This window comes from Podarcis tiliguerta (assembly GCF_965153285.1).
Source record: "Podarcis tiliguerta genome assembly, chromosome: 4".
Lineage (NCBI taxonomy): Eukaryota > Metazoa > Chordata > Lepidosauria > Squamata > Lacertidae > Podarcis > Podarcis tiliguerta.
The window spans coordinates 21,504,389-21,792,746 of record NC_139537.1 but is presented as its reverse complement, the minus strand read 5'-3'; the positions used below and the strand labels follow the sequence as shown (position 1 = coordinate 21,792,746).

Here is a 288,358-nt window from a genome sequence, read left to right as displayed (position 1 = left end):
AGATGCCAAATTGGATCTCAGTGGCTGGCTCAGATGCAGGAGAACAAAGAGCCGAAAGCAATTGGGAAACATCCATTCACTATCAAGAGTCCCCCTAATCTGCTATCAATCATGGAAGATCATCGCTGCTATTCTCACTGCCAGTTTATGCCTGGAACGGAATCAAAAGAACGCCAGCCATTTTGATAGGCTGCTGAAGAAAAAGAGTGAGTCTGTTAAAATTTAACAAACTCCATTATTAAGACTCAGAAGGCAAGTGTCTATTCAGGGCAGCAGCAGTGGGAGGAATCCCATGGCACTTTGAAGATGACTAAATACCCAACAGCATTAATTTTTGCAATGTGAAGCCTACATTAGCAAGCTGCATGGGTACAATTCCCGCTGCCGCCGCCCCTCCCCCCGGTTCCCAGATGGCTTTGCACTACTGTGGGATATTTAAAATGCAGTCAAACCAACAATTCATGTTTTGCTAGATAGGCACATGATAGGAGCTGAAGTTCACAAAGTTTTCCTGTAAATTTGCTAGAGAGAACTCTGTGAGAGACACTCCCACTGGGCCCTGACATGGGGAGGGCGTTGCAATATATATTCTCCTGCCTGCCTGTACAGACTCTCTTTCTGCTCTGCCAGCAATGGGAGAACATCTACAAAGTCTGAGCTCTAAGTTTAGACTGCATTCAGTTGGTAGAGCATAAGACTCAATCTGAGGGTCATGGGTTCAAGCTCCATGTTGGGCAAAAGATTCCTGCACTGCAGGTAGTTGGACTAGATGATCCCAACTCTACAATTCTATGATTTTAAGCTAGACTTAAGTATGTCTTTGTAGCTGAATTTAAGCCTGCCTGAACAAAGCTGCTTGTGTCTGTTACTCTTCAACAGGCATTCTGTGTGAGTTAATGTTATTGTTGCCTTTTGCAAGACTGTTTGTGTGGTTATTGTTTTTAAGGGGCAGAAAAGGCAGATATAAACAGTCAGTGTTAAACATCCTGAATTACTTCAACTAAAAAGCTAAAACTTCATTGGTGCATCATATTCAATATTGTCAATTGTGCCGCCAAATACAGCAGTTCTTTCCAAGGATATCAGGACAAAAGGAATGAGGAGGTGAAGGGGAAACAAAACCGTTCTATTAACAAATAAACAGCAGGCATGCAAAGCACAACATAAAACACACCCGATAGGGGCTACCCAATCTCCCCTTCAGCTGCCCAGAGCCCCAGCAGGAGAAAGACCCCAACTGTCAGTCTCCCAGCATCAGGTCCTTTGACCTGGGTAGAAGCTCCCCGGGCCCCTCCACCTGTGGCTTTTATAGCCTGCCTTGATGTAATCAAGTGCACCTGCCATTACTCATGATTAGCCCAGGACCCTGAGATGGGATTAATACAGAGTGGCTGAGAGTCTCCCACTACCTGCAGCCCAGCATCCAGCCAGCACTTGCAACACAGAAGAACCCAAGAAGCTCCCGACAGGTGTGTGAAACACAAGAATCCAGCCAACCTCAAACTGGGGATGTTAAAGGGAAAGAGACATGCCACTTAACTCCTTGAAATACAATTGCCCACTACATCTATGCTACACTGACTTACAGCAGGTTTTGCACAGAGGCCTTTCCCAGTTCTAAATGGAAATGTTGAGGAACGAACTTGGGACTTCCATGTGCAAAGAAGATGATCAATTGCTGCAAGCATAACAGCACAACAAGTTTAATGTGGCAGATGTTTTCTTGTACTAGAATATGCATGCAATTAAAAATGGACCACGCCTCTTGTAAGATGGTCTCTGACATCTAACAGTGTGTTCTTTTTTAAGGGGATGCTGCCTAATTAATTAGGGGTGCCTTTGTAGTAATTGAAAAGGTTTAAACACATTAATCGGGTTAATGGATCACACTTTGCAGCCCCAGCAGCAATGATTCCAAATGTGGCTGCCAAGGTGACTAAGTAAGAGCTAATCACGTGTGGCATCGCCTTCCTGAGAACGAGCCATTTTAGGACACAGGTGGGAGATTGCATATTTATATTGTTAAAGGTTGGGGAGTCAGTTTGAATGATGTCTGCGGTTCCCTTCGAAGCCTGCGGTCCTGTATCTGTTTCAGGCACCCATGAAGTCTCTCACCTCTCAGAGATTGGGGAGCACACCACAATATGTTTCCTCATGCAAACAGTTAAGTGCACATAGAAGGCTAGCACATCACTAGTTTTAGGAAAGAATTTTTTAAAAAATGTAAAGGACCCCTGACAGTTAAGTCCAGCCACAGACGACTCTGGGGTTGCAGCGTTCATCTCGCTTTACAGGCCAAGGAAGCCAGCGTTTGTCCACAGACAGTTTTTCCGGGTCATGTGGCCAGAATGACTAAGCCACTTCTGGCACAACGGAACACCGAAACTAGAGCAGTGCATGGAAACGCCGTTTACCTTCCCTCTGGAGCAGTACCTATTTATCTACTTGCACTGGTGTGCTTTCAAACTGCTAGAATGGCAGGAACTGGGACAGAGCAACAGGAGTTCATGCCCTTGCGGGGATTCGAACCGCTGACCTTCTGATTGGCAAGCCCAAGAGGCTCAGTGGTTTAGACCACAGCGCCACCCGCATCCTTTAGGAAAGGATACTCTTTCCCAATTCTCCTGCTTTTCACAAGTGGGGGTGCTTTGAGCATCAATTAAACCCACCACCTGAATACCTAAGTGGTATATCATTGCACAGCTGTACTAGTTGATTCCCCGCCCCCCGAACATGTAGATCACCTCTACGACTCTGATGCAATCTGAAACGGAATAATGGAAAGCAGCACAACACGAACACACACCTCCCCTGCGGAGTTGTGCCACGTTCTCGTTTGTTTGTTTTGTTTTGTTTTCAACTTGAAACTACTGTTTCCTCCCGAGGATCAGCCTACTGGCAAAGAAACACTCATAATAAATGCATTTGGGCCACTGTCAGCTTTTGTTCTGTAAAGGAATTTAGTAGTGCTTGGAGGTCTTCATTGAAACAAATAGTTTTTCAGATTGTACGCAGGAGCCATCTCGGGCAAAAAATAAAAATCATAGCAGGTGGGAAATATGAAAATAGGATTTTAATATTCTTCCCCCTTTGCCTTCAAAGACCTAGAATTTCCCAGGCTTGTATTTTGCTGCATTTCTGCGGCAAAAAGTGATTAAGAAGTGGTGTGTTGCTCTAAAAAGCATTAGCCTTCTCCAAGATGTTGAAGTCTGCAACTCCCATCAGCCCCAGCCAGCATGGCCAATACCCAGGGATGATGGGAGCTATAGTTTGAAACCAGGTTGCAGAAGACTGTCAGATATTGTTAATCCAAGGGTTGTGGGTTCGAGCCCCAGGGTAGGTGAAAGATCCCTGCATTGCAGGGGGTTGGATGAGATGATCCTCATGGTCTCTTCCAACTCTACTGTTCTATGACCCCACTCTATTGTTGTGACTGTGATTCATTTTAAACTGTTTTAAATATTGTCTTTCAAACTGGTGTATGCCTCTCTGGGACCTTATCATGAAGGATAGGTAATAAATTGAGCAACAACAAAGTTTACTTTTAGTAAAACTGACTCAGACCCTACTGGAATTAATGGACCTGGCTTAGTAATATTCACCAATTTCAGTGGGTCTACTCTGAGTAAAGCTTAGGTTGAATCCCACCCAATAACAATCACAACAACTGGAACGCCACAGGTTCCCCACCCCTGATTTAACAGGACTGCTGTTACATCAGGGTTAGAAAACCCGTGGTGCAGAAATATAACAACAACAACAACAACAACAACAACTTTTATTTATATCCTGCCCTCCCTGGCCAGAGCCAGGCTCAGGGCTGCTAACACCAGTAAAATTACAGCAAAAACGTAATAGGGGGAAAACCCAATTTAAAATACGGGTTAAAATGCAATTTAAAATGCAGCCTCATTTTAAAAGTAGCCCATAGATCAAAACCATAAGGGGAGGGAAACATAAGGGTCAGACTGAGTCCAAACCAAAGGCCAGGCATAACAGCTCTGTCTTGCAGGCCCTGTGGAAAGATGTCAAGTCCTGCAGGGACTGTTCTTGTGACAGTGCATTCCACCAAGTCGGGGCCAGGGCTGAAAAGGCCCTGGCCCTAGATGAGACCAATCTAACCACCTTGCGACCTCCGAAGTGTTGTTATTTGTGGACCTTAAGGTCCTCCACGGGGCATACCAGGAGAGGCAGTCCCGTAGGTACGTGGGTCCTAGGACTGCTGTTACATCAGGGTTGGAAAACCCGTGGTGCAGAAATAACCAGGTGGAGCCTTTTCCAGGTGGTTGCTGAACAGGGAACACCCATCATTTCAGCAGATGAAGCAGCTCTTAAAGGGACAGGCATCTTACAAAAGGCAGTTCAAAGACTGACAAACTTTCCTCCCTCTCCTTTGCCCCACCACCCATCATGATTTCTCGTGGCATCCCCACTTGTCTCAAATAGAACATCGTTTTTTTGCAGAGCAGAGGGGGCTGCTTCAATAAGAACCCCCACCATTAGTCATGCTTGGACTTGCTTTGGCCTTTGTTTCTCCATTGCATAGCGGGGCTCAGATACGATGCGAATATTAATATTTTATGTCCATTCACAGGCAGGTCTTTTTTCATCCCCTCCCTCTGTTAGCAGATGTTCCTTATCTCCTGTATTATAATGGATTGCTGGGACCGTTCTAAGCCACCGTTCAGTTGTCCTTGCATCTTTCCGATTATGAATTCACTAACAGTTATCTGGATAAAATGCGTTTTCTTCCAAATCCCTTTGCAGTTGACTCTCCCTCCCATCTCACAATGCTGGAGTGTTTAACACATTTCCATGTGCTTTTAGAATGCAAATCCTGGCATCGTTTCCCCCAAAGGACTGCTGTTTCTAAAATTATAAGGCTGCAACCTCTTGTGGGTTTTTCCTTTTTCTTTTCCCCTGGCTGAAGATCTGTGCCTTTAACAGCTCCATGGCAGAGAGAAATTAAAGATGGCGTGATAAGAAACGTTATATCTTCTGAAATTCTACTCGCTGTGCAACTGCAAAAGGCACAGAGGCTCCGCCAGGAGAAGAAAAGACAGATGCTTTGTTAAATAATGTGGTTTAAGAAAGGTATTGCGAGGGGGGGGGAGGAAGAATATTGGCACAAAAATAACTAACAGAGTGTGAATACATAGAAGCACAGGATTCAACCTTCTACCATAGGAGTGGAGAACCTTAGGCCTTCCAGATTCGGACTGGCTCTTGGGACCCACACACACACACACCCACCCAACAACACCCTCTCTCCCCAAGCCACCACCGCCCCACACTGTCCTTGCCTCACATAAGAGCATGTCAAGAGAGCACTGGAAACACCATTTGATCACCATGATTTGGTCCCCGGGTGGAGGGATATAAAAAGCAAGAAGATGGGATGAAGGAGCTGTCCAAGAATTCAGCGGAAAGGAGTCTGAGAGTTGGAGCCGATGCTGAAATCAGTCAGTAGGAAGGAAGGATTTTGAGTGGGCATTTAATGACTTGAAGTGGCATCTGGAATGTCAGCAGCATCAGATTCTTTCTATGAGCTAGCAGAATAGATAGATCTATCTATATCTATATGCCCATCCTGGTTGCATGTAGCATATTTAAACTAAGCTAATATCTGCAGTTAATAATAATAAAAAACCACCCAACACCACCTTCCTTTCTGTCCCTATAGCCTAGTGAGGTTCCTTGTCAATCAAATGGGCTGCAGGCTCTAAAGGAGCAGCTTAAATGTGTAATTAATGAGTGGACAAACTGATGAGCTGAAGGGGCAAGTGATTGACAGCTCTTGCTATGCTCCAGAGCAGCAGGGGTGTTTGGATTTGCAATGTAAATAAGGGAAATCCACTGGGGGCTTTGCCTGGTGGAAGCAGTTACAAAAGGAGGGGGAAGACACTATAGCCTTAGCATAAGGCAGGATCCATTGGTGGTGATCTACCAACCTTGGCTGTAATTCTCCAAGTGAGAAGCAAACCTCATTGCAGCTAAAGATCTGCAAAGTAAGAACTGCCCCCATTGTATATTTGTGAATTTAAAGAGGAATGAATTCCTAAGCACTTGGCATCTGTTGTCTGTTGTGTAAAAATTTTCTTCCTTGCCTTTTGGACACAGCTCCCAAAATAGATCATGATCCTCTTTGCTGTATGGCCACACTTAATATTATGTCTGATGCATCCTCCGTCAGTTCGAAAAAGCCTTTTGCACCACTGTTGGGAAATTCCGTTGCTGAATTGCCCTTTGCCATGAAGTTATTAAAGGTAGGAGGGTCCTGCCAGAATAACGTATTTGCAATCCTAATGTGAGGTGGCTGATTACTATAGGGTGGCTCACATCATTGTCTCTATATTCACTGGAAATTAGGCTTGAATAGAGAGATCTAGATACAAGGACAGCACATGGATCATTAGTGTGCTATTCAAGAAGAACTGCGAGGACAAATCACTTGAAATGCGTCATGTTGAATGAAGGGCATGCCTTTTCTGTCTTTCTGGCTACCACATTTACAGAGCAATCCTATACACCAGCGATGGACAACCTGCAGCCCTCCAGGTGTTGCTGGACTCCCACACCCATTATCCATGACCATTGGCCATGTTGACTGGGACTGATGGAAGGCATAGCCCAATGCCATCTAGGGGGTTCTCTCCCCTTGCTGTATGTCAGATATGCTGCAGTAAGAAGAGATAATTGTAAATGACTTGGAGGGCGTTTTCTGTGTCTGTGGTTTTGTTTTTGTTTTCAATCAAGCAGTGTATAAATTTTATGAAATAAAAATAAAAAAATGCTGCCACCTTTTATTCTGATTTTATATCTTTGTTCGCGCCAGTGCTATTACGAGCATGTTGACCCAAGCTCTGCTGCATTGCTAAACCTGGGATCAAGATGATCAGATGATATCAAGATGGCATATCCCCTATAGCAGGCATGTCAATCGCAATCTACCGGTTGATCATGGGTCGTCCCTGGTGAATCCTGGTTGATCGTGTGATCCCGATTGTTCACCCCCCCCCAAAACACACACACAAAAGCTCAACAACTTTGGTCAATCCAAAGGGTAGATCACTGCTGGTTTTTTTTTACAGTGTGAGTAGATCGCAGTCTCTTGGGAGTTGGACATCCCTGCCCTATAGGATACCTGTGATGCCTGTGCAATTTCCCAATATGCTACCAGTGCAAAGCAATGCAACATTCTGCACTGCAGAGGCTGAATTCTCTTTTCTGCCTGGGGGATAGTGGATAAAGCCAGCACAAATGTGAAGCCTCTCTGACCATAACCAAGCGTAGCAAAGAGAGAGATCCATGTCTGTGCCTCTGACAGTGATTGGAAGGTAGGCTCAATTAATTTAAATGGGGCTTGCTTCAAAAGAAGGGTGCTGAAGATTTCACAGCCCAACACATTTTCTGAGAGCCAGTGTGTTATCATGGTATAAACCTGGAAGCCTGGGGTTCAAGCCCCCTCAGCCATGAAGATTACTGGGTGACCTTGGGCCTAGTCTCTTAACCTAACCTACCTGTTGTGAGAATGAAACAGGGAGGGTGTGGACCATTTACACCACCTTGAATTCCATAGAAGAAAAGTGAGATATGAATGTGATAAATAGATATAATTGCTTGTCCTGAGTGATCTTTACAGGAGTTCCACACTGAGTAAGAAGTCCAAAGAAGTCTCCATTGATAATGGAGAGATGCAGAAGAGGAAACCTAGAGTTTTGGGGTACATATCTGCACTACAGACTTAAACGGACCTAAAACCCATTCCCTAGCTAATCAAATTCTCAGTGCCCTCCTCAAACTCCAAGGATGCTTTGGAGGAAACCATGAAAAGTAAACAGGCGTAGAGCCAATCCGTTTCAGTACAGGCAGTGATCTTTTGGGGAGCATCTGATATGTGTGAGACCGTGCAGTGTGAATATACCCATACAGCAAACAGTATAAAGAGAAAGAACTGGTCTGGCCGTAGCTGGCTGACAGCCGCTGGTGGTGGCAATGATAGGAAGCATTTGTCCATTGACCTTTGCAACCATTGCAGATACTTTCCGAAACATGACATCCTAAACAAGCTCCATGCAGTGATTTTACTACTCCACATGACCTTGATCTCGGAGCATAAAGATTAAAAATTGGCATCTGAGAGTGCAGGTCTCATCAGGATGGGGGCATGTGGAACGGATCAGTGCAGCTTGTTTTCTCAGAAGCACCAACGGATTGCAGAAAACCATAACATTACCACAAATCATTTCCTATGGATAGGGAAGGGAACCATAAAAATGTATCTCAGAACTGGCCCAGAAAAATAGTGATGAGGTAGTTTTCAAACTTTGTATATAACATAAATGTTCAAGGTCCGGTCAGCAGCTGAAAAATGATGCTTATATACAGGCCGCAGGCAGAACACTTTGTTCTGCAAACGATTTGCTTGGAACTTTTCATCAGCAATAATATTTTTAGAAGAAGACTTACATTTGTCAAAAGCGAATTCCTAAACAATATTTGGAAGGACACACTGTTTATTTATTTTTAATCTTGTAGCTCCTTCTTATGCATTGGACTATGTCGAAGAGGGAAAACTATAATAATGCTAAAAACATTTTATGATAGACTGAAATGTTCAAATATCATGGTACCCTGCTTATTGCATGCTTGTACACTGACAATGTGGTTATGTGACCAACACATTCTAGAGTCGGAGAATGTACAGTGCAATTTCGGGCAAATTTGAGAATTATTGGAGAACAGGTGAGGTCCCTGCGGATTGGAGGTGGACAAATGCTGTCCCCATCTTCAAAACGGGGGAAACAGAAGACCCAGGTAGCTACCAAACAGTGAGCTTGGCAGCTACACCAGGAAAGGTCCTAGAACAGTTGGTCTATGAGCATTTAGAAAAGGATGCTGTGGTTAGTTACTAAAACCCAGTATGGGTTTCTCAAAAATAAGTCATGTCAAACAAATCTCATTTCTTTTTTTGATAGAGTTACAAGGTGGATCAGGGCAATGCTGTGGACATAGTGTATCTTGATTTCAGTAAGGCTCTTGAAAAAGTCTCCCATGATATTGACAAGCTGGGACATGTGCAGAGGAGGGTGACCAAGATGATCAAGGGTCTGGAAACCAAGCCTTATGAAGAACAGCTGAGGGAATTGGGTATGTTTAGCTTGGGAAAGAGGAAAGTGAGAGGAGATGTGATAGCCACCTTCAAATATCTGAAGGGCTGCCACATGGAGGAAGGAGCAAGATGGTTTTCGCCTGCTCTGGGAGGTAGGACTCAAACCGATGGCTTCAAGTTACGAGAAAGGATATTCCAGCTAAACATCAGGAAGAACTTTCTGACAGTAAGTGCCACTCAACAGTGGGAAAGACTCCTATGAGAGGTGGTGGACCCTCCTTCCTTGCAGGTTTTTAAGCAGAGCTTGAGTGGCTATCTGTCTCGTATGATTTAGCTGGGATTCCTGGGGGTCCCTTTCAACTCTAAAATTCTATGATACAATACATAGAAGTCTCACTGCCCCTGAAATCAATGGGGCTTACTTCCTGGTAAGTATGGTTAATGAGGTAAGAAGAAAAAGGATCTATGGAGAAAAAGGTGGTTATAAAATAAAGGAGGCAAAAACTTTTGGCAAGCAGCATAAACAGAAAATAGGTTGTCATCAGGACATTTTATCAGATGGTTAAATGGACTGAACAATTCTTGTTTTGGCCCCCTAATCAATTGCCAATGCTTTCTTGGGTGAAAAGGGATGCTCGTAATTCAAAAATTGTTGTCCTTTTGGGATAGAATTATCAGAACCATAGCTGTCGTTTCCCTTTTTTTAAGGGAAATTCCCTTATTCCAAATAGGATTCCTTGCAAGAAAAGGGAAAAGTTGACAGCTATGATCAGAACGTAGGAAGCTGGCTGATATACATCCAGGCCATTGTTCTATCTAGCCCAGCATTGTCTACCTTGAGTGGCAATGGCTCTCCATGACTTCAGTCAGGGGACATTCCCAGCACTACCTGCAGATGCCAGAAATTCAACCTGGGACTTTCTGCCTACAAAGCAGATGCTCTGCAGCTGAGCTACAGCTCTTCTCCCTTTCCAAATACTCCTTTAAAGAAATGTTTAAAATGCCCTTTTAGATTGTGCCCACCCCCCGCCTAAAAAAAGACCCACAACTTTTTCTTTAGCATGTCCTTTCACTCGACGAAACATTTCTACGCTGTTTTATAGAGTGTCAAGAAAAAGAGCAGATGTACCAGGATGCAGAACCAGACACTAATTCCATAAATTCACTGAATGAGCATATAATGACAGGCTGCCAATTAACTGGATGTTTCTCATTGTTTGGATTTGTAAATGAGGAGAGGGGGAGAGGAGGAATGGGCGCAGGCATCTGCTGAAGTATATTAAATTCTCCTAAGGCTCACAGGTTGGCTTTCCCTCTAAGGACTGCAAACAATAGGAAGCTTGGAATTCATTAGCATTAGTTAGGGTGCTAAAGGTGTTGCATAAGCCACTCTTTCGTATTCCCAAAAAGTAAAGGGTGGCAAGAAAACAACCACTGCACAATCAGGAGCATTGTGAGAAGGCAGCCTGCAGAACCCGATTCCTGGGTCTTTTGCACTAGGACCCTGTTCTGATGAATGACCCCAGAGCAGCCTAGTGAGGACTAGCCATGCAACTCTGACTGGTTGTTGCCAGGGGCAGCAGGAGAAGAACAGGGGAGAGGGCGAATGGGATGGAGTGTCCTGGGAGAGGGTGCGGCCGGCTGAAACGCTGAATAGGAAGCACTCCACTCTGCAACAGTTTGGTCTCGCTTGTCATTTCTATCAACTGTACTTTTTGTTCTTCTGTGTTGACGTGATGGATTGAAGGGATGGCATGTGGAGGAGGGCTGTTCCCCTGATTCCAGCTGGAGCCATTCACAGGTGGGAAGTGTTGTGAGCCGGCGGCGGCAAGCTGCTAAGCAAGCACAGACTCAGCGCAATACGATTGCACAGCCATCTGGGCAAACTAGGGGGGATGGATTGGCAGCAGCAAAACCCACCAGGGAAGATTGACCACATGCAAACCGGAGAATTGATGCACAACTAGTTCTGCACAGCTAGTGAGACCTTCGGCTATTTAAAAAAGAATCACAGAGAGAGAGACAGATGTGAAGAATATGGAGGTCTCCCCTCAGTCACCTGGGTAAGTTTCAACCAACTTCCCGAATGTCTGCAAATGTGATATACAGTGATCCACACCAGTCTCAGGGTCCCTCCAGACCATGAGAGCTTGACCACCATAGCTCAGGCACTGGTGACGTCAAGGCAAAAAGGTAAAAAGTAAAGGACCCCTGGATGGTTAAGTCCAGTCAAAGGAGACTATGGGGTTGCGGCACTCATCTCGCTTTCAGGCCTTGGGAGTTGGCATTATGGCCAGCATGTCTAAACTGCTTCTGGCGCAGCAGATCACCATGATGGAAGTCAGAGCACACAGAAACACCGTTTACCTTCCCGCCACAGCGGTACCTATGTATCTACTTGCACTGGCGTGCTTTCGAACTGCTAGGTTGGCAGGAGCTGGGACAGAGCAACAGGAGCTCACTCTGTCGTGGGGATTTGAACCGCCGACCTTCTGATTGGCAAGCTCAATAGGCTCAGTGGTTTAGACCACAGTGCCACCCATGTCCCAATGCACTCTCTGTGGGGCTTCCCTTGTGCTTGCTGAAAAGAGTGAGACTCCTCACCATCAGCGTAAATCACCTCCGCTCAGAAATCTGCCCTGATTGCCAGTTTGTTACAGGCCAAGGGGTTCCTGCTGGAATAGAAAGCTCTTAACACATTGGGACAAGTGGTGATGATGATGATAAATAATAATATCATTATTTATATGCTACGTATCTGACTGGGTTGCCCCAGCGACTCTAGGCAGCTTCCGGCAAAATATAAAAAACACAATAAAACCTCAGGCATTAAAAACTCCCCTATACAGGACTATATTGGAAGGATCCAACACAGATCTCTGGATTGCATGTACTTTGGCCCTCATCTGATGGTTTTAATTGGTGGAACCAGGGCTTCTTCTCAGCTGGAATTTAGTTCCAGCACCTCTCAGGTGGGCGCTATTCAGTAGCAGAGGTAGGGGTGACATGGGCTGCAGAAGGCCCTCCAGTGCGCTGGCCCAGCGCTGCCTGCCCACTCAAATTCCCCACCCCCATAGTGGGGGGGTACATACGCACATACCCCAACCCCAGGCATCAGCGAGGGTTGCTACTCCGGTGGTGCCATTGCCATTTTAAGAGAACAAGGGAGGTGTTCAAATAGCACTGGCTGGAACTGATTTTAGAAGTCATTCAGAATAGTCTCTTCTCCTATTCAAGCTTTAGTAATAAACCACAATGAACTGATCTAGCATACAGCACCTGCCGACTTCAGTGGGTCTTGGGCAGAAGGAGAGCTTGCTGGGTCGCATCCAAAGTTCTTAAGCGTTACAGCGAAGTTCACTCGGGTCAAAACATTAGAGAATACCAATTTAAATTATGATAATTATGACCTATAAAAGAATTAACGATAAAACTCCTAAATAGCCAGGTCAAAAGTTTTTGTTCTCTCTCTGCTAAGGGAAGAAAGTTGTAGCTCTTTCCAAAAAGTTAGAATACCCAGGCAGAAAAAGAGATATTTAATTCTGTCTATTTAAGGGAGCTGCCTGCCTATATGATCTGCTTTTCCAATTCAGGGGCATTAAATAAGATTTTTCATGGTTTACTGGGTATCTCTGCGAGAGGCTTTCTATTACAGCTCGTACGAGGGAGCACTTACCTGGTGGAGGGAGGAAGTGACAGGAAAGGAGAATATTCTAAATGTTAAACACATTTTGTGACATTCTCTAATGACATTAATTCCTGCAGGAGATAGGATTACAAACCGTAGCCATGATGAGCCCTGGGAAATGAATGAAAGGCAGGCAGGACTTTGCCAAATACTTAAACCCTGACACACAATTTGTTCACTAGTGTGGTACTTCTTTACAGAATGCATGGCTGGGTCTCCTTGCAATGGGCAAGATCCACTCCCTTCCTCACACACAGTTCAGAGCTGCTTATGAGGACTGCCTCTCCCCACAGGAATCTACATGTACATCTGAGGCCCTTTTCCGAGTGCCAACTCCATGGCCATGGCAACATGAGAAGGTGGTGTTGTGTAAATCTCCCGTAGGCCAAATCTCAATTTGCAACACCTGAGTGCAAACAGCGAGGGAGATGGAGAGCAAAGCCGTTCCATTTGTTTCCTTGAGGTTGAAGGAATGGGAGATAATAGAGTAGTTAGGAGGAATTGACACATTTTGCCCTCCTGCAAATTAAAAGCTGCCTCCTCAAACTGACGCTCCCACTGACTCATTGGTATGCAACAGGCAGCGACAGGTACTGTCGGAAGAGGATAAAAGCAAGCTATAACCGAGATCACAGAATAACGCCAAGACGCAGAGCCAGTTTACATGGCGGCTGGCTGCAGACTTCTGCAGCCACTTCAGACCCAAATGATAGAGAGAGAAGAGGAGAGGAAGAAGACAACTTTGCACACCACTGCTGACCAGATCCACCCCTAATTTCCAGGGACAGTCCCAGCTTTACAGAAGCCAGCCCAATTTCTGATTTGATCCTGGAATGCCCCACTTTTCCTTTGGACATCCTATTTACATCAGAGAAATGTTGGAGGGTGTGGAGTTATGCAACCCCCGAGCCAAGGAGATAAGTAGCTATACAACATTTAGAAGACATCTGAAGGCAGCCATATATATGGATTTTTTTTAAAAAAAAAGTTTAACGATTTATTATGTTTTTATATACAGTGGTACCTCTGGTTGAGAACAGGATCCATTCTGAAGGCCCGTTCACAACATGAAAAGAGCACAACCCGCAGCAGCACCTCTGCACACATGCAGGTTGTGATTTGCCGCTTCTGTGCTTGCTCGTGACATCATTTTGTGCTTCTGCGCATGCGTGAGTGGCGAAACCTGGAAGTAACCCTTTCCGGTACTTCCAGGTCGCCGCAGGACATAACCTGAAAGAACGTAACATGAACCGGACGTAACATGAGGTATGACTGTATGTTGGAAGCTGCCCAGAATGGCTGGGGCAACCCAGTCAGATGGGAAGAAGAAGAAGAAGAAGAAGAAGAAGAAGAAGAAGAAGAAGAAGAAGAAGAAGAAGAAGAAGGGGGGGGGAATAGAGCGTCCCTATTTTAATCAGAAAAATATTGAAGGGCATGACATAATTACACACACACACAATTTACCATAGCATATACTTATGAGTATTGGATCCAGATTTAGCCATACATGAACTTTTAGACCCTCTGAAATCAATAGGACTCTAACTGCTCATCATGGCTAACGTAAATCCCATTGATTTCAAATGATCTCCGCTAAGTATGACTAAGTCCGATCCCATATATAAACATGTATATACCATTTCACTGCCCTGGCTTCATGGCCAGAAGAGTCCTGTGGTTAATGATTGGCAAGACAGCCAGCAGGGTGTAGTAGTTAGAGTGTCAGACCAGGACCAGGGAGACCAGGGTTGTAATCCCCACTCAGCCATGAACCTCCCTGGGTTACCTTGGGCCAGCCACAGCCTCTCAGCCTAAAACAGGGCTGTTTTGAGAATAAAATGAGGAGGAGGAGAATGCCACCTTTAGCTTCTTGGAGGAACAAAGGTGAGAGATGGCAATGCAATGAATAAATAAACAAGGATGCAGGCAAGCAAATAAATAAATAAGATTCAGTGGGACATTTCATTTGGCCAAGGGGCACAAGCATAATTCTGAATCTCCAAACAGAAGATGTTTTCCCGCAAGGACAAGGTCCTCTAGAAGTTCCTGGACTATGTTTCCCATCATCTCTAATCTATGGCCATGACGGAAGTTGATCATTGGCTGATGGAAGTTGAAGCCCAGCAAAAGCTGGGGCATACCAGGTTCTGTTGGCTTTTTGCAGTATAGTAACGCTGCAGAGAGCTTGCTGGGGAGACCATGCATTAAAAAGGGACTCTAAAATAACTTAAACAAGGTTTTAATAAGAAAAACAAAAACTCCCTTTACACTAAATACATTAACAAACAAACACGACCCAACCACCAACCCATCCCCCAGGGTAATGGCAGAGCTAGGTGCTGCTCCTTATATACTACACCCAATTCCTGACACAGCTTAATCAATGCAACTCAGCAGCACCTGCTATGTTTCACAGCTGTAAAGCTGGATCTCGTTATTTTGCTCTGGCCCCTTAAAGATATACACATCGGGTGAAACAATGATGAACCTTTACATTTAAAGAAACAATTCAACAGGTCCCCCCCCCCCCCGTTTTAAAGGGGAAATGTAATTATTCAAAGCCCACCAGAAGGAAGAAACATCAACCATTGTGCAGTACCAGATCTGTATTCTGAATTTCCATAGATAGGGAGAAAGTGATTCAGGGCACTCTAAACGTGCAAGGGCCCTTTGGGGTTTGGGCACGAAGTGTCACAACCCTCTGTTTCACCAGCAAACAAGTGCCAGTGGACCATGTCAAACAGCAAAAAGAAGAAACCCACATCTCTTTGAAATTCAAAGCATACACTTTTCCTCCCTCCACCCTCCTTTGAAGTCCTGGTTTTAACAAATGCTTATTTCCAGGCCTCGTTTTAATTAGCATGAAGATAAAATACCAATTTCCACAAAAACATAATACAAAAAAGGGAGGAGGGAATTAGCATGCCCTAAAGATAAGTCATTCTGTATTTGATTAGATCTTAGGTTTCAGAGTCTAAATCCTGGGGGATTTTCAACATGCTGTTCCAGTGAAGTCTCAGAGAATCATAGAGTTGGAAGGCACCCAAGGGTCATCTAGTCCAACCCCCTGCAATGCAGGAATCTCAGATAAAGCATCCATGACAGATGGCCGATTAATGCAGGCTTTGCAGTGTGGAATATGTCACCAGGTTAAAGGTCTCATTACAGAATGGAGGTTTGGTTGACATTTATTATTTGACTTTATGGACTGGTTCTGTGGGGTAGCTGCTAGTGAAAAAGTACCTCTCCGTGGACAGACGCCACGTCACACACAACCGCATGAGATATACGTCTGATCTCAAAGACATGCATCTCGCATCTTCATTACACACTTTTCTGTTGAGATTAACTGGGCCAGTTACCTACTGAAGTCCAACCCCTAATTATATTCATTCATTCATACATACATACATACCCCGCCCATCTGGTGTAGTGTGGTGTAGTGGTTAAGAGCGGTAGTCTCGTAATCTGGGGAACCAGGTTCGCGTCTCCGCTCCTCCACATGCAGCTGCTGGGTGACCTTGGGCCAGTCACGCTTCTTTGAAGTCTCTCAGCCCCACTCACCTCACAGAGTGTTTGTTGTGGGGGAGAAAGGGAAAGAACAATGGTAGCCTCTTTGAGACTCCTTAAAGGAAGTGAAAGGTGGGATATCAAATCCAAACTCTTCTTCTTCTTCTTCTTCTTCTGGGTTTCCCCAGCCACTTGGGGCGGCTTCCAACCGAATATTAAAAACAGTACAGCGCCAGACATTAAAAACTTCCCTAAACAGGGCCGCCTTCAGTTGTCTTTTAAAAGTAAAATAGTTGTTTATTGCCTTGACATCTGGTGGGAGGGCGTTCCACAGGGCAGGCACTACTACCGAGAAGGCCCTCTGCCTGGTTCCCTGTAACCTCACTTCTTGCAGTGAGGGAACTGCCAGAAGGCCCTTGGAGCTGGACCTCAGTGTCCGGGCTGGATGTATACCTCCTTCAGGTATACTGGGCCGAGGCCGTTTAGGGCTTTAAAGGTCAGCACCAACACTTTGACTTGTGCTCGGAAATGTACTGGGAGCCAATGAAGATCTTTCAAGACCGGTATTATATGGTCTCGGCTGCCACTCCCAGTCACCAGTCTAGCTGCCGCATTCTGGATTACAATGCAGGAATCTCAGCTAAAGCACCCATGACACATGGCCATCCAACCCCTGCTTCAAAACCTCCAAGGATACCCTCCACACCCTCCCAAAGGAGACCGTTCCACTGTCAAACAGCTCTTACTAGCAGAAAGTTTCCCCCGATGCTTAGTCGGAATCTCATTTCTTGCAACTTGAAGCCATTGGTTCAAGTCCTACCCTCCAGAGCAGGAGAAAAGAAGCTTGTCCCCTCCTCCATGTAGCAACCCTTGAGATATTTGAAGACGTCTATCATATCACCTCTCAGTCTCCTCTTTTCCATGCTAAATATACACAGCTCCTTCAACCGTTGGTTTATATATAAGGCTTATATAAGGCTTGGTTTATATAAATTGGATATAAAAGTTTCTAGTTCTAACCTAAGAAGCAGATCTAGAGAAGAACGAGGCAGCCATGTCTGCTCCTCTCTGAAGATAGCTCCAAGGTGACCTCTCATCTCTCCAACAGTGGAGTTCTAAAAGCCGCCATGGCTTTGAAGGAAGTAAACCTATGGCTTCGAACGCGATAGCATCGCTGTGTCTTTGAAGGAAGCAGGAGAGCTTTGGATGGAGGCTAATGGAACTGAAGAAGTGAAGTGCAACAACCAGAACATACAGGGATATAAGCATGGTTTGATTAGCGAGGGATACTGAGAGATGGATTTATTCCACTTTCATCCTGTTTCTTTTGCATAAAGCTTACCTGGAGTTTCAACAATGTGCAATTTTTCTTGAGCATTCATCTTGATTTGCTTAGAGGGTGTTTGCACGTCTCCCCCTTATTCATTTGTTTCATCTCATTTTACAGCCCTACTTTCCCTGTCACTTTCCTAACTGCAAAACGTATGGCTTGGCTTGGCTTTTTAAAATGGGTTTGCTATGGCAAGGCAACAGAGCATTTTCATCCACTCTAGGTGTGCAAACCTAAATTCCTAGCGTGCTCTTGAATCCCTGTAAAACACTGACAGTCTGGAAGCAACAACTGCAAGATTATGAGAAGGATTTGGCAGTGTGTGACATTTTACACTGTATTATGTTTTATTAGCTCATTTCAATTTATAGCCTCCTCTGCCTATAAGTGCTGGTTCAAAAGTAGTTCCTTCAAGCATCCTGGCTCCAAAGATTTATAGCAGCTTTATAATCTCTCAATAAGCTGTTCACCTACAAGAGATAATTCTGCATATCCTATTCCCGTTTTTTTTTAATTATTAAAAAGTGAATGCATAAGCAGTGCCAGAAAAGTAAAGTTTATAAGTTAATATAGCCTGAATGATTCATATTAGCATTTTATATGTAACTGATAAGCTCTTGATTTTTAATCAACATTATGGGGGGGGGGAACCTTTTGTAAGCAAAGAAATAATAATTGAAAGCAGTTTGCTTTCAGACAACCACACACAGAACTTGCAATACCTTAAACATCAATCATTATTTTCCCCATCATATTAGCATCCCACTCTTCAACCTAGGAGATTACGAGCCACAATGGCTATGTTCTGCTTCCAATACTGTCTCTAAAAATATCAATTGCTGGAAACTTCTGGAGGGACAGAGTACTGTTTCACTCAGTGTTAGAATTCCTGCTCCATGATTGCAGTCATGGGATTTTTGTCTATCACATAACAGTGTATGTTGTGACTCCACAGAGTGGGAAGTGACGGAGACAGGATGTTTGTATTACTGTGTTCTGTGAAGTGGGACTATTGTCCTTTGTTCTTTTTCTCTTTGCTGTCTGATGCTAGAGAGAGAGGGAGCCACGTTGCAGTGCTCCGTGTGTGTTTATATGTAAATAAAGTAGATTAGCCAAAATGCTGAGTTGCTGAAGTCTGTTACACAAGCTGCGAAGACTCTGTGGGTCCCTCAGTGTGCCGATGTCTGTTGGCATCGGTCGCTGTGATGTTCGGGCTGAAGAAAGCTAATGAAGCTCCCGAACGATTGACCAGGAGGGAGAGAACATGCCAGTCAGGTGTGTGTCTCTGCCAAGGTCCTACTCGAGTGTAGGACAAGCTCCTGACACTCAGGTCCTGCCTGCAGGCTTCTCTTAGGCATCTGGTTGGCTGCTCTGAAAACAAGATGCTTGACTAGATAGGCCATTGGCCTGATTCTTCCTCTTAAACTCTTTAAGGAACTATGGCTGCAATCCTAACTCTAGTTATCTGGGAATAGGCCCCACTGAATTCAGTTGGACTTACTTCTCAGTAGACATGATTGAGACCTCAGCGTATATGACGATTTTGTTTTTAAAAATCAGATTGATGCTCATTCTTATAATGGTTTTTGGCAACTGCTTTGTGAGATCTGCTTGAAAAGCGGTATATAAATGCCTTAACTAAATGAAGTTATATATATATATATATATATATATATATATATATATATATATTATTTCATCCCCATAGCAGTCCTGTGAGGTTTGGTTAGGCTTCATGGCTGAGCAGGAATAGGACCACAGATCTCCTCAGATCAATCCAACCTTCTGTCCATTCTAAACCACACTGGGACCACAGTCGAAGGCAGCATTGTGAAAGCTCTTCAGTCACCTCTTTTACAGGTGATACTGAACACCTAGTAAACTAGCAGAGTTGTACAAAGCAAACTCAAATAAATGTTGGAGGCGTAAGCGGGTAGAAGGAACAATGTTACATATGTGGTGAGGATGTAAGAAAATTAGAAACTTTTGGGATAGTATTTATGAAGAACTGAAAAAAACGTTTAAACAAACTTTTGTCAAAAAGCCCGAAGCATCTCTCTTGGGTTTACTATCATCAGATATTCCAAGCGATAAAAGAAGGATATTTTTATATGCCACCTTAGCAGCAAGAATGCTTATTGCTAGAAAATGGAAGGGGGAAGAGATTTCAACAAAGGAAGAGTGGCAGGCAAAGTTATTTGAATACAATGAGCTGGCTAGAATGACAGAAATAATTAGGAACCGAACAAGCCAAAAGTTCAGTAAGGAATGGGAGTGTTATAAAAATTAACTAGAAAAACATTGTTCTCAAATAAAACCTTTATTATGCTTTGATTAATTTTTTCAAAAGACAAAACAGTTACTATAATTAAATAAGTTAATACCAAGAAAAGAAAAAAATGTTTAAAGAAGGCAGTTAAGGAAAGAAAAGTACAACTTAAATTGACGTGGTGGACGGAAGTAAACTCAAAGATATTTAGTTATTATGTATCTTTATGTATTCTTTTTATTTTTAGCTTGAACTTTGGATGGAATCTTTTTGTGGGTGTATGTAAAGCAAAACTCAATAAAATATTAAATAATAATAATAATAATAATAATAATAATAATAATAATAATGAAATCTCTTCAGTCTGGGCTGATTGTGGTTCATCTCTAAGACGTGCAATGAGTCATTTCTTCAGTGTGGTGGCACTATACTGCTTTAGGTAAAGGTACCCCTGCCCGTACGGGCCAGTCTTGACAGACTCTAGGGTTGTGTGCTCATCTTACTCTATAGGCCGGGAGCCAGCGCTGTCCGCAGACACTTCCGGGTCACGTGGCCAGCGTGACAAGCTGCATCTGGCGAGCCAGCGCAGCACACGGAAACGCCGTTTACCTTCCCGCTATAAAGCGGTACCTATTTATCTACTTGCACTTAAGGGTGCTTTCGAACTGCTAGGTGGGCAGGAGCTGGGACCGAACGACGGGAGCGCACCCCGCCACGGGGATTCGAACCGCCTACCATGCAATTGGCAAGTCCTAGGCGCTGAGGTTTTACCCACAGCGCCACCCGCATCCCACATACTGCTTTAGCTGCCTGCTGAAACCCTTTCTGCTTCAGAAAGCCTATCCAGGCACGTCATTTACTTTCATTTCTTTAAATGTTTGGTTGGTTTTTTCATTGTTTTTCATGATGGTTTTATGCATATGTGTTTTTAATGAGTCTGTGAATTTTAGTCATGTTTTATATATAACTGAAACTGCACACCACTTAGAGGTTGTAATTTTTTATTTATTTTTTTGAGCAAGCGGTCTATGAATTTTGTCACTAAAATAATTCCGAAATAAGGTGCCATTATTCTTATTTATTTAGATTGCTAAGTCTCTGAGAGATGCCTGTTCCTTGGTTTTGCCCATAGTCCTGCAACAGTCCTGAAGAAAGTGGCATGTTATTCCCATTTTACAGATGGGATACTGTGACTAGCTCTTACTCATGATGCCCGATCCAAACATGGATTTGAATTCTTGCCTTTTCAGTGTACTATCCCAGTACCACATCGGCTTTTGGTTTGTATTGGTACTAGGCGCCATAGGACTTGTCCAATGGGCCCATGGCAAATAAACAAATAAGTACTTAATTAGGGGTGACAACCTTCTCAGAGCCCCTTCAGTACAGTGAGAGGACATTCCTGAATAAATGGTACATCTGCTTCAGGTGAGAGACGTTCATTTTAAACAAACCAATTTGCCCGTCTCTACCGAGTACGTCTTTCATGTTACTTGTATAGCCGGGGAGGGTTAATAATGTTTTAATGATAGGGGTTGCAACTTAATTGGAAACCTCTAATTGAATGTCTTTAAATGGAGTAAACTAATTGCATCTATGAAAATTTGATAGGGCTCTGTCAGGAGTCCATCTGGATTGGAGTATTTCCCTGAAGCTGGAGAGCTAATAAGCTTCCTAATTTTGTTTCATTACCCTTCCTCGCCCTCTTCCGCAAGAGTCATTTAAGGACCTGATTACTCTCCTCTTTCCAACGTACTTGAGTTCACTGTCCCATACCTGACGTAGCTGAACCCAGACCAGATACCCCAAGGTAAACGTCGCTGTGGAAGGGCACCTTGAAGAAACAAAGGACTTCTTCACCCACCACATAGTTAAAGCAATGGAATTCAGTTCCACAAGGCATGGTGAGGACCACCAACTTAGCTTGAAAAGAGGAATAGACAAAAGGAGGAAAGAGAGATCAATGGCTACCAGTTGCAATGTCTATATTCTCCCATCAGGGTCACAGGCAGCATGCCAATGAATACCAGTCAATGGGGAACAACACTGAGAGGACAACATCCTGCTTGTGGGCCATCCAAAGTCATCTGATTGGCCACTGTGGAAAACAGGGCGCTGGACTAGAAAGGCCTTTGTTCTTACATTTTTAAGTAGTGTTGGAAATTACTATGTTCTTTACTCTTTCCAGTATTAAAGTCTTTTCACAAATGTAATTTCCTGTCTCCCTACATTGAGTACTTCAGTCACATGTTAAGTTGGTTCAGACATGGAACTTTTGTGTGTCGTATGTCTGTTTACATTCCAGTATTGTTTGCTGGCGCAAGCAGAACTTCCATTGTGTTGCTATTGCTTTTCACTCTCTCTTGGAAGACTCGGCAAGGAGAAACGGCGTGTTTCTTTGTCCTGATTTATGTTTAATAAATCCGTAGTTTGTTTAGTTCGTTCAAAATTGGGAAAGGAGTACGGCAAGGCTGTATATTGTCTCCCTGCTTATTTAACTTATATGCAGAATTCATCATGCGAAAGGCTGGGCTGGATGAATCCCAAGCCGGAATTAAGATTGCCGGAAGAAATACCAACAACCTCAGATATGCAGATGACAGAACCTTGATGGCAGAAAGTGAGGAGGAATTAAAGAACCTTTTAATGAGGGTGAGAAAGGAGAGTGCAAAATATGGTCTGAAGCTCAACATCAAAAAAATGAAGATCATGGCCACTGGTCCCATCACCTCCTGGCAAATAGAAGGGGAAGAAATGGAGGCAGTGAGAGATTTTACTTTTTTGGGCTCCATGATCACTGCAGATGGTGACAGCAGCCACGAAATTAAAAGACGCCTGCTCCTTGGGAGAAAGGCGACGGCAAACCTAGACAGCATCTTAAAAAGCAGAGACATCACCTTGCCAACAAAGGTCCGTATAGTAAAAGCTATGGTTTTCCCAGTAGTGATGTATGGAAGTGAGAGCTGGACCATAAAGAAGGCTGATCGCCGAAGAATTGATGCTTTTGAATTATGGTGCTGGAGGAGACTCTTGAGAGTCCCATGGACTGCAAGAAGATCAAACCTCTCCATTCTGAAGGAAATCAGCCCTGAGTGCTCACTGGAAGGACAGATCGTGAAGCTGAGGCTCCAATACTTTGGCCACCTCATGAGAAGAGAAGACTCCCTGGAAAAGACCCTGATGTTGGGAAAGATGGAGGGCACGAGGAGAAGGGGACGGCAGAGGATGAGATGGTTGGACAGTGTTCTCAAAGCTACCAGCATGAGTCTGACCAAACTGCAGGAGGCAGTGGAAGACAGAAGTGCCTGGCGTGCTCTGGTCCATGGGGTCACGAAGAGTCGGACACGACTAAACGACTAAACAACAACAAAGTTTGTTTAGTATGACTTCACATGCCTCAAGTCTCTTTCATTGCGCAGTTTTGCTCTGCTAAGTAAAGTGTGCCCATGTCAGCAGACTTGGGTCACTGATTTATGTTGCACCAGAGGTTGGAGGGTCTTCGCAGTGTGACGGCTGGAAGGAGACAATCCAGCTGGGGGCTAGCTAGCTGGCTGTTCGACCCCCGGATGCCGACAAAATGCAGCTCAGAGTGGGATGATGGAGGAGGTGAATTTCGGGGCCTCTCAACAGGGTGAGCTGAGGTAAAACAATTTGATGACAGGTTCTGTGGTAGTGGGAGTTCATGGTTTGCAGCAGCAATTCTTTGGAGTTGTCCATTGTGCCAAAAGCAATTCAACACCAAGTATATAACTGACCACCCAATATCCGTTTTCTTTAGTGTGTATCAAGGAAACTCTTCGTCCTAAGCAATATATCTCATTGATTTTGTGTGCTTGGACAAACCCTCTGCAGTAGAGCTCTCCCTAATTAATTTAATTTGGGTGAGGAATATTCTCAATTCTGAGCATTTCAGCTGTTATTATACTAAAATTATTGACTATTGTATCTATTGCAGAGAGGGCAAATTAATACTGATTGAGTCGCTTGGGTTGTAGCCAAGGCTCACTGCAGAAGCCAGGATTTTTGCCATTGACTAAACAAAGTAATAATTAGCACCATTATTACTGCAAAATAAGGGAATGAGCATTTGAATGGACTTCTAAAATTATGGCTCTAAGGACGAATTTCAGGAAAACACGCAACCCCATAGCTGAAGTCCTGTCTTTAGAACAGTAGAACATATTAATCAAGAATGATTGTATGATTATCACATTCCCGTGTGATATTATAAAGGCTCTCTTATCTCTCACTCCCCCCCAATGCCCAGCTATCGCCTGATCCCACTCGCTGGATCATCACCTTGTTATGGTGAGTGGGCTTGCATGTTCGGCTTACATGTTCCTATGACCCTTGTGAGTGAAGCCGTTGGGAATCTCGTATTCCCAGCAGGGTCACCCAAGGTGGTAAGGTCAAAGGGAAATGACAAAGAATCATCCAAGAAGTCCTCAATGGCAGAACAGGCAGATGATAACAAGCGGTATGTTACAACGGCTGTGAAGGCAGATGAAGGCTGCAGCAGATAGGAATCTACCGGTTTGTCGTGACTACTTCATGCCATCAGAACAGAGCCCTACTGCGAAGAGTGTGTGATGGTCAGCGTGCACTGATCTACACACATCAAACAAATTCACGCACAGGCATCTTCCAAAAACCCAACCCAAACCCCCAAAGTCCCATGGCGATTGGCAAATGGTAACAAGGGCAGGATCGTGAAATCTGTAAGCCCCTAGTCATGAACCGGCACATGGGCGGTGGATACTGATTCAGTCGTTATGACTCAAGGAACGAGGTAGTTGAGCAGCTCGGCAGCTGTATCCATGACTGAGCAACACTTTGAAGACACTCAAACTCAGGATGCAAAGGAAAAATGTGCTAAGAGGAAGGCACGCTTGGCAAATCCACACTGTGATCAACTCCCACCCGGAAACCAATGTCCCCACTGTGGAAGGATGTGTGGATCCAGAATTGGCCTCCACAGTCACTTACAGACTCATTGTTAAAACTGTGTTTATGGAAGACAATCTTACTCGGCTACGACTGATCGCCAAAGAAGAAGCTCTGATACTGGGTGCCGCTGAAATTTGAGACCCCACAATCCATCACTGGCCCAGTGCATCCCCCAGTGGTGTACAAAGAAACAGGGACTCAGCAACATTGGCAAAGAAAAAGCACCTTATGTGCGTTGTTTATGCATTCTAACACTGTGACACCAGGTGGTGCTGTGGAGTTCCGTTTTTGCCAACCCGATTTCTCATGCAAAGTTTGCAACGTGCTTAACTGAAACACTTCTTTGAAGTGTCTAGAACCAGCTCAAGGCTGCTGCAGACGAAGTCCTTGGGGAAAATAGTACAGTGGTACCTTGGTTTAAGAATAGCTTGGTTTATGAACCACATGGATCAAGATCACTGCAAACCCAGAAGTAGATGTTTTGGTTTGTGAACTTTGCCTTGGAAGCAGATTTGTTGAGTGTGTTCCTTTTGTAAATTGAGTCCCCCGCTGCTATGGAAAGGAACACCTTGGTTTAAGAATGCTTTGGTTTAAGAACGGACTTCCGGAACGGATTAAGTTCGTAAATCAAGGTACAACTGTACAGGCAATCCCTGTCGCTGTTACATTGATTTGGTGTAAATGTTAAATACCCCTATAATTTATGGGCTTCTTAGATTTTTATAAAGATTAACCATTTTAAAATATCAGCAACCAATGCCAGGGATAAAATAAATATTGCTTTATAAATCACTGCAATTAAATGGAGTTTTTTAAAAAAATAAAAAATAAAGGACGGTGTCAGATTATCACATTGTGCCAAACCAATAACACTGAATAAACTATGAGTTATTTACAAAACTGTTTTTCCTGAAAGTCAATTTCTGAAGTAGCTGAGGAAAAAACTTTTTAGAAAAAAAAGGAAAGAAAAAGAATTGCAGGATAATTAATTTCCCTGGCATGGAAATGTAATATAATGGGAGATGTTCAATATATCCCTGACTTCTATTAAAACACATTAGATGCTGTCAAATTATTTTAAGATCTAAATTACAACCATGGTCCCTGAAAATAGTTAGAAAATTATGAGGCTTTTAAATCAAATCCCTGCATTGATCTTTGGGTTTGCAAAAGAACAGAGTTGAAATGGAAGGCAAGTTTCCACCAACATTTTTGCTCCCCTAGAAATAGCCCCCATGGGGTGATTTGTGTGTGGGGGGGGGAGGTTCAGTGCTCCTTACTTGCACTGCTCTGATTCACCATACAAGGCAGCAGAAAGGGAGGTCTCAGACCAGTTGTCTCAGCAGCGGGGCTCCATTTACCCATAATGCCACTGTCACAAGCCCATACCTGATTGGCTACAATACACTGTGGCATCTTCATATTCACCAAGTGACCCCTGATTGGCTGGGATCACACAATGAGGGAGGCAAGCTCTGAAATGGCAGTAAAGCAGCATTGTGTCAAGGCTATGAAAGGCAGAAAGGCTTCCAAAAGCCTGTTTTTTCCCACTATGAAAATACTCAGGTGCAAAACATTTGACACAGCCCTAAATTTGACACTAGTGTTGTTTAGTCGTGTCCAACTCTTTGTGACCCCATGGACCAGAGCATGCCAGGCACTTCTGTCTTCCACTGCCTCCTGCAGTTTGGTCAGACTCATGCTGGTAGCTTTGAGAACACTGTCCAACCATCTCGTCCTCTGCCGTCCCCTTCTCCTTGTGCCCTCCATCTTTCCCAACATCAGGGTCTTTTCTAGGGAGTCTTCTCTTCTCATCAAGTGGCCAAAGTACTGGAGCCTCAGCTTCAGGATCTGTCCTTCCAGTGAGCACTCAGGGCTGATTTCCTTCAGAATGGAGAGGTTTGATCTTCTTGCAGTCCATGGGACTCTCAAGAGTCTCCTCCAGCACCATAATTCAAAAGCATTCTTCAGCGATCAGCCTTCTTTATGGTCCAGCTCTCACTTCCATACATCACTACTGGGAAAACCATAGCTTTAACTATACGGACCTTTGTTGACAAGGTGATGTCTCTGCTTAAGATGCTGTCTAGGTTTGGCATTGCTTTTCTCCCAAGAAGCAGGCATCTTTTAATTTCGTGACTGCTGTCACCATCTGCAGTGATCATGGAACCCAAGAAAGTAAAATCTCTCACTTCCTCTATTTCCTCCCCTTCTATTTGCCAGGAGGTGATGGGACCAGTGGCCATGATCTTCGTTTTTTTGAAGTTGAGCTTCAGACCATATTTTGCACTCTCCTCTTTCACCTTCATTAAAAGGTTCTTTAATTCCTCCTCACTTTCTGCCATCAAGGTTGTGTCATCTGCATATCTGAGGTTGTTGAAATTCTTCCGGCAATCTTAATTCCGGCTTGGGATTCATCCAGCCCAGCCTTTCGCATGATGATTTCTGCATATAAGTTAAATAAGCAGGGAGACAATATACAGCCTTGTCGTACTCCTTTCCCAATTTTGAACCAATCAGTTATTCCATATCCAGTTCTAACTGTAGCTTCTTGTCCCACATAGAGATTTCTCAGGAGACAGATGAGGTGATCAGGCACTCCCATTTCTTTAAGAACTTGCCATGGTTTGCTGTGGTCGACACAGTCAAATGCTTTTGTGTAGTCGATGAAACAGAAGTAGATGTTTTTCTGGAACTCTCTAGCTTTCTCCATAATCCAGCGCATGTTTGCAATTTGGTCTCTGGTTCCTCTGCCCCTTCGAAATCCAGCTTGCACTTCTGGGAGTTCTCGGTCCACATACTGCTAGAGTCTACCTTGTAGAATTTTAAGCATAACCTTGCTAGCGTGTGAAATGAGCACAATTGTGCGGTAGTTGGAGCATCCTTTGGCACTGCACTTCTTTGGGACTGGGATGTAGACATTAGTAGAAGAACGTATATACATGGTTTCATGCATGCACAGCACACTCACATTATGCTGTTCAAGGGAGTGGTTTTCTCACAGCAGAAAACATGTTTTCTGAATAGCAGCCACTTTCTACTTCCTTTGCTATCTTTAAGTTACCGGCCCCTTCCCCCGATAAGGTGGAGGAATGTATTGGCTCCATCTCATTCCTGTCAGACCTAATGACAGCAATTCACGAAAAGCAATGGAAGACTTCTAGAGGCATTTCCACAGTAAATAGGGTTCCTGAATGACAGGGGTGTCCTTTATTTTTTCGAAGGAAAGGGGAGCATGACCAAAATGGGGGGAGGTGCATTTAAAATTAGAGCTGTCACAAAACAAAGGGGGTCACTTATTGTGAAATGTATCACCCCTGAGAAAAAAATGTATAGAGGCATTGAAACATACACACCCCACCTTGAGCTTGGAAAGGAAACCCACCTCTGTGTTCCCATGGCAACCAGGCAACACACCCCGTTTTCCTACACTGTGCTGCAAAGCTGTTGCATTGGCCATTGCAGCATAACACGGCAAGGCAGTGACTGTGTCCCCGTTTTGTGAAATTGTTTGTTGGGCTGGCACTGTTCCAAAATAAGCTCTTTTTTTCTCCCTGAAGCTGTGATCCGCAGCAGTTTCTCTGCCACATTTTGTATCGAAGATGCCTTTCCCACCTAGGAACAGTGTCTCTGCCTCACAGATAGTCAAACGTGGTGACGTATGTTGCCGAGGGCAAACAGGTTTGATTTAGAGAGGGCAATGTTCTGGCAGCTCCCAAAAAAGGGGCTACAGTGGTACCTCGGGTTAAGAACTTAATTTGTTCCGGAGGTCCGTTCTTAACCTGAAACTGTTCTTAACCTGAAGCACCACTTTAGCTAATTAGGCCTCCCGCTGCCGCCACCACGCAATTTCTGTTATTATCCTGAAGCAAAGGTCTTAACCCGAGGTTCTGCTTCCAGGTTAGCGGAGTCTGTAACCTGAAGCATCTGTAACCCGAGGTACCACTGTATATGAAACTACAGTGATATGAAAACAAAAGTTTAGTCTTCCTGGAGATTATTGCAGAGTTTGCCCCTTTGACATTTGGGGGAGCTGTTGACAAGGAAACTTAGCCACAAACCCTGGTTTGGATGGCACATTAGCGCAGCACAGGAGTGTAAAAAAAAACAACAACCTGCAATGGAGCAATGTTCAGTCCTCTCTGGGAATCCTCACAATTGACATGGTAAGCTTATTGTGTTGTGTGAACCACACAATTGTCTTGAAAGGTCACACCCTCATTCATACTGATCAGCCATTTTAAATGTCCCCAGCAATGGAAGACGTCACTGCCCATAAACACCAATGAAGAAATTAAATAATTCAGTGTAGATGGGATAGGGAAAAACAGCCGACATCCCCACTCCAGGAAGGGGAAACCCCAAAAGTAATATTGGTGGTGATGCATAGCCATATCCTCCGTTTACATTGGCCTAATGGAATTACCTATTGGGTGTGTTATCATATCTGTTGCTTTCAGAGAAGCAATTATCTGTAATATTTTATTGAATTTTTAAATTTCTAAATTAAAATGTATGTTGGCAGTTGGTTACGCAATATGTAATGCCTATTTTTTAAATTAAAAAAAAAGCAAAAAGGGTCTCCTCAAAAACAGTTGAATGAGGGCTCAGTCAAGGAATAGCGACTTACTGAACAGAAGCCCTTCGCGCTGCAACGTTTTGTTGAAAAGCCTCGCTTGTGTGCTTGCTTCTGTTGCCATTTGGGAACGGCAATAATCCTTTTTATTCATAACTTTCTTCACACCCTGCTTGAAGGTTGTTCTTGTTTAAAATAATTTCTCCCCTCTTCAATGCGCCTTTCATTTGAGCCTACGGAAGTAGCTAAGGAATGTACTGAAACATACTGTGCAAATTTGGCAGAGGTACAATTTTTAATTGGTATCTGACAAAATGTTCTTTTTGACGACATCCAAGTGCTCAGCAAAAAGACAATATTCACCAGGGTGCTGGCTCAGTGATGCCTCAGCGGGGAGCGTGCCACAGACTTGACTTCCTCCAGCGACCAGGTGCTCCTTGGAAGCGTCTCCATTCCAGCTGCACTTACCTTGATAAGGACAGAAAGGTTTGGCAGACCAAAGATGCTATAGCTGCAGGCCACTGAAATGCTCTCTGGTCCTCTAAGCCGCTGACAAGCGCATTAATAACTCCATTACGTAATGCAATGTAGTGTAAACATTTCTGAAGCGCTTTGTTGGTTATTGTTTTCAAAGTGCGTGAAGCTGTGCTATGGGGTTCAGGCGAGGGCTGGGCTGGGCAGGATAAAGAATAAACAAGAAACATCTTCTCTACCTCCAAGTCAGTAAAAGAAGAGGACTTAGCACAGGTCCAAACTAGGGGTGTTCGAGGGATTCGATTTTGGTGAACACTAAAGCAAACAGACCTGATCTATGCCTCCCAAACTAACATACTGATCAGAATGTACTGATCCTATCAATTTCACGCTCCTTCAGATTTTTGGGAGACAGTTTTCGGCTCAGAAAAAAAGGAGCAAAACGCATAATTCAGAATACAGTGAGTTTAGCAAATGCAGGATGAAATGGACGGACACCTGTGAGACAGATGAGACGTAGGTGGATTCAGTTATCCCTAACCTGAACAGGAGGGCTCGGCACTGTGACCTTGTTTGCTGCAGGTCTCACTTCTATCCTCCACACACAGATGTCTCAAAATCTACTACATATGCATCCAGATGTTAAAAAAAGAAACAAGGAGCCCAAAACCTAGATTTTCTAATTGGCTATATCATTCAAGTGCTCACTAAATTACTGAGGGTAATCTCCAATTTACTTTAATCAAGAGACAGCGGCTGGTAAGCCTCTGGATAATTTTCTTGAGCATACTCTTGCTATAAAGGGCGCATCTCAATCTCTTTAAATTATTCCACTGCCACTTAATTTAGTCTGCAGGTTGTGAAATGTAACATGAACATTTCAGTTCTGTAAGATATTCAACGGATCCAAGGTTCAAAAACAAGCCTTATCAAGGACTCGAGCTGTACAGTGGTATCTTGGGTTACAGACGCTTCAGGTTACAGACTCCACTAACCCAAAAATAGTACCTCGGGTTAAGAACTTTGCTTCAGGATGAGAACAGAAATCACGCAGCGGTGGCGCGGCAGGCCCCATTAGCTAAAGTGGTACCTCAGGTTAAGAACAGTTTCGGGTTAAGAACGGACTTCTGGAGCGAATTATGTTCTTAACCCGAGGTACCACTGTATTCGATATTTTACCAGTTGCAACAAAGCAGGAAACGTAAATCATGAATCTGTGAGAGATTAATAATAGCCATTTCAGTGTCTGGTAATGCCGTTAACCAGAGAATTGAGTAACTTCGTTTTGGATATTTATTTACTATTTATCGAATTTGTAGGCCACCCTTCATCCTAAGATCACAGGGCCGTTCACAACATAAAAATATGGAACGAAAACACAAAATACATAACAAAACAAAAACAAATCAATAATTCCCCTCACACAAACACATCAGTTATTTATCTATTTAATAAATATGAAACAGAGTTTTCCCACCAACTGTCATGATGTTTTAGTTGAGATTCCTGCATTGAAGAGGGTTGGCCTAGATGAACTTTGGGATCCCTTCCAACTCTCCGATTCTGTGAATTCTGTGAATATGTAAGCTAGAAACCTTGTGGCTTCAAAAAAGCTTCATTGCTCAACTACTTCAGGCAAACATTTTGGAGGCACATTAGCTTTACACCAAAGTCTATATTTATGTCTCTCATTTTGTAATCATGTTTCTCTGAACTACTAAACTCAGAATTGATTCTGGCTGGGAGGAAGGTGAAGACGTGAAACTGCCTCGAAGGGAAAGATGTAAATGAATAAATCCCAAATCAAGGAGATGCCAGGGCAGAAATGTCCTCAGCCCACAACAGCCTCCTTTTTCTTTGAAACACAAAGATGGGTGTCTGTTCCGATCTGCGCTTTTGCCGAAGTTTGTGAGGTGAGGTCACTCGCCTCAAGCACACATGGCTAATCCGCAATCAGAGGCATTGGCTCAATACTAGCACAGATCAAAGTGTTATAAAATGTTAACATATACATCTAATTGAAGAGACATGCTGCATTTCCAATATTTCTTGAGGTGATTCCCAACCCCAAAACAAAAGAGTGGAATAGAGCTTTTGGTGTGGAAGAAATCCATCAACGTTCTGACAGGAAATGAGATTCTTGTGCTGTTCAGACTTTCAGAGCCAATGCTGGAAATCTGGATTTCTATAGTTCTAAAGCAGAGACAGCTCACTATTTTTGCCTCCAGGGCCACATTCACCCTTGGTCAACACTCTGGAGGGCCGCATGTCAGCAGTGATAAGGCAGCCACCTTACACTCTCGCATTCACACACGGGCTGGCAGCTCTCCCCCCTGCAAACATTGGTGCAGAAAGATCTGCTGGAGGGTGTGGTGGATGACCCTTGCTCTCCGAAAAGCGAGGTCAAAATTAAAGGGTTCAGGAACTGAGACCAAACCAAATTTCATAAAATCATAAACTATAGGAGAGAAAAGCTCCAAATAATGACACAGATTGAAATAGTCCAGGAGGCAAGAAAACAACAAAACACTAACGTCTCCAGCTAATTAACATAAACACTCACACTTAAATCTCAGTAGGCTGAGCAATGGGACAAGAGGCTGTCAAAAGCCCAAATAGTTGCTGACCTCGGCTTAGCTGGCTGCCGAGAGCTCCCACCAGTCCAGGTTTTATGGGAACTTAAACCATGGGTGTTTGTCTCTTGCACCCAAATACCTTGGGACACCGGCCTTGACGCCTTAACGGGAGACAGCTGTATGTAAGTTCATTATTTCTGAGGTTGTAACCCATTCCCATAAACTAGTCTTAAAGGGATGATATCACCACAGAGGGGGCCAGACCAGGCCCCTGGACTATTGTTTTCCCCCACAACATTCATATACTGCTTGACTGTAGTGAAATCTAAGCAGGTTTTTTATTTTTTTTAAAAAAAGATGTTTTAACACATACAGTGGTACCTCAGGTTACATACACTTCAGGTTACATACGCTTCAGGTTACAGACTCCGCTAACCCAGAAATAGTGCTTCAGGTTAAGAACTTTGCTTCAGGATGAGAACAGAAATCGTGCTTTGGCGGCGCGGCAGCAGCAGGAGGCCCCATTAGCTAAAGTGGTGCTTCAGGTTAAGAACAGTTTCAGGTTTAGAACAGACCTCCGGAACGAATTAAGTACTTAACCCGAGGTACCACTGTACATTGAAACATTCAAAAATCATTAAAACCCACAGTGAGCAAAAAATTAAAACACATATGAGTATTCTACATGTCTGGGCAGGCTTACCTAAACAAAAATGTCTTCGGCAGGCACCCAAAAGAGTGCCATGAAAGTCCCTGCCACCTGGTGTCCCTCGCGGAAGACTTTTGTCTCTTCTCCTTCCATTGGTATATCTCATTTAGCTTTGCACAGCCATTCCCCTCTTCTCTGTCTGGGCTCTTCACATCCCCACATGGTTGAGGGTTGCACTCTTTAACTGGCCTTGCTTTGGGGGCTGGGCCGTAGCTCAGCGACAGAAGGTCTCGGGTTCAGTCCCAAAATTTCTCCAGGAAGGGCCAGGAGATACTCTCTTCACGAAGCCCCAGCAAGCTGCTGTCAGTCAGTGTAGACAATACTGAGCTAAATGGACCAACAGCCTGGCTCAGGAGAATGCAACACCTTATGTTTCTGTGTGGTGCTCTGTTTGGCATCCTGTCTGCGAGTTTGTGCTGTGATAAATCCACTGAACCTTGGGATGTCGGAATGAAATGTGGTACACAAGTCGCTGAGCTTTTGGGGCACCTAGAGCCAGCTGTTCAGCATGACTAATGGTAGGGCCAGGCCCTGCTAATGGAATGTATCAATAGCAGATGCTTGGGCAAGTCAAGATTCCTATAGGAGGGATTTTGCATCTTTGGTTCCCCTGTGCAAAAGACAATTTCGTATGTTTGAGGAGCGGGGGGCTTTTTACATTACTAATAAGTGGCTTAAGCCCGATTAGAGACTTAATATAAACATGAAAAAAAAGATCCCATTTCAGCCTCCTGCTGGATTATTTGCAAATGGGCTCCAACGGGGAAACTGGAGTCCCTTGTGTGTTTCCTGATAAAGATCTCAGGATAATAAGGCATGGAAAAGAAGCTTGTCTGTCTGAGACCCTGAAGGTTTTCTTGTCATACCCTTGACATCATATGTCATCACACCTGGGGTACTGCGCCCAGTTCTGGGCACCGCAGTTTAAGAAGGATGTTGACACCCTCCAGCCCTAGGAGTCCTCATAAGGGAGCTGTTTCTGGAGAAAGAACTGTGAGGGGAGAGACTCCATCAGGCAAGGCCTCCTTCCACCTGCCTTGCTCTACCCTCTGCTTCTCAATGTGTATTGTATTGTTTTATGTACTATGGCTTGTCGTTGTTTTATTGATTATAGTTTAGATACTATTGTAACTGTTGAGTGGATTTCCGTTTAACTTTTACATGTTGATATTATTATTTTATACTATTCTAATGATTGTTGAATGTTACTTTTTTGATGGAGGTTGCCGATTTTAAAGTTATGTTTTATTATCACATTTTTGTATTGCATTAGATTGTTATAAGATGTACATTTTTTGTTTCTTCAGCTTGTAAACCGCCTTGAGTATTGTAAGATAGAAAGGCGGTATATAAATTAAAAATGATGGTGATGATGATGACAAGCTGGAACGTGTGCAGAGGACGGTGACCAAAAATGACCAAGGGTCTGGAAACCAAGCCTTATGAGTAACAGTTGGGGGAATTGAGTCTACTTAGCCTGGAAAAGAGAAGACTGAGAGGAGATATGACAGCCATATTCAAATATCTCAAGGGCTGTCGCGTGGAAGATGGAGCAAGCTTGTTTTCTCCTGCTCTGGACGGTAGGACGTGAACCAGTGGCTTCAAGTTACAATAAAAGAGATTCTGATTAAATATCAGGAAGACCTTTATGACAGTAAGAGCTGTTCGACAGTGGAACAGACACCCTTGGGAGGTTGTGGACTCTCATATTTTGGAGGTTTTTAAGCAGAGGCTGGGTGGCCATCTGTCATGGATGCTTTAGCTGAGATTCTTGCTTTGCAGGGGGTTGATCCCAGAATGTTCTGCTTTTCCGCAGGACAGCCCTATTTTCACCGGAGAAATGTTGATGGGTATGATAGGACGTACCATCTTCCGCAGAAACTGCTGCTTGCCTTCTATCACTGTGCCATTGAGAGCATGCTCACTTATGGCTTATGTGTGTGGTACGGAAGCTGTACTACCCAGGACAGGATGAGGTTGTGCAGGGTTGTTAAGGCAGCAGAGAGCATTGTTGGCTGCCCACTCTCCACCTTAGAGCAGATTTATGCCACAAGGTGCCATAGGAAGGCACTGGACATAGTAAAAGATTCATCGCATCCTGGTCACTGTCTCTTCGAGCTCTTGCCGTCGGGATGGAGATACAGGACGATGAAGACAAGAACGAGCCGTCTTAAGAACAGCTTCTTCTCCAGAGCGATCTCGGCCCTGAATGGGAAGCCCAGACTTTGAAAGTCATCTAATCTCCCTTGCTGCATTATACTGTATTGTTTATTTAGTGTTTTTATGGAGCAGTCAAGTAATTTCGTTGTCCCCGAAGGGGGCAATGACAATAAAGATATTATTATTATTATTATTATTTCTGTTGGAGAAAAGTTGGAGGGTATGGAGTTATGCGACCCTCGAGCCAAGGAGATAAAGTAACTATACAACCCTTAGAAGACATCTGAAGATAGCCCTGTATAGGGAAGTTTTTTTGAAATGCTTAATGTTTTATTTTGTATATATGTATGTTGGAAGCCACCCAGAGTGACTGGGGCAACCCTGTCAGATGGGTGGAGTAGTAGTAGTAGTAGTAATATGATAGTGGTGGTGATGGAATAGAACGTCTCTATTTTCATTGAGGAAATGTTGCAGGTTATGTTAGTGACATCATCAGGGCCCAACCCCATGACATCACCAAGGGACAGCCCAATAGAAATATATCCTTGAAGAACACAAGTAAACAACTGGGAAAGTCCTGCCAGCCAGAAAAGCAGCTATGGGCAAATTCCTTGGAGTGCAGGAATGGGCAAGCTGCAACAGCTAATTTAAAGGCAAAGATCAGAGCAGAAATCAATTATAGCAAACTAGATAGGGCTGGTACCTGCCGCCGATGAAAGAAAATGGAAAAGAAAGGTCAGGACCGTCAACGGTCATAAAGAACAGCGTTGTCAGACAGTAGCATATACAGCGCCAGGGCAGAAAAAGAAAATCCTCTTGTGGAAGGCTCAGAAAAGTCTTGGTGGTGAGGGAGAATTGCTTCTGTTAAAAGGAGAACAGGAGTTGGAATGCAGAGAGATGAAGACGCAGGGTTGTGTTTTATTTTTTTGCCAGGAACCACAGAAAGCTCTGGAGGGACCTTATACGTACATCAGCTCTTGATTTGTATGTCATCCATCAGAGCCTCTCCAGGGGCGGACATGTAAAAGATTAAGAGAGTAACTGCGTTTAAGAGAGACAAAGAGACACGTAACTGTGTTTGAGAGAGACAAAGTAGAGGGCTCTCTGCACAGAGATCTAGCCAGACTTTTGTCCAACAATCCTCTATGGACAGAATTCAAAAGCAGCAATGCAGAAGAGAGAAGAACACACTTTACTTGATGGGAGGTCAAGAAAAGACTTTTGCAATATTGAGGGGGGGAGTGGGGAGGGTTGGACCCATATAGGTTCGGAATCTGAATCTTACCCAGAGGCTGTTTGTGAGATGAGTGCTTCTTTTTTCTAGATGCATGCATGCAAGGGTGGACTTTGGCAATCTTTGGTAACATGGCGCCTGGAGCAAAGCCAAAAATTTGGCAACCCCAAACGGATCCACTCAATTATGGTTTTTCTCGATTTTGTGGCCCCTCTGCTCAGCAACGTGTGCAGAGGAACTGCCTGCAACACCCTAAACCTGAGGCTGATGTGCATGTGTGTGATATATAAGAAAACACAAAATGAGAGTACTGGAACCCCTACTTCATAACTTCGTAAAGAAGTCACTTTGACTGATTTTGTACAAGGTGGGGGGCTGGGAGAGAGCCTGACCAGGGAACAACAACAACTACTACTACTACTACTACTACTACTACTAAAGGTAGAGGTAAAGGGACCCCTGACCATTAGGTCCAGTCGTGGCCGACTCTGGGGTTGCAGCGCTCATCTCGCTTTATTGGCCGAGGGAGCTGGCGTACAGCTTCCCAGTCATGTGGCCACCATGACTAAGTTGCTTCTGGTGAACCAGAGCAGCGCACAGAAACGCCATTTACCTTCCCGCCAGAGTGGTACCTATTTATCTACTTGGACTTTGACGTGCTTTTGAACTGCTAGGTTGGCAGGAGCAGGGACCGAGCAAGGGGAGCTCACCCCGTTGCGGGGATTCGAACAACCGACCTTCTGATCGGCAAGCCCTAGGCTCTGTGGTTTAACCCACAGTGCCACCCGCATCCACTACTACTACTACTTTGTTATTTACACTGGTACCTTGGTTTTCGAACTTAATCCGTTCCAGGAGTCTGTTCGACTCCTGAAATGGTTCAAAAACCAAGGCACAGCTTCTGATTGGCTGTAGGAGCTTCCTGAACTCAATCGGAAGCTGCGGCATTTGGGAGGTGATTTGTTAGGGAGCCAAGCCATTCAACTACCAAGGTACCACTGTATATGCCACCCACTCTGGGTGGCTCCCAACAAAAAAAACCTAGCCTAGTCTACCACTGTGTCTATAGCAGTAACATTGTGCTTCTATTCATTCCCTCTCCTTCCTCTAAATTTTATGGCTGCTGACCATGCTCAGTCCTCACTGGGCGGTTTCGGCTGGCTTTGTCCTTTGTTTATTTAGTACTTCTGCAGATCTTAAGGTTCCCTTGAGCACGCTCATGCTGCTTTCTTGTTCCCCAGTGGCCCCAATTTGCTTGCAATCCTCCTGGCACTCACCCTCTGTGTTTGCTATCCTAAGAAGTGACACATCTATCAATACTTTTCCAAAGCATTCACAGCTGCAGAGGCCGTACTTGAGTGCATGCTGGTTAAACAGCTATATGATAAACTTTCTGGAGATTGGAAAGAGTTTCACAAAAAGTTTCCTGGAGACGGCAGCGGTGACCTTACAATTTTGTATTTTGTTGCTGGGTAGATTTAATGAAGGAAATCGCAAAGGTCTGACAGATCGCTGAAGTAGCGGGCTCTTTCTTCCTCCCCCCCCCCAACTTTGAAACATTCACAACTATATGTCTTTGTATTCTGGAGCGCTCATCAACAACAAAAAGAAATATTGCCCCCTCAAGCAACCCAACAGCTCTATAATTAAATTACAGATTATATCAATTAAAGTATAAACACACTATCTTGTGATGAAAGCATCCATCTCATCAACGTCCGTGGAATCAATAGGCTTGTATCATGCAGGCCTCTGACCAATTTATTTTCCTGACAGAGGGATCGATACAGCAATTTTAATGGCATTAATGATTAGATAGCTTTTATCAGCTCTGAAAAAAAAAATCTTCTGCAAATGTTCATCATGCTCCAAAACCCTTTTTGCTGAGATTTTTTATTGCTGTACAAACACTGGATGTTAGAATGATAAACTGGTGGCACCGACCACTGTAGGGAGTTATCACCAAGAAATGTTAGTAGGGATGCTACATCAAGATGTCATAAAGGACAAGGCAGGGGTGGTGTGTCCTATTTCATCATCTGAGGTGAAACAGGAATGTGCTGCACCAGATGTGTGGTGGCACCCGCAAAGCAGTGGCAGGAACAGTGGGTTCCACTGAGATCTCATGAGATTTCGTGAGGAAGAAAGCTCAGAGGAGGCTGGGGGAGAGAGAGTTCAAGTACAGTGGTACCTCGGTTTAAGAACAGCCCTGTTTACAAACTATTCGGTATACGAAGTCCGCAAAACTGGAAGTAGGGTTCCAGTTAGCGAACTTTACCTCAGTCTACGAACGGAAGCCAAACAGTGGAAGGGCACCGGTGACTGGAGGCCTCATTACGGAAAGTGCGCCTCAGTTTAAGAATGGCTTTGGTTTAAGAATGGACTTCCAGAACAGATTAAGTTCGTAAACCGAGGTACCACTGTAGAAGAAGAAGAGGAGTTTGGATTTGATATCCCGCTTTATCGCTACCCGAAGGAGTCTCAAAGTGGCTAACATTCTCCTTTCCCTTCCTCCCCCACAACAAACACTCTGTGAGGTGAGTGAGGCTGAGAGACTTCAGAGAAGTGTGACTGGCCCAAGGTCACCCAGCAGCTGCATGTGGAGGAGCGGAGACGCGAACCCGGTTCACCAGATTACGAGTCTACCGCTCTTAAATACTACACCACACTGGCTCACTAATGCTGATATGAAACAACTCTCTTATAAGAAAAGTTTGCAGCATTTGGGACTTTTTAGTTATGAGAGAAGGCAAGGAAGAGATGACATGAAGGAAGTTTATAACATTATGCAAAACTTTTCTCCATCTCTCACAACACCAGAACTCACAGACAGCCAATGAAGTTGAATGTTGGAAGACCCAAGACTGAGGAAAAATAAACTTAACGCAGCGCATAGTTAAAGTATGGCACTCACTCTGACAGGATGCAGCGATGGCCACAAACTCTGATGGCTTTAAAAGAGCATTAAACAAATTCATGGATGAGGGGGCTATCAAAGGCTACTAGCCATAATGGCTATGTTCTGCCTCCACAGTTGGAGGTAGCAATGCCTCTGAATTCAAACCATGGGATGGGAGAGGCCCCTTGTGCTCAGGCCATGCTTGTGGATTTCCCAGAAGAGGCATCATCTGATTGGCCTCTGCAGTGCCACAAATCCAACTCAATGGTGAAACATTGGAAAATGTTAATCACTTTTCCTACCTGGGCAGTTATCTTTCCACAAGGGCTGACATTGATGCCAAAATCCAGCATCGCCTGAGCTCTGCGAGTGCAGCTTTCTCCCGATTGAAGTGCACAGTGTTTGAGGACCGGGACATTCGTGTTGGTTTCTATTTCCCTCACTGAGCAGCAACTGCATGTCACAAGACGTTGTTTACATTCCACAGTCAGAGTTACTGTTGGGTTCCACCGGGAATGGGAGACCGGATGTGACGTACACTGGTTTCCTGTTTTTCACTGTTTTCTCGGTTCTTTGTTTTCGATAGGAGTTGCTTCTCTGCTCTCACAGAGGCAAGATGTATGTCTGTATGCTCTCAGCATAGCTTGTAAATAAACTTCAGCATGTAGCACATTACCTGCTTATCCTTTTGTCTGCGGGACTACACTCTGCTTGGGCTCAAGATAAGGCGAGCCTGTACCAGCTCCAGATGGGCCGGAGCTGGTCAAATCTCACAATTCGCAGGGAAGCCAGAATGCTTGTTTACAAAGCTATTGTACAAACAACCTTACTGTAAGCTAGTGAAACACAGACCACTTATAAACACAATCTCCAACTTCTCGAAAGATTCCATCAGCGGTGTCCCTGAAAATTTTTACACATCACTTGGGAAGACAGGCAAACTAATGCCACTGGTAGGTCCCACCCAGCAACCCATAGGCCCCAACCCATATTGCAAATAGTGGCTCCACTCTCTGGTGAAGCCAGAGCAGCCACGGCTGGTCTTTTGCTCTGGGCCAGCTGGCTGGCACACCCAGGAGTAGCAGTGCTGGTATGTCATGACCTACCAGGACAACGGGGAGGGGGAAGAGGATTCTGGCAAAGGGTGTAGCCACGACTGGTACATAGCTGGGGATGGAGAAAGGGAGGTTGGGGGCTTAGGAGGTACTCACAGGACAGCAGGGGACAGCGGCGGCCAGTTCACAGGAACCTCCATCTCCACAAACATGGTGGGCTCTGAGACATCAGGAACAGCAGGAGGTGCACTCTAGGAGCACTCTAAGGCAGGAAAGCTCACTAGTGGACCAGCTTGAGATAATGGGACTCATTCGGTCTGGCAGGAGGTTTGAGGTCCCTCAGGTGGATTAAGCTCAAGGCAGGTGAGGGTCACATGTCTCGTCAAGTGGAGCAACATGGCTGCTCAGCTGGAGCAAACCCAGATGCGTCAATTCAAGGTGTAGAAGGGAAGTTTGCTCAACTTTCCACATTGATGGACCATGACTTGGGTGTTCCAGGAGCTCCACGTTCTGTTTTTTTTTTGGGGGGGGAGGACTGACCTCCAGGTTCTGACCCTGGATGGGCTACAGTGGCAGGCGCCCAGCCTATTGAACTTTGGGCTTGGCTTACTTCCCTGTTCAGGGAAGCTTTTAATGTTTGATGTACAGTGGTGCCTCGCAAGACGAAAAGAATCCGTTCCGCGAGTCTCTTCGTCTAGCGGTTTTTTCGTCTTGCGAAGCAACCCTATTAGCGGATTAGCGCTATTAGCGGTTTAGCGGCTATTAGCAGCTATTAAGGGATTAGCGGATTAGCTGCTAAAAGGCTATTAGCAGCTTAGTGCCTTAGAAAAATGGAGTGGGGAGAGAAAAAAAATCGCAAGAATCGCAAGACATTTTCATCTTGCGAAGCAAGCCCATAGGGAAATTCGTCCTGCGAAGCGCATTGAAAAACGGAAAACCCTTTCGTCTAGCAGGTTTTCCGTCTTGCGAGGCATTCGTCTTGTGGGGCACCACTGTATTACTGTATTTTAATATTTGGTTGGAAGCCGCCCAGAGTGGCTGGGGAGGCCCAGCCAGATGGGTGGGGTATAAATAAATTATTATTATTATTATTATTATTATTATTATTATTATTATTATTATACCTGGATTGTTTCTCTTGACCTGTTGAACTGCCAAACTACTTGCTAACGCATTTGCCCTTGGGACTGTGTACACCAGTGGGACTTGCTGCCAGGTATGCTGGGGTTCAAGACATGGCATCAGAAAATGGAGCCAGACAGCTGTTGGGTTCTACTCAACTGTGATTTTTTCTTTTCTTTTGTGCGCCGCAATGCAATGCCTAGCAAGAGGGAAATAGGCAGAGAGGAGGTTAACGTGACTAGGAAGCTTCGGGGGGGGGGGGGAGAATGACATTCACTAGCCATTTTTATGCCTGGCAAATTGAATTTGTATAGCCAATTGTGAACCATTGCTGTGTGTGCATAAAATGCCAGATGGAGCCAAGGGTTGTGTTCAGAACGAACTGTTCAAAATAGTAACTGCTTGTACCTGATGGTGAATCATTTTTTCTGTCCTGCGTATAAACCAAGTTCTGTCATTTTAAAGGTAAGCCTCATTATACCAGCAAAAGAGTGTTTTCTGCCAATATATCCAGAAGCTGCTTTATTTATCACTAGATCATAGTATTTGGGCTCGGCTGGGCGAGCAGTCAATGATCACGCTGTTAATTTATAGATTAGTTTATTTCTGCCTTTGGCTGGTTCTTGCTGATGTTGTCAAGAATTGCAGCGTGCTTTCATCATCCTGGCAACCCTACCCAGTTTGAAGGGACTTAAATCCCAGAAGATCGATTGAGGAAGGGCATCAGTTACCCCCCCCCCCACCCATCCCACCCTGTCCAGCTCTCGTCCACATTGTTGTCATCTGTCAAATCCCCCTTGCAGGGAAACCTATTAAATGGAGAAAAATTATAAGAGTGTTCAGCTCTCCACTATGTTTGTATGTATGTAGATCGTTTTGCAAGCCAGAGGGGATTTTTGTTTTTTTAAAGAACACTCAGTATCTAACAAAAGAAGAATTTCTACTGCAGTCACTCATGCAGTGTCCCTTGATATCAGACGCTAGCAGGATAAAGGCATAGTTGAGCTGTAATCCAAAAATGGCAAACAGCGGGTTGAAATGAAGTAAACAGTCCATATGGAGTAGCAAAGCATAGTATTCCTGGAAGACAGGCTTAGTGGTAGAGCGCATGCTTTGAATGCAGAAGGGTCTGGGTTCAATCCTGGGGAAAGACCCAGGTGTGTGTGTGTGTGTGTGTGTGTGTGTGTGTGTGTGTGAGAGAGAGAGAGAGAGAGAGAGATTTATATACTGCCCTTCACTTTACACAAGGTAGTGTGCAGAAATAAAACAAATACAAACTATATTTTCCAGTTAGCTCAGTTGGTTAAACCATGGTGCTGATAATGCCCCTATGGTGCTGATAATCCCCCTATGGGCCACCTACATATTTCCACATTGCAGGGGGTTGGACTAGCTGAACTTTGGGGTCCCTTCCAACTCTACAATTCCATGATTGACAATTATTTTAAAAAATCTATACCAAATTACAATCACAACAACATATGCTGTAGTGGTTAAAGTGTTGGAGCAGGACCTGGGAAACCAAGATTCAAATCCTGCCCCTCAGCCATGAAGCTCACTGGGTGACCCTGGGTCTGTCACTGTTTCTGTCTGACCTACCTCACTGGGTTGTTGTAAGCAGGGAGTGGGTGGTGCTGTGGTCTACTCTAAACCCCTGAGCCTCTTGGGCTTGCTGATCAGAAGGTCAGCAGTTTGAATCCGCGTGATGATGTGAGCTCCCGTTGCTCAGTCCCAGCTCCTGCCAACCTAGCAGTTCGAAAGCACACCAGTGCAAGTAGATAAATAGGTACCGCTGTGGTGGGAAGGTAAACAGCATTTCCGTGCGCTCTGGCACTCGTCATGGTGTTCCGTTGCACAAGAAGTGGTTTAGTCATGCTGGCCACATGAGCCGAAAAGCTGTCTGTGGACAAATGCCGGCTTCCTTGGTCTCAAAGTGAGGTGAGTGCCACACCCCATGGTTGCCTTTGATTGGACTTAACCATCCAGGGGTCCTTTATCTTTCTTTCTTTTTTACCAAGCAGGGCATATTTTCCAGCCGGAACTGAGTTCCAGCACCTCTCAGGTGGGCACCATTGCCATTACAGGACTACAAGGGAGGTGTTCGTGTTGAATCTGGCACCTCTTTTTCTAGAAAAACAGCAAATTGGGGGTCATTAAAAAAAAAAATATTTACAGCAAAGGGAAACTTGCATCCTTACTTCAGACACTTTTTTCAATAGCACAACTCCAAAACAATTGCAGGAATTGAGATTAGGGAAGTAGTAGTAGTAATAATAATAATATTTATAACCCGCCCACTTTTCTCAATAGCACAACTCCAAAATGATTGCAGGAAATGAGATCAGGGAAGTAATAATAATAATAAATTATTATTATTAATAATAATAATAATAATAATAATAATAATAATAATAATAATGGGTTTTTTCAGCCACTCTGGGCGGCTTCCAACAAAAGATTAAAAATACATTAAAACATCAGTCATTAAAAACTTCCCTAAACAGGGCTGCCTTCATATGTCTTCTAAACATCAGATAGTTGTTTATTTCTTTGACATCTGATGGGAGGGCATTCCACAGGGCGGGCACCACTACCAAGAAGGCCCTCTGCCTGTCTCCTCATAAGGGGAGACAGGGTTGGGTTCAGCTCACTTTGCTCAAGTGCTTCATTGGTTTGAAGTCTATCCCCAACACCTCCTGTTTTAGAAGTGAATGAGCAGATACGTAAAGAAACAAAGTTGGGAGAGTGCCCCTGGCCAATCCATGTTTGCAAGCATGTGCCTTATACAGTTATGCAGGGCCACCTTGGGTTTCAGGATACCCTGAAGGGGTATAATTTCTTCCTTAGCCTGGTTAGGTCACATGTCAAAACAATAAGAAAGAAAAGCAAAATTGACAAAGTACCCTACCACATCGTCCATGACAATATTGAGCAGAGAAGCACTAAAGGGGACTTCATAAATCATGTCTCAGAATGTAGTCTGTTGATATAACCCTTCCACATCATGATTTGACTTGCTGGAGGCTGCAACAGCATCCCATCTTTGTTGACACAGGATATGAAAGGCTCAAATTCATCCCTTGTAGCAATCCCTCTTACAACACGGAATTGATAAGCTTTGGGATGCTTTTGTTAAGCAGCCCCCTGTTATTTGAGGGGGTGGAATAGCTGGCGCATATTGGATGCTGTGCTATGGTGGCGTGGGTGTTGAATTAGAGCAGGTTTGAAACCCGAATCCTCCATGAAACTCACTGCGTGACCTTGAGGCAGACACACTCTCTCAGCCAAACCTCCCTTAACAGCTTTGTCGTGAGGAGCTCCTTGCCGGAAAGGCAGGATATATATGTAAATGTATATATGTAAATACATTCTAAGCTCCATCTTCCTCCAAATTTGCAAATTTGCTCCCTTATCATCAGCAGCCTATTTTCTGAGGAAAGGCTCCAGAAGACTCTTATTTTTAACCAGTAAGAAAAATGATGTACTGTAGAGGTGAGAAATGGAACAGGATGGTAATTTTCATTCCCTCCACCAGCAAGTCCTTGCACCTACGACCTCCTTACTGTTTGCATTCCCTTCCTTCCTTTTTCTGGTCGCATCTTCTGTGCTCACAGAAGTGTAGCGGGCAGCAGCTTGATTCAGAGAGACAGCAGCTGTTCGTGTTCATGGTGTGGATCATCAAACCTAATAGGGCTTGTTAAAAGTGCGACAGACCAGGGATAAGCTCACCAGCTCACTCCAATCAACAGGGTGTCAAGCCAGGCCTCCGAAATGCCACCTTAGGATGCTGTTAACACTAGCATCCCTGCTTCCAGGTCCCTAACTTTTAAGGACTTCAGGAGGCTTACAGGTAGAAAATCACCAAGGCTGTCACCACTATCCTAATACACCTACTTGTCCTCTACCTGGATTTCAAATTTCAAATGCTCTAATTAAGAAGCTTAAGTCCTCTAGGCAGGATGAGAACAGGACAAACTACAGTGATTCTGGAAGTTTCTGATCTTTGTTAACACAACCCCAACCTTTCAGCCAGTGGCTGAAAGGGATTAGTCAGGGCTATCAAATTCAATCTCTACTCTCTGCTGTTTTTAAAATTTTGCTCCTGAATATCTCTCTCTCTCTCTCTCTCTCTCTCACACACACACACACACACACACACAGAGAGAGAGAGAGATATACTGCCCTTCACTTTACACAAGGCAGCGTGCAGAAATAAAACGAATACAAACTAGATTTTCCAGTTACCCTAGCTCAGTTGGTTAAACCATGGCGCTGATGATTCCGAAGGTCGCAGGTTTGCTCCCCCTATGGGCCACCTACATATTTCCACATTGCAAGGGGTTAGACTAGCTGAACTTTGGGGTCCCTTCCAACTCTACAATTCTGTGATTAATAATAATTTTTAAAAATCTATACCAAATTACAATCACAACAACATATGCTGTGGTTAAAGTGTTGGAGCAGGACCTGGGAGACCAAGGTTCAAATCCTGCCCCTCAGCCATGGAGCTCACTGGGTGACCTTGGGTCTGTCATTGTTTCTGTCTAAGCTACCTCACTCGGTTGTTATAAGCAGGGAGTGGGTGGTGCTGTGGTCTAAATGTATATTTGACAAGAAGCAAAGTGGCAAGACTGCACTGTAAAAAGATGCACACAAGCAGGATTTTGGCATGCAAATACCCTTGTAGTCTCCCAACCCACCATCTATGTTTACCTCTGAGAATGTAGAGATATTTGCACACCAGTGAATGAACAGAGCCTGTTGCCACATACAAGCATCTATGGACTGGAGAACTATTCCCAACAGTGGCACTAGAAAAAGAATAATTGGGGGGGGGGGGAATCACACACAGGGAAGCAGTATTAGGAGAAACCAGCAGGACTTTTTGAGCTTCCTTTTTTCCAAAAAAAAAACACCTTTGGGATAAATGGGACGGTGCCATTCTGCCCACAACCACCAAATCCAAGGTGGATCAGTGAAGACCCTCTGGTGGTTACCCAGATATTGACATGGCCTTCCTTGGGTTTCCTTGGAACTTCTAACATGTACCTTTTCCAGGTGGCCCTTGCCACTGTGAAAGGGTCCACACCCCACAGTTTAAGATGCAATGTCTTAAAATGATGGAGAATACTAAATAGAGTGAAGAGAGTGAAAATAGGCATACATTATTCCCAAGTTTCAGAATTTCAAATCAAAGGCTTATAAGGCAAATCAGTGCATGGAACCCATACCTGGTTTTATTTTGCAAAAGAACGAAACGGTATTGCTCGTTACAATTAAAATTTTACAGAAATATTCGCTCATTCATGAAGCCCTTTTTGGTCTCTCTACCTTCTGAAAAAGCTGTCTGGCACAGAGCAGTCTTGTCATTCTGATGGGCACCAAAGCCTGTTGGGTTGGAAATAATGTGCAAACCAGTATTGCACTTCATCATCCCCCAAGCTGACATGCCCGGATGTTTTGGACTACAACTCCCATCAGCTGCAGCCAGCACAGCTGGGGATAATGGATACTGGCTGGACCCACGAAGAATTGTAGTCCGAAACATCTGGCGGCCACCAGCTTGGGGAAAGCTGCTTTGCAATGATGTCCCTCTCATATTTGAAGTGCCATGCATGGTTGTTTAGGAAATATCAGAAGATCATTATTATTATTATTATTATTATTATTATTAATAATAATAATAATAATAATATACCGCCCTATACCTGGAGGTCTCAGGGCAGTTCACAGAATAAAATCAAAATAGAAAACCACAAAATACATAAGCAAAATAAAAACAACAACCCAATAACCCCCACCCACCCCAAAAAAATCATTTTAAAAGGGGAAAGGATCCGCACAACATTTAAAGTAAGACAATTAACAAACCTGAACAAGAGCCACTCGCTGGAAAGACCATTATCTCAGAAATGTTTGCAGCAATATTTATTTATTGGCAACCAAATTGGCCAGGTGCCTTTCTGATACAAAGACAAAAATAGCTTTGAAATAAGTGTGGGGGTGGAATTAGTTTTGGTTGTTGAGCAGATGTAATACTAGCGCTTCATCTTCCGCAAGGGAAAGGCCTGTATCTAATGTTGCAAATGAGTCCTCTTTGCTGAGTTTGATCTTCTTTCTTCTTGGCGCTGTTTCTACCGCTGATGCACTTCCACCAGAATGTTGTTTGTCCATCCCAGGGCCACTGCAGAAACAAATAAATCACCCTTTTAATAAATGCATTTAAGCCAAATTAAGCACCATGCAAGCACACAATTCATTTTTAACAGAGGCAGGTTTATGCACAGATAAGGGACAAGCACGTTGATGGCTGTAAAAAGAGGAACTATAGATTGAAGAGCTCAAAAGTTGAGACCAATTCTGCTGACCAAGGAAAATGTGTCATTAGTTGCAAGAAACACAGATTTACCATTGCTTTAGATTAATTTACTGTTTGTTGATGGCAAGCAACAAATATGAGCACGTGTAAATTTAAACGCTTGCTAATATTGTGGAGTAAACATGTCTTGCTCCTCGTAATCAGATATGCGTTGTGACTTGTGTGGCTTCGACTAAGAGGAGCTCTGGTCAATCACAGCAAAGCAGCATCAAGTCCACAGTAGACAACCAGGTGCCCTCAAGAAATCCATAAGTAGGGCTAAAATGTAGTAGTCCTTGGCCACTCTTGCTCCTCTAAGCAACCAGTAGCTAGGTGATAACACCATTTTCAAACATACAGGTTCCACACAACCATCACAGCTATCACTCAGTGATAGAACTATCCTCTGAATTTGTCTATTCTATTCCCAACTTTCCAAATTTAAATTTCTCCAAATTAACAAAAACAAATTGGCAATAACCTTGTCAAACACTTTTTTTGGCATCAAGGGATATGTTTGCAGCCGAATCTCTCTCTCTCTCTCTCTCTCTCTCTCTCTCTCTCTCTCTCTCTCTCCCCTATTCCAAGCAAGCAAATTGGCAACCAATCTTAAATGATCCACTCCTTGTGAATAAAAACCCCTTGGTCCAGATGGACTATTGTTGCTGGCCCTGCCTGGATTCTATTGGCAAACACAGCTGTTAATATTTTAACATCTATATTAGGGAACATATTCTGCTGTAACAATTCAGTAAGCACAGTGGTGGGGGACAGCAATCAGTTAATAGGAAGCTGGCCGAATGTGCTCTGGATTTTTGGAGGGCAACTGTCTATCATGGGTTGGTAATTTTTTTAAAAAAATTGGTCTAGTTATATCAGCATTGGCAACTCACTCCCAGTCTGATCTGAAAATCATTCATTGGTGTATAGGTAGGTTTTTGTTTTTAAGAGGAGCATCCTCCTCCTGCCTTATAAAACCAAAATTTAAAATGTGTTTTGTTTAGGTCAGCACTGTTTATACTGACTTTATTGCAAGCACAAATAATTGCAGGGGCAACAGAGTGCCCACTATTATGAAACACCTAGCAGGGCTTTAAAAATAATAACACAGCATATTAAAATGTGAATTTGCGAAGCAATAGCAGCACAGTGAAACTTCCCATTCCCCAAATAAACAAAATTGGGGGGAAAAATATTTTCATTTTTGCTGTCTCTGTCAAAAAAGATAAAATTAGACCTATCTGTTTTGCAGTGGGATTGCAGGTGCGCATTCCATATGCTCTGCCTACCTGAGCTGTTTTTGTCGACAAGACCACATCGTAAGTATCATATTCTATTAAACTAAAGAAAGATCTCTGTGCAAGCCCAGAACCTCATCTTTGTGGAGGATGGGTGGCAAAATGATGAGAAGATTGTTATTAATATATCACTGATCTAGCGTTGACATTTTTTGAAGAGGAAAAACTGAGACATGAAGACTTTTTTACAGCCGGGTCTTGAGACTGTCTGCACATCAATCAAGGTATCTGCTATCCCCAAGTTACTGCTAGGACTCTGGGCTTGAGAGGTTCACATAATGAAGCATGCGTGAAGACAGGACATTAGTGGCAGCTCTTGTGGCAACTGCTACAGTTCCTACTGCTGGGTGCTGCTGATGAGTAGGTGAGGATGAAGCTGTACCCTTGTTGGAGAGTATCAGGAGAAGGTGGAAGGGCCAGCCGAAGACATTTTACTGCCTGAGACAAAGGACAAGGTGGCACCCCTCTCCATTCCAGCTACAAAAGCCACATGGAATTGCAGATGAACCTTCCTTGAACACAGGTGATGTGATTGCATCTAAGGCAGTGGAGGATTGCCAGGACAGGTTGTGTAGCCACAGAATAAAATGCCTAGGAGATTCAGGAGTAACAGCATAAGGTGGTTGCCTCTCTGTGCCTAATGGTAGGACCGGCCCTGAGTGGCAACAGAAGCAACCTGGCTGCTCCTCTAGCACCATGCATGCAGACAGAATACTTACTTATTGGTCCGGGCCAGGCATTCAAACGGCAATTTGCAGAGTATGACACGCCCCCCCCTTGCCAATAGAGTGGGAGGATCACAACAGGCTCCTCCTACGGCTGCTGTAGCCACTTTTTGAAAAGGAAACAATCCTCCACAAGATGCGAAGCCTGATTCCCTTCCCTACTTGTGCCAAGTTGCTGCTGCAGCAGCCACTTGCAAGAGAGAGTCAAACTGTAGTCATTTGCGGAGCCCAGGGAGCAGTGCATCCGACTAGTCCCAGGGCAAGGTCCAACCAGATGAACCAGACATTGTCGTTTATAAAAGAAGGTTATTGTCCTCGCCCATAGCTTGGCTTGTTTAGAAAATGACCAGGGCTTGTTATCTCTGCCATCAGCCAGGGGACCAAGGACCACTGGGAGTCAGCTCCTCCTGCCCCGCAGGGAGACCAGCCTGTCTCCCATCCAAAAGCCAGAGGAGGAGGAGCCACAGGGAACTTGCTTCTTGCATGCCCTGCCTACAAGAACACTCCTTTCCAATGGACAGTTGCAAGAGAGCATTTGGCTGGAGTAACAAGAGCCACCAACCGTTCTTCAAGCAGAAGCACCAGCAAAGGAAAGATGAAGCAGACCTGAACTGGGAATCAATGCCCTCTTACGGCTCACTGCTTTGTTCTGGCCTTGAAGAACTGCTCTCCCTCCTCTGCCTTTCCCCTCCCCTCTCCAATCACCGCCTGAAAAGCGGGATGAAAATATAGTGAATGAATAGCAAGTCCGTCTGCTTTTCTGGCACGTCTCAGAACAGGCGTGCTTTGAGAAGTCCTGGGCCCAGAGCACAGTGCTTAGTGTTTGAAGTGAAAAAGAGGCGGATGGAGGAATCTGGAAGAAAAGGTTTTAAGCGCCAGCAGGATGACAGAATCGTAGAGCGAGGGAAAAGAGCTTTCAAGGCTGTGTAGTGAACAGTGGAGCCGCAAAATCCACAAGAACAGACCATCCTCAACTGCATAGTTTGGAGCAGCTGTTCTCAGCCTGGTTCCTTCCAGAGTTTTTAGACTACAACTCCCATCAGGCCCATCCAGCAAAGCTCTGCCCTGGAGGCCCAGGTCCTGCTTCTCCTTTCACTTCCTTCCTGTCTACCTGCTGTTCTCCTCTAAGTGTGTGAAAAGTGACAAGCATGAGGAGAATGGGGAGACATCACTAAGGGTTTGTAAACCTGACGGCAGGGTCCATTTCTCTCCCTCTTCTCTCTTTCGTTTAACTGATGTGAGCTTTGGGAGACCATTGTTGTCTGCCAAGCAGGGTGAAAATATAGGCATCACCAGTGAAGCTTTGATCTCTTCCTGAGCTGTGTGGTGGAACTGAAATATCTTTCCAGCACATATATAGATAATGGATAATAGTCCCTCAAACTTTCCTCCTGGATTTGTGGGGCAGGTTTAAAAATCACACAAACCAAACAAATAAAAGAAAACAGTAAAAGGCAGCATTGCAAAAGGAGCCCCGTTTATGTGTAACGCTAGTCATGCACTTTCCGGCCTGATATCCCTAGTTTCATAATTAACATGTTTCATAAGTAACATGGAGTCTTGTGGCACCTTAAAGAATAATGGATCTATTATTTGTGAGCTTTCTTGGACAAGTCCGCTTACCATACTTTTCCGATAAGACAAGTCAAAAATAAGATTAAAAATTGGGGGCATCTTATACATGGATAGTGAATATGCAGGACAGGCGATTGGTAGCAGCCACGAGCAGGAGTTTTTCAGCGGTGATTGGGTGTGTGATTTGTGGCTGTGCCAAGGGCTGCTGTGGATTGGCTGCCACTGCGACAACTGGGTGTGTAACTGGCAGCTACTGGGCAGACGCTTGTTTTTTTCTGTGACGCGTGCATATGTGAATCAGGTGAGTAATTTTCGGGGCGTTCCCCTCCAAAAAAAGCTCAACAAATCTGGGCAATCCTCCCCGCATTTTCTTAAATTGGAGTCCCCAAAAGTAGGGGGTGTCTTATACATGGGAGCGTCTTATACACGGAAAAATATGCTAATAAAATGCATGAAATGATATCCTGAACTGCAGATATGCATATACATGGGAGAGGTGTGTGTGTGTGGATTGCAAAAGGTAAGATCACGGGAAAATGAAATGCATTCTCTGCTCCCTTTTGTGCATTTCATTTCCCTCTGACCTCACTCTTTACATCCCAACTATGTGTATGGGTACCTGCAACTCAGGATAACGCTTCATGCATCTGATGAGGTGGGCTGTAATCAACAAAAGATTATGCCATAATACTTTTGTTAGTTTCTAAGGTGCCACAAGAGTCTCCGTTGTTTCTCCCTGCAAAAGGCTAACATGGCTACTCCTCTGGAAATAAGTTTCTTAAGGAAGCTGATCTGCCAGCAGCATGCAGAGCAGGGAGTTTAGGGATAGCCGGTCCCTCAAGAACTGCCGTTTTGCTAATCAAGGACACTGGGCGGCAAGCCACACACATACATTTTAATTTGCAAGGCCACGGCGAGAATTCTAATGAAGATTAATTAATGCAGACCCTTCTGCAGAGCCCCTGCGCTGCTTCTTCCTCACTCAGTGTCAGAATGTTGACTGCACACCGCGGTAGTAATGAAAATACATTGTGTGTTGTGTTATTCTCCTTTTCCCCCAGCCATTCTTCCTAATGCACACTGAAAAAGTTCTAAAACGAGGTTTATGAAGGAAGCAAGGAATAAGGTTGATCTTGCCTGAGATTCATTATAGGTTCAAGTGACCCCGAATTCAGAAGACTCAATGAGGCTGTTTTGGGCAAACCAAGTAACAAGAACACAGGATGAGCCAAAGACAATTAAAATGGAAATTACATTAAATTAATCTGGGCAAAGTGAAGGTTGTTTCTCCTTTAATGGATTAAACGGCCAACAACAAATTCTACTCGTCTACCAGTATGATTAAGTTGCATGGGTGATGTCACATTATTACACCCTTATTATCGGTGACTGTTTAAAATAGTTTGCAGTGCTTATTGCATCGGAATGGCATGTTAAAATGGATTTAATGGGCACAATCTGACAAATTAAGCCCACTGAGAATCAATGGGCATTTGAGCACCTAGATTGTGCCAGGCTGTGGCTGTTTTATGTCTGCTTTCACTCTAGCTGCTCTCAAATGGGCTCCTCTGCAATACCAAACCTAGTTATTTCAGCATCAGCAATCTTGTTTTCAGTTGCACAGTGTCAACTGCCAGCTTGCATTGTTAGTCCCAGGCAAAAGTCAGAGTGAGGTTCCTAAGAACCTAAGAGTGCTTTACTGACTCCTTCCTTCATTCCTGCTTGGTGGCAAGTTCAGGGCAGCCTTTACGAGATTAGTTTCCTTTGGAGGAAAGCATCGGAGACATCAAGTGTATTTGCAATCATTTGTTCATTTGCACAGGTTCAGCAGATAATGCAGGGGTGCAGGAGCAATCACACAATCATCACGGATAATGTATAAAGTCTTTCAGCCTCAAAGCCAAGCAAGAATGGATCAGAAGCAAATTCAACTACTTGCTTCTCAGCCATCTCAAGTATACTCTCTTAGCACTCTATGAGGCCAGGGAAACCGGCTTCAACATCTACCGCTTAATGGAGGGCAACCTCACTTAATTCTAAACTAGAATTAGACAAAGAATAGCCATATACAGTGGTACCTCTGATTACATACTTAATTTGTTCCGGAGGTCCGTTCTTAACCTGAACTGTTCTTAACCTGAAGCACCACTGTAGTTAATGGGGCCTCCTGCTGCCACCGTGCCGCCAGAGCATGTTTTCTGTTCTCATCCTGAAGCAAAGTTCTTAACCTGAGGTAATATTTCTGGGTTAGCGGAGTCTGTAACCTGAAGCGTATGTAACCTGAAGCGTATGTAACCCGAGGTACCACTGTACAACATGGCAGGTATGTACAAGTCAAGTCCATAAAGCTCAGGTTGATTCTGACCTGCTTGGTTAGTTTGAACCTCTGGTTAGCTCAGAACCCCCCAAATTTAGATGTTACTAGAAATTCTGGAAGAAGGAAGTGCTTCTTATGCCTTCTTCACAGAAGCAAAAGTTCTCTTTCCCTTCACCCACCTGTATGCTCTCTGGGGGTCCTCCTAAATAATGTGGAATGAGGTGTGGGAGAGGAGAAGATGGGAAACTTACCTTTCATGAACTTCCAGGTGTTAACTTACTTACACCAAGACTTACTAAATAACTATGCTCCTCACCCTTCGATAATCTCTTCCAGCAACAGATCTCATTACAATATTTTAGAAATTAAAGGTATACCTGGTTTTAAACCTTTAAAACTAGCAAAGCTCACATATAGCCTATGTTCAAAATGAGGGCTGAATAAAAATAATGGCCCACAAAAAAGCAGCAAACATACTAAAACCTAAACCATAACGTGCCACTAGCTCATAATGAGGCCGGCAACCAATCATCTCCTGCTTTGGTCACCAAACCTTCATCTCCCAATTCCTTCAGGCTCTAAACTTCATCTTCAGTCCACTGAAACTGCAGCTGCCAAAACTGTCTTTGTTCTCCATCATTCACTGCTACACAGATTGTGCCCTCTCCACCGCGCTGCACACAAGATTAAAACGTCCTTCAGCAGCCTATGCTTTAAAGCCCTCAAACCACCTCTAGCCATTCCTAGGACCCACCCTCCTCCTCCTGTCTTCTCTGCTACGTCTCTTGTTTTTCTTCCCTCCTTCCTCCCTGCCTTCTTCTGAACCATCACAGAGCATTTTCTTTCTTTCTTTAAACAGATAGATCTGTGTCACTTCTCTGAAGCTCAAAGTGGCTTGCAACGGGACCCTATTAAAACAAAAGACCAATACTAGTAACATTTGCAAAATGGGAAGTAAGTAAGTAAGTAAGTAAGTAAGTAAATGAAAGAAGGCCTTTACATCCTCTCTGAAAGGCTATCAGAAAGGATCTCGGTATCTCAGGTAAGGCTCATTATCCGTTCCTTAGGGCATTCGTGTATTTGGCTATGCTCAATTTGGCAGCAAAACTGGCCTTTGCTTGTTTTGGAGCAGTGCATACTTCTGGGCTAAGCACACTTAAAAAACGTGGGCCACAACCACAAAAGGCACTAGAGGTAAGTGAAGTGCTATGTGAACCGCCCTGAGACCAAATTTAATAAATAAAAATAATAATAATATACTCCATTGCAAGGCTTCTGCATTCTGTGTAGAACATGGGGCTCAATCCGCAGTCCTCATATGCCTTTATTCACACATTTGCTGGAAAATGCTACTGGACATGGCTTGGAAGCAGGTTTGCCTTCACCTTCCTTCTTAATCACTGCAGCTAGAGGAAGGCAGATATACTGGGATGGCTCAGTTGGTAGAGCATAGAATCACAGAATTGTAGAGTTGGAAGGGACCCTGCTTCAAGGTGTTAGGATGGAGGCCATGTTTGAGACCAACTTGTAACGAGGCCAGGGCATTTCTAAGACTGGCCTCCTGAGCCTCTGCTCCCTTGCACCTTGCCTGCTTCACCATAAATAAACAAAGCAACAGACAAGAAATGGGATAAATGGAGAAAACAAAGAAGCTCAGTGTTCTGCCTCCCACTCAGACCACAATGAGAGTAAGGAAGAGGTCCTTATTGAGGCAGATTAAAAGTATTGGGTAGAGAGTCAGCAGCCCCAAAGCTCAGACTAAGCAACAGGAAAGGTCGGACTAGCTAGATTAGGAGCAGCTGTCCAATATTAGGGAAAAGAGTTCAGAACTGTTTGCTAGCAATGGAGCAGTCCCAACAGGTTGACACACCTACCTGCCTGCCAAGCTTTGAAAGGCAAGGTGAAGCAAGTTTCCTTTGTGCTTTACAGGAACGCTTAGCATTCAGAAATGCATTATGTTGAGGAAATTGAGTCTACTCCCAATGGCAGAAGAGCTGCAGAGTCTTGGGTGGTTTGGCTGCACTGTGTCCTTCTGACTTTGCTTCTTACACCCCCAGCAGTTGGGTCAATGCCCTCCCTGGACTCTACAGATGCTCCCTGAGGTGTCCTGTCAGAGAAGGCCACCCAGAGCTTCCAGATTCTAGGAGAAGGGAGCACCTACCTCCTCTAGCCTTCACTCCCTGCTTTCAGGCCCTACCTTCTGGAGCAAGTGGAAGAAGCAATTTAGGGGAGGAAATCCTCCACTGTAGGGAAACAGCCAGTCCATTCTGAGAATGAACAGGGATTATGGAGCAATCTGCATATGAGTGCCATAGAAGAACAGCTCTCAAACTGTAGCTTGTAAAAAAATAATAATCCAGGTTTATATTACATCTCCTCTAACTTCTCGCAATTAAAACCACATAGTTAGTGGTAGTCAGGGATGAGAATTCACCCTAAAAGAACTGACAAATCTGAGGCCTAGACCAGGGGTCGGCAAGGTTTACCTTGCCGGGGCCAGTTCACTCCAGCACAGATTCACTCCGTGGGCCGGATTGCACACACGCCTGCAATTTCTGGCATCTGCGTCTGTGCAGACGCGATTTCCGGCGCCATGAAAGTGAGTCCCCATGCCACGCTGCGCTGGTTTAGTGCAGTGCGCGGGGACTCACCAAGCAAGTGGCTTGGGGGCTGGTTAAACAGCCCCCGTAGGCCGCTTGTGGCCCTTGGGCCTTAGGTTGCCTACCCCTGGACTAGACCATGGCAGTCACATTTAAAAGTGAATGCTGAGATGAATAGTCCTATACGTAAGAGATTAACTGGAGGTGGTGCAAAGTCCAATCACAACTTTGTTCTAATTCAAAATTTCTTTTCAAAAATGGCTGAGGAACTGGATCTATTAAGAATTCAATCTGGCTGCCTAATGAATATTTAGGGCACTCACCTGCTGCTTCCATACCCTACCCGGCCCCCGACGAATGCTTTGTCTCATTAACTATTTAACATTATGATAGCCTTAAACAGAAATATGATAAATGTTCCTAGATATACCAAAAATTCATCTTGCATTACATGCTTGGATTCTTTAATTACTCATTTGGTGGAGGGGATAGCTCGAAGCCGTTTTCATTTAAAGGCAAATTTAAGAGAGTGGGTTGTGTATAGCTTCCCTCGCAGGAGGTGGTGGTGGGGAGATGAGTATGGCTGAAAAAATTAGCAATTTAAAGAAAAGAACAGAAAGCTTTCCACAACCAGAGACAGATCATTTACCTTTTGCTATTTCCTTCGATAGAAAGCTTCTAAGGGAGCAATCCAAGATCTCCAAGGGTGAGCAAGTTAGGATCCAGTTGATTTCTGGCTCAACCAGATGATTCCTGAGGCAGCTGGACTATGCTGACATAAGCCCCATGTCCCGGTTCAGCCAGGGATATGACAGCATAATTCCCTCATCCCACCACAGCTGGCTCAGTTAAGATCAGTGGATCTTATACTGGCGTAAGCCCTGCATATGGGTGTTTCAGGGGAGTGGCAGGGCAGGGAGGACTTCTGCTGGATCCAAACTCTGTTCAGCTTGGTCTCATGACCTGGCAGCATGACAAAACTTGGGTCAAGGAAAAGGGTGGCATAAGTCAAATTCTATTTTCAAGGGTTGTTTTCCTCCTCTCTTCTGGTAGCAGCCTTGCTCCTGAGCAGAGTACGGAATAGGGGAAATTTAAGTCATCCTAATTTAACATAAAGGTAAAGGGACCCCTGACAATTAAGTCCGGTCACGAACGACTCTGGGGTTGCGGTGCTCATCTCGCTTTACTGGCCAAGGGAGCCGGCGTTTGTCCACTTCTGCAGACAGTTTTTCCAGGTCATGTAGCCAGCATGACTAAGCCGCTTCTGGCAAAACCAGAGCAGCGCACGGAAACACTGTTTACCTTCCCATGTGCTTCCGAACTGCTAGGTTGGCAGGAGCTGGGACCGAACAACGGGAGCTCACTCCGTCGCGGGGATTCGAACCGCCAACCTTTCGATCGGCAAGCCCAAGCGGCACAGTGGTTTAACCCACAGCGCCACCCGCGTCCCTAATTTAACATAAGCCAGTGTAAATTCCACTGGCTTCCTATACTTAAGATTGCTCTGTAAGCCTGGTTGTATTTTTTTTTTTTTTTAATGAGGGTACATTCTTCCTTTACAAAGAAACAATCTCTAACACATTTAAGTCCTAGAATTGCAAAACCAACATGTATATCGCTGTTACTAAAGTATTGGAAAAACAAACAGTCTGGGTATGGGATACCGTAAAGACTGCATTCTCTCAGAGGATCCTTTCCTGTCCAAAGTATGATGGGCAGTGACCCAATGCAGGGACATCATGTCAGTGACACCAAGATTAACCTCCCTCTGTGGGGGAAGTCAGCTCCTCTGCCTCCTCCTGGTTTTTAGAGAGCTGGCTCTCTTTCAATAATGTTTGGCTCTAGAAAGCTTTACCCATTTAAGGCAGATTATTTATGAACATTTGGACGTATTTACAAGAAGCAGCAGTGGCACAGAGTCTGAAAACAGAAGTAGGGTTCAGATGTAGGAGGCCACCAGCTCCTAACCAATCAGGTCAGATCTAGACAGACTGAGAGTCACCACTAACCAACCAGCCTTCCACCATCCCAGTCTGGGGTGAATGGAAGTTGGAGTCCAACAACTATTGAAAGGTGTCACGTTGGCTACTGCTGGAATAGATATTGTTGTGACCATGTGCAGCAGCATCCATGAACACCAGGAGCCATTGGGATCCATGCGAAATGTTCATGGAGCCCTGGGATGCTAGCCCTTGGCTATGACCTTCCCACCTGTGCAGATATTGCTATGCATACTTCTTTTATATAGGAGATTACTTATTGCTTATTTACTGTCAAGCAGAAGCTATTTTTACGAATAATGGTCTGTAGAAACTGCCCAGCTGCTGCTTGGAAGGGCAGAGGGCCGCATGGAGGACTCTCAGAATAGGAGGAAGCTGGGCAAAAACAAATCCAATTAGGTTTGGCTTGGATTCAGGCATTTGTATGCAGGAAATTATATTACTTTTCTTTGACCAGGGCAGGAGGGAGGAAACCAAGGCGGCAGTAGTACCATGGGGGGAGGGGGAGGCTAGATGCATCAAGACTGCTGGTGTGCTTGTATCTTATATCTTAGTTCAATTGCGAAGATGGACAAGCAGTGAATACATTGTAATCTCCCCTTTTTTACTACATATGTGCATTCTCCTAACCAGGAGGCAAACCCTTTCCAAGAGTAGGTACTCAAGCTTTGCGAAAATGACAACAAACTGGATATCTCGAATACTTCCAATCAAGCTTCCACACAAATGATTCGGTGCAACGTGGTGTGTCCTGGCTCACAAAAGGAAATGTGTGACCCAATTATATTTCATACCGAAGCACAGAAGAGAAGAAGCACTTGAGGTGGACTTCCTTCCCCTTATTCTACAGTTAATCAATAGCCCAGCCAGCCACAAGGCTTTTATGCTGTGCCATGAAGCCTGCCAACAGACTCCATTGGGCTCCTAGTAGCAGCAAATTCCTGAACCGTGCAAGGTCCACTTGTACTCCCTTGTTCCCACAGCTACAGAAAGCAGACAGCCTCAGAAATGACAGCACGCCACTGGCCTGCAGGTCTTTCTCGATCTTCATGGTACGGTAATGAACAAAAAATAAGGGCAAAAATGACACTGTAAGCTTTTTCTGAAGGATTTGGCAGGGGTGGGGGAGAGCCCAAACCAGCAGTCTGTAATGTGGTACTCAATATGATGAGAGTTAACTAAACTAAGCTGAAAAGTGTATTGGCTTTTTCACCATCTAGAGGACTTCGTTGAATGGGCAGCACTGTATAGAAATGTCATAAATAAATATAAATAAATAAACAAACAAACAAATCCTTACCAAGACCATGAAAGCGCTGCTATGCTGCAGGGATTTCACATCTGACTTGCTTACTAAACAGCTAGGAACTTGGTAGGAAAGAACGTAGAGGCCAACTGATACATTGCATGGTTTAAGGATGGAAATGACAATGGACCTGGTTGAGCAAAATTTCTGTTCTTGAGGGACCCGCAAGAATGACAGGAAAACATGCTTTTGTGGAACAATGGACAGACAAGCTATGCTGCTCAGCTTATTTTTCAAGCTAGGCTACTCGGCACGAAACAATTTTTATAAGCTGCTCTAAGAAAAGAGTGGGACATAAGCAAATAAATAACAGTCAGCATAAGGTGCCAATTGGGATTTTCCAAACCTGAAAAATACATGGTAAATTGCCATAGCAGCGCATAAACCAAATGAACCAATATTGAGGCTGAAGACATCATCATGATTAGTCAAGCAAGGTGCACAATTTAGGTTCCACAACCTCTTCAAGGGTCCAACACCACAAAATTGCTCTCTGCCGTTTTCATATTCTCATGAAGATACATGAATGAAAGCAGCTGAACATCCAAACATCAGCAAACCTGAAGGAACTTCAGATCATTGGTTTATTTGACTGTGGCAGAATAGTTATTTGCCACGGGTAGTTTTTGATTGGTTAAAGGTTTTGATAATATGGAAGGTGAAGACAAAGGGAGGGAGAGAGAGAGGCCATATTATCAAGATGCAACACATACCCATGGCTTTCTGGGTCAGCCTCTTGGTCCGAGTCTGTATATCTGTCAGGGTCTGGAAGGATGCTTGGATCAAAGTCATCATCACTTTCACTGCGATCCAGAAAGGCGACACATTCCTCTTCCACCTGAGTGAAACAAACAAAATACAGAATTAGACACCTCCATATTTCATGTTCCTTCAAAAATGTGTGTCGGTGTGTTTCTTCTTTCCTGGTCATTTTAGTCCAGTCCAGCAATTAAGCCAAGATTTGCGTACAGCTGGTGATGCATCAGAGGAGAGTTTAACCACCAGTCCGGGTGTGGTTGACAGGCTCAGCCAAACCTTGACTTAGTTGCTGTGTTGAGCTAAAAGGACCGAAGAGGAGCAAAGTGGCTATAGGCTCCTCCCCAAGAGACCTCACATTTGCACCAAGCCATGGTTCGGTTTGGTGCTACAGCCTCCATCCTGCTCATTCGCATAGCACTAAACCATGTGCAAACCAGCCCATTATGTACTCATTGCTACTCCCCTCGGGAATCCTTGAAAAAGACAAGATGCTTGTCCAAATCTACCACTGATAGTTATGATGGGCACTTTGCTAGCATACTCTAATGTTAAAAAGAAGAGTGTTTCACTAACATCTCTTAATATTTAAAGAACTTTTTTTTTTTATAATAACTATCTCTTTCCAGTGGCCTTAATCTCTGATTACAAGACCCTTTTTAGAAAACTTCATTTCAATCAACTTGTTTTTATTTACTAGTTTTCCATCCCTCCAAAGCAGCCCAATAAAACAGCAAGACAGTACAATAAAAACACATTCTTCCCTCTGTTAACTGCTTTTATATTATTATGAACAAGCAGAGCCAACACAGTAATTTTGTGCTTTTCTTGCAAAGTTCTGGTTGACCTTTGGAGTCAGGGAGAGCGCAAGGGGACATGGAGGTGAATTATGGTTTTGACACCCCTGCAAGAGTCCTTTACTGCTTCCCAAAAAAACTCTCTTGTGCTATTTTAAAGGTCACAGAGAAAGAGGAGGAGGAAATCAGATTTATTATAAAAAGCCAATATATAAAGTTGGGTGGGGGGCAGTTAAGCCTGGAATATTCACTCTCAACAAACAACAGTAAACCATGGCTCATAATGATCAATAAAACCAAGAGATAGATTCACTTTACACAGCAAACTACCAAAAAGAGAGGGAGGGAGGAGTGGGGGGCAGGGGAACAAAACAGACAGATGCCTTGCTGAGGGCAGCTTGACAGATTGGTTGCTTGGTCTTTTTCCTTCTTCCCTACCAACCGTAGAGATGCATGTGTGAAGTACAACACCACAGCTAATTTTGTCACCCAGCATTCTGGTTACAGTGCAGGTGCAAAGCAAGCGAAGGCATCTGCTTTCTCACTGGTGTGATGAAGTGTCATGCTTCCTACGTCCACCTCACCACAAAACGCAGAGAGAGTTTAAAAAGAAAAGAGGAATGTGCAAAGAGGGAAATGCACCCAAGACAGAACTCTGCAGACAAAATGACAAAGATTTATAGAGATGAGATATTCGTTCACCTCAAAGTCACTTCTGTTGAATGAATCGTTTGCCAAAGAGAACACAACAAGAACACAACTGCTTGAAATATGGAAGGTTTAGTATGGCGGGTTCATTATGGCTATATAAGCTATAGTTCAGCCTTCGCCAACATATGCTCACCAGACATTTGGGAGTAAAACTCCCATCAGGCCCAGCCAGGACGGTCCTACTGTGTTGGCAGAGGCTACTATAGTAGAAAAAGACTTTTGCATTTATTCTGTTTTTCTCCATATTGCTGTTTCTTTACATCTGATGATGATCATCATCATCTGTATGGCATAAGCCCCCTTCCCCCATGGTTTTTCAAGATCGCTCTGAGTAGGTTTTAGTTGCCCTCTGTGATGCTATCACAACATCACTACATGACCCTTGACCTTTGTGACTAGACCAGGAAGCATTGACCTTGCTCTAAATCAGTGTTTCCCAATCATGGAGCTCCAGCTGTTTTTGAACTTCAATTCCCATCATCCCTGACCACTGGTCCTGCTAGCTGGGGATGATGGGAGTTGTAGTCCAAAAACAGCTAGCTGGGAAACACTGCTCTAAATAATCTTTGCTTGCCCTCAGCGACATTAGCAACAGCAAACTGTGATGGGCTCTGCAGCATGTCACCAAATAATTCCGGACTGGCTGGGATCACCGCTGGAAGACAAAAGAACCCCTAAAGCTGATAGGGCGAACGGGCAGGAATGATGTGTGTAAGCCTATTTTAAGGTTTTGCTTTTTAAAAAAAATTGGAGAAAATATTCTGGTATCTTTAGGAAGCATTGCTTTCAATCAAAAAATTAAGATAGCTGAAAAGCCATTGCAGGTCTCTTCAATAAAGAGTTGACAAAATACTTTTATCGTGCAATTTAGAACCTTTGCAACGTTGACATCCTGTTTTGAAAACTAATTTGCACTGACTTCAGTGGAATCTACGTTCAGATAAACATGATCAGAGTAATAAGTCTAAGCTTTATGAGGACCTTCCCAATCTATTGTATAACAAAAAACAGGATGCTGAAAAACAAAGCTCTTTCTTCTCTAATGCCTCATTCTGATGAGATTCAGTAAGATTAGGGAAACACAAAATATGACAAAACTGACAAGTAAAGACATGGAAACAAAATGCAGAGAGAAATTATCTTCCTTTTAAGGCAGAAAAGCATAACCACCCAGAGCCTAAATCTTTCTTATTTTTCTTCCACATTACACAAAATGTACTTGACGTGCCTACATTCTCTTATCTCACACACCCTTTTGTCACTTTCAAGGTTCACGGCAGTCACGGCTGTCAGCCCATGTACAGAACGTAATTCTCAAAAGTAGTCTCTTGTGTTCAAACATTTCAACACATCAGCCTCCTTCAGGGAGCTCAATATCTGCCCCTTGGGGAAATGTGTGCACAAGAGAAATGGGTTTATATAACTTTTATGGAACTTCTCAGTAACTTTGCTTACATTGCAGTTGGAAGGAAAATGATGCAGAAAATGCTACATTTTCCTCTCTTTTTCAGTGCTAGGAAAACCCATTAAGGAATACTGTATGGATAAACAATATCTGGGAAGAGTTACTTGTAAAAGGACTTATGTTAACTGGTGGATTGTTTTTTTTAAACTGCTTTGTTTCTTTATACAACAAATTCCCTATGCCATATGACAAACTTATAGCTCTCATCAATTGTAAAACGTGATGTGTATCTTTAAAACCCTAAACAGTTTGCATCCCAAACACCTGCAGTAGTGCCTATTCCCAAATCAACTTGCTTATATTCTAATATATTCTGCCAGGGCCCTTCTCCATGTACCTTTTTCATCAGATTGATTTGTGCCCTGATCATTCCCCAAAGAGGTTTATTTAGCACCAATGTTGCAATAGTTTAGATACAGGGCAAAACATTTTCCTTTACAGTGGTACCTCGCAAGACGAAAAGAATCCGTTCCGCGAGTCTCTTCGTCTAGCGGTTTTTTCGTCTTGCGAAGCAACCCCATTAGCGGATTAGCGCTATTAGCGGTTTAGCGGCTATTAAAGGCTTAAGGGATTAGCGGATTAGCTGCTAAAAGGCTATTAGCAGCTTAGTGCCTTAGAAAAAGGGGGTGGGGAGCGGGAAAAAATCGCAGGAACTCGCAATACATTTTCGTCTTGCGAAGCAAGCCCATAGGAAATTCGTTTTGCGAAGCACCTCCAAAACGGAAAACCCTTTTGTCTAGCGGGTTTTCCGTCTTGCGAGGCATTCGTCTTGCGGGGCACCACTGTATCTGGATATTTCAATAGATTTTAATTCACTGCATCTGACAAAATCTTAATCTGCTTTAAGATTTTATTCTCTTTCTTTTATCCTTGTTTTTTGTGTATTACTTTACTGAGTGTGAGGCACATTAATCAACTTCCTTGTGTTTATACAGCTGAGTTTTATTTTCAACAGATATGTAGTTTTCTGACCCCTTGTGACTTGGAAAATACACTTGACTTTTCAAAGTCCTTAAACCAAGGAAAATAAATTCAATTAAAAAAACCCCGCAACAACATAAAGTTTAACTATCTAATTTCACACTATGGTTTTGACCTTTAGGATTAAAAAAGGAGGGTTCTCCCCCTCTCCGTCCGCACTCCTCCTATGTTGGCTCTGAACATAAAATAAGGATGGCTCATCACAGATACTGAAAATGTCACACGCAACATGAAATTTAAAGTTTAGTGTGGCAAGCTATGTGTTATATACTGGAGGTCCCAAAACATTTTCCCCCAAGAGAGTTTGGAAGTAATAAACTAAGCTCCTGAATGTTCAAACAGCACACTTCCAGATACTGATTCATTATGGGCCAGTGTCATGGCGCCTAACCTCAGTAGGGGCTGCAATACCACAAGGATATAGGGTAGAGGCTACTCCGTACAGGGGAGAACCTTCAGTATGTTCTCCCATATCCTTACCCTTGTCCTCGGACTCAGAATACGAGTCCCCAACAGCACCTGAGCCTCTCCAACCTTGCAGGGGCTGATGGGTACAAAACCAGGTATGTGTGACTTAAAAACACACAACTGGTTCCCGCAACAAGGCAAGGTCAAAGACAACACATCCCTTGTCGGTTTAATAAGACTTCAAGCTCTTTGCTGAAGCAACATCTCTTTACAGCTGCACTGGGGAAAGGCCTTAGGCTTTGCCTCCAACGGTCCCAAAGGCTTTGCCTCCAACGGTCCCAGGTTTAGCCCCTGACATCTTCACGTAGGGCTGGGAACAAACTTTTCTCTGCAGAGCTGCTGCCAGTCAGTCTGGACAGTCCTGAGCTGTATGGGCCAAAGGCCTAACTCAATGTAAAGCAACTTCCTATGTTAGCAGGAGAAAGGGTTCCAGCCAGCAGGACCCACAAGGAACTTCCGCTGGTTTTGACTTAATAAGGCATATACTTAAAAACATGTGATCTGATAGGTAACCCTGCCTGCCCAGGAGACATTCAACAGGAGTGCGTCCACTTCCCCTGCAACCTTCAAACCTCAGCAGAACAAAATCTTCAAAAATTGAGCCAAAGGTTTCTGGAGGATATAGTAATTTATAATTCTGAATATACAGGCGTTCCCCCCATTTACACGCGCACACAACCGTGTATATGCACAGCACCAGGAAATAAATTGTTACACGCCTGTATAACAAGAATATCTGTTTTACCATGGAGAAAAACAAGCTGACAAGATCAACCCTCAGAACATATTTGGACAATAATTCCTTTATCTGAAATATATGTGAGATCAAAGTCTTTGGTTTGTGAGTGATGTTCCTGAATCCCCAACAAGAATGCACTTGCCTGGACCACTTTAGCTTGAAAACCAAGCCCTCCATGGTTGCTCACAGCCACCATTGAAACGTCCCATTTGTGATTCCTCTAACAACCATAGTAAACTCTCATTTAGAGGTCATGTTGCATTTTTTCAGCCAGTATACAAACTGCTGCCAGAAAGCTGTTTTTGTGCATAGCATAGTCCACATATTACAGTTCTCCATGTAAATATGACCCTCTTGTAATGTGTGACCCGTCCCCACATTTACAGAAGGTCACTTTCATCTCTCTCTTTTTAATGCAGGTATTAAAGTTGTCTCTACAGAATACGGTAGTCTATGAAACACCAATTTTTCATCTGCTAGCACATTACGTTTCCAAGCTGCTCATTCATTTGTCTCTTTATTACAGGAATACTTGACAAATCCTTATACTGTGTAAAGAGTGTAACTTATCTACAGCAAGCAAGATGAAATACATTCTGTGATTGATGACTTGTGTCTAGCTTTCATAAAAATAGGAAACAAGGCTTCTCAACTCCTAGAAGATTACATTTGGGGACAATGCGGATAAGAGTGATCAAACCAAAGGGCTGTTGAGGCTGCAGTTATTAATGCTATATATTATTCTTCAAGTGTTATGCAATTGAAACATCTTAAATTAATTTAGTGAAAAGTAATGATATCTGATACAAGACTTTGTTTGTTTTATTGTTCATATACCTTCCCTGTAGTTATCTGTCAAGTGTGCCAAGGAAATCTGTCACAGATGGAAAACAAGTAAATATTTGTCTCAATTTGGTAGGGGAAATGGAAAATGCAAACTATTATGTACCAGTCTGGCCTCTACCATTCTTTGGCCATCTGGGCTATTTTCTCAGGTAGGTCTTGGAGAATACATTACATTGGTGCTCCACCATCTCCTTTGTACCATCACAACATCTAGGATGACCTGAAAGGTGCCTTCTTCACTATATAGTAGACCAGTGTTTCCCAACCATGGATCTCCAGCTGTTTTAGACTACAACTCCCATCATCCCTAGCTACCAAGACCAGTGGTCAGGGATGATGGGTATTGTAGTCTGAAAGCAGCTGGAGACCCAAAATTAGGAAACACTGCCATACACATCCATTCTGAACAGCAAGGGCACTTAAGTATGTATTTTCAGTAACTGTCCCACAACCTACGAGGCCACCTTATTCTACACGTGCCCATTCAACCGCTTTGGTCGGCGGAATTGGCACTACTAAAGGTGGCCACATAATATCTGTTTCACATTTGTAAGATCGCGATCATTTAGGCTGACAGCACTTACACTAGGGAACTTAGACTGCCTATTGAGATCAAGCAGCTGCCTTCACTGTGCTCTTTTTTAGAATAGGATGAACATCCAACAAATCAAATAAATACACACATGTCCTTGCACATGCAAACAGAACAAATATGAGACACTAAGGCAGGACCCACTTGCGGAACGCAACTCAGACCAGAGATCCAGTGAGTGTGATCTGTGTTAAACCAGCAGAGGTGCCATTTATTTTCAGGTTGGAATTATGCTTACTCCAACAGAATCCCGCACCGGGAATGCGGAAGAGCCAGGACTGAAACTCACTTGTTTTTCTTTAGAGTCAGTTTATGAACACCATCCCAATGTAACTAGGCTTGCATTTGTTTGTGCTCAGCAGAGAATGGTATGACACATAAGTATGATAACATGTGTAAAGCTTGGTTTCTGGAGATAAGCTCCATCTCGCAAACGCGTCTAAATGAGATGTCTCCAACCTATTCAGCTGTTTGTTGTTTTTGTTTTTGTTGCTTTTAAAAATCTCAGTCATTTCTTGAAATATCTAAGTTGGTCTACTTGTATAAGTGTACTCATTACTAGCTAACAGGTAGCTTTGTTCTGAGTAATTGAGCTCAGAATTCTTTTCTTTTCTTATTTTACCAAAATGAAATAGTGTTCCCAAAAAGTTATTATCCATGCAGGAAAGAAAATACTGAGGTAAAAAACCTAACCATTTGTGGTTTACATGAGAACTCAACTGTAATCTCCAAAAGGCAGGAGGATAGCATGAAATTATGAGGTATTTCCACCTAATTAATTCTCAGTATTAATCTGGATTTTACCATTAACTCAGATCTTATTATGTAGTGACTCTTTACTGCAGTTGAAAAGTGGGAGGCAGCCGAAACTGGTAAAAGACCAAACAAAATCCATCCTGAACGTTATCTTATATCGCTTTTTACTGTTGTTGTTCAACCCAAAGAAACAGTGTAGAGATTCAGCGACAGCTGGGGGAAAAAGGACAATTTAATAAGTGTCTGGGAGATTTAGATTTCCCAACAGAAAGTCACTTGGGAATTGAACCACATTTCAACATTGACTTGTTAAAGTCATCTCAAACGTTTCTTACTTGAAAAGGGTATATGTGGGCTGGTACAGGACTGTCAAAAAAAGAAAAGGATGCCCAAGTGGAAGTAAACAACAGCTTGGTTCTCTTGAGTGTGGGATGAAATGATCATGGAATAGCTAACACCAGTGCTATTTTTCTAGAAAAAGAGGTGCTGGAGCTCACCATGAACTTCTCCCTTGTTCTCTTAGAGTGGCAATAGCGCCCACCTGAGAGGTGTTGGAGCTGAGCTCTGGTGAGCTAAGCTGGAAAAAAGCCTATTTAAGTTAACAACAACAAAAAAGTTAAGCAAGCGAAAAACTCTTCTCCTCCTCAAAATGGGAAATATTCAGTATGGATCTTCTGAATAATCCAATACAGTGGTACCTCAGGTTAAGTACTTAATTCGTTCCAGAGGTCCGTACTTAACCTGAAACTGTTCTTAACCTGAAGCACCACTTTAGCTAATGGAGCCTCCTGCTGCCGCCGCGCCGCCAGAGAATGATTTCTGTTCTCATCCTGAAGCAAAGTTCTTAACCTGAAGCACTATTCTGGGTTAGCGGAGTCTGTAACCTGAAGCGTATGTAACCTGAAGCATATGTAACCTGAAGCATATGTAACCTGAGGTACCACTGTACCTACCCAAAGCAATGTTTATATATTGTGACAAAGTAAAGAGGCGAGGCAGAGCTTTCTTTTGAGTTGTGTTTTCATCATCAGTTACTGAATGCTTATAATTTTGTTAATAACTATTTACCAAAAAAAATATCTTTTTTTCTCCTTTAAAAAATGAAATTAACTTTCTAAAACTGGGTGATGAACTGAAATTTATCTTGGAACTGCATGGACAAACAGACTTGGGTGCTTAAACTAGACAGGGGTCAGCAATATTTTCAGCAGGGGGCTGGTCCACTGTCCCTCAGACCTTGTGGGGGGCTGGACTATATTTTAGGGGGGGAAATGAACATATTCCTATGCCCCACAAATAACGCAGAGATGCATTTTAAATAAAAGCACACATTCTACTCATGTAAAAACACGCTGATTCCCGGACTGCCCGCAGGCCAGATTTAGAAGGCAATTGGGCCAGATCCGGCCCCTGGGCCTTAGTTTGCCTACCCATGAACTAGACTATCAACTTGTGCTCCAGGGTCCTGCCCTTGTGCTCCAGTCCTGCTTATGGGTTTCCTACAGGCATCTAATTGGCCACAGGGTGCTGGACTAGATGGGCCAATGGCCTGATCCAGCAGCCTCTTCTTATGTTCTTAACTAGTTACAAGAACAGATGCTGTTGTATGAACAACAGACTTGGCCTCGACAGATACGGTGCTTCTAGAGGGATGTTTCCGCAGGTTTAGCATGCCTGATACATTGGGCTCAATGGCTCTATTTGCATGCACTGCAAAGCCAAGGTGAATGGTTTAATTAAACTGTAATGTGGCACAAACCACAAGTACATGCAACAAAAGTGCTTCCATTTTGCTCCTCCCTTCATTCAACCAGCAACAACAAACCATGTGTCTTAGCCAGCACTCCTGGTTTGTTTCTTTCCAAACAAACCACAATGCAAAGCCCAGGTGTGTTCTTGGCTTCCTGCATACAGCTTGGGCGCGTTATGGTTGCAACAGACCACATTAAACTTACGTGCAAATGTGATTATCATCTTAAGGTCCCAGGGCTGGTTACAACAATATAAAATACAACATTTCAAAGAGTTTTAAGAAACGCAACATTACAAAATATGTGATTGTGAGAAACTGGGAGAGTCCTGAAAATATACAGCTCAGGTTTAATGACCAGGGTAAAGAGATATGTTTTCAGTATTTTCTGAAAACTGTACAGTGGTACCTCTGGTTACGTACTTAATTCGTTCCGGAGGTCCGTTCTTAACCTGAAACTGTTCTTAACCTGAGACACCACTTTAGCTAATGGGGCCTCCCGCTGCCGCCGCACAATTTCTGTTCTCATCCTGAGGTAAAGTTCTTAACCCGATGTACTATTTCTGGGTTAGCAAAGTCTGTAACCTGAAGCGTATGTAACCCGAGGTACCACTGTATAGTGAAGTTGCCAGTTGTACCTCTGTGGGGAGGAAGTTCTACAACTTAGGGGCAGCCACAGAGAATGTTTCTGTGGGGCTGCAACTACCAAGAGAACTCCCTCTGTCAATCTTAGCACCCAAGTGAAAAATAGGGCCAAAGTACAGTGCTGATTGCTACCAGCTGAGAAAGACTGGCGGAGTCAACAAGATGGCACGGCAGCAGAAGTCCCCTTCATGCATTAATCATACGCTGAAAGAGGCTGCAGGGTTACACTGAATATGCACCTTTCCAGCTAATAAGGATAACCTACAAACCTACAGGCATTTGGCAGACTCCTCCAGAGAGGCGGACACGGAGCAATGGATCCAAACTACAAGAAAGAAGATTCCACCTAAACATTGGGAAGAACTACCTGACAGTGAGAGCTGTTTGACAGTGGAATTTGCTGCCAAGGAGTGTGGTGGAGTCTCCTTCTTTGGAGGTCTTTAAGCAGAGGCTTGACAACCATATGTCAGGAGTGCTCTGATGGTGTTTCCTGCTTGGCAGGGGCCTGGACTCGATGGCCCTTGTGGTCTCTTCCAACTCTATGATTTTATATATATATATATATATATATATATATATATATATATATATATGAGAGAGATAGCGCGCACATATGTGAACAGCATGGATTTGTCAAGGGATGCTACAGCTCTTCATAAAATCATATAATTTTAGAGTTGAAAGGGACCACAAGAGTCATTTAGTCCAACCCTCTACAATTCAGGAATCTTTTGCCCTAAGTGGGGCCTGGGTCCATGGCCGTGAGATTAAGAGTCTCATGCTCTTCTGACTGAACTATCCCAGCAGCCTTCATATTATGCTGCACTGGGATAAATAGTAAATAGGAGCTTATAGCTCCTCTATCTATACTTTCCTAAGACGTCCTGCCATATTGCTACATACAAGAAGCTTGATAAAGACACAGCACTGTGGTCAGATCTCATTTTCCCTGCATTATTTTTCAAGCTAGATTTTTTTTATATATATAGCACTGTTAAGAATGTGGTATGTCTGTATTTGGAGAATATGCAACTTTCCCTCTCCAGGATAATCATTATGTCAATTTCTCATACTCCCTCTCTATCCCCCAACCTTTTTCAATCCCAAAGCTTGCATTAGTTTGCATAAGAAATACTGGGGAAGATTTTGATTTGCCAAAGGATGTTTTATTTGGCAGCTACATATACAAATTGCAGACTGTAAGGTTTGGAAATAATGAGAACTGAAATGAAATAACCTTCCTGCATTTTAAGCATGGCCACTGAACTTAAGCAAAAACTAAAGCTGGGGTAAACATTTGTCCCTGGCACTGCCTCCTTTTACGTAGCAGCAATTCCGATGTCTGGAATAAAGTTGGGAACGTTTTAAAGAGGAGAATGTTTTAAAGATAACTTGTAATTTTATAAGGATCTGCATTATGCAAAAATAAGCACCCTGAAATAAATCTGTTGGGCTTTTATCACCTAACCAGTCTTAAATCTCTTCTTCAGGCATTGAAGAAAACAAACAGCAAGCCTTCTCCCTTGAAAATCTCAGCTTCATTTAAAAAGGAAGGGGGGAGGAATGTCTCTCATATATGATTATTCAATGATCATTATAACTGCTGTGTGTACCAATAATTAATTCCTCCCCTCAAATCATGCTTGAAGCATACAGTGGTGCCTTGCAAGACGAAATTAATTCGTTCTGCGAGTTTTTTCGTCTTGCGAAGCACGGTTTCCCATAGGAAATGCATTGACGGTTTCCCATAGGAATGCATTGACGGATTTAAGAAAAAGGCGCAAGACGTTTTCGTCTTGCGAAGCAAGCCCATAGGGAAATTCATCTTGCGAAGCAACTCAAAAAACAAAAAACTATTTCGTCTTGCGAGTTTTTCGTCTTGCGAGGCATTCGTCTTGCGAGGTACCACTGTATAACATATTTAGGCCATACGCCCGGATTTTCCCGGACATTACTGGGATTTCAAAGGCAGAATTGATGTCCAGGTGGAATTTCAGAAAGGTGGTACCTTGTCCTGGATCTTAGGCAAGTCAATCAAAAAATTGTGGGGTTCTTTTGGGAGGGGGGGAGCTCAACAATTTTGGTGGTTTACTAAAACAAAACCCCAACATATGACTTGCATTTGGTATAATGTTCATGAAATGAAGTACTAACAAGAATTAATTCAAAGCAATAGCAAGCAATAGCAAGCTATTACTCGACTTTGGAACACATTTTTAAAAGAAAAGCCTGACTAGCTTTTCAGACCCCCTTTAATTTAACTTTCTAAAGAAATGCCTGAAGCAACTGATATTATAGTCAAAGTCTTGAACCCAATAAGGCAGATATGTATGTACAAAATAATTTTTTTAATGTGATCCCATTGAGATCCTATGATGATATTTTGCAGGTAGCTCTTAGAAATATTAAATAATCAATAAAATATTTGGATTTTTAAATCATATTAATTTTTGATCACTATTTAAAATTTTAAATTTTATAACTTAAATTTAAAATTTAGTGTAAGTTCATTATGTGACATATCATATGGCAATGAAGTCCTAAAGAGATTGGTGCTTTTAGTTTTGACGTATCCTAATCATGGGCTGAGCTTGTATGGTTTTTGTTTAGTCTGTCAAGACCAAAATTGTCATTTTAAAAACAAAACAAAAACAAACCCTCATAACTGAAAAATGGAATGAGATAGAAAATTTACAATTTTAGATTTGAACTTAGTTTTGATCATTCAACACGTGTACAGAATATTAAGAAAATTGGATGACATGAAGTAAAAAAAAGTTGGATCACTTGATATAGAAAATCTGAATAGAAAAAATGGCAAGGACTGTACTTGTGAGAAAAAACTCCCTTTCCCCCAATATGCTAGGCAACCCAGTCTTCATTGAAAGGTATTCCCTCCCCACTGTGAGGACATCATTGTGCTACTGTTACATAAAAAGACAGAGTACTCTATGAAGCAAAACAAAAAAAACATCTCGTTACCATTATGATCCATCAGTAATTTGTAATAAAACATTCTATGTCCAGTCTTTACCAATCTGCTGCCCTTCAGACGTTTTGGACTACAACTCTTTATTGGCACTAGTCAGTATAGCCTTGCTACAAAATCCTTAAAGTACATAATATGTTTAGAAGGAATCCCCCCCCCCCCCGGAAAACTACTGTAAATGCATCAAGTCGCTGGAGTCAATTTGACGGCAAAAGTAACTTGTGTACCTTACTCCTTGTTCAGAATATCTTCGTGGCAAAATGAACACTTTAAGTGATCAGTCGTAAAAAAAAAAAAAAAGAAGCAGTCAGTTTTCTCACACATGAAAAATGGTCTCTTGCTGTAATCTAATGAACATCTATCTCTGCTACCCCTGAACGCATGAAACTCATCCCAGCGCCACACAATTTTTATTTCAGCAACTCAGAGACTTGCAATTAAAACAGAGATGAGGTTTTAATAGCAATTTCTCTCAATGGTAATTTTATTCTAGTAGATATGCTCAGACAGACTGACCCAAGTACCCACCTTGTATAAAATTAACTAATATGGTGCGCTCAATCAGAAGAATTAACCATCATGGTGCAGTAAATTAGAAGTGGTTTTACAGCAGTATAACTAGATTTGATCTACGGCATTTACCTGTTGGAATCAAATAATTTTTGCCAGGAACTGTGTTTCTTTATTGTTTTTAATTAACTGTTGTTATTTTATTATTCAACTTGCTTGGGTGCTTTCTATTAGCGTCTGCATAACAAAAGTCACACATTTATTTTGTCAGGAGGACAGTTTGCTATTTTTTAGTTGCACTTTCCTTAATTATGTGCTAACAACATTGCATAGGAAGATGGAAAGATCTTAAAGTATATTCTCTTCATTGGAAATGCATGATTTTCAGAGAGAGGATAAGCACAACGTTGTTGAAAACACCTCCTATGTTGATACAGAAAAGTCTGGTTTTACAATTACTATTCATACCGAGCAATTATTTTTCTTAAGCTGATATTTAGACTTAAGGACAATCACAGAATGATAAGAGAAAAACCTTGGAAATCTCACTCCAACACGAGCACTTTCATATTTCATCTATTTTTTCTTTAGGAGGAGGCTCAACTGCTCTGTGCCATTTCAACACTCCACACACCCAAATCTCCACTCTTGTTCGTTTTCACTAAAATGGCATTTGAGGTCAATTAGATGTCAATGAAAGTGCATAGGGGGGAAATTAGAACAGAAAACAACCTAGGCAAGGTTTCACTGAAAGGGTCTAAATAATTTCAGCCTACAACACAGCAGCTCATAAAAACACAAGAAGCTGCCATAATTATACTGAGTAAGACCATTGGGTGAATAGGCAATCACTCCAAGTTCAGACAACATGAGCAGATATATAAAATTTTGGGTTTTGTTCCCAATATGCATCACATTACACTTGCTTAAACTGAATTGCATTTGCCGTTTTACTGAACATTTAACATTTTTTGGAAAGAGCCTTTTGATGCGGCTCATTATCTTTTCCTTTTTTTAAACCACCACAAACAACCATCTCACTGCTTACCCCTAACTCTAGATCATTTATGAAAAAGTTAGAATGGATAGATCCCAATGCTGATTCTTGGGATCTATCCATTCTACTTCCTGCTTCCCACTATTGTGAGAGATGCCCCAACACCTGTGGACGCAGATGGCTGTAAAACTGGCAAAGCCAGGTATAATAATAATAATAATAATAATAATAATAATAATAATAATAATTTATTATTTATACCCCGCCCATCTGGCTGGGCTTCCCCAGCCACTCTGGGCGGCTTCCAAAAAAATATTAAAATACTGTAATACATCAAAATACAGTGGTGCCCCGCAAGACGAATGCCTCGCAAGACGGAAAACCCGCAAGACGAAAGGGTTTTCCGTCTGCAGAGGCGCTTCGCAAGACGAATTTCCCTATGGGCTTGCTTCGCAAGATGAAAAATGACGAAAAAATTTGAATTTTTTTTCTGCTCCAAAACCCCTTATTTTGAATCGCTAAGCTGCTAAAAGCATTTTAGCAGCAAAACCGCTAATCCCCCACCCCTTAAAAAGCCGTTTTTAGCCCTTAAAGTGCCAATAGCACTAATAGGTCAATGGGCTTGCTTCGCAAGACGAAAAAACCGCAAGACGAAAAGACCCGCGGAACGGATTCTTTTCGTCTTGCGAGGCACCACTGTACTGTAATAATCCCAGGTATTATTTAGTTCTACAATTACATAGGAAATGGATGCCTGTGATCAAATATTCTCCCCCATACGCCAAAGAAATGGGCAGAAATCCCTATGATATATAAACCAGTCACTTCAGTGGGCAGAGAAAGAAAGTTTGCAAAGGTAATCAACGTCTGAGGTTTCAATATATATATTTTTTTACTTTTAGCAATTAGACTTTATAAAATTACAGTGGAGTGGAAAGGCCTATCTAGAATTATGTCAAATATAGTTTCTGGGAAAGAAGCCAAGGCTACCCCTGAGCAAAGGCAGTGTTGCTGCTACTTACCATTTTGGTTTAATTGCATTGTAATGCTAGATTCAACAATAAGATTGGGGGCCATTTTAATTTAATGCACAGGAAACTGTTAGTACCAATTTTATCTGTAACAATTGCCAGAATTACAAAAACATTATGATTCTAGCACGGAAACAAAACCCTCAAGTTGACACACGGCATCATTTATGCATTGCGAATCTACGGGAGCTACTTTACCAATATTTTTATGCTTTTGCCAAAGGTGACACAAAGCCACAGGCATACTATTTCAGGAAGGGGCCTGCTTTATCAAAGGGGAAAGCCCAGCAGAAGTTCAAAGTACACAAGTGGAGAGTGATATACCTTAGTCCAGGGGACCAAATCAAGGCCTAGCCTGCCTATACCATTAGACAACCATAATTTTATTTTATGTTGTATTTGTGTGTGCAGAGGACAGCCCTGTGCAGGAGACAGATGGTCGGCTGTTATTGTACAATGCCTTGAGTCTTCCACAGGCAGAAAGGCAATAAATAAGCTTTGTAAGTAAATAAATAATGAACAGAGTGAAACACGGAGAGTAATTCTGGTAGGTCAATTTGTATCATTGTTGTCTGACCATATTAAATTGATTGGTTTAACTGAAATGCCTGAACTAACTGAAGGCTCTGTGTAGATTTCCAATAATGAAACAAAATTGGCAGATGGAGAAAACAGCCCCGAACTTCTCTTCATGAGAGGAAATTTTTCAGTTAGAACTGAGTCACAGTGAACATACAAGTTTTTTGGTTTCCACATGCAACTCGGAGACATAAACCTCTTAAGGAGGGCCCAAATTACTGTGTTGAGCAGAGAAAGAGACCTATTAAAGACGTGCCTTTTCTCTGACATGTGCTGAGTGAAGCCATTGTAGAAAAAAACATTATTAAGGTACATACATCATAAGTTATGTACAGTCATACCTTGGATCCCGAATGCCTTGCAAGTCTAATATTTTGGCTCCTGGACGCTGCAAACACAGAAGTGAATGTTCAGGTTTGCGAACGTTCTTTGGAACCCAAATGTCCGATGCGACTTCCGATTGGCTGCAGGAGCTCCTTCAGCCAATCGGAAGCCGCGCCTTGGTTTCTGAACGTTTTGGCGAACAGACTTCCAGAATGGATTCCGTTCAACTTCCGAGGTACCACTGTGCTGCATTTTGCATCATTCAGTTGCAATTCCCTCAATAAACCCTGCAGTCTTTATAAGTTCTGTTTCCATCTGTATACTGATTTCCATGAAATCTGAACCCCCAAAGGCTTGGAAACATGAACACTCAAAGTAATATCCAATCCACAGCTCCAACAAACACTACAATGATTTTTTAATATGCTATTAGAGCTGCATCCAGGGCCATCTTAACCGTTGGTGATAGGGGTGCACAGCACCCGGGCGCCAGGCTCTCAGGGTGCCAGGCCGAGAGTCCGGGGCCAAGCATTGGAGTCTGGGAAAGAGCCGCCAACAGCCGAGCGGAACAGAGCCCATCGGTGCGCCGCAGACTCTTCTGCTGCAAGAGGCTCTTCCCCAGACTCCCAACACTCTCCCCCGAACTACGGCAGCAACAAATCCCGCCGAATATGAGCGACTGGATACTGTCTGGGCTCCCCAGGCTTGCTGATATCTGCCCGAAGCATGGGGTACTCTGCTTCAGCGCACCCCGCGCTCCGGGCAGCAGGCTGCTATCCACAGCCTAGGGAGCCCTGTGGGAACTCCCACGGGCTCCCCAGTCTTGCTGATAGCTTCCTGAAGCCTGGAGAGCAAGAGGGGTTGGTGCGCACCAACCCCTCTTGATCTCCAAGCTTCAGCAAAAGCCTGCATTCGCCCCATAGGACACACACAGATTTCCCCTTCATTTTTGGAGGGGGGAAACTGTGTCCTATAGGGCGAAAAATACGGTAATTATTTTTGTCCTACTTAGGCTTGCTCATAGATAGCTAAGAAGCATTTATTTCTTCTTAGTTTTTCTTTTTTTTCCTTTTTTCTTTTTGCAGCTGTGAGATGGGTCTTCATCCTTTCACTAAAATTTGAAAGATGTGATTGATCTCTCCATACCCATGCTTCAGCATCAAGCAGCTGTTTAGAAGTAACAGAAGATATAAGAATCAATGGGGGAAACTCAACCATACTTCTGTGGGTCAACTGTAAGTTGGAACGAATAAACTTGCCTGGTGCAGGTCAGTTTGACACACTAAATCAGAGCTTTCCAAACTTTTCATGCTGATGACATACTTTTTAGACATGCATCATTTCGTGACACAGTAATTCAGTTTTACTAGCAAACCAGAGGTAGAACTAAGCCCTTTCCAGCCCCAGGAGCAGTGCGGGGAGTGTTCACGCGGCACACCTACACACTGCAGCCAGTGTCGTGTCGTGATACACAGTTTGGAAAGCTCTGCACTAAATCATCAGTAATTCAAAGAGAAGAGAAGCATATTCAATAAGAACAGTGAGATGCATGACTGTTCTGGTACACGTGAATGCACTGAACACACGTACGTATAATGCACACAAATAAACAAAGATTTGCCGACCTAATAAGCAAAGCAGTCAGTCATGTTTACTGAACATCACCAGCACCAAACTTTATTAACCGTGCCACACTCTTCCTTGGAGGTTTAGCAAGCAGAAATGTATGTTGGTAAAAGCACTGTCAGGAATCACCGCTCCCATTCTGAAAACACCAAAGCCCAAAGTTCCCAAGGACCCAGTGACATTGAAAACTGTAATGTGTGGATTAATCACGTCAGAGATTCAGCCCTAGCTTCCAAGGGACGGGTTTCCACAATAACCACTGCTCATTTTTCAAGCTCCATTAACATGCTATATCAATTGATGTGAACACAACCAGCCCCCTCAAAAAAGTGTTGCCAGGTTGCATCTGTAGCACCATTTTGTGACTTGTGAAATAGAAGTCAGTAGCACATGTATATATGGGAAGACTCCATATTGTCCTGCCATTAAAAAAAATATCTCTCCGTGCACCCCCTCCCCCATTCAGTCACTTAGCAGATAAAATGCAAGCCTGGGGTGCAGGGAGAGAGACACCTTATAGTTCAACTAGGCTATTAGTTGATGGAGCAGACAGGAGTTGCATCAGTATAGAGGTGAGAATTGCCTTTCCGCTCCATTCCTTCCTTCCCATTTCATTGTCAATAGCGCACAACTCAAACATGGTAATTAAACCCACAGAAGTTGGTCTAGTAAAAAGTTGCTATCACATTAGCTATACTTTTCTACGTGAACAGCAAAACATTAAAGCCAAACACAGCACATTTTTAAAAGGTTTCTGAATAGATTTTATGAGCAGTAACATTTGTAATTGGACAGACTGTCTGAGTTTTTGCTGGATAGTTTAAAAAAAATAATCACAATGCAGTCATCAGCAGAGTAGCCAACACTGTCTGGCTAGCTACCAACATCCAGATTTTAATATGAATGGTTTATGACTCAGCTACACTGGCTAATTGTTTTATTTTTATATTTATTTTTAGACCTGCAGGATTATGCAAGATGGTGTATTTCACCCTTTATTAGTTACAGTAAAAAGTGACAAATATTAACAGCTTACACAATAGCAGTCTCCATTCATAACTTATCCTAATTTTCATACGGTGACATAGCCAGTATTGTGTAGCAATTACCTAGTCAGTCTAAGACTAGGAAAAGAGGTGGTCCAGACAAAGGACAAGATGGTGTGTGTGCGTGTGTGTGTGTGTACACACACACACACACACACACAAATATCTATGTACAGAAATTGACCAGACTTGCAGTTAATCCTTATTTCAGCACTGGAGATATGATAGATCTTTCATTGCACTCAAGGGAGATTACCTCCTTAGCTTGGGGCAGGGTCAGGGACCCTCAAGTCTGAGGGACAAATGTGACCCCTGTTAGTTTCTGTTCTCATCGCTGAGCAGCTGCTGGGAGTCACAGGACTCTGTTTACATTCCAGAGACCTTGCAGTCTCACGGGAAAGGGAGACGGGATGTGACGTTAGTGGTTTCCTGTTTCCTTTGTTTAGTTGCTCTCTGCTTTCATAGAGAGAGGATGTCTTTTCTGTTCTGCGTAGTTTAGAAATAAAACTCTTTACAATGTAGACAAACCTCTCGTCTCTTCCCTGTGCTGGGAACCCTGCTGGATAGAATGCGTTTGAGGCCTCATCAAAGGCTGAGGTCATTAAACACGTCGGAGGCGATTTCAAACGCTCGGCTCGGAGGAAGATGAGGCCTTATTGGCTTGGCTGAGCGGAGACTCCGACAGCCCCTCCAGGTCTATCTGGCTCTCACCACTTTTCCTGGATTACCATTCCTCTCCCCAGGCCACATCCCTAACTGGATCTGCTTCATACCCATTAGCTCTGTGGGGGTTGAAGGGAACTGGAGTCCAACAGTACCTAGAGGGCCTTAGGTTCCTCATGCCTGGCTTAGGTGATAAATCATGACCAAGTTGGATAGGAACATTGGGAGAGAATTATCTCTGGTTAAACATTGCATTAGTCTGTAACAGTGCTCATTTGTCTTTTTATCTCCTATACGCAGATAATAATCTTCTGTCAAATTTACTAGTTGGCTTATATGAAGAGATATCATGCCAAGAATTTTGAATTATTTTGATACCGTCTCAGACCATTCTAACATTTATACAGGTTTACATTTATCTTCTTAATTCCCTTTTGTATTCCTACCAAGATGGCTTTCAGAAACTTAATTCACCAGAAAGACTGACAGTCAAATGCAATTAGCAATGTGCAAGAATATGAAAAATATTAAGTGAAGGTTACTTGGAAAGGCAATGTTTAATTAATGGCGCTGGGAATTGTCTTTCAAATGCATATGAAAAAATACAATATAGCATTTTTTCCTGAGCAGACTTGGAACTATACGGCCTTTTCATGCATTTCTTATAAAGAAGTCATATCTCAGACCCTTTGAATGTTAGTTGATTAACTCTGCAGGGTGGACTTTCAGTTAGGACACAATAGTTCTAAGCAGCACATTGCAAATAAAACAAAACAGATCTTTAAATCATTTTCAACCACCAACAGTACATGTACATACAGAGAACCACCCAAACTCTGCCACCGCCATTAGGCCATATTTCTTTAACTTCAAAAATATCCTTGTTTTATGCCCCAAAACAACTTCAGTGGCAGCAGATCAACCTGGCGGGGAAGGGGGTTGTAGCTCAATCCCTGTCATCTCTAGGAAATGCTGGGGTAAGTCCCTGCTGAAAACCCCGGAGACCTGCTGCTCATCAGTGTAGATCTTACTAAATTAGATGTACCAATGGACTGACTTCATATAAGGCAGCTTCCTATACCCTTAAAGGCAATAAAGATGACACAGGACAGCATTCATTGCACCTCTGTGTATTAAGAGGGAACCGGGCAGGTAAGAACCAGAAAAGCCAAAGTATTTATCTGCCTCAAACCATGAAGGGGGGTGAGAATCTCTCTACAACCAATTTTATTCCATACATTTCACTTTTCCCTCCTTCATTCGAGATTTTTTTAAAAAAAGGTTGGATGGGCATCTGTCAGGGATGTTGGACTGGATGAGCCTTTGTGTTCCTTCCGATGCTATAATTCTATGATTCTATGATACTCCATATCATAGAAGACAGTGGAAGACGGAAGTGCCTGGCGTGCTCTGGTCCATGGGGTCACAAAGAGTCGGACACAACTAAACGACTAAACAACAACAACAACAACAACAACAACATGATACTCCATATGGTGTATCCATTCTATGAAAAGCAGCAGAAAAGGTTACAATAGTTTAAACCTGTAAAATATGTGTTAGTGAGTCATAGGCATCACCTGACAAAACTAAGTTCTATGCAAATACTTATTTTTAGTTTTGAGTAGCATTAGCAATTCCAAATCATGGAAACCGGGGAACTTTGCATTTTTATTTTTAGTCGTTTCCTATCATGATGGTATGTGACTCTATTTAAGGATATTGCTCACCTCAAGGGAAGGTGCCTCCACCAAGCTGCATGGGTGTTATGTTGCTTGTGCACACTGCCTTAGTGAACTTAGGAACACCAGAAAGGAGAGGTGTTCTCCTTGGCGGCTCTCATCTTTTGAGTGGGATAATATTGTGAAAAGGTCTACCTATGTTGAGTGCTGAAAGAAAGACTCTATAAGGAAATTATTTCAAAGGCATCTCCTCTATATGTACAAAAGAAAGCACTCAAAATATATATATTATGTGACAAAGAGGTGCAAGGGAGGCTGGTTTTAAGAATGAAACAACAGTGTAAGTGACATTCTATGCAGCTGGTTCAGTGGTCACATTTGCACCACTGCTTAGGAACAGTATTAAGAAGCATCAGTGGGAGACATTATTTTTGTCCTGGGCTGAGCATGTGCTCATCAGTACCTGTACTACAACAACAACAACAACAACAACAACAACAACAACAACAACAACAGGCAGTATTCAACTAAATAATTGTGTGAGTGGGACCTGATTAATTATTGTTGGGGTGATCAGTCTCAGAAAGAGCCAACTTAAGATCCATTTTCTCCAATCTTGAACTGATGCAGGTTTCAGCTACATATCATAAGCCAGAAGGCACCCCAGCTGCGTAAAATCTGCAGGCTTAGGAAGAGAGCAATCAAAAGCATATCTTCAGAGAGGAGAAATACAAAACATGCGAGTGACACATTATCTTTAGAAATTCTAATCGTAAGTCAAGAAAAACATGACAGGGCAGCAGAACTCTCCCATCTGTTCCCTCCTAAAAGGGCTGATGGGGGGATGTGAGGTAATTGAGTTTTGTAAGGTAGCGAGTCATCTACAAATTTAATATAACAACTGAGACTGTTCCATTCGGAAGCATATGGCTGTTTAATCAAAAACAAAAAAAGTTGTGACTCAAAGCAGTTTAGCTGCTTAGAAATGTATTTGAAGGAAACCAAACAGCCAGGGGTATTATGTTTCCAAATAAGCAGATGCCACTTTTCCATTGAAAAACAAATAGTACGTCAGTGAACTCTGCCATATATTCTGACTCCGAGGGAAAGCCAAGGGGGTGGGGGTTCTCTGTTAAGATTGCTTACGAACTACGTTCATTACCCTCCCCGGCAAAAAAAATGAAAAATGATGGTGGAGGTTTGGATTACAGGTTACTGGTTGTAGACTGGAAGGTAGTATGCTTTGGCCTACCCTCAAAATTTGTCTGCTATTACTACTACCCAAATGCCTAGTGGTCAGTGTGTGGAAGATGGGCCTGTACATTGGGTTGTAGGCGTTTGTGGCAATTCCTTGTAGAATCTGGACCAGGGGTGGTGGGGGACACACATGACCAAAACAACTAATGTCAAGGGTGAACAGCAAAAATCACCCTCACTGCAAATGCCTCCCGTTTAAAAGACTCAGAAAGGGGCATTTAAAAAACGAAAATTGTACATTCCTCCCCCCCCCATCGCACAATCAACATTCATTACTGAGATAATGATACTGTGTGAGAGCTTTTAAAAAGAAACTTAATGTTCTTTATGGATTTCCATCTCAAAGAGCAGCTAAATGGTAAATCAATTGTATAAGCATGAGTTGACTCAGGCTACAATTAGTGATCATTCTTTCTTGTCTATAGGTGATTTGCTTTGCTGACACAACTTCAAACGGTCCTGCACAAACAACCAGTCATTAATGTCAAAGAAGCTCACAAGAGTACCCGTATTTAATGATGCTGCAGTACAGATATACAAACAACTTCGCCAATCATAAGGAAAGGAGATGGGCAGGAAGACCACTGAAAACAGAATGCGTTATATTAACAATGGAACACCCAGCGAAAAGCTCAGAAACGGCAGAAAGAGGGGACAAGGACAGGTCTTACCTCAATACCACTTCATATTTCATGCTTACACCCATTACAGCTTTAGATGATTTACCTCTTTAAGGATCTCTGCACCAAGCAGTGAGCACCACAGGCTTAGAAGAACATGTAAAAAATTATTCAGCTGTTTATACCAACTAGAAGAAGGGAGGCGATGGCTGGTTTTACTGCGTACTAATTATAATTGTAACAGTTTCTTTTTTGTTACAAAAACACTGCTTTAAAAACCTGCCTTCATCACAATTTGTAGTTTATTAAGGAGTCATTTTATGCACCAGACACTTTTATGGGGGGGGGGAGCTCCCACCCCACTTTACAAGCTGAAGCAGGGCAGTCTAGAAAGAGCTCGTCATATAATTCTGCTGATTGTATAGCTCACCTCTGAAAGGAAATAATGTCTCAAGAAAAAGCATTAACCAGAGAGAGAGGGGGAGGGAGGGAGAGAGAAAACACTGATGGATAGGACAAAAGAAGTCCAAAAACCAAAAAGGTTTTGGTGAGTGTTACATACTGTAGGTGAATTTGAAGTTTTGAGTAACAGGTTACAGTGCAAATCTAACCGTAACTACTCAGAAGTAACTCCTACTGAATTCAGTGGGGCTTACTCCCAGGTAAGTGGTGTTAAGACTGCAACCTTAATAAATCTTCAACAAAATCTTCTCAGGGTTTCCCGAGTTCTGGTTCTCTTGTTCTATACTTAGGCACTAAACCGCTGTGATTAAACCACCAAGCAGTTGTGTACCAATTCTTCTTGAATGGGGCATAATGGTGAAGAAACGAGGGTGTTTTGTGCTTTCAAAATCTTTGAAACAACCCTAACATGTTTCAAAAGGAGAAGCTTGAAGGTTCAGCAGCAAACCCTTCCAGCAGCTGGAATCTTAATGATCCTCACAGCCTCAATTAAATTGAATAATCGTTCCTAAAATAATTAACCAACACAGAGACAATGTTTTTCTGATTGCTGATTGTAACTATTATTATTTTTTTCTGAGGCATCGATGATGGCATAGGGAGGCGTGCTGGCAGTAGGTCACGTAGAAATGTAAGCCACAAACAACTTTGGGGTAGGAGGGAAAAGAGCAGTAAGCAGAGTGTTCTGCTTTAAAACTTGAAGGCTCTTTGATCTACAAAACTGCTGAACACAGCCAAAGAAAAATAGCTAGAGAGGAGAGATAGGGAGGCTCATTCAAGGCGAGTTAATTCTCAAATCCTCTCTTGGACTTCACTGAAAGATTTAGAGCTCGGATTCTTAAAGGCTGCTAAAAAAGTTCCCCCAAACACTGCTTTGCTCAATAGCCACAGATCTGACCAGCAGCTGGAGAGAGTGGGGGAAGAAGGGTCTTGCTCTTTCAAGGACAAGACCACTTGCAGCCCTTTTCAGACAACCTTAATTGGGAGTACTGAACTATGGCAACCATCAAGTTGTGTACCACTTCTGTGTACATCATGGCAACCAGACTCACCAACAACCTACATGCATTCAGCTATCTGTGTAAACTAGGAATGGGAAATCTGTGCCTCTGTCACACCCCCCCCCCCCAATGTTGCTGGACTCCCTCAGTACTTGACGAATGGCTATGTACTTGCTGTGGTTGATGCAAGTTGGGGGTCACAGGTCTCCCATCCTCGTAAACAGAATCTACATATGCATACACACATAGGATCAGCTGGGACATTTCAATAGATGCTTGTTGGTCAGGGCTAACAGCCATGATCATCACACCCACCCACATTAGTCATCTGAAATGGGCTAATGACAACTAGGACCACTCTCCCTTCGTTCCAGCAGATTTGCCTCAATTTTCTGGGGGCTGGTGTCATTAAGATAATCCCCCACCCCAAGCAAAATGCAAGATAATGGGTTTAGAGTTGTGGCATGGCGAGGCTCCCCCTTTCTTCCAACTCTTTTTTCATAAAATAATAAAATAAAATAAAATCATTTTCAAAGCTGCTGGATTTGTATCCAAAGTACTACTTTGTCAATGCTCTGCCAAAGCAAGGATTTTTGCTTACACTATGGAACGTTCTTCCCCTTTCCTTCCTTCAAATTTTCCAACCCTCTGGAGCAGATTTGGAGCGGATGTAGGGCATGCACGAGAGTTTATGTGAACAGTCCTGTTGCACAAGTGGAAATCCTTGTACTGACAGGACATGCTGATACCACACATGACTGCCACTGTGGAGCTTTGGTCACTATCATTATTTCTGGATGCTAGAACGTTTCCATCCAAAACAATTTCAGAACATGAATTGTGAGCCCCTGGAGCAGAATCAAAATGGCTTCCTCCAGTTTTCCACCTGTAAACTGGTGGTGATCATTTTCACCCAATCTAACCTTCTTCCTATTCATTCCTTCGATCCTTGAGCAGAATTGGGTAGGGGCAGTGCAGACTATATCCAAACAGAATTTGTTATGATAATAGCTTACACCTTCCATGTGAGAGATGGACTACTACAAAGCAGTCCTGAAGGTTGGTAGCCAATGCTGGAAGCCTTTGACTTGGGAGTTTGATTAACTTTTAACACACACATACACACAGTAGTTTCTCAGGCCAACGAGTACTGAAATTTTTTTAAAAAACAGAAACCACTTGAGACAGTTGCGTCCTCCTAAATTAATGAGATAACCAAACAAGAACCAGGAATATTGATTTGCATGGATAAACCGTGAACACTAAGTGGCAGGTAATAAATTAAGAAATGCTTTTGAAATGTAACAAAGAGCATGGGGGGAATAGTAACAGCTTGATGAAAAGGAACATAATAATATTTGAAAGACCTGGAATATAAGATTAGGTCACTCCACTCATATTCTACCAAATGAAAAAGGGGCTGAAGAAAGTCATTGTTTTCAGTGGAGAGAGCTGGTGTAGGATAATGGCTTGAGCTATGATTCAGAAAGTCCTTAGTTTTGAAATCACCGCTTCCATTAACTAATTCAACATCAAGCCTAACTGAGGCTCACACTTTCAATGAGAACTCCAATTACACAACACTAAGGTTTGGGCAACTAGCCAAACTTTACAGGTTGTTCTAAGGAATGCAACATGATAATGAATGCAAAATGCTTTGAATAAATGGAAGTGTTATATAAATGCTGAAAGTTTTTGAGCATCAGGGAGAAGCCCTATTGCATATCCGAGCAATATCAAAGAACCAAGCTAAGTTTGATGTCAATTGTGTGAGTGCAATTAATGTGACTGGTTTTTAAACTTTAAATAGCAGCTGCAGGGGCAGCAGGGGCAGAAAGGTTAAGCTTTTCCCCACCCTTTCTCCACTCCCATTCATCTTTATTGTGTTGCCCTAATGCAATTTCCACAAATCTGTCCTCTTTCAAAAGGTATGATAACAGGACTGGGCCAACTTGATTTTCCCCCAATATATTTTTGCATTTCTCCCTTGTGGTATATCATCACACACACCAAATAGGTAATGTGGAACATTTCAGAGTCATGAGCCTGAAAGGAAAATTTAAAGTCATGATCATTTATGAAGTCAATGCGGATTAAGCACAATTTTTTATACACAGAGAGGCATAAAAATAGACTCTGAGATCTCTATTATTTCTCTTTGTTGGCTTGAACCTAATATAACTTTTCGCCTCCGGTTTCACACTGAGCTGGGATAATCTCTTTCCTCTTTATTATACCCACCAACTCTAATAAGACCGCCATGATTTGTATTCTGTGTGCAATGTTATCTTTCGTGATATGCAAAATTTCTGAAAGAAGTTCAAGATAAGGGCATGGATCCTAGCCCTAACTGTGCATGCTTTCACAAATCACAAAGTGGTGATAAGCAGCCCTACAGAGCCAGCTATTCACAGAAGCCATTTCAAAAACATCTTGTAATGGTGTGGCGCTTTATGCCTAAATATGTTTCCATCCAGATAAGGATTCCTGGAAGCAGAAGACACTCTGCAGTCCACTAGGGTTGCATAGAAAGGAAATGGTACCTAGGACACATTTTGGCTCTTAGGCAAGACTCCCTCATTGCTCCGAAATTGAAATTGCACTAAACTCGATTTAAGCCTGCCTGTGCCTAGTCTGCAGTTGGTGAAAATATAACAAAAGATGAACTCTGGTGTCACATTGCTAGTAATGTTGTACAGACACACACTGCCTTGCTGAATCGGACTGAAGTTGCATCTAGTCTTGAAGAATGGCCAGCCAGGAAGTCTGTTTGCTAGCACGAGAGAGCATTAATAACACAGCCTGCTGCTTCTCAAATCCCTCTTTAAAATTGCAAAATAAAACACCACATCCCCATATTCTAATAGCAATTTATTTTCCAAAATGGCACCACCTATGCACAAGAGAAGGCTGGAGAGAACTCAAGGTTTGCAGAAGTTGTTGTTGTTATTCTAATTTCCCTTAAGGGGCAACCTTCCATTCCAATAACCTCAAACAACCCAAATGAAACACTGAACATGATCAGCAGCTATAGAATATTGACTGACTGTTGAGGCGGGGGGAAGAGGAACAGGAAACCAGTGGGAGGAACAGAATGGAATGGATTCTGAACCAAGGGCACAGCTGGCATTTTGAACAGGAGCACTCCGCACTGCAAGATTTTGTTACAGGACCCACTTACACCCACTAATAAGGTTGCAAACCGCTTTATATTTTTTCCTTAAAAATATGAAATGGTGTAGAAATGAAATGAATATTAATAATTGTAATTGTAATAATCCAGATCCACAAAACCACACCCAACCTCAATCTTTATGGGCACTGTTTACAAGCAAAATACACTGCTGCTTTCATTGTTGTTGTTTTAAAAAGTTGATAAATAAAAATAGCAAAATCCTGAGATCCTTTTCAGATTCAATTGATTCTTTAGATAGTTCCTTCCTGATTTTGTCTTGTCAAGAATAACCAGTGAGCACTGAGGCATTCCCCTACGTGTGTAGCTTTTTAACCCACATACACCTATGTGAACCTTAAGATCCTCTTCAGAGGCCCTGCTCTGTGGGCCCCCACCCAAGTGAAGTGAGACAGGTGGTTACAAAGGAGTGGCGATTATCAGTGGTGGCTTAAGAAATGCTCTCCTCAAATAAATTTGTTTCCTCCCTTCTTGATGGTCTTTTTGGCACCAGCTGAAGGCCATTTTACACTTGTGTCTCCAAACAAACCCTAGGCTTATTTTCTGTTTTAATCTGTTTTCAGATTTAAAACTTTACGCTTTCACTCATTTAGCATAGTTTTAAGCAGAGCTGCAAATTCTTTATGTCTCAATTAGGGAATTTTGCTATGTTGTTACATTATTTTTTTGTTTCAATTATTGTAGTTTTAAACACTGCACAAATGTTTATTTTTATTGTGTGAGCTGCCTAGAGAATTTGATTGATGGACGGCCATGTAAACTTTAAAAATTATTCAAGCCTCCTTCCTTTGAAATTGTTCCAAATTAACAAATTACACAGAATGGGATATGTGCCGACAACCTTATACAGCAGTGATTGTTTAATCATTTGCACTAACCAATGTTTTGTTGTTTGTGGATATTATTATTATTATTAATTCTTATTCTTATTCTTATTATTTTTCTATACCACCCTTCATCCAAGGATCACAGGGTGTTTTACAACATAAAAACACAAAAATGTGTAACATAGTAACAAACAAAACAATACCGCCCTCTGCTCCCCAGTTTAAAAGTTTAATTAGCCAAAGGCTTGGGAGAAGAGGATTTATTTATTTTTGCCCGGTGCCTAAAGATATGTAACAAAGGTTCAGAGTTCTGAGGTGCAAAGAGAAAACCTGTATTTTTTTATTCAACAGCAGCAGTTTCTTTTGTAATAGTCAGTGCTGGTTTTATAGCTTCTTTCCGGAGCGTTAAATATGAAAGCCCACATGGGACTCCTTGATCCTGACCCTGGGTGAACTTGTGAAAGTCTTCAGGCGCTGGTGCTGAAACTAGACTGATTTCTGATGCAAGGATAAGCTCGAAAATAATCCCTCGGGCTCCTGTCAGTTTGGGACTGCCTTCTCTACACATCACTGTTGGCTCCCCAGGAATCTCACAAGAATTTGACTCCTGGTTCCAAGCTGTCAAAATCTCTTGACTAGGGGCTGACCATTCTTGAGCTCTCTCTTGCACGCCTAACCAAAGATGAAGGTGTTTTGGTGTTTTTTTAGGGCTCTGCAGGGAGTGGGAAACACCTCAAAAAACAACATACCATGAACCACTGCTAAACAGTCTTTGTTAAGCCAGAGGTAGGAATTGGGATCTGATCAAGGCAAGATAAGGAAGAAGTGCTCCTGAGGCAGTTCTGGAACTTGGCCACAGTGAGGTCAACTTCCCAGCAAGTGTCCTGACCCCATTCCATCAACATTCCAACAGGAGAGAAAAAAATATAAACTGACAAGATATAAATGATAAAAACTGACCTTGTAGGCTACACTCTTTGTCCATTGACGTCAGGCAGGCGCCTTCGCAGTTCAATACTCTGTTCAATGTGTGTTTATAACAAACATATTGAGACACGCAGAAGTTACACATGTTTTAACCTGCTTTAACTGTCTTTTATCGATAATTTTAATGGGTTGTTTTTTAATACTGCTTGAAGGTTTTAGTAAAGGTTTTACTAAAATCAGATGGCATTTAAGTTATAATGAGAAAAATCTTAATAATTATTCATAAAGGAAACAGTTTATAAGAAGTAAATAAGGAGGCCAGATACAGGATAAAGGAAGTCTTTTATTTGGTTGTTTGTATTGTTGTATGTTGGGACGCGGGTGGCGCTGTGGGTAAAAGCCTCAGCGCCTAGGGCTTGCCGATCGAAAGGTCGGCGGTTCGAATCCCCGCGGCGGGGTGCGCTCTCGTTGCTCGGGCCCAGCGCCTGCCAACCTAGCAGTTCGAAAGCACTCCCGGGTGCAAGTAGATAAATAGGGACCGCTTACTAGCGGGAAGGTAAACGGCGTTTCCGTGTGCAGCTCTGGCTCGCCAGAGCAGCGATGTCACGCTGGCCACGTGACCCCGAAGTGTCTCCGGACAGCGCTGGCCCCCGGCCTCTTGAGTGAGATGGGCGCACAACCCTAGAGTCTGTCAAGACTGGCCCGTACGGGCAGGGGTACCTTTACCTTTACTTATTGTTGTATGTTATACTCATTGTATGTTATGTTCACGTTTAATGAGGGTGGATTTCTGTATGGGTGGGTTATGTTGTAAATAAAATTTCCGATATATTTTTTTAAAAAAATAAAATCAGATAGTATATAAATACTACGAAAAAATGGTGCTGACAGAAGATGCCAACAGAGGAACAGTTCCCAAAGAGAAGGTCATGAGAGGGGACCTTGTTCTCCTTCAAAAGTTGGTGAACAGCAACTCCCCATAATCCCTGACTGTCCATCATCCTAGCTAGGGCTGATGGGAGTTGTAGTTCAGCAACCCCTGGAGGCCACAGATTCCCAAACCCTGTGTGAGGTATTCAGGATGATCTGGGAGGGGGTGGGGAATCGCCTTAGGTCAAACTTTTTCAGGATTTCATGTTTCTCTCTACCTAACGTTTTCTCAAATGCTATTTATTTGTTTATAAAATATATTAATTGCCTTTCTGCCTGAAATGCACTTAATATACAAATGTCTTATGAAATATATATATATCAGTATGGTATAGTGTAGTGGTTGGATCCAGATGAACCATTCTCCAGCTGATCTCAGAGAGGTCCATATAAGAGATGTTCCCAAGACATTCTAGGCTCTGCCATTGTAGGGGGTTGGACCAGATGACTCTTGGGTCCCTTCCAACTCTATGCTTCTATGATTGTGGTCATAACCAAAATCTTGAAGTGATAGACTAATAGACTAAAGGCAGCTAATGCAGGTGAGCCAGGAACATATGAAACTGTATTCTACAGTCAGATCAATGGTCCATCTAGCTCACTACTGTCTATAAGAGGGGTTGGCAAGGTTTACCTCGCCTGAGCCAGTTCACTCCAGCGGAGGTCCCTCCGTGGGCCGGATTGCGTGCCCGCCCATGATTTCCGGCGTCTGTGTCTGCGCAGAGGCGATTTCTGGTGCTGTGGAAGCAGGCAGCTCAGTTCAGGGGCAGCTCGTGGGCAGGTTAAACGACCCCCATGGGTTGCTTATGGTCCATGGGCCTTAGGTTGCCTACCCCTGGTCTATAAGAAGGGTAGGGAACTCGAGTCCTTCGGCCAATCTTTGCCCATCAGGGGCTTCCAAGTTGGCCCATGAGGACAGTTTCCCATACACATCCACTTGCAACATCAACTGATAGGCAAGAGGGTTAAATCAAAGCATCTTGCACTGATGTCACTTGGCCAACAAGGCCGATCCTGATAAGAATCTGGTCCATCGAGTCAAGGACATTCCCCATCCCTGGTGTACACTAAATGTCAATAGCTCTTTGGGATTTCAGTCAAGAGTCTTTCCCAGTCCTACCTAGAGATGCCAGAGATTAAATCTGGGACCTTTGCCCAGCAAACCATGTGATCTATAGCCCTTCCCTAGAATAGGTTTTGAAGGCCCTCTGTGGCTGGTCCCTCTTAATACATAGGTCACTATTGTGCACTACCTGAAGTGCTTGAATTGGCCAGGTGAAGTGCAAATTCTGTAAGTGTGGCCTTCTGCCCATTCCTGGTCAGCACAGAGAAACGTCTTGTTATAATCAGGCTTCAGTTCCTGACTGTGGGGACCCTGGGATGGACAATAGAAACATATTTGAGATCTAGCTTATAGGACCAGTACCCACAACCCCAGACATGATTTGTACATCATGCTGCAATATGATATTTCTGAAAGCTACGTTTTAATAAAGAGTTGCTCATCACAACCAGTCTTTGTTTCTTGAAGAAGAGCACTGGTGTCTCAACTTCCAGACTACAATGCGAGTCATTTTCCCAGTCCAGTTCTCCAAGTTCCACTGACAATATGAAGAGAATGCAGAAAGGAGATCAGCACAGCAGCACCTTGAGTTTGCTCTCAAAGGAAACCAATCTTTGCTAAGTGTCAAGTACAAATCATGGTTATTCAGGTAAACGAAATGACGCACACAATTGGACCTTCGTCCTGGAAAAAATCAGCATGTCTCTTGAACAGGATGAACATCTTGCCACAATAAATATGCCAATGCAAAATTACAGCTAAACATGCGATTTGCATTCACATCTTCTTTGGAAGGCTGGCTCCTGGGAATTATGTGTGGCATAAGGATTCCAAACTTCAGTTAGAAGAAAACTCTTCCTGAACATTAAATCAGTAAGGTTGCACTGCAGTTCCTTTAGTCATGGCTACATTACATACAAATGCATCATTCATAATCCAAGGGTAATGAAAATTTACATTTGGGGGGGGGGGACAAAACCCCTGTTGTGTAAAATATAGAAATAATGTACAAAGGAAGATAGAAATAATGAAGCAGTACTAATAGCAAAATAACAAACAAACAAACAAACAAACAAATGCCCTAACAGAGTTCTGTGTGTCTGTCTGTCTCCCTCCCCTTGACACAAGGGTGGTGGAACTACAAAGAGGGCCCCCTCTGTCCATCTTAACACCTGAAAGGGTCTGAGGAGGTCTTTTAGATATTTGGGGGCCTAAGCAATTTAGGACTCTCAACATTCATGTGAACAACTCAGTTTGGGCTTGCAAATGAACTGGTAACCAGTGCAGCTGGTTCCAGAGTTCTAAATGGAACACTGGCCACTGCATTTTAGACCAGGTGAAGTTACCGAGTTGTCCTAAAGGTTCTCAATCAGGGAACGCTGCCTAGCTTCAAAACTAGGTTAAGAGGAAACTTTCATTAGTGGTGGCTGCAGTTAATATAGAGGCCAATGTAACGCTTAAACACACTTATGACTGGTGGAATGGGAGATCTTCATATGCTGGTTCTAACAGTGTATTAGATTTTGTATTGTTTTGTATTGTCCTGTATAATTTTATTGCCGTGAGCCACCCTGGGCTTCCCTTTTGCCAATTCATATACAGATGTTATTATATCTGTTGTTTTGTTTCCAGCACCTTCTCCAGCAATTCTCAGCATTAAATTTGTCCCGCTTTCACCATGACAGACATCCTCAGAGAACTTTCTACCATGATCTCTTTTCCAAGATACATAAAGCCTATTTCAATTCCTAAAATAAGATAGTTTCCTCTTACACTTCATAGTATGCAGAGGTCATAAAATTTCTGTGAAAGAGTGAAAAATAGCCTTACTTTTGCATTTTTCTTTCTGGCTTCTCTTCTTGCTGCCTTTTCTTTCAGTCGTTTTTCCTGTGGGTGAAAAATTAAATATGATTATTACCAATAGTTATTATTTGCTTTCCTCACAAAAGTGACACAACGTTTGATGAACACATTATTAACACTAAAACCAATAACAACAAATAGAAACTTTAAAAACATTTTTTAAAAAAACAACATTGTTTAGCCCTGACACTGAGATTGAGCACTGAGGGCCTTCTGGTGGTTCCCTCATTGCGATAAGTGAGGTTACAGGGAACCAGGAAGAGGGCCTTCTCAGTAGCTGCACCCACCTTGTGGAACGCCCTCCCATCAGATGTCAAGGAAATAAACAACTATTTGACTTTTAGAAGACATCTGAAGGCAGCCTTGTTTAGAGAGGTTTTTAATGTTTGATGTTTTATCATGTTTTTAATATTCTGTTGGGAGCAGCCCAGAGAGGCTAGGGCAACCTAGTCAGATGGGCGGCATAGAGGAGGAGGAGTAGTAATAAAATAATAATAATAATAATGGAGATAAAAGGCAAGTCTTGCACATCCTGCCACTCTAAAAGGCCAGAAGTACTGGAAACCTTTCAAATTTAGGCCAAATAAAATGAAAATTTGTTGCCAGGCACATAAAAATAGATAGAGATAATGCCAGGCAAATCTTCCTGGGGGGAACATTCCATAATCAGGGAGCCACCACTGAAAAGGCCTGTTCTTGTGTTTCTACCCTCCAAACCATCTGTGGAGGGGAAACACAGAGAAGGGCCTCAGATGGGCCTTCAGGGTCCAGGTTGGTTTGTGTGGGGAAGTGTAAGTGTATAATGGAGCAGCTTAAGGGGTTTCAACATCAGCAAGTATGTCTTGTAGAGCGCATTACACATTCAACTTTTAAAATGGAAGAACAGTCACTATGGAACTGCAAAACCTCCTGTGTTTATATAAAAATTACACTCTACAATTGATTTAGCCAGACTGATGCTTTATGAGCAATTCAGTTCCTCCCATCAACTCAGCTTTGTTGTCTCTGGTATTTTCAGCTTCACAAAATCTCACTTTTCCCGAACACTGCAGTTGTCCTGCCTTCTCAACAAATAGTCACCCACCACCATATACAACCAACAGCAACTTAGTATGTCTGTGAGCCCGGATAGCTCAGTCAGTAGAGCATGAGACTCTTAAGCTCAGGGTCATGAGTTTGTTGGGTGGAGGAGTCCTGCATTGCAGAGGTTTGGACCAGATGACCATCGTGATCTCTTCTAACTCTACAATTCTATGATCTTGCGGCAGCAGCAATTCCAAAGCCTACATGAGGTCCAACTAAGGCATTTAAACAAGACTCTCCCATCCCAATGCCAACTTTTCTTTTTTATAAACAAGTTCTGCCTGTGCTGCTTCCATTGGTAATGGAATTTTCACTCGCGCACATGTTCAGCTGACAAACCCGCAGATGAAAAAGACCCCCTGCACCATTGCTCAGCAAGGGATGCCAAAATATGTGCATCAAGAGATTATAAAGTCAAGTTAGACACTGGAGGGACAAGAGGATAGGGATGAGATTTTCATGGATACTTCAATGCATATCACCAAGCAAGGTTGAATTGGGGGAAAATCTTCTTCAATGTTCTCCTATTAGTTTATTCAGCTACAGAGGTTTAAACTGATATGCTGCAGCTCTAGCAGGGCAGATCCCATATTTGACATCTTGGAAAGTCTACAGCTGAGTCATCTGAAAAGTCTACAGAAGTCTATTATTAACCTCTGCTTACTAAGTGTGACAGTGACGGGGACCCTGACATATTCCCACTTATGCATCCATTCTGGCTAGGAACAGGCCCTATTGCTGATGTTCCTTACTCCAATGCAACACAATTAAACTCATTAAAATGGAAATAAAAGTCGTATTTCTATTTCTGTAATGTCCTTCAGAGACAGGACAGACCTGCATACCAGACTAGTACATCACGACTCTCCGTTCCCTATCTTGCTTCTGTTGCCTTTTATAAAAAGAAAACCTTGAATTTGCCTGGTTTAATCAATCCACCTTTATAGGTTGGTTAAAAAAGTGGTGTTCAAGGCGTATGCTATTTTTAAACATTTATACTTGAAGTATGCGCAGATGGGAGCCAAACGCATCCTTGTATAACTCAGCTTTTGATAACATGTCTGTGTAACTTCTACCCAGGTAGGTTTTTAAAAAACAGAAATTGTCTGCAATTGATGTAGTTTTATAAAATGTTGCTGAAAATATTTTGCTTTGATGACAGTAAATTATGTTTAATCAAAATTATTGCAGAAGTTGCAGTGTATGTATTTTGGGAATCTCATTTACCACATCCTTTCATGAAGTTGGATATTTTGTGGAATGTAGTCTTGGTTTTCTTTGATAACTGAGAAAGGTTAGAAAAGTATCTCTCTCCCAAAGGAAAAACTGGGTATAAATATCCCTTACTCTCAGCGTATATCACCTTTCATATCACCTTTTGCTTGCAGCCCAATTTTAGTGTTGCTGATTCAAATAATTATGATTTAATTAGAGCTTCTCAGCTCTATATCAATAATCAGTATTTTAGATTTGCAATACTAGCATTAGCAATGACAAACCTAGACAGCATCTTAAAAAGCAGAGACATCACCTTGCCAACAAAGGTCTGTATAGTTAAAGCTGTGGTTTAACTATAGTTAAAGGGAAACTAAGGTGCAAAACTTAACTGCCGGACTTAGTTTCCGCTACATAGAAATCAGGCGTAGATTTGTCCTCTGAAAAGAGCAAAGTTGTCACAATTTGTAACCATGCAAATATTGCTGGACTCCAACTCCCATCAACTCCCAGCCAGAGTGCCCAATGATCAGAGTTGACAGGAGCCATGATCCAACAACATATGGAGGGCCATAGGTTCCCTATCCTTGATCTACAGCAAGTGTGGGGAACCTTTGGCCCTCTAGGTGTTGCCGAACTACAATTCCTATCAACCTCTGCCAGCAAGGCCACTGGACTGAGTTGAGAGCAGCTGAAGAACCATAGGTTCCCCATCCTTGGTCTGCAAAATGCTGCCTATTGTGAGCCAGAGATAACACTGTGGAACTCAATAAGGTAACTGCAAAACCCCCTCTTCTGTGGCTGTGCAATGAAGAAGAGACATTATACATGTCTAATGTATATGGACCGTATAGTTAAAGCTATGGTTTTCCCAGTAGTGAAGTATGGAAGTAAGAGCTGGACCATAAAGAAGGCTGATCGCCGAAGAACTGATGCTTTTGAATTGTGCTGGAGGAGACTCTTGAGAGTCCCATGGACTGCAAGAAGATCAAACCTATCCGTTCTGAAGCAAATCAGCCCTGAGTGCTCACTGGAAGGACAGATCGTGAAGCTGAGGCTCCAATACTTTGGCCACCTCATAAGAAGAGAAGACTCCCTGGAAAAGACCCTGATGTTGGGAAAGATGGAGGGCACATGGAGAAGGGGACAACAGAGGACGAGATGGTTGGACAGTGTTCTTGAAGCTACCAGCATGAGTTTGACCAAACTGTGGGAGGCAGTGGAAGACAGAAGTGCCTGGAGTGCTCTGGTCCATGGGGTCACGAAGAGTCGGACACGACTAAACGACTAAACGACAACAATGTATATGGACACATCCATGCACCCACAACCCAATTTGTGTAAGTTATTCTAAGAAGATCGTGATTGTTTTGATAACACAGCAGGAGGATGAAACAAACCGAGAATGAATGGCAAACCCACTCACTCTTCCCTGCCTCTCCACCAATGTGTTCCCATGATGTAGGTCATGTCTTACTGCCCCAGCAACCCAACTGTGACTTGTTCAATTCTGGTGCATTTCGTGCAAGATCCTGGCCCCTCTAAGGCAGGACTCAATTTTCTACCTCCTGCAATCCAATTTCCAAACTACTTTGTCGTGACCTGCTTTGCTGTAGCTTGTCAACCTGTGTCACTTGCCCATTTCTCTGAAAAACCACCTGCTCTCTTTTCAAGTGCTACCTTTGAAAAAGGAGTGGGGGGGGGGAGTCAAGCTACATTAACAGTGACCTGGGAGGAATGGAGTGGGGGGGGGGGAGGAGGAGGAAGAAGAAGAAAAGCTCAGACAGCTGACAAACCAGAACAAGCTGAAAACAGATTTGAAAGAGGACACCATGAAAAATTCAACAGAGGAAAGATTCCTCTAGGCACCAGGTTATTTTGTTACCCTTTGCTATTTTGGCGACACTCATTTGTCTCCCATTTCATGTCAACCAAATATAATTGAGTCATATGGAAATGGCAGGGTGCAAGTCACCAGGCATTGCTCCTCTGCAAGCTCACTTCGTTTTAATAGGGCTTCCAAGGGAAGCAGGTGCAAATCCCAATGAATTGCGTGGAAGTTACAAAGCAGGAGCCTCTTGTAGATTTTATCCATCAAGATGCAATACTAGCCAGAGAAGATGGTTGGTGGGGAAAGGGAGTGGGGGGGGGGCAGGCAGATGGAATCACATTTCATGGAAGAGTGGTAGCAACACATGCAGAACCAGGGCAATGTATTAGATAGGAGGACAGATGGCAACATAATATATGGAATAATTTATAGGGGGGAAAGATTGGGAGACACAAAAGGATGATGCAGGCTTAATAGAAATCTGGTTATGTGGCTGCTTGTAAGGGAGTAGAAGGCTTTTTGAATAAACCTATAGCAAGTGGAATTTCAGAGGAAAGGTTTATGCAAGGACAGGCACTGCCACCAGGTCCCTGTTCGTGTGAGACGGATGTAATTTGTGGGACAAAAGGTAAAGAATGAGTAACGCTCCGAAACAGAAAATAGCATGGCTTTCTTTTATTTAGCTTCCTTATTCAAGGGAGCACCCATGAAATCCGCCTCGGCAAGATTGGACTCCAAGCAACTGAAACTGCAATTTGTGTGATGGAAGTTATGCAGAAGCTTCTAAGTGGAAATCAGAGCTGTGCCGTGCCAGAAACAAAAATGGGGGAGAAACAATGAAGAAACACACAAATCATAATCATACTATTTTTGCTTCAATGGGTAGCTCTTATTTTATGACTGGGCTTTTATCTGCAGGCTTTCACAATGCTCGATATCACTCAGATTTTCAGATTTTGCTAAACCGTCATAACTTATTCAAGAGGCAGTGCTTTCTGGGAGGCTGCATGTCCATATTTCACATTAAGAATATGAGATTGTATCATTTGCTTTTGCTTCACCATAAGCCATTTACATGGAAAGAATTGGTGATTAAAATCAAATGACTTGTACGCTTGAAAAATAGAGCTATTGTGCCTTAAAGGGAAGCACTGTGTTTTATTCTGAAACACCGCCAGGCATGCTAATGTCCTCTAATATGCAGTTCTACTTTTCATATGTGTTGCACATCTCTAATGGAAAAAAGCAACAACAACAAAGTCCCTGTAAGGTAATTCATTTTGGGGGGCATTGCATGCACGTTGCAAATATGTAACAATGTCAAAATGCAAACAGTAAATTTTATAAACACCACGTTTTCGGTTGGTTATTAAAATCTTGTTATGTTTCACAATTTCCAAAAAGTAACCCAAATTATATTCCCCCACTCCATTATATTGCAGCTAATGAAATGTCCTCTCAGTAAAATGGATTGGTGTGATGGGTAATCTCTGCCACTTCTGCTCATTCTTGAAAGCTCTTTTTTACCTCATTCACAACTTACCCTTTACTCACCACAAGCTCTGCCTGTTTTCATTTCCACACCCGTCCCCATTGTAAGTCTACGGACTTACAATGCACTCAATAGACTGTGTGCATAATGGAGCCCCTCTCTCTGTCTCTCTCTCCTGTCTTTCTGGGGAACCAGGAACTACTGATCCCTGTTAGGATATTTCTGTTCCACCTTAAAAGGGAGCAGGATGTTTGTGTCACAGCCTGCGCATTTTCCTGTCTCACAGGATGTTTCTGTTGTGTCTTTGCTTTCGATTCTCTCTCACTGCCGAAGACATCTCTAGCAGGCAGTCATGGTTTTTCTCTGTTCTGATCAACACTGAATAAACTTCTATATAATGCTCTCCTGGGTGCAACTTTTGCTGTGCTTTATCTGCTGATAAGAGCGTGCATCGGCTCTAGAATATGGAAAGCTATTTCTGGAGCTCCTGTCGCTAATTGCTGATACTGCGTGTCTACGGGAGATCAATGGACGTCTGGAGACGACATGGAGGTCAAGATGGACTTTGTCTCCCTGGCAGTATCCCAACAATCCACCCCTAGCTTGGGCCATCAACTCTTTTCCGTGAGGGGCCTCCCCACGGATCACTTCTTCCATGTTCACATTTGCATTCATTCTGGGCTTTCAATGAGCACACAACACATGACCACATTGCACCAAAACCCAGCTGGCCAAACAGCAGAAGAAAGGAGGTGGCTTCTAAACCCACAATGCTCTTTTTTTTTTTTTTTTTTTTTGGCCAGGTATTATATTTTGCTTTTAAAGGCTGTAATCAGACTGAAGTCTTCACAACTGATGACAACTAATTAGCCACCAAGAAGTTGCTTCGTTCCTATGACTGTTAAGAAGAAACCACTCAGCTCAAAATCAGGGAAGCCTAGCCGAACAGCTGAACTAGATATTTCTCTACAGCTAAAATGTTAGCTAGGTACTTAACAGAACATGAATATGGCAGAAGACTGAAATTTCTGGCCGGGAGCCAAGTAAGACCGGCAAGACAAATGTGAAGCAGCATCAGTGCGACATAGGTGAAATTGTGGCAGTGCCAAATGAAGGTCGGTTTTGAGGAAAGATTCAAAGCAGCAGCTAACTGTAAGGTACTCCAATATCCTGGTGGGCATGAACAGGTCGGTAGCCTTAGCATGTTATCACAGGATAAAATCACAATATAAAAAACAGAATACAAAATAAAAATAAAAATACCCCCCCCCCAAAAGAACACATTTTAAAAGAGCATTGAATGACAATCAGCCAAAGGGTTTGTTAAAGAGGAACATTTTTGCCTGGGGCCTAAAGGTATACAGTGGTACCTCAGGTTAAGTACTTAATTCGTTCTCGAGGTCCGTTCTTAACCTGAAACTGTTCTTAACCTGAAGCACCACTTTAGCTTTAGCCTCCTGCTGCCGCCACGCCGCCAGAGCCCGATTTCTGTTCTTATCCTGAAGCAAAGTTCTTAACCTGAAGCACTATTTCTAGGTTAGAGGAGTGTGTAACTTGAAGCATATGTAACCCGAGGTACCACTGTATAATGAAGGCACCAGGCAAACCTCCCTGGGGAGAGCATTCTACAAATGGGGAGCCACTGCAGATAAGGCCTGTTCTCGTGTTGCCACCCTCCGGACCTCTCGAGGAGGAGGCACACGAAAAAGGACCTCAGAAGATGTTCTCAGGTAGGTTCATATGGAAAGAGGTGGTCCTTTAGGTATTGCAGTCCTGAGATGTTTTAAGGCTTTATAGGTCTAAACCAGCACTTTGAATTGGGTCCAGAAACTAGTTGGTAACCAGTGCAGTTGGATAGGCTAGAATCCAGCCTTGGATCTCAAAGTTTAAGCTTTATATATACAAACACATGTGCTGATTCCATGATCAGAATGGCATAGCATTTTGCCTAAGAATGAGTTCCACAAATCCAAACTAGCAGGCATTGGAATTGCAGGGCGTGGGGATTATAGAGGTACTACAGGGAACAAGCTACTGCTTCCAGGTCCACCTTTCGTTCTCAGAGTAACATTCTGCACTGAATTGGCTGAGCATTTCAGCTGCGGCATTCTCTAGAGTGACTTTCACACATTACATAACTAGCTCTGTATCAACTCACATGGGGAATGACTTGCAGAACCTTTTCCATTATATGTAGACGTTGTAGCCTAAGGGCAAATTGGTGGATGTTTGCGCTGCAAAATTAATTACCCGTCCACTGAATTTTTCAAAAAATAAATGTTCTCCTGTATGCACATAGTAAATTTTCACTATTTGAAGAGAGGGAAAATGTAATTTTCTAATCATAATTAATACATGACCTTACTGTTTGCCTGGGGATATTTGTCAGACCGTACCTGCAAATTAGGCAGCCTACAGATTTCTCAACCTTAGCTTTCCATTAAAAAGAGGGAGGGGAGAATCTTAAAAATCTCTGTGTGAAATAAGGTATGTTCATGTGGGGGAACAGTATTACTTTTAAAATGTGTTTAATTTTCTTGTCATAAGGGGACGGGGAGAAAAGGCCAAAGTCTCCTCCTAAATAAAGAGTATTAGATTTATTCACCGAAAGGCTGTTGTAGGTTGGACCATTTATCATAATGTCAAAACTCTACAGGCAAGTGGGATTCACATAAACCTCCAGACTCTTGACAGTCAATACTTTGAAGACATACTGTACTTCCTAAGTATTTTAATATGCCTGCCAAGGTGTCACATTTGGGGCACTGTCAAAAGCGGGGGGACGGACCTTAAGACGACAGAGGAAGAAATACCCAGAGTAAGTGGGTGAAAAGTATTACAGATTATGAATATGTGCATGAGGAGATGAACATCACAGCTGCTCCTGCATTGTTTGGCGGGGGGGGGGGGAGACATCTTGACAGTTTAGAAGGAAGTTATTTTATTTACTGCAGTAATGAACAACAGCGCGAAAGTTCTGCTCTGAGCATTTTGCACACATTAGGTATAGCCACATCAGTTAATATGCAAGAGCTGCACCTGTTTTTATGGCCAACAAGATCAGAAGAATTAAGTTCAGCTATGTCTAATGGGGCCTACTACTCCAAAGTAAGTGCATGTAGGATTGCTGCCTAGAACGGCAGCAATTTTCAGACAAACATATATCCTTGAATCACTGCATGCCAGCCTCATGTCCTCCAGATTTTTTGGACCAGAACTCACCTGTGACTATTGGCCATCCTGGCTAAGGGTGATAGGAATTGTAATCCAAAATGTCTGGAAGATTCCAGGTAGAATGCAGCTGTACATTATCACTCTATATGCGATATACAGTACTGTTTAAAGACAGATCTTCCAAAACACTGGTTTTTGCAAGTTCTTGTTGAGTAAAAGTGTTTGTTTTTAATTAATCCCAGTTTGAATTTATATCCAAATCAGTCAAATGCTTAAAGGAGACCAAGAGAAAAATCCACCGAACTACTGGACCATTTTAAGTTCTAAGGGAGTAATTTAGAAGCAAGTGGTTGGCAAAGCAATTCTAATGAGTAACTTCTATATGATTCAGAAGGAAAAATCTCACTTCCCCCAATTTAACTATACCTTTGCCTTTACCTACTTTAAATGAGGAACATTTCTGTCTTCAGGGGATCCGCCAACATTAGGGTGGGATCAGAATGGTACCATAAATACATACTACCTGCATTAGAAACCTGCGTTAGAACCGCAAAGCATCTCTGCCATCAAATGGCAGCCTCTGCCCTCACTCCCCATCTGCAATAATGGGGAATTAATACTGACCTACTTTGCAAGGTTGTTGTAAGGATTAATGAGATGTGTGCGAAGTACTCTGGGCACTTAGGAAGGTATCATATATACCGTTAATCTTTTAAAAACCATTCCTGTTGTTGGTAAGCCTGGTAAGAGTGTTGTAAAACTCACAATTGCATAATATTAAAGTCAAGCCCACCCCCCCTTGCAGACAGTGTCCTGCTGGGTAAAAAAGTTCCATCCTTCCCTTTTGATACAAGGCATTTGCCATTAACTTTCAGCTCCCTCTTGTTTGAATGCTGTGAAAGTACGGAAAGCAAGATCGATCTGCGTTTTATTATGCTCTTCATAATTTTAAGTACCTAAGTCAAATCTATTAACTCTTCTTTCAAGGTTAAGTAATTTGAGACATCAGATTTGCATACAAGTAGTTCCATTTTCCTTCTCTTCAGAGCTTGGTAAAAGAGCTGCTTGTTTTTTCCCAACTTTATATAAAGGTAAAGCGGACCCCTGACCATTAGGTCCAGTCATGACCGACTCTGGGGTTACGGCACTCATCTCGCTTTATTGGCCAAGGGAGCCGGCATACAGCTTCCGGGTCATATGGCCAGCATGACTAAGCCGCTTCTGGCAAACCAGAGCAGCGAACGGAAACACTGTTTACCTTCCCGCCAGAGCGGTACCTATTTATCTACTTGCACTTTGACGTGCTTCCAAACTGCCAGGTTGGCAGGAGCAGGGACCAAGCAACGGGAGCTCACCCTGTCACGGGGATTCGAACCGCCGACCTTCTGATCAGCAAGTCCTAGGCTCTGTGGTTTAACCCACAGCAGGTATAAAACCAGGAAATTCAGTATTTGACTCCTTCCTGTTTAAAATCTACTATTTAGGGACAATTTTGAAGGATTTCTATTGCACACACTTGAATGTCTCCTACACAGTGTAACTTTCTCTTAATTTCTATCACTTTGGTATGTCAAGTATTAGTTTGTTCTAATTATCATAGCTTTATGCATGCAGCTGTGGTATGGGAAATGGGCCAATTATGAAGTTTTCCAAGCACGGGGAATCTGAGAACAATATAATTCATTAAAATACAAACCCCAAATTCATTAAAAAATATATTTGAAAATGCAAGTAAAGCAATTAAATTCCACGGATAAGAGGTAATGAAGAAGTGTGAGGTGAATGATTGCAGTATTATAAATCAATGAACCAGTTCACTGACAAATTCATGAACTCTGAAAATTAGGTTTTTGTACTTTTATTGCCAAGTTACCAAATACTTTATCAGTCACTCCTTCAGACTTTTAAAAATGCATAAGTGAACAACCCACATTAATCCGACATTTATTTAAAAAAATAAAATCAGCTAATAGTTACATTGGAAGAATGGTTTTATAGTACATTCTTCACAATGAAAAGCATTTTTTAAAAAAAATATCAAATTTATTAGCACCCTTATTATTGGATTCAAAGGGTATTTATTTTTATACAATGGACTTTATTATCCTTCATGAAATGAAAGGAACTTGAAATGGTAATGAAATAGTATTAGCAGGAGTATTGACAAAAGAATCTAAGTGACTCTTGATTTAGAATACGACTGCAATTTTTATACTGCATTTGAGGATTCCTGTATAATTGCGGCTTTTACATACAGATCAGACAATTTACTTCTGTTTCAAAGAGATGCAGAAGTATTCCTTCTGGAGAACTTGTGGGCTGCATTTTCATGTTCCCATCTGACAATTCCGCTAAGCAATTTTGTGATTCATTATGAAATCTTACATATGTACTTGGGAGTCTCACAAAAGCCCAAGGAACTTGCTTCTGAGAAAGTGATCACTAAGTCCCAGGGAAATGTGTCATAAGCCCCCACCCAATTACAGAGCAGTCTACAGGGAAAGGGGGAAAGACATGAGGAGGTACTAAGACCCAACAGCAGAGGCAGCCAAAATGGTATGTTCTACAGATGTGCCTGGACTTCAACTCCCATCAACTCCAATGATACAGTCAACGGTCAGAGATGATGGGAGATATAGTTCAGCTAAAGGGCACATAATCTCTGCCAGCAGAGATTACCAGGATTCTAGACAGCAATACATGGGGTTGCTGCCAAGAATGGCAACTTCATGTCAAATTCTCCTCCTGTTCCCCTAATGTATAGTTATGGAGATAGGCCACCATCACATTCTCAGTTTTCCCACTACCACCCCGCATTACTAACTTTTTGTACTTTTATTCCCAAGTTACAAAATACTGTATCAGTCACTCCTTCAGACTTTTAAAAATGTATAAGTGAACAACCCACATTAATCCACAGGGGCAGAGGGGAGAAGGAACATAAAATGAGGGGATCTCATCATACATTTCTATAAAGGTACACTGTAAAGGTAAAGGTAAAGGGATCCCTGACCATTAGGTCCAGTCGTGGCCGACTCTGTGAGAGAGGGTAAATCCATTTTTGGGAGAGAGTGCAAGGAGGAGCCTGGCTCCTGATATGATAAAACTGTAGTCAACAAGGATCTCAACACAGAATATGCATTGGCCCATGGCTACTTAGGGAGCAGAAGCAAGCAGAAAGATGTGAGTAAAATAAATGAGGAAGCAAGGAAAAGAAAAACTAGGAATGTTCCATGAGTGGATGAGACCTTGAGGAGAAGGAAAAGGAAAGGATGGAAGATTATGGAAACAGAATTTTTCTACAGAGATGGCTCCACTTGCTGTTTGCAACATGGTGGTTTGAAGAAGTCCATATATACAGAAGGAGTCGTCTCACCAGAAGGAATGGGGTGAGCAGCAATTTCTGGGACTACAGCTCTAGAACAGGAGTGGCGAACCTTCCCCTCACCCGCTAAGGATGGACTGATGACCCACAGGAAAAGTCTATCTGCTGCTGTCGGTGGACAGAGCCAAACCCAACCAAGAGCTGGAAGTGGGAGGGGCTTACAGGATTGCTTAACACTCTCTCTGTTCCCCAGCCTTCACACACAGGCACACACCACAGGAAGCATTTTCCAGAACGGTCGTCTAGAGAGCCTCTGCAGACCCAGATGCTGCTGTGGGCCATGTAAAAGCAGACTGAGGGTCTCAAGTTCTCCATCCCAGTTCAAGAGCGTTCAGGAACCCCTTCCGTGCAGGTGAAAATCCGTATGTGGGGCTGCCCAGAGACTGCACATAGGAAGTAGGAATCAAAAAGGATGAGGGCCAGAACACTGTTAGTTCTGCAGTTCAAGAGCTTGGAGTCTGGGGCTAGCTTGAGCAAAAAAAAAGATTATATACTGTATTGGTATTAAGCCCCACATGCACAACACCAACATGCAATGTTAAATTACAGCTGATGTTCCTGGCTAATTACAGAAGACAAAAGTAGGCATGCTATTTCCACCCCCTGCCAAATAATAAAACATTCTGCTACCATCTCTTCAGCCTCTCCTTGTCAGAACCTTTCAGTAAACTTTTAATAGTTCCTTAGATTCTTTGAAACATGGATTATTTCTTCTTGTATCTATCTAGAACATGGCTCTGACCTGTTATAGATTTTTAGGCCCTATCAACAGAAATGCTATAAATAACAATAATGAGGAGAATGATCAATGAGCATTATAGAGATGGAGTAACCTTTGTAACTATTCTCTGCTGTCAAGTTCACAAACTTTCAGCTCTGGTTTATGACAAATAAATGGCCCAGAAACAATCTTTGCATTTTTATGGCCTACAATTTACTTTTTTTTTAATGCCAAAAAGGGAGTTTAAAGTACCGACATTAAAGCTTTACATTATAGCTGAAATCAATCACATTATAGCTATGACACTTCCTGAATAATTCATTAGAGTTTCAATCACATCTATGAAAAATGTAGGCATTTAAATAAAATGTATTATGCCGAAGGCCTCATTGATACAGGACTCTCTAGTGGTCTCTTCTTGGTGGTTTACAATAGCATGTCCTCTGCTATAATGACCCTTCAAACATTGCCCTGCTTTCTGCCTATGAGCATCAAGAAACCAAAATTTAACATTGTCACAATATGGAACGAGGAAACTTTGGCTCTCTAGAATTCGTTGGACTACAACTCTCCTCAGCCTCAGCCAGTATGGATATGGGAGTTGTAGCTCAATGACAACTGGAGGGGACATAGTTTCCTCATTTCTGAAATAGAGTAATGGTCTGTTAGGCAACTAACGAGCGTGGTTTGGTTACATATTGGCTTCCATCTCACTTGTAAATAATTGAAGCTAGAAGGTCACATGGGAGCAGCTGGCCATCACAGGCACTTGTCAGCCACGGTTGCCTGTCCCCAGGTGATGCGATGTGAGAGGCAGTCATGTTGTCCACTTCTACTGCCTCATCTCCCCAGTTCATACAGTGAAGAAGCGCAGGAAAACATCATCCAGACTCTATAAAATGCTTAAAAAATCCAAATGTTTTGGAATGGATAAATGTTATGCAAAATCCTTCATTCCCCAGGGTACACATGTCAGCATTTCACAGCGTTTTGTCTCCAATATTCTGACAAATGGAGGAAAATCAACTTACCCTGTGTTTTTCTTTAATCTTCTTCCTATATTCTTCTTTGTCAAATTTGTCCTCTTCCTGCAGCCTCTCTTTTGCTTTGTTGAGACTGATTCCACCACTGTCATCGTCATCTTCTGCTTCGTCGTGAACAGATTTTTGTGCGGGTGGCCACTGCTGAATTAGCTGGATTTAAAAAGAACAATGAAAAATATCATTGCATCACCCTACATTCTAATTCTGATTCAAGACTTGAATCAGCCTTGAAGTACATGACGTGAAGTGCTGTCACTTATGTAGCCAAAACAGGAACAGCCACAACACAGCAAGAGAGGTGTCAAGCTGGAGTAACCCCAAGGTCTGCAGAAGTACAAAAAATAAATAAATTAGGAAATCTAACCTGGGGGACCCTGAAAATAGCCCTGTGAGCACTGAGTGTCCTCAATGGTCACAAAATAATTACCAAATGCCTCCCCCCCAAAAAAAACAACCCCTAGATAGTTGGGGCAGTAGAATAGAGTATGTCTGCCTGATGATAACAATGGACAGGAGCACACAATACTGCAAGTTTGTTGTGGGTCCCACTGGTAAATTCAATTCAGTGTAATTGAACATTTAATTGCAAATAATTAGTTGTCACAATGTTTTATTTGAAGGCAACAACTGCGTAACTCAAAATCTTACACAGAACTAATAAGCGCTGCTTCAAGGAAAAGCAAGCACCCTAAGCTAACATTTGAAATTAAGTAAAAAGAAAGATAGAGGGAATGAGCAAGGCGTTTGGGATCCAAATAAAAGGATTTTGCAGTGTGGAAGGATGGCAAAGTGGCAAAGCAGGATGATGAGCTTCTTGGAATTATTGGGAAATGGGGAGTTAGTGTGTTTGGAGAATCAAAAGTCTCAAGGTCTGCTGCATGGAGAGAGAGCAGGGAAGGAAGAACCAATGGATGTGCAATGGTGAATGCAAGGTCTCAGGCACATTGGAACGATAGGATTATAGACCTGGAAGAGTCATTGAAAATCTGCTAGTCCAGCCCTCTCCTCAGTGCAGGATCTGCAATGCAGCATGCACTGAGCTGGGATACAGAAATGCACATATGGAGCTAAGATTTCTCATAATGTACTTCCTAAGCACCTACAACAACTAGGTGCTGCATATAGTATGTATTGTCTAAAGTATGTGCTGAGTTATACAAGTATTATACAAACTGATATTGTCAAATGCAGAGGCTTCTGCAAAGGCCACCCTTGTGTCTTTAAAGTCTTGTTTTCATGTTTCTCTCCCTCTGAGATCAGCTCAGAATATATCACCAAAGCCCATATTGCTACTTCACATTCTGAACGCAGCGCCGCATCCAACACGATCATTCCTCACACAAATTCATAAAAACCACTCTTAATACATCGACCTAATTATAGAAACTGACAGTTCAGCATCCATGGCTGCCACAGAAACACATTATAGGGCTTCCTAAAAAGAAGGAAAAAACCATGGCAACTTTTTATCAAGCTACTATGCTCACTTATCCATCGTCTGCAGTTTCAAATTAGCCTTTGAAACAGCAACGCGCTGTATTTATTTTAAGAAGCAAAGCATTACGACTTCAGCTTAATCAGAGCGTTTGTCGTAGCCTTCTGTGCAGCCAAACTAAATGCTTCGTTTGCAGGCAAGAAATCATGGGCCATTGTAATCTGCTTGCGATGCATTTCCATAGAAATTTAGTACCACAAACATGGCCACAGTGGTAATCCATCGGTCAGTGTAGTCTCAAAGACTGCATTTGGCCCATTGTGCCCTTGAGACTATAGAAGGTGGTCAAAAGCTGTTGCATGCAGGAAGGGAGAGGTGGCTCTCTGTTCCAAACCATACTGTGAATAACCACTATTTCACCGGTAAGGAGCATGTGCAAATTCAGCAACACCTACCTGCAACCTAGCAACACTTCCTCTTTCCTTCCACCCTGCATGTTACTGTACAGTCACATTAGATTGCAGAAGGAATTGAAACTGACAATTGTCACCATCTGCAATGGAAAAAGCCCACCAGTATTTCTTCCTCTCAGTTTTATTGTGGTTTTGCAGACCCCTGAAAAGCACATTCCTGGTAATTAGCATTTTGCAAATCACACATCTAAGTGCCTGATAATGAAGACTAGGAGATAATTTTTATATTTTCAGTGAAAACACAGTGGTGCTCAGGCTTATGAAGAACAATGGATATTTTTTGCTAAATTGATAGTTTTCAAAACCGTGATGAACTCTGGGGTTCCTCTTGGGAACTTCTTTGGGGTGTGTTCAACAAGAGTAAGATCACTAATGACAAATATATCTGAAAAAGAGCCTGATAACCATTATCCATCTTCCCTACAGTGTGCAGGGAGTACTGGTGGAATTCTAATCGGCCAGGACAATATCAACTGAATATGACAAAAATCCTTTGCAAGGTCTCAGTATTCCAAAGCCACTTCATAATTTATTGGCACACCCCAATGTGGGAAGTGTGTGCCAAAATTTGAAAATTTGAAAGCTTGTGTTCTAGGCCCAACACCAACACACACACACACACACTTCTCAGCATAAGCCAGCCAGTTTTTTTAGATCTTACCTCTCCATCTTCAGTAAACACAATTTTTGTGTTTACTTTAAATTTTCTTTTCAATACTTTTTTAGCTTCCTTTGTTTTAGTTATTTTCTTCTTCGGCTTTGAATTCGATGTACTCTATAAAAGAAGAGCAGAAGAAAGACAGCATGGTTAACTTTTAGCAAAGAGGGATTCCAGGAAAAGGATGAAAATATGCCACTGCCGCCAACCAAAAGGCACATCTGTGCTACAAAGAGCAAACGTGTTGTTGTTGTATTAATTAATTTATTTATTAATTTTTTATGCCACCCTTCATCCAAAGATCACACAGTGGTTCACAACATAAAAATACAAGTTGAGAATACAAAAAGAAACACAAACAAAAAGAAGACAAAAAGAAACACAAACCAATAACCCCCCTCCCACAAATACATTTAGAAACTGGAGCAAAAATAAGCCTAAATCACCTCACATTTATTCCCACTGGCTGACGCCCAACCCATAAAACAAGAAGCTACATTGCTTTCAGAAGACGCTCAGGCTCAGCCTTTAGTGAACCTTGTTGGGGAAAAGGAATTCTGAATATATCTTCAGATGCTGCATTTAACATAAAATAATTAATACGTAAACCAAGAATCAATTGCCACGTCTTATATGTTTGGGTTTGGGATTTCACAACTGGACACAGCTTCCAAAGGTGTTGAAAACTGCCTGATGTGCAGACATCCAAATTACCTTCAGAGTGAAGTTTTATAACTTTGTTAAGCAGCCCTCTGTTGCCAAAAGAACCCCTCCAAGACACTATAGAGACAGTGAAAAACTGCCTCCACATTCATGTAGCAGCTCCACTAGTGAAATGTGAAGAAAAGTTTGTGATATGGGACACCTGTATTGCCTGGAAATTGTCCGCTCTTTTAAAGTTTCTTACAAACATAATACATAATATTCAAAGTAAAACTGAGAAGAAGAAAGACGAAGAAGAATTTAGCACTACAAGGTACCAAACAAACTTAGCTCAGGTATCTTGCATGCCAAGCCCTTTTTTGCTGGAATCATTTGAAATAGATGCATAGCATGCCCCCAGGCCAAGAGCAATGAAATTAAACAAGGAGAGAAAATTGTTCCTTATTTCCTGTTCTATTGCTTCCATCTTAGTAAGCAAGAAATGGATATCGTTAAGTGTGCTCTCCACAATGATTTCCATCCAGAATAAGGGGCAAAGAGAAATGAAGGCATGAATATACATTTCCTTGTGGGCTTTAATGAAAATTACATAGTCAATCATATCTTGCCCTCTGGAATCCAATTTTTAACCTGCCACTTTCAATAACTACCTCTAACATTAGGAAAACAGGCAGCCAGAGGCAATTCGGCAGGGAGGGCTTAAAACTGATTCAGATTTCATCCAGGTCTCCAGCAATGGCAATATCGATTCCATTTTGAACATTTTGGAAGAGACTCTGCTGCCTTCCAGAAACAGGTGAGCAGGGAGCCAGGGGCTTATTTCAACTGTTCCAGGACCATTTCAGCATCTACTGCACTTTACAACCTTGAATTCTGGTGCTGCAGGAGACTCTTGAGAGTCCCGTGGACTGCAAGAAGATCAAACCTATCCATTCTGAAGGAAATCAGCCCTGGTGCTCACTGGAAGGACAGATCATGAAGCTCCAATACTTTGGCCACCTCATGAGAAGACTCCCTGGAAAAGACCCTGGTGTTGGGAAAGATGGAGGGCACAAGGAGAAGGGGACGACAGAGGACGATATGGTTGGACAGTGTTCTCGAAACTACCAGCATGAGTTTGACCAAACTGCGGGAGGCAGTGGAAGACAGGAGTGCCTTGCGTGCTCTGGTCCATGAAGAGACGGACACGACTAAACGGCTAAACAACAAGAACAGAGTCCTGCTGTGTTGGATGAGTTTCAGTTGGTAAGGCTTGAGGATGTGGACAAGGTGCTTCGATTGGTTAGGACAACCACTTGCGCTCTTGCCCCTCGTGGCTGAAAAAAACTTGCAGGGAGGGGACAGCTGGCTGGGCCAGGGAGGTGATCAACGCCTCCTTACAAGAGGCGGTGGTTCCTACCTGTTTGAAGAAGGCAGGGGTAAAAGAAATCCTCCATGGACTCAAAAAACTTAAGTAACTACTGGCCAGTTGCTCATCTCCCCTTCTTGGGCAAAGTTCTTGGGTGGGTGGTTATGGACCAGACCGGGGTGCTCTTGGAGGAAACTGATTCTCCAAGATCCATTTCAATTGGGGTTTAGGCTCGGTTTTGGCACAGAAACTGCTTTGGTCACCCTGTATGATGACCTTCATCAAGAGAGAGACAGGGGAAATATATCCCTGTTAATTCTCCTCAACCACTCAGCAGTTTTTGAGACCATCAACCATGGTATCCTTCTGGAGCAGCTTTCTGAGTTTGGGGTTGGTGGCACTACTTTGTTGTGGTTCCGGTCCTACCTGGATTGCCACTCCCAGAGGGTGATGCTTGGGGAGGAGTCTTTTTCAGCTCTGTGGAGCCTTCAATGTGGAGCCTTCAGGGTTCAATTTTATCCCTTATGCCAGAGATTTTCAACCTTTTTGGGTCCACTGTTCCCTTGACCAACTACCTTCCTTCTGCGATACCCCTGTGAAGCTCAGGAGCCCAGCTATGTCACCCCTTGCCTGCAGAGCCTCATCCCTCTTTGAACGACCTCCCTTGGGGAGTGTTTCTCCCCTCTCCCCTCTCCTTGGGAGTCCTTTCGGCTGCCGCCCCTGGCCTCTGAGCTGCCCTCCCCCTGCCCCTGAGAGGTGCCTTCCCACACTGCTCCACAGGGGCCTGGGAAGCACCCCCTGGCCAGCCCCAGATGCACCATTTGCCTGGGAAGCTTGTAGCCAGGGCTGCTGCAACAAACAGCTGTGCAAACCTTTGGTAGGCAGAGATGCAAGAGGGCATCAAAGGAAGGGAGGGAAGGAGACAGAGAGGGACAGAGGCCATTGTTGCCTGCAGCACCCCATCCATCATTCAAGGCACCCCAGGGTGCCATGGCACACTGGTTGAAAACCACTGCCTTATGCTATTTAACATCTACATGAAACTGTCGAGTGGTGTCATCTGGAGTTTTGGAGTACAATGTCAGCAATATGCTGACGACACACAGCTCTACTTTTCCTTTACATCTTCAGGTGAGGCAGTGGATGTGCTGGACCGATGTCTTACCTTGGTAATGGTTCCTTCATCCGCTCCACACCTACACAAAACAGCCTCTGTGAGGGATAATACTGCAGAAAAATCTGTATTAGGGTCTGTGTTTCCAGTACATGTGATGTAAAAGAGGCTGGGAGAAGAAATATGAAGTAGCTGTTTTGATGTTTCATCTTCTTTTTCTTTCTTTTTTTAAAGAGTTGTGCCTCCAGTTAAAAGAAGAAAAGCGTTTACCAAGGGCAGGTATGAGCTTTGATGCTGAACTAAGAACATTATTTTGCTGACATTAACAAAATGTTTCTTTCTGCCCCACAACACTCAGAAACCTTTGCTTTCCAAGTTGTGGAAAGTACTTTTGATGGAGGAAAGGGCAACATTCTATGATGAGATGAAAAGCTGCAAGCTATACGTAGTGCCAATTAATGCTGACAAGTTCATTTCCACTCACAAAATGAGCGGAACTGTGATATACACACACACACACACATACACACACACACACGGCATGCAGAAGAATTTGCCTGAAGATGTGAAGGTTCACAGTGGGGGAAGACAACAGGGGTAACTCCAGCAAGTGCTGCTCCCCTAGGCCCTCATAGATATCCCACACACCCTTGGTCCCCAATCTCCCCCACTGTGGTTCAGAAGGTACATAATCTTACATAGTAGGTAAGATGGTAGGTCTCAAGAGAAGATTTCATGGAGCAGATGCACCCCAATAATAAGGGGAGAACTTCAAAAAGCATGATGCAACCAGGAAAGCTAGATGAAAGTGAGTACGGATGGTGGCATGCGGATGAAATACATGGGAGGACATTGCCAAGAAGGGTTTAATTGAATAGTTAGAATTGCTGTACAACTGCTATTAGTTTGAAAAAGGCGGCCTGCTAGGTTTTTAGTTTATTACACTGTGGAGCTGACAAATGCAAATTGTGAATTATGAAAAACAACAGGCAGAGAGAATAATTATCTATACAGTCCCAAATGCAAATGTATGCCTTTTTGAATTAAGTTACATTGGAGTAAGCAGAGCTGCTAACATTTCGGCTTGCGTATGTGCCAGACTGGTATTAAAGCACACCTGAATGGTGTCACATCATTAATTCAGAAAAATCGCACTACTTCACACTTCCTCATTATCCTTCTTCCAGAGGCTGTACAATGGCATACCTGGAAATGGAGATTCTGAGAGAATTTGATTTCTCAAATAAATGCAAGAGCAAAACAGGGGTGTTGTTGCAGAAGACAAAGCTTCTCCAGCCCAAACAAGCAAGGAGTTGCTAATTTTAAAGAGTTCCAGTGCAAGATGGTGGCTGCAATCGCCAACCTGGTGCTCCCCAGGTGTTCTGGACTACAACTCTCATCAGCCCCTGTCAGCACGCTGCCCATGATTTTCAATTTTGAGCTTTGTCATGGAAGGAAGATGGGACAGGAACATGAGCAAAGCACTGCCCATGCATTGAGAGGATTTCCAGTCGGCCCACATATTTCGTATCCCAATCAACATGCCTTCGCTTCCTCCTCTACCAAACCAGCCTATGCCACAGACTCCAGGCTCTCTAAAAATCTGAACCTTGGAAGCAAGATAGAGTACGCTAAATAAAGAGACGAAGTAACGAGATGCAAATGTGCATAATTTATGACAGCACAATTTGAGTTTCCTTGGCACGGAGTACACACAGCCTTGGGTACAGCTGGCAATAAAAGGTCTTTTAGTCAAGGGCTTTATTGTGAGATTTCATAGCATGTAACTATGCAATTAACTTTGTCACTGTGGCATTTAATGGACTCTTTAAGCAAAGAATATATCAGCGTATTAGCTGATTTGGTAAAATAATTGACATAAAATTGCTTTGTAAGCAGTCTAAATCTTCCGCATAAGGTAAAAAGGGAATCCACAGTTAGCCTTCGATTTGATTGCCCTGGGAATTCTGCACAAAGGATCTTAAGAGTGTATTTACTTTGGTTAACATATACACGTTGAGCATATTTATGCAGAAAACAATCTTCTGTTTCACCGAGATGCTTTGTTAGTCCTGGAAAGGCTGAGCAGCGTTGTTTTTGTTTCACCCGCATTTAGAGATGCTTGTTTCTTAAAACTGACGGTGGGTGCCGCTTAAAAGAACTGCTTTCTGAAAGCCAAAGCAAGAAGTGCATTGGCAATGTTTGGACAATTCCCTCCGCCCATGAAAAAAACATGGTAGGATCAAACTTGATTGGTTACTTCCTGTCTTCTTAATCTGCAGGGAATCTATAGCTCTCCAGATTTGTCTGAAATCCAAGAGAGCTGCTACTGGCCTGTGTAGATGATAATATTTCTAAGAGAGGCTCAGTGGGGAACTGGGCATGCTCAGGCTGCACACAGCCTATAAGAAAGCACTATGCAATTATTTATATATATGCGGATGACGCATTGTCTCCAGCACTGATTACCATGCACACACTGGGAAGTATATTTGCACAGAGCAGAGCTTTCCAAACTTTTCGTGTTGGTGACACACTTTTCAGACTTGCATCATTTCGCGACACATTAATTCAGTTTTACTAGCAAACCAGAGATTAAACTAACCCCTTTCCAGCGTTCACGCAACACACCTACACACTGCAGCCGACACACTTAACATGTCGCAACACACAGTTTGGAAAGCTCTGGCATAGGGGGCTAGCAGAGGATGACATTGGGGGCTGTACTGCTCACCTGCCTTCCCTCTGGCTGAGTCGCTGCTGCATAGTAGGAAACAGAATGGGACGGACAAGGTGGTTGCAAAGTTGGCACTGTGCAAACACATCAGCAGATACAACTAACTGGGTGCTCCTACCAGCACGTTCATCTTACTCGACCCTCTCAATGTCCCAATATGTAGCAGCAATTCAGGTAGAGGAAGGTCAGGTGAGTAGCACAGCCCCAGCACACTGTCCACTACTGACAGGGACCTGCATTGATAGACCTCAACCATCATAAGCAGTTTGTGCCTGTTTGATACAGACAGTGAATAAGACAGGATCTAAAACACACACTTTAATCCTGGCTTGTTTGAACACTAGACTGTAAACCAACCAGAGCGCCCCAAGTTTAGATGCATCAAGGAAGTCTAAATATTAAAAATGGAGGTTTTTCATCTCCTCTTGTGAGGAGAGAAGAGAAGTGGTAGTGCCCAAACCTTGTGTGTATAACACTAAGCTGTGATTAAGTGGTATGTCCAAGCCAAGCAAATGGGATGAAGTTTAATAATAATATAAAAGTTCCCGTCAAACGTGAAAAAAAGTAATTTCTCTTGAATTTAATAAGCCATCGCAGTTAATTAACTGCATCCTCCTGCTGTCTACCTCTAAGAGCAGCCTTTAACACAGCCAATTCCAATTTGACCTTAAAATTACATTAATCATCTTCAAGTTTCTCAGCTAGGCTATGATATTGATTTGAACGGTAACTGGACAAGAAGCTTTCAAAAATGTTAAGTGAAAATTTCTTTTGAGGAGAGAGCATAATCTGGAAGGCAATCTTTCGTAATTAGCCATACACAATTCAAGAATATGATCCATGTCACCCAGCTGTCACATGGAGGATGGAGAAAGCTTGCTTTCTCCTGCTCTGGAGGGCAGCGCCCGTACCAATGGATTCAAGTTACAAGAAAGGAGATTCTGATTTAATATCAGGAAAAACATTCTGACAGTAAGAGCTGTTTGACAGAGGAACAGACTCCATCAGAAGGTGGTGGACTCTCCTTGGAGGTTTTTAAGCAACAGTTGGATGACCATCTGTCATGGATGCTTAGCTGAGATTCCTGCATGACCCCTGAGGTCCCTTCCAAATCTACAATTCTATACAAAGAAATCTCACTTCCCATCACTGACATGCAGCCCCTGACAAATTACCCCCTCGGCAGATAAAAGGTTGTCCATTTTTGAGTAGCCCTTGCAGTAATGCAAGCTTTCCAAACTATTTGTCATAAAGAGTTGCAAAGGGCAGATCTACTGAGGTAAGATTTTGGAATCTTACATCCCATGACAGTTTGCTTTACACTTTTGCTCTGTAAGCATTGGATTTGCTTGCTTGAGTCACCTGGAACTACTTGCTCTGCAATCACATCTGAAGTACTACCACCTTCTTTGGGACAGCTGTAAAAGGCCCCATACAACCCAGAAAAGCTCTGCCGGATGACATAATGAGGATGCATGGAGGCAGCAATGTATGCCTTCTTTGCTGCCTTCAATGCTACTAGGTAGACTCAATAATGAGCCTTTACCAGTGTTCTGTTGCATTCATTCAGATCTTTCCTCCACTAGCGTTCAAGCGGTCTCCCAGCTTGCTTCCTCACCCTAAACTCCAGAGTACACCTGGGGGCTAAACAGGCTCCACAAAGTGGGAGAGGGCACTCAGGGGTGATTTTGTCAATAGCCCGAGCCATTCAGGCCTTCCAGAGGTCTGTCAGGGCTTCGACAGGGGCACCATCCTATCAGCCGGAACCCCCACTCAGAGCTATTTGGCATTCCACTGGATCCAACAATCTCCAAGGGCAGACCTTCCTAATAGGTCCCCCACCTCTGTGGAGGGGAAAAGGTGCCAACAGCCTAAATCTCAACAGGAAGTGATCTGACCATGGCAGTGGACGAATGTCAGTGTCCCCCACCTTCAAATTACCCTCTTTCTGCCTAGTTGAGAAAACAAGGTCCAGAGCATGGCCTGCCATGTGCGTTGGGCCAGTGACATGTTGGGACAGCCCCATGGTTGGCATGGCGGCCATGAAGTCCTGAGCCGCCCCAGAGCCAGCTGCCTCAGCATAGATGTTGAAGTATCCCAGAACACCACCTCCAAGACCAGCTCTGCTACCTGGGCAGCGAGGTGGGTGGTAAACCAGCAGAATCCCTAGTCTGTCCCAATTGCCCAATGCCAGGAACATATATTCTAGATTCCCTCCCCCCTGCCGACTGGACAGAGAGCCTGAAGATAGAATCTCTATAGACCACAGCAACTCTCCCTCGAGTCTGGCCTGATGCTACACTGAGTACCCAGGTGGGCATAGCTGGGTAAGAACAACACCACCCTGTTCACCCACCTACGTTTCAGTGATACATGCCAGATCAGCCACCTCATCCATAATCAGATCATGGATGGGGGAGATTTTATTCTGGGCAGAGCTAGCATTTAACAGCAGCAGTACACAGACCCAAGGGCTGGCTGATATGGCAACCACAATTCCCCAGGTTGGAGGAGGGGCTAGCACACGACACAGTCACTAACTGCCTGTGTCTTGTGCCCCTTGCCTAATCTGTCCCACCTCCCACACCATACCTCCCCTTACCCAGAACCACTGTAATTGGGTCTCCCCCTGCTATCCCCCACTCCTCTCCTCCCAGGCACATCCCACAAAGTGCCCTTACAACCCAGTTAAAAACAGTCAAAACGCTAAAAAATAAACGGAATGTCTTTCATTCCAGAATGGTTATACTGTACAGAAATAACCATCCGTTCACACAGCTAGTCAGGCTGTCGAGCATGTCAGAAGTGAGAAAAATATGGAGTGGGGGCAGGGAGACTTGAAGGAAGCTAAGGAGGGAACACTGGAGCATTGCTGTCTGCAACCAAGATATGAAGAGAAGGAATGTTCATGCAGAAAATTCTGCATAGGAAGACGATAATGAGAAATGTGGATACTTTTGAGTCTGGTTTTTGAAATAAGCTGGTTTTACACATTTTTATCATTTTGGTTTTGTCAGCTGCTAAGAGAGGAACTAAAGGCATTAAATGAAAACAAATAAAAGCACAAGGAGTCGTGCCAGGAGGCGGGCGGGAGGGGGGGGGGGAGAGTTCAAAACGCATCCTCCAAAACCTTTTCACGATTTAATAGCAATCTGCCCATCATCCTGACAGGTGGGAAATGTGTTGAAGAAGAGCTACTGATCAAGAAACACCAGTCCAAAGAACAATCTTGTAGCATGAGTATTTGAATCCTGGCCTTTGGCATTACCCTATCATTTCGTCAATAACTTTCATTGCTAAAATGCTTAGCTAGTGGGAAAAAGAAAATGAGCAATAAAACTCATGCAGTAATACTAGCTCTGCTGTTGTAATGTTCTATAAAGCCTTAGGAACATCTACTCAGCTTTTCACTGTGGCCTCTTAAAGCAAGCAAACTGCTGCCCTATGTCAAGCATTTAAATCAAGCACTTAACCTTGAAAGCTCAATTTACTTTACCTACCTGAGCATTATTCAATTAGAGGGGAATATTTATTATTTAAGAATTCTCCTTTCTTGCCCAGCCACAGATACACTACACAAAATGAATTTCCTATTATTACGTATATGAAATCTTAATGCATTTCAGCTTCAGAGCAGAAGCTTGTAAAAAATAAATATTTCAAAACAAAAACTGAAGGCTATTTATTTCATATATTTTCTGTTCTCCTGAGATTACTACCAATTAAATATACAAGCTTACTACCCCAATTTAGAAGTTTCAACATGTGGAAGTAACTTGTATTTTGAAAATTCTTCATCAAGTACATACAGTTTAAATGAAAGGTTCACGGGGCAAAAACTGAAGTACAAGTTCAAGGAAATAAATCAGATATAAAACTTCTAAAGGCATCTGAATATACAGACACTGCAAGATTACTTTTTCATAATTACCTCTTTCACATTATCAATTTACTTAAAGTTCCCGGGTTATTGCTACTTTCTGCTATTTTATCCCCATTTCTTAAAAGCAAAAGATATCTCCATTGTCCCCCGGGCTCATTCCACCGAGCGCAAAGAAGTTATTTTGGAACAATCTATGCCCATATGTGAATAAAAGGCCAGTCAGATATGACAACACTGTCATGATAAAGAGCCCAGTGTCTCTAAAGAACGAAAACTATGTTCCCAATTGGTTATGGGTATTGTTACTCTCTACTGTTATCAAAAAAAAGGAATACAATTAAAAAGTTTGAAGCAAAGTGTGTGTGTGTAGGGGGAAAGAAACAGCCATCTGTACAGACCTCCTAGGACTGTACTGCTTCAGAATTCAGATGTGAGTGTGCATGCTTGAAAGCTGCCCAATGCATATAGGAACATAAGAAACTGCCTTATATTAAGTCAGAACATTGGTCCATCTAGCTCAGTTCTGCCTACACCTTGCATACCCAACAGAGTGCCCTCCATATGTTGTTGGACTACTACCATCCTCAGCTCTAGCCAGCAAGGTATGCTGGGACAGGCCATCCAAAAACATCTGGAGGGCTCCACTAGGGCTGGACGATATACTGCTATATCGTCCCAAACTGGTTTGAAGTCCATATTGTGATATTGGTTTCATAGTTTTTCACCTGGCAATATATTGTGAATCATGGTGTGTGTTAGGGCTAGGTGATATATCATCCAAAACTGGTTTCATTACATACCATGATATTGGTTTCATAATTTTTGACCTGGCAATATATTGTGAATCGTGATGTGTCTCTGTGTGTGCTACGCAAAAATCACAACGTGGGGAAAACCATGAAGCCAGCCAATACCTCAACATAGCTCCATCCTTATTTCAAACATTGTAATATATCAATATATTGCAATGTTTGGCTGGTGATATATCACAATGTTAAAAAGCAGGTATCGCCCAGCTCTGGGCACCACATTAACTATCCCTGATCTACAATGGCAGGCAGTAGCTCTCCAGTGTTTGAGAAGGGAGTCTCTATCAGCTATACCTGTAGATGCCAGGGATTCAACATGGAACCATCTGCCTGAATAAATATAATGCTGCATGCAAAATACAACTGAGCTATAGCCTTTCGCACCCCAATGACTTCACATAGGAAGCAGCACATCACAGAGAAGGTTACACTCAACCCTTTCTGCCTCACATGCTAGTACAGTCATACCTCGGAAGCCAAACGCCTTGTGAGTTGAACGTTTTGGCTCCCGAACGCCGCAAACCCAGAAATGAGTGTTCCGGTTTGTGAACGTTCTTTGGAAGCCAAACGTGCAGCCAATCGGAAGCCACGCCTTGCTTGTCGAAAGTACTTCCGGAACAGATTTTGCTCGGCTTCCAAGGTACGACTGTATTGTAAAAGAAGGGAGCTTTTCACACAGCAGAGAATCCCTACTGCAGGAATGGTGAACCTGTACCCCCTCCAGCCATTGTTGGACTACAAAGCCAACAATTCCTTGCCATTAGCTATACTGGCTGCGGCTTATGGGAGTTGGGAGTCCAACAAATTCCACCTGCAGGGTCAAAGGTTTCCTATTGCTGCTCTATAGGATTGAGGGTTGGGGCTAAATTTCACTTTTTGGTGTGAATTAATCAGGCAGATGCTGGACAGAAAATCCTGTCCATAACAGTATGGCTGTTTTCCACACAAAGAGATGTGTGTGCGCACACACACACTTCAATATTCATTCAACCGCAGTTTCACACTCTTTCATTAAAAACCAGATGAATAGGCAGCAAGTTCAAAACCCTGAGAAAATTAACACACTGATCTTTTTCTCATTTCAAGCGAGTTATCCTAGCATGTCAAAGCTGCCATAAGCAGATCCAGAGGAATGCGTTTTTACAGAAATTCCTGCTTGTTCAACACAATGCTAAACAATTGTGATAATTTGAAAACATCTGTAAGTGTCAACGCCACTGTTTCAGCAAATGCTTCAGAAGGAATCGGTTGTGTGCAGCAGATATAAGTGCTAGATTTATTTTTTAAAATCCATCTTCAAGGCAATTTGGCAAAGATCTGAAAAACCATACCCTTGGAAATCTGGATGAGGATTTTCACAATGTATTATTGAAGCAAAAATCAAGAAAATGATAAATTGCTATGTTATCCAAACAATGAAAGCAGTATTAAAGAGTAGAGGTAAAAGCAGGGTGGCACAAACATTTTGCATTAGGACTTAAGACAGATAAGGAATGAGCTTTTATAAAGTGTGGGATGAGGGTTTAAGACTCTACTATCAGCTCAATACAAGGATGGGCAGGATGAGTGTGTAGGCAGGAAGGTGAGTGTTTGTAGGAATGAAAAGGAGCTGAGGAATGAGTTGTGCAGAGATTGAACGAACCAGGCAGAATCTATTTTCTGTGTTAGGGGTTGGAGCTGCACCTCAACATATCTCCTTCTTCTTTCCCATAACCTGCAAAACCAGAAATATACAAAACAGCAAAATGTTTTGCAATGAATTCTGCAAAGCAACATGAATCATGCAGAAGAACATGATAGCAGCCCTGCTGGATCAGACCAAAGTCCCACCTAGTCCAACATCCTGTTCTCATGGTGGCCAACCAGATGCCAGCAGGAATCCTGCAAGCAGGACCCAAGTGCAACAGTGCTCTTCCTTCACTTGGCATTCCCAGCAATTGGGAATACATATCTGCATAATTTTTTGGTGTTGTTGTTTAGTCATGTCCGACTCTTCGTGACACCGTAGACCAGAGCTCGCCAGGCACTCCTGTCTTCCACTGCCTCCCGCAGTTTGGTCAAACTCATGCTGGTAGCTTCAAGAACACTGTCCAACCATCTCGTCCTCTGCCGTCCCCTTCTCCTTGTGCCCTCCATCTTTCCCAACATCAGGTCTTTTCCAGTGAGTCTTCTCTTCTCATGAGGTGGCCAAAGTATTGGAGTCTCAGCTTCAGGATCTGTCCTTCCAGTGAGCACTCAGGGCTGATTTGCTTCAGAATGGATAGGTTTGATCTTCTTGCAGTCCATGGGACTCTCAAGAGTCTCCTCCAGCACCATAATTCAAAAGCATCAATTCTTTGGCGATCAGCCTTCTTTATGGTCTCACTTCCATACACCACTACTGGGATAACCATGGCTTTTACTATATGGACCTTTGTTGACAGGGTGATGTCTCTTAGCCCCATTTTAAAATGTTGCAGAATTCGCACTGCCTGTGTACGCAAGCTTCACTGCAGATTACACATAACCCTGTGTAAATCCTTTATTTTTAAAATATATTTTTACTACTTTTAAGTATATGCCGTTCTTAGCTGTTGCTTTTCCTGAAAGGTTAGAGGTATTCATTCAAGCGATATGAAATAACTCTTCCTCCAGAACTATTCCCTTGCCTCTGCTCTAGTTTTCATTTGCAATTCTCACTTCTCTGAAACAATATTTTAAAGTGTTATGCAATCATTTGTATTCATTGCACAGCACCATTCCAACAATATTCTCAACCCGCCCACAAAAAAACCTAACCCCAGTTGTAAATGAGGTTTTATATTTTTAAACATCTAATAAATTTTTCATAGCCTATATGAAGATTTTTTTTGTTTGTATTTTGTTTGTTCTGATTTCTCTTATTGCTCCTAGGCTTTCGGTTTTCATATATCATTTACTAAGGGTGCATATATCATGTCCTAAGACCACAGTTCTATACACATTTAATGGGAGGAAGTCCCATTGATATCTGCGTCAACAAAGATTAATTCTGAGTAAACATGTATAGGATTGCACTGTAAAATGCACATTCTGTGGTTAAACCAGTTTACTTCTAAACAATCACTCTCACACAGACCCATTCAGTCCATCTTTGGGTTTGGGGAGTAAGACAGCCTTGGTCATCTTATTAGCTGGCCTAAGCCAGAAACTGGAGTTGTGGAACATGATCCCTTGGTCCTGCTGCACCTCTGATAAGTACATGATACCATCTGACAAAGGCATCCTTCTGAACCTCCTGCCAGGGATAGCTTTAGAATCTTAGAATAATAGAATCACAGAATCAGAATTGTAGAGTTGGAAGGGACCCAAGGATCATCTAGGTCCAGCATCAAGGGCCTTCTGGTGGTTCCCTCGCTGCGAGAAGCCAAGTTACAGGGAACCAGGCAGAGGGCCTTCTTGGTAGTGGCACCCGCCCTGTGGAATGCCCTCCCACCAGATGTCAAAGAGAAAAACAACTACCAGACTTTTAGAAGACATCTGAAGGCAGCCCTGTTTAGGGAAACTTTTAATGTTTAACAGACCACTGTATTTCAATATTTTGTTGGAAGTTGCCCAGAGTGCCCAGATGGGCAGGGTATAAATAATAAATTACTATTATTACTATTATTTTATAGTACAGGGGTAGCCAACTCCCAAGAGACTATCTACTCACATAGTTAAAAACTGGCAATGATCTACCATGTCAAAGTTGTTGAGCTTTTTCTGGGAAAGAAAACCCTGTTTTGGGGGGTTCATTTCAAAGTTGTTGAGCTTTTTTTTTTTAGGAGGGTTTGGGTCAAAAGCCCCATTTTTGAGTGGGGTGCACGGTGAAAATGTTGAGCAGGACCCAAAGTTGTACAGCTTCTTTGCGCGGCGCCAGTGATCAAGCACAGACATTCACTGATCTAACGGTAGATCGCGATACGGTAGATCGTGATACAGGAATCTCAACTAAAGCATTCTTGACATGTGGCCATCCAACCACTGCTTCATACGTGCCAAGGAATGAGAGTCCATCACTTTCCAAAGCAATTCACTTTGTTGTTGAACAGCTCTTACCATCAGAAACTTCTTCCTGATGTTTAGTCTCTTCCTCCTCTGGGGAGCGGCAAGAATCATTCTGTACACTGCACCTTCCACAACAACCTCAGTGTGTTCTGAGGTCTGCAACTGTCGTCCTTGCTTTTCTGGACAATAATCTGTGTCTAGGGTAAGGGCATGGAATCAATTTTGCAGCTCCAGCAACACAGCATGGCTCCTGCTTCTGTGCCTCACGTTCCTCCAGGGATTTGTCTCCTGCACTGAGCAAGCTTCTGGTCAGAACCTTGGCCACTGGCCTGCAGTGTTTTGCAGGATGAGTCCTGCCCCACTACATTGACCCTCTGGTACAAATCATCTGCATATTTGGAGTACATTGTCATCCATATTCTAATGATACTTAATTCTTCTTTTCATCACATACCTGTTGGTATTCGGAATCAAAGACGGGAAGTGGCAACAGGCTAACTGAGGGCTAACTATTCTGCTCTGGTCCTGAGAAAGAGTCCAGCAGACAGAGACCATGGACAGCTCCAAGTGAAGCCTGTCCGGAGTTCTTATGTACCCTAGAGATAGACCTCACATGGAAATGTCACTGCAATGATAACAACTTTGCACAATCTCATGCACAGTGTCAAAGTCTTCACAGCCAGCGTGGCTCTACATTAGGTTGCTTGTAACAAAAGCGGTTCTTCTCTCTTGCCTTGAGTGAGATGTAAGTTGCCCAGAGTGGCTGGGAAAACCCAGCCAGATAGGGAGGGTATAAATAATAAAATTGTTGTTGTTGTTGTTGTTCTGGCAAGGACTGGAAGATTTGGTTCAGCCACCTCCTACCCTGGTGGCTGCACACCCTGATCACCAGTATCAGGCATCATCACAGTTCAAGCGTACATTCTAGCTAGTCAGAATCAGAGGGTGCAGAGCAAGGTCAGCATTTGGGGGGGGGCAGCAGCGGGGGGAGATCTTTTTTGTGTGCATTGGGACCACCTTCCTTTTCTTTTGCAAAGTAAATAAGAATGGATAAAACACATCAAAACTCCTTGCAGAGGTGCATTCAAACAATTTTCACATTTCCTTTTTCCAAAATCTCATCACCACCTCTCTTGTTCAGAGCTGTCCGTTTTGGCAACTCCAAAAGTTTAAGAATTATTTGCATACTCAGAACATGCCATGCCCTCCACTACCTACTCCCGGCAATCTAATTTGTAAATGGATCAAGCTGTCAAAACACTGCATACAGCATTTGAAATTATTAGTACTTCCTCTCCTGGGGATACCACTTAACAGGCTTGTGTAAATTAAGCACCTTTTACTTACAGCCCTAACCAAAGCAAAACAGAACAAGCTCTCAATAGCAGCAATGTGTGGTGGTGGCTGTTGTTGTGTGTGTGTTTTTAATGCACTTAGTATGGCTATGAAGAGTACAGATATTTATATTCATCCAGTACATAACTGAAGTGTCTCTTGAGGCACACATATAAAATAATGATGCTCATGGCCCTTCTCCTAAACTGACAAATTATAAATCCAATTATTTGATAAAGATTTGTCTGTGCAAAGCTTCGTGAAATCTGGGAGTTTGCAAAATGCTCAGAATGCAGAAACTAACACAGCATCTATAAGTTTAAATGCGACAGACTGTCCACACATGCAACTATTTCTTAAGTTCTGAATCTACCCTGAAGACTCAGGTAGACAACAAAGTAAAGCAATCCAATAAGTATTTTAAACATATTGTCACAGCAAGCATGCCACCATGCCTCATCTGCATTCACGTTTGAATCAAATATTAAATTAAAATTAGTAAACTGCACAGACAGGAGCAAGCTGTGCGTATGAGCATCAGAGTGGCAACAGAAAGCTCCAGGCAGGGGTACCTGTTTACTTCAGCCGAATGCAAATGTAACACTGCTGCAAGCTATCTGGCTGCTGTTCACTGTGAACCTTCAAAACTTGGTTTCAAAGCCTATAAACTAATTGCAAATGCATTCTCAGAGCATGGACCATTATGAAGCCAAAAGAGCAGCATTAAGAGGGAGACATTAGCAGGCTTGGAAGAAATCTGAGGTTTGCAGAAGTACAACAAAATCTTTTGGGGTGGAGAGACCAAGGAGAAGGGGACCTGTCTGTGCACATTGATGGTACCCAATGGAGGCTGGTGTGGTCAAAACCACCTCTGCTTGTATCCAAGCGACTATGCTGGAAATTGTTTACCGGTGGTATTTCATGTCGGTAAAGCTACATTAAATCAATAACAACTTGCCATATACCTGTTGGAGGGGATACAATATGAAATGAAATTTACTATATGTGGTGGGCCTGCCCAGTGTTTAATGCATTCTGCTAAATTGATCTCATTGATAGTCCAGCAACTAATACTGGTTTATTGTCAATACAGTGGTACCTCGGGTTACATAAGCTTCAGGTTACAAACTCCGCTAACCCAGAAATAGTACCTCGGATCAAAAACTTTGCTTCAGGATGAGAACAGATATCGTGCTCCGGTGGTGTGGCAGCAGCAGGAGGCCCCATTAGCTAAAGTGGTGCTTCAGGTTAAGAACAGTTTCAGGTTAAGAACGGACCTCCGGAACGAATTAAGTACTTAATTAAGTATATCCTATGGAGAAAGTTGTATACACATACATAATAGCTTTCCTGCTAGCCGTTTCACATTTAGAAGTAACCAAGCACTGGCAATATAACATTCGATTTTCATTGCAAGGATGGTGGACAAAGGTGTGGGACATGGCACTGGCTGAAAAATTTAAAAGTTGAATACACATTTGCAACTGCATGGAAGACAGCCTTAGGCCTTCTGTCTGTTACTAGCCATTGGTCTATTCTGGACTAGTAGCAGGGATGACAAATGGAAAGCAAGCCTAAAGAAGCTTGAGAAAGTACAAATTTCCAGGTGCCTAAAGAATGCTAGTGTCTCATTTTCATCTCTTCCTCCTCCATCCCCCTCTTGTGTATTTAAAATGTGAGCCTCACAGGAAATCTTTGTATTACATTGTCCACTGAAAAACGTTCACATAAGATGTTGCATTTGCATGTTTCTCCCTAATAAATTTTCTTGTCGTCCAAGTCTGTTTTGTGCATCTATTACAAATTAACTTATATAAGGAAACTATCATCTCATTAATTTCCTCACGTGCATTAAATATTGCAGCTACAGTCTTGTTCACATAGTACATATTACCCTTAAGCTTTGCATTTATTTTCTTGGGAGAATATTTTCTCTCGATTTGGAAAAATGCTTTGTTGCTTCCACTGGCCTTTTGTTTGTTTGTTTTTAAGACAGGATGCAAAAACTGGGCCCCAAAACTTGAATGCAACGTACCAACCATTTTAGGGCTATTATTTTTAGTTCTGATTCTGATTAGGATTTCTAAAGCTGATGTTTATTTCAACAAAAATGCAGCACATTCTTGTTAACTGGTCATTAATCATAAAAGTGAAGCATGCTTTCTTTCTTTCTTTTTTTAAGAAATAAGAAAATCAACATTGTTTTCTGGGTGCAGGACAGCTCCCATGTGTACTGGGAAAACAAAAACCAGAAGGTAGATTGGTCAGTCACAAATCGTGAAGGTCTGTTATTGGCAGTGACAAGGGGTAGAAACTCTGAAATGGAAACTATTCCACTACTATATTTTTCCACAGATAGTTTCTCTTTCAGAACTACTTTTTTAAAAAAATTAGTAACGTAATGAACATCAACCTGGGAAAACGCATGGACACTAGTAAAATCAAAGTTGTACTTATTTTTTCTCGCTCGTTGACTATCCCTCAGAAGCACACTTATTTATGCACATACTGTGGTACCTCTGGTTATGTACTTAATTCATTCCGGAAGTCCGTTATTAACCTGAAACTATTCTTAACCTGAAGCACCACTTTAGCTAATGGGGCCTCCCACTGCTGCCGTGCAACCACCGTGTGATTTCTGTTCTCATCCTGAAGCAAAGTTCTTAACCCGAGGTACTATTTCTGGGTTAGCGGAGTCTGTAACCTGAAGTGTATGTAACCTAAAGTGTTTGTAACCCGAGGTACCACTGTACCTCTTCAGAAGTGCTAACATAGCATCTTAACAATTGTCAATGCCTCCATTTCTCTGCCCTGTACACTAAAGGTGGGATTCACCTTAAAAGTTTTGTCAGTGAGAGTCTATGATTCTATGAAGGTCCTGAGTTAGGGTTTCCTCCCTCCTCTTCCTCTTCCTCCAACCCCAAAACGGGGGCAGGGTAAAGAAGGGGGTGTCATTCCATCTGGGAAGTTGCAATGCTTGCACTAACAGGACCTTCACCGCAGCAGAACCCTGAATTTGACCCTATATATTATAAGGGAAGTGTACACTATTGGGCTGCCATGCAAGTATTCCAATAACAGCAATTTGTAAGTAAAACACTTAGAACACTGTGAGAAGATACAAGACAATACCGTTGTTACAGACATAAGACCCATCCAGGTGTTAAGCTACCGTGTTGGTTTGTTTTTCAAGTATATCTAGCTGAAAATGCACACACAAACCCTTTCCACTTTTAAATTGGTGCAGGATAAGCTACTACAGTGGTACCTCGGGTTACAGACGTTTCAGGTTACATACGCTTCAGGTTACAGACTCCGTTAACCCAGAAATAGTGCTTCAGGTTAAGAACTTTGCTTCAGGATGAGAACAGAAATCGTGCTCCAGCGGCGCGGCAGCAGCAGGAGGCCCCCTTAGCTAAAGTGGTGCTTCAGGTTAAGAACAGTTTCAGGTTAAGAACAGACCTCCAGAACGAATTAAGTACGTAACCAGAGGTACCACTGTACAGAGTAGATGACAACGGTATTTAGCAAGATGAGGAAAGCCTTCAGCAACATGTAACAGCATCCAAGGAGAGTGTGAGCCTAAGTGTGGTGTCACCAGTATAAGAACTGAAATGTTACGAACATAGGAGTGTTCTGTGCTGTGAAGTGTTGGAAGAGCTGTTAAAATGAGTAGAGCTGCACAATTCTACACATTTGTGAAATGTCAGAATGTAAAACTTTTCAAACAAAATCTCTTGTCCTTCCTTTCCTCCAACACATTTATTTGATTGCTGCCATGAGTTTCACCAATATTCCTGGAACATTTGCATCAGAATAAATGCAGAAAGCGACTTCTCATTCTATGCTTTTAGCTCTAATAAAGCTAAGGCTTTGCTTGACAAGTTACTGAATTAAAACAATTTCATTTTAAATAGCATCAAACTGCACAGCTTAGATTTTAAATTAAAAAGTGCACTTGAAACTATTGTTTCAAATTATTTCACTGAAAGGCTAATATATGAGTCTATCTCCACTTTCAACAATTTCATACTACAGATTTTTTAAGCAGCACTTTCTATCAAAAGGAAGATACACTGGGTAATTTTAGATCAAGCATAATAATAATTCTTCAAGAGCCTGATGGAAGCTTCTAAGTTGCATTTATCCTCTTACTTATGGTATGAGCATTTAATTTTGCTTGCCAAAAAAAAAAAAAAAATCCATATTGGCTTCCTGAGGCCTCTTACAGTAGCATCTGTTAATTTATATCTGGACCAGATGCACAAACATTGCTTTGCATGTTTTTAAATCAGTCTGAATAGGCGTACATAATATACTCCAATGCAGAAACAAATTTTAATGCTGCCATTATGATCAAGCAAATTTATTTCCATCTACGTATGAAATGGGATTTGCTATATTCCCTGCTGGATTTGGAACAGAGCTATTTGAAAAAAAGAACAGATTCACATTTTTGGGAAATAACGGTTTCAGAAAATTAACCTTAATTTATTTGCACAGCAGCCTTGTATTTAACAACTTGCCTGGTAGCCATAGCCAATTCCATGAAGCCCAGCAAGCAAGCTGGCAGAGGACTGACGGATTGCTCTCACCCTCCTATGCCAGCCTGATTCTTTTCTGTGTTCAGAAAAAAACAGGCTGCAAACCACTTATGGCGAGCCAATGATTTATTTATTTGTGCATGCTAGTCATTTTTGTGGGCATATTTACAAAGCTTTTGTGGCACAATCAGTGTCCACAACACTGCATGCTCAATGTCATTTTAGATATTATGGTCCAAATTTCGCCTCTTTATAGATTTTCAGCCTGTCCCTTTGTTGGGCTTATTTGTTGGGTTTTTATGTTGTACATTGTGTGAAAAATTTTGTTCACAAATCTGCCCTGGAGTCCTTTGATGAAGGTCATCTAGCCAAGGATTCCTGATGCCACCCACTGCATGGAATTCTAATCACCCAAATTTAATTAACTTTCCAAAGAAAATGATGGCTTCTGATAACCTCTTTTCCCTGGCGCCTTCAAAAACACGAAGGAAGTTCTTCAGAGAAAAAGGAGCTCAAGAGAATTTGTTACAGACACTTAAGAACATAAAAGTCATGTTGGATCAACATAGGAAGATGCCTTAGACAGAGTCAGACCATGGTCCATCTAGCTCAGGGCTGCCCACACTGACTAGCAGCAACTCTCCAAGGTTTCTGGCAGGAAACATTCCCAACTCAACCTTAAAATGCCAGAGATTGAACCAGGAGCCTTCTGCATGCAAAGCAGATGCTATACCTCTGAACTACAGCCTTTTCCTAGACCAAAGGTCACTAGAGTCCAGAATCTTGTTTCCAACACAGGCCACCCAGAGCCTTTAAGAGAAACCTGCCAAGTTAGGCCAGACAGGAACACATTTGCCAGTCCATTCAACATCTATACTAGTTACCTGTCTACAGTGGTACCTCTGGATGCGAATGGGATCCGTTCCAGAGCGTCTGCGCGTCGCGATTCACCGCTTCTGTGCATGACATCATTTTCAGCGTCTGCACATGCAGCGAAACCCAGAAATAACGTGTTCCGTTACTTCTGGGTCGCCATGGAGCGCAACCCGAAAATGCTCAACCTGAAACTACTTCAACCCGAAGTATGACTGTATTTCCTTATCCATTTGAAAGGGCATGCCTTTAAAAGTTCTAAACCATGGGTAGGCAAACTAAGGCCCGGCCCAATCACCATCTAAATCCGGCCCGCGGGCGGTCCGGGAATCAGCGTGTTTTTACATAAGTAGAATGTGTCCTTTTATTTAAAATGCATCTCTGGGTTATTTGTGGGGCATAGGAATTCGTTCATTTTATTTATTTTTTCCAAAATATAGTCCGGCCCCACAAGGTCTGAGGGACAGAGGACCAGCCCCCTGCTGGAAAAGTTTGCTAACCCCTGTTCTAAACTTTGTGTATTAGAATCCTAGAATTGTAGATTTGGAAGGGACCCTGATGATTATCTAGTATTACAGGAATAGGCAGCTGTCCCATGTGGGGATCAAACCTGCAACCTTGGCATTATCAGCACCACACTCTAACCACACTGTATTATGTTAGTAATGGTTGCTCGGTCTACTATGACTCATTTTTCAGGTACCCATGCTCACCATTTTACGGCATCTGCAACATCTCCCCAGCATTTCAAGAAGTACAAAGTCAGTTACATGCGGTGATTAAACTCAAAATATTAGAAATCAATGAACTCATTTAGAGTCCAGGCACTCGCTAAACACAGGAGACACTGAAGCTCGATGAAACAGATATGGCTGCTTGCAGCACTGTTATATCATCAGGCATACAGGTAGGCAAACAAGGGGCATTTGAAACTCTTAAGCATATTACGTACTTCCCAACAGACCTGAACATTTTTATCACTGAGTGTTTCAGCATTTATGCAGAATAATTTTTTACTAGTGGAAGAAAAGCAAATGCAGCAATAAATATGTGATTATCCGAGAAACACAACTGCATCCATCACAAAGTAGCACAGCTGTACCAGCTACACTAAACAAACAGCAATAGCCACTAGCCACTGCTTCGGCATACTTCTTCCTAAGCCTGCAGCCTCCTCTCTTCATTTATAACGATAACCTTCACGCTGTGATGTGGGGAATTTTTCACTTGGACACCCCTTGGCATTGCACATACGTGTTCAAGCACCTTTGGGGTTTCCAGCTCTACGAATTGCACCATAAAGCCTTCAATCAATAGGCTAATGCTTCCTTGACATTTTAATTAAAACGAAAAGGAGCGCAGAATACATAACATTCTAAGGCGACGCTGCTGCAACAAATACATTCGGATGTCATGATCAGAGTCGAGCATCATGAATTTCCTTGAATTCTTGTGAACTCCCTTTTCCTTTCAGTTTCATCATTAGACACCTAGGACTCGCAGGTGTGCCTGCAGTCCTGAACTTGCTTAACTCAAAGTAAGCCCCATGGAAACCCAAAAGGGACTTGCTTGCTTGCTTGCTTGCTTGCTTGTTTGTTTGTTTGTTTGTTTGTTTATTTATTGTCATTTATCTTGATATTTTATTAAGGATTTTCTTGTTTTACAGAAGTAAGTGTAATGCCTAGTTGTTGTTTTTCCATGTAACATTTTTACAAATCCATTTCATTTGTTGAGGCATTAGGGGGAGAAGAAAAGAAAAAAGAAGAAAAAAGAAAGGGGGGGTGGAGACGCCTTCACCCCGGTATGGCTCCCCTTTATCACATACATAGCCCAACAGGACAATGACAATAATCCACCAACAGCATACAAATCAATATGGCTAACCTGATCCAAAACACCCACCCACCTCACTCACACACGAAAACAAAGATCACCACAGCCAATCACAAGCAAACAATGACACCCTAGGCCAACCCCAACCTCTCTCACCACCAAAGGAACACAAGTGAACAACACAAACAACGCTGACCCCAAACTCTACATACATTAAACATAATAGAAACACCGCCACCCAACCCCACCCCCTTCCAAAAGGGACTTGTTGCTGAGTACATACATACAGGATTGCGCTTTTAGGCTCTCTTCTTATTTGACTACAATTTAATCTCATCTTACCATAGTACTTTCTCACTCTGTTTCCATCTGAGGTCATCTAGCATTATGCCATTTTGTTTCCTCCCTCCATTCCTGCCTTCAACCATTATTGATCTGCAATAACCCTGGTCTTTCTACATGTCAAGGTGATTTTCCCTCCATCCCGCCACTTCAAATGTCTCTTCTGTACCAATATGTATTCACTGGACCTCCACTGCCTCAGTTCTGCTGTGCTTTCTCCTACCAGTGAAGCCTCAAAACTGTGAGACACTTGATATATTAAATAAGAACCGAGAAGTGCAACTGACATTACAAGAGGAAGAAAAACCAGATCACCATCTATGCTGCTCTATGTTTATGGTGGTTGTCTAAGGGGTTTTAAAACATGTAGCAAGCACCATAAAAAGAGCTTTGTTTACTATTATTATTCCCACCGTCATCCCAATGCACATCATTTGCATCACTGGTGCAAGATGCAATCCTTGCTTTTCCTCCTATCAATCTGTTCTGAATGACCTCAGGGAGGGGAAAAAACAGTATAGAAAACTATTCCTTGTCTGCTTGCCTACCCTGCTGCCTCAGACAAGCCTGTAGCAAATCAGCTGTCAAACTCAATTTTAGGACAGCTGTTAAAGTTACACTTTAATACACAGCTGGGCCTTCTAGCGTTTTTTTTCAATCAGAAGCCCAAAGAGAAAACTTGCTTTGATTTTTTTTTCTCCGTCTGAAAAAGCATTTTCCAGAAGCGAGTAAAATATCTCCTCTTCAGCCCTGTGATAGAATTTGAAGCTTCTGATCATCAGTCTAGGGCTGCAACATTCTGAAAGTTAACTGACCTTATAAGCAGTTTTGCAGCTTTTGCCCAGCCCATCTCTCGCACGACAGTTGGAGCAAATTCAAAAAGCTTTTATCATCTCACAGAATGTGCTGCTTTCCCCCCCTTTATTTTCGCCAATTCAGAGTACAAAGAAGTTAAGGGTATAATGTTTTATTACCGACAAAAGGTGGAGGTTCTAAAGGCTAGGTTTCTAACTATGAAGGGGAAATGCCAGCACAGAAAGTAATGGCGAAAACGATTTCCTCCAATCTTACTATCTTGACAGTTCCAAAAATTTCAAAAAATGTTTTATTTCACTTCCTTCTTTTTTTAAAAAAAATAAAATTCACCTTGCCTTTATGTGAGAAAGATTCCCCATGGCCCAAGGCAGCTACAACCATTATAAACATAAGGAAGATGTGCTGGATCAGACCAAAGGCCATCTAGTCTAGCATTCTGGGATTCCTAGCAACTAGTATTCAGAGGCAGCGGGGCTGGTACACAGCCATGGTGGCTAGCATGAAGTTGTCTACAACCCCTTTTGAGGCCATCCAAGTTGGTGACCATTGATGCATCTTGTGACAGTCAGTTCCTTGGTTTAACTATGTGCTGTGTGAAGAAGTACCTCCTTTTGTCTAACCAAATATTGCCACATTCAGTATGACTCTGGGTTCTAGTATAATTGATGGTGAGTGTGAACTTCTCTCTAGCCATTTTGCCCATGGAGCCAAAAGGTTGCCCGCGCCTTTGCTGTATGGTATAGCATTAAATGCGACATGTACGGGGTTTCTTTAAAAACAACAACAACAACAACAACAATAACCCTACACTTTCCCTCCTAGTATCAGGAATGTGAGCCTTAAAGTGAATGGCGCCATCTTTGTTCAAAGTGAAATTGCCAGAGGAGGTCCACTGTTATGAGGGTTAAGCAAGTGAGTTTGTCAACCCTGCTGGTTAACAATTCCCCAGCTATTCTTTTTGCAGTCTAACTTCTTATGGAGAAACAGATGAAGAGCAGAGTGAGAGTTCTGCTGATGGAGACAGGAAGGAAGGAGCAAGATGCATCTCTCTGCTCTCAGTGACCCATTCTCCCACAAAGACATGCAGGAGGGGACGCACATTCTGATCCCGATGGGGAATAGACTTTACCTACTCAATCCTATCTACATCACTTCCCCCACCTCCCCTTATTCATAGTCGGACAGATGGGATAAAGCACTGAACAGCCTGCTGCAGAAATTTCTGCCTCTAGCATTAGGTTTTCATATGGAAATAGAATTGCTGAACGATGCTATGGAAAGCTGGCTACTGAGCATAGACTTACCTAGGACAATCTTGGCTTTCCCCCAAAAATGGATTTAATGGCAACTTGAAAAGTTCTAAATTTGTAAGTGAATGTGGTTCTTTGGAAAGGCTAAGTAGTCCGGCAGGTCAGCAAATTAATTCAAACAGATGAGGAAACAGGGTCAATTTCAATTCATCTCTGAGCAACCTGCTGACCTTATGACAACTATAAATCGCAACTTTATTATCCCCACGATCCTATTAAAGTGGAAGGACACAATTTCCTCATGTGCTGTGAGCTTGTGACTAAGAAGCTGTGTTAGAAACTCAGATATATAACCTAATAGTCAAACAGCACCTTAAAGCCACAATGTCTAAACACCTTGCCTTTTTACAATCGAAATAATAATGATGGTGATAAATAATAATAATAATAATAATAATAGGCACGGTTTGAACCCAACCCCCTTCTTTAACCATGGTTTACTTCAGGTACATCTCCCAAGACACCAGAATACAAAGGCATGTGTCAAGAGCAGCTGGACAACCACATGAACATTGGAGAAACATGCCATGGTTTTGTGTGATAGACTGTGGTCAATTCTGTGTTCAGAGCAGCTGTCTACCAAATCCAATTGGTATGCTGGCTGAGACCTGCCCACAGACTGTCTCACCAGAGTGGTACAAGCTCTGGTTATCTTCCACTTGGACTACAGCAATGAACTCTACATGGGGCTACCGTTGAAAGTGACCTGTAAACTACAAATAATCCAGAATACGGATGCTTGACTGGTGACTGGGAATGGTTGCTAAGGAAATAAACAACTATTTGACTTTTAGAAGACATCTGAAATGTTTTATTGTGTTTTTAATATTCTGTTGGGAGCCACCCAGAGTGGCTGAGGCAACCCAGTCAGATGGACAGCATACAAATAATAATAATAATAATAATAATAATAATAATAATAATAATAATAATTGTTGTTGTTGTTGTTGTTGTTTGTTAAACAAACAGTGGCTTAGTGGTATGTGTGAACCAAGCCACTGGCAACCTTAATGAAGCTGGAAGCAGAAACAAAAGGGTAGGCAAACAGATACACAAGAACAAGAACAGTTATTTCACATTACAATCTCACCATTTGGTAGATTATTTTGTTGGTAAAGAATATCTCTATAACCTCTAGATATTTATTTAACAATTGCAAGCCATTTTTTTTTAGTTTTATTAGGAACCTTTACATACAAAAAATGAGACTACTTGGGAAAGGCTTCTCTTATTAAGGATGCCTTCATTCAAGAGCGAGTTTCAGAACTGCTCATTTCCCAAGAGCGCAGCTCAATTTAGATTTTCTCCATGGCCAAGTGTCAAAGTGGCAATGTTCTGTAAAATTTAAATAGCTGCCCTACAAAAGCTCAAAGCGTCAGAATTTACCCGAGGCTGCCTAATAACGTAACCACAACTTGGGCTGCATTAGACAGCTGACCCTTAAATTATCCTGTGTGAACTCTCACTGCAAGTCAGGAATAGAGCTGTGGTTAAGTGAAGTCGAAGTAAAGGGGCGAGCAATGTTTTACAAACAAAAACTTACGTATTTAATATTTTTTAGGTATGACTAACCTGCAAAACAAACAAACTTGCTATGTGCTTGCTATGTGGAAGAGCCAGATTCTACTCCAAGTATCAAGACAAATTTCAACTTCTTGTTTTCAACATTAATTATATTAAACTAAGAACTGGTGCCCCTGTAACACATCCCAGTTCCACTAACTAGGGAGCTGGAACTGGATGTTTGTGGCAAATATTATGTTTCTAACCGCAAAAGTAGGAACACACCACTGACTGGCGGGGTGTGCAAGAGAAAACTCCAAGCCCTTGCAGTAAGATTTCTTCCAGGCCCAACGCAACTGCGAAAGGGCAATTGGAGGTATCCCCTATTTTTCCTGCCACTGTTATGCTGGAGACATTTGCCAAATTGTTTTGCTCCAATATTAGCTTGATGAATGCTACTCCAAGCAACAGAGTGGCTTAAAAGTGTAAAGCTAAACCCAATTTTCGACTTCACAGTTTTAAATAGCTGTGTCTTCTGATGAGGGCATTTCCACAAAGTTCCTAGTTATATGATGTGTGAAATCTTAAATGTAGCTGACATTCATGGCTCATGCTTTAAGAAAATGAAGCCCAAGGGTGAAAGACAAGGGTCAAGGGGAACTGTAAATATGGAAGTGTTTTTTAAAAAGCACTTTATAAAAATGGCATCAGGAAATTCTTATTAGCTGCCCCTCACTTGACTCTGCATATAGGTTACTTCAATTTGCAATGGGGGAAGCAAAATAGACTCTTTCATACACAAGCTTCTTCCTACACTGAGCTTATTTTGTCATCCTCTCAAGCAACCCAATCTATGTATTTACTGCAAAATAAACACTTATGATACAATAATGCATACACTTTTCCTGCATATATATTGTCTAATGACTTTTAAAAATAATTTTATAAGTTGTGTGTCCTTGTTTCTCAATTTGCTCCTTTTACACGGTTTTGTGTGTATTGTGGTACAGTTTATGCCTTGTGACTTGCCGTTATTTTTATTGATTATAGTTAGTACTTATTTATTGTGACTGTTAAGAGTGAATTTCTGTTTAATTATTATCTGTTGATATTTTTATTTTATTGTGTGCTATTATGTTCTAATGGAGTATCGAATATTACTGTATCTGATATAAGTTGTTTATTATAAAGTTATGTTTTCGACTTTTTGGTATTGGATCAGACTGTTTTAAAGGGTGTGTTGTTGTAAATGTTGTTTCTTCAGCTTGCAAACCACCTTGTGTACAGTAATGGAAAAGGGCAGTATACAAATTAAAAGTTAAATGGGAAAAAAATAAAAAAAAATGATTTGGGGGTTGGGCAGCAATGCATCCAAAAACTTTGGGCAGTATCCAATGCTGCATGAGTTATGTTCCAATTGTGCCATGGGACTTCCCCTTCCTCTTCCTACATGTCCCCCCACAAAAAAATGTTCCTGAGGGTTCTCCAACCCTCTTGAGCAGATTTTGAGAAGGCATGGGGGAGCTGCAGGAGAACAGGAGGGGCAACCTCCATTGTGCAAGCAGAAGTCTGTTGCACAAGTAGAATGACAACATTGGATGCGACCCTAAGACATTTATTGTAAACTAATTCAGGAGCCTGGTGGGACTAGGTTCAGCCAGTTATATATTTTAAATAAAACTAGTAAGAGACTCGATGTATCTCTATTCCAAAGAAAAGGATGAGCATTCTCTCTCTCTCAATGATACACCAATCTAAAAACCGGTGCACGTTTGAGGCGGCACTGGAATGTAATAATGCATCTGCTTCACTCACAAATATCACAGGGGGGGTCATCCAGGAATCAGAAACTGATGCAAGGGTAGCTTGACTACCAGAACCGAAAAATCAGGGGAGATTACAATCAGATAAAAGGCCCAGTTGTGAGTGTCGGGTGAAAATACTGAGTGCCCCATTTGTCATTTTATGAAGTCAGTTTTGCAGGAAAAAATGCTTTTAGCGTGCTTTGGTCTAGGTCAGAAATTATAATTTCTGTATGAATTGCAGGCACGCAAGGTCAACCACACTTCTACTTTTTTCGCCCCCCAAAATCACTAAGGGTGAGCAAGGAAGATGTCTAGGAACAGAGCACAGTTTATTTCCATCATACCTATTTATCCCTTGCTGCTGTGGCTGAGCTTATTAAAAACGATACGTAACCAAGAAGGACATTTCGGCAAGTATATTTGCAAGGTTAAAGCAGATCTGTTTTTAAATCAGCTTAATAAACAAGCTGCAGTTTTCAAAGGCATACTGACTCAGCGACGTTCTCAAAGACATTGGGGAAGAACAAATGGCAGCGGAAGGAAATATCTATTACAGCAGAAACCCCGCTATCTGCACGCAAATAGTTAAATCAATTTTGGAGTAAAGGAACATGTTGCAGCGGGTGTGGAGCTGCTGCGGAAACCAGCCCCCCTCTTCCCCCATATAACATACAGGTTTCAGTTCACTCCACCAGGAACCACAGGGCACAATGAAAGGCCCACAAAGAAAGGAAGGGACATGGGGGCGACATTTTCAGTAGCAACCCCATGTGTGCCACAGTATGTGGCTTCCCCCTTGGCCAGTCATATCCCTAGTCCCATTACCCAGAACTCCTGGTGCTCTCCCCTCTGATAGATGGGATAGGCTATCTTCCTTATTAAGGAAGGCTTAAACAGCTGCCCAATTTTAGCCTGGTGGGAGATGTGACACTGGATTATGAGCTAGTGGGTTTCCGGAGGCAGGAGTAAGCAGAATTGTAATTGCCCCCAACTACGGAACAAGCCAAGTACAATATATAGGCATCCCATTAATCATCACTAAGCAATTAAAAAGTAGCACATTAATTGTCCTCTTGTGTTATGGTGTGATGCACTCGCTACAGTAATTTACTGAGACATTAGCACAATTCGGCTGCAATGCCACATTAAAAGTGAGAACAAGAACACATATTAAAACCTAGGTCCCCAAAGTGGGGGGGGGGGGAGATCCTCATTTGTTCCTTACACGACCATCTAAATATTAGACAATAGTAATACATTTGAAACGACCTAGCAGATTGAATTATGGTGCTGGAGGAGACGCTTGAGAGTCCCATGGACTGCAAGAAGATCAAACCTATCCATTCTTAAGGAAATCAGCCCTGAGTGCTCACTGGAAGGACAGATCCTGAAGCTGAGGCTCCAATACCTTGGCCACCTCATGAGAAGAGAAGACCCCCTGGAAAAGACCCTGATGTTGGGAAAGATTGAGGGCACAAGGAGAAGGGGATGACAGAGGACGAAATGGCTGGACAGTGTTCTTGAAGCTACCAGCATGCGTTTGACCAAACTACAGGAGGCAGTGGAAGACAGGAGTGCCTGGTGTGCTCTGGTCCATGGGGTCACACAGAGTCGGACGCGACTAAACGACTAAGCAGATTGTATATACTACTTGTGAGCAACCTAAATCAAGTCTATATATTTCATTTCATTCATTGCTTATATCCTGCTTTTCCTTTGCAAGGGAAGTCCAAATCTGCTAACAAAAAGCAATTCAACCAAAAGCAACTCAATTAATACAAAATATGAGAATGAAAGTTTCTCTCAAAACAGGTCAAAGCCAAATTCATGTCAAAACAGTATCAAAAATACAAATTAATTGAACAACAAGAGTTGTTTTTCTGAGTTTAATGTCCCAACCCACATCTCCATACTTGGCCTCTTTGAACAACGATGGGAGCTGATTTCACTACAGCATATGGATTTAATGAAATGGAAGTATCACACCTTAAGGCCTTGGAGAGAATACAGTTTTTTGTAGTATCTGGGACACGTTTGCAAAGTGTTAAGAGAAGAATAAATAACAGAATGGGATCCCATGCCACTGGGATCCCATATCATGACTTGCTTTAAGCTTCTGGAAGCAAATGATGGCCCAACGGCAGAAGATTAATGCCTGACTAGATGGGCCTTCCTCAAACGCAGTAAGGCAATTTATACATACTTATTCCTGAAATCCCCACTGTGTTCATAAACTGGTTATTCCGAGCTAATTATTATTCCATCTACAAGATACAATGATTTTTCCAACTAAGTTCTACTCAGAGTTAGATCCACTGAAATCATTGTACCTAAGTTAATCATGTTCATCAGCTAACATTGGATGCAACATGTCATACAGGAAACAACCATTTTGCACACCACCCTCAATGTGTGAGCTGCTTTCAGCCACAGAAGGCAGAGGAATGGAGCTGGGGCAGAATGGGCTTATGCGCGACTGCTGATGAACAATGAGCCAGAATACAACCCCCTTGCAAACACGGAGTTGCCTTTAATTTTGAACTATTTTTCAAAACCTCCGTCATTAAGAAGTCACATTCTTATGTTTTTAACGATGTCTAGATGTACCACTCTCTTTTTCAGTCTCTCTCTCACATACAAAAACACCTGATGAATTATTGCCTGAAATAATCTTTTTCCATCAGCTTGCAGATAACATTCTTAAAGCTTTATCTAATCTGACAGCAAGTATCTGCTCCACAGTAGGAACTGAACCTCTCTACAAAGGACACTACACAGCTTGAGAAATACTTTGATAAAGATATCAAAAAAAAATTAAATTAAATATGAATTATTCTTTCCACATCATAAGAGGCAAGAAATGCTAGGCTGATTGTAAGATCAATTAACACTGCTGGCCAACCAAGCATCTAACAGCATGGAGGAGAGAGAAAAATAAACCTCTAAACTATCTAGCAATCCATCCATCTATTTCTACAAACTTTTTGCAGGTAGCATGCTTCAAAGCAGCCAACTTTAACAAGCTCCCTTTCTTGAGAATGATGAAGCAGGAGTGCCTAAAATATCTGATCAAAAATGAAGGGGGGGAGGGAACCAACACTGATGGTTTGAAAAATGGAGATGCATTCTAAGGAGGATTTTTCTTGAAGTAGAGGGAATTCATTTCCCTGTAGACGGGGCTCATTAACCTGGAAAGGTAGCCCACCTAGGAGAAGGAAAACTCTGACCTTAAACCTCCACTGTCTTGCAGCTATATGCATTTGTAGGAAAGGCTTTGGGAGTAAATCCTGAGGAATAATCTCTATCCACTGCCTTGCAGGACATCTTCGGGAGAATAAAAGGCCAAGGAGTAAACACTACATAAATCTGGAGAGGATATTGGGACAGAGTGTTGTTAAAGTTGTTGTTAAAGTTGCAAAACAAAGAAGCACAGGATGGAGCAATGGAGAAATTCCTGGAACAACAATGGGATATCAGCTCCGCCCAAGGCAGGCCGGATAACAGCAAAAACTGGGGGAAAGAAAGACATAACATCTTACAAGTACAGGAATACAGTAGTACCTCGGGTTAAGAACTTAATTTTTTCTGGAGGTCCATTCTTAACCTGAAACTGTTCTTAACCTGAAGCACCACTTTAGCTAATGGGACCTCCCGCTGCTGCACGATTTCTGTTCTCATCTTGAAGCAAAGTTCTTAACCTGAGGTACTATTTCTGGGTTAGCGGAGTCTGTAACCTGAAGCGTCTGTAACCTGAAGCGTCTGTAACCCGAGGTACCACTGCAAACACCATGGACAGAATAATTGCCACACACAGGAAGAAGCAGGATAGAGTTTGAGTTTCTCAGTTGTAGCTTTATAAATCATTTAATGTGTCAAGACGAATAGAAGCTATTAATATTGCAGTTGTTGTGTAGGGGATTATTATTATGACTGGAATGTAATGGAAATTAATAAGATTTTGGAACACAGAAATAAAGCAAATAATCAAACCATCAAATCTAGCACGTGGGGGACCAACTTTATCTAAATTATATAATTCGGTATTTGAACGATTGGTATTAATAATTGTATTATAAACTGGTGTTGTTATAATGAGGATATTATTGGATTGCAATTGAAAACTGATAAAAAATATTATTAAATCTGGAGTGGAGTCCATGAGGTGGTTGGATGGTGCCTTGTTCACCTCCTTCCGGCAACTCCTGCAGACAAATGGTCTGTTTTGATTTCCTTCAGATTACATCAACAAGGCCGAAACAGGGTGTGTGCCTTGTCATCTGGGCTCACTGCCCAGGCTTGCACCCCAGAGAGTTCACTTCATTGCTTCTAATGCAGCAGAAACATCGCAGAAGACAGCAATCAGAACAGTATGGTAGAATGTGGTGCTGATGACCAATACCAAGATGCAGGTCTGCCAGGCTTGTGAGTTGAGAATGCTGCTTTATGGAAGTGAGTCATGGGCAACTTATGCCCACCAGAAGCGAATCCTCAATGACTTCCATCTGCACTGTGTCAGGAAGATTTGAGGCATCATAAGACAGGACAGGGTCTCAAACAAATATGTGCTCTTCCAAGCCCACCTTTCCAGCATGTTCACACTTCCTCTTCAATGATGTCTAGGCTGGCTTAGCCATGTACAGTGGTACCTCTGGATACGAATGGGATCCGTTCCAGAGCCCCGTTCGCATCCAGAAGCAAACGTAACCAGCGACGGCACGTCTGCGCATGCGCGCGTCGCTTTTCGCTGCTTCTGCGCATGACGTCATTTTGAGTGTCTGCGCATTCGCGAGCGGCGAAACCTGGAAGTAACACACTCCGTTACCGGTACTTCTGGGTTGTCACGGAGCGCAACTCAAACATGCTCAACATGAAGCATATTCAACCCGAGGTATGACTGTACATAGAATGGAAGATGGCAGGATCCTCAAGGGTGAGCTTTACAGGAAGCTGGCTCCGGGCACCAGGCCTGTTGGCAGACCAACTCTGTATTATAACAATGTCTGCAAACATGGCCTGAAGGATGGCTACATTAACTCTGCCTTGCAGATGACCACAGTGCCTGGAGACAGTCAGGTTGTTTGCTGTGTATCCACAGCAATGACCAGAGGAGAAATGACTGCCGGGAGGAGCGCAGAGAAAAGAAACAATATGATGCACCAGCGAAATTGGACACCTTCATCTGCTCCAGCTGCAATAAAACATGTCTCTCCCGTATTGGTCTCTGCAGCCACAGCAGGTGCTGGAACTCTCACCCCTGAAGGCACTCTCTTCCACTGCCTCTTAACACAGACAGGTGCTGTGTACAACCTGAGGTTTAGAAGTCACACGCCGATGTGGCAGGCTGAGATTCTGCCCGCTTTGAAAAATAAAAATCACTTGCCTTGTTAGATTGTATGCCCAATATTTAAGCCAACAATTTCTCTCTTTTCATTATTCCATCAAAATACATCACCAACTCCTACTCTCTCTTTCCCATATTTAATAGAGTTATAGAAAGTCTGCCAAGGAAATACGTGTTTCGTAAGTTTTTTAAAGCTTTATTTAATTGGTAGGGCTGTCTTCATCACATTTTCCCCATTCAACATTTCAATTAGTTGCTCCTCTTGCTCGAGTCCTACGTATTCCTCCTACATACTGTTGTTGCATCCTTTGCCCCACTCACTGCATATTTAAAAGGCCGTAAGGCTTTGTATTCCTATCATTACTTCTTCCTAGTAATTTCCCTTGCCATTTTAAAAATTCACCACCATTGTTATACTTTTACCCATAGACGCTACTATAAATAGCATTAAGGCCCTCCACAAGTGAGGACAAATCCTAAGATTTACCACTTATCCAGAAACTTAGGTCCCACTTACACATATCATCAGCTGTGTGGGTGCTGCTGTGTCCAAGGTTGCTGCGATGCTGGTCAAGGAGGGTGCGTCTTTGGTTCTGGCAGTTTTTATATACAATCCAAGCAGCACAACTCTGAAAGGGCTTGGTGCCACTTGCATGGTATGTCAAAATGGCATCAGGATGAACCAAAGTGGGGGAGGGACTTTACATGGCTTTGAAACCACTTCTGTTCATTAGTTATTCTCCTCCTGAGATTTTCCGAACATGTCCAAGAAACTACCAAAACCTAAATTCTATTAAATGCTCTGAAAGTGTGACAAATGCATTTCACCGAGAAAAAGTGGGTTACTGAAGAATCAGGGTCAAGCTGTTATAATGCTGTCACCATGATTCTTTGGGGCAACTGTAATGGAGTCTGTGAAAGGCTCTGATCGACCACTGTGAGAACAGGATGCTGGGCGAGATGGTTCCTACACATACGACCTCCCAAAAAACGAACTCAGGGAATATTGTCGGCATCCGTCTGTCTCGAGAGACAATGGAATGGCCATTGGGAGTAAAGTCACGCCGTTGCGAGAATTACAGTGCCTGCTGTGGCTGTAGAGGCCGATATAGGAGAGACATGTTTTGTTGCAGCTGGGGCAGATGAAGGCATCTGATTTCGGTGGTGCAGAAGGCACCATGGTGTTTCTTCTCTCTGCGCTCTTCCTAGCAGTCATTTCTGATCTGGTCACTGCTATGGATACACAACCTGACTGTCTGTCTCTAGGCTCTATGGTTGTCTGCAAGGGATTCCCGCATAGCAGGGTAGGGGGGGGTGGAACCACATCAAAGAGGGGAGCATGACTCCTTTTTTATTTGATTATCCACCTTATTCAGATGAGCAACCCTCAGCGCTTTCGCTTCAGACCATAAATCTTCTGGGTGCAAACTATGTTCTATACAACCACCACCATTCTGAAAGCTTACTTTTGTTACTAGCTGGCGACCGCCACAATTTACTAGTCTTGGAAGACTAGTTTCAATGTGAAATTGCCACATGCTCCTCCATCCCTCTCAAGAGCCTGAAACTGAGCTGAGGATGTCTGCAAGGAGCCTTAGACCCCTCCTGATGCTCAGCTGTAACTGCATCAAACTACCAGGCCATAAAAAATTCAAGGCAGATTCTTTTTGCTAACATTTTACTGTTTGAGTGATTTGTACTCCATTATAATTTCAATTTAGCATAAAAAGCATGACGATGACAACAACAACAACAACAGCAACACTCTGTAGATTTTCAGCAATGCAAGAATTCCTCTAATGAAAACAGCACAGCCGCAGAGCCACCTTTTCAAAAGAACGAGTTCTCCTTTTTGCAAAGCCCACATAACACATTCTACTTTTATGGAACTTGTGTGTTCTTGTAGAGTTTTCAAAAGAGGAAACGAATAGGTCCATTAGGAATCATTCAATGGAAAGTTAGAAGCAAGCAGCATTTCCAAGCAAACTACTGAACATCAACAATTGTATTTTCATCACTTCGTTTTCAATCAGTGATAACTGACATTGTGTGAATTGGCCTTCCCAACAGTAACACCTCTCCATACCACCTCAGACACAATTAACAACCAATCATTCTGTATAGTCATCAAGTTGATGTTCATGTTGATGTCCAAGCAACAGACATCAGCCCGGTTTCCACAAAATGGGAAACCATGAATTAACATTACAAGGATGAGCCAAGCCTAAACTCAAAGAAATCAGAAACTTATGCTTCTGTTTTAGATTAACTACAGTTGAGGTTGGGGTGCAATGTTAATCTGTGGTTTGTTGTCAGCTTCTTAAACTATAGCTTGTAGTTTGTTCATTTAAACAAGATTTAAGATTTAAATAGTTCATTTAAATAGTTACGATTAAATACAATTTGTCAGATTCGGGTAACAAGGCAGCTTATAGTTAATATAAAATGGAAGCAAAAGCTTCTGAACTCCTCTTCCTTAAGGAGAGTGAACAAACTAAAAGTTCCTTGCAATGCATCCTTGTGGCACTAAACCAGGGGTTTGCACCCTAAGGCCCATGGGCCACAAGCGGCCCAGGGGGGTCGTTTAACCAGCCCATGGATGCCTGCCGCCCACTCGGGGACCTCCGCAGACCACTTGTTCGGCTCCCGTGTGCCACGCTAAACCGGTGCGGAGCAGAGTAGGGACCGCCTTCTGCGATGCTGGCCGGCTTCCCATTGGCTGCAGGAAGCTCCTGCAGCCAATGGGAAGCTGCACACTCCTCCTCCACGATGGAAGGAGGGCCGGAAATAGCGTTTGCACATGCATACGTGTGCATGCGCGCACACACTCCGGCCCACTGCAGCATCTGCAGGACCGTGAACCGGCCCAAGCCACAAAAACTTTGCCAACCCCTGCACTAAACTATGGGTTAGTGTTACATCCAAACCACTTTACTGCCTTTGTTGTTGTTTAGCTGTTTAGTCGTGTCCGACTCTTCGTGACCCCATGGACCAGAGCACGCCAGGCACTCCTGTCTTCCACTGCCTCCCGCAGTTAGGTCAGACTCATGTTTGTAGCTTCGAGAACACTGTCCAACCATCTCGTCCTCTGTCGTCCCCTTCTCCTTGTGCCCTCCATCTTTCCCAACATCAGGGTCTTTTCCAGGGAGTCTTCTCTTCTCATGAGGTGGCCAAAGTATTGGAGCCTCAGCTTCATGATCTGTTCTTCCAGTGAGCACTCAGGGCTGATTTCCTTCGGAATGGATAGATCTTCTTGGAGTCCATGGGACTCTCAAGAGTCTCCTCCAGCACCAGAATTCAAAAGCATCAATTCTTTGGCGATCAGCCTTCTTTATGGTCCAGCTCTCACTTCCATCTTTACTGCCTTACTATGTCATTTAAGACAGAAGTAGCTGATCCCAAACTTACAGCATTCAACCTCAGATTTAAACCTGCCCCCCCAAGACTTCAGACCCTTCTCCCTTCAGCCATGGGTCTTGTCTCTGCTCTAACAGGCCAAGTACAAAGCCACAGTTCTGGTCTTCATTTGTAGTTTCCAATAAAGGGAGAGAGGGAATGCAAAAAAAGAGGGGAAAGGGCACACAGTAGAGAAATTTAAAGGACTGGCTGTAGCTCTGTGACTAATAAAATAGTTCATTTTATTTGAACTGTCTCTTTCCATATGCATTCTAACCTTAGCTGTCAACTTAAATAAATTCAACATTCAATAACACAGACAAGTAGTTCTAAGAAAGTCACATACCTTTTATAAACTCCAATTTGTGATAGACTTGGACAGTGCAGTTTAAGTAATCACATTTCCCTTATTACAGGAAAATGAAGTCAGTCAGCACTGCGATCTAAAGGCAAAGTCCTTGAGATAAATCCACTATAGAAGAAAGCCGATATTTTCAGATGAGGGGAAATGAAACTGATGGAAGCAATTCCTAGGGTCATTATTACCTAAATTTTGAAGAACGGACATAACTAATGCTGTAAAGATCCACAGCCTGAAAACCAGGGGTGATTAGGTGACTTGGAGCTGGCAAGGAATATGGGGAATTTTCCTTTTGGCTGCCTGATGCTTCCTTCAGAAAAATTATGATATGGGGTTTGGAGTTTATTTTGTTTCTTTGTTTACTTGTTGGTTCTACTTTTTTAATATTACGTAAATTAACTATTACACTATCACAACTACCGTATTTTTCGCCCTATAGGACGCACCGTCCCATAAGGCGCACCTAGTTTTTTGGGGGGGAAATAAAGGAAAAAAATTATTTCCCCCCCAGGCGCGGGGTTGGGGAAGCCCGAGTTTCCCCCGACCCCAGCCCCCAAACAGGCAGCTCTCTGCAAGCCGTGGGAGCCCAGTGCTGGCTCCCGCTGCTAGCGGAGAGGTCCGCGAAGCCTGGGCGCGCTGAGCTCAGCGCGCGCAGGCTTCCGCATGCAGGCACCTCTCCGCCAGCAGCGGGAGCGTTCCCGCTGCTAGCGGAGAGGTCCGCGAAGCCTGGGCGCGCTGAGCTCAGCGCGCGCAGGCTTCGGCATGCAGGCACCTCTCCGCCAGCAGCGGGAGCGCTCCCGCTGCTAGCGGAGAGGTCCGCGAAGCCTGGGCGCGCTGAGCTCAGCGCGCGCAGGCTTCGGCATGCAGGCACCTCTCCGCCAGCAGCGGGAGCGCTCCCGCTGCTAGCGGAGAGGTCCGCGAAGCCTGGGCGCGCTGAGCTCAGCGCGCGCAGGCTTCAGCATGCAGGCACCTCTCCGCCAGCAGCGGGAGCGTTCCCGCTGCTAGCGGAGAGGTCCGCGAAGCCTGGGCGCGCTGAGCTCAGCGCGCGCAGGCTTCGGCATGCAGGCACCTCTCCGCCAGCAGCGGGAGCGCTCCCGCTGCTAGCGGAGAGGTCCGCGAAGCCTGGGCGCGCTGAGCTCAGCGCGCGCAGGCTTCGGCATGCAGGCACGTCTCCGCCAGCAGCGGGAGCGCTCCCGCTGCTAGCGGAGAGGTCCGCGAAGCCTGGGCGCGCTGAGCTCAGCGCGCGCAGGCTTCCGCATGCAGGCACCTCTCCGCCAGCAGCGGGAGCGCTCCCGCTGCTGGCGGAGAGGTCCGCGAAGCCTGGGCGCGCTGAGCTCAGCGCGCGCAGGCTTCAGCATGCAGGCACCTCTCCGCCAGCAGCGGGAGCGCTCCTGCTGTTTGCGGAGAGGTCCGCGAAGCCTGCATTCGCCCCATAGGACGCACCCAGATTTCCCCTTCATTTTTGGAGGGGAAAAAGTGCGTCCTATAGGGCGAAAAATACGGTACTTAAAATTGAACTGGAACACTTTTAAGGGCTCTTTGTCAGTAAACTGGCCAACTGTAGAACTTCCTGACACATAACAACCAACATGAAACAGAGGATAGCTCTCCTTTTAACAAAGCAGCACTTTCCAAATCCATATAAAGACAAAATTCTGCTTTTCTCAGCAGACTATCAGAACAATGGCAACCCACAATAGTGTTGACTTCAAGACCAATTCCAACAGATTGTTGGTGGGGAAAGATAGCGCAGACTTTTAAAAAACCCACAAAATAAATAAAGCAACTTGTTGCTTCCATGACAACTTAGTAAATGAGTTGTCAATGTAAGAAAAATATGTGCCAAATGGAACTGATTTTTCTTACAGGCTAAAAATAGAAGAAGCTAGTTTTGACATGCAGCGTATCTCTGCAGTTTCTCTTACTTCTGAAAGAAATGTCAAGGCTCTCCACCTGAACCCACTCTGCAATGTAAAAATTACCTCATGGGCCACACGTTTCGTGAAAAATCACTGAGGAAGATACCACAAATTTACCTCGTTATGTTTCCCTGTTCTGAAGTTTTAATTTGGAGGAGGGAAAAGTTTTGAGCCCAGCAGACCAGATCTTTACCTCCCACTACTTGGCCAGAATTGACGAGCTGGTGGGACCGCTCACTTGCCAATCAACTGGTATTATAATGAGATCAGGTGATTGACAGGTGAGTCGTCCTACCCACCTGTTAAAGTTGACCCTTGGGGATGAGGGGAAGATGGTGACCAAGTGTGATACCCAACATGATATCAGATGCAAGGGAGGCAGGTATGGTTTAGGGAAAACAGTCTCACGGGTCAAATGGGGAAGACTGGTGAGGCAAATGTAGGCTACAGAATTGAGATGAAGATTCCCCATCCCTGTTCAATAAGATAAATAGGCTCGTCCCAATATCTGTATTCTCAATTTCTCACCCCTACCTTAGATAGGAATAGGTTCAGATGACTGTGTCATTCATATGAAAAAGGGAGAGGGAAAAGAGGGTGGGAGACACCAAGTGGCAAGCCACAAAATGATACTATGGTAAAATGTCCAGCAAGTTTCAGATGAAGCGTTCCCCAGGTGCACAAAAAATATCAATTTATTGTGCGATTTCCACTGAAAAACTCTCTTGAGCTTATTAGATGCTGGTTTTCTGGAACTCAAGTAACTGAAAGATTTCCAGGGACATGTGTTGAGCCTGTTGCATTATTAAAGTTGCACTTATTTATTTATTTTCAGTACCATTTTGAACCTTACTTCTTTCCATGCTCTCATTCATAGGAGGCAAGCACCCAAAAGCTAAGCCAAACTCTCCCATAGTAAAAAGCCATAAAGAGGGTGAGTTTCTTCCTTAATCCTTCAGTGCAAGCTCATGGGCTGAACCTTTCTGGCCTTTTATATATTTCAAATATGTATTTTCCCCATTTAGACAATTATTTTTTCTCAGAGAAGATGATTCCATGCACTCATCTACCTCAAGAAAAAGAAAGCGGGTCAATGTTCTCACCAATGCATCCCGCCAATTAAAACTTTTCAAAAGGGAAGAATAAAGGAATCACAAGTTGAAAGCACCAAGTATAACTTATGTTGTATGCTTTTTATGCATCAAATCTACACTGCCCATTTCTCTCTTATGAAATAAAAGCTGTATCATTTCTTCATTCTTAAAGCAATACCAAGATCCAAATATCTAGGAGAGTGCTGAAAATAGGAGAATATAAACCTTTAACACTGTGCTTTAATAAGCAATATGCCAGCCGGTTTTTTGGAAGAATTCCTGAAAGCCAAAGCCTTGGAAAAAACAGAGTCTATGATGAATACTTATATTAACACAAACAACATTTTGAGATGTTATACCACATAATCGAGCTGTTGGAAAGAGTTTTTTTTTAAAAAAAGTACCCCAGAAGACACTGATGGTCCCCAACTTGGATGGCTTTAAAAGAGTATTAAACAAATTTATGGAGGGCAATTCTATCAGTGGCTACTAACCATGATGGTTGTGTTCTACTTATGCTTATGAGTACCAGTTTTTGGAAGTGGCAGAAGGGGATAGTACTGCTGCATTCATGTGCTGCTTGCTGGCTCCCCACAGGTATTTGATGTTAGTTTCTGTGTGTTGCCACTGTGCAGTGCTCTTGGAGTCACAGGACTCTGTTTACATTCCTGGGATTCCAGACTGTTGGAAGTCTCACGGAAGACAGGAGACGGATGTGATGTTACTGGTTTCCTGTTCCTTTGTTTTTTAGTTGCTCTCTGCTCTCACAGAGAGAGCATGTTTATTTCTTTTCTGTCTGCGTAGTTAGTAATAAAGGCTTTGCAGTGTAGCCCACTGTGAGAACAGGATGCTGGACTAGAGTAACCACAAGCTGTTCTTATGATCTTCCTCACAACTCTTCCTCTTGGCCACTGGGAACTTCATAGCCAAATGCTGGATAATATGGCTTACGTGCAAGCAGCATTTCCCTAGGAGGCCTCAGTGAATAGGTTTTGCTTCTGCTCAGGAGGGGCTGATTGGCTGGCTGCCATGAGATTAGAGAAATTATTTTTAGAGCCATATTAGCCAATGGCCTGGATAGGAAGGGGCTTAGGTAATGTGCTTCCACGATGGAATGCTCCCAGAATTCCTAAACCAGAAAATGTTATACCATAACTCTGTGAGGAACCTGATATTTTTTGAGGTGGGGCAGGGAAAAGGAAGTTTCTAGCCCACTAAAGCAATGAAGTTTGACTTGAAAGTAGTAGGTGATGCTGTAGCCTTTGCCACTCTGATTAGCACATGCAGAATGAAGTCATCAAAATGAGAAAATATATGCAAATCTTACTAGTCTGAATGATTTATATAGGTCACCAAATCCAGCTTTTCACAGAGAAAAATCTGAGTTGTCTTACACACACACAGTTCATGTGTCACTGCCCACAGAAAGCATTTTGAACAAAGAAACTAAAAGTGTTTGGAAACAAGCACTTCTGGAGGTGTTGGGGGGGAAGGCCCATGAGCTTCAGTCTCGATTTGTAACCTGTAGAGATGGACAGAGCAATATCTGCTTTGCATGTTCCCAATTATAAGTTCATTCAGTGATGTTTCAAGGAACTTTAAAGGGGGGAAATGCACTGAAATTTGCACTTGAAAATACATTTCCCCATTTTATACGACTTTGAAAAAAGATGGGCTTGCACCACAAAACCCAGAGATGTGGGCAATCTGAAAGATAGCTGTGTATCTATTAGAACGGTGAATGCAAATTTAGTTAATCTGCTTTCAAATGCAGACCAAATTAAATTGTCCTCCATCCCTAAAAACCTGTCGAATGGCCCTTCCAATTATATCTGTGGTTTCCTGTACACATGCAAAAACAGGCATGGGAGACACTTCCCTGTTCTTGCCTACAACTCCCATTAGCCCAGCCAATCGTCAGGAATGATGGCAGATGTATGAAGGGCACCATGCCGCCTAACTCTGAGTTACATCAACAACAATAGCAACAAAATCGAACTTTTAAGGAAAGGGGAAAAAACTTACCGGTGCTACTTTTTCTCCTGGTTCCAAGCCAAAGACATTCCGCCGTTTCACCGTCAGCACATCGAGATCCTTAGTGTCATCGTCATCACTATCGCCCTCTTCAAAGAACTGCAGGCGTTCAGCTTCCGAACCCTTGACCGCTATGGGCTCCTCTTCAGTCTCGGTCTGAGTCTGTGATGCGTCGTCCTCGGTTTCACTATCTTTGCTGGAGAGTGCTATGTCCTCATCTCCTCCCAACACGGCCGTTTCGCTGAAGAGTGCTCTGCATTTCTCTATATCATCATTGCTTACAGAAAAAGGGGCATTTGGGGGCTCATCTGTTTGCTGCAATGGTCTTTCTTTTTCAGGCTCATTCTCAGGCGTTTTCTTCTGCAACTTCTGAAGAAATCGTACACGAGGGGCCACTGCAAGCCCAAGGGAGCTATAAAAACAGAGACGCATAGTACTTAGGCTCAAAATGCATTCCTCTACGTTACAGCAGGACTTTCCAAACTTGGGTCTCCAACTGTTTCCAAACTACAACCATCATCCCTAGCTAGCAGGACCAGTGGTCAGGGATAATGGGAATTGTAGTCCAAAAACAGCTGGATACTCAAGTTTGGGAAACCTTGCATTAGAGCACGTAAAAGAAAACTCTCACCAGTATGCATGGCTTTTTTATAATTTATTTCTGTAACAGCAAGTCAGGACTTCTTTACTGCTTTCAACCCTTGACTTGGTTTTTGGTGCCCTGGTTGAAACACTAACTTGGTGTCAGTGTTCATATCAGGAATGGGGAACCTGTGGTCCGCCAGATATGGCTGGACTCCAACTTCCATCAACCCTGACCTCTGGCCATGTCCAACAACAGGTCCCTCAGCCCTGCTTTAAATGCTAGAGCAGTTTCCCAAACTTGAGTCTCCAGTTGTTTTGGGACTACAACTCCCATGATCCCAAGGTAGCAGGACCAGTGGTCAGGGATGATGGGAACTGTAGTCCGAAAACAGCTGGAGACCCAAGTTTGGGAAACACTGTGCTAGAGTGAGAGGACTGTCACTGTTATAGGCCCTACACAACTCTTACTCTACACCTGTAAGAAATCAATATTTTAGTGTGGCAACACCTACACTTGGGAACTCCGTGTTTTATTTATAATTTTAATGTTTCATGTTATATTGTTGTAATCCACTCAGAAGTTTTCTTACAACCAAGCAGCGTATAAATCAAGTTAAGTAATATAAATGCCTTTCTCCTCCACTGCTCTCATCCAAGATAATATAGAAGAACATCGAGAAGCCCTCTGCTGGATCAACCAAAAGCACAACTTGTGCGATATCCACTTCTCACAGTGGCCAACCAGATGATTATGGGATGCCTACAAGCAAGACAGGAGTGCAACAGCTCTCTCCCTATTTGTGATTCCCAGCAACCGATATGAGACAGATTAATCATAGCTATTCAGTTGATCATTTATTTGTACTCCGTTCCCCCCTTCAAACAGAAGCTCAACAGCTATCATCAGACAAAAGCAAAATACAATTGCAGAGGCAAAACAATATGAAAAGTTACCCTTGCAACAAAAATTCTAATAAACCCACAAATTCAATTCAACACCGATATATCCGACGACACAAAATACAAGAACAATAGGAATGGAGATGATAAAGTACAACTCATGTTTTAGCCAAAAATACACACGAATATCTCGACTTCAGCAGGTAATATTCTAACTAAGTTAAGGAGACAAATTCATCCTAGAGCCAGAAGAAGCAAAGAAAAGAACAGGGCGCAGCCAATTAGTGCAGATGTAAAGAGCTCCCCAAACCCCTCCTTGTGAACATAATCCTTCCTTTCATCACACAAAATGAACCTTCATATGAAATGTGAACACACACACACACCATTATCTTACACATTATCTTTTTTTTAATGTGCAACCAAAAAGATTTAGCATTCACACAGACAGTCCAGCTGTTATCAAAAACCCAATTTACATTACAATGTTAAGACATGAAGCAGCCACAGTGCAAACCATTGCAAATGGAAACTTGCGAAGCAAAGATTCATGTCCAGCGTAAGGTGGAGGGCTGACTCCTCTTGGATACCTGAGTCCAAAAGGGTCTGGGCATATTCAATCTTAACTGCATGGTGCAGGGAGGGAGGGCCAGCTTGCTCTTTCATTTCACAAAGGCAAATATTGGCAGGCTGAGTGGCTTTTTCACACACACACACACACACACACACACACCCCGGGCTTCAGGTCCGATCACTCCCATTGCAGATTTCTTCCCAGCGAATACTTATTTATATACTTTATATGCTTATTTATATTTTTGAATCGAGCCCAGAAACAAACCAGCAGTCCATGAAGTTGTTCTAAGACGAATGACACATATTTTTTGGCCACTGGTCCCAGTTAGTAGCCTAGCAGCTTTACTTGGGACTGAACAACCTTCAAAAGCAGCCCAGCGTAGAACACATTACAGTAGCATCTGGCACTGGCTTTCAACTCAATAGTTGAAAGCCGCGACTCAATAGCTGGCCGCAGCTTCATCCAAGGTGGGTTGCAGCATGAAAACTACCACCAAGCAAATACATGCATCTTAAAGATTAAGAGATGGGACCCCAAAGGCATGTTTGGGTTAAAATTGGATCCTGGGTCTGAAAAGGTTGGACACCTGACCTGGAAGTCACCAAAGCATGGATAACTGTGGCCAGGCAATCTTTCTTACAGAGCAGGGTCCGCAGCTGGCATACAAGCTTCAAGATATGGAAACTAGCTCATGCATCAGCTTAATCCTATAATAAACTATAACCAGATGACTGCTTCAGACTGATGCCACAGTGCTCAAGGCCATACATAGCTGGGGAGAACTGTGGGGCGGCTCCACACCGATTACCTGAAGTGTAATGGATCAGTGAATGCTTTGGAATCCCAACCTAATTTTCTCCCTTCAGCTCTCCCTTTTAACATAAGAAAAAGGCCAGGGCAAAATTTCTTTAGGATCTTTGTTTTATATTCCAGACACCATTTAATTCAATAATTGTGGAGCACAGCTTCCCATTCCCCTCTAGTGGAAGAATCATGTAAAATAGTCATGAATGAAACTGGGCTTTGCTATGCGCACAATCTTTTCAAGCGCTACTGGGCACATTTTTTAAGCATTTCATTTGTAAGCTGAGATGGAAAATAGCAAGATGCTTTCAAACCAAAGAAAAGGGTGAGGGAGTTCAAAATTAGATTTCTATGAGAAGAATCCTGAAATGTTTCGTCAGGCACTTATCTGCCACAGACCTATTGGTCTCTCTCTGGCTCCACTCTCAAATTAATTACTGCAGAACTGCATATAGTCTCTGCACGATTTGATAGAACTGTGCTCGCTATTTCAGAGGGAGGCGGGGGGGGACATATGGGCAACTGAAACCATCACCCTTTCAGGAAATGGAGGCAAGACAATGAATTTGGAACCATTTTAATATCAAAAGATAAACTCTTGCTAATGCCCAAGAGCGTAATGATTAAAACAGAATATGAGGTTATACAGAATTTAAATTTGGACACTGGAAGGCAAAGGAATATTAGCTGATAATAAAATGGCCACACATTACTTTTTGGAACAAGGGATTCACATAGCTGGGAGAATTTGACCAATATATAGTGTGCTCTAGGTTCTGGTGGCTGTAGCTCTGTGACAGATCTCATGCTTTGCATGCAAAAGATCCCGAGTTCAGTTCCCAGAATCTCAAAATGTCTGAAGCCATACAAAGCAGCTGCCAGTCAGTACAAACAATAAGGAACAAGGGAGAGCAAGGGTGTTAATTCAGTATAAGCCAGTTGCCTGTGTTCCCACCACTGAGGAAGATGGCACCCATATCTTGGAGTGAAGACCACCTGGATGTGAGGTGTGAAATTCCTGGGAAGGAGACAATTCTGGGGTGACTGGGAGCTGTCTTCCTCCATGAGATCTGAGGAGGCAACAGTAGGGAACCTGTGGCTTTTGTTATGTTGCTGGACCCCACCACTCCTGACCATTGGCCACGTTGGCTGGGGCTGATGGAAGTTGGAGTCCACAATATCTGGGAGGGTCAAACGCTCCCCACCCATGACTAATGCTTAGATCTAAGTTTATGTTTAGGGGAGCATTAGACATGCCCTACTTTATTCTTCCTCCGTGCCAGCATTCGACTTATGCCTTGAATAGAACAGTAAGTTGCACACATACAGTCTGTGTCTAAATATCTCTGAGCACTCGTCTGTGGGGGGGAAATAGGTGGGTGCAGCTGTGGGAAGAAACAGGCATATATACACACACAGAGAGAGCCCCAAATTCAAAATATTTAGAAAAACATTAGTTTACGTGTCTGTTTTCAGTAACTGGAGTGCACATTCTGTCGAAACTGTGCTTTGAAGTTGCTAGTTAGTAAACCAACATCAAATCACAGTTCCTTACTTCAAACACAATGGGAAACCAAAGGGCGAGATTGACTTTACCTGCCCTATCCATCTAGATATTGCAATGCTTGTGCAGACAGAATGACTGGAAGAGCGTGGTGTTGAATTCCACCCAGAGTTTTTAATCTACGCTGGAACAGAAACCTGTGCATGAACTGAGGAACGAGAAGGTAGTTCTCATTCCAGACTTAGAATCACAAAGTTGGAAGGAACCTTGGGAGGTTGTCTAATCAAACCCTTGGCTTTAGGCAGGATCTGCAATGCAACTACACCATCCCTGACAGAAGGCCCTCCAGCCTCTGCTTCAATACCTCCAGTGAAAGAACACCCACCATATCCGGAGGCTATCTGACAGCTCTTACCATTAGGAAGTTTATTCCGCCATTTAGCCGAAATCTGCTTCCTTACAATTTCCACCTGTGCTTGTAGTCCTGCCCTCTGGAGCAAAAGGGAAAAAATCTTCTCCATCTTCTCTATGCAACAACCTTCAGATATCTGAAGGTAGCTCTCACATCTCCCCTTAATCTTATCTTCTACAAACTTTGCTGTGGTTCAGCAAATTAGGGATGTTACATCTGAACTGGGCCAATGATTATTAAGGACCCAATCCTGTGCCTTTCAATATCCATCCCATAGTTCACACGATCTTGCGTGCAAGAGGTTTTCCAAACTGGTCGCTCTCATCTATGCACACATATTGCGAGACACAAGGGAGAGTCTGGTGTGTGTGTGTGTGCGCGCGTACGAGCGAGTGTGTGTTTTTCAGTTTAAGACACCATAAAACTATCTTGTAACAGGTACCTCTGAAATCTGTCCCTCAAGCAGTTGCATTTTCAAAGTGCTAACTGCTGAGTTGTAGGAAGCAAGCTTACACCAAGCACCCTTATCTGGCATGTCAACACCAGAATAATGGATGCCTGTTTTGAAGGGCAAAATTTCAATTCTGGTTTCCGAGAAGAATTTGATTCGCATCGTATCTTGAAATGCCATCTGATGTGTCCACTATGTTTTCTTCTTGGCAGTTTGTAGATATTGCCCTTCTACCACCTTGCCTTAAAAACGCTTAACAAATGTTCTTTGCATGAAAGCAATTTGCTGAAATAATTCCAATTCCTCCAAAGTGTCTCTCATAGCCAGGTTTCAGACTTATTAATGACAATGTAATGGTAAACGTTCACATTGGTATTCAGGATTGAAACGGTAGGGTTTAAAGGTGGATGCAGGCTTTGCTTTAATACCTACGTATGCAGAAAATCCCACCTAGTAAGAAGTTCTGATAAAGCTCGTAGAGAGAGGAAGCCCATTGAATTCAGACCTAGATTCCTGAACTGACTAAGCCATTAGGATTCATTATGTAGAATAAGGGCTGTGGTTACAATGAAAGAAACACATTTTTTGCCTTAGCCACAGGTACATATTTATGCTGGCTCTTAATGTGCAGTCCCTTTCCTCTGGAACCAGAAAACAAGAGAGCATTCTTGATGGGAGAGTTCCTCCATGCTTCCTCTGATCTGGGCTTAATATGGAAACGCCCATGAACAAACTGTATGAAGCCACAACTGACAATACAACTGCCGCAGCCAAGATTGCGCCCAAGCAACAGACTCTAGCATTTTGGGTAGCTTCCCACCAAGCAGGCAAATAAAAGAACGGAGAGGTTGTGATTCTTAACAAAAAGGAACTGGGAAACTTCCAATACCATGGTCCTACGTGTGATGTAGATGGTGTGACCTCAGTGCCAGAGATTTTCCAATTCAATTTTGTCTTAAATCCACAAATCCATACTGTTTTCTGAGCACACATGTCCTACTTGCAGTATGGGGACAACAGTGACCTTCTTTAGAAGGCCACTTTAAGGATTGCTGATAAAAGGCATGAAAAATGATCTCAACTGCAACCTTGATAGGAGAGTTAGCCAAAAGGGCCATATTATGAGACAAATATGGAATCAATGAAATTCTCTGATGGGCAGGCAAGGAGACGAGCAGGAATCCAGAGGAAAGAGATGCAGCCTAGGCAATATAGGGAGGGAACCAGGAGATACGGGCAAGAGAGCAGCACCCAGGCGAGGTGAGGAATGGGGAACTGAAGGATGGAGATGTGAGCAGGGAAGCAGCCCAGTTGAGTCACAGAGGTATGGTGGAGAGATGTAAAGGGACAAAGATGGTCAGGTACAAAGGGATGGCAGCAAGGGAATGGGAGTAGGCAGGGTTCATTTTCCATGAAATATATTTATACAAGTGTCACACGCATATGCACAGCTTTCATATTATTCTAGTGAGAGGTGGCATATGCCTATTTCAAAACGAAATAAATAAAATGTATGCAACTCAATCTTTCATTCCTAATTCAAAACACGGAATGAAAATTGGTTTGTGCAGTTCAAAAGAAATCACACACTCCCTCCCAGCACCATCCAATCCAATTTTTTTAATTAGCATTTTTCGTAATGATTAGGGATAATAGCACTTACAGGGCATATTCAGCAATGGGTAACTTGAATACATCAAACACTTCCTTGTTCTTCATTAGGTAGACCGATCGCAGATAGGAAACAAAACACTACCAGAAAAAGAGAGAAGTATTTGTTTAAACAGTAAAAAAAGGCACACAGATACACTCCACATCTAAAAAGAGATCCAAAATGTTAAAGAACCAAAATTAGCGCACTGCATTTCAGCTAAAACTAATTAGTCTTATAAAAACAGATTATTCTTTATTGCATTATGAGTCCCAAAGTTAAGAGTTTGTTTGTATTTCAATTATGCTTTATATGCGTTTTGAGCTTTGGGGGGTGTTACATTTCCAAACTTCTCTCAGTGGTTATGGTATCTACATATTAAATATGAAAACGTAATCACAGGAACCTAAAGAGTACATGGGAAAATCAGGAGACCAATATCAAGGGCTTGTGGACTCAGACTATGAACCTAAGAATTTGAAGGCAAGGAGACAGCCAAGTGAATTATCATGGATTCTGTGTGCCCAGAGCCCATCAAAGGTACAGATATAAATGCAATTTTAAGAAAACACCAATTAAATTACTGAAAGGTACGCTTAACTATGGCTGCAATCCTAAACACAGTTACTTGAGAGTAAGCCCCACTAGAACTTACTCCCAGCTGCCAGCTGACATTTCAAACCTCAATTCTCTTTTTCAGTGTCTCTGCACATTTTTATGTTCTCATCCACCTCTCACTCACGCCCACTGGCCTTATAGCAGGCTTCTTTCCTTGCCTTTCAAAATAACCTTTTTCTCTCCTGTATTTCTTAAAATTGAAGGTATTTGTTCCGTCCTTGAAAACCCCTTTTAAACTGCTAATAGAACTTGTGGTATGGGATGCTTTTGCCGTTAAAACCCATCTTTTGAAGCAAAAACAAGAAGAATTGTAGTAACAGATTTTGCTTGTAGTTTCATGTTACCCAGACTGCAATAAAACACTGGAAAATCACTTCTATAAAACCGAATAACCTGCTGCTACCAGCATGCCCTTTCGTTTGGCTGGTAACTCAAGTGTATCATTCATTAAATCATACTGTTTATGTTTCCACAAAACTGTTCTGTAATTTTTGTTTGGGAAAGGGGGGAGCGGGAAACAGTTTTACAGATATATTCACTGGCTCACGTACGGAATCCTCATTTGCTCTTGCGCTGCCTGCCAACCGCTGCTGAATTTTTCCAGTCTTAACAACACTCAACATATTTATTAAATTATTATTTACAATAGCTCACTGCTGTTTGTTTATTCAGTCTCCATCTCTCTCATACATGCACCTTGATCTTCTACACTATACAAAAATCCTGCACAACAACCTTTCTGCTTGCATTTTGCAGAGCATTGGTCAAATTAAATTGATGCAGTTTTGCTTTGTAAGTGCCGGTGGCTACATACTGTTTACAGCCCCCAACCTCATCTTATGCACCTTGCAAAGTCCCCGGAAGCTGCTCCATTTTTTTACCCCATCAAAATTCCTTCCTTCTTCATTGCCTCTCATCCCCACCTTATAACTTATTTGAGTACCGCCCAATGCATTTGAGGGTTGGCAGGGCCAGCACCAGACATTTTGGTACCCAAGGAAAACCACAAAATGGTGCTCCACTCTCACCAGGGAGGAAGCGGTGAGTGAAGATCTACATTGGAAGCAACTGAGGGAATTAAATCAAGTTAACCTTATCCAATGGTTGAAGTGGGAATTGAAGGGGCAGAGGCACTCTAGAGGTGGCACTGACAGGTGTCTGCTGAGGAGGAGGCAGACCCACCCGTCAAGGAATGTGTGGCAGCAGCGTTTATTGGAGGCCAGGTCTGCTGCCCCTGTAGTCCTGCTACCTGAGGCGGTCACTTCACCTTGCCTCGTGCATGAGCCGGCCTTGAGGACTGGAAAGTCAAGCAAAGTGACTCCATCCAATTAGCACTGTCTCCCCTTAGCGACACACAAGGATACCAGCAGGGCTACAGCTCCTGCATATGCATAAAGTCTTCTGTTCAATCCCTTAAGCTCCAGATAACAGATTACTGGGAAGGGCCTCTGCTTGCTAGATCAGGAATGAGAACTTGTGGTCCCTCCAGATACCATTGGACTACAGTTCTAACCATTCCCTGCAGCCTTGCCAGCTTGAATTTTGATGCTTTCCGTACCAAGGTAGGCAAATGCTGAAAATGCTGGTATTAAACCCCATACAGTCAATTGGTATATAATGGTTAAAAAAAGAAAACACTACTGCAGTATTTAAAGAAGAGGAAAGTGTTTATATTTTCATGGTATGATGCACTTAATATTTTTTTTTTATGCACTTACGCAACAACGTGCTGCTTTTTCTTTTAATGTGGTTGCTATAACCAAAGTTGAAGCAATAAAGCTTGATTGAATTCAAAATCCAATTTGGCTATTCCACCGCAATATCTCTAACAGTGCCGCAGGGCTTGATGACAAAGTGATGGATACATGCTACTCGACTACCGAAGGCTCCCACAGACAGAACAGACTCAGAAGAGGCAGTAAATATAGCAATCCACTCCTGTGCAGGAGAGACATTTTGAGTTGGAGATAATATAAGCGTTACTCCTCTGTGGGCTTGTGCAGAGATGTACCATCAGGCCACTTTTAACCACAGTTAAAAGATTTTTTAACAGGGCCGCTGCTCCTACTCCTACAGCCTTAGCTGCAGCTATGGGAACCAACATTAACTATAGCTAAATAAGTAGATAAACGCTCTGCTTTAACCAGGATTCTTTTAACCAAACTCTAGTTAACAAGGAAACCTTGTCAAACTTAACTGCAGTTAGTGCCAGCGTGTATGTATGAATTCTTTAAACACAATTAAAGGAGGATGGGGAGAATTCACTCCTGTGAAGTAGGAATAAGGTCATAAGGCAGATGTTGCTGAACTACAAATCCCATCAGCCCCGGAAAGTACAGACAATGGCAGGGATGGTGGGAGTTGTAGTAAAAACTCAAATCATTCGGTGCGGCACTTTGGAACTCCCTGCCTATTGATATCAGCGCCTGCTAAAAACATCCTGGTTTAAACAAGTCCACCCAGATGCTTGGAAAGTTGGTGTGAATTTTAACTGGCTTTAATATTTCAGCTTCTTGTTAAAATATTGCTGTAAAGTATTGCTCTAAATCTTTCTTGGTTTTATTGTTTTACATTTTTGTAAAATTCTTTGAGGGTTTTTGTTGTTTGTTTGTTTGTTTTAACAATCAAGCAGCGTACAAATTTTACAAATAGAATGTCAAAAAAAAAAAAGTGAGGAAGAGGTTTGCTGGATTTTAGGCCCAAGGCCTATCTATTCCTCTTCTCACAGTAGCCAACCAGAGGCCTATGGCAACCCACAAGTAAAACATGATCACTGTGATATTATGTAAAAATATAGTGTAAGGACAGGTATAGCGATATTTGGAACACATCTATTAAAAAAAATATTGTAGGTTATATATAACCATATATGTATTTGGATAACAATAGCATTTAAATACCTATATATTAGATATACATACATGGAACTGTAGTAGTTTGCATATACAGCTATATAATATACCTCTTCCCCCTCCCTTTTCACTTTTTAATTGTTTTATTTTGGTCAATTGAAATATTTGCTATAAAAAATAAATTTTAAAAAAATATTGAGGACTGGCCTTTATCATAACCCTCTCCTCCCCTCTGCCTTCATTTAAGCCATTTGAAACTGACCACAAGCCTTCAACAGAATGGAAGCACAGACTATATTTTTGCAGTGCTATGCAGCAGCAAAAAACAGTTTTAAATAAAGCAATAAAAATTGGATTTACAAGGCAGGTTCATCACTGGATCTGTCAGCTGTGACAAAAGCTCTTGTTTGAACTCGTTCCATCGCTATCCTGAAACTCCAAGATTATTTCACTCCACTCAATTTAATTTTATCTATCTTTTTAGAGGGGGTTTTTAAAAACGGCTGCAAAAAAGCTGTTAAATGAGAAAAGGCTATTGCTGCTGCTGCTTTTTTCAGCGCAAACCAAAGTATTCTATTCCGTTCTTTCATTCACATTTTCCTGTTGTTGCTGCAAACTTATGATCCTGTCTTATACAGTTGATAAAAATCAAAAATACACAGCTATGTGCTTTTACACGACATAGCTAAGCACTCCTGGTTTGAACTTCAACAAGAAAATATTGTGAAGAAAGCAGGTGTTATCCGTAATAAATTATAATAAGGTAATAAACAAAGGGTTTTCCAGCCAGTGAGCAATCTGGCACATTCCACAAAGGCAAAATTATCATGAAAAGTATTGTTATTTTACATAATGAGCTGTGCAGACACTATATGTTCCTATTTCTCAGTTATCACCACATCATTAATCTAGCTTTCTAGGCTTGGGAACGAGAGGCATTTAATTTTATTTCTTTGAACTTCTGCACCTCCCATTCATTATTCCTCAGAAAAAGGCAGTGTGGCATAGCGGTTACTGTATTAGATGTTAGCCCTCTTCACAAAATACTGCCTCTTTACCTTGGCTGCTGACAATTAAGGTGTTAAGGTATTGCCACCAAAAGAGATAGCAAAGAGCTGGATTTATACCACTAAAATTGGCAGCTGGTACTAGCTGAGAGGATGCTGGAATTCCAGAACACTTTTACTACCCACCAGCACTGTAGCTCATTTCAAAATTCCTGGCTCTGCAGAAACCCAGGCAAAAAGTTTAAAATAAACAGCAGCCAAGGTGCTGCAGGTGCTGAATGCTCCTCCATATTTTTAAACTTATTTAAAGCTCATTAAAAATCCCTCTCTTCATCTCTAGCACATGTTCCACAGAAATTAGGAAGCTTGATAAAAGTCCAATTTAATGCACAGGAGACCCTGACTGCACAGGTTCAACTTCCCATGACATGACAGAACTGACATGTATACAACATTGCGTAGGATTTTCTACACCATAGTTGAGGAACCTATGGTCCTCCACATGCTGTTGACCTGTAAGTTTCACCAGCCTCAGACAGCATGGTCAATGGTCAGGGACGATGAAAGCTGTAGTCCAACCATATCTGGAGGACCACAGGCTCCCTTATACCCCACCCATCTGGTGGGGCTTCCCCAGCCTCTCTGGGCGGCTTACAGCATGTCTAAAAACATAATAAAAAACACCAAGCATTGAAAACCTCCTGATACACAGCTGCCTTCAGATGTATTCTAAAAGTTGTGCAGTTCCTTATCCTCTGGACATCTGAAGGGAGAGATTTCCAGAAGGAGGGCGCCACTACCGAGAAGGCCCTCTGCCTGGTTCCCTGTAACGTTGCTTCTCACAGTGAGGAAACCAGATGAAGACCCTCGGAGTAGGACCTTAGTGTCCAGGCTAAGCAATGGGGGTGGAGATGCTCCTTCAGGTATACTGGGCCGAGGCCTTTTAGCAGGGGTAGGCAACCTAAGGCCCGGGGGCTGGATGTGGCCCAATCGCCTTCTCAATCCGGCCCACGGACGGTCCGGGAATCAGCGTGTTTTTACATGAGTAGAATGTGCCCTTTTATTTAAAATGTATCTCTGGGTTATTTGTGGGGCCTGCCTGGTGTTTTTACATGAGTAGAATGTGTGATTTTATTTAAAATGCATCTCTGGGTTATTTGTAGGGCATAGGAATTCGTTCATTTTTTATTTCAAAATAAAGTCTGGCCCACCACATGGTCTGAGGGAAGGTGGACTGGCCCATGGCTGAAAAAGGTTGCTGACCCCTGGGTTTAGGGCTTTAAAGGTCAGCAGCAACACTTTGAATTGTGCTTAGAAATGTACTGGAATCCAGCGAAGATCCTTTAGGACCAGTGTTATACGGTCCTGGTGGCCGCTTCCAGTCACCAGTCTTGCTACTGCATTCTGGATTAGTTGTAGCTTCCAGGTCACCTTCAAAGGTGTATACTAAGAAAGTATCATAATAGGCAGCTTACCCGTTGCGCTCTCTCTTTCAACTCTTGATCTTGAGCCAAGAAGGACTGCATCTTTTTCTGGATGTCAACAAGCTTTTCAGGATTGATTCTAGAGGGTTGGGAGAGATGGAGAGAGAGAGAGAGAGTTCAGGTTGGTGTGTTTAAGTGGCAGGGTTTTCTCTGTCATGGCGCCATCCCTGTGGAAGATCTTCCACATGAGATATTTCTGCTTGGCTTCATTCCAGACTATTCTTAAATGATGTTTCATTCTGCTTTTTAATTGATGGTAGTTTTGTTGAAAGATGGTATAAAAACCATTTCAAATAAATAAATAAATCCTAAAGGGTCACAGACCCCTGTTCAACAGGTTCAATTTTTTTCATTTCTTTTTTTTAAAGCATTACTTCAAAATAGTTAAAAGGTACTGCCCATCTGAACAAAACTCAGCTGAAATCATGTCAGGCATGAAGACCGTTCTCCTCCCATGAATAATGCAGGGAAAGCAAACAGAAGCTCAGGCCTTTTATCTAGAGAACAGTTTAAACTGGAAGAGGCAACGATTTTTCAAGGTAAAGCCACACAATTAACATTAAATTGCTTCTTGAGCTTATAAAAAGGTGGAAAATTGAGCTCATGCTGAAGGAGAGGGGGGGGAGCAAAATATACAGCAATAATACCTCACATTGACACGGTCTCTCTCATGAGAAAACAGTGTGAGGGCTCCCCCCCACCCCCAGCACTTAAATAAGACTCTTGCTGGGAATTTCCAGAGCCCGAGGCATTTCTACAGAACTGTGGCTTCGCAGATAGGTAGTACACCAACTGATGTGGAGATTAAAGCTGTATTATTCAAAATAAAAATACCCAACAATAATTGCATGAGGGAAGAGAGCGAGGCTGTGTTTCCTCATCTTGCCTCTTCCCCACCAACTCTTCAGCGTTCTAGCCCATGTGCCACTACTACTACTACTACTACTACTACTACTACTACTACTATTATACCACCCTTCTTCACAAGATCTCAGGACGATTCACAAGAAAGAAATACATGGTAAAAGCACAAATAAAACAAAACAACAAGACAACAATCCCCCTCTCCCACAAACACATTTAAAAAGCTATAGAATATTAATCCGCCAGAGGCCTGGTTGAAGAGGAACATTTTGGCGCCCCAGCAGACGAGCCCTAACCAGTGGACAGCTTTAAGAAGCCATCACCGCAAAGGCAGTGTAGTGACTACAATCTTGCAATGGGACCTGGGAGACCAGGGTTCAAATGCCCACTCAGCCGCCAAGCTCACGGGGTGACCCTGAGTCATTTCTCAGCCTAACCTTTGCCACAGGATGAAATGAGGAAGCAGAGAAGCACATATGCTGCCTTGTGCTCTTCAGAGGAAAGGTGCGATACAGGTCTTGGTGGTGCAGATCTCGCTCTGAGGCCAATTGAGCCCTGGTTAGAGCCCATAACTGAGTCTATTGTGTCACAGCCACTCTGCTCCTACCAGCAATGTAGTGTCCACAGAATAGCATTAGGAGACTGCTCTTTGGCCTCAAGGGGAGTGCCACAGGGCACTATTTTGCCCCCACTGATCTTCAGCATCCCGCATTTCACTATCCTTTAAGGAGTCTCAAAGCGGCTAACAATCTCCTTTTCCCTTCCTTCCCCACAACAAACACTCTGTGAGGTAAGTGGGGCTGAGAGACTTCAGAGAAGTGTGACTAGCCCAAGGTCACCCAGCAGCTGCATGTGGAGGAGCGGGGAAGCGAACCCAGTTCACCAGATTACAAGTCCACTGCTCTTAACCACTACACCACATTGGCTCTCTATACAGCATCTATACAGTGGAACCTCGGAAGCCGAACGCCTGTAAACTCGAACGTTTCAGCTCCTGAACGATCGAAAACCGGAAGTGATTGTTCTGGTTTTTGAATGATCTTTGGAAGCCAAACATCCGGTGCCCCTTGGAAGTCGAACGGACTTCCAGAACGGATTCAGTTCGACTTCCAAGGTACGTCTGTATCAGGATTTCCCAAACATGGGTTTCCAGCTGTTTCTGGACTACAACTCCCATCATCCCTGACCACTCGTCCTGCTAGCAAAGGATGATGGGAGTTGTAGTCCAAAAACAGCTGGAGACCCAAGTTTGGGAAACCCTAGTATATATGAAGGCACCGGGAATAGTCATTAGGAGTTTTGGAGCAAGGTGTCATGATGAGACCCAGCTTTATTTCCCTATTACATCTGAGGCAGAAGAGGCTGTACAAGCCCTGGATCTAGTGCTGGACTGGACAATGCCTCTTGCTGGTCTACATGGAGGACAGAGAGGTGTCTGTGAACATGTGTAGAAACGGCTACTGTGCAACAGTGAAATCTGCATTCGCTGTTCCACCCACTTCTGCCTCTGGCCCCAATCATTGCTGGCATGAGGCCCTCAGAAAATTGCCCAGAAGGCATTGTGGCTCAAAACGTTTCCCCACTGCTGCTCAAAAGAACTCTACTCTTTCTTAATAAGCTGGAAAAGTGGGGAGAAAGCAGCAGCACAATGAAATCCAGCCAGGCTAAATGTAATGAATACAGGAAGGGGAACAAAATACCGAAAAGGAGAAATAACTGGCTAGGCGGCAGAAGCATTCAGAATCTACAGTGTACATAAACAAATTGAATATGAGTCAGCAATGTGATGCTGTGGCTGGAAAGGCCAGTGCCATTTTTAGGTTTTATCGGCCGGAGAATGGTTGCCAAGAACTGGGAAATAATAATGCCATTTTATTCGGCATTATTGTGACCTGATTGGAGTGCTGCTGTGAGCTCTGGGCACCAGGTGTCTCAAAAGATATTGGCAAGTTGGAAAAGATTCAGCAGAGAGGTACAAGGACGAGGCAGAGGCTGAGACGGAAACCCTATGAAGCTAAGAAATAAAGAAAAAATCAAGCTATGTACATTTAGCCTAGAGAGGAGGAAACATTATTGATTGGCGCAGGCAGCAGAGAGGGAGATGCCAATATCCTTTTCAGATTTTGGAAAACTATCAGAAAGAAGGTGGAGGAGGGTTTTCACCCAACATGCTCTGAATAGGCCACATACAGCCAGTTTGCAAGCAACGCTCAGCCAAACTACGGCTTAGTATGAACATGTGGGCTCCCAGAAAGGAATTTGTGGCTGCTTTGGTCCTCTTCCAGTCCTGCTATGTTGCTGTGAGCTAAGCTAAGCAAGGCATCCAAACCCGGAAAAAGGTCTTATTACTCCAGACAAACCATGAACTGTAACCAAACGTTGTTTACAGATTGTGGCTTGTCTGGTGTGAGGCAAACTATTAAGAAGAGTTTGGATTTGATATCCTGCTTTATCACTACCCGAAGGAGTCTCAAAGCAGCTAACAATCTCCTTTTTCCCTTCCTCCCCCACAACAAACACTCTGTGAGGTGAGTGGGGCTGAGAGACTTCAAAGAAGTGTGACTAGCCCAAGGTCACCCAGCAGCTGCAGGTGGAGGAGCGGAGACGCGAACCCGGTTCACCAGATTACAAGTCAACTGCTCTTAACCGCTACACCACACTGGCTCTCAAACCAGGTTTGGGTGGCTTTATTCACAGCAGTGCAGCTTCAGAAGGACCAGGGGCAGGAGCACAACAGCTTCAAAGTCTTCCTCCATAAACTCTCCCATTTGCAGCAAGCCATGGTTTGGCTGAGCACCACAGGCGAGCCAGCTGAAAGATCTGCTTATGTTCTGTTAAGAGTAGTTCAACAATGGGACAACTGGCTGAGAAGAGCTAGGATCTCCCTCTTGTCAAGGCATAAACTGGGAAAGGAGACTGGGTATTCCAGCCTAGCTCCTGGTGCAAGACGCAAAAGGATGGAACAGGAACATACCGTATTTTTCCGTCCACAAGACGCCCCCATGTATAAGATGCCCCCTATTTTTGGAGACTCCGATTTAAGAAAATGGGGGGGGATGTATCCATGTATAAGGCGCCCCCAAATTTTTGACATTATTTTTTTTGGGGGGGAAACGTAGTCTTATACACGGAAAAATACGGTACTCCTGCCTCCCTTAGCAGCCAACTGCACATTTCAAAGGAACCAAGTATAGATCAGGAGCTATCAGAGCTTTAGCAGAAATTCACATCTCAGTGCACAGATGTCCTATGCGGTGAGATGCCAAGTGGACAGGTTGGCCCATCTGCCAGGGCAGCTGAGTCAACTTGGAGTGAATCCTGCTCACCGAGGATGTCCATTACAGTGGTACCTTGGGTTACATACGCTTCAGGTTACATACGCTTCAGGTTAAAGACTCCGCTAACCCAGAAATAGTGCTTCGGGTTAAGAACTTTGCTTCAGGATGAGAACAGAAATCGTGCTCCGGCGGCACGGCGGCAGAAGGCCCCATTAGCTAAAGTGGTGCTTCAGGTTAAGAACAGTTTCAGGTTAAGTACAGTCCTCCGGAACGAATTAAGTACTTAACCTGAGGTACCACTTTAGTTCTCCTCACCTAGGAAGGAATGTATAGGGCTCCTGTACAGATTGAACTTTGCCTGGAACCCATATAAATAGTGCAAGTTAGTCAATTTGCATCTCCTCCTGCTAGCAATGAGTTACATGGAACATTGACCCCTGGAAATCCTATTGAACTCTCTTCCAGCTTCTGAGTTTTCCCCAAACTTGACTTCAGCATTCTTAAACCCATCTCCTCACAGCCATATCGACCAGAAGCTTCTCTCTCAAAGCAAATGAAAGCAGGAATTATCTGAATGTTGAGATCTATAACCAACACTAAATATCATCTGCATTTTTCTCCCCACTCCACCCCCGCAGTCTTTTCCATGGCTCATCAGTTCCACAGCAAAAAATGATCTCCTCTCCACAGTAAACCATTTAAGCCACCTTGGCAAGTCATTATATCCCTTTAAGAGAGAGGAAAAAACAAAGGCTAAAAGGGGCCATTTACAAGGATTTGCAAGCTTTACTGCATCCCCACATTATCACCCATGATTTAGAACAGTATTGTAAACAGCGTTACTGGAAGCCAACAACTACTTCAGTGGAGCATGTGAACCAATTTCAACGCATATTTGAGTGACTGAGATATTAGGCACCAAATGGTAATTAGGTCTGTATGCATGAAGGTATGAAACAGATGTCATTACGAGTAAAGAAAGGAAACTATCGGTGCACTCAGTTGAGCCTTCCTCAGAGGAAAAGGGCTAATACTACAGACTTAGCATTGCCATGTTTCAGATTAGCATTTTAATGCAGTAGTGCAAGAATCTGTGTATTAGCGGCAGCGTTCCTCAAACTTGTAAACTCTGAGATGCTTTTGTCCTGAATTAAAACCAGAAGCACACCTCCTTTTCCTTTCTTTGAAGAGCTGGGCATTTTGCCTAAGTCCTAAATTCGCCAGCTCATTCACAGGTGGCAAAAAAGGGAGGAGGGGAAGTTTCTGCAATTTTTCAAAAGGAGGGAGGGGGAAATGTTGGAAGGTCCCTATGGGGGAGTTTACAATCTTCTCTTTTCCTTTTCGCCCTTTATTTTCCCTAGTGAACATTAGAAAGGCACCCGAAAAAAAGCTGCTGCTGCAATTGAAGCAAACAGCTTCCCTATCTATCCCTGCTACAGACACTACGGACCTAGATGGGCCAATGATCTAGCCTGGCTTAAAGGAAGCTTCCCACATTATTTCTGCGAGAATGAAGCAGGCCTAGCAATCTATGAAGGTGCAACAGGAAGTCTTTTCTGTGGATGGGCAATTCTACCACATCTATGTGTAGGAAGAGACGTTCCATTCACATCTGATGCAGAGAATGGAGGAGGCTTACCTGCCTGCAGGGGAGGAGTCTGCTTTAGATTAACCACAGTTTACTGTGTTGTCCGCACCCAGTGAACAGTGGTTAATCTTAATTATGGTTTGTTGGGGCGGGGGGAGGAAGTCTACTTCAAGCCACATGGAGTTAATAATACTCATGTACAACATGAGTACAACAATTAGGGCCTTTCTGTGACAGTCCTCACCAGTACAACATCCACCTTCCCTGGGGCTGCTTAAGAAAGAACTGTGTGTACTCAGGGAAGGTAGAAGCAAAGGAATCCAGGCTACATATCATCAGTGGGCCTGAGAGGACTCTGCCACTCTACATTTTACATAATGTACATAATGTAAGCATTTTAAAATTGCAAACTGCCTTGGGTGCCTTGGCAGAAAAGTGTAAATCCAATAAATAAGACAATAATAGTAGCAGCACCTCCCCCCCCCCTTTTGCTGTCAATGGCTACCATTTTGTGCAGGCACCTTTATCGATAAATGAGTATTCACACCTTGTTTTCTAAAAAAAAAAAAACACTGATTTTTTTTAATAATAAAAAAGAGCTGAATTTACTTGATGTTGTTGATGGGAACTTTCTTCTGTGACAGCTGCTGCATCATTCCCTTTTCCTCCGAAGAAAGCAGCACAAGAAGAGCTTCCCCACCTTCTTTGTACCTAAGAAAGGAATTAGAAAACAAAATGTTTCCTGATTAGGTTTCCAGATGGTAAATAAAAACTGACAGACTCTTCTAAGGGCCAAACCAAACGTGGCATTAATTGCATCTTCACATCTAATGTGTAGGTTGTTGTTTTCTTTAAAACGCAAAAAATCAGGGATTTTCCTCAAGACGGTGGCAGCTGAAGAAAGCATTTAATTCCTCCATCACACCAGCTGGAATCCCCACAGTTTTCAACCCTGGCCAGCAGAAGCTATTTGCATCCCAACATGGGTTTACAGGCTACAGGCAAGTAAAGCATGACAGAGACCTAAGAGACACGGATCAGTGTCTTAGTTAAGCCTATCAAACATCTGGCAGACACCCTGTTCTCTCCTTTTGAAGAGCAGAGCTGGAACAACTATTCTTGCAAGTTACATCCTGAGCTTTGGGATTGGGCAAGCAACGGGGTATTCCTCCATAAGCACACACAGTTTGCTCACACGATTGCCTCCGTGTCCATGGAGACAGAGGTAGAATTAGTGGCACCAGCTCACTATCAGCCTTAGCCCACAAATGCTTCCCCTGAAAGGGAAGGCTCTCCGTCGATAGTGGGAATTTTGGGAAATGATATACAGTGGTACCTCGGTTTAAGAATAGTCCAGTTTAAGAACGATCTGGTTTACAAACTCCACAAAACCGGAAATAGTGTCTTGGTTTGAGAACTTTACCTCGGTCTAAGAATCCGAACGGTGGAAGGGTACCAGCGGCAGGAGGCCTCATTAGGGAAAGCGCGCCTCGGTTTAAGAACGCTTTTGGTTTAAGAACGGACTTCTAGAACGGATTAAGTTCATAAACTGAGGTACCACTGTATAATGAATTGGGAAAAAATGTTTAAAATAACCTTTTCTTTAAAAAACAAAACCCCGAAACTTTTCTTTTAGGAATTTTAGGTGCTGAAATCCCAATGGAGAAGAAAAGACTATTTATGTATGTGACCACAACTGCTCGGATGTTAATGGCTCAGAGATGGAAAGAAGACAAAGTCCCTACCAGAGAAGAATGGCAGATTAAGTTGATGGATTATGCCGAATTGGCAAAAATGACCGGAAGAATCAGAAATCAGGAAGACCAAAATTTTAATAAGGAATGGGGGAAATCTATATTTTATCTTAAAAACCATTGTAGACAGCTAAAATCATTAGTAGGATTGGAATAACACTTGTAGTTTAATGTTCAATTTTGGATATCATGGAGATATAAAAGATTTGAATTACAGTGGTACCTCGGGTTACATATGCTTCAGGTTACATATGCTTCAGGTTACAGACTCTGCTAACCCAGATATAGTGCTTCAGGTTAAGCACTTTGCTTCAGGATGAGAACAGAAATTGTGCTCCAACGGAGCGGCGGCAGCAGGAGGCCCCATTAGCTAAAGTGGTGCTTCAGGTTAAGTACGGACCTCCGGAACGAATTAACCTGAGGTACCACTGTATTATAAAAGATGCAGGAGGAAATGGTTAAAAAAAGGACCCAGAAAGGGGAGGAGGTAAGTCCGGGAGATTTTCTCGAATCTTGTTTTTATGTCCTTACCAAACTGGGACTGGGAAAACAGCAAAATATCTTGCTGCTACCCAATGCTCTGCACAATAAAACAGCATTTTTGGAGGTACAGAAAACAGCAAATTTCCAAAATATATGCTTGCTAGGGACAAGCTGGTGACCACATTTGTGGCTGAAGAACACAGGACAATTAGGAGTGATGCCTTTCAAAACCACTCATTAAAAACTCACAAACCAAAGAGGTTAGTGACACAGCTTCCTACAGAGATGGAGAACATGTGGCCTTTCTGAAGTTGCTGGACTACAACTCCCATCCTCTTTGACCCCTGGCCATGCTGGCTGGGACTGATATGGGTTGGAAGTGCAACAACACCTGGAAGGTCACAGGGCCCCACACCAATATTTTACAGGAATAACATAGACAGTTTTTCACTCTTTGCCTAAAAGAGCAGCAGCTTTTGATTTTTACACTTTTAGATCTCCTTCCCCAGACTCCCTTCATTCAAAATTCTTCAAAAATTGCTGTTGCTGAAGTTCTGATATATGCAAAATATGTGTATGTATAATTGAGTAATTATCCTATCCGTTAAGCAGCAGGCGGTGAGCCTAACAATTTTCAAGTCACACATATTCATTACGTATAAAGCCTAAACCAGACTGCCACTCCCTGTTAGCTTAACTTATGAAACAGCCCCTTAGAAAATCCTAGAAAGCTGTTGCACTTCAAGAAATAAAGGATCCGCCAAGTATAAATGGGCTCAGGCCATAGCTGTGTTTCTTACAGGTAACGACCTATTAAAGGATTTGATCAGATTAACACAATGGGCTTTTTGAGCATCCAAAACCAACAGTGGACCAAAGACCAAAGCTATTCATTATATTTTATTGTACATTATGTGCTTGGAATTAAGTTTTTAACATATTGTCAGATGGCTGTTGCGGCTGCTCGAGAGTAACCAGGCAGGACTCCAACCTGTCTTTTACAGGCTTTATTTTGGTGCAAACTATTTACAGTGAAGAGCGCCAAAAGTTCATGTCTGGCTCAATCGCTAGCAGAATCCAGGAGTGGTCTGTTTTTGGACCTCCCCCAACATAAGAGTTTCATTACTCCCAACCTTCTCCTTCTCTGCGCCTTAGGCTACTGCACAGGACGGGCGATGGCAAGGGCGTGTTTCCCTCCTGTCCTCCTTGCCTAGGAGTGGTGTTAAGGCTCCCACAAGCATCCTCTGGTCCTTGCACCTCTTCCCCACTAGAGGTGGGACTTTCCTCCTCCCCGGAAGAGGAACTGCTTTGCAAGATTTTCGGAGGCTCCCTGTATCACAACTGCCCCAGAAGGCATCTGAAAATGTTGTTCACGAGAGTCTTTACATTGTGTAAGCACACATAGGTATGTGTCATTCACAAGGGGGCGCCATTCGAGGAGGATAAGAGGTCTGCTAAACATGTAGGGTGTTTATCCCACATCACCCCACATGTTTAGCAGACCATGTGCTCATTCCTCGGGTGCAGCTTTAACCCTAGACACAGGTTCTACACACTGAGTGGCAACAGCTAAAAATAAAGGCCTGAGAGAAGAGGAATGTTTTCGAATGGAGGCGAAAGATATGTAAGAAAGGTGCCAGGTGAGTCTCCCCCGAGAAAGCATTCCACAAATGGGGAGCCAATGCAGAAAAGGCCTGTTCTTGTGTTGCTGCCCTGCAGATTGCTCACAGAAGAGGCACACAAAGAAGGGCGTCAGATGTTGATCACAGGGTCTGGGTCGGTTCATATGAAGGGAGGCAGTCTTCAACATACTGAACCATTTAAAGCTCTATAGGTTAAAGGCAGCACTTCGAATTGGGCCCAGAAACTAACTGGCAGCCAATGCAGTCAGCCCAGGACTAGGATTATATGCTCAAACCATCTTGCCCCAGTGAGCAACCTGGCCACTGAATTTTGCACCAGCTAATGTTTCTGTACCGTCTTCAGAGGCAGCCCCACATACAACGTGTTGCAGAAATCTAATGCTGATGCAAGCCACTCCATGCCACCAAGGCCAAGTGAGCCTCAAGCAACAACAAAGGATCCAGACATATTCCCAAGCTATGTATGAGCTCCTTCAGAGGGAGTGTAACCCTATCAAGAGCAGGCAATCTCCCATCCATCTGATCTAGGGAGCTACCTATTAACAGGGCTTCAGCCTAATCTGGATTGAGCTTCAGTTTGTTGGCTCTCACCTAGTCCGTTACCCAGGCAAGAAAACAGTCCAGCACACCCACTGCCTCATCTGCATATGTGAAGGAAAAGTAGAGTTGTGTGACATCAGCATATTATTGACAACGTACTCCAAGCTCTGGATGACCCCGCTCAGTGGTTTCATGTAGATGTTAAATACCATGGGAGATAAAACTGAACCCTGAGGAACCCCACACTGAAGGCTTCGTGGAGCTGAAGAACGCTCCCCAAGCATCTGTCTCTGGAACTGACCATCCAAGTAGGACCAAAACCAGCACAAAGGAGTGCTACCCAGCCCTAACTTGAACTGCCATTCCAGAAGGATGCCATGTTCAACGGTATCAAATGCAGCAGAGGTTGAGGAGTATTAACAATACCACATTTCCCCTGTCTCTCTCCCAACAGAGGTCTTCATACAGTGTGGCCAAAGCCGTTTCTATGCCAAAAGTGGTCCCAATTAAACCCCAATTAAAATGGATCTAGAGACTCAGTTTCCGCTAAGAGCACCTAGATCTGGTCCGCAACCACACGCTCAAGAACCTTGCCCAAGAAGGGGAGATTTACACCTGGCCAGTAATTAGATTTTCCAAATGAAGTGGAGGTTTCCTAAGGAGTGGTTTTACCACTGTCTCCTTCAAAAACGAACTACTGTTTCCCATTTTGTCCAAATACAGCAGACTGTTGTTAGTGCAAACTATAGTTTGCTACCAAGCTACACCATAACCTGGTAAGTGGAGGCAGGCAAGAACCATACACACTTGTACCTGCTCATTATGTATTTTATGATTTGTGACTACTTTTGAATCAGACCTCAGTCTTTGAGGATCATTTCACACATTACAGAGCAGCGATTTAAAATTTGCCATGTGTTCATGGAAGAGTGAGCAGTCGATTCCAGCCCTCAGTGTAAATGTGAGCACCAAAAACCATGAACTCTCATATGCACGCAACAAAATTATGGAAATATAGCAATAAAGACAAGTGTGCAACTGAATTGCACAAACATTCAGAACCACCATATGGACAATGCATTTTATGCTACACAGCATTTTCAAATATCAGCCGCTGCATCCACACATTTGAGCTTTAAGTCTCCCCTTAAAATATGCATTAAAAAAATATAATGTGTGAGGAAGCCCTCAAACAGTTGGACAAAAATACATTAACATAGCTTTCAAAAAATGAAAGCTAACTACTGCTGTCCTCTAGTGGCATTGTATTCCATTATATTATACCACACATGATCAAAATAGCCTTCATGGGCTGGAGCAAGGTACATGAGCAATAAGATAATCAGATTTGGGGTGACGAGTATATCTTTAAAGATGTTTCTGCATGAAGACACTCTACTTCTATTATCCTAGAGGTCAACAGAATGTTAATGGGCAACTTGTCTTGAGAAAAATGGTTGAAAACTATGAATATTTATAAGAACTCAGTGGAAACCTTATTGCGGGGTTTTATTTTTAAACACTACCTAGCATTCTCGTTTTCTTTAAAATGTCATAAGGCTAGACGAAATTTTGCTACCATTTTTAAAGCAGAATTATTCCCCAACAACTGAAGCTGCAACATAGCTTTCAAACTAGCACCCAAACCAGAATGAGTATGTAACGCGAGTAAAAAAGGGTTCACTTTTTTCCAACTTTTATCGTTTTGGACAGATCTTATTAGAACTCAGCTTTGTTCACCTTTGAAGTGGACAGGCTTTCGGAACAGGATTGCAGTCATTCTAATCTAAACAGGTTAGGCATTAAACTATGCCCTGCTGCTCTTTAGGGTGTATATATATCTGATCAATAACCCTTGCCTGCATTTTTTGACTATCCTTTGGTGTGTGGCTATGGGGGCTTAGCATGACAAGCTCCTGCACTTCAAAAATTACTACCACTGAGACAACACAAAAGCCAACAAACAGCTCTTAAACCACTATTTGCGTACTGTACCTAATGGAAGCCATAACCATGGTTTGGGTTTTTAAACAATGTTTAGCAGAAAACATAGTCAGGCTGATGTCTGAATTGAGCCATGATTTTGATCAACCCATTATCCATACCATAAAAATATTTCCTTAGATTTGAAAGCTGAAGTATTCAAAGTGTGCATTGTGCCTGTGAGCAGAGAACTGGACCGTGACACAGAAACACGGACAGCTTAAGAACAACATAGCATGCCATGGAATGTGCAATGCTAGGAGTATCATTAAAAGATAGGTAAATAAATAATTGGATATGACAAATTTCAAAAGTCATGGATGCAGTGGAAAAGGCTGTGAAGTTAAAATGGACATGGGGCAAGTGACAATTCAGGCCAATGAATGTTAAGTCTGCAGACCCTAACTGTAAAAGACCAGGTGGATGACCACCTGTGCCACGGGTGGACAACCTAAAACTAATAGTGGGGTTTACATGGATGAAGGAAGCCATCCAGAGTGGCTGGGGCAATCCAGTCAGATGGATGGCATATTTATTATTATTACTATTATTATTATTCTTAGGGAGAACCTGAAGAAGCATACAGTGATACCTTGGTACTAGAATGGCTTGGCTCCCGAACAAATCAGCTGCCAAACACCGCAAATACAGAAGCGTTCTGGTTTGCGAACTTTTTTCGGAAGCCAAACATCTGATGCAGCTTCCGCTTGAGTGCAGGAAGCTCCTGCAGCCAACCAGAACAGTTTTTGAACCGGAATGGATTAAGTTCGAGAATCAAGGTACCAGAAATAGTACCTCGGGTTAAGAACTTAATCCGTTCTGGAGGTCCATTCTTAACCTGAAACTGTTCTTAACCTGAAGCACCACTTTAGCTAATGGGGCCTCTCCATTGGAGCACGATTTCTGTTCTCATTCTGAAGCAAAGTTCTTAACCTGAGGTACTATTTCTGGGTTAGCGGAGTCTGTAACCTGAAGCGTCTGTAACCTGAGGTACCACTGTATATCCAAAGATGGATGTTGGACTCTGCAAATGAGGAAAAAGAAGAATCCATCCCATGAGGTTTTGGAGAAGATTAAATGAGAGGCCCATTTACTCTTTCCTAAGCTCCCTTCTGAGAACGGCGGGATACAAACGCCAAACACTACTCCTTCAGGAAATGTTCAGGACATTTTCTATTTTAGTCAAGTTTTCACACAGCACTAATAATTTGATTTCAGACTTACAATAGTATCTGTCCGTTCTATTTTAATTACTGCAAGCATACAGATTCCTAATTAGGTAAGGTATTTAACTTGGCTTTCGTTCTACGCAGTTATGCACTCTCACGGCTCGCGGAACTTTCTAATTATCTCTAACCTCATTAACGGCTACTAAAACTGTCGATATAATTTTTATGAAGTTTTTGAAAGTCTACACCACAACCTCGCTCACTAATTTCTAGTGGATTAAAGAGCCGCAGTCTGGTATTTGGAACATTTAAACTCTGAGGAAGAGGGCCCCCGCAGCCCCACTCCGCGAAAGAAATGAAGAGGTGCAATCCAGACTGCTCAATATTTCAATGACACTTAAGGATGTTTAATATTATTTGGCTTCTGTTGAGCAATTAACCTCTCTGACATCATGCTTTTAATTGAAAACTCATACGCACAGGAAAATATGGAGAGGGGGAAACCAAGCATACTCTCATTTATTTTAGTGTTTATCTTGTCTCAAGCCCTCTCTGGGAGAATTTCAGTTGTGAAGAGTGTCAGTGTTAGAACACAAAGACAGAAAAAAAGCCAACAATTGGCCTAGGGTGCGGCAGCAGGCTGCACTGGGCCAAATCTGGTGTTCAGCGGCAACTCTGAAGGCAAGGGGAAATTTACAGAAGAGGTTGTAGCTGTGCCCGTGGTTTGTGTCTAATGAGGGATTGGAGGGGAAAACTCTGGTTTATCACCCCTGATTAGTTGCTGACCATGGGGATTTGTTGCACAATCGTTATCAAGTCAACAAAATAAGATCTATGACAATGACTAGTTTGTATTTCAGTCTGCGCATGCAGCTACTGGAACTTAGCAGCTGGCATTCATCATTTCAAAGCAAAAGTAGCCATGTTGGGCATGTTTAGCCTGGAGAAGAGGAGGTTAAGGGGTGATATGATAGCCATGTTCAAATATATAAAAGGATGTCACATGGAGGAGGGAGTAAGGTTGTTTTCTGCTGCTCCAGAGAAGCGGACACGGAGCAATGGATCCAAACTACAAGAAAGAAGATTCCACCTAAAATTAGGAAGAACTTCCTGACAGTAAGAGCTGTTCGACAGTGGAATTTGCTGCCAAGGAGTGTGGTGGAGTCTCCTTCTTTGGAGGTCTTTAAGCAGAGGCTTGACAACCATATGTCAGGAGTGCTCTGATGGTGTTTCCTGCTTGGCAGGGGGTTGGACTCGATGGCCCTTGTGGTCTATTCCAACTCTATGATTCTATGATATGATTCTATGATTCTATGTTTCTTCTTCTCTGTAGACCAGTGATGGCAAATTGGCAGCCTCCAGATGTTGTGGGACTACAAACTCCCATGGCAGTCCAACAACATCTGGATGGCCACAGGCACCCCATCCCTGCTGGAATCTTTGTTGTAACCTAAGATCCCACCCCCAACCACCCCCTCCAAGCACAGCTTAAACTTATTAAGTCTGTAATTATCCACACCAATTCTATTTAAATATTACAATGTCAATTAGGGCTTTCTCAACTTCCTTACTACCATCCTTTCCCATTGATTTATTCTGTTCTTCTCAATATCCCATCTGACGAAGCATTTCTACAAATAGCTTGTTTGCTATTTTCATTTACTTGGTCCTAATAAAAACATGCTACTGTTATAGATTCCCACCCGGCCACCTCAAAAAATGGGGACATCGTCAAAACATTACAGATGCCATGTAGATGACTGCATACAAGACTTAAACATATGTCCATGTATTTCTCTTGCAATACTACACTTGATGTTTGGTAATTGCTTTTAAAATTGTCAATGGCGTTCGTAAATTTAAAAAAGATGGAGAAATACAGTTATCCGAAATTTCTGCCACATACACACAAATGTTTTAAAATGGCTACATATTGAACAGGAACTGCTGCATGCATGCAAATCAACACTGTGAAGTTGTGACCATATTTTTCGACAGGCTGCTTCCTTTAAATGGTTGTGTCCTCAACCATTAGCTCACAAAGCATCAACTCATGTTTGGTGGCCCTTTATCAATCATATGATAAGCGATACACACCAAAACTGTATCCTGATACATCATTTATGTATATGGAATTACTCATAAGCTATCTTCCACCCGCTTAAGTCAATTATACTTTAAATCTTTCTGTGGATGATGACGGATATGTCTTTATATATTGAAACAGATAAAATGTAGCTTTGTTTTGATTTTATAAAGCCATGTACTTGTGGATTCTTTGGGGCATGTTTTCCTCTTTTTCTTTCAAATTTTCTTTTACTTTTTGCTGTGAAACAGGGTTTCCCAAACTTGGGTCTCCAGCTGTTTTTGGACTACAATTCCTATCATCCCTGACCACTTGGTCCTGCCAGCTAGGGATGATGGGAGTTGTAGTCCAAAAAACAGCTGGAGACCAAAGTTTGGGAAACTCTGCTCTAAAACGTAATGGTATAAGTAATATGTATTGAAACATATAAAAATAAATTTAAAAAAATATAATAAAGATAATTTATTTTTTAAAAACTAGAGCAATTATGCGATATGCTTTCATGTGCTTGAATCCACACTTACAACATGATAAATGTGTGGGTCTTTAAGGTGCTGCAAGGCGCTTTTTTTTTTTTTTTTGTATTTGCTGCATGGGGACTAACCCAACTATGTCTCTGGAAATAAAATCTGAAAGTCTCAAATGCATGCCTTTCCATCAAAAGTGTGATACTTAGAAAGCTTGTTTGATCCTCTTGTCAACCCATTTCAGACTTAGACACACACACACACCCCTACGATCAAAGAACAGCAGCAATCGCACACCACAGCAGCATTGCCTGAATATATTTCTCAGTATTTCCTTTCAAATGCAATTCAGAGGTCAGAAACATGAGGTCGAAGGAAATCAAAAGCAGCTTTCTTTGACAGAAGTGGATTCTGTACTACAGGGAGGGTGGGAGCTGGGATGGGGAACTGGATTTAGCTGACCTCTTCCAACCCCCAGGGCCATTTTGACAGGTGAGCAGAGCCACCCAACTAAAAGTCACCTAATGTCATCAGGACATCAGGTGAAACACCTTTCTCTGCCTGGGGGTTTCTGAAACCCAAACGTTTGTGCTCGCAAGCATGGCCAACCAGCTAATCAGTCTGTTGGCAGGGAGCCCCATCTTTACCTGCCACACACCTGACGTCAGCCTGGGAACAGCCTCCCAGGCCAAATTAGGACTCATGCCACAGTCCACATTCGACTTTACAGATGATATGAAAGAGGCAGGGGTACTTTTTAAACAACATACTGGAGAATTCAACATTCTACTGCTGCAAAAAATCTGCATCGTTTTATATTTTTATTCTGGCTGAGACAATAGTTGGTTGCAAAGTCAATCATTTGTCCCAAGGTCTGATATGTCTAGAATTTTATGGGTATTACTCTGGGTAGGGATTTTTTAGTTGTTGTGACTGCCATTTTGTAAAAGACCCTACAGGCCACAGATATTGCACAGAAGGATGAAAAAAAGATAATGTATCAGAATATGTTCTGTGATCCTCGGCTGAAGGCTGGTATAGACATTCAAAAAATAAAATAATAAATTAAAATATGTGTTGTGTTAATTGTTAATGAATAATGTGTTAGGCTACAATTTTCTGCAAAGCACTTTGAGCACAGATTTGCTTATGGACACTTACGGTATATAAATAGATTGGCATGGACAAAAGTACAGTATCTGACTCAGGGAAGGCATGGGAAGTAAGGCCAATGCCTAAAACATCATGTTAATGGAGAGAGGTCAAGGATCCATCAAGGCCACAATTAATCCATACCTCTTGATTTCATTCCTGGGTTACAGAGAGGCATCGGGGGTGGGGGAGGAAAAATCCTCCGAAACCATTGCCGTTTTGCTGACATTGATGGTAATTCCTCTTTATGGCTTTTCATATTTGCTTCTGACATTTTTATGGTTCTGCTATTTGTGACAGATTGTATGATTTGTTCTGTAACTCTGTGCCTTGTTCCTTCCCGTCATGCCCTTCCGTCAAGTAGCCCAGCAGTTTGTCGTTGTTGTTACATGATTAGTTTCAAGCTTCTTTTGTATCACAGGATAAAACTCCAATCATTGCATATAAATCTCATTTGAAATGCCTGGGGCTGATGGGGGATGGTGCAGGTTGGTGTATATATTTATTGTACAGTAGTACCTCAGGTTAAGAACTTAATTCGTTCCGGAGGTCCGTTCTTAACCTGAAACTGTTTTTAACCTGAAGCACCACTTTAGCTAATGGGGCCTCCCGCTGCCGCTGTGCCACCGGAGCACGATTTCTGTTCTCATCCTGAAGCAAAGTTCTTAACCCGAGGTACTATTTCTGGGTTAGTGGAGTCTGTAACCTGAAGCGTATGTAACCCGAGGTACCACTGTATTTGTACACCACCCTTCATCAGTAGATCTCAGGGCGGTGTACAGAAATATTATTGCCTGCTTTTATTGTATTTTTTTAATAGTATTTTTAAAAAGCACCAAAAGGTACAGGTCTGTAATATGAGCCTCCTAGGACCTGTTGGGTACGATGAGGAAAAAAGCTAGGAATGAATAAATTAAATGCATCAGAGTGTATAAAATTTTTCCCTAACGATTATCTGTATTCTTTTGCACAACCCACAATAAATGCCAGGTCAGGTCTGATCTATATCATGGGCTGTTTTGGAGCCCAAGTAACAAGACCATATTTGATACAGATAGACCAATAAATACTGCAGATGTTTGCAGTTTTCGTTGAAAATTTTCGTCTTCTTACAAAATACCCAAAGACATAGTTTAATGATGCCTTTAGAAATTCAATTTCACATCTCTAGCCTAGTTTTCCAAAGTCTCCGGGGAGCCTCTGCTGTCACTCTGCTCTGCTGTCACAAGCACTAGAAGCTTAATAAATTAAATACAAGATTCTCAGTATCCTAACAAGCAACCGCAGAGTGCTTAAGAAACTGCAGCTGCTTATTTATCCCTGCAGACAACCTTCAGGAATAATGTTAACAAAAATAAGAGCCTACGGCTGCAATCCTGTGCCCACTTACTTGTGGGCTAAGCTGACACGTGAGTAAGCATTTGGAATATTGCACTGTAAACTGAATCAACTTGTTTTTAATTAGCTGTGAAAGAGGAAACAATGATAAACACAGTATTTATATGCAAACCAGGTACTAATAATAGGCCCACTGAAGGGTCTGGAAACAGGAGCAATATTACTGAAGCTAAGCAGCCGTGAACCTGATCAGTAATCTGAAAGGCAGGCAACAGTCTCCCTCGCAGGAGCAATATACGCAGACAATAAATAATTAAAAATCCAGGCGAAAAGTATAGTTTTGCTACTAATGTGCTATATTAAGGTATACGAACGTATCAGATTTTCAGCCAAATTTAATATAGCCAGAGCAGGGGATTTTGAGACCTGAACGTTGGAATCAGCTATGCTGCATGAGCTGTGAAAGTTCCTGTAATTTAATCCATGGTTTTAAGAATATACGAACTGCTGGATAGCACAGTTGGTTTGAGCACAGTGCTGACAACGCCAAGGTTGCAGGTTCAATACCCGTAAGGGCCACCCCATTGCAGAGGGGTGGACTAGATCAGTGTTTCCCAAACTTGGGTCTCCAGCTATTTATGGACTATAATTCCCATAATCCTTGACCTCTGGTCTTGCTAGCTAGGGATGATGGGAGCTGTAGTCCAAAAACAGCGTCCCTTCCAACTCTATGATTCTATGAGAAGAACATCCCTATTGCATCTAGACCAACATCCTGTTATCACAATGGCTGACCTATGGCATGCTGACAAAAGCAGGACCAAAGTGCAAGAAAACTCTCCACTTGCAATTCCCAGCACCTGGTGCTCAGAGGGATATATCGCCTCCAACAGTGAAGGTCCAACACAGGCATTGTGTAGCCTTTCCTCAATAAAATATATAATCTTGGTTGGAGTACTGGACCAAAAGAGAGACAGAGACATGACATTTAACCTAACCTAACCTAGCCTAACCTAGAGGGACGCAGGTGGCGCTGTGGGTTAAACCACATAACCTAGGACTTGCTGATCAGAAGGTCGGCGGTTCGAATCCACACAACGGGGTGAGCTCCCGTTGCTTGGTCCCTGCTCCTGCAAACCTAGCAGTTCGAAAGCACGTCAAAGTGCAAGTAGATAAATAGGTACCGCTCCGGCGGGAAGGTAAACGGCGTTTCCATGCGCTGCTCTGGTTCGCCAGAAGTGGCTTAGTCATGCTGGCCACATGGCCGGCTCCTTCGGCCAATAAAGCAAGATGAGCGCTGCAACCCCAGAGTCAGTCATGACTGCACCTAATGGTCAGGGGTCCCTTTACCTTTACCTTTAGCTTTAACCTAACCTAACACAGGGCTTGTCATCTTTTCTACAACAATTAACAGTTCTGCTTTCACACAGAATCCCAGAACACTGAAAACATACCTGGCTGTTCTGCCAACTCTGTGAATGTAAGTATTTGCGTCCTCCGGACAGTCAAACTGAATGACCCAATTCACAGCAGGGAAATCTGCAAAGAAGTGAGAAAGGAACAGGCCTTGAGTTCAGTAAACACTGAAAATCCATCCACAGAGAAAACGGCTGTATAATTTGCTACAACTTCAGTTCTGCTTTATTGTGCAGTATTAGCAGAGACTGTTCAAAGTTGAATCAATCACCTTCATTTATTTGTCAAGACAGGAATAAAATTAATAGCATATTCATTTCCTAAGTAATGACAGTGTAATTTTATACCTGAACATGGACAGGCAGATAATTTGCATGTTTCAAATTCAAAAGAAGTGTTCAATCTTTCACGATTTAAAACGGTGGCTTTCAACCCTTCAATAGCCAGGAACCACCTTTAACCCAAATGTGCCACCCGAGACTACTTTTTTATTGTTTATTTTGGGCTGGATTCAAATACAGTGGTACCTTGGGTTACATACGCTTCAGGTTACATACGCTTCAGGTTACAGACTCCACTAACCCAGAAATAGTACCTCGGGTTAAGAACTTTGCTTCAGGATGAGAACAGAAATCGTGCTCTGGTGGCGCGGGGGCAGCAGGAGGCCCCATTAGCTAAGTGGTGCTTAAGGTTAAGAACGGTTTCTGGTTAAGAACGGACCTCCGGAACAAATTAAGTACTTAACCAGAGGTACCACTGTAGTGAGTAGGGTTTCCCCACCTGTCCTCCCCTCACAAGTAGCCTCAGGAATGGGGTTGGAAAACTCCCAGAACAAGGTGAGGGGGTGGAAATAGAACATTTTTCCATCAAGCAAGCAAAAATGCTTGCACTGATGCAGCAATATCCTCAGTGCCATGCTGAATTCCTCCCCTCATTATTGCATTCACCTTTGAAGCATGGCCTGCCACCATCGTTAACTGCTTTTAAGCATCAGGCTAAAATAGGTGTCACCAAACTTTTCGGATGACTGAGTGCATTTTGAATTTTAAGAGAGTGCTGGGGCACCAGTCACAAAATGGCTGCCGTGGAGGGGGCGTGGCATAACACAAACTTAAGAGACAACCATTCCTCAACAACCTTATGTTTACTATGGAAAGTCAGCTATGTCCTGCTGATTATGGAGATCGCAGACACAAACACAAACATAGATGCTGTTGCTGTCTAGTGAGAATGGGAAACAATCCTCAGTACCAGGAAAAAATATGCAAGGTTATCTTGCAACTCTCATTTCACAGACATTGATTAGGAGGTACCAGCACATTTTGCTCTATACATTTCTTTCTAGCAAACTATAGGCTCTTATCTTTTTTTATATACAGGCAGTTCTGCAACTTTATATAAACGTGGAAGAACTTGAGAGTGCTTACCAAGCCCCCGAGCCGCAAGATCCGTAGCAAAGAGAACTGCCGATTTCTTGCGCACAAAATCAGTGTAGACTTCCATTCTCTTCATCTGCTGCTGCTTGCCATGAAGAGCCAGTATAGGGAGCCCAGGTCGAAGACGGCAGAAGACTCTAAACAAATACTGGACCTAGAAACCAGTAACAATTCAGATTGTAAGTTCTTTGGGGCAGGGACATGTTTTATACTTATGCTGCTCTATAATGTGGCATGGACAACAATGGGGCGATAGGGCCAAACTGTACATGATGAAGAAGAACCCTGACTGACTCTTCCAGTGTTTAATTTAATTTGTTAGCCGCAGCAAAGGGCTCTGCATCTGAAAAACGTTAGCCAGGCACTGGGTTTGGGTGGGGAGGAAAGGGTGTTCAAGCCCATCCCCGCTGACATGTCACTCCTTCCAAACTTATCATCAAAGCTGCGGTGGGGGGGTTGAGAAGAAGAAGAGTTTGGATTTGATTTCCCGCTTTATCACTACCCGAAGGAGTCTCAAAGCGGCTAACATTCTCCTTTCCCTTCCTCCCCCACAACAAACACTCTGTGAGGTGAGTGGGGCTGAGAGACTTCAAAGAAGTGTGACTAGCCCAAGGTCACCCAGCAGCTGCATGTGGAGGAGCGGACACATATCTTTAAGTTCAACAATATCAGAGAAGGATCCTACCTCTTCATAATTACAAAAACAGCAGTATCTTTTTCCAAAACTCTTTCAACCCAGGGGCATTTGGTGTGTGTGTGCGTGTTCAACACTTATTTGAAACAGCAGGTAGGCTGAGTCACAATACCTCCAGAGCAAAGGTCTGTATTTATTGTGAGGAAAGCTTGACACAAGGAAAACACCACACGGAAAATGCTGTGGTGAAAAAACCTATCAGTAGAAAGTAGTCAGTAAATGCTTATGCCAAACTCTGCCTGCAGCGGTCACCATTTTATATCTGGCTATGCCCACGCAGCACTATTTTCTAACCGGTGGACCTCAGTACAGTGGTACCTCAGTTGGAGAACAGCCCTGTTTACAAAGTATTCAGTTTACAAACTCCGCAAAACCGGAAGTAGTGTCGGAGTTTGCGAACTTTACCTCAGTCTAAGAACGGAATCCGAATGGTGGAAGGGCACTGGCAGCGGGAGGCCTCATTAAGGAAAGCGCGCCTCAGTTTAAGAACGGTTTCAGTTTAAGAATGGACTTCCAGAATGGATTAAGGTTGTAAACTGAGGTACCACTGTAATTCTCAGCTGTCTCAAGTGGGCTATGACAGTAGAAAGTTTGAGAATCCCTGCTGTTTGGGATGCATATTTACCATCCCATCTTCTGCTTGTAAATGAACTAGGCCTAAGTTTAGATAGGTAGATATAGAGACACAGAGAGAGAAACACTGGCTTGAGGACACTTAAGTGTACAGTGGTACCTCGGGTTAAGAACTTAATTTGTTCTGGATGTCCGTTCTTAACCTGAAACTGTTCTTAACCTGAGGTACCACTTTAGCTAACAGGGCCTCCCGCTGCTGCCATGCGATTTCTGTTCTCATCCTGAAGCAAAGTTCTTAACCCAAGGTACTATTTCTGGGTTAGCGGAGTCTGTAACCTGAAGCATCTGTAACCTGAGGTACCACTGTAATCTCTAGTAGAACTGCATGTTCAGCTTCAGGACTCAAACAGGAAGACATTTCGCTGGACCTCTGCACAAACCTTTACCCGCTATAGCAAACTTTTAATATCTCCTGTTTTAAAGTATTTATTAACATATTCCCGCTTGCTGGGCACAGGAGAATATCTCACAGGTACTTTAATTTATGATACAAGACCCTTGCCTGAAGTCCTGGCAGGAACGGTATTAACTTGATATTTAAAAAGAAAAGAAAAAGTGAAAGCATTTTTTATAAATGGTTAAGAGATAGAATTATAGATATTCAATACCTCTTTACAGCTTGCAAAAAATACAATACTTTTCTTATTCAGATGACTTCTCAAAAAGGAGTACAACATATTGATTTTCTGGTGCAGTTCACAAACAACGTAGTTCTGTTCCAAAGTTGCTGGAGTACTAAAAAATAATAATAATCACATATTTATCATCATTATTATTGGGCACAATTCATCATCCTGCCTTTCTACCAAATGGTGCACAAGGTGGCCAACACATGTAGAATACGAAATATGTATGTTTATGTATAAATGTGTGTGTGTGTGTGTGTGTGTGTATAAACACACATACACAACCCTATCAATCTCAATCACAACCCATGAATTAACTAAGAGCAAAATATAGATAAACAAGGCATAAGTCATTAAAACCAAAGAACTTAAAACCAAAGAACGTATGTATAGGTCAGCATACAAATGAAATAAATAATATTAAATCATATAGATCTATTCATGTGCTGCCTGGGAGTTATAGTCCAAAATACGTGGTGGGCACCAGGATGAAGAAGGCTTTTCTACTCCACCCAGCAGTGCCTCTTCAGCATGGGTAGGCAAACAGGCCCGGGGGCCAGATCCAGCCCAATTGCCTTCTAAATCCAGCCTGTGTATGGTCCGGGAACCAGATATTTTTACATGAGTAGAATGTGTCCTTTTATTTAAAATGCATCTCTGGGTTATTTGTGGGGCATAGGAATTCGTTCATATTTTTTTTCCAAAATATAGTTCGACCTCCCACAAGGTCTGAGGGACAGTGGACTGGCCCCCTGCTGAAAAGGTTTGTTGACCACTGCTCTTCAGGGTCTGGAACAGAAGTATTTTTTAGAGATGCTTTTCTAACTGGAAAGGTCAGGGGTTTCCTTCTCACAAATCATACCCTCTCCCACTGATCTCTGGCAGAAAGCATCAATACAACTCACGGCGAACCTATGCAAAGATGCATTCCAATCAGATTGTCCACTGCTGAGATATAAGTGCCTTAAATTAATGCTCCCCCGCCACGCTCAAAACTTATGCAAAATACTTCATTATAGCCTGCCATGGTTGAACCTGAAACCTTTTTTTAAAAAAAATCCCCGGTGTTTTATTGAAGATGGCTGTCGCTCTGCCGAAATTGCAGTGATCTGTAATAATTTGATCCAGCCCATTGCTCCGTAAATTACGCAGCTGACATTGCTGCCTTGTACTAATCTTGCTCGGAATCCCCACCCCCTCATTCTGGTAAACTGTGAAATACTGTTTCTCAAAGCAGTAATTCCCGTTTAAAAATATCCGTGCTTTGTTTTAATGTCCCAATTCAAGCCGCTTGGATTTTTCCGAAGAGTACAGAAGTGTCATCACAAAGGCATTACCGTTTGCTCATCAGAAAAAAATAAAATAAAAATCCCTGCAAGAGTGCACATTAAATCAGACTAAGGTTCGACTAGATGACACTCAAGATGATACTTCCAGCTCTACAATTCTGTGAAATCTACGAAAAGCACCTCTTGCTTGTCTGGATGGAGTTTAGAGAGGGGTCTCTGCGTGTAGAAACTAGCCTAGTGTACAATGGTAAAATATACATTTTTCCACTGCTTTCAATGTAGGGTTCCTCAGGGTTCAGTTTTATCCCCCCATGCAGTTTAACCCGAGTGGGGTCACCCAGACTTTTGGAGTACATTGTCAGCAATATGCTGATGACACACAGCTCTATTTGTCCTTTACATCCCGCAGGTGTGGCAGTGGAAGTGCTGGACCGTTGTCCTGCCTGGATAATGGACTGGATGAGAGCCAACAAACTGAAGGAAAAGACTGAAGCACTATTTGTGGGTGGTCACGGACTAGAATGGATGGGAAGTGACCTGCTCTTGATGAGGTTACACTCCCACAGAAAGGAGCAGGTATGCAGCTTGGGGGTATATAGAATGCCAATCTAGGCCCAACTGCGCTAGCCACCAATTAGTTTCCAGGCCCATTTCTAAGTGCTACCTTTTGACCTGTAAAGCCTTAAATGGCTCAAGACCACATGCCTCAAGGACCGCCTCTCCCTTTATGAACTGGCCTGGATGCTTCAGTCTTCATGTGCCTCCGCCACGAGAGGTCCAGAGAGTGTCAACACAAGAACAGGCCTTTTCCGCAGTGGCTCCCCGCTTGTGGAATGCTCTCCCCCCAGAGGCTTACCTGGTGCCTTTGTTACCTATCTTTAGGTGCCAAGCAAAAACACTCCTCTTCTCCCAGGCCTTTGCCTAACTGAGCTATCTATGGCCTTTTAAATTGGGGAAAGGAACGTTGTTTTTGTTTGTTACTATGCTATGTATTTTCATGTTTTTATACTGTAAACCACCCTGTGAATCTCAGGTGAAAGGGGCAGTAGAGAAAAGTAATAAATAACAACAACAACAATAAATTTGTTGCTCTGCCCATTTTGCCTCTGGTCCCAACTACTGCTGTCATGTAGCCCTCAAAAGTTTACACAGGAGGGAGTGCGGCCCTCTAGCAAAAACAAAAAAAATGGTTCCCCACCCCTGATTTATTGAAAGTCACAGAACACAGATTGTAGTCCTAAGCATGCATAAACTTGGAAATATGCATTATTGCTTTCAGTTGTCGGGCTGGTCTTTAATTCAATTACAAACTGAATCCTGCATCTTTAAATTTTCTGGTCACCTGCTGAAGCCTTGGTGATGGAGAGAGATGAGTATCAAATTGAGAATTACTTAGGCTGGCTTTTGACAGTCACACAGTTAAGCCAGTTTCATCTATTTTAAATTGGCTATTTTATATACTTACTTCAGCTTACAGTTCCCTGCCGCAGGGCCAAAAAGTTATATATCACAGTGATTTGTAGCACACATAGTACTTAAAATGACAGAACAGGAGTTGAAAAAAAGAATTCTACAACCACACTTCAACTGACCCAATTAATTTCTTTCTCTCTCCCTCTCTCGTGTGTGTGTGTGTGCGCGCGCGTGCACCAACTTCAGTTTTCTAGCCTGTGTTATCCCAAGGCCTCAGGTTGAATAACATGACTCTCCATCCCACCCCTTCCATAAACAGGCACATAATGGAGTAAAACAGAGCTACCCTTTACTTCCTTCGAAGTCTAGATAGAGAAGAATTCTCCTACCTGAACTTTGCCTTCTCGTGTACCCAGATATATTCTGGATCTTTCAAGCTCAGCCGGGCCAGGTCCTTCACCGATTTGGTTTGCGTGGCTGAGAAAAGCAGAGTCTGGCGCGTCTCGGGAAGGTTTTCTATGATTGCATTCATCGTATCAGCAAAACCCATGTCCAGAATTCTGTCAGCTTCATCAAGTACTGGAATGAGAAAGGCCAGCTGGAAGGAATTGGATTTTTTTCTCCCCCTAAGCTTCTAACCTTCAGACAGAGCGTGAGACTAATTTCCACACTGATAGCAGGGGCTTATCCACATGAAAGGCATCGCTCCAAAATACACACAAGAAGGGATTTGTTGGGGTCAGCCTTCACAGACAGGGCCTTGGGAGGTCACCTAATTGAACCCACTACAATGCAGGATGCAAACTACAGGATCCTGACAGAGGACCGTCCAGCCTCTGTTCAAATATCACTTACAAAAGCTCCCGAGACACGCTCTTCCACTGTTGTACAATTCTGACACCCCAGTCAAGCCTCCTTCCATATGTGAGAATTCATTCACATATCATAGCTTTCCTGTGCAAGTGTCTGGAGGTGGCGGATGGCGGCTAACAGATTGAGGTTGAATCCTGACAAGACAGAAGGAGTGTTTTGGGGGGACAGGGGGCGGACAGGTGCACATGACTCCCTGGTCCTGAATGGGGGAACTGTGCCCCTGAAGGACCAGGTGCGCAGCCTGGGAGTCATTTTGGACTCACAGCTATCCGTGGAGGCGCAGGTCAATTCTGTGTCCAGCTTCATCTGGTATGCAGGCTGAGGCCCTACCTGCCCATGGACTGTCTCGCCAGAGTGGTGCACACTCTGGTTATCTCCCGCATGCACTACTGCAATGCGCTCTACATGGGGCTACCTTTGAAGGTGACCCGGAAACTACAACTAATTCAGAATGCGGCAGCTAGACTGGTGACTGGGAGTGGCCGCCGGGACCATACAACAACGGTCCTGAAAGACCTACATTGGCTCCCTGTAATTTTCCGAAGACAATTTAAAGTGTTGGTGCTGACCTTTAAAGCCCTAAACGGCATTGGCCCAGTATTTTTTGGTTTGTTGTAAAACGACAGACCAACTCTGACACTCTGGCAAAGAAGAGGACTACAAAAACAATAAAATAGGACTAGCCTTATCCAAGTGCACCGAACCATATCTGTGCACGGAGCACTGATTTGGTCTTCTGGCCTGCTCACCTCTCCACTGCCCACCAACCAAACACTTTTTCAATGTTTAATGCATTTATTTTCAATGCATTTAGTAGAAGTCCTGTCTGCGGATCAACAAAAATGGAACCAAATAATGGAGCACGAACAGGTTCTTCCTATTCCCTTCCAATTCATGGAAAGGCTTTGTATGTTACAAAGATCAAGCACGGAAGCCACAACCCCAGTTCATCCTCTGCATGCTTTAATGGAGCTTCAGCCCTGGGCAGTGGCTTCCAGTGCAAGCATTTTGGACCATTTACAGATTTCAGATTAAGCCTATTCAGTAAAAGCAAAAAAAGATAGAAAATAAATTGAAGCATTTCACTTACTCAACATCTGCAGATTGCAGGCATGGAAATATGATGTTTCGTCCATGTGCTGTAAAAGCCGTCCCGGAGTACATATCAGTATGTTTATATTGTGGATTCTTTCCGATTCTTGTTTCAGGTCCTGAAATATCAGACAGGTTTGAGGGCATGATTTCAGAATATATGGTTATGACACAGGGAGCTCCTCTCCAAGCCCATTCAGGTGCAGCAGATCACACTGAGAGCCAGTGTAGTGTAGTGGTTAGAAGCGAGAGACTCATAATCTGGGGAATCGGGTTCGCATCTCCGCTCCTCCACATGCAGCTGCTGGGTGACCTTGGGCTAGTCACACTTCTTTGAAGTCTCTCAGCCCCACTCACCTCACAGTGAGGGAAGAAGGGAGGGAAGAAGGGAAAGGAGAATGTTAGCCGCTTTGAGAATCCTTCGGGTAATGATAAAGCGGGATATCAAATCCAAACTCCTCTTCTTCATCACAGTAAGATCTGGCCATCCACACACACACACACACACACACCCCTGAGCGATTTCAAACTGTGTGTATTGTGGCATGCAGAAAAACTCTATCTACACAACAAGCCACAACCGAGAGGCACCTTTAGGGATGTAACAGCCTCTAACTAACAATGCAAGGAAGAAAAATTCCCAGTGCTTTATTTTTCCGGTTCACAAGTAACTGGGAATGAATGCCAATTGCAAATACATTATTAGGCAAGAGTGGCAGCTTCAAAAAGCTTCAATTTGATTAAGTACAAGTAAATGAATATGCTTAGGTCATTCTCTGAGGCATCAAAGTTTTCCGACACAGACGGAACATTTTCAAATTCAGAGGTTTTCCAGTAAAACCAAATCACTGCCTCTACTTGGGACATTTTCAGTGACTCCATCAAAGCTTGCTTACACGCATCAAGACTCTGTGGGACACCCAACACCCAGAAGGACACCAAAATCAGAATCAAAGCATTCTCAGGCAAGCCTATGACAACTCACTTCACTGTGACAGCTTTCAATGGGCAATAAGTGCCATTATGGTGGAAAATCAATACAGAGCTTTCTTGAAAGGATGTACATTTCAGACAGCGCATGACCCATGCCTTTTAAATGGAGGTGTGGTGCTGTGGGTTAAACCACAGAGCCTAGGATTTGCCAATCAGAAGGTCGGCGGTTCGAATCCCCGCGACGGGGTGAGCTCCCGTTGCTCGGTCCCAGCTCCTGCCCACCTAGCAGTTCGAAAGCACGTCAAAGTGCAAGTAGATAAATAGGTACCGCTCCGGCGGGAAGGTAAACGGCGTTTCCGTGCGCTGCTCTGGTTCGCCAGAAGCGGCTTAGTCATGCTGGCCACATGACCCGGAAACTATACGCCGGCTCCCTCGGCCAATAAAGCAAGATGCGCGCTGCAGCCCCAGAGTCGGTCACGACTGGACCTAATGGTCAGGGGTCCCTTTACCTTTACCTTTATGTATGTGCCAATGTTTCCTTGGAACCCATTTCCGTGGAAATATGTCGCACCGAGTTCTAAGAAAATTACCAGTCACTTAGTACAACATCCCAGTATAATTTTCAAACCATAAACAATCCTTATGGGTTAGACAGAGGGAGCGGTGGGGGGAGATCTTGTATGTATGTATGTATGTATGTATGTATGTATGTATTTTAAAGGAAGGAACAAACCTTTCCACCAATGATAAGCCCAGCCGAGAACTCGTGATTCTTCCCCACCTTACGCAGAACCTCAAACGTTTGGTACGCCAACTCTCGGGTAGGCGATATGATCAGAACTCCCAGTCCATCCACGGGAGTCCACTGTTGACGGTATAAGATCTCCAGAGCCTGGACAGTGACAAAAATGCCAGTTAGAAGCCCTATTAATTTCACTCGGTGGATATTTTTTTTTTAAGGGGAAAAGAAAAATCAGGACTGCAATGCCCATATTCACTGGCCAAGCTCACTGAGGCTGATGGGAATTGGCAGGCCACAACAACCAAAAGGGCGTCATATTGGCTGCCCCTGGGCCTACAGTAGAATATGAAATTATGAGATACGTTACTTACAGGTACAATGAAAGCCAACGTTTTGCCAGATCCAGTCTTTGCAGCTCCCAATACGTCTTTACCTTGCAAGGCCAAACCTATGGTCTGCCTCTGGATTTCAGTCACCATGCGATACTGAGCTTCCTGCAGTCCTGGTGTGAGGAAGACCATATATATATATCAACCTGCTTGGAATCAACCATTCACCAGGGGGGAGGGAGAGAAACCCTCATGTTAAAAGCATGTGAGAGTCCAGTGGTGGTGGTATGTGATCTAGTGCCGCCACCACTGACTGCGTTCAGCCGCTGTGAGAAGTAGGCCTATACATGTACTAATACTGCTCTTCTGTGAAAGGAGGATGCTCTGGTTGACCTAAAGCCTACGCCCCCCCCCCCAGCTCTGAAATGGAGAAGCCCAATGTACACAGCTATAGGACCATTCTCACAATTGATGATGGGGTTCAGGGACTAGACCACAAGCCCTTGGTGGTTCTCAAAGGGTGAGGCGCACCACACTGATGTGGAAGGAGAGGATGGCAAGTGTGGCAGGAAGATTCAAGGACAATCAAAGAAACATTAAAACATTTCAGCAGAGTATTGTATTAAAATCAAAATATTTCTTAATTTTCAGAATACGGATAGATGCAACAGGAGAGCAAAAGCATCAAGTGATCCTGAGGCCAATCCTAGTTGTGATTTTTTGGTTTGTTTTCCAGTGTATTTATTGTAATTTGGTATGGTGCAAGATAATGAAGTTGCCCAGTGAAAGAAGTTTGAGGACCACTGCCCTAGCTTGTTGTTTTAACACAAGGTTAGCCAACATGGTTGCCTCCAGATGTTGTGGACTACAACTCCCATAACTCCTGGCTGTGGATCATGAGTGTTACAGCCCACAACATCTGAAGGGCACTTCAATCTCTATCCAACATGTGAGAAGGTTCATCTGAACCTCCCATCCTCCAATTACCTGAGATGAGTATGGGCATGCATACTGGTAAATATTTGTGTGAACTGCGTTGCAAGCCTGTGTATCAAATATGGCTATAGTTGAAGGCAAAGAACATCCACTAGATCTTGCACATGGTTCACGATGTGTAATCAATGTTCAAGGGCCCAATTCACCCCCTCTGTGCACCTTAGATGTGTGCATTTGTCACACATGGCAAACTCCACATGGGATTCTTGCAAGGCCCTACACTGGGTCGGTGCGAAACTGGGTCTGTGTCGTTGTCCAACTGTATCTCTCCACATGCAGTTAATCCTAGTCACTTTGAGGCAGCGATATCACTCATGGTTATTAACGAGTTAAGAATATTAGAGCAGAATATATAATTATATGAAGTTGACACGTACCCTAGGACACCAAATAAGGATATCACACGTTAGGAAAACTGTTGGAAAAGCAATACATCGTTGGAAAGCAACAGTTAAGGTATTGCTTTTTTTCCCCCCAACTTAATTTTTTATTAGTTTTCATCAAACATACATTCCAATACATTCATTGTATTAATACATCTCATACATAGCATTAGCTCTATTGAGCTTTGGACTTCCTTCCTCCCCTTCGGTAAGTATCATATATTTTCTTTATGTCACGTATTTTATACATTTATCTCTTTGATCATAAGCTGTTGAAGTTAATCAAATCCTGCCAGTGTCTTTAAAGATTTACAATTGTCTCTTATATAATCCAAGTATTTACTCCAATTTTCATAAAACTTTTGTTCATCCTGATCTTTTATTCTCCCCGATATTCTAGCCAGTTCCGCATAATTAATCATTTTGACCTGCCATTCAGTTTTCCAATTTCCAGTTAAGGTATTGCTGGGCAGGTGATGATTCGTTGGATAATATGCTTTCTTCAACCGGCTAATCATGCAGGATTGTACATAACTGCTGCCAGGTTACTTATAGGCAAGTAAAAAAAAATAATCACCCCATGCAACTAAGAAGGGAACGTCTATAAAATATTTTTGGGAGCAGAAAATGCCTGGCATAAGGTTGTAGGCTAATAACTGCCATAGAGATTCTTGCTAAAGTATTGTACTTACCTTTCAGTGTTTTCTTAGATAATGGAAAATCCGAAAATCTTACCACCTCATTTGCATTTATCTGAAAATAAGCAAAGAAAAGTGAAATCTGAAAGGATCTCGTTTAGATTATTGAACAAGAGGATCTGTCAAGTCAGTCCCCTCTCAAATTTCTTAATTACACAGAATTAGCTGCCGTGAGAGAGATTCTCACATCAGAGTTGAAAAAAAGAGTTGCTGGTTTGCCACAGTTTATTGGGGAACAAGCAGCCTGCTAGTGGCACACTGCACAATCACCCGACCCCTGAAACAAGGGGAAGGCACAAACCAAGAAGTCGCAATTAAGCATGGCTTTCTATGTCAGTCAAACACAACACCTGGTTTGTTGCTCCTTAATAAACTAGGGATCACTAGCAATCTTAGACTGCAGTCTGTCAGTGGTTTTCAACCTCCTGATTCTTAGGCCAGGCCAAAATTGCAGTTCCCTACTTAATGGCTATGGGACGCAGGTGGCGCTGTGGGTTAAACCACAGAGCCTAGGGCTCGCCAATCAGAAGGTCAGCGGTTCAAATCCCCAGCTCCTGCCAACCTCACAGTTCAAAAGCACGAAGTGCAAGTAGATAAATAGGTACTGCTCTGGCGGGAAGGTAAACGGCGTTTCCATGCGCTTCTCTGGTTCGCCAGAAGCGGCTTAGTCATGCTGGCCACATGACCCGGAAGCTGTACGCCGGCTCCCTCAGCCAATAAAGCAAGATGAGTGCCGCAACACCAGAGTCATCCATGACGGGACCTAACAGCCAGGGGTCCCTTTACCTTTTACTCAATGGCTGTGCAGCAACACTTGGAAATGTAAGGCCAACATATCGGGGGGGGGGGGGGAATATGGCAATCAAAAGGAATACTGTATATCTCTTGCCATGTTCCCAGAGGCCACCTGTTCCTGGTTTGTACATACAACCCAGACATCTCACTCAGTGGCGTAGCGTGGGTTGTCAGCACCCGGGGCAAGGCAAGTAATTTGCGCCCCCTAACCCGGGGCAAGGCAAGTAATTTGCGCCCCCCGCTGCACTGTCCCTCCCCCAGATAGTCCCTCGCTCTCTCTCCGCACCGCACCGCACGCCTGGCACCCCCCCCTCCACAGTGGGCGGTGACCCGGCGGCTCGGATCGGATTCGCACACCCAGCACTGCAGTGAGAGAGAGTGAGCGAGCCAGGTAGGGGCAGAGAGCTGCGAGTGCGAGCGCCGCCCCCCCCCCAGATGTTGCGCCCGGTGCAGACGGCCCCCCCTGCACCCCCACGCTACACCACTGATCTCACTTCAATCAAAGCCATCATCTAAATATACCTACAGTAACTGCATCCAACTCTAATATTCACAGCTTCCCTGAAAGTAATGAGATGAGAGGCTGCACGTCTTATGTGTGATTTTTTAATACGAAGAGGAAGCAATGCCATCGCCACATTTTTCAACCTCCTACTTCCCTCCCCCAAAATGAGGTGTCTAATTTGCATTAGGAGTCTATCTGCAGAGATTTTTAAAAAGCTGATTACAGACCTGCCTCGCTTAGAACTCTTGACGCGCACATCTATATCTTCATTACAAATTTGCCTAATCATTTCTACTCTTGGGATATATATATATATATAAAGCGGCTGCTGTTTTTGTACTCCACATGTTTCTCTCAGCACTGCTCATGATGCCATAGTTTCAAAACTGTATTATTGCCATGCAGAGCAATCATCAAAATGGAAATTAGTCACATAGCTTTCATTTCAGTGGAAGCTTTTTTTTAAAAAAAAAGTCTGTCTCAAAAAAAAAAAAAAGAGGCGCTGCATTAAGGGAAGGGACATTTCAGAAGCATTGGCTGAGAACGTATGTGGCTTCAATAACTCTGTACATGAAGAGTGGTGGAATCTAGATCTTAAAACTTAAAATTTACAGCTTGTTATTTAATAAGAGAGAATTTTATGAAAATGCAATACAGTGGTACCTCAGGTTAAGTACTTAATTCGTTCCGGAGGTCCATTCTTAACCTGAAACTTTTCTTAACCTGAAGCACCACTTTAGCTAATGGGGCCTCCTGCTGCCACTGCGCCGCCAGAGCACAATTTCTGTTCTCATCCTGAAGCAAAGTTCTTAACCTGAAGCACTATTTCTGGGTTAGCGGAGTCTGTAACCTGAAGCGTATGTAACCTGAAGCATATGTAAGCTGAGGTACCACTGTACAGGTGGTATTTGACCCCTGTAAAGCTGGCAAAAATCAATAAAACCCATAATATTAAGTGTTGGGGATGCAAAAACCAAGCAGGAACCTTCTACCATATGTGGTGGGCGTGCCAAGAGATAAAGAAATTCTGGGACATGACTTATGAGGAATTGAAAAGAATTATTAAGAACCACGTTTTACAAAAAAACCCCCGAAGCATTTCTTCTGGGAATTTTGACAAACAATTTCCCTAAAGATAAAATAAAACTATTTCTCTATGCTACGTCAGCAGCAGGAGTATTGGTGGCTAAATATTGGAAGGAGGAACACCTACCCACCAAAGAGGAATGGTTTATGTAAGCTGAGCGAGTACTTGGAACTTGCAAAGCAGATATAATAAGAGACAAGTCAAATAAGACAGTTAAGAAAGAATGGGGGTACCTAAATAAATATCTGATGAGTCAAGGTTCAGCGGTGAAGATCTGGTTGTGTCTAGATTAACCCTGCAAAGGTAAAAAGCTCCCTGATACCAAGATGAGGGATGTACTGAAATACAGATAAGTTGGTTTTAATTAGGAATAATGAACTGTCGTGAGACTGACGGAAGTCCAAAGAACAAAAGAATATGAAAAATGAAATACCTAAGAAGTGTCAGCTTCTTAGGAAAACAGACAATATGTAAAAGGTGACTGTTTAAAGCGTATGTTTGCAAAGTCTTAGTTTAATAATGAATGAGCTAACGCAGTTCTATCTATGATTTTTTCTTACCTTCATTAAGATTTAACTGTATTAGTTTAGGTAATTTATTTAGATTTCTTCTTTTTCTTTTTTTGTTCTTTGTAACCTTTTTAAATCCTTTTTCCTCTTTTCACATTTAAGAGTTTTGATTTGTATGTATTTGCAATATAACTCAATAATTTTTTAAAAAACTTAATGTACTCGTTTTTGAAATGACAATAGCATTAATACATGGTAAACATAGGGTGCTTTGAGTACATCAGCAGCCTCCCATGAAAAAAAGATTGGGAAAAGACTTGTGGTCTGTACAGCAACAAGCTAAGAACTTTATTAAAAACCCAAATTTTTCATTTTAAGATTGAGCTAAATTAAAAATTGTGTTGGTTGTGGCGTTTTGAGAGTTCTGTTACTGAACAATTTCGTTCGCTGCTGCTTCTGCAGCAGCTATATGCTGCATTTTTATTTGTTTTATGGTGAAGAACTGCATTTTAATGCTTTCAACGTTATTGGAAGCTGCCCAGAGAACTCTTGTTATTGGGCAAAACAGTAATACGGTAAATAAGTACCGTATTTTCCGGCGTATAAGACGACCCCCCCCCCAACTTTTCCAGTTAAAATATAGAGTTTGGGATATACTCGCCGTATAAGACTACCCCTCTTCCAACGCACACCAAATAAAAAATTTAAAAACCAGTCTCCAGTCCAGCTCGGAAATCTGCTTCACTTCCCAGTGGCCGGGGGCTTCTGGGGCTAATTTCCAAGTGTATTTCTGCTTCATCTCGAGAGCTTGGTGTCCTCTGATTTAATTTGCTGTCGTTTTATCCTTTGGTGGGGAGTTGCTGCAGGAGCTGCTGCTGTAGCCGGCGTATAAGACAACCCCCGACTTTTCAGAAGATTTTCCTGGGTTAAAAAGTAGTCTTATACGCCAGAAAATACAGTAAATAAAATCACTGTAAAAGGGAGCCAGCAAGCACGGGGAGCCAGAAAACAGGCTTTCTATCATGCACACAGGACAGGAAAAGGGAGAACCAGGTGCACATGACCCAGCAGCAAAATCTCCTTCCTAGAGGAAAAGTCCAACTCCATCCACTTCACATGCTACAGGTAGGAGAGATCTGTAGTTGAAAGAGAGGAAAGTGTAGGAGGACCCATGGATCATATTAGTAGTAGCAGTAGTAGTAGCTGAGGCTGCCGAACAGACTCTTAGGCTGGGATGTTGCTTAGAGGGTTTTGTTGGTGGGGGTTGCTGTTAAAAGATACGAATTGTTTGTATCTACAGTACGATTTATGTTGTTCAATTTGGTGGTATGCTTTATTGCTGTGTTATTATTGTTTATGACTACTTTCGTTATGTTTTGAATTATGTTTTTTCCCATGTAGTAAGTTGCCTCAAGCATGCCTTTAACTATGGAAAGGTGACATACAAATAAAATGATTTATTGATTGAAACATAGGTTTCGGGGGGGGGGGGAATTCCACCCCACATCACATCAGCAAATGAGGCAAACAAGAGGAAAAAATATATATTACCGGTAGATACAACCCTGTGCTTTAGATTTCGCTCACGTGTCATAGAAGACTGGCCACTACTGTTAAACACTAACACCTTTCACAAATAAATTGCACAACTGTATTTGTTCAAAGTATTTGCATGTGTACATAGACCTTCTTGGTTCACAACACGAAGGCATGCAAGCCCAAGGAACACAGAGCGCTCTATCACATTTTTATATTGTTGCACCCAACTCCAATCTCTGAGTGACGCAAAAATCCAGGGGTTCCAGGCACCTAATAATAATAGTAATTTTTTTTTATTTATACCCTGTCCGTCTGACTGGGTTTCCCCAGCAGTACCAAGCAGTGTTAGAAACTGAGATATGAAAGCTAGGAGCTAAACGGCACCTTAAGCCTAGGTTAGGGCGCAACAACGGAATGTCTAGGCACTTTTTAATAACAGGAATACAAAGCTGAAAATGAATGAACTGCAGCTAAAATATGTTCATTTTTCACATGGTCTAGTCTTTCTCCTGTCCACCCCCTTAATATTATTAAGAGGGTCAATTCTTCAGTCTTCAGAGAGCAGCTGGGAGTGGGGAGGCAGAAAAAGGTTCTCCTTTCCTTCCACTTTGCAGTTTTAACCCGAAATCTTAAGCGCAGTACTGCACCCTAAGCTCAGAAACTGTTTGCGGTAATGAAATTCCCTGCTGCAAAACGTGCCTAGAATAACGGGAGTTTCAAACACTGGTACCAATCAGTACCCCCAAAAACTAATGTATGTGATCCAATCTGAATTTCTACTTCATTAATAGGAACTACACTCCATCCTTCTGCACCCTCATCCGAAACAAGGCCAAGGAACACCCTTTCCAACCCGCTACACTTCATGTCATCGGACATCCTGTTTTGAGTCCATCTTCCAATGGAGGCAAGCCAGGTTGGTACTAGCACTAGATGCCCTCCCCAGGGAAGTCTGCCTGGCCCCCAACATCAGCATATGCCAGGGGTCAGCAAACTTTTTCAGCAGGGGGCTGGTCCACTGTCCCTCAGACCTTGTGGGGGGAATGAATGAATCCCTATGCCCCATAAATAACCCAGAGATGCGTTTTAAATAAAAGGACACGTTCTACTCAATAAAAACTGATTCCTGGACCGTCTGCGGGCCGGATTTAGAAGGCGATTGGGCCGGATTTGGCCCCCGGGCCTTAGTTTGCCTACCCAAAGCATATGCCTTCCAGTAACTGCTAAAATGTGGCTTTTTACATTTCTATTGCTATTGGTGGAGGAGCGTTTATTGGCTACTTGTCTTCTGGAACACTTAAAGTTTTCAGTGTGTTATACAGTACTAGTATCAAAATAATTTTATTTGCAGAATATGGATACAGTGGTACCTCGGGATGCGAACGGGATCCGTTCCGGAGCCCCATTCGCATCCTGAACAGAACGTAAGGCACGACAGCGCGTCTGCGTGTGGTGTTTCGTCGCTTCCGCACATGACGCCATTTTGACCGTCGGTTCATGCGCTAGCGACAAAACCCGGAAGTAACGCGCTCTGTTACTTTCAGGCCGCTGTGGAGCGCAACCTGAAAGTGCTCAACCTGAAGCACGAGGTATGACTTTAGATGTCTTTTTTTCCAAATCAAGTTGTTGTTGTTTTTCGTTCCCCAATGCATTTTTTGTTAATAAAAATAATAATCAGCGATTAATTTTTTATTCTGAAAGTGTGGCCCGGAGGGGGGGGGTGGAGTTTGAGAACCACTCCAGAACACATTTGGAGCAAGCCCCCTCCTTCCCCCAAAGGATCCTGGGTGCTGTAGTTCCTGGACACCGCGAGCGGCCAGAATCCTTTGAAGGAAGGGGTGCGCTTTCAAAGCACCCTGCGCGCCCAGCTGCCTTCTCTCGCGGCTCAGACCATTCGTCCATCTAGCTCCGTACTGCTTGCACTGACTGGCAGCACCTCTCCAGGGGTCTCTCCCAGCTCTACTGGAGATGGAACCGGGGGGTTTTCTGCCCTTACCTGCGAGTAACTCTGCTGCAGCCTGGCGATGCCTTCCTTCTCCACCTCCCAAGCGGGGCGCTTCTGCTTTTGGCGCTGCTGGCGCAGCCGGTCCTTGCGCTTGGCGTAGTTCTTCTTCCAGCGCTCGAAGTTGCGCACCGGGTCCGCGCTGGGCCCACCGAAGGTCCGCCGGCTTTTCTCCATCCCGCCTCGGAAAGAGCCGGCGTGGGGAGACACGGCAAACACGCTTCCTGGCAGCGTAACGCGCGGCGGCCGGAGGAGGAGCCGGGCGCACGGAGAGCGCGTCAGCCTCACCATCTCCGCCCCACGGGAAGGGAAAGCCCAACCCCTCCGCGGGCGGGAGCGGAGTCTTCTTTACGGGAAGATCCTCCCCGCAGATCCCCAGATCCCCGTGTGGGCTTAATGCATCCTTTGATTCCTCCATTAATTTCAATGCGCCCATTGATTCGTTCCAAATGGTTATCCTTGCGCTGGATAACTTATATTTAAAATGTACGTTATATTTCTATGCAGCACTTCCGTATTGGCCGCTTGGGCTTAATGCTGCTCGTTTTTTAAATGCCGCTTGCTAAAAGCCATGAGAACAGGGAGCGGGGGTGCCTGGGGCAGAAAGAGAAAAGAACGATATTATTGGGCAGGCAGCAGAGCGAGGTTTCATCTGAACCTAATTTTTGCTTTTTCGCCCCCCTGGAATTATCATGTGGAGTTGGAAGGGACCGCGAAAAGTCATCTAGTTCAGGGTTTCCCAAACTGTTTGGGGGACTACGAATCCCGTGATCCCTGATCACTAGTCCCGGTCGCTAGGGATAATGGGAGTTGTGGTCCAACGGGAGACCCAAGCTTGAGAAACCCTGAACACGTGCAATCTTTTGCCCAGCGCGGGTCTCGAACCCACGACCCTGAAACTAAGAGTCTTGTGGCCTACTGACTTGGGCTATCCAATCCAAACCTGCTTTCGCAAAATTTATACACTGCTGCTTTATTGTGGTTGGGGGGGGGGGGGGTTGGGAGAGAGAGCAACCTCAAAGTGGTTTAAGCTCATCTCTGGGGATGTGTAGCGTTAATAAAGAGGAGACTGTCTGCTATGCGTTTTGAAATAAAGCCAGCAAGACATGGCTAGCCCCCCGCAGGTTGCCTGGACGATTGTTGCCGTTCAGTCAGCTTTACCTTTCAGCTGAAGTTACATTTGTGCGCTAAAAACCACTAGAGGTCGTAACTCTTGCATATGAATGTGAAACAGGCATAATAGCTGACAGAAGTGACTAGAGCTTTGGGTTTCCAAAACCTGAGTTGAGGTTTGGAGTATATAGGATGACAAAGAGTATCTCTGTACATGTGCAGAGTGCCTTTCCTGCACTACTCATCCCAATTAACCCATGCACTCTTAGAAAGGTTGCCCGTTAAGCTTCCCCCATGTACACAGAGAAGGAAAACATCAGCTGATCATGCTCATTATTTTATGGGAAAGCCTATGATAGCATGTATAAGGTATCGAGAACTGCTGAGATCCTAGCGCCTGAAATCCAGAAGAAAACTATTTATAAACTTTTTTCCATCATGGGCTCTGAAGGCGCCATATATAATAATAAAGATAAATTTTGTTCCAGAGATACCAATTGGAGCTATTGTGGACCATGGGGGATCACATTTGCATGTTTCTGATCGGGGCTTTCAGCTACATTAGTAAAGAAAAAGCACTTTATATGCGTTATAATATTGTGACACCAGATGGCGCTGTGGAGTCCCGTCTTTTGCCAACGTGATTTCCCTTTATGAAACTTACAAGCGTTTTCCTGAAACATTTTTAATGTGTCTAGATCTGGCCTTTCTTACAGTGCAGAAAGTTACACTGTATTTAACTAAACTTACTTCCAGATGGGAATCCAAGGCTCTATATACGCATTTTATTCTAGAACCAACAGAAACAGAGTTCTTGGGCGTGTGTTTTGTGTAGTACTCACACCATCTAGATCTAATGCATATTTCTGGCTCTGAAAAGTGCTTCTTAAGCAACTGGTTTTATTTCCAGAAGAAAAAGCTCATTGCAGATTGAGGCAGCATTACACCGCTGTCATGGGCGTAGCGGGAGGGGGGAGGAGCTGCCCCCTCCTAAATCAAGTTAATAAATAAAAATACTTAACTAAAAGCAGAAATTGTAGAAAGATTTTTCTGAGATAAAAAAAAGTAATTTAAAATAACTGTTTTTGAGACATTTCATTCCAAATCTTCCAGAGGATGATGACAGGTGGGTGTCCTGTCCCCACACAAATAAATACAGTGGTACCTCAGGTTAAGTACTTAATTCGTTCCAGAGGTCCGTACTTAACCTGAAACTGTTCTTAACCTGAAGCACCACTTTAGCTAATGGGGCCTCCTGCTGCTGCTGCGCCGCTGGAGCACGATTTCTGTTCTCATCCTGAAGCAAAGTTCTTAACCCGAGGTAACATTTGTGGGTTAGCGGAGTCTGTAACCTGAAGCGTATGTAACCTGAAGCGTATGTAACCTGAGGTACCACTGTATTGGTTCCGCCCATGCCTGCAGTGAGTCCATTTGAAAACAGAGGTAGGTGTGGGTGGTTGTGCAGCAAGATAACAGTGAAGATCACTTCTTCATTTACCTGGGGCACCTGCAGAGAGGAATAGGTAGGGATAACCTAATCAAAGGGAGGCATTTCAAATGCATATCAAGTAACCTGGCTCCCAGTACGCTTCCAAGAACAATTCAAAGTGTTGGTGCTGACCTTTAAAGCCTCGGTCCAATATACCTGAAGGAGCGTCTCCACCCCCATGGTTCTGCCCGGACACTGAGGTCCAGTGCCGAGGGCCTTCTGGCGGTTCCCTCACTGCGAGAAGCCAAGTTACAGGGAACCAGGCAGAGGGCCTTCTCAGTAGTGGCACCTGCCCTGTGGAACGTCCTCCCATCACATGTCAAGGAAATAAACAACTATCTGTGTTTTGGAAGACATTAAACAGCAGCCCTATTTAATGAAGTTTTTAATGTTTGATGTTTTATTGTGTTCTTAATATTCTGTTGGGAGCCGGCCAGAGTGGCTGGGGAAACCCAGACAGATGGGCAGGGTATAAATAATAATTTTTTATTTTTATTTTTATTTTTATTTTTATTATTAACCATACCCACTCATGGATGCCAGGATCTAGAATCAACCTAGATTGAAATTGAGAACAAGCATGAATGCTTTTGCATGGGGAAAAATACATTATTGTGCTACAAACAAGTTAGTGCCTACACAGCTTTGGTCACATTTGAGTGGGACATTGTGTTGAGAGGCTTTAAGATGTATAGATTGCAAAACACTACACATACATATGCACCGTGATTAATAGCCAACAGAGGCGCCATGTTGCATCTAACATTGGGGAGGGTGTCACATGTGTGTGACATTACACACACGTGATTTCACACATGTGGCACTAGCACATTGGGCTCCTCAAAGGGTCACGAAAGAAAGCTGGACCAACTGTTCTGCTTTCTATTAAGCAAGATTTTCCCAGTCTTCAGACCCAATTGCTTCAAATTCATTCATTTTCATTTTCACACAAAAAGTCCAAAGTACAGTGGTACCTCGGGTTAAGTACTTAATTCGTTCCGGAGGTCCGGTCTTAACCTGAAGCACCACTTTAGCTAATGGGGCCTCCTGCTGCCGCTGCGCCACTGAAGCGTGATTTCTGTTCCCATCCTGAAGCAAAGTTCTTAACCCGAGGTAATATTTCTGGGTTAGCAGAGTCTGTAACCTGAAGCGTATGCAACCTGAAGCGTATGTAACCTGAGGTACCACTGTAATGTTACTAATCAAAGTCAGCAATGGTTTTTCTCTAATCAAGCATACCGACAACCACATTATTATTTTATTTATTAAAGTTCTATATTGCCCTTCATACGAGGACCACAGGGCAGTTTACAATATAAAAACGCAAAACGCATAACATAGTAACAAACAATAGCCTGCCACAGAAACAGTTTAAAAGACTATAGATTGTTTAATTAACCAAAGGCCTGTGAGAAAAAAAATTTGCCCGGCGCCTAAAGATATGTAACAAAGGCACATGGCAAGCCTCCCTGGGGAGAGCATTCCACAACTGAGGATCCACCCACCGCAGAAAAGGCTCCTTCTTGTGTTGCCACACTCCAGACCTCTCATGGAGGGAGCACACAAAGGACCTCCTATGATGATCACTGGGTCCAGGACAGTTCATATGAAGAAAGGCAGTCAAAATAAGTCTTTCTGCCTTTGTCCACTGTGATCATATACAGTGGTACCTCGGGTTACATACGCTTCAGGTTACATACGCTTCGGGTTACAGACTCCGCTAACCCAGAAATAGTGCTTCAGGTTGAGAACTTTGCTTCAGGAGGAGAACAGAAATCGTGCTCTGGCGGCGCGACAGCAGCAGCGGGAGGCCCCATTAGCTAAAGTGGTGCTTCAGGTTAAGAACGGTTTCAGGTTAAGTACGGACCTCCGGAATGAATTAAGTACTTAACCCGAGGTACCATTGTATTGAGAAATTATTCCATAGTTCTTTTCTTGTTATGTATTCATTAATTCACGCCCAGTTCTGTACCTTCCGTTCCCATTTCCTGTTGTGTTTTCCACCCTTATTTGAAAAATTGGTCCTTTACACTTCTTCCATTCTTTTTTCCCCAATAAAAGCACCAGAGGCTTGGTAGCTTTTCCCACTAAGTTCACTCAAAGTTGTACACAGAGCGCTTTCTCTCTCTGCTCTATCAATGCCAGATCAGGATGCCTCACTTATCAATGGCTTAATTCCATTCCTCCAACATCACAACTCCACCATTCTCTCTGTTCAAGATGACCTGACGTGAGCTATTTAAGGACAGTGATTCATCTATTCTTTATGGTGAAATTGCTCTAGCAATCCAGGTTTGGCCACTGCCTATGCTGGCTGGGGAAGAAGAACCAAACTGGGGGTTCAATATCATTTGGAGGACCACAGGTTCCCCTCTCCTCTAATCCACCTGAGCCTGCAGGTTAGAAATGAACAGCTAGAGCATATTCTATCATTCAAAAACTCATAAAGGCTCTGAGAGTGGCATGACATGACATTAATTGCAAATAAAACTTGAAAGAGCTGGTAGGAACTTAATGCATGATGCTGAAAAAGCTGGACTAACCTGAAATGAACGTCTACGTTCTGCTTCTTAAATATTCTCTTAAGAAGCAACAACAGACTCCAGTGCCACTTTATCGAAACACAGATCTGTTTCCTTAATCATATTTTCCACAGTAGCAGAAGCCAAACCCATTGATTCATCTCCTAATTGCCATTCTTACGATGACCTACTTTTGCATTGTCTTAGGGTGTTGCTCCACCCCGTTCTTTCTCTCCCATGTCTCTTAATACTTCCTGTTTGTGAGTCTGTTTAATTCAATAGTTTCAGCTTTTAAACCATGCCAAGAAGAGCTGGATATTGATGGCAGGCATACTGCACTTCACTACAGATATCTATCTGATGGGGGAAGAAGTACAGAGAAGACCCAGCTTGACCTCTGCAATTTGATTTCTGGATCTTCATGAAAGACATGGAGAAAGGTTTGTTCTAGTTCCTTTTCTAATGTATCCCCCAGAATCTAAGAAGCTGGGTTAAGACTTGATAAGTACTAGAAAGTGAGAATATTTGCTTTGTAGGTTGAGGAGGCACTAGCCGGTTATAGGAAAATAAAAGTCAGACCCTAAAATAAATCCATTGGAAGTTTCAAAAATGGTGATAATCATATTCTTGCAGCCAGGAGGTTCAGCAATTGTAATTAAGTCTCCTCCTTAGAGCAACACTTAAATATTATGCTGACGTTTCAGCTGATATGAACCTGTTTTGTCATTAATCTATTTAGCCCAGGATGATCTAATTAGATCTAATTGTTAAGAACGCATATTTCCTGGCCTTCCCTAAAATGTTTTGAGTAGCAATCCTAAGAACTGAATGGGGTCCTCTAGGTGTCAAATATGCATTCGGCCACTGAGCTATGCCTCCCCCCCCAAAACGTGGCTTAGCTGTAGCAAATATTATCTACATTATTTTCTCTTCAGTGTTTGACCAGCAGCCCACATTGGTTTGTTCCCAGATGCCATTCAGGATTTTGTGGTTAAGCAACCGCATTGGCTGGTGTGGTTAATTTAGCAATTGTTCTTCATGCTTTGCAACCTGATGGCAATTAGAGGTCTTGAAATTATATGGTATTCTCTGAAGAGGGCTCAGATCATTAAATCTCATGGCCTTTCCTAGTCTTCTTCTTCTTTGGTTGGTCACTACCGCACAATTAATATATTTAGGCTACCTATGCTAGTTGCTAATATAATGGAAAACGTCATGACTGGATGGATGGCAGTACCTTGAACCAGAAGTTGCAAGTTTACCTGTTTAAAAAGTAAAGCTGTCCTGGGTGCATTAAACAAGAATGAATTAATCTTTACTGCCATAGCGCTCACTGTGTTTTTTACATTAGTTCCTTTGATACTGACAAATATATGATACCAAAATGCAGTGTATTTTAATTGTTTTGGAGACTGAGCAGTTGGATTTGCAGTTTCAGATTTAAATAAACGAAGTAAGCGCTGCTTGCGGCAATCCAATTTTTCGGTACAGTACAGCGTTTGGTCTGGTCAAGTGCAAGTAGATAAATAGGTACCACTCTGGCGGGAAGGTAAACGGCGTTTCCGTGCGCTGCTCTGGTTCGCCAGAAGCGGCTTAGTCATGCTGGCCACATGACCCGGAAGCTGTACGCCGGCTCCCTCGGCCAGTAAAGCGCGATGTGCGCCGCAACCCCAGAGTCGGTCACGACTGGACCTAATGGTCAGGGGTCCCTTTACCTTTAACTTACAGTTTCAGGGAATTTGGTTGTTTTGAATCGTTCCATGTGTGAATACATAAACAACAATCTTACATCCATGCCACCAATCAACCCATATTAGGGAAGGGTTTGCCGGAGTATGCAAAACAGAGGTGTGTGGTTAGCTGCAATATTGAAAGGCAAGGAGTGTATAAGTAATGTGCTAGTTTGTCCATGAAAGCTGATAATGATGCATAGAAACACAGGAACATCAAGGTAGTACTGAGTACATGCATGATCCAAGCCAATAGACATTTCTGAAAAAAATGAAATCAAAGGTGGCAGAGCACATACCATACTCAGCATCCCCAGTTTTAAAAGGCGACCAGGTAGCAAGCAAGGCTAATGACAGCTTTTGCAGGACACCTGGCAAAGCTACTACCAGTTAGACTACAGCAGACAAAGGCAACATTGTCCTAGATTAGGCTAGCTAGGTGGGGAATAGAGAACAGGGCTCCTGTACCTTTAGCAGCATAGATCCTGCGTTTTTCCTAATCAGTTGACACTTGTTCAAAATAGAGTTGATTGGAATAGGAGGAAGGAAGACAGGAAACCAACTCTTAAAACATGCCAGTTAACACCCAACCCCCCAAGCCAGTTCTTCAGCATGGAAAATTTAGGGTTGCATCCAGTTTCAGTCATTTTCAGAGGAGACCCAATGAAATTAATGGACACTGCTTAGCTCCACTAATTTCAGTGTATTTACCCTGAGTAGAACTTAATTGGATCTAACCAGTAATTTAAAAGAAGCTTGTGTTTGGAAGCAGAGATACAGCTCCTGGGAAAGGTAAATTTACTCTCAGGGAAAACATATTGGGTTCCATCCAGAACTAGGGTTGCAACTAAGATTCACTTATCTGGGAGCAAACTTCATTCAATCACGCTTTGGAGAAAACTTGTATAGGATTGTGCTGTAACCTAGTTGGATTTTGGCTACAGTCCTAACCTCTGGGCAACAGGGGTGAGCTTGATGGAGCTATACAGCCCTGTCACTCACACCAGCCAGATCAGAAGGTGCAGAGCAAAAAATGCCCATTTACTGTGCCAACTCCCAGAAGAGACCCATTGTCATTTGCTTCGCGTGGTGCTGCTGGCAGTAGCTTTTGCACCCCCTCCCTTCCCCATCTGTGTGGGCCCATTGGGGTGCTTCTCATCAGCAGGGCTTCCTTGCCATGGCACCGCCAGGCAGGGCTGGGCAGAGGGACACCCTCACTCCATCTGTATGGTGGATCAGGGTTTGGAAGGCTTTGCCAGATCTCGTTGGAGTCAGTGGGACAGCTTAGTCATAACAATTTAGTTCCCACCAAATAAATGGAACTCAGTTGCGGTGGAATCTTATGCATGTGATGCAATGCACGTCCTAGACAGCTGCCTGGAAACTCTAATTAGCTGGATCAAGGGCCAATAAACAGATATTGAATCCTGATAACACAAGAGCACACAAGAGTTGGTAGTTCCCATGTTCAGAAATGAGGTAGGCCATCTGTTAATGGCTGGGTTGCACTCCCACTAAAGAAACGGGTGCATAGTGTGGAACGTGAGAGTACGGTTAGATTCAACCTTGCCACTGGGAGGCTCAGTGGCACAGTGTGTCTTTTGTTGGCTTTGGTTGGCCTTCAAGCTATGACCATTTCTGGACAGGGTGAACCTAGCCACAGTAGCCCATACTCTGGAAACCTGACTGGAATGCCATACTGTGCTGTATTTAGATCTGCCCTTGAAGATGACCCAGAGACTGCAGCTAGTGCAGAATACTGTGGCTAGATTGCTAAGAGGAATGTGTAACACCAGTTCTAAAGCAACTATGCTGTCTCCCAATACTGTGTACTTCCAGTCCAACTCCAAGCTGTTAGTTGTTGTTGTTGTTGTTTAGTCATTTAGTCGTGTCCGACTCTTCGTGACCCCATGGACCAGAGCACCCCAGGCACTCCTGTCTTCCACTGCCTCCCGCAGTTTGGTCAAACTCATGCTGGTAGCTTCGAGAATACTGTCCAACCATCTTGTCCTCTGTTGTCCCCTTCTCCTTCTGCCCTCAATCTTTCTGCCCCTTCATGGATCACTGCCTTGCCGTGGCAAAGGGGCTTGAATAACTCAGAGAAGCTATGAGCTATGCCGTGCAGGGCCACCCAAGATGGGCAGGTCATAGTGGAGAGTTTTGACCAAGCGTGATCCACCTGGAGCAGGAACCGGCAAGCCGCTCCAGTATCCCTGCCAAGAAAACTCCATAGACAAAGGCAACAGGCATATAAAAGCTGTTAGTAGTAACCTATAAAGTCCTAAAGTCTAAATGACTTGGGAACTTGATATTTGAGGGAGCATGACTTCCTCTGTTGTCCTGCCCAGTCATTACATGACAATGAGAGGGTCTTCTTTGCTGTGGTGTCGCAGCTCTGAAATGCCCACCCCTTGGATGCCCGCCTGGTGCCTGTGGTGAGTTCATTTCAATGCCAGGCTAAGTCCTGGCTGTTTACTCAGGCAATGGGGTTTGTTGACTACAGTGCAGTATTGTTTTATCTGTTTGGCGCATTTAGGGCTTTATCCCGGATTAATTATGACCACAAAGCAGTATTTATGTGCTCAATTGTTGCTTCATGCAATATGTATCCTGCCCTGAGATCAACTGATAAAGGGCAGGTTAGTACAATTTAAACGAAGAAATAAATTAGTGCCTACTCAAAAGTAAGCCCCATGAAGTTCAGTGTGGTTGCAGTCTTAAGCTGAAATCCTGCACTCACTCGTCTGGGTTTAATTAACTCAATGGAACTTATTGTTCAACAGATACATGTAGGCTTACAATTAAGTGCCAGGAGGAATATCGCCTTAGCCTGAACCAACCCATTGTTTTGGGTTCCTGTTTCTTCAGTACATTCCAGTTTTGAGCTTATTACACAACTATTTTTTTTACCTCCTTTGACTAGGTGCAAATTATGGTTGTGCCTCACTAACAGAGAGCAAGAGCTGCAAAAAGATGCAAACCAGTAATGTCAAAAGAGTGGTGAGGAAGAAAGTTGAACGATAAGAGGCGAGAACCTATTTAAGTCAGTCCCTCTTCCCAGGGAACCCTGGGAATTGTAGTTCTGTGAAGGAGGTAGTGATTTCTTTCAGATAATCTCAGCACCCTTACCAGACTGTGAAACTCACAATTCCATGGCAGATAAACTGGCATATAATCAATAATGCTGATAGATACTTATCCAAAATGGAAAAAATGGTGGGTTTTGCAGGTGGGAAATATACCCAAGACCACTTCTCTGTGACCAGACAGGAAAAGGGGATTCTTCCATTCAGTTATTTTCTATCGTATCCTTAGGGAAATGAATGAGAGCAGTATTTCGACCCTTGTTGTAACTGTGGTGGAACTCACCTTTCTGTAAACAAGAATGGGAAATGCCATGTAAACAAGGAGTGGGGAACCTTTGGCTCATTCCTCGCAAACCACACCCACCTGTGTTACACCTGACATCATCGTATGTGACACCAGGTGTGTAGCAGGTAATCTAAGTGGCTACAAAGCAGCAATCAGGAGCTCCCAATTGCTCCTTTGCTAGAACCCATGGGCAGTGACAGGAGAACTGGGGGGGGGGTCACATTTGGCACCAATGTGCCCCTTTGGTTTCAGATAGTACATGGGTAGATGAGTCTAAAAAGCCAGGGACACAAATTTCCTCGACCCTCTAGTAGGTATGGTGGTTCATTTACCAGAAGTAATGCATTTAGTGTTAACTCTGGAAGTGTATACTCCTTTCTGACCAAACAAAGACTCCTACAGCAAAATATACATCCGAAGGCTTAGTTTACTCACTACTAATGTATACAAAGGATTTCTTAAACATTTGCCTTTCTGGTAGTCAGCAGTCATAGGTGGCCCACGTCAAATATTTATAATTGCTGGTAACAGGACTGCATTGCCAGACTTGGCACTGGAAAGCTATCACATTTTATTCTTGCTCACTTGATCTTTCTCTTGCAGAAGATCTACATCCGTTCAAATGTCCTTCTTGCACTGTGGGGATTGGCAGTAAATATAATATGATAATGATCCATGGGTCTATTGTGGTTCTGGCCAGGGTAAAACTGAGAGGACAAATTCCTGACTTCTTCTTGTTGTTGTTTAGTCATCTAGTCGTATCCAACTCTTCATGACCCCATGGACCAGAGCATGCCAGGCACTCCTGTCTTCCACTGCCTCCCGCAGTTTGGTCAAACTTCAAGAACACTGTCCAACCATCTCGTCCTCTGTCATCCCCTTCTCCTTGTGCCCTCCATCTTTCCCAGCATCAGGGTCTTTTCCAGGGAGTCTTCTTTTCTCATGAGGTGGCCAAAGTATTGGAGCCTCAGCTTCATTATCTGTCCTTCCAGTGAGCACTCAGGGCTGATTTCCTTAAGAATGGATAGGTTTGATCTTCTTGCAGTCCATGGGACTCTCAAAAGTCTCCTCCAGCACCATAATTCAAAAGCATCAATTCTTCGGCGATCAGCCTTTATGGTCCAGCTCTCACTTCCATACATCACTACTGGGGAAACCATAGCTTTAATTATATGGACCTTTGTCGGCAAGGGATGTCTCTGCTTTCAGAACTCAGAACTAAAAGAGCTGGTTTGTACAATACCCTAAATTAAATCTTAGCAAACATGTGGGATCTTGAAGAGGAGCTTGCAGCCATTTTTCTCCTTCCCATGCTGAGAGCTGAACCACAAATCTCAGTTCAGACAACACACTGCCAAACCTTGGCTTAGCACAGCGCAGCATGGCAGCAAATACTACCAGGTAGCAAAGTGGCTTTAAACTCCTCTTCGGAAGCCTGCAAGGTTTGGCTCAAAATGTTGTGGGAACTGGGCCAATACAAAAGTCAGGACAGAAACCTTGCAAATTTTACTTAAAATATCATTGTATACCAAACTTAGCTTCTAAACACGATGATTATAATTGTATTTAGCAGCTAACTTTTGTATACTGTGCAAGGATGCATTTTATTAAAAAGATTTCCAGCATTTTATACCATTTTGCAATTATTTGCCGAGTAATAAATCCAAATTAGTGTTGCTAATTTTTAAGGGCTCTGTGCGCACCTGATACCTTTACCCTGCATGCTAAACAAAAATTAGTAGGCAGCTTGATATTAAGTGTCACAGTATTCTAAACCGTGGTACCAATTTTTAAATGTGGGAAAAATCATTTCATCTCGAAAGCAATGGCTACAATACATTCACAACAAAGCGTGAATGTGGGCGGGTACCATATAAGTGTGGGTTTTTTAAGGATTTTAAACGCATTCAGCTAGACAGAGTGATAATTCTTCTTTCAGACCTTCTTGCCCAATATGCAAAAGTTGGGAGTCAAGCATAGAGGCAAACACCTAGACAGAACTCAACTGGGAGCACAGACTGTTTTCTGTTAATAGTGGGAGTTATAATTATTGTGACTTTAGGAATAATCAGATGTGGAGTTACTGACATCCTCCACCCACCCACCCACCTTCCTGGTCAGCCTCTCCCCCAGGTTCCATTGCAGTGTTTACATTCATAAGATATGAGAGGATACAAACAAATGGATTTTTTCCTGGTTGGAGTAATGATTGGACCAGCACTTGGCTGTGTTGCATTTCATACATCATTGTAGTCATACACCCCATTAATTTATTTTTCCACAATGTTGTTTTTGTCTACCTCGTGATACAGCAGATCAGAATGCTCTTCAGAGGGCATCATTTTTTTAATGACCTACATTTCAACTCTGCCTTTTGTGATTTGGCATCAACAAAGGCTGGGACCTGCTGAAACTTTGCCCTTCCCTGGAATTCCAATTGCCTTCGGACATTTTAGATCATATTGGCTAAACTTTTTTTTAGGGCAAGGGCTGTTTACCCATGGACAAGCTGATATAGCTCAGTTGGTAGAGCATGAGACTCTGAATCTCAGGGTTGTGGGTACGAGCCCCACCCTGGACAACAAAAATCCAGTCCATTCCAGCAGTTCCACCAAGTATATGGGGGTTAGTGAGGGTTCTATCATACTTTATAGCTCAGGAGCAGGGACCTGAATCTGGCCAACACCATCAGTTTCTCAACCAGTCACCTCCAGGCTTGACTACTGTAATTTGCTCTACGCGGGGCTGCCCTTGAAGCTGTCCCAGAAACTCCAGCGGGTGCAGAATGCTGCAGTGAGGCTCCTCACGGGGTCTCTGCCATGGGAGCATATTCACCCAGTGCTTTTCAAGCTGCACTGGCTCCCAGTGGAGTACAGGGTCAGATTTAAGGTGCTGGTTTTGACCTTTAAAACCCTTCATGGCCTAGGACCCTCGTACCTACGGGACCACCTCTCCCGGTATGCCCCACAGAGGACCTTAAGGTCCATAAATAGCAACACTCTAGAGGTCCCGGGCCCTAAGGAACTCAGATTAGCCTCAGCCAGAGCCAGGGCTTTTTCAACTCTGGCTCCGGCCTGGTGGAACGCTCTGTCTCATGAGACCAGGGCCCTGCAGGATCTGATTTCTTTCCGCAGGGCCTGTAAGACAGAGTTGTTCCGCCTGGCCCTTGGCTTGGAGTCAATTTGATTCCCCTCCCCCTCTTTATTTTTCCTTTTCCTCCTGTGATGAGGCTGCATTTTAATTGTTTTAATGTTGTATTTTAATCTTGTTTTTCAGTTGTATTCATTTAACTAATTTTTATGATTGGTTGTTAGCCGCCCTGAGCCCAGCCTTGGCTGGGGAGGGTGGGGTATAAATAAAATTTATTATTATTATTATTATCCCCACTCACTCCAATACAGACCTTCTCATATTGAGAAGGGGATTTCTAAGCGGGTTTGGCTGAGTAGGCTTCGAGGCCTTCCCAGGAAGCCTGTTAATGCAGGAAGGAGAGGATGGATCAGGCAGGGAGAGAGACATGTCGGAGGTGGGGCATATGCAACCTCGTAGCCCCTCTGTGCTGCCCCTATGCTTTATTTGAACACATGAATAGGGCTAGTGAGGTATTATTACATCCTCTCCCCTGGCATGAGCTAGTATTGGGGGGTGGGGGTGGGGAAAGTCCGTATAAATTCATTCCAATTCTCAGCGCACCAATCCGAGAGAAATGCTTTGCATTTACATCCACACCACAGCATGATTTTCTCCCTCCTAATTTAATGCATGGGTTTAATTAAACTTGCCTGGCACAATACCTGCTAATCTTCGCAGTTATCTCATATAGCAATTAATTCAAACAGGAACAGACTTGATCCTACAGTTCTTCAGCGCCTCTGGGCTAATTGCTGCAAGATCCTGCCGATTATTTTGGAACACTTTCCTGTACTCTGCCTTAATTTTTTTAAACATACCTTCCAGCTTTTTTTTCTTTTTTTTAAAAAAAACCCCAACAACTTTGAAAACACTCGTTGAGAATGAGGGGGTTTAAAGTCTCCCACGCTATAGCACTGTATCTGAATGTGCAAGCAACGTAGCTGAAGAATTCTCACGTCTTCCCATTCATTAAAAATATATGTGTCAGCAGGACCTGCCACCAGCAACATTGAATTATGGCTGTGGTAACCATCACAGTCAGGCTTTTCCCCCTTCTTTTTGGCCAGGTGCAGAGACTTTATGCGTGACACACAAAAGAGCATCTTTGTTGCTTGACAGAAGACAAGCGAAATCAAAATGACCACTCATGTTTATGTGTCTAAATGAGTCTGGGAAATATATCCAAACATGTTAGTCAGCTTGTGTGTGTGTGTGTGTTTGGGGGGGGGGGAGTTTTAAAAGCAGAAGTCTTTAAATAATATTGTCTCTGGATGAATAAGTTTCACTGCGGGGCATCAGAGGAGATGGCATTTTTAAAATGATGATTCTGCAGTTCATGAACCACTTCAAAGCAAGCTGGGAATAGCCTCTGAAGCCAGTGTGGTGTAGAGGTTAAGAGTGGTGGACTCGTAATCTGGTGAACCGGGTTCGCGTCTTCGTTCCTCCACATGCAGCTGCTGGGTGACCTTGGGCAAGTCACACTTCTCTGAAGTCTCTCAGCCCCACTCACCTCACAGAGTGTTTGTCGTGGGGGAGGAAGGGAAAGGAGAATGTTAGCCGCTTTGAGACTCCTTTGGGTAGTGATAAAGTGGGATATCAAATCCAAACTCCTCCTCCTCCTCCAGTGTAGGAGCAGGACCTTGGAAAAACCATTTCACTTCATCATGCTTACCCAAACCAAGATGTTGAGGCAGCAATTGATGCCAGAGAATGATTCCAGCAATACAACATCCAAAGGGAAGAGTCATTTGCCAGTTGCATTATTCGTTACCTGAGATGCATGTCCAAAAAATAAATAAATTATTTGGTTAGGGGATGAAGCCCCACAACCTGTTTTCAGCGCTGAACAACAAGGTCATCCAAAGAGACTGGTTCATGTGCAGAGTGCCTTCCTATGCTGTGAGCTGCAAAATCAGATCCAGTTCCACTGTGTTTCTTACAGCTCAAAGGCTCTCCCCACTGCCAGCATTATGTACTACTCACAAGTTGAGCTCTCAAAGCAAATTCAAATCCTGAAAACTATCAACATTGTTTTATCTAGTTCAGTCGTAGTTCCAAGCAGGGAAACACAGACAGGAGAGTGTCTTGATGCAGAGTGATCTTGATGTGCCCAGCTTTATGCACAGGGGGCCTCTGCAGCAGGGATGCACCATTCGGCAGCTTCTGCATCAAGCGCTAGGGAAGCATCCCCCCAAAAGCACATTGCATGTACCCCATTGCAGCTTTAAAGACGTACTACTGAATGCACACAAGCCAAGGGCAAAGCTACGGGGCTACCCTTTCTAATGCACTTGTACTGGGGCTGGTTAGAATGGAAGGAAAAGAGCTCAGCAGTAGATGGTTCCAGAGTTGACAGCAGGCATGGCCAGAGGGGTCAATTAATTATAGGTTTGTCCCCATCCTCCTCTTTGCTGAATTCTACAAGAGGAGCACTGAGATTGAGGAAGAGGAAGCCGAGAGGCGGCGTCACTCCCTGGACTGATTGCAAGTAGACAGGCAAGGCGGGTGAGGGCCTTATGAGGCGGTGCCCCATAAGTCCTTAATTAGCCTGCCTCCACTTCTTACATTATCTACATTCTGAAAGTGAGGCAAGGCATGTGCCTGTATGCAAATGCAGATTTAGGGTAGAGCGACCAGTTCCGCCGCCCTGGGCGCCGGGCCTAGAAACCACTGCAGGGCATTGCAACTATAACCTAGTTGCAGAACAGAAGGAGGGAAGGGCGCCAAATTTTGGCTTCGTACAAGGCACCATTGACATCTGAAAGGCCAACGTCCGTCCCTGGCAAATTATATACTCTTACTTCCTTGCTACACACAAGGAACCACTACAAGGGACATGGGTGGTGCTGTGGTCCAAACCACTGAGCCTCTTGGGCTTGCCGATCGGAAGGTCAGCGGTTCGAACCTGCGCAACGGTGGCAAGCTCCCATTGCTCTGTCCCAGCTGCTGCCAACCTAGCAGTTCAAAAGCATACTAGTGCAAGTAGATAAATAGGTACTATTGTGGCGGGAAGTTAAACGGTGTTTCCGTGCACTCTGGCACTCATCACGGTGTCCCGTTGCGGCAGAAGTGGAAAGCTGTCTGCGGACAAACACCATCTCCCTTGGCCTGAAGTGAGATAGTCGCCTTTGACTGGACTTAACCGTCCAGGGGTCCTTTCCCTTTCCCTACACACACTTTTCTCTCAACATTACAGCGTCTTCTGTTCATTTGCAGCTACACAATGGTGCAAAACTGAATGAAAAAAGAGAGGGGGAGAAAGCATGTGTGTGACTTCAGTTGCCAATTGGACCTGCTTCTGGTGGACAAGCGGTACTGTAGTTTGGAAGCTGGATCTGGGAAAGTGGGTTTGGGGGGGAAACAGACCCACTGAAATCAGAAACTGTGCAAAGTCAATAGAAACATTCAGCAAGGCTATGTGGGACGTCCCCGCAAAAGAACACCATGTGTGGGAAATGGAGTCCTGAACAGCAGCAATTTGTGCTGCAACCTTTTGTTGCAGGTCCTGTTTGCAAATAAAGGATGCAGATGGGACCTGCAACCAAAGGTTTCAACGCAGTCCTATTCCCCTAATACAGATGCTCCTGTTCAGGTTTCCAACCAGATACTCCTTCCTGCAAGCTTACAAACTTATCTACTTCTACTTACCAGAAGAGAGTGTCCCCTGAGTATGTAGAAATCCATTCCTGATGGTGAGGAGCAGAGTGCTTTCAACCCAATAGGTGCTGGGCCACCTGAGTTTGCCTACTGCCTTATCCATGACAACTAATAATATCACAGTGTATCCAAAAAAGTTAAATGTAAGCAGGGCTGAGCAGTGCAGGCTTTGTCGACCATGTGCCTTCCAGACGTTTCGAACTACAACTCCCATCAGCCCCTGCAGTCCCAAACATCTGGAGAGCAGGAGGTTAGCAAGGCCTGGGCTGGCTGTACACACCCTCCATCCTTTGGATAGCTTTATGTCCTGGCTACCTCACAGCTTGATAACTTTTGCTGGCTCTGGCCAAAGCAAATATTTCCATCCCTGCTCCAAGACTTGAAAAGCAAATATTTAGCCAGAATGAAGCGCGGCCTGCTCTTTGCCTCTCTCAGTCTCTTCCCGTGTATGGACGGGAGCTGAAGTTCCCAACTACTGTACACTCCCCAGAGCAACCCCTCAGCCGCCTCGGGGAAGGGAGAGCCCGCCTCCCTGCAAACAAGGGATTGGCACGCTCCCTCCCTTCGGCCCCGGGCGGCCTCGCCTGGATTAGCCGAGCGGGGAAGGCAGTCACCCGGAGGCGCTGCGGGAGCCTCTCCCGGAGGTGTGCGCGCCGCGCGCCTCGCACCTGCGCGCCGCCCCGTCGCGGCAACCTGTTTCGCTTCGCCCCGTCCGAAGGCAGGAAGGGAGCCGCTGCCGGCGCGGGAGCCTCACCTGGCCGGCGAGGCGGGGGCTTGCCAGGGGTTTGGTGTGGAGGGCGATGCTGTGGGCGCATTGCAGGCGGCTCAGGGTCAGCAGGCGGCTGACCTCCGCAGCGCCGGATCCACGATGAACAGGGATCCTCGCCGGGTAGATCTCAGCTTCTTGAACGAGGAAGAAGCCAAGCAGATCTTCCGCGTGCTGGAGCGGGACTCGCAGCTCAAAAGGGCCGAGAAGGAGAGGATCAGGTACAGCCAAGTCCCTTTAGTGCTGCACCTCTGGGGGGGGGCCACCTAAGTTCTGGGAACCAGCTAAACCCGCGGGGTGATGGAGTCCCTTTTAGGAGGACACGTGGAGATGTTGTCTAGACCTTGTAATATGGGTGCTTAATGACTCTTTCAATCTTCCCTTGATCCCAAGCTAGTTGATCTAACTTTTTATTGTGCACCCTGGAGCTATGGTGTTTTCCTCTGTTGCTGCTGGTGCTTTACGATCCAATCCTGCATGCATTTATTGGGGCTTTTAGTGGCAGGTGATTTTCATGTCGGCAATAAATTTATCTCACAAGAGTGGTGCCAAGCTAGACTGTGGACTTCTTGACCTTGAAGCGCTATGCCTGAGTTTTAAAATGTCTGGCGAGCTGGAAGTATACTTGTTGAATGTTTTGAGGAGGCAGGAGGCAGTTTGTACATGCTCCAAGACACACTTGTTTTTTATTTTGAATTATTATGGTCGCTAGGTTCAGAGCTAGGCCCCAGAATTCAAAAGAAGCCGCAAGGCTGACCTCAGAGGAATCTTGGTTCACATTGTGTTACTTATATTTCAAGTTTATAAACCGCTTTCCAGCCAAAAGCTATCAAAGCAGTGTATTGTAATATAAAATGAGAGAAATGGCAAAATATACAGACTTTAAAAACAGTTTAAAAAACACTTTGGGGAAAATTTTCTTAAACAATAAAGAGTCTGGTGGGGTGTTATGACGTGACATTAAAAAAGAAAGAGCTGAATATTTTTCTTCTACTGTAAGCTGGATAAAACAGGGCATTTAATAGAATGACCTTTTGATATTTAGGCTGCCATCATGCACCTGCTTACCTGGAAGGAAGTCCCATTGAACTTGATGAGGCTTACTTCTGAGTAGACATGTATAGGATTGCACCTTTGGGCTTCTTTCCAGGTAAACTTGCGTAGGATTGCGCAAATAAATGTTCCTTTTTTGTTGTCTGTAGGCTCTACCATATTTACAGCATCCACACACTGCAAGAAGTTCTTGCCATTCCTGTTAAAAAAAGCCTTACGCTTGGCTCCCATGTGATGACATGGGTTTTGATGCTTGCTTCAGCGCTTTCAGCCCATAATGAGCCAGCTGCGTGCATAGGCTGGCATGCAGAGGCTTTGGTGTTGGCATGCCACCACAGATCAACCTCATCGTCAATGCCAAAACCAAATCTTGTGCATGCAGGTGAATATGTAAGCCTGCCTTAATGCAGATGGAAGTCAGCAAAGGCTTTCCATGCAACCGCATGTGCTGAATCCATTAGGAGAATCAACCTACAAAGTGCTATCCTGTCCTTTTCTACTCAGAAGTAAGTTTCATGGGGTTTACTTTTGGGTAAGTGGGTACAGGATTGCAGCTAGTGCGCATGACTTAAGGCCAGAGCTTTCCTAGTCATTCTTCCTTGAGAGCAAGCCCGACCGAAATAAACCTCGCTGGGTGCCAAAGTAAACAAGCATAAGGCCCAGTTCTTAGGCCTTTCACCTACACAGGAAGTTAAGATGTGTGTGAGCCTCTCTGTTTCTCATCATATAGATATATATTTGGCAGTGTTAGAAACTCAGATACATAAGCTAGGCGCCAAATGGCTCCTTACACCAGGGTTACAGTCGCCAAAATGGAGTGCCTAGTTGCCATTTTGGGGCCAGACAGCTCAGAAGTCGTGTTTTTCAATACAGCTTTTTGGCTCCTGGAATTCATTCTGATTGTGTAGATAAAATATAACGGATAGACTTCTACAGGATGTGTTGCTAGTGTGTGGAAAGAGTCAAGATCCAAGGATTCCCCAGGCGTGGACCTCCAGATGGTGGAGACTTCAGGCGCCATTATGGCGCCGGGGCTTCTTCACTTGGTTATGAGTGGCCAATAGTCGGGTGCAAAATGTGTTTGGTGCCTGGAGAATTCCAAACGCTGATTTGGCGTATTGGACACTGTTAATGTGGAACTGACTGTAGCAGAGAAATCAAATGCTCAGTGTAGGTTTGGAGATTTGAGCCTCAATCCAAGGCTCTGCTGCCTCCTCGTCTGTGTTTGTGTAGAGGGGGAGAGGTGTCTTCTCCATGTGATTTTTGTACAGTAGCTTAGTGTCTGCATCTAACAAAGCAGGAAGGGACAAGGTAGCTATTTCCTGGGTTTGGTTGCTATTTTAAGTCTTCTCCCAAGCGGCTTGTTTCCCTCTCTCACTCTCTGAGGGACTTTGCCCTGTAGCTTGGGCAGAGCAAAGAGTACAGAGCTGTTTCAGATGGTCACTATTAGTGGTGTGTTGCTGAATTTGGCGTCTCTGCCTTCGACCAGAAGTTCTCGAATTTTTCACCTGCATGTGTTTTTCTCCCTCTCTGTCATTCCAGGACATGGTGTCATCAAGTGAAATTGACCGATGGGAGGGCTCAGGACAAAGTCCTTTTTGACCGTACACATGATTAAACTGTGACGTTCACTACCACAGGACGTAGCAACCGGCAACTTAAGTTGTCTATAAAATGGGCTTAATTAGATTTGTGGGCACTATATCGCCCCAATCCGGTTTGAAGTCCCTGTTGTCATACTGGTTTCATAATTTTTGACCTGGCATCATCATTATTATTATTATTATTATTATTATTATTATTATTATTATATACTGCCTTATACCCTGGGGTCTCTGGGCAGTTCACAGAATAAAATACCTAATAAAATTAAAAACAACAACCCAATACAACGTGCGCCCCCCCCCAAAAAAACACATTTTCAAAGGGCATAGAATGTAAATGAGATCAGCCAAAGGCCTGGTTAAAAAGGAACATTTTTGCCTGGTCCCTAAAGGTGTATAATGAAGGTGCCAGGCGAACGTCCCTGGGGAGAGCATTCCACAAATGGGGAGCCACTGCAGAAAAGTCCCCGTTCTCATGTTATATCGCGAATCATGATGTGTGTGTGTGTGTGTGCACGTACACAAGCTGTGCAAAAAGCATTATGCGGGGGGGGGGGGAGTGAAGCCAGCCAATGTCTCTACATAGCTCCATCCTTATTTCAGACATCGTGATATATCAATATATTGCAATGTTTAGCTGGTGATATATCACAGTGTTGAAAATCAGATATGGTCCAGCCCTAATTCCCACCAGGATCAGAGGCAGTATACCACAGGAGATCACTGTGGTCTGTGGGAAAGTTTCTCTCACAAGTTGCAAAGATCTAAGGAGCCCATTCCATGGTAATTTGCAGCAGGGCTTCTGTGGCTGCCCCAGATCTGTCTGTTAAGATATGATAGACACCCACTATCTGCAATTTTTGGAAACATCATAGGTTGGTTTCCGAGTACACCCTCGTGTCTTCTGAACCCAGAACTCTGTTTGAGTGATGGGACTTTGGCGAAGAGGCAGAGCTGTAGTTTAGGGTTCTTTGGCTGATAAATCTGGAACCGTCACCTGAGGCACACAATTTGTCCTGGCTCCAATGACACAGGTAGACATTAGATATCTTGATCAGTTCTTCATGTTGGCTCACTCCAAATTGCATATTGGACAGGAATGGCAGTATCCCTGTGATGCTCCGGTTAAAAGGTAAAGATAAAGGGACCCCTGACCATTAGGTCCAGTCGCAGACGACTCTGGGGTTGCAGTACTCATCTCACTCTATAGGCTGAGGGAGCCGGCATACAGCTTCCAGGTCATGTGGCCAGCATGACTAAGCCGCTTCTGGTGAACCAGAGCAGTGCATGGAAACGCTGTTTACCTTCCTGCCAGAGTGGTACCTATTTATCTACTTGCACTTCGTGCTTTCAAACTGCTAAGTTGGCAGGAACAGGATCCGAGCAACAGGAGCTCACCCCATTGTGGGGATTCAAACTGCTGACCTTCTGATCGGCAAGCCCTAGGCTCTGTGGTTTAACCCGCAGCACCACCCACATCCCTGATGATGCTCCGGTTAACCTTCCTCTAAAACATTCCTACTCTGTTTCAGAGTTAATGTCTTGGATATCCAAGGTGTGAGATATGACACTCCACAATGTCCATTTGCCAGTATTGGCAAATTTTTTATGTGTGATGTTTTACAATTTTTAAATATATGCTGTAAGCCGCTCAGAGTTGCTGGGGAAACCCAGACCGATGGGTGTGATATATAAATAATAAAATGATTATGACAATGGCAAGTATTTTGCTAGTAAAATAATTACTTAGCATATATTCAGCACCTTTCTCAATAGTCCAAAGTGCTTCATATATGTCAGGCTGTACATCAACCCTGCAAGGTATGAGGGTACTGTTAGCTCCATATTTCAGATGTGGTCTGGGAGTGAGAGATAATAGTTAGCCCAAGGCCACCCATGGCACTTGTGGCTGCGTTGTGATTTGAGCCTATGATAGCTGAAGCTCTTTACCACAGAATTACAGAGGCTTAAATCTCCAGTGTTAAGTGGTGCATGCCAGCACCTCATATAAAGAAGGTTGTCTTTTATCTGTAACCACAAGAATGTGAATATTCATACTATGGCACCTTCATGAAGGCTTTGATAACTTTATGAGAAGGTGCTTACTTGATGACTAGGTGAATTCTCAACATTATCACCGTACCAATGAGCAGGCTCTGCTACGTACTTTTTTTTGTACCAACTAGGTTCAAACGTTGTTTTTAAATAGACAGTGTTATGCACCAGACTGGTAATAACCTGGCTGAGAGCTGAAAAACATGAATGACAGAGTTGCCCTATGTATCTGTGCATGGACTGTACCATTTCAAATGGCAGGTGGAAGATTAGTTGTATAAATGTTTTTCCATTTATTATTCTTATTCTTTTAAAAAAACAGTTTCAAATTAGACTATTTTCCCAGACTTGTTAGTTATTTATGTGCATCAATTTTTTTATGTGATGGGACTTGTAAGACATTCTGAAATGTGTAGTAGTGCAGCCAAGCCACAGGCCCACCCCATGAGTCTGCCAATCAGATAGCTTGGTTTCAAATCAACATCCATTAGAACAAAGAATGGGATTGGTGGATCACAAACCGGTTCAGGCAATGCTGGCGAACTATGGTTTGGCACTATGTGATGATGCGCTTGCTCCTCTCCTTGCGTGCTGTGATTCCCTGCATCCGTAGTTTGCGGTGAAACCATAGTTTGTCATTTCATCCAAATTAACAAAACGTGCCCTGTACTTGCTCTGCAAATCAGAATGTGAAACTGGATCTCGACTCTGATTTTGAGGGCAAGAACAAACCATAATTTGCCAGTTTGGACAAAAGAGAAACTGCAGTTTGCTACAGGAAAGTGCAGGGCCAAACCAGTACAGCATTGTGTCTAAACTAGCCTATATTTTATATGATCAATCAACTAAGATTTCTTTGAGTGGGGAGATGGGCAAAGCCGATTTCTCTCTGAGATGGGAAACAGTGACATATGTTCTGTTCTGTCATGTATGATTTCACTGAAATTTATGCATTGCAATGGTTGGGCTGGATACCCCTTGAAGTCCCTTCCAGCAATAAAATTCTATGATTCTTGGAGTGAACTTTGGCATCGAACGTGTGTGTGTGTGTGCACGTGCATGTGCAACATAAAGTGTGTTAACTTGTTGGCATCAGAGCCACAGGTCAGGTGCAAAACACTAGCAACAAATTCCAAGGAAGGAGCTGCAGAAAGGAAAGGATGAGCAATAATGAGAGGAAATTTCCCCCTACAGGGTTGCAGGAGGAAAAGGTGAAGAATCACCTGCGGTTGAGGTCAAGAAAAAGAGCTTCCGGCCATGTTCTCTTCCCCTGCCCAATACAATTTCCTTGAGTTAAAAATGAGGAGAGGCTGGGGGAAGAAAAACGGAAGATGTCTTTTCTCCGGTGAACCTTTCTGTTTTTGTGCACTGCTTCTATAAGCAAACTCTGGGGAGCAAATTAGTTGTCCAAGGAATACAGCAGTGTTCATACAGCAAGGTTTTCTCCAGCATTAGATGTGTCCCTCAATTAGTGCAACTGGTTTCTACTGTTTATCAGTAGCCTCCTAACAAGTATTTATTCCCTAGAGTTATGGTGCAGAAGCTTGTTTCCCTTGGCTCAGGATCAGAGGGGGCATTCGCTGAGGATGGCAGTCATTTCAGAGTGATCCTTTTTGTGTGCTTTGAGTGGTTCGTGGTCTTCCTGATGGTCATAGCCTTTGCGCAGACACAAGCGAGCAACTTCCCCAACAAAGCTACTTTTGTCGCAAACTTCAACGGTTCACAGTCGGATTTTGCAAAAGCTATAAATGAATAGGAGGAAAAAGAGCCCAAGGTGTTTTAGCTGTAAGACTGTACCATCTTAGCTTTTTATAATTTGTTCTGCTAAAGCATGTTTCTGGAGCTCATTGTTCTGGATCTCACATGGAGGGCTTTTCACTATGGAGGGCTTTTCACTTAAGGGCAGAGGGCCTTCTCGGTAGTGGCGCCCACCCTGTGGAATGCCCTCCCATCAGATGTTAAGGAGATGAGTAATTATTTAACATTTAGGAAACATCTGAAGGCAGCCCTACATGGGGAAGCTTTTAAGGTTTAATGTTTTACTTTGGGCGGCTTCCAGCATATATAAAAACAGAGTGGCTAGGGCAACCCAGTCAGATGGGTGGGGTACAAATAATATATTATTATTATTATTATTATTATTATTATTTACAATCTAGTGAGAATATGTGTTAATCTGAGGGACACTGATCTTTGGAGGTTACTGTCTTAAAGTTCAATTACAATCTGTCCCTTTTTACATCTTTTTACTTGTACTTAGTAAACAAAGCTATAGGGATGCGGGTGGCGCTGTGGGTTAAAGCCTCAGCGCCTAGGGCTTGCCGATCGAAAGGTCGGCGGTTCGAATCCCCGCGGCGGGGTGCGCTCCCACTGTTCGGTCCCAGCGCCTGCCAACCTAGCAGTTCGAAAGCACTCTCGGGTGCAAGTAGATAAATAGGGACCGCTTACTAGCGGGAAGGTAAACGGCGTTTCCGTGTGCGGCTCTGGCTCGCCAGAGCAGTGATGTCACGCTGGCCACGTGACCCGGAAGTGTCTTCGGACAGCGCTGGCCCTCGGCCTCTTTGAGTGAGATGGGCGCACAACCCTAGAGTCTGTCAAGACTGTCAAGACGGGCAGGGGTACCTTTACCTTTACTAGTAAACAAAGCTAAAAACTTTAAAACTTCCAAACATGCCTAATGTTGCATTTGAAATTGGCATTCATTGTTACTGATGAACATATGAAACAGAAAAAATTCTGTGGAAAGATAAACCCCGCAAAAGTGATCATAATTGTAGTGGGGGGGGGGGTGAGAGGTGTGTGTGTGTGTGTGTGTGTGTGTGTGTGTGTGTAAAAAGAGAGAACGAGAGATAAGTCAACTTTCCATGAAAAGAATTTTATATCCACAAATGTTAATGGATGAATAATAATTGTACAGCAAGGACACAAGATACTGGCATAAATTGTATCAATTATATTTACTTGCCCCCCTCCAATTATTAAAGAAGGAAGGAAGGTCCATTTAAAACACAACCTTTTGAGTATTTAGCAGCTTACTGTTCCTGTGGTGTCCTAATAATGGTTATTTTTTTAGAAAGCTGAATCATTGGTAGTAGTTTTAAGGCAACAGGCCTTTACTTTGAGGGAGCTTTTCTAACAAACTGGATAGTACGCTGAAATGAGATGGACGAACCGGATGTTATTTAAAAGTAATTAGCTAGGTTGGGCAAATGGTTATTTAAAACAGGCTCACTGAGGGCCATAAGTTTCCTCTTGTGACAAAGCTATCTATCACCTAGTGTGAATATTTACCACAATCTGCTACTAACATTACTTCAAGGGCTGGTCAGGTTACAGTCACAACACCTCATTATAACTGTGCGGAAATACAAAGAAGTGGCGTGTAATTAATGTTATTGAGTGTAATGTAATGAGTGACATTAAAGGAATCTGGTGGGAATTGGATATCATGTGAGGAAAAAAAAAATCTAGTGGTGTTACATCAAAAGTGATTCCCAGGTTTACTCTTGACTACTGTGGGGAAATTACTTCTGAGAGGGTTTTTAACCTTCAAAAATAAAATGTGTAGTTAAAAAAATAGAAGACAAAGGATTAATAGCCTGTGGTCAATTTGCTTTCTTCTTCTTCTTCTTCTTCTTCTTCTTCTTCTTCTTCTTCTTCTTCTTCTTCTTCCTGTAGTGCATCTTGAAACTCTGGAGCAAGTGGGAAACTGACAGTATTTTTTCCCCTGGCTTAGTATCAGATTTTTTTTTTCAGGCCTAACATCCCAGGGACGCAGGTGGCTCTGTGGGTAAAACCTCAGTGCCTAGGACTTGCCGATTGCCAGGTCGGCGGTTTGAATCCCCACGGCAGGGTGCGCTCCCGTTGCTCGGTACCAGCACCTGCCAACCTAGCAGTTCGAAAGCACCCCCGGGTGCAAGTAGATAAATAGGGACCGCTTACTAGCAGGAAGGTAAACGGCGTTTCCGTGTGCTGCGCTGGCTCGCCAGATGCAGCTTGTCACGCTGGCCACGTGACCCAGAAGTGTCTGCGGACAGTGCTGGCTCTCGGCCTCTTAAGTGAGATGAGCACGCAACCCTAGAGTCGGACACGACTGGCCCGTACGGGCAGGGGTACCTTTACCTTTACTTTACCTAACATCCCAGGTCTTCTCTCTAGAAGATGACAGGGATAAGGCATGAACTTTGAGTGCCACTGGCAGTCATGGTAGACCAGGGATGGAGACCTGTGGGCCTCCAGATCTTGTTGGGCTCATAGAATTGTAGAGTTGGAAGGTACCCCAAGGATCATCTAGTTCAACCCCCTGCAATTCGGAAATCAGAGGTGAGTAATCCCTGAGAGATAGCTAGCCAACCTCTATTTAAAAACCACTAGTGAGGGAGACTCCATCACCTTCCAAGATAGTCCATTCTGTTGCTGAACAGCTCATACTGTCAGAAATTTCTTCTCCACCTCCCAGGATTTTAGATGACGTGCAAATGGCATTCCCCAGATACAGTCGTACCTCGGAAGTCGAACAGAATCCGTTCCGGAAGTCCGTTTGACTTCCAAAAGGTTCAGGAACCAAGGTGCGGCTTCTGATTGGCTGCAGGAAGCTCCTGCAGCCAATAAGAAGCCGCAACGGACATTTGGGTTCCAAAGAAGGTTCGCAAACCGGAACAATCACTTCCACGTGTGCGGCGTTTGGGAGCCAAAATGTTCTTCTCACAAGGCATTTGACTTCCAAGGTAAAGGTAAAGGGACCCCTGACCATTGGGTCCCGTCGTGACCGACTCTGGGGTTGTGGTGCTCATCTCGCTTTATTGGCCGAGGGAGCCGGCGTACAGCTTCCGGGTCATGTGGCCAGCATGACTAAGCCGCTTCTGGCGAACCGGAGCAGCGCACAGAAATGCCATTTACCTTCCTGCCAGAGAGGTACCTATTTATCTACTTGCACTTTGACGTGCTTTCAAACTGCTAGGTTGGCAGGAGCAGGCACTGAGCAATGGGAGCTCACCCCGTCGCGGGGATTCGAACCGCCGACCTTCCAATTGGCAAGTCCTAGGCTCTGTGGTTTAACCCACAGCGCCACCCACTGTACTAATGTATGAAGAGCCCCTTGATGAGGGCAGGAACCCTGATGAGAAGTTCCCAGTTCCCAGACTCAATTTTCTGTTGCTGATCAAAGTGAATACAGTGGTACCTCGGGTTACATACGCTTCAAGTTACAGACTCCACTAACTCAGAAATAGTACCTGGGGTTAAGAACTTTGCTTCAGGATGAGAACAGAAATCACGCAGCAGCAGCGCGGCAGCAGCAGCAGGAGGCCCCATTAGCTAAAGTGGTGCTTCAGGTTAAGAGCAGTTTCAGGTTAAGAACAGACCTCTGGAACGAATTAAGTACGTAACGAGAGGTACCACTGTATATTTGTTTTAAGGGGTCCTCAGACAAGTGTCAGAGGTGGAGTCCTGCTAGAACTCTCTCTTGGTATTTCTCTTCTGGTGTTTGTTACAGCAGGAATTCAGGAAATTTGAAATGGAATAGGAGTGCCCGTACATATCTCAATGCTAACACTTTCAATATTTAAACTGATCCCTTCACTGTTATTTGAACAGATGGGCTTTTAAAAAAATAATTGCAGCAATAATTGCAATTTCTTCCGACTTTTAGATAGGTTGACTGTTTGACAGGATGTCAGACTAGGAATCTGTGTCCTCTTTTTGTCTGTGAACCCTTAGATCTCCAGGCAGCTAAAAGAGGAGCAATTTGTGTGTGCGTGGAGGGGATAATTCTGTCTTCTCAGATCTGACAGTCTCCCTCTGGCAACCTGTTATAAAGTTTCATAGGGTTCGGCTCAGCAAAGAAATCTGATCAGCCCACGCTTCTGCCCGGAGGTGGATCCACAAAAGTTTTAACAGGGGAGATGAAACATTTGAGTTTAGTGCAGACAAAATGGCAGTTTAGGCGATAACAGCAACAAAAGAGTGGAGTACTTAGGTGATCTAACAATGTTCTGAATCATAGCTTTGGAGTAAATAAACACGGTGAAACAAGTACTGAAAAATCACAAGAAACGCACAGCTCAAGAACTGCCAGGCAGTGTCAAAGGCAGCTGTAGGGTAGGATCCTGCTCTCCTGGCTGCTTTTATCTTTGGCCTGCATGCAATATTTATCTAATGTCTATTTGGAGATTATATGCTTCCCAAATGTTCTCTTGCTCCTAAATGCACCTTACACGGGACTGTGGTCTGTATCACTCCAGAGTGCAGGTGGGGGTGTCATTTTTTAATGTCCCAAATGTTAAAAAGAAAAACCTCAAACATCCCTTCAGTTGAACAAAAACCACCTAGCAGAACAATAGCCACCAGTTGCTAATGTGCAAGTACCGGTACTTGTCTGGAATGAGAAATGGGTTGCAATCACGGTTACCCATCCCAAGCCTGCAGGTAGTTTCAGTGGCCAGGTGAGAACGTATTTGGTCAGTCTCTATTCTAAGTCAGAGGTTGTGTTGTGTGCACAAAACCATCCACACCTAACATTGTGTTTTTTTAAATGCTTTTGCTGCATCTGCACACCCTAAGGGTGTGGATTTAGAGAATTTTATGCAGAATTAGGCACTGGCCCATTGAGATTCTGGCACAACTACTTAAGGAATGCAGCTAAAGCAGAGGAGTGCCAGAAAGATAGGACTGAAAGTTATTTGCACAATCTTTTTCCTAGCTTCTGCAGAATTACCATATTTTTTGCTCTATAAGACTCACTTTTTCCCTCCTAAAAAGTAAGGGGAAATGTGTTTGCGTCTTATGGAGCAAATGCAGGCTGCGCAGCTATCCCAGAAGCCAGAACAGCAAGAGGGATTGCTGCTTTCACTGCGCAGCAATCCCTCTTACTGTTCTGGCTTCTGAGATTCAGAATCTTTTTTTTCTTGTTTTCCTCCTCCAAAAACTATGTGCGTCTTGTGGTCTGGTGCGTCTTATAGAGCGAAAAACACGATAAATAACCTTGTTGCTTTCCATTTAAGGGAAAAATAATAATTATGCTCCTGTTCAGTGTTAGAAACACAGATATATAAGCTAGGCGCCAAATGACTCCTTAAACCAGGGTTATCATTGCCAAAATGAAATGCCTAGTTGCCATTCTGCGGGCAGGCAGCTCGGAAGTCATATTTTTCAATACGACTTTTGGGTTCCTGAAATTCATTCTGATTGAGCAGATAAAATATAATGGATAGAATTATACAGGATGTGTTGCTAGTGTGTGGAAAGGGTCAAGATCCTAGGATTCCCAGGCATGAACCTCCAGATGGTGGAGTCGTCAGGCACTATCCTGGTGCCGGGGCATCTTCACTTGGTTGCAATTTGCCAATAGCCAGGTGCAAAATTCACCTGGCGCATTTTGAACACTGCTCCTGTTTCAATTCATACTTGAGGTTTTTCCTGTAGAATATAATGAATCAGGTCCTCAGAGGGTCAGGCTGCAATCCAGACCTTTGATCCACCATGCTGGGTGTTGGATTGGGTGGAGATCTGTTTACACATACATGTTTGAACTCACATGCATGTCCAGCACTCAGATGTATTCATGCACACACTAACAAGAGGTTGCATCCATTACGAATATGTGTTTTACCCTTAACCTTATGCCCACAGTAAGTTCCCACACAAACAGAATAAAGAAAGCTTGGTTTATTATATGAAATGCAAATGACAGAATATATGTTTGTTTGCCCCAACACACATCGCTTTATGCTTGTTGACGTTCAAGTGCGTTTGCCATTTTATAACAATCTGTTTCTTCTTAACTATACGTATGACAGACTGTGGGAGGGTAATATACCGTATATCTGTATGTAAACCAAAAGCTGTACCAATAATATATGCACACCAGGGGGCAGGATGAGGTCGCATTCCGTTTTGGCATTGTCTAATTTGTTATGTAAAACGTACTGCAACTTCATGGGTGTTGCAGAAGGTGCTCTTTCAAAAATAGCCGTTCGAGGTTCAGCATGTCGACACACCAAGTGAGAAAAATAAGTGTTAAAGATTAACAGACCAAACCCAGGGCATGTTTACTCAAGAGTAAGTCCAGCTAGAGTCAAGTTGCCATAACACTCTTCTCTCAGGGCAGCACGACTGGGCTGAGTGCCAATACTGTTGTGTATACACAGCAGGAGAGCACTGGATCCTTTTTAAAAATCACATTGACTTGAAATTTAGCTTGGTTTTCCTAGAACGGTGTAGGCCACTTCTGAGGAAGTGCCCTGTCTCTCAGTGGCCCACGCCATTTCAGGGACCATTACTTGAAATGTGGCTCAGTTTAGTTTACAATTTCATTTTAAACATGGTTGGGCTCTCTTACACTCAGGTATCACACTGGGGGAGCACATGTACAGCTGCTGAGGTCATAAAGATGATTTTGGCTATGCATTGAGAGGTCATTCAAAGGGGGCATATAGCACCTTAGAACTCCCTTTCCAAATTTGGGGGGAGAGAGCTCCCATTTTGGATCATCACTCCCAACTGCTTCAGAAATGTCTGTGGTCCCTCAGGCATTGGAGTGATGACATACGTAGAACCAGAAATCATCTTATTTGGTGATCACTCATAGCCAAGTAAGGTTGTCTTCGATGAACACTGTCATGGAAATAGGGTGAGTGTGTTGCGGTGTTATATTAAAATTTGGGGTTGGCTTTTACAGCCCAACTGCCCCAAGGGACTTAGAATCCCCTAAGTCCATTAAATCAGAGAAGAATGGATGGAGGCAGGTACCAGTAGAAGAAAAGCAAGGAAGATAGTTTTTTTTTTTTTCTGTTGCAAAAGAGTGTCTCCTCCCCCTGCAAAAGGAGGTGAAGACCCAGAACAAAGGTGTATAACAGCTTTTAAAGGCTTCAGAAATTGCCCAACCCCTTAGCCCAGGGGACAGCAACCTTTCATTTTCGTTCATTTCCCCCCCTCCAAAATATAGTCCGGCCCACCACATGGTCTGAGGGATGGTGGACTGGCCCATGGCTGAAAAAGGTTGCTGACCCCTGGAGCCTTGAACAATGGAGGCGGGTGATGGAGGAGTTCTGTCACTCTTAACAAAGTTGTCATAGTTACTGCCCCACAGATCCAAATGATGGTTGTGCAGGTTTGTGGCAAGCTGCCTTGAGTACAGAGTAAAAGAAAGGAGAAAGATAAACCAATAAATAAACTGCACTGCATATTTTTTCTTGGACAACTATGATGTCTTGTAGTGCTTCCCATCACACATACACGATGCAATTCATTTATTTGTGAATTGAAATTGATTTTTTTTTTTTGTAGTACATTGGAGAATTCAGCTATTGAATATCATGATTTTACTAGACCTGATATATGAACATGTGTGTGTGTGTGTGTGTGTGTGTGTGTGTGTGTGTCTCACATTTTCAACTCTTAACAATCAGTGTACCAGACCTTACTGGGATCAGATCCTGGGTCTAACAATCACACCACCGTCTTGCAAACTGCAGAAAAGGCAATATAGTCACAGTTGTTTGGAAATCGTGCCCTCTAGTTTTTGGCCTCTAGAGGGGGTGCAATACAGTACTTTGAATATTATTTGACAGATGCCTGCCTGCCTGAAGCAGGATGTGAAAGTGTACTCTTGGCTAATCTAGCATTTTAGCAAAGGGTTGCAGATGAAACTATGGCCTTTGACAACTAAAGCTGAGATGCGGCTGCTCACCGGGCTGCTGTCAGGGCCAACTGCATTTCAATTGCTGGTTTAAAATGTGCTCTGGTGTATTTTAATTGTTGTTTTTAACTGGTTTGTTGTTATTGCCCTGCATTTTATAATTAGTGTTTTTAAATGTTGCAAGCCACCTTGAATCCCAGCATGGGATATATAAATATATTAAAAGTAACAAACAAACAAACAGCCTAGTAAACTGCTCTGACTTGAAGGTGATACTAGAGCAATGTCATCGCAAAGTCTGTTGTATCATGCTTTGCCACCACTGGGTGAACTGGGAGGAGGAGGAGGAGAACAATAACAATAATAATTTGCCCATCTGGCTGGGATAGCAGGTTAATACTAGCCTCTAAACCAGGGATTGGCAACCTAAGGCCCATGGGGCACATGGATGCCGACTCTGGAAATCGCGGTCAGTCGCGCAGAATCTGACCCACGGAAGGATCTCCACTGGAGTGAACCGGCCCAGGCAAGGTAAACCTTGCCAACCCCTGCTCTAAGCATACCAGTACAGTGGTACTTCGGGTTAAGAACTTAATTCGTTCCGGAGGTCCGTTCTTAACCTGAAACTGTTCTTAATCTGAGGTACCACTTTAGCTAATGGGGCCTCCCGCTGCCGCCACAGTGCCACGGTGCCATTTCTGTTCTCATCCTGAAGCAAAGTTCTTAACCCAAGGTACTATTTCTGGGTTAGCGGAGTCTGTAACCTGAAGCGTCTGTAACCTGAGGTACCACTGTAAAGCAGTTATGGGCTGGCAACTTTTGTGGGTGTATTTGCAACGCTCCTATATGTGCTTCACAAATTGGAATCCATTCTCTCCACCCCCTTTTAGGAGGAAGAGAAGACCACTCCTCCAGGGATGTTACTGAGAATATTAAAAACAAACATAATTCCCAGTTAAAATCACGTATGTGTTCTCTTTCATAGCAAACTTCACAAGGAAAAGGAAGATGCAACAGGACTACCAGGGGTGACCGGAGACTGGTTTGAAGAAATCCAGAAGAGAAAATTTCAGAATGAGGCTGATGTTGGCAAAATGTTCAAACAACCCCTAGTTCACAGACTGCGGAAGTCCATCGGAAATGGTGAGTTGCCACTCATGCATCCAAACAAGGCCACTTCCAACTATAAAAATGTGCGATATATGACATTGTGAGTTTTAAGGAAGAGGAACAGTCACCGGAGATTTTTCAGGTGGAAGGAATATCTCAAAGTTAACCACATTAAAAGGCAATTTGGCAACTTAGCTGTAGCTTCTCTGGAAGTGTGTTGTCAAGGCAGGGATCAGACTGCTACAGTGAGCGTTATCTGATCGAATTGCCTCAGCGCTGGCCTTTGTGACAGGAAGAGCATTTAAGAGCTTCGTAGGGAAGGAAATTATATATTGTAGGGAAATATAAATATATACGTTGTGTATTGACTTATCACACTCAAGTGCTGTAGTCCTCCCGGAGATGAGAGAAATCAGGTCTCGGATAAAACAGTGCACCTCTCCAATCTGCTTGTCAGGGGACAGGAATTCAATTTAGATAAGTGAAATGGATGGACGGCACCTTGACAGATTCAACGTGGCTCAGAAAGCAGGCAGGTGATGATGTGATCAGAATATCAGGACAGGAAGATGGAGCCCGTCTGCTGTCTGGCTTGACACTGATACAGATGTAGGGGGAATTTCTTTCAGACTGTTGCTTTGATCAGTTTCTTAACTGGCCTACATACTGTTGTGGACATTAAACAATGCTCAGATTCACCTTAACATTTTTTTTTATTCAGGTACCTAGACAGAGGCGCGCGCACACAAACACATGCGCACCCCGAACTCATGGCAGTCAGGGAGTATTCTGAGGACATGCAGAATATACTGAATATTTATACAAAGTTTGTCGCGAGAAGCACAGGGTTTGCTTCCTCAAAGAAAATGGAAAGTACAAAGCTTTAATAATGAAGTTGAGTGTGGAAGGCTTTTTATAGATGCCACCTTCCTGCCCCCCCCCCCATATCTGAGGTGAGGCTTCTGGAGACAGGGCCTTCTTGGTAGCTGCACCCTAGTTGTAGAATTCTCTCTCCAGAGAGCTTCGCCTGGCAGCTACTTATCATCATTTTAGCACCAGACAAAGGCTGTTCTATTTTTCCCAACCTCCTTCTGCACAGTTTTTAATTGCTTTTTTAAAAAAAACAAATGTGGCTTTTAGCTTCTTTTTTTGTATTTGCATTTTAATTGTTTTGTTCCTTTTGTAAGTTGCCCTGGGATTATGACTGAAAGTCTGTGTTGATGCTTCAAATAATAAATAAACCCAATTCAAAGGATTGGGGAAAACAAAAAATACTTATCATTTCAATTTCCATTTCAGATGCAAAACCCTCCGCCCCGCCGATCCCACAAGCCCAGAAGAATGCCTCCCCTTCCATCCTGGGAGGGCTGCGTATGCCTTTTGCATCCCTCTTCTCCTCCTTCAGAAAATCGAAACGGCAGCATTCAAAGCCTCTGCAAAAGCAGCCACAATACCCTCCAAGGTGAGCTGGAAGCTTCCTATCTGTGTGCATTCAATTGCTTTGGTTGCAAATCCAGATCTTTGGGGGCCAGGTTGGAGTCAGCTGCTCTGTTGCAGAAAGCACCAATAATGGCTTTTCTGAGATTGGTGGAGAGGAGAGGTCTTCATTTTTAGCAGCTATTCCTGCCTGGCAAGTTAGACTAGACTGCCAACTCTATGATTCCATGAACTTTCATGAGCTTGTTTCTTTCCTGTGTCTGCCTTGGAGGATTTCACACTGTGCCACGTTACAAATGTTGAAAGCTGCTTGACCGCCAGTGTGGTGTAGTGGTTAAGAGCGGTAGACTCGTAATCTGGTGAACCGGGTTCGCGTCCCCGCTCCTCCACATGCAGCTGCTGGGTGATCTTGGGCCAGTCACACTTCTTTGAAGTCTCTCTGCCCCACTCACCTCACAGAGTGTTTGTTGTGGGAGAGGAAGGGAAAGGAGAATGTTAGCCGCTTTGAGACTCCTTCGGGTAGTGATAAAGCGGGATATCAAATCCAAACTCTTCTTCTTTTCTGTAACATTTGAAGGTGTGGCTGCATCTCAGGGAGCAGGGAATTTGGACACAGCTGGAAGAGCAGCTGACCGAAGTTTCTGGGGACATGACCCACGCCCACCTTCACCAACCTAGTTTCCTCCAGATGTTTTACACTACAACTCATAGGATCATAGGAAGCTGCCTTAAGACCATTGCACCATCTAGCTCAGTATAGCTTACACTGACTGGCAACAGCTCTCTAGGGTGTCAGACAGGAGTCTTTTCCCATCCCTGTCTGGAGACGCCAAAGATCAATCTGGGGACCTGCTCCACGCGAGCGTGCAGTCCGCCACTGAGCTCCTCCCGTAAAATCTGTTTTGACACAGCTATTCAGTAACGTCAGAATTGGCTGGCAGGGAAATCGGGTGGGCTGAAAGTAGATCACACTAGAGTAGGATATGTAACTTCTTGCTAATTGCAGGGCGTGAGCAAAGCTCATCTCTGGATCCTTCTGTTGTTGCTTTTCTTTAATATGAAATTCATGTTGCACCTTATGCATTCCTTCCATGTAATTTGGTGTCTCCCCTTCTAAGTGCTCTGCACTCACACAGGAATTTCCTAATTTGTGTGTTGAGCATCTTTGTGCTCAAAAAGAATCTGGAGAAGCCCCTGCTTGCATGCACCCATGCATAGTTAGAGCTGTCAGGGTGGAGGCCTCAAATCCTGTTTCATGAGGTGAGATGGATGATACAAGAGGCAGGGACTTTTTGATGGCGGCGCCAAAATTTTGAAATGGCCTCCCTGCAAAAGCCTGCTAGGTCTGGGGTCAGCAAACTTTTTCAGCAGGGGGCCGGTCCACTGTTCCTCAGACCTTGTGAGGGGCCGGACTATATTTTGGAAAGAAAAAAAAAAGAATGAATTCCTATGCCCCACAAATAACCCAGAGATGCATTTTAAATAAAAGCACACATTCTACTCATGTAAAAACACACTGATTCCCAGACCATCCGTGGGCCGGGTTGAGAAGGTGATTGGGCCGCATCCGGCCCCCGGGCCTTATTTTCCCTACCCATGCGCTAGGTTCTCTCCTTGTTTGCTTTTAGACATGCACTGAAAGCTTTATTTACTCACCAAGCTTTTAAAAGCTAACTATCTGCTGCTTTTAATGCTTGCTTTGCTTTTAACTGATGGCATCCCTTGTTTCTTTTATCTCCAAAGTTCAGAGGGGGGTGTGGATGATTATGTAGCCAAACATCACCATCAACACCCAAAAGCAAGGCATCAGCAGGGTTGTGGAAGCCCTAAGGTTTGCAGAAGTACCAAAAAAAATATTTAACACAAAAACAGCAAAGGCGTTGGGAACCTCCAAAACAAACCAATGATGAGGACTGAGTGTTTTCAGTGACCACAGAATATTAACTGACTGTTTGGGTGGCGTACTGGGAGTATTTTGGAGGACTCCCTCCATAATGCAAACATTTTGTCGCAGGTTCCACTTTTTTTATTAGTTATTATTGTTAATATAATAAACAATAAAGCAGAATAATAAATAATAAATACAAACCAAAACGGAGGGCACCCCATTGTCTACCCCCATGACTAGGTGGGACTTTGGCGTCATCTGCCAGGGCTCTTCTTATGTTCAAAGTGTTATACAGTGGTACCTCGTGTTAAGTACTTAATTCGTTCCGGAGGTCCGTACTTAACCTGAAACTGTTCTTAACCTGAAGCACCACTTCAGCTAATGGGGCCTCCAGCTGCTGCCGCACCGCCGGAGCACGATTTCTGTTCTCATCCTGAAGCAAAGTTCTTAACCTGAAGCACTATTTCTGGGTTAGCAGAGTGTGTAACCTGAAGCATAGAATCATAGAGTTGGAAGAGACCACAAGGGCCATCGAGTCCAACCCCCTGCCCAGCAGGAAACAATGTATGTAAGTGTATGTAACCCGAGGTACCACTGTAAATGAAATCCCATTAGCGGATTTTATTTCTTTATTTTTGTGTGGTTTGTTTTGCATCTGCTCAGGGTCTGCCTGCTTTAGCTGTCCCAGTCCTCCTCGCCTTGTTCTCATCTCAAGTGTATGTTTCCTTTCTCGCTGTTGCCTAGAGGCCTTGGGTTACGTGCAAACGGGGCTTTCCCTTCGGCTGCTGTGTGGGCTGGATTTGCTCGCTTAGCACCTTTCTCAGGGCCTCGGATGATGTCATGCCTCCCAGCCCAGGAGGGCGTTTGGAACCCGTCCCACAGAGGTGTGCGGAGTGCCGTGCGAAGGAGCATAAACAAATAAGCCCGGCCACCGAACTGATTGCTAAATGCGGTATTTATGTCTTCTGCTTGAAAAAACCCCGCCTTCTTCAAAAGGTTGCTTTGCAATGGCGTTTGCTTGATAGGGAGACGAGAGCATTGAAATCTCTCTGGCACCATTAGGAGGAAGTTGTTTAGAAAGCAGGTGAAATTCCCTCGTCGGCACTGCCGTCTCGTCCTGCAGGTAGGCAGATCAAAGCTGCAGTTAAAGGCGCGAGAGCAGGCCAGGCCAGATTTTTACCCGGACACTTGGAAACCTGTCTCCACCTGTTTTAAGCAAACAGGTCTCTCTCTTTTTTATTTTTGTGTGTCCTGTAGCAGGTGGGAGAGGAGGAGGATTGATCGATGGTTAGAGCAGTGTTAGAGGGGATGTTGTGGCTTCATTCTCTGCTGGGTTTTCTAAAAAGACGGACCCCATTTTGGAGAGCAGAACTGTCAACGCAAGAACTGTGTGAGAGGCTGCCTCCAGACTGCCAGATTTTTGCAAGAGGCGTTCGAGCACAGACTGGCAAATTTGGGGTGGCACAATTGCAGTTAATCAAAGAGCTGTGCTGCCCAAGTTCCTGGGTGAGGAACCTCTGCCCTGTGGCCCAAATTTGGCCACCAGGCCTCCCCATTCGGCCTGGCAGGCAGTTTAAGGGCAGGCACACCCACCTGCCATACACATGATACCACCTCTGGGTTGGGTAAGGGCAGGGCTTCAGAGGATCAACTGGGAGCTTAAAGTAGGCTCCCAGTTCTTTCTTTCTTTCCTCGCTGGAGCAAGCTGTGCTCAGCTAATGGGCGTGAGGAGGGTTGGTTCACAATGGGTGACCCTGCTGCTGTTGAATCTGTATATTTAAATGCAGGAAATCTGGACCATTAATCCTCCTGCAACTTGTCCTCTTTGGTAAAGGGTAATTGCTAGGAAGGAAGTGTTTGAACAAACCCATCAATCTCAGGCAATGTTTTTACCCTGTGCGTTTATTAATACATCCTTACGCGGGTGGCGCTGTGGGTTAAACCACTGATCCTAGGATTTGCCGATCAGAAGGTCAGCAGTTCGAATCCCCGTGATGGGGTGAGCTCCCGTTGCTCGGTCCCTGCCTCTGCCAACCTAGCAGTTCGAAAGCACATCAAAGTGCAAGTAGATAAATAGGTGCCGCTCCGGCGGGAAGGTAAACGGCATTTCCGTGTGCTGTTCTGGTTCGCCAGAAGCGGCTTAGTCATGCTGGCCACATGACCCGGAAGTTGTACGCCGGCTCCCTTGGCCAATAAGGTGAGATGAGCGCCACAACCCCAGAGTCGGTCACGACTGGACCTAATGGTCAGGGGTCCCTTTACCTTTTTATTAGATATAATTCTTGCTCTGCATTTTGTAGCTTTGGGGGGGGGGGTGCCAGTTCTTTAAAGCCGGCCCTGGGTTCCTTCGCTTGAAAATAGCAGCTTGACTTGCTGCAGTTAGCAAGTGATCTCCTTGAGCTCCTTGCCAAGGGAAAAGTTTCGCTTGCCAACTCCTGCATATTATCAAACCTCTGTTAAAGGACAAAAACAGGTTGGGCTGGTTTTTCCCCCTTCCCTTTTCTTTCTGGCCGGGTAGCAGCCCTGTCTAGCTTATTAATCCAGCTACCAAACTTCATGAAGCGAGGCAGACAGACTCACTGGAAACTGGCCTCTGATGCCCTGATGTGGAATGGCAGCTGGGATATTCCTGAGCTCCATGGTAATTAAACATGTGGGCATTGGTAAACAGGCCTTTAATTTCAAAATGCTGACAGGAGCAATTGACATCTGCAGGATCCTTTTACTCTTCTGCCTCATAATTGGCCGAGGCAGCTAAGGTGGGTCTGTTTATTCTTTGAAGGTCCCTAATAAAGGAGGGGAGGGGATCGTTCTGGCGTAATTAGGAGGAAACCTTTTAGAAAGGTGTCCAATCTCTCTTGAAAGAGAAACCTGTAGGAAAGCAATCCTGTGGTACAGGAAAGTCAGACTTTGGAAGAGATGAAAAAGAAATCCTGAAGGCAAGTTCAAAAATAGAATTTGAAAAAAAAATATACAGTGTGGTTAAAATTGCCGGCCTGCCCCAGAGTCAAATCCTTTCACTGTTCAAAACTAAGACGCTACTTTTGCTTACCTGGGTTGTACTTCTGTACACACTTACCTGAGAGTAAGCAAACTGAGTGGCGTGAAACTTACTTTTGAGTAAACATGCCCAGGTTTGAGCTGTTGTCATTTGATTTTCAGAGCCTGTATGAGGCAGAAATTCGAAAAGTAAAAAGCCTTTCATACTGCAAGATCTACTGAGGCTGTTCTGCCTCGTTTCAGACCTTTATGTCATAATATGCCTTGCTTACTTCTGGCATGCGAGAAGTGTCAATGATGTAATTTGATTTACAGCAGTTGTTTTATTGGGGCAACCTGACTTTGTATGTTACCTTCTGTTCAAAAGCAAGTATTTTATGGGCAATGTTCATGCACAAAAGCAGAAGGGCACCTTAGCCTTGGTGGACTGACTTCACCAGGAACACAGGCTATGAAAGCTTGTGCCTTAATTATTTGGAACCTCATTTGTCATTTTATTGTGGCTGATGGCTTTTGCACCGGGTAGCTTTCCACATCCTGCCAAGCCCCACAGATGATCTGCCGTGAGCCTGTCTTTTAATTAATCTGTGTTTTTATTGTTTGTTGCAACGTAGACGCTATTGTTTTAAATAATTTGGAAACTGCCTTGAGCGTTTATTTAAAGGGCAAAGTGTAAGGGAGGGGAAAAGACAAAGTTAAGAAAACAGAGGTCCAGGACTTGAGAGGCTGAAACAGCGTATGCAGAATGAGGTGCTTGAAATGTGGGAAGGATGTGCCCAGGAGGTTACAGGAGGATTCCAAGACAATTCATTACGTTGCGGTTTTCAGATTTAAGAGTTGCAGGGTGGGGGAACTCCAGAACCTGAGATAGAGAGAATCAGGACCCGTAACAAACCGTTGCGGTATAACCTCTCTCCCCATAGGAGTGCCCCACTTCAAGGTTCCATGACTACTGAAGATGATCAGTCTTCATTGGGCTAGGTTTGTTTTGGAGTTTCACGTGCTCACTTAAGTGCCTCCCCCCCCCCAAAAGACTTCTTGTACTTCTGCAACTCTGTATTCTACCAAGCACCATGATACCTACATCTTCTCTCTCAGTGGCCCCATTTGGGCTCCATTTCTGCTGGTGATGGGTGGCATGGGGCTGCAGCCCTAGAGTTGCTTGACTTGCTTGGTCACCTATCAGCTCCTGGCTCCATGGAAGTAACTCCAGTTTCTGCTTGTTGGCTAGAAGTCATAGTAACTCAGGAAACTGGTACCCATCCCTTGAATATTCCCATCACTCAAGATTTAGGGTGCCTGATGGTTCTCCTTTGGTCCTGAAACACATCCCTAGGAGCGCATCTGCTGAAAAGGTGTTAAAAGGGTACAGGAGCCTGGGTCTCATTTGCATCTGGCCACCTACACCAGGCCTAAGGAACCTGTGATCCTTCAGGTGTTGCTAGATGACACCTCCCATCTTCCCTAACCATTGGCCCTCCTGGCTAGGGCTGATGGGAACAGGAGTTGAACAACATTTAGAGGGCCAAAGGCAACTTAGCCCTGACCTCTCTGTGTTACAGGCTTCTGATGTCAACATACAGCCTCATTCTGACCTGGTATGGTAGCTTCCTGTTTCATCCATCTAGCCTAGTTTCTTTTATTTTGATTGGCAGTAGTTCTGGGGTTTTTTTTGCCTGCCATCTGGAATGCTTTTTACTGGAGATACTAGGGATCGAGCCTGAAATGTGTCCTCTTCCCATAACCACATTTTAAAAAATAATAATATTTTTTTTTTTAATATCCTGCCCTCCCCAGCCGAAGCCGGGCTCAGAGCGGCTAACAGCAGTAAAATGATATAACATTTTCAGTGTTCTTTAAACACAGCGTGCAAATTGTAATTCTGAAAATGTTCACCTGGAGTCCGAGGCACTTGAATTAGCCTTAACAATACTATTTGTCAAGAATGTGCATTGCATCTAGGAAATACTCATTCACTGGACATCAGGGCTTATATTTCAACAAGGAAGTGCTATTCAGTAAAAGTGCTTTAGCTGCTTGCATGAGACTCTGTGTGCCAGTTTCTGGGCCTGAAATATCCAAGTCAGAGTGTCAACATATTTCCCCTCCAAACCTCCTTGACCTATGACCTATGAGGTGGCAGGCATAAAGTCAACAGGTACATCCTTTCCTGCCATGGGAGGAGGTGTGGTAGAGATGAGAAACTTCACCTGTTGATTTTTCTGCCTGTCAGCAGCCCTGAAAAACACAGGAATAGAAGTGTCAGTCGTTAAATGCAAAAAAGGAGGCAGACAGGCACACACCCCAACCCCACAAAGCTGTAGAGCAAGAAAATAGATCCTGCCTGGATCTCTCCAACTGCCTGTCGGTTCCACAAATAATAAAAGAAAAGCGCAAGCACTTTATACCTTTCAACTTGTTCTTCCCTGCCTGCAAGGCGCATTACAAATAAATGACAAAGCGTTTGGGGAGGGAAGGCTCATGCAGGCACCCGGAGCATGCCAGCAAGCCAGTTTATACTTGCTGCCGGAGTGTGATAAAGTCAGTTTGCTTGAATGCACAAGCAGCTCCTGAGGACCAAAGGACGGTGTGGGAAGGCAGCAGGGGGGGGGGGGCGTGTCGGAGAATGCTCCAGTATGGTGGCTTCCGATGACAAGCGAACTGTGCGAAGCGACGGCAAGCTGAAAGGGAAACGGAACTGCCTGGCGCGGCCACAGGCAAACCCAGCCGACCCCGGCGAGGAGACTGAGGCAGTGTGGTAAGCAAAACTCCTTCCAACCTCGAGAGAGAGAGCCTTCGGAAAGACCGTGCGGAGCTGCCCTAAGTGGCTTAGCACTCGCTTACGTGCTCAGCCGAGTTCCACTGCTGTTGTTTGTTTGATGTAGAAAGTTGGATTAATCATCAAACAGTTTTATGGAAAGAGAAGGCCTACCCTATGCTCTGGAATGCTGAAAGGTGGCTAACTCTGCCCACCTCCAGTTCCTTGGAATAGCTCCTGTGCCTCTCTAACAGATTATATGTCAGGCAGGAGTTGAGCAAGTGATTTTTCGCCTCATAGGAACATAGGAAGTTTCCTTATATTGGCTCTGACTACCTAGCTCATTTGGGTCTACAGGTTTCTCTGCCAGTCCTCCCTGGAGATGCCCAGAATTGAAACTGGAATGTTGTGCAGGTCCGGGACAGGGAAAGTATTGGCTTGTTTCTTTTCTGCTTAGGGTGATAAAACCCCAGGATCTCTGCCAGGGGAAGAGATGGCAACCCTAGTAAGTCATGTTGCATGGTGGTTTTTTTAATAAAACAGTACAGAACAGTGGTACCTCGGGTTAAGTACTTAATTCGTTCCAGAGGTCCGTACTTAACCTGAAACTGTTCTTAACCTGAAGCACCACTTTAGCTAATGGGGCCTCCTGCTGCTGCCGCACCACCGGTGCACGATTTCTGTTCTCATCCTGAAGCAAAGTTCTTAACCTGAAGCACTATTTCTGGGTTAGCGGAGTCTGTAACCTGAAGCGTATGTAACCTGAGGTACCACTGTAGTTAAGGGAAGTGTTGGATTTACCACAGCAACATCGTGGGTGTTTTTTGATTGGCGCTTAATGCATGTCGGTAACTCGGCAGAGTAAATTCAGACTAATAATGTCTATAAAGATGCTTGTCAGTGCAGCCTCTCCCTCTTTCTCCTGCTCCTCCCCTTTAACAAATGACAGGTTGTTGCTCTGAAAAATGTGACAGGTGGAAACTTGCGGATTGTAAGGAATGATATTTTAAAGCCAGGAGTGATCTGCTGACCTGTTGGTGCATTGCTTTCATTTCACACTTCTTTAAGTAGATGGGTAACTCTAACCTGAAGCAAAATTTGAGGCAAACCGATTTGCCTCGATATTTTGGACTTCAATAGCCTGACACTTAAGTCAGTTAATACGCTATAGTTAAATTTGAACTGATTTAATCCTGTTGGGGATGGAAATGTTTTCAGCCCATGTGCTTTGCCAGGCTTCATTAGGACCAGGCTACCTAGTAAGCTTTTTGGTTTAAAATCTGTAGTTTAAGAGGCTGCAGGGGCAGGATTTATCCGCAGTTCAGAATTAGGCCATTCGACGAGAGCCTCCATGGCACCCCTGTATTAGGGGAATCTAAATCATAGAATCAAAGAATTGCAGAGTTGGAAGGGACCTTGAGGGTTATATGGATACACTTTTTGTTAAAAGAAAAAGAAAATAAAAACATAGAAAATAATAATAATCAAGAATTAGCAAGTCTATCGAGTAAAGAAGCACCAGATATCATACTTCCTTCTTGTGGTGCGCAGGAGAGTCACCATACTCAAGTTTGTATCCCAGCTATATATTTATAATTTCCCCTTTTGAAAGGAGGGGAAACAGAGGCAAAGAAGGGAGTTGTCTGCCATAGGGCGAGCCTTGAAGGGGCTTGTGTTATTCCTTTTACTTCTGACGATCACGCTGCGTGCAGCTTTCCTTTGTAACCAAAACGGCACTATCCATGCACAAGGAACCCAAATGTACAAAAGTGTAAAAGATATTTAGAGGAAAAACTCAGATCCAAATGTTTTTTGGAGGAGGAAAACCAGGGGTGGATGAGGAAAGGACTAGAGTGTCTGTCGTCCTGAACACTGCAATGGCAGGTCCCACTTGTACCGATTATATGATAAAAAATGCATTCGTATGGGAAGTGTTGTGTATACACATATAAATGTAATATTTTATTCCTCCTCCTCCTCCCTGCTGCCTGCCTATTCTGACCTAGGCAGTGCAATCTGATGCATGCCTACGCAGAAGTAAGTGCCACACTGGATGCAGCAGGACTGGCTTTCAAGGTGACATGCAGAGGCTTGTGCCGCCGGAGCTGAGTGCGCCAGGAAAAGCATTAGAAAACCAGCTAGAGAAATGAAAGATGCAAGGAGGAATACCTAACTGGGAACGCTTTCCAAAAGTGTAAGGTTTAAGCGACAGCTCTAAGCTCAAAGCCTTACTAGGGAGTAAGGCCTATTGAGACTAACTTCTCTGAGTAAACATGCTTAGAACTACAGTGTTAAAGAAGCAGAAGGGTTTTTAAAAAAATATATTGTTTTGCTTTCTGTGCCGAATGTAAAAGGCTCTAATGAGCGCAGGCAGTGTAAATCTATGCTACTAATTGTTTCGTGTGGCACCCGTTTTGGGAGTTTCTTTCGTAAAGTCTGTACAGTGGTACCTTGGGTTAAGAACTTAATTCGTTCCGGAGGTCCGTTCTTAACTTGAAACTGTTCTTAACCTGAGGTACTACTAATGGGGCCTGCTGCTGTGCTGCCGCCGCATGATTTCTGTTCTCATCCTGAAGCAAAGTTCTTAACCCTAGGTACTACTTCTGGGTTAGCGGAGTCTGTAACCTAAAGTGTCTGTAACCCAAGGTACCCCTGTATACTGAGACTTGCTCAGTGCTTGACAGTCGCCACCCGTATGTCTGTATGTGTTTTGTAGGTTCGCTCAAGGTACTTAGAAGCAGCAGGAGGTTTACTGAATAGAAGTGGGTGACTTACCATACACGACTGATGGGCTGAGATTCAGTTACGTGCAGTGTAGACCTGCCCTAATTCAAGATTCCTCCTCTAAGCTAGTTAATTGATCCGTTAATCTCCCCATTCACAAAGCAAGTAATTAGAATTGATAGCACAGCGGGTGTGATGTCGTGAGACTCTTGAGGAAAGGTAACTGGTTCCTCATTGCGCAATTAATATAATTTTGTGTTGTCTGAGGGAGGGGAAATCTTACGCATTGGGCCTGATCCACGGAGCTATGGGACCTGAAGAAGAGTGTACACGCCTGGCTGTGGGAAAACAGTGACACTTGCAGATCCCCGTGGGGTATCCCGTGGCATTATATGTAGTATGAAACTGCTCAGTGTTGTGTGCCCACCTGTCATGGACTGGCTGGGTGCAGAGGAGGTCCCAGCCGAGGAGCCCCCAAGGGAACCCCCAGGGGAAAGAAGCTCAGAGCCAGGGTGGTGGTGGTGGTGGGACGACCGAGTGGTCGAAGGGAGAAGAGGGAGCAGACTGGGAGGAGGGGTGTCGGAAGCTGAAGAGGCAACAGGGTTTAGTGAGCAGGAAGAAGCTGAGGCAGACAGCAGTCCGAGGTTGGAGAGGAGGGGGACCAGCTCCCCTCCCCATTGGTCTCCCAGAACAACATGCAGAGAAATGACAAGAGCAGAGCAGAGATTTGTAGCACGCAGACACAATCTATGATTGCTTTGGGGGGCGGGACCCTGTAGAAGAGGGAAGTTGGGCAACTGGAAAGGTGAGGACCTTCATTCAGCCTCATTGGGGCAAGAGCTACTGGGAAGAGTTGCTGGGATCGGTAGCAACTGTTTTGGTTTCTTTGAATAAAGAGCTAACTTCACAGACATCGGTGTTTTTATATCACTGACCTTCAGCTGATTCCAGCTCCTGACACCACCCTGGATCAAGCAGTGATGTGCTTGGGGCAGGACATTGGGGGCAGAAGTCAGGGGCCTCATTCTGCAGAATGAGCAGGAGACCACCAGCACCCAACCCAGCGGGACTGACTTACTGCAATTTTTTTATTATTGTCATTATTATTGTCATTATTGTCATTCCATTCATGAACTGCTTCCTAGGAAACCTCTTGAAGCAATTTAAGCGGAAAAGCATGCATGTGTTGTGCATAAATTCATTTTAATTGTTTATTCTAAGGGTAGTCAGTGTGCTGAACCAGGGAGCTGGACTGAGCTATGGAAGGGACCACAAGGATCATCTAGTCTAACCCTTTGCAATGCAGGATCTCCCCCGCCCCCCAACATGGAGCTCAAACCCATCACCCTGAGATTAAGAATCTCATGCTCTGCCGACTGAGTTATCCAGCAAGCAGCCTAAATGTTTTAATGGTGCTGTCTTCCCCAGAAATACCGAATTCTAAGCAGAGCATTGATGTGGGGTACTTAGTAATCACAGCCCAAGATTTATAGGAAGAAATAGAAGGAGGAGGCTTTTAAAACAAAAGCAGCCCAATCCTGGGCATGTTTACTCCAAAGTAAATTCCACTATGTGTGGTCGGTCTGACTCCGGAGAAATGTCCCCAGGATTGCAGCTGAATTCTTCCTTCTTCCCCATCAACTGTACCTTCCTAGGAAGCTTTTCACAGGATATTAGAATCATAGAATCATAGAGTTGGAAGAGACCACAAGGGCCATCGAGTCCAACCCCCTGCCAAGCAGGAAACACCATCAGAGCACTCCTGACATATGGTTGTCAAGCCTCTGCTTAAAGACCTCCAAAGAAGGAGACTCCACCACACTCCTTGGCAGTAAATTCCAAAGCTGTCAAACAGCTCTTACTGTCAGCAAAATAATCAAGTGCTGATTCCTTGTAATCCTCCCCCCCCCCCCCGTTTTATCTTCAGAGCAACCATTTAAATTCTTTCTTGCAGATATGACCCCTTTGCTGCGGGCTCCCACATGTCTTCCAAGGTGGAGGAAATGGCAACGGTGAGTCACTTAACTATTTTATTAACCTATAAATGTCCATTTAATTAACACTTGCTTGTGCTGTGAGTTTTCTTGCTCTCCACACCACCTTCCTTCCTGTCCTGGGGAGCTGCACATTTTAATGGCACAGGGGCATTATACTTTGACTTGGGCTTTGGAGATGATGTCCCGGGCTCCTCCTTGTACTCATGGCTCTGTGTTTATTTTTGTCTAGTGATTATGCCACAGGTGTGACTCTGCCAGTGACTGTTGCCATTGCATCACACATCACTGTGTGTGATTTTGTCATTATTGGCTGTTGCCACTTTGCTAAAATAATAATTATTTTCACAAAGGTATCCAAAACAGAGCAAAAATCCTGTTTTAGGCGCATTTAAAGGTGACCAAATGCAGGTGTAAATACACACAAGGTGATATCAGTTGGGAGTGAAATGCAGAAAGAGCAGATAGGGGCAATCATGTTGCCAATAACGACTGTTCACGATGGCCGTGCGGGTGATAACACAAACATCCTGGCATCGGTAAGCTAATTAACACATGTAGTGTAATAAAAAACCCGCTATCCCAATTAAAGCCACAGTTGATAGACTGGAACCTCTTGATAAATTGTAGTTCATCAGATTCCCATTGCATCCTGCTTTTTTGAAGTTCCTCTGTTTGAGAACATCCACTTTAAAAGTCAGCCACAGAGAGGCTGAAATGTTCCCACACTAGTTTTTTAATATTGCCACTTCAAATGTCAGATTTGTGACTGCTTGTTCATTCGCTTAGAGACTGCCCTGTGTATATTGTCTGTCTGTCTGTCTCTCTGCTACAGACGGGCAGCTACTGGCAGGTGATATAGCATATCTCGGTAGTGGCGCCTGCCCTGTGGAACGCCCTCCCAGCAGATGTCAAGGCAATAAACAACTATTTTACTTTTAAAAGACAACTGAAGGCGGCCCTGTTTAGGGAAGTTTTAAAAGTCTGACGCTGTATTGTTTTTAATATTAGGTTGGAAGCCGCCCAGAGTGGCTGGGGAAACCCGGCCAGATGGGTAGGGTATAAATAATAAATTATTATTATTATTATATTATACATTATTGGAATATGGGCAGAGGAATGAACCCTAGGTGGTGTGGCTGACTTCATTAGGGTTTGTTGCTTGAGTAGATATGGGTCATAACAGAGTCATAATAGTTGCCGATTCTGTCATTGACTACATTGCCTATGTCACAAGTGGAAGGCATGCAAGCCCGGTGACCATGGTTTTTATTATTAATTCTTTTGACTTGGGCTGCTCAGCCAACTATTTTGTCCCTTGCTTTATGCCGGCTTGTTATGACCTCCTTCACCCCCTCGGGAAATGCAGAAGTCATCGACAAAGTTGGTTCAGTGTCCTGCCATTAATCTAACGCAGTGATTCCTGCCAGAGACGGGAGTATTGGGATTTTGGTTTTTGGAAAAATTAGGCTGCGGTGTTAGATGCCTTCATCACTTCATGCCTGTTTGGAGCAGGAACGGCCCAGTCAGCAATGACTCTTCGCATAGGGTCTCTGCCAGTGTGTGGGTGGTGACATCATCTTCAGAACACCCCGGGAATTCCCATTTCATGCTGCAGCCCAGGTCTGAGAGGCATCACTATTGCCTAGTAAAGATAGTGTCCTCCCAGAGCTCTGGCTGGTTAAACAGGGAAAAGGGAAGGGCACCAAAAGGCAAAAATAATGAACTGGGTTGTTCTGCAGTTGCAAGGAAGATGCCCACCCATTGTGCTGGGAGCAGATCAACAAGATGTGTGTGTATGTGTATCTTCGGTTATCCTCTTTGTGTGTCCATGACATGCCTCCAACTTTAATCCAGAGGAACACCGTTCCTAAGGCATCAGAAGTTTAGTACACTTTTATTTGATCCAGCAATGAGTGGAGGAACTCAGGACCTTTGACTCCTGTGGCAGTTCCTTGTCACAAGGCCTTCACATTTGTATATAGCCAGGGTAGCCAACATAGGGACTGCCAGGTGATGTTGGACTCCAATTCCCATCAGCCTCAGCCAGCATGTTGAATGGTCAGGCATGATGGGAGTTGTAGTCCAGCAACATTGGCTGTCCCTGGCATATAGTAAATACAAATAGCGAACTCCTTCTCTGAGTGTGGATCCTTATGGGCACCAAAAGGAGATAACTGCAGGCGCTGGGGAAAATCCCTGGTTAGCAGGGGTGCCAAAAAAGAAAGAAAGAAAGAAAGAAAGAAAGAAAGAAAGAAAGAAGCAAACAGTTGGGTTTTGAAGTAATGCAAAGCAATGTCGCTTTTATAGCCAGGCTGCTATTAAAATTATCAGTACAGTATGGTTCCTTCAGATAAGCAGGCGTTTCTTCGTTTTCTTTTTTCAAATTGGCCAGTAATAAGCTGGCTTTGATCTGTTGCAGAGGTGAGGGAGGGGAACACAACTATTCATTTCCTTGATTTTGACTTCACCACCACAGATTGAAACATGCGGCAGCCCTTTGCCCTCTGAACTGGCAGATAAGGGTCTGGATGCAAACCAAGCCGAGATGACAGATGACAGCACGTGTACATGGAACGAGCAGCTGGAAAATGAGCTCTTACGAGGTAAGCTCATATTTCCCCTTGCCATTTTTCTTGAGATCAGGGGTCCACAAATTCAGAAGGCGGGCTCTGGCGCTAGGTTAATATGTCCACTGAAGTCTCCTACCTTTGTCTTCTGGCTCGATAATAACAATTTGAATTTTCTTCGTGTTATTATTGTTATCGTTATTATTAATTACCCACCTTTCACCCTAAGCTTCCAGGGCAAGTTACAACATGAAAACGAGTTTAAAACAAATAGCGATAGCAAAAATAAAGCGGGAACTAAAAACATAGAAGGTCAGTATCTTTGATTTCCCCTTTCTCCAGGTGGATTGTGCCAGCGGTTATGGTGTTTTCTTGCAGACACTGGCACCATCTGTCTGGACAAGAACAGAATATATTGATTCAGGTTCAGACAATCTTCTAAAGCAGGCACAGGGAACCTCAGGCCTGGGGTGCAAATACAGCCCTCCAAGCTTTTCTTATCAGCCCCTGGGTATCTCTTGAGGCTGCTCCCCTTACTAGCCCTGCCTTGCACCTTCCTTGAGGGATGATGTCCAGCTGGAATGCGCCCTTGAACTCTGACGATGCTTCTGGCTTGTGTGGGTAGAAGATAAGCCCCTCAGGACTGCAGTAAATCAAGGACTGCCTCTCTGCACATAAGCCATCCCAGACCCCGAGATCGTCCTCTGAGGCCCTTCTTTGTGTGCTGCTCCCATGAGAGGCAACACAAGAATGGGCCTTTTCTGCAGTGGCTCCCCATTTGTAGAATGCTCTCCCCAGGGAGGCCTGCCTGGTGCCTTGGTTATCCACATTTAGGCAGCAGGCAAAAACATTCCTCTTCAACCAGGCCTTTGGCTGTTGTAACATCCTGTACCCTTTTACATGTGTTGTGGGAGGAAAGATTGGTTGGTTTTTGTTCCTATTTTTAATATGCATTTTGTCTTTTTATGTTGTGAACTATTTATGGATGAAGGGCAGTGTACAAATTTAATGAATTAATATAATATAATATAATATAATATAATATAATATAATATAATATACAGTGGTGCCCCGCAAGACAAATGCCTCGCAAGACGGAAAACCCGCTAGACGAAAGGGTTTTCCGTTTTGGAGGTGCTTCGCAAAACGAATTTCCTATGGGCTTGCTTCGCAAGACGAAAATGTCTTGCGATTCCTGGGGGTTTTTCCCCCCTCCCCCCCTTTTTCCCAAGCCCCTAAGCCGCTTAACAGCTGATCCACTAAGCCGCTTATCAGCTGATCCGCTAAGCCGCTAATAGCGCTAAGCCGCTAAGCCGCTAATGGGCTTGCTTCGCAAGACGGAAAAAACCGCAAGACGAAGAGACTCGCGGAACGGATTCTTTTCGTCTTGCGAGGCACCACTGTAATATATAATTATTATAATATAGAAAAGGGCATGTAAGTGTGTGTGGAAACTAGCCTATTGTACACAGTAGTACAATGGACACTCGGGTTGCGAACGTGATCCGTGCAGGATGCATGTCCGCAGCAGCGCATCTGCGCACGCGCGGGTTGCGACTCGGCGCTTCTGCGCATATGCAAAGCACGATTTAGCGCTTCTGTGCATGCGCAACCACTGAAACCCGGAAGTAGCCCGTTCCGGTACTTTCAGGTTCTGCATGTCCGTAACCTGAAAAAACTCAACCTGAAGCATCTGTAACCCAAGGTATGACTGTAATGCTAACAGTTGCTCCGCCCACTTTTGCCTCTGGCCCCTCCCACCACTGCCATGTGCCCCCTGAAAAGGTGTCCGGAGGGGAACACAGCCCCCAGGCTACAAAAGGTTCCTACCCCTGGTTTAAAGAGTATTGAGGCTGAGCCCTCCTCCACCCCTCCTCCTGTCACATGCTGTCACAACTCCCAGGCTCGCTGCCTAGTGAAATCAGAGATGTAGACAGCTTCTTCCAGTTCTTTTATTTAAATCAACAGAATACACAGAGAGACCATGAATTATGCTCCCCTCAGTCTCGAGAGTGCCCACTTCACCCCCACCCCCCTTTATGGTACTTGCTAGCTTCCAAACCCCTCCTTGCTGCCTACGGTGGCCGGCAACAGAATCTTCCTCTCTCTGTTTGGTCTTCTGCTCTAAGATGTGAAGGAATCACCTGGTCCTTGGAGAAGGAGGAAGTTCTACCGGTCTTTCAAGGGACGTAGTGTCCACTGTCTGCTGTACTGTTTCTCCCACTTCTGAGTCCTGTCTCTGTTCCCAGGACTAGAGCATCTGCTAGCTTGCTTTTGTTTCTCATCCTCCATTATTTCCCAGCTTCTTTGCTTCTTCTTCTGGGGTGTGTCCTGTCCGTTGCCAACACCACCAACTTGCATTCATACTTGCGTTCATCTTCCTCCTGCCCGGAAGCCTCTTGGGGTGGAGGTCTCTACCAGTCCTTTTCCTCTGCCCTCTGCCCAGTCCACATGCCAGCTTTGGTGCAAAGATCCTGGCTAGTATTAACCTAGAGTTATGTCTGAACAAGAGACTTTTAAGAAGGCAGGAAAATAAACCTGTGTAGCTCTCTAGACTTGGGCTGTGCAGGTGGGTACAAGTAGCTCATTATCCTTGGCATCCCTGAGGGTGAAAGTATCCTCTGTAAATTGCTCTCGCTGCATTCTTGGCAGGTAGAATGCCTCGGTGACCTGGAATCAAATTTAATGTTTAACCCCAGTTAAAGGAGGCTAATGTACAACTGCTTGTTGACGGGGCAACAGAGCTCTCAAGTTCTTAAGAGATTTACTGCACTGTTGCTATAGTTCATTAGCCCAGAATTGGGGACCCAGATTCAGCCACCTTGTGCAGGCCAATTTTGACAGATGGGTAGGACTGCACATCCATACATACACCCTCACACAAACACACAAGCAGCAATCCAGACATGTAGAGAGCATTTCTAGCTCTTCCACTCCAATGCTGGGCAGGGATAGCTAGAAACATGGATCAGATTGGGAGATAAAGTTGGTGGGTCACTTTCTGTGGTTTGGTGGGCCGGTTTCAGCCTTCGAGTTGGCCACTCCTCTTCTAGGGGGCATGAAAGTTAAAGGAGGTCAGCTTTACCCAAAACACTTGTAACTGGATAAAGATTAAGTTTGAAAGCACACTTTAAATGAGTGTAGAGTTTTGAACAAAGAATTAAATGTATTTTATATGCTGTAACCCTTCATAAAAGACACATGTTCCCAATTCCAGCATTCCCAGATTTGTCCGGAATGACACTTGTTCAGTGTGATTTAACTTTGCCTGTTGTTCAGCTGCAGTTTTCTTTGAATATCTAGAATAATGTGATAATCTGGGATGTGTTAGACAAGGATGTTATGGTACAAGTAACGAGTTGACTTTGTTCGTATATATTACCGTATTTTTCGCCCTATAGGACACACTTTTTCCCCTCCAAAAATGAAGGGGAAATGTGTGTGCGTCCTATGGGGCGAATGCAGGCTTTCGCTGAAGCCTGGAGAGCGAGAGGGGTCAGTGCGCACTGACCCCTCTCGCTCTCCAGGCTTCAGGAAGCTCTCAGCAAGCCTTGGGAGCCCGCGGGAGTTCCCGTCGGGCTCCCTAGGCTTGCAGATAGCAGCCTGCATCTCGAAGCCCGGGGCACGCTGCACAGCGCGCCCCGGGCTTCGGTTCCCCGACCTGGTTTGGAGGCTGCCAGCCCCACAAGCTCGGGGGACAGCAGGGAGGCTTCCCCCGCCCCAGCCCCGCGCCTGGGGGGGGGGAATAATTTTTTTTATTCCCCCCCCAAAAAAAACTAGGTGTGTCCTATGGGCCGGTGCATCCTATGGCGCGAAAAATACGGTAATCAGTCTCTTTCTTTCTCTCTCTCTCTGTCTCCCTAGTCCTGGGGAGTCTGGATGACCAGCTGGCGCAGGAACAATCCCAAGGAGAAGCAGGGAAAAGGAGGACCCCAGCCGACTCTGGTTCCAGAGCCCCAGACATCGATCCCTATTCAACTCTTACTCGACCGGCTTTCCTTGGAGGGGTGCAGAGAAATGAACGGAGCATGTTTTTGTCAGATGGGACAAGGACGCTGCGAGCCACCGATGAACAAAAAGCTTTATTCAGGCCGAGGGTGCCGTGTGATACATATACAAAAAGGCAGCGTGCGAAGGACGGCACATACGGGGATGTTTATGGCAGAAGCTCCCCTGTCTTGAAGAGAGGGAATTCTACTCGCTCTCTTGGACATTCCTCAGAAGGCAGCTTGCATCTCCCTCTGGGACCACGCAGCAGTGGATTCGGACACAGGGACTTCACGCCCAGGGATTCGGTTGGCAGGAGTTACTCTCTGTCTTGCCTTGCAAGGCGCCCGTCTTTGACATCTGTGGACCAGCTTTCCCCAGCAAGTCCACAGCACCCTCTGGAAGGCAACAGAGTCTTCGCACCAAGGAACTATCGCCAGCATCCCAGGCGGACTCCCCTGTCATCTATTGTATGGAATACACCGCCGCCTTCAGAGCATCCTGTATACCCCGACGGGCTTCTTAGGACGCAGTCGTTAATGGAGTTTGGCCCAGTGTTTGAGGACACGTACCCTTGTTCTCTGCAGAAGGACACGAGATACGAATTTTACAGAACAAAAGTAAATTACAGAAGAGCAGTGCCAGTTATGGGCAATCCCGTTTTTGCGGAGAAACATACAGACCCGCTGGGGTTTGACAACCGGGAGAATTTTCTGTTGCATCAGCTGGGAACGAGTGCTTCAAAGCCCCGCTATAGATACCCATCCTTTCATGGCAGGATGAGCCTCCCCCGCAAGAGTTTTCCTTCCGGAAGAATAGAGGAGAGGCTTCTTATGCCCACTGACCACCATTACTACAACGACGAAGTCTTTGTCGGCCCTGATGCTGACGTGGAAAGGATTCCGCCGAATCCCAGAAATTGGCAAGGGGCCTATGCGAAAAAAATGGGTGAGAGGGATGCTCAGAGCCGCGTATCGGATTACATCAGGAGGCACATGGATCGTTCAGAAGGTATACGAAACAAACCGTTTACAAAGTATGCAGAGGGCATGCAGAGCTGTCCAGCACTTGATTTATCTGTCCGAAATGGCCAAACGGAATATGCATCGCAAAGACAAAATCCTTTCGTTAGAGCTGGTCAAGCTTCCTCAAAGGCTTTGGCTAAACACTTTGAAACTAAGAGAAACTTCAAAGCAGAAGAGGAGAGGGGTGCTGACCGGATGGACAAAATGGACAGTGAAGTGACATTAAGACTAATTTCTGATCCAGTGGACACACATAGTCCTGCTGATTCTTTGATGCCTCCTTGTAAGAACTCTTCTGCAGTTGACTCACAAAGCTGCACATCTCTTAAACCACCTCACTCACTGTGTTCAAAGTCAGATTCCATAACAGATACCGGAAACAGTTATTTATCAAACATTCACAACAGAACTGGACGAAGAAACGAAGGCGATTGTGCCATAAATAGTGATCTCGATCAAACAACTCCCCCTCAGTTAACTGCCAACAACCCAAGGACATCCATTCTTCATCTCTTGGAGCGAGAGGGGCGTGCTATGGAAAACTTGGGAGCTCTCACACCCAACAAAACGCCTGGGAATATTTGTTTGTCTGCTTTGAGCAGAGGCCCCAAAATGCTTGTTGACGATGAATTGCCACGTTCTTGCACTGAAAATTTCAACAAGTGCAATAGGTTTGTCAAACACACAACTAGCAATAGTGTCACTGGCTCTCCCAGTAACAGCCCTCCCAAATCTCCTGTAACTTATTGCACCTTACCTAGAAAATCTGCCAGTATTGATGGTAGTCTTATATCGGAGAAACCTATCTCTTCTGCTGCAAGGCAAATCTTATTTAAAAACAACAGAGCTGTGGGAGATAATTTAGAAACCATTGCATCGAATAGAATGGGGGGGAAATTTCCAAACCAGAGAGCTAAAAGCTTCTTGCTAAATTCAGCCCATTCTTCCTTAAGTCCATCACCGAAAGATGTCTCCTGTAATCTTTCACCAGCTAAAGGCAATCCTTCACTGATAACCCAAGAGCCTAGCAAATCTGTCGGTTCTAATAACACCAAGGGGAGAAGCACCATCATACAGAGTCCAGACAAAACTGAAATTTCTGTGCTTTCTGAATGCGAGGGAACTGATGCAGGAAATCCCTTAAAGCAGTACAAAACCACCAGCACACTTACAGTTAGCATTGAGGAAGATAATGTAAAATATCACGAGTTGATTTCGGTTTACTACACCTTACCACGGAAACAGTCGAGAACGTTGAGCAACCTCTTTCTAGATGATAACCAGAGCACAGACTCTTCCCCGCCCAAAGGCAAATTTGAGCTTCCGCAGAAGAAATATGAAGTCCGCATTGGTTTAGGAAGAGTGGCTTTTCCTTCCAGCTTAGAAAAAGAAGGAAAAGCTGATTCTCCTGGCAAAATGGCTGCCACACCTGATTTGTCGCAGAACGCAAAAACTTCTGGTGATGCTAATAAAGAAGACTGCTGTGTCACGGAAAGAGCAGGTGCTTCTCCAAGTTTGCTGCATAATAGGGAAGGAGTGTTAGGCTCTCCAGCAGAAACGCCAGACCTTGCATTTTCCAAGAGGGTAGTCTCACATGGACCTTCAGGTGACCCGAAACCCAGTGAAACCACGAATGAATCTGTTAGTGCAACTACTACCAGCAGACAGTGCAAGGTGCATATTTTTAAGTTTCCCTCTCGACAGCAGGAAGAGTCAAAAGTTGACTCACCATTAAGCCACAGCTCATCAAATACCACAGACATTAGACAAGATGTAGAGGTCAAAGAAAGGGCGTGTTATAGAGGCCCTAGTATTTCCAAAAAGGGCAATGGATTGCAGTCGAGAAGTGAAAAAATGGGGAGCAGCACAGATGAAGCATTCATTTCAGAGGCCAAGGTGCATTCTAAGTTCCAGAACCAAACATTACAAGTCGATGCAACTTCCACAGCTGATCCAGCAGTCCGACCAAACCAGAGTTCTTTAGAGTATGCAGAGAAACAGAAGGAGATGCTTCGGAATTCTCTGCTACACAAAGATTGCACAAATGCACAGAGATTGGTGAGGAACTCTGCAGAGAACTCTAAAGACCAGGCTGCAGGGACCGCACAAGATCTGCCTGACTCTTCAGAGGCTGAAAATAAGCTTATCTTGGATTCCACTAAAGATAAAGCTAGCGACATAGAAAAAAGGAAAAACAGGCCTTCCATTAAAAACAAGCTGGCAGCCATGTACAAAACAAGTCGAAAGTTTTCCAGCAAGAAAACCTCAAGTCCCAAGCCACACATAGGTAACATCTTTTCACAGAACAACGCTCCATTGGAGATCAGCCAACCTCATAGTACGTTGATTTCACCTGATGGTCCTCCATCACTTCTCCAAGCAGGAAACGAGAACCAGAATAGGAACCCTCTGGCTGATGAATTCGACAACATGGTGCTGGACAAGCCTGATGGTAAGAAACCTCAAACGAACGAGGGTCCCCCATTGCTTACCAATGAGGTTAGAAGACCTTTTACAAACTTGTGCAACCAAAAAAGAGAGAGCCCCAAAATTGAGACCCCGCAAAATCCTACAGCCTTGTTTCCAAAAGGAAGTATGTCCACAACAAGTAGTAATTCCCAAACGGATGATGGACTGGAAAATATTAGTTGTTCCTCCAAAATTATATTCGCAGATTCAAAGCAAATGAAAAAGGATGTTGTGAATGTTGGCGAGCATTTGTTTTCCCCACTTTCATCTGATAATACCTCAAACATTCTTAACAAAAGTTATTCAAAGATCTGTCCGCCGCAAAAGATGACCTCCCCTACAGAATATGACCACCATCCAAACATCAAGGAGCCAAACAGGTTGAGAAAGCTAAGCCGACCCTACATTGAACCAGCCCTAAATCCCAGCAAAGCTCAACGCGAACGGCATTTTTCTGAAAGTTCCTATACTCGGGCGCCCTGCGATCGCCTGGCCTCCAGGAGCAACTTGATAAGCCACGGCAGTAGGTACAATCGGAAGTTCAAATCCCACTCTGAACTGTTGTCTTGCGATGAAAATGAGAACTGGGAGACCGACAACGAAAGCTACAAGACCTTTGGTTCCAGGCGTGTGTTGTACCCATCAATTGAGTTTGGCATTTTTGGGAAAGAGCAGCAGCAGGCTTTCTTGGATAACATCAAGAGGTCGCTCACAGAGGGACGGTTGTGGAGTCCGTGCCTTCTGAAGAACTCTAGTTCTCTGAGGAAGGAAGAGGATTGTTCCTTGAACAGATCCCAGCTGCTGAGCTCCGGTTCCGCTGAGAAAAACACATCAGCTGGAGACTCGCGCCCAAATGAGCCGGTTGATGTCCACGGAGAAGACCCTACAGATTATTCAGATTCAGACTCCAGCACCACCACAGATGATGAATACTACCTGGATGAGAACGACAAGGAGTCAGAACTTTGAGGGGCTATGAGGCACAATGAAGGGGGGTGGGGGAACTTTACCAAAAGGCTGGCTTGTCTGTTCCTTGGGTAGTTTATAAAATATTTGGGTGTGAACGCCTGAGTCAGATCCTGTAGATGTGCTGATTTGATCTCCAACCCTAAATACACACATTACCATGACCACCTCACAAACCACAGAGCTTTTTCGGCAGTGCTCAAATTTCAATCCCTCATGACAGTGTAAAGTAGTAGTAATGAAAATGTTGCTAAAGGATCTCAAATAGGTTATTAGCTCTCTCTTCCCAGCTCCAAATGAGGCCTTTGTGCCTTTAATAATTGCATATGGAGCAGTTGTGAAACTTTTCCAGGTATGGAGATTCAGCAACGGGAAATTTGTGTGCTGAATTTAATGGCAAGAAAATACCCAAAATATAGAGGGTGGATGTATCAGTGGTCTATGAATCAAGGATGCACTTGGCACAGTTTCTGTGGCCTATGTACATTCATGTTTCCTTCTCCATCCATCCTCCCTCTTTTTCTCCAGTAAGGAGTTGGGTAACTTATATGTGTGTATTTAATATCTGATGTGAATATATTTTCTTTAGATTGTGCGAGAAAATTAATGTTTAATATATTTCAACATTGGAGCCCTGCTTGGTGGATTGTTACCCAAGAACTCATTGACCCAGCCAAAGTTAAAAGAATGTCAAATCCCACTCATCCTGGTGCAAAAAACTCTCCCATGGGGAAAAAGTGTGACTTAAAAGTGCACTTGCCCAATTTTTGCCTTATGTGTTGTTGTTGTTGTTTTAAACAGCAAGTATGAACACTTCAGAAATGGTGCCCAAGGTGGTTATTTTTAAATCACAGAATATACTTCGTTAAAAAAAGTATATAGGCAAGTTGAGTGTGTGCCTTTAAAATATTATTTTCTCGTGTGGTATTGCTGTTGAAATTATGACTTGAAATAATGAATGGACTACATATTTATCGTCAGTGGTTTGTACACTGTTCTGATAGAATTTTAAAGTACAAGGTGTATATCTGTATTGTTTAAATATGAATTATTTTGACAAGAAATATTCTGTGTGCATTGGGCATGTGACTCTTAATTTAATATGTATATAGCATTTTGTACCCTAAAGTGACAAGAAGTTCAGCATGTATCATAAGTGGTGCACAAGTGTTTACATTGAGCGGTTCTAGAATTGTGTGTGCTCCTTTTTGTGCTTTGTACAATATTTGTAAGTATTGTAAATGTTTTGAGATTAATTTGGAAGCAAATCCCAACCCCTTTTAATATTCTCACTCATCTTTCTGAAGTATGCTATATATGCAAAGAAGATGATAATTTTGATTTAGATAAATTTTGTTCTTTATTTATTTAATGTTGGTTTGCACTGTTGCTGATGCAAGCAGATGCATCTTCATATCCAGTGCAATTATATGCATGTCTACTTAAGAAGAAAGGCCCGCTGAGTTCAGGGGACTTATTCCCAGAAAAATTATAGGATTGCACCCTTAAGTCTGTCGTAAACGTCAGTCCATATACTACCCGGTAACTTCACTGGTTCTCTTGCACACCATAGTTTACTCATGTGAGCAATGTAAACCAGAGAAGAAGTGTGAAACACCACGGACCAGCTTCTATATAAGCAGAAAAAGCTCTAAAAGTAATAATAAAATAATAAGAAAACACTCCAAAAGTGGTGATTTTATTTATTTATTTTGCAAGATTCTTCTATACCACTTGATTGTTACAAGACATCAAAAGTGGTTTGCAAAAATAATAAAACGAGGGTATTGACAGTCATAAAACAGTTAAAAGCAACAATTTAAAACATTCAAAAAATATTTAAAATCTAACATGAACTAAGAACCAGATTTAAATATATGTCAACATTCTACATGTCTGGATAGGCTAACAGTTCGGATCTCTGAGCAGAGAGGTTCCCTTGTCACCAGTTGTGCTGCAGTATTCTGCATTAATAGCAGCTTCTGGGTCAAGCACAAGGTTCAAGCCCCACATTGAGCGCTTCACAGTAATCCAGTCCAGAAGTAAACAATGCACGGAGTACTGTGGCCAAGCTTTCTTGGTCTAGGGATGCTTGTAGCTGTTGTACCAATTAGAGATGGTAAAAGGTGCTTCTCACCACTAAGGTTATTTGGGCTTGCAGTGACAAGGCTGCATTCTCCAGAATGCATTCTCCAGAAGCAAAGCTGCTCTTTCAGGAGGAGTGCAACCCCATTCAGGGTAGGCAATGGACCAGTTTCTCATAAATCCCTGACGGAAGCTGACCTACCAAATTCTGAGAGTCCCCCTGCTCTGCTGTTCCGTCGCTCATGCAAGCAGACTATCGAGTGCCAGCAAAGCTGAAGTGTTAGACTTGATCCATTTGCTTCTGTAATTCAAGCTCCAAAGCACACACAGAATATGCCTTTCCTGCAAGGCTTGCTCTGCTCATTTAACCAAGGTAGGTCATCGCTGTATCCAGGGCCGGCCCATCCAAGAAGCAAGGTGAGGTAGCTGCCTCAGGTGGCAGCATCCACAGGGCAGCAGATCTGGCCTTCAAGAAATGCATCACCCACTGCTGCTTGCTGAGGTAGGAGCAACCTCTACAGCAGCATCTTGGTGAATGGGAGACACTGGTGGTCTCCTCCTACCCTTGTTTCCAATGTAGATATTTATCCCACCCCCCTCATGTACATCATCCCTTTTCTTAGCAAGGGATGGGGCGCCATTTTGTGGCTCGCTTCAGGTGCCATAGCATATTGGGCCAGCCCTGGCTGTATGTATATTGCCTTGACCTCTCACATCTGCTGCCTTCGCTGCAATGAGCAGTGCAACACACAATACAGTGATACCTGGGGTTAAGAACTTAATTCGTTCTGGAGGTCTGTTCTTAACCTGAAACTGTTCTTAACCTGAAGCACCACTTTAGCTAATGGAGCACGATTTCTGCTCTGGAGCACGATTTCTGTTCTCATCCTGAAGCAAAGTTCTTAACCCGAGGTAATATTTCTGGGTTAGCGGAGTCTGTAACCTGAAGCGTATGTAACCTGAAGCGTATGTAACCCGAGGTACCACTGTATACACAAATTTTATGTGTGTTTTGAAGCACAAGAGAGATAGCTGCAACCCTTTAATAGATGTCTATCAGAGAGGGCTGTTTTCTCGAGTTTTCAGGCCTCCCAACATCCCGTCTTGCTCAGTGGTGGCCAGTCATTTTGGCAGCTCAGTCTGAAGTTAAGTCCAGAGTATGAAGAGTATTATATGCAGCTTCCTGTGCACCTTGATGTGGTTTTGCCTCTGGCATACAAACGTAGGAGCAGTGCAATACCAAAAAGGCAGACAGGAGTGTGACTCTGGCAGTGGGGAACCTCCAGCTGGCGTGTTTAATTACACCCAGCAGACATCCCCGTTTTGCCTCTGAAGCTGTTTCAACCAAGCCACGTCCACCTGCTCTTCACCTGGCGTCATATTATGACTAAAGGCTTGGAGCAGGTGAAGATGCAGCTCCCGGCCGAAAGCAGGATTTGCAGGCCCTGTTGGGCTGGCAGCACCTGCGAAGAGCCCTGTTTGAGAAACTGCTCGCCTGATAGACAGGTGGGCTCCCCGCTTTAGCTGCCAAAATGGCCCCATGATGGTTGGGAAATCCAAGGATCTGTCTCACAATCTAGAAATGGCTCCCAGCTAGATCAGTTCAGGGATAGGGAATCTGTGGCACTCGCAGATGCTATTGGAGTCCCCACTCTCATCAGCACCAACAAGCACTGCCATTTGGATGATGGGAGTTGTAGTCACAGCGACAGCTGGAAGGCCACAGGTTCCCCGCTCCTGATTTAGTCCTGCAGACCCTTCTCTCTCTCTCTCTCTCTCTCTCTCTCTCTCTCTCTCTCTCTCTCTCACACACACACACACACACTTTCTCTCTCTCTCTCTCTCTCTCTCTCTCTCACACACACACACACTTTCTCTCTCTCTCTCTCTCTCTCTCACACACACACACACACACACACATTCTCTGGCTCTGCCATGATCTTCCGGCTTGTGGCTCCTGTAATGCAGGTTGGCCACTCTCATTTTATGCAGAAAAAACTTTCGATTTAAAAATAAGCCATTAGTATTGACTACTACTATTTTTAAATAAAGGGAGTGTATTTCTTCTGAAATCACAGTTCATTTTGTCTTATTCATATGTCTTTTGTATCCATTCTTACAAATGTTTTTTTAATTTTCAAAGGCACACACTGTTTTCACAACAGTGGTGGCAAATACGCATACAGAAATTCCTATGTGAATGGTTTCTTCCTCTTTAATCATAGTGGGTTATGTTTCAAGTGGAGTAGGCCTAGCGCCTGAAGGAAACATGAACCACATAGCTAAGCAAGGACTGGCCAGAGCTTGGGTGGGGGATAACTCTGTCTTGCCCTGAATTTTATTAGAGAAAGGTAGGTTATTACTATAAAATAATATTAAGGAGTAACTGGCTTTACTGATGACCTGCTTGCAGGGATGTAACTAGACATTTCCTGAGCCTCACACAAATGTCCAAAAGCTATTCCCCCCTCTTCCCCCCATGCAAAAGCACGGTTCTAGAACACTGCTTTTTAGTTCTGTCCCACAAACTTTTAAATACATCTCAGAAATCCTGTTTCAAGCCACACATAAATACTCCCCTGCAGTATAAATACTGAAAACTGCAGAGTAAGGCAAACTCCTCTCAACAGCCTGAACACAAATAACTCTCGCTTTTTCAGCACTACCCTGATGAGACTCAGCGAAGAGCTGCATCCTAGCAAACTCCGCATCCATTAATGGCATCTTCTGTTAAAAGGATTATAGGCAGCGCAGCCTGAGACCTTAGAGGCAGTACTGTGCCGGGTGGACAAATATTCTTGCCTGCTGCAAAACAGCTTCTTAAGTAAAAGGCTAGTTGGTTGGACACTCAGGCATGTCTGGAGCTCCTGAATAAAGGGAACGGGGAGCACACAGGAGCTTCCTTTGTTGAAGTGAACGGTGGGTGTAATGTGTTTGTATTTTGTTCCTTGCCAGCTTTTTAACTGGCAGTGCCTTCCAGGAGCAGCTTGCCTGATGCACTGCAGACATGAGCAAGGGATAATTAGCTGCCTTGGAGTGCCCAAAGGCAGGATATGCGGAACACTTCACAATCAGATCTGAAGATCAAGCCGGTGCTCAAAACCGATTTGCATTTAAGCGGGAGCCTGCTGGCACATCAATGAGGAGGAAACTGCATGTAGACTGCTAAAGGAGGCTGGATGCTGAGGGGTGAACAGCTCTGTGGCCAGCATGCAAATGCAGTGAGCTGCTGCAAAGGGGAAGGGTTCTCCTTTCCCCCTTATGCCACCCCCCAGAAAAAGGTGGAAGAGCCATACATAAGATAGCTCAGTGGTAGAGCAACTGCTTTGAATACCGGAAGGTCCCAGGTTTAATCCTTGGCATCCCTAGAGAAGGCAGTCTCCTGTGCTTAATAATAATAATATTATTATTAATAATAATAATAGACAAATAGCAACTTTTGTGGCTTATTTACAAGGCTGGCTTAAAAGGAGCAAGATGAGCTGTTTTATTCTTCACGGCCAATACTGGTAATCTCAAAGTCCTGATAATCTAAAGGGTCGAGGTGTTTGAGCATCCTCACTAGTTACCAAAATGTAATAATTGAGCAGTGGTGCTGGCACTGAATGACAACTCCCATGCTCTTGGCTTTTAATATGCTATATGTGTGCTATATACAGTGGTACCTCTGGTTAAATTCTTAATTCGTTCTGGAGGTCTGTTCTTAACCTGAAACTGTTCTTAACCTGAAGCACCACTTTAGCTAATGGGGCCTCCCGCTGCCGCCACGCTGCCTGAGCACAATTTCTGTTCTCACCCTGAAGCAAAGTTCTTAACCTGAAGCACTATTTCTGGGTTAGAGGAGTCTGTAACCTGAAGCGTATGCAGTGGCGTAGCGTGGGGGGTGCAGGGGGTGCCGGCCGCACCGGGCGCAACATCTGGGGGTTAGGGGGCGCAAATCCACGGGTTAGGGGGTGCAAATTACTTGCCTTGCCCTGGGTGCTGACAACCCACGCTACACCACTGAGCGTATGTAACCTGAGGTACCACTGTATACCTATGCTCGGCTTCAATACCAAGCCAGCATTTCCCCCCCTCATCCCACCTTCTGCTTTGCTTATCATCGAATTTGAGGAAGAATTCTGGTAGACTCCACTCCAGACCTTATTGACGAGGCATTTCGGCGAGTTATATAATAAAGCGGCTTTGCGATTTTTTAAAGTGTAGCAGTTCAATCCAGAGCATAGCTGTCAACGTTTCCCTTTTTTAAAAGGGAAATTCCCTTATTCCGAATAGGATTCCTCGCAAGAAAAGGGAAAAGTTGACAGCTATGACCCAGAGCTGCGCATGCTAATGCAAACCCCTCGTCCTCTATTTGCTGTATTTTTCTCGGGAGAAATTCCGCACGCTTCGGATTGGCAAGTAGCACTCGCCCTGCGTAAATTGATCACACGATGGGGTGCACCCGCGCAACTTGAATGGCAATGTCCATCAACTTTTGGGGGGGGTCCGCCCCTTCCAACATTTTATCGGGGAGCCAAAGGGGACTCGGCCCCTAAGAATAGAGACCCCCCCTCCGCTCCACCGGGACCAATTTGGATTTCTGCCTGGGCACCGCGCTTTGGAGAGGAAAAAGGATGTTGCCGCCCCTCGTGATTGGCCGTCACACGTCCCAATCAAATCAAGCCACTCGATATCCCCCCCCCCCCCAAAAAAAAAGCAGCAGCAAAGTTTGCAAAAACTTGAGAGGGGAACCAGAAGGGGCGTCGGAGTGGACCTCCCCTCTCCCCATCACTTAGGCCCAGGCAATGCTGCGCACAAGTCGAGGCGGCGGGAGGCCCAGGGGCGCGCGCGGCTGTTTGCAAACCGCGCTGCTGCTCGGGGCTGCCGTCTTGTGGGCTTCCCGGCAGAGCTTCTCGGAAGCGGCTGCTGCGGAGCCTCCGCCGGCGGTGAGCGCGGAAAGGAGCCTGGTTTGGGGGCCCGGCTTGCGGGCCGAGGCCACCCTCCCCGTCCGGTATTTCTGGCTGCAGGCGGTCGGCAGCGACGGGCGCAACTTCACGCGCTCCCCGCCAGGTATTGCGCCGCGCGGGCGTCGGAGCAGCTTCTCCTGAGTCTCCTTCTCGGCCGGCCAAGGCGCCTCCGAGCGAGGTTTGGAGACCCGCCTCGCACGGGAGACGCCCAAGGCCGCGGCGTCTGGCGGACAAGAGGGCTCTCTGCTGCCCGACGGGTCCGGCTGCGCCCCGGAAGCCGCGCCTGGCTTTGCAGCCGACGTGTCAAGGACAAGGGGCGGCAGGCCCTCGTGAGGCGGGAGAAGACGGCCTGGCGGGGCGGAAGGGTTGAGCATCTTCATGGAGAGTTTGGAGTTATTAGGATCCCCTGTGCGAAACCGTGCCGGTCAGTGTGGGCAGTAGCGAGCTAGGTGGACTAGTAGCCCGGTTTGGCGTCGGGCAGCTTCCTGGGCATTCTTAGCACAGGCTCACATTTAAAAAACAACCGGAAGAACAAGAAGAACCTTTTTCAGTGCTGTGCTAAATTTTTATTTTTTTAATCTACAGTAAGTAAAGGTAAAGGGACCCCTGACCATTAGGTGCAGTCATGGCCGACTCTGGGGCTGCGGCGCTCATCTCGCTTTATTGGCCGAGGGAGCCGGCGTACAGCTTCCGGGTCATGCGGCCAGCATGACTAAGCCGCTTCTGGCGAACCAGAGCAGCACACGGAAACGCCGTTTACCTTCCCGCCGGAGTGGTACCTATTTATCTACTAGCACTTTGACGTGCTTTCGAACTGCTAGGTTGGCAGGAGCAGGGACCGAGCAACGGGAGCTCACCCCGTTGCGGGGATTCGAACCACTGACCTTCTGATTAGCAAGCCCTAGGCTCTGTGGTTTAACCCACAGCACCACCCGCGTCCCTCAATCTACACAGTGGGTGTGTGTTATTTTTTATGTGACACCCAGGCGTCGGCCCCATTTCTGCTTGTGGAAGGCAGGCCGAAGTTGCAGGATGGAGGACGCTTGCTCCTGGATCAAATTCATTGCAGAGGTTTCATAGGTGCAGTTTGAGTCCAGCGTTAAGTCATGTTAAAAGCTGTGTGCAAGAGCTGGTCATAGGCATAGAGGTAGCAATGATCCCATTCCCAGATTTAAACTCTTTCATTAGGAAAGGTTTCCTTCCCTTATTTATTTATTTATTTATTTATTTATTTATTTATTATTACATTTACATTTATATTCTGTCTTTCCTACAAGATATTCAAAAAATCCTCCCGCTTTTACTCTTGCCACAGCCCTGTGAGGTAGGCTCGTCTGAGAGCTCGTCTGAGGCTCAATACAGATTTTAACTTGGAACTCCTTAGTCCTAGCTTAATACTCTTAATTGCTACACTGGCTCTACATATGGTAGTAATAATAATAATAATGATAATAATAATAATAATAATAATAATAATAATAATAATAATGCTTTATTATTTATACCCCCAGCCACTCTGGGCAGCTCCCAGCCACTCTGGGAGCCACTCCCAACAGAATATTAAAAACACTATAAAAACATCAAACATTAAAAACTTCCCTAAACAGGGCTGCCTTCAGATGTCTTCTAAAAGTCAGATAGTTGTTTATTTCCTTGACATCTGATGGGAGGGTGTTCCACAGGGAGGGCACCACTACCGAGAAGCCGAACATGGCCACCTGCAAACTGCTAGAAATCAAATGTTAAAAAAAGAGATGGCTGCAGAGTCTGGCTCAAACAGGCTCATGTTGTTCCATGAGTTGGGAGTCCAATAATATTTGAAAGACCACAGATATTTGTTGTTCTTCTCCTCCTTTTCATCTTAAAATAAGACTCCCCGACACCCAGCTTTGTTTGTGAATGATGGATCTATTCCACAATCTAGTACAGTGGTACCTCAGGTTAAGTACTTAATCTGTTCCTGAAATTGTTCTTAACCTGAAGCACCACTTTAGCTAATGGGGCCGCCATGCCACTGGAGCACAATTTCTGTTCTCATCCTGAAGCAAAGTTCTTAACCCGAGGTAATATTTCTGGGTTAGCGGAGTCTGTGACCTGAAGCGTATGTAACCTGAAGCGTCTGTAACCCGAGGTACCACTGTATGCTCCTTATCCCTGGTTCTGCCAGCAAGCATTTCCTGCAAAGTCTCTTTTGGGATCATGGGCCTGGGCAAAGCTATTTTCAAGGTCACAGGGCAGGCGTCATAGTTGACATATACGCGCCAGCAAGTAAGGACTGCAAGAAGAAATTTAAAGGCAAGAAAAGGTGGTTGCGCAAGAGTGATATACTTTCACACCCTTTCAAATGGAAGTTCAAGGTGAAAATGACAAGCAAGCTAATAGCCTGCCAACATCCTGAGGAGGTAGGATGCATCATCAAAGTGGCGGGAGCAAAACAGGCCCAACCTGCCTGCAACAGGGTTTGAGTATATTGCTAGGTCATCCGTAGAATAAGCTGCAAGAGGATATGCTTATTTCTGGTGAGCTGTAAGAAGAGCGGCTCATTTTGTACACTAGCAAAAAATGTGTACGTTAGGCAGGATCGCGCTTTTGTGCACTTGGCATTGGAACAACATGGTTGGCACGCTGTTCTGAAATGGCACACTCGCCAGACTTTTGCACAGGTATAAAGTTGACTGAGTAGTTGATCAACTTTCATTCTGTCCACAGTGCCAGGATTCAGACTGCTTCGCCTGCAAGCGCTCTTAACTCCTCTTCATATTTCTGTTTGTATTACTTGGCTTTGTTTACGTTGAGATGATAGCATAGCCTAAGGTAGCATCTTCTGTTTTCATACTTTTTAAAATTGTCAGTTTACATTAAGGCTGATTCACTTGTGATGTGGGTACAGGTTGTGGCTGTATTTGCCAGCCTGTATCAAATTCTGTAACTTTCCTGTTCTTGCATGGGATCAAAGAATTGCACACGGCTGTGTTTTCGTAAGGAAGAGTAGCTAATGCTGAGAGACATGAAAACAAAGTTATTAATTCTGCTATTGAAGTGGCATTGTAATTGGAGAGTTTCGGAGTCATAAAATACGATAGAGGTGCCTAACATTATGCCTGATTTTGAGAGAGTGAATAGGGATATATAAAAAAAGTTTTCCCTCTCGTAAGACTAAAACTCGGGCGCTTCCATTGAAGTTGAATGTTAGAAGATGCAGGAGAGACAAAAGAAAGTACCGTATTTTTCGCTCCATAACACGCACCCGACCATAACACGCATATAGTTTTTAGAGGAGGAAAACAAGAAAAAAAATATTCTAAACGAAACAGTGGATGTATGATTTTTGTGGTTCATGCTGTGGCCACAGACATGTGATCTGACGGTGAGTTTGGGGTAGCCCAATGCAAAAATCCTGAGGATCCATGTGGATCCATGCTTTGTAACCGCGTTTTTGCTCCACTGCGGCCCCAGGCAACAGTGGGTGCGTGATTTTTTTGGTGCAAGCTGTAGCCATGGACATGCTATGTGATCTGATGGTGAATTTGGGGTGACTCAGTGCAAAAATCCTGAGGATCCCTGTGGATCCGTGCTTTGTAACCAGGCTCTCTGTCCCTCTCTTCTCCCCACTCAGTGGCTCTTCTCCTGCTTTGCTGTTTCAAAGTGAGCCACGGAGGAGGGAAGGAAGGGGAACCATGGATCCTCTGCTCACGACTGCAGCAGATCCCCCCGCCATCTGTAGGCATTCGCTCCATAACACGCACAGACATTACGTTGAGAGCCAGTGTGGTGTAGTGGTTAAGAGCGGTAGTCTTGTAATCTGGGGAACCGGGTTCATGTCTCCGCTCCTCCACATGCAGCTGCTGGGTGACCTTGGGCCAGTCACACTTCTTTGAAGTCTCTCAGCCCCACTCACCTCACAGAGTGTTTGTTGTGGGGGAGGAAGGGAAAGGAGAATGTTAGCCGCTTTGAGACTCCTTAAAGGGAGTGAAAGGCGGGGTATCAAATCCAAACTCTTCTTCTTCTTCTTACTTTCTAGGAGGAAAAAAAGTGAGTGTTATGGAGGAAAAAATACGGTACTTCTTTACACAGCACATAGTTAGCTCCCGCAAGAAGTAGTGATGGCCAACAATTTGGATGGCTTTTAGAATGGGATTACATAAATTCACAGCAGTTAAGTTCATCATTGGTTTCGAACCATGATATCTTTGTTCTGCCCCTCCATTGTTGGAGAAGGTGCCTCTGGTTACCAGTTGCTTGGAATCAAAACTGGGGAGAGTACAGGTAGAATATAGTCATTGTGGTTAGCCGCTGTTGATCTGATTCAGCAGGGCTTATCGTATACATACATACACACACACACACACACACACACATCATTTTGTGTGCCGCGTTTCTATAGCCAAAACCATACCCAAGGCCACTTACAGCATGAAAAAATTACATAATTACAAACGTAATGAAAGTAGTCCTCAACCATAAATTAAAACATCTAAAAGTACACAAATCAAATCGAACGATTTCCGCATAAATCACAATTAGATCCAAAACAATTATACAAAAAGTTAACAGCAACAACACCCCTCCCCACCAAAACCTCTTAAACAATGCCCTAGCCCAAGAGTCTCTTCAACAGCCTCGACTTTTGTAGCTGGAGTCAGTCCGGGCCCTGCCAGGTCAGGTGGGGAGACACACCTCACAGCCAAGGTGTTGTTAACTTAAAGCAAGTAACGCAGAATGTCTAAAGTTATATCTGTTTTCTTCTTCTTTAGGAAATGCACAATTTGAAGTGAAAATCAAACCCATCTCCCCCAAAGAAGTCGTTCAGATCCATGTCCCTAAGTTTCTGGACAGGAATGATGGCTCCTTTCTCATGCGATATCGGTTGTACGGAAGTGTCAAGGAAGGCTTAAAGGTGGAGATTCTTTATGGCGGTGCACATGTTGCTGAATCTCCCTATATCCTGAAGGGTAACGTGGTTTAGTTTTTCTCTCCTGAATTTCCAGGGCTCTGACCCGCTGGGCATTGCTCGGTTGATCGGCGGGGTAGGGGAGAACACCTGTAAAACTGAACTTAACAGACCTTATGCAGGCAATTACTGTATTTTTCCATGTTTAAGACGATGCTTTTTGCTTAAAAAAAAAAAAGGCAAAAATTGGGTGTCGTCTTTTACACAGATAGTGAATGCAGAGGGGGGACGTGTTTAATGGCAGCAGCAAGTAGGAGATTGGCAGTGGCGATTGGGTGGGGGATTGGTGGCTGCAGCAAAGCCTGCTGGCGATTGGCTGTGGCAGCAGCGATTGGGCAGGCGATTGGTGGCTGTGGCAAATGGGCTGTTGGTGACAGTAAGTGGGCAGACAGTTGGCGACTGCGGCGAGGTGTGTCATCTATAGTGGTGGGCAGGCGGGTGAGCAATTGGTGGAAGTGACCTCCCCGCCCCCAAAAGCTAAACAGCTTAATTTCTTCTTTGGGTTTTTTTTAAATGGGGCGTCTTATACATGGGGGCGTCTTATACATGGAAAAACTGTACTGGGGCTGATGGGAGTTGTATTCCAAAACAGCTGGAAGGCACAAGGTTGGTAAAGGCTGGTAAAAAACATTGATGCTGGTGCTAATGAGAGTAGATGCATTGGAACACCTTGCAGAAGGGCCATCTTGAATTCATGGAATATTTTATAAAGGCTGACACTATAAAACAATCAGTCAATTGGCCAGTTTCCTGGTCATGCTTAAACCCATCTCATGGATTTAAAATGTGGACTTTGAACACATGGAATCAGCACTTCTGGTCCTGTTTTCCATTCCAAGGGCCTTGAAGTCTCAAGCGGTTTAAAAGCATTTCTTGGAAAAGGCTTGTGAGAAAAAACCTCCATTTGCACAGATCACAAGGTTAGGCCTCTATCCCCCCCCCCAACATTATGTATTTGTCACCCTCTTTCTTTTTCAGGTCCAGTTTATCATGAATATTGCGAATGCCCAGAAGAAGATGCTCAGATTTGGGAGAAAAGTCTTTCCTGTCCTTCAGAGCACCCTCAGATTACCGAGGATTTCGCTGTGTTTCCTAGCATAGATCTCCAGCGGTTGTTTGATGAGGTTCCACCAAGGTTTGCCCAAAAGATGGGAGCCATTGTTCATTATACTGTCATTGGCAATCACATCTATCGCCGGTCCTTGGGGAAGTATACAGACTTCAAAATGTTCTCGGATGAAATGTTGCTGTCACTGGCGAGGAAGGTATATTTCCACAGATACTCGCTTAGTACACAGTGGCCATGTTTGCTCATCGTGCTAAAGCAAGGATAGCTAACCTGTGGCTCTCGCAGGTGTTCTTGAACTACAACTCCCATCATTGCTGAGCCTTGGCTGGTTGGGGCTTATGGGAATTGTAGCTCAGCAAGTTTTGAAGACCACAGGTTAGCCACCCTGACACTAAACAATTTTCTTTTTAGCACATTTGCAAGCCTTTGCTGCCTTCACCTCCTCCCACATAGCTGCATTGTTAACTAAAACAGAAAGTGCAGTCTTCAGAAGTTGCCCTCCTACCTGCGCAGTAAGAGTGGAGCATTCAAGCCTGGGACACACTGCATCTCATCCATGTTGCACTAAGCTATGGCATAGTGTGGTGTGCAAAATGCAGCAGACATATAACAGACATCCACCAGAGCGGTCTGCACACCAGCAATATCCTTTGATCACAGTCCTGGGACTCAGCTACGTTTTAAAAAAAACAACCAGTGATTTGGATGCGCTATAAACATGCAACACCAGATGGCGACAGAGAGCGGGAAATTTTAAAATGCGATTTTCCATAGAGATTTTTTTCTTTTGTTAAAACTATCTAATTTCTGACTTATTTATAGCGTTCCCCCCTGTGTTTGGATCCATCCCAAGGCTCTCAAGTGAGACTTGCTTCTGAGTAGATATGTGTAGAGTTGTGCAGGAAGTCTCAAATTTGCAGGTGCTTTCACCTCTCAAGCTTTTCAGTGTGCATTGAGTGATACCATGCAAGTTGGCAGCTTCAAATAAACCTTTTGCCCTATGTTGAGAGCCACTATCAGCATAGAGGGAGTAAATCAGCTGTGCATCGAAATGTGCTTCCCCATCTATATTGGGATGCACACTTCAATGCACAACCAAGGGTGCATTCCATTGAAAGCATCTCACTCAGATAGACATCCAATTTTGCCTGTGGTTTCTGAACCAGCAAATCACACAGACGAGGATTTTCTATCTCTGGTTGTATTGGGACAAGCTAGGATAGATCGGGCCCAGCTATAAGAACATAGGAAGAGGTGAAATGCTTCTGGGAGATGATATATAATGAGTTGAAAAAAAGGTTGAAATATACATTTGTAAAGAAACCAGAAGCATTTCTATTGGGCATTGTGGGGAGAAATATAAATAGAAAGGAATGTAAGCTCTTTTTATATGCAGTAACAGCAGCAAGAATATTATTGGCCCAAAAATGGAAGCAAGAAGAGTTACCGTCGATTGAAGAATGGAGGATGAAGTTAATGGACTATGCAGAATTAGATAAACTAACAGGAAGGATTCGAAACCGGTGAGACCAGAAATACACGGAAGACTGGAGTAAATTTACGGACTATTTGAAAAGTAATTGTGAAGAACAGGCGACGTTTGTAGGGTTGCAAGAAGTTTTGTGAGGAGTATTATTAGAAGTATTGTAAAAATGGACAAGGGGGAGGATGATTTGTTAAGAGATGTAAAGGCAATATAAAGTTAAGAAATGCATAAGAAGTGGTTAAAACGGTGGATCATCAGAGGTGCTGGTGGAAGTCCAAAAAGATTGTATAAGTGATAAGTTTTGTGGTACATTTTATAATTTATATGTTAAAATTAATAAAAAATATTATTTAAAAAAAAGAACATAGGAAGAGCTCTTCTACTGAGCCAGACCAATTAGTCAATTTAGTTCAGTATTGTCTATGCTGACAGGCAGTAGCTCTTTGAGTGTCAGGCAGGAGACATTTCCAGTCCCAATTGGAGACCCTGCAAATGGAACCAGGGACCTTTGGCGTAGAAAACAGATGCTCCAATCTCATTCATAAAAAAGAGGAAACATTTGGGGGTGGGATGTAACCGAAACAACAACGAAAATGGTAGAACAAAATACAGAGACTAAAACATTTTTTTTCTTATAGGGGACCACCAAATTTGGCTTTTTAATCTATAGCAGCTTGTTGATCCATAACACTGGGTTAATTGTTACATCCTATGGAAGCTAAAGCAACTAGTAGAACAGCATGAACTACTACCATTACTACTGATTTACTACTTATACACTGCCCATCTGGCCAGGCCTCCCCAGCCACTCTGGGCGGTTTCCAACAGGATATTAAAAACACAGTAAAACATCAAACATTAAAAACTTCCCTAAACAGGGGCTGCCTTCAGGTGTGTTCTAAAAGTCAGATAGTTGTTCATTTCCTTGACATCTGATGGGAGGGCGTTCCACAGAGCGGGCACCACCACCAAGAAGGCCCTCTGCCTGGTTCCCTGTAACCTCACTTATCGCAGTGAGGGAACTGCCAGAAGGCCCTTGGAGCTGGACCTCAGTGTCTGGGCTGAATGATGGAGGTGGAGATGCTCCTTCAGGTATACTATAAAGGTGTTTTGACTTGTTTTAGGTTCACCTTCCTGATGTGGAATTTTACCTCAATGTTGCGGATTGGCCTGTTGAGCATCGGAAAGCAAACGACACCCCTGGCCCCCTGCCTATCCTTTCCTGGTGTGGCTCTGTGGATTCAGCAGACCTGGTGCTTCCAACCTACGATGTCACCCATTCAACCCTAGAAGCTCTGCGAGGCGTCACAAATGACCTCCTGTCTATTCAAGGAAACACAGGTAACATGGTAATCTGTGTGGGGGTTTTTTTCCAGACAGAGGTGGGAGATAAGCATGTAAGAAGTGTCTGCTGGATCAGGACATCTGCTCCAGCATCCTGTTCTCACGTGGCCAATCAGATGCCAGACAGGCAACCCTGTTTAGGGACGTTTTTAATGTTTAATAGGTTATTGTATTTTAATATTCTGTTGGAAGCCGCCCAGAGTGTCTGGGGAAACCCAGCTGGAAGGGTGGGATATAAATAAATTATTATTATTATTATTATTATTATTACTACTACTACTTGAAGGCCCAAAGCAGAGCCTGTGTGCAATAACATCCCCCACACCTGTGATCCCAGAATCTGGCATTCCAGGGTGGATAAAAATCATTTTTTTAAAAAAAATAAAAATCGGATTTTTAAAAATTTAAATCAGCTTTTTTTATTTAAATTGGATTTTTAAAAAAATTAATTTGGGTTTTTAAAATAAAATGCTTTTGGAGAAAAAAATGTTTCTAAAGATAGTTTTCTGTTTAAGTTACATTATAGTCCAAAGGCCATTCATCAGGAAATAATGTGTACTAAGTTGTTTTTTTTTAATGTTTAAATGTTTAACCACATCAGTTAACAAACATAGATACATATGCTATAATATTATTGTTTTAGTTAAATAAATTGTTTAAATTGTTATTAAGGAAATGATTATTTTGCTCCTTCCAATAAAGTACAGCAGAAAAGTTGTCCAAATATAAACAGTTAACTTATTAAACCTCGCAATAATTTCATAATTATCTGCCTATGTATTTCTGATAGTACAACCAAATCAGTAATTTTTGATATAACTGCAAAAACTACTCTAAATATTTATTATTCCAAAAATGAAACCTTCATCTGGTTGTAAATATTAAGATTATACCAGCAAGAATGAGTCTTTCTGGGGAAAAAAATGATTTAAATCAAGTCTTACAGACTAGTGATTTAAATCTTGATTTAAATCACATCCACCCTGCGGTATTCAGAGACATAGTGCTTCCCGTAGCAGAGGAAGAATAGTATTTTGAACATTGATAGTGTGTGTGTGTGTGTGGGGGTGTCCTTAGCAAATCTGCCTCGTTGAAGAAAAATAATACTGCTCGCAAATTGTAATCTCTGGAGGACAAATATTAGGCCTCCCAAGTTGCTTAGGGCATTTTGGTGTGCTGGCTGGGGCTGATGGGAGTTGTAGTCCAAAACATCTGGAAGGCACCAGGTTGGCATAGGCTGCATTAGGACCTCCAAGATTTCTGTTCTCCCTCCTTTATTCTATCACCCGTTAATTCCAGGACCTGCCTGGGACAACAAAACGGAACAAGGATTTTTCAGAGGTCGAGACAGCCGGGAAGAACGGCTTCAGCTGGTGCAGCTCTCCAAGGAAAACCCAGAACTGCTGGATGCTGGAATAACAGGTTACTTCTTCTTCCGAGAAAAGGAGGCGGAGTTGGGGAAGGCTCCATTGATGGGGTTCTTTGACTTCTTTAAGGTATACCGCCTATCTTGCTAACACCGAGAGGAGACAGACAAATGTCCTTGTTTTTCGTTTCCCCTTGAAGCTCCGTTTTGAGAGCCGGTTTCAGTGTTAAGGAACATCCTGCCTGGAAACTAGTGCCACATCTAAACATGCAATATTGCATACTTAATAATAATAATAATTTATTATTTATGCCCCGCCCATCTTGCTGGGTTTCCCTGCCACTCTGGGCGGCTCCCACAAATACCAAAAATACACTAAGATGTCAAACATTAAAAACTTCCCAGAACAGGGCTGCCTTAAGATGTCTTCTGAATGTCAGGTAGTTGTTTATCTCTTTGACATCTGATGGGAGGGTGTTCCACAGGGCAGGTGCCACTACCAAGAAGGCCCTCTGCCTGGTTCCCTGTAGCTTTGCTTCTCGCAATGAGGGAACCGCCAGAAGGCCCTCGGCGCTGGACCTCAGTGTCCGAGCAGAATGTTAGGGGTGGAGCCCCCAGCCCTACTTGTGTGTTTTACTGCGAGTGTATACCCATTGCCAATCATTTCCTCCAGCTTGCGTGCATCCAAAATACATGCCTGTGTGATCATCACACCTGAGATTGCGTATGTGGGTTGCGATCTGTACCGCAGCAGAGGTAGGAATTTTGGAGACTTTGAAGCAGCCTCTGTTTCAAAATGGACATAAGTCATGGAGGCGGCATATTGCCTCCGGTATCACAGAGTCAGTAGGCCTAGGAATACCAGTTGCTGGAGAGAGGTATTGCACTCATGTCCTGCTTATGGGCTTTCCATAGACATCTAGTTGGTCACTTTAGAAGCAGGCTGCTGAATTAGATGGTTGTTTGGTCTGCTCGCAGGGGCGCTTTTATGTTCCCTTTGAAACATGAGATGCTTCCTTTATACCACTTCAGGCTTATTTGTACACCCAACACAGTGTACAGTGGTACCTCAGGTTACATACAGTTCAGGTTACATACGCTTCAGGTTACAGACTCTGCTAACCCAGAAATAGTGCTTCAGGTTAAGAACTTTGCTTTAGGATGAGAACAGAAATCGTGCTCCGGCGACGCGGCGGCAGCAGGAGGCCCCATTAGCTAAAGGGGTGCTTCAGGTTAAGAACAGTTTCAGGTTAAGAACGGACGTCTGGAACGAATTAAGTACTTAACCTGAGGTACCACTGTAGTCTATTCCGGCAGGTAATAGCCCTCCAGGATCTTAGACAGAGGTCTTTCCCATTGCCTTCTACCTGACGCTTTTAACTGAATATGGCGGGCACTGAACTGTTCACCTTGTGCATGAATAATAATAATAATAATAATAATAATAATAATAGTAATAATTTATTTATATCCAGCCCTCCCCAGCTGAAGCCGGGCTCAGGGCGGCTAACAACAATAAAACAGTACAAAAGTACAGCACAAACAACACTCTAAAATCATTCATTATAAAATTAATTAATTAATTAAAAGGATGTGCTTTTACTACCAAGCTGCAGTTTCTCTTTCCGCCCAGGGTCCAACCCACACAACCCCAAGCACTTCCTTGCATATACAGTAGTACCTCAGGTTAAGTACTTAATTCATTCCGGAGGTCCGTTCTTAACCTGAAACTGTTCTTAACCTGAAACTGTTCTTAACCTGAAGCACCTAAAGCTAGTGGGGCCTCCTGCTGCTGCCGCGCGATTTCTGTTCTCATCCTGAAGCAAAGTTCTTAACCCGAGGTACTATTTCTGGGTTAGCAGAGTCTGTAACCTGAAGCGAATGTAACCCGAGGTACCACTGTACTGGGTCTCCTTTGATGTCAGGTTCTGGTTGTCATTTTACTCATGTTGCATCAGCAGCTGATCCCACAGACCCCAGAGTTTTAGGTAGGGCTTATCCGATGAGTTGCTTGCTGTGGTTTGAAGGAGAGCTTGCAAAATCCCCTTATACATGGCTGGAGTTTCCTATCAAGTACTTCGGATTGCAGCCTCAGGCTGAAAGGTGACCAGAAAACGGATAGGGTTTGTTGCTGTTACCCAAACTGTGAAATGATTTAACTTAGCCAGGGGTGCAGTGCTTGATCCCAATGCATGCTTGGTTCATGCTGGTTTCCTCCTCCTCCTCTCCCCTCAGTACAAATACCAAGTGAGTATAGATGGCACAGTTGCAGCCTACAGGTTTCCCTACCTCATGCTGGGGGACAGCCTTGTGATCAAGCAGGCTTCGCAGTACTACGAGCACTTCTATAAGGAGCTGGCGCCGTGGACCCACTACGTTCCCGTTAAAAGAAACTTGGAAGACTTGCTGGAAAGAATAAAATGGGCCAAGGTAATCATCCCCGCCGCAGAAGAAAAGCTGGGTATTATAAATTGCAGCACCATTTCCCAGCTGTAGTCTGTTTTAAAGAAAACATGATAAGCCATGTACCTGCTCTCCTTATAGGAAAAGGCAAGCCTTGGAGGGAAGGATACCAGATATAACAACAACAACAACAACAACAACAACAACAACAACAACAACAACAACAACAACAACAACAATAATATCTGCTATCCTTATTGAGAGCCAGTGTGGTGTAGTGGTTAAGAGCGGTAGACTCGTAATCTGGTGAACCGGGTTCCCGTCTCCGCTCCTCCACATGCAGCCGCTAGTCACACATCTCTGGAGTCTCTCAGCCCCACTCACCTCACAGAGTGTTTGTTGTGGGGGAGGAAGGGAAAGGAGAATGTTAGCCGCTTTGAGACTCCTTCGGGTAGTGATAAAGCGGGATATCAAATCCTTTATTTACTTATTCATTCATTCATTCATTCATTCATACATACCCCGCCCTCCCTGGCCAGAGCTGGGCTCAGGGCGGCTAACACCAGTAAAATTACAATAAAAACATAATAGGGGGGAAAGGGGGGGAAACCAATTTAAAATACGGGTTAGAATACAATTTTAAATGCAGCCTCATTTTAATAGTAGCCCATTTGCATCAGCGCCTAAGCTCAGCACCTTTCAGCTTCTCCGGATGTGATAGGATGAGAGTCCAGCAGAGTTATAGTTTGGTTCTCATAGCTTTGAAAACCTCCCTATGTTGGAGTCACAAACCACAGCTGGCAAGTTGTAACTGCCAGCCCACGGTGGAGTGTGTTCACACTCCTTGTGGTTTAGGTAGGAACTGAGACTTAATAGATGAAGAGACAAGTGTAGTTGTTTAAAAAAATACTAACTTTCCAAAAGTTCTAATCTGCAGAAAAAGGAGGAAAACACTAGGAACTTTGAAACATAGCCCCAGAACTGCAAAGTACAAATTCGCAATTGTGTTCTTCTGTATCTTCAATCTAAGCCGCATTTCCTTGTACTAACAGGGATGGGTCTATTCTTCAGCTCCGCGGCACATAAATGCGTAATGATTATATGGGTGGAAGAAGACAATTACTGCTCTGTGTTCTGAGTAACCAAATCCGTGTGAGAGATGTCAAACCTGTCTGTACACCTAGCTGTTGCTTGGGCAATAAGGGTAGCTTTCCTGAAATTAAGAAATCCCTCTCTCTAACTGTGCCAGGCTGCTACTGCTGCTTGGGAGAGGATAATATCATTAAAGCTTTGGATAAAGTGTGGGTAAAAGTCTGAAAAGACTGGAATTAACTTCGGAGGCTCTTTCTGTGTGTAGGCTTGTACAATACAGTAGCTGCCCATAGCTTAGCATTTCTGCAGCTGCTGAAAATATTGAGCGCCCCTTCTTGCTGAACACAATTGCATAAGACTCCTTAGTTGCTCTATTATTTTATTATTATGGGGTATTTATATCCTACCTTACTAACAGAAGTTCTCAAGGTGGCTTGCAAAATATAATAATATAATAATATGATATGATATGATATGATATGATATGATGATATGATATGATATGATGATATGATGATATGATATGATATGATATGATATGATATGATGATATGATAAATATAATATAATATACAATTAAATAGACAGTAGCAATACAGTAGTTCCTACAACAGCTGAGTCTCCTGGCCAAGTACTGATGCTTGAACACAGCTTATTCCTATTCCTTAGGAAAATGATGAAGAAGTCAGAAAAATTGCCAAGGAAGGGCAGGCAGCTGCAAGAGAACTATTGCAGCCTCATCGGTTTTATTGCTACTATTTCAAAGTGTTCCAGGTTAGTCCAGATTTCAGTCTATGCTTATGCTGTTCCGAACCATAGCGTCCACTCTCTCATGAAACCTGACCGTGGTGGTCTTAAAATGGTCTGGTTTCACAGCAAACCAGGATCTGGAACCATGGTTTGCTCCTGCCTCACTAACCATAGTTTAAACCAGGGACAGGCCACATATCCTGCTGAGAGGTGGTTGAGGAGCCATCCACACATGCGTAATCGCACAATCATTTCTCTTGCTAAATTTAAGTTGTACAATTAAAGTGGATTTGACCCTCTTGTAGCACAAGAAATCCACTTCCAGGAATTTTGGGGGACTTCTTGCAGTAGGGAAAGTGATGAGAAAATGCTTCGGAAAGTGCAGGATAACCTTTGCTTGACAAAACATTGTATAAACTGCCTGCAAAAAATAAATAAATCGGAATGAAAACTCATTAAGGAGTGGTGTTGTATAATGTCCCCACAAACGTCTAAGCTCAATAAACAGGGTAAACATGCTGGAATTGACCAGGGTTGTGAAAGGGAGAAATGTTTTTGTTTTGAATAGTCTGCTGTTGTTTCAGTTTCTTTCCAACCTGTTTTACGTATTTCAGAAATATGCTGAACGCCAAGCTGGTAGACCTGAAATACGGGATGGGATGGAATTTGTACCTCAGCCTGATGACAGGACTTCAGTCTGCAGCTGCCACAGGAAAAAGCCTTCAAAGGAAGAGTTATAAGTAACCCTGCCAAATGAGATCAAATATATAGCCTGTTGCAAGAGTGAGGCAGGACCTAAAATCACATTTAACACTGTGGAATCTGGAACTAGCTTGTACATGGAGAAATATTCACAATTCAGTCCTACAGCGTCTGTTCAGAAGTAAGCACCATTCAGTTTGATGGAGGTTGCTTTTCGCTAAGTGTGTGTTGGAGTGTTGTCTTGGATATCTTCCTTTGCTCTCTGTTTCCTCTACAAGTTGCCATGTGTGCCTTTTAAAAATCTGAACAGAGAATATATAATGGTAAGGAAAGCTCTCAGACAGACTGTATCCTTCACTTGCATGAAGTGTTTATGGGGCTAGTTTTCTAGATCACTTTCAAAGCACTCCACATAATTTGTCTCCTTGATCCTCGCAGCAGCCAGTTAAGGCAGGTCAGTGTTATTTACTGTGTAATACAACTAGGGCTTGAGGGCACCCTAGATTATCGGCGAGTTTACACCTAGAGTGTGATTATAAACAAGGTCTCCACAGTTCACACACCCTCCCTTGGCGACTTTACCAGCTGTCTTGGCATAGATGCTTAATTTTTATTAACGATGGGGAGAAATTGGTCTGTTTCTTCATATTCCTTGTCTAAATCAGATCCTGCTGTTTAATGACTGAAACTCTTTTAAGAGCAGTTCTGCACATTGTATAGAATGAAGTGGTAGAATTATGGGCTGTTTTGTTAATTATTTGTTGGGTTTAGATACCACCCTTCCTCCCAAAGGGAGCCTAGGGCAGTATTACCAGGTGCATTGGTGTACCACATTTCCCCATGTAAAAACAGAATAACTCCCTCGTTCAAATATCACTTCAGCTACGAATTCTGTAATCAGCTACTAACCCTGAGTCTCAATTCCCATCTGAATTGGTGGCTTTGCATGTAAAAAGGTCATAGGTTCAGTCCCAAATTAAAGGATGCCACATAGCAGGGCTTGAGCAAGACTTTAACCTAGACTTGGGATAGCTGTTAGCATAGTCCAGGGATAGACAGTCTGTTCCCCTGTTGTTGGGGACCAGCTCCCATTATATCTGATCATCAGCCATGCTGGATGAAGGCTCGTGGGAGTTGGGAGTCCAACAACTGGAAGACCACGGGTTCCTCATCCCTGATACAGTCAGTGCTGAGCCTGAATAATTGATCTAATGATGTAAGGCAACTTGTTCTGAAGGAGCGTCTCCACCCCCATTGTTCAGCCCCAGACACTGAGGTCCCGCTCCGAGGGCCTTCTGGTGGTTCCCTCACTGTGAGAAGTAAGGTTACAAGGACCCAGGCAGTGGGCCTTCTCGGTAGTCGTGCCTGCCACGTGGAACGCCTTCCTGTCAAATGTCAAGGAAATAAACATCTATCTGTCTTTTAGAAGACATCTGAAGGCAGCCCTGTACAGGGACGTTTTTAATGGTTGATGTTTTATTGTGTTTTTAATATTTTTGGGGAGACGCCCAGAGTGGGTGGGCCAACCCAGTCAGAGGGGCAGCAAAGAAATAATAAATTATTATTATTATTATTATTATTATTAGTCTTTGTAGGACGTATACAGAGGGGACACTTATCTCCCCTGAATTTCTTACTATTCTAACCTCTGGCGTGTTTTCCAGGCCATTTAGACAAATGAAATGTAGGTGTGCCATAAGTGGCCTTGCAGACAGGTGAACTCTTAATGTTGTTGAGCAAGTGTTGTACATGTATGAATCTGTCAATGGAGTTAGTGTTGTTATCATTAATACAAGTCGTGTCTTGTATTTCAGAATAGGCACCTACCAAAAAGTTGCCTCCCGGATCTTTAAATTAGGTCACTGTGTAAAAGCACTGGAGTATTTTTTGAAGTTGCTGTGTAACAAGACTCCCCCCCCCCCCATTAACAGGAAAGGAAAGCTTGCGTAAATCTGCCAATGGAGCTCTGTCGTGGAATTGAACCACATCACCTATGAAGTTAACTGTTCATAATTCCCTACCACCAGAAAGGTTTTGCTTGGGGTATCATTTAACCAAAATATGTGCTGAACCTAAAAAAGGAGAAACTTAAGTTGATGGAAGGCAAATGTATCTCTTCTAGGTGCACAGAAAATATGTATACAGTGGTACCTCGGGTTACATACTGTAATGGTTCTAGGGATTGCTCGTGCGTAAATCTGTGCCAACACCTGGCTGGGTTGCCTGAGTGAACCTTTCCTGTCCGGACAGCCACTCACCCGTGGCTGTCTCAATTGCTGGCAGAATCCGTCAGTGGGCGTTTCTTGAACTTCTTCCAGCATAAAAGTTCTTTGATGCCTAGTCGCCACCTACTTTCCCTGCGCGGAAGCGTTCTGCGCAGGGAGGGTGTGGGCACCGGGGGACCCGTGCTCTCCCCGCTGGTTCCCGGCGAAGAGTCTTGGAGCCACCTCGCTGATTCCCCCATCTGCCCCCCTTCTCCACTGGTGCTACGCTGATTTCCTTCCCCAGAAGATGTGCTGCTTCTCTCCCTCCCGGGACGCTCTCTGGAATCCCTCTGAAGCCCTCCCTCTCCTTCTGGCTCCGATGGCAGTTCCCTGACACATACGCTTCAGGTTACAGACTCCACTAACCCAGAAATATTACCTGAGGTTAAGAACTTTGCTTCAGGATGAGAACAGAAATCGCACAGCAGCGGCGTGGCGGCAGCGGGAGGCCCCATTAGCTAAAGTGGTGCTTCAGGTTAAGAACAGTTTCAGGTTAAGAACGGACCTCCGGAACAAATTAAGTTCTTAACCCAAGGTACCACTGTAGTGAGAATCAGGCAAGCACAGACCTACCCCAGCCTTTTCTAGAGCAAACCTTAATTCATATTTACCAACCCACCACAAAACCCCATTTGCCACACACGGAGCCAGTGAACTGGTGTGAGATTAATCCTAGTCCTTGATGGTATTGGCTACATATGGATATAGTTTTATTTTACACCAGGGATGGGGTGAACATGTGGCCCTCCAGATGTCTTTGGACTCTCAGCTCCCATCAGGCCCAGAATACATGGCCAATGGTCAGCGATATTGGGAGTCATTCTCCAAAACTTCTGAAGAGCACCATCTTCAGGTTCATCATCTCCAATATACACCATACCCAGATTTATAAACTTAACTCCATTTTGTAAGCAGTGGGTGACTGGTAAAGCGCTATATTGGTGACACTTTCATTTGGATTCCGGATGCCCAAAGCTAATAATTAAATTAGGGGAGCTGCTTTATTTAAAAGGTGCCGAAATCATACTCAGCAAATAAGCCTGTGGATGGAGGTTTGAGGAGAAAATGAATCATAGCTGCAGTCCAGCCCAATATTATGTTCTGTGCAATCCTCTACACATCTACTCAGGAGCAAGTCCCACAGA

The 288,358-nt window shown here is 43.6% G+C and overlaps 3 protein-coding genes and 1 long non-coding RNA gene across 16 annotated transcripts; 3 read left to right on the top strand and 1 right to left on the bottom strand.

Moving 5' to 3' along the window:
* Window positions 1–47,574: 47,574 nt before the first annotated feature.
* On the bottom strand, window positions 47,575–205,000 carry DDX10 (DEAD-box helicase 10). Of its 2 annotated transcripts, XM_083436292.1 has the most exons (18): window positions 204,689–205,000; window positions 198,252–198,312; window positions 196,223–196,353; window positions 195,843–196,001; window positions 194,175–194,295; window positions 192,601–192,790; window positions 189,492–189,618; window positions 187,548–187,710; window positions 186,159–186,243; window positions 172,699–172,800; window positions 166,351–166,438; window positions 160,411–160,499; window positions 153,506–153,926; window positions 110,450–110,563; window positions 107,869–108,030; window positions 93,904–93,960; window positions 60,554–60,678; window positions 47,575–47,845 (listed from the first exon to the last, which is right to left on the bottom strand). In XM_083436292.1, exons 1-18 carry the CDS (start codon window positions 204,983–204,985, stop codon window positions 47,671–47,673), a joined length of 2,667 nt encoding a protein of 888 aa, XP_083292418.1. In that variant the 5' UTR covers window positions 204,986–205,000; the 3' UTR covers window positions 47,575–47,670. The 2 variants fall into 2 exon arrangements, 1 of the variants encoding a protein (XP_083292418.1); XR_014510182.1 differs by lacking the exons at window positions 47,575–47,845; window positions 60,554–60,678 and adding an exon at window positions 88,496–90,420 and having other exon boundaries at window positions 90,813–93,960.
* On the top strand, window positions 53,783–266,695 carry LOC310675916. Its single transcript, XR_014510314.1, has 2 exons — window positions 53,783–53,926; window positions 265,866–266,695. It is a non-coding gene; the product is annotated as an uncharacterized lncRNA (long non-coding RNA).
* Window positions 210,065–264,442, top strand: EXPH5 (exophilin 5). 10 transcript variants are annotated; one of them, XM_083436040.1, is made up of 6 exons: window positions 210,065–210,258; window positions 237,810–237,967; window positions 239,234–239,396; window positions 251,696–251,753; window positions 254,215–254,341; window positions 258,170–264,442. In XM_083436040.1, the coding sequence occupies exons 2-6, from the start codon at window positions 237,919–237,921 to the stop codon at window positions 262,753–262,755; spliced, it is 4,983 nt and encodes a 1,660-aa protein (XP_083292166.1). In that variant the 5' UTR covers window positions 210,065–210,258; window positions 237,810–237,918; the 3' UTR covers window positions 262,756–264,442. The 10 variants fall into 10 exon arrangements, with proteins under 10 accessions (XP_083292166.1, XP_083292164.1, XP_083292169.1 ...); XM_083436038.1 differs by lacking the exon at window positions 210,065–210,258 and adding an exon at window positions 221,712–222,696; XM_083436043.1 differs by lacking the exons at window positions 210,065–210,258; window positions 237,810–237,967; window positions 239,234–239,396 and adding an exon at window positions 241,851–242,211.
* Window positions 266,696–269,616: 2,921 nt separating the features above from the next.
* Window positions 269,617–286,519, top strand: POGLUT3 (protein O-glucosyltransferase 3). Of its 3 annotated transcripts, none has more exons than XM_083436560.1 (8): window positions 269,617–269,889; window positions 274,541–274,738; window positions 275,716–276,002; window positions 278,417–278,633; window positions 279,936–280,132; window positions 282,238–282,432; window positions 284,167–284,271; window positions 284,862–286,519. In XM_083436560.1, the coding sequence occupies exons 1-8, from the start codon at window positions 269,625–269,627 to the stop codon at window positions 284,985–284,987; spliced, it is 1,590 nt and encodes a 529-aa protein (XP_083292686.1). In that variant the 5' UTR covers window positions 269,617–269,624; the 3' UTR covers window positions 284,988–286,519. The 3 variants fall into 3 exon arrangements, with proteins under 3 accessions (XP_083292686.1, XP_083292687.1, XP_083292688.1); XM_083436562.1 differs by having other exon boundaries at window positions 269,671–269,765; XM_083436561.1 differs by lacking the exon at window positions 282,238–282,432.
* Window positions 286,520–288,358: the final 1,839 nt, after the last annotated feature.

Coding starts and splice junctions, on each gene's coding strand:
- EXPH5 (XM_083436038.1), top strand. CDS start 222,578: ATGAACAGGGATCCTCGCCGGGTAGATCTCAGCTTCTTGAACGAGGAA. Junction 251,754..254,214: donor AGGTGGAGGAAATGGCAACG/GTGAGTCACTTA, acceptor TCACCACCACAG/ATTGAAACATGCGGCAGCCC. Junction 254,342..258,169: donor GGAAAATGAGCTCTTACGAG/GTAAGCTCATAT, acceptor CTGTCTCCCTAG/TCCTGGGGAGTCTGGATGAC.
- DDX10 (XM_083436292.1), bottom strand. CDS start 204,985: ATGGTGAGGCTGACGCGCTCTCCGTGCGCCCGGCTCCTCCTCCGGCCG. Junction 196,002..196,222: donor CGTTGGCTTTCATTGTACCT/GTAAGTAACGTA, acceptor GTCACTGTCCAG/GCTCTGGAGATCTTATACCG. Junction 153,927..160,410: donor CCCATTGCTGAATATGCCCT/GTAAGTGCTATT, acceptor CTGTTTTTATAG/CTCCCTTGGGCTTGCAGTGG.
- POGLUT3 (XM_083436560.1), top strand. CDS start 269,625: ATGCTGCGCACAAGTCGAGGCGGCGGGAGGCCCAGGGGCGCGCGCGGC. Junction 269,890..274,540: donor CTTCACGCGCTCCCCGCCAG/GTATTGCGCCGC, acceptor CTTCTTCTTTAG/GAAATGCACAATTTGAAGTG. Junction 284,272..284,861: donor ACTATTTCAAAGTGTTCCAG/GTTAGTCCAGAT, acceptor TACGTATTTCAG/AAATATGCTGAACGCCAAGC.